This window comes from Salmo salar, chromosome 01 (assembly GCF_965601325.2).
Source record: "Salmo salar chromosome 01, fSalSal1, whole genome shotgun sequence".
Classification (NCBI taxonomy): domain Eukaryota; kingdom Metazoa; phylum Chordata; class Actinopteri; order Salmoniformes; family Salmonidae; genus Salmo; species Salmo salar.
In genome coordinates, this window is record NC_138291.1 from 149,285,830 (window position 1) to 149,530,000 (window position 244,171).

The 244,171-nt window shown below is 43.1% G+C and overlaps 5 protein-coding genes across 12 annotated transcripts in view; 2 read left to right on the top strand and 3 right to left on the bottom strand.

The window, feature by feature from the left end:
* Positions 1-13,352: 13,352 nt before the first annotated feature.
* On the top strand, positions 13,353-25,845 carry LOC106565542 (glutamine synthetase). Of its 3 annotated transcripts, XM_014132804.3 has the most exons (8): positions 13,593-13,790; positions 14,703-14,909; positions 18,723-18,906; positions 23,818-23,979; positions 24,153-24,299; positions 24,493-24,620; positions 24,730-24,929; positions 25,033-25,845. In XM_014132804.3, the coding sequence occupies exons 3-8, from the start codon at positions 18,738-18,740 to the stop codon at positions 25,349-25,351; spliced, it is 1,125 nt and encodes a 374-aa protein (XP_013988279.1). In that variant the 5' UTR covers positions 13,593-13,790; positions 14,703-14,909; positions 18,723-18,737; the 3' UTR covers positions 25,352-25,845. The 3 variants fall into 3 exon arrangements, with proteins under 3 accessions (XP_013988270.1, XP_013988279.1, XP_082811463.1); XM_014132795.3 differs by lacking the exon at positions 14,703-14,909 and having other exon boundaries at positions 13,353-13,790; XM_082955337.1 differs by lacking the exons at positions 13,593-13,790; positions 14,703-14,909; positions 18,723-18,906 and adding an exon at positions 21,382-21,504.
* An 8,587-nt stretch (positions 25,846-34,432) lies between these two features.
* LOC106565553 (arrestin domain-containing protein 1) lies at positions 34,433-73,919 on the top strand. The gene is made up of 8 exons (XM_014132815.3): positions 34,433-34,641; positions 61,657-61,767; positions 63,698-63,748; positions 67,094-67,248; positions 67,625-67,807; positions 68,010-68,186; positions 71,326-71,791; positions 71,897-73,919. The coding sequence occupies exons 1-8, from the start codon at positions 34,524-34,526 to the stop codon at positions 71,968-71,970; spliced, it is 1,335 nt and encodes a 444-aa protein (XP_013988290.1). The 5' UTR covers positions 34,433-34,523; the 3' UTR covers positions 71,971-73,919.
* Positions 73,920-82,227: 8,308 nt separating this feature from the next.
* Positions 82,228-136,989, bottom strand: LOC106565566 (myosin-IIIb). Its single transcript, XM_014132834.3, has 30 exons — positions 136,647-136,989; positions 135,578-135,643; positions 135,184-135,314; positions 118,685-118,787; positions 113,734-113,836; positions 113,372-113,528; positions 112,206-112,308; positions 111,838-111,963; positions 106,969-107,077; positions 106,290-106,406; positions 106,057-106,157; positions 102,033-102,119; positions 101,195-101,260; positions 100,973-101,086; positions 100,434-100,545; positions 97,986-98,029; positions 97,719-97,784; positions 97,420-97,539; positions 91,994-92,079; positions 91,815-91,862; positions 91,636-91,683; positions 89,729-89,820; positions 89,087-89,260; positions 86,639-86,760; positions 86,140-86,333; positions 85,953-86,042; positions 85,629-85,794; positions 85,009-85,380; positions 82,872-82,944; positions 82,228-82,597 (listed from the first exon to the last, which is right to left on the bottom strand). Exons 1-30 carry the CDS (start codon positions 136,746-136,748, stop codon positions 82,590-82,592), a joined length of 3,300 nt encoding a protein of 1,099 aa, XP_013988309.2. The 5' UTR covers positions 136,749-136,989; the 3' UTR covers positions 82,228-82,589.
* A 3,735-nt stretch (positions 136,990-140,724) lies between these two features.
* Positions 140,725-143,809, bottom strand: LOC106565876 (boophilin-H2). The gene is made up of 6 exons (XM_014133514.2): positions 143,540-143,809; positions 142,255-142,464; positions 141,727-141,891; positions 141,283-141,351; positions 141,034-141,112; positions 140,725-140,897 (listed from the first exon to the last, which is right to left on the bottom strand). The coding sequence occupies exons 1-6, from the start codon at positions 143,601-143,603 to the stop codon at positions 140,840-140,842; spliced, it is 645 nt and encodes a 214-aa protein (XP_013988989.1). The 5' UTR covers positions 143,604-143,809; the 3' UTR covers positions 140,725-140,839.
* A 24,971-nt stretch (positions 143,810-168,780) lies between these two features.
* The window catches only part of LOC106565572 (colorectal mutant cancer protein), a 140,205-nt gene continuing 64,814 nt past the window's right edge, over positions 168,781-244,171 (bottom strand). For all 6 annotated transcript variants that reach the window (XM_014132856.3, XM_014132848.3, XM_082955340.1 and 3 more), the window contains 16 exons: positions 233,451-233,564; positions 223,323-223,465; positions 220,533-220,675; positions 216,767-216,930; positions 212,932-213,138; positions 199,536-199,682; positions 198,933-199,022; positions 197,647-197,795; positions 191,593-191,733; positions 188,157-188,257; positions 185,571-185,754; positions 180,575-180,809; positions 179,686-179,898; positions 177,165-177,256; positions 171,681-171,803; positions 168,781-171,197 (listed from right to left, as the gene is read on the bottom strand). In XM_014132856.3, the coding sequence (XP_013988331.1) occupies positions 171,017-171,197; positions 171,681-171,803; positions 177,165-177,256; positions 179,686-179,898; positions 180,575-180,809; positions 185,571-185,754; positions 188,157-188,257; positions 191,593-191,733; positions 197,647-197,795; positions 198,933-199,022; positions 199,536-199,682; positions 212,932-213,138; positions 216,767-216,930; positions 220,533-220,675; positions 223,323-223,465; positions 233,451-233,564 (2,427 nt within the window). In that variant the 3' untranslated portion in view covers positions 168,781-171,016. The remainder of the gene's footprint in view (positions 171,198-171,680; positions 171,804-177,164; positions 177,257-179,685; positions 179,899-180,574; positions 180,810-185,570; positions 185,755-188,156; positions 188,258-191,592; positions 191,734-197,646; positions 197,796-198,932; positions 199,023-199,535; positions 199,683-212,931; positions 213,139-216,766; positions 216,931-220,532; positions 220,676-223,322; positions 223,466-233,450; positions 233,565-244,171) is intronic.

Below are 244,171 nucleotides of genomic sequence, written 5' to 3' on the forward strand. Positions count from 1 at the left end.
TATATATATATATATATATATACACTGCTCAAAAAAATAAAGGGAACACTTAAACAACACAATGTAACTCCAAGTCAATCACACTTCTGTGAAATCAAACTGTCCACTTAGGAAGCAACACTGATTGATAATACATTTCACATGCTGTTGTGCAAATGGAATAGACAACCGGTGGAAATTATAGGCAATTAGCAAGACACCCCCAATAAAGAAGTGGTTCAGCAGGTGGTGACCAGAGACCACTTCTCAGTTCTTATGCTTCCTGGCTGATGTTTTTGTCACTTTTGAATGCTGGCGGTGCTTTCACTCTAGTGGTAGCATGAGACGGAGTCTACAACCCACACAGTGGCTCAGGTAGTGCAGCTCATCCAGGATGGCACATCAATGCGTGCTGTGGCAAGAAGGTTTGCTGTGTCTGTCAGCGTAGTGTCCAGAGCATGGAGGCGCTACTAGCAGACAGGCCAGTACATCAGGAGACGTGGAGGAGGCCGTAGGAGGGCAACAACCCAGCAGCAGGACCGCTACCTCTGCCTTTGTGCAAGGAGGAGCAGGAGGAGCACTGCCAGAGCCCTGCAAAATGACGTCCAGCAGGCCACAAATGTGCATGTGTCTGCTCAAACGGTCAGAAACAGACTCCATGAGGGTGGTATGAGGGCCCGACGTCCACAGGTGGGGGTTGTGCTTACAGCCCAACACCGTGCAGGACGTTTGGCATTTGCCAGAGAACACCAAGATTGGCAAATTCGCCACTGGCACCCTGTGCTCTTCACAGATGAAGCAGGTTCACACTGAGCACGTGACAGACGTGACAGAGTCTGGAGACGCCGTGGAGAACGTTCTGCTGCCTGCAACATCCTCCAGCATGACCGGTTTGGCGGTGGGTCAGTCATGGTGTGGGGTGGCATTTCTTTGGGGGGCCGCACAGCCCTCCATGTGCTCGCCAGAGGTAGCCTGACTGCCATTAGGTACCGAGATGAGATCCTCAGACCCCTTGTGAGACCATATGCTGGTGCGGTTGGCCCTGGGTTCCTCCTAATGCAAGACAATGCTAGACCTCATGTGGCTGGAGTGTGTCAACAGTTCCTGCAAGAGGAAGGCATTGATGCTATGGACTGGCCCGCCCGTTCCCCAGACCTGAATCCAATTGAGCACATCTGGGACATCATGTCTCGCTCCATCCACCAACGCCACGTTGCACCACAGACTGTCCAGGAGTTGGCAGATGCTTTAGTCCAGGTCTGGGAGGAGATCCCTCAGGAGACCATCCGCCACCTCATCAGGAGCATGCCCAGGCGTTGTAGGGAGGTCATACAGGCACGTGGAGGCCACACACACTACTGAGCCTCATTTTGACTTGTTTTAAGGACATTACATCAAAGTTGGATCAGCCTGTAGTGTGGTTTTCCACTTTAATTTTGAGTGTGACTCCAAATCCAGACCTTCATGGGTTGATAAATTGAATTTCCATTGATTATTTTTGCGTGATTTTGTTGTCAGCACATTCAACTATGTAAAGAAAAAATTATTTAATAAGATTATTTCATCAATTCAGATCTAGGATGTGTTATTTTAGTGTTCCCTTTATTTTTTTGAGCAGTATATATATATTTGTAATAATACTGAATGAACAATGAACACTTATTTTAACTTAATATAATACATTAAATCCATTTAGTCTAAAAATAAATAATGAAACATGTTCAATTTGGTTTAAATAATGCAAAAACAGTGTTGGAGAAGAAAGTAAAAGTGCAATATGTGCCATGTAAAAAAGCTAAGTTTAAGTTCCTTGCTCAGAACATATGAAAGCTGGTGGTTCCTTTTAACATGAGTCTTCAATATTCCTAGTTAAGAAGTTTTAGGTTGTAGTTATTATAGGAATTATAGGACTATTTCTCTCTATACCATTTGTATTTCATATACCTTTGACTATTGGATGTTCTTATAGGCACTTTAGTATTGCCAGCCTAATCTCAGGAGTTGATAGGCTTGAAGTCATAAACAGCGCTGTGCATCCCAGCATTGCGAAGAGCTGCTGTTTGACTGAATGCTTACGAGCCTGCTGCTGCCTACCACAGATCAAATCATATACTTAATTATAATATAATAAACACACAGAAATATGCGCCTTTGGTCATTAATATGGTCAAATCCGGAAACTCTCATTTCGAAAACAAAATGTTTATTCTTTCAGTGAAATACAGAGCCGTTCCGTATTTTATCAAACGGGTGGCAACCCTGTCTAAATATTATGTTTACATTGCACAACCTTCAATGTTATATCATCATTTTGTAAAATTCTGGTAAATTAATTACGGTCTTTGTTAGGAATAAATGGCCTTTCAACAGTTGGCAACGAGCCAGGCGGCCCTAACTGCTGCATATACCCTGACTCTGCTTGCACTGAACGCAAGAGAAGTGACACAATTTCCCTAGTTAATATTGCCTGCTAACATGAATTTATTTTAACTACATATGCAGGTTTAAATACATATACTTGTGTATTGATTTTAAGAAAGGCATTGATGTTTATGGTTAGGTACATTATTGCAACGATTGTGCTTTTTTCGCGAATGCGCTTTTGTTAAATCATCAAGTTGAAGTAGGCTGTGATTCAATGATAAATTAAAAGGCACCGCATTGATTATATGCAACGCAGAACAAGCTAGTTAACCTAGTAATATCATCAACCATGTGTAGTTAACTAGTGATTTTGTGAAATTTGATAGTTTTTTTATAAGATAAGTTTAATGCTAGCTAGCATCTTACCTTGGCTCCTTGCAGCCACAGGGTCCTTTTGATGCTGCACTCCCGTAACAGGTGGTCAGCCTGCCACGCAGTCTCCTCGTCGATTGCAATGTAATCGGTCATAATCGGCGTCCAAAAACCTGATTACCGATTGTTATGAAAACTTGAAATCGGCCCTAAAATCGGTCCCTGTGATGTTCTTCCACCATCCACACACTCAGTTTGTGTGTTTGACATTTCTATTATGTCACTATAGAACATCATTGTCCTGTGTATATAAAAAATATACAGAATACTGCAAGTCTACACTCAAATCAAGGACCTAAAATATACACCCTTGATAAAGATGAGCAAAAATGACAGTATAAAATAAATAATTAAAATACTGAGGTATATTGTATGATAAAAAAAAGTTATTAAATTTTATACTAATACAATTGCTCAGAGAAATAAATGTTTAATAAATCCTATATTTATTTCTCAAAAAGGTAGGCATCAAAAGGATTGACACTAGAAGTCTTCTCGGATCCACCTGTACCCAAACATCCGAGACCTGATCCGGGACCCGAGTGGGTCCGGATCCAAAATTCTAAGGGCGCTTTCACATATCCCCTTGTGATCTGGATCCTGGAGCATTTGGTACCCTGATCCGCACTATAAAGCATGTGAGAAATGCAAATTGACCCTGGCTGAAACGAATCCTGGACCTGCGAGAGTGGGTAATGGGTCCAAGACCAGAGTACCAGGTATTGTGACACGGCAGCCCATGTCACGTAGAACTTTTTTGCCCGTTGTAAACAAGCTAGCTCGCTAACGTCATGTAGAATGTGCGTCTTGCTAATCACACACTGAAAATGTTATTTTCAGATCTTGTGAAAGAAAAACGTATTCTGTAGAATTCTCACAAACGCTACAGGAAACTTAACCAGGGTCCTGAATTTCATATGTGAAAACATCCTAAATAATGTCATGGGTAGGATCTGATATGATTGTCACGGGTCTCGGGTATGTGTAATTTTAACTGACTTGTCCAGAAGGACCCGTACAGATACAAACAACTGCCACAGTAGAGCGAGAGAGAGGCATTTTTATAATTTACGCTGGTGCTCTTGCTTTTCATGAGAGTGGCGCAATTAGCTTGTTGTTGGCCAATCATAAGTCATCAAAGCAGCAATCAGAACTCCATGTTCATGTCATCTGACCAAAGCACCGGTTCCAATCCAAGTGCCAATGCTGTTTAGCAAACTCCAGGCGTTTACATTTACGATGTTGACTAGCTAAGCTCATGCGTAGGAACACGTCAGGTTAGTTCATGGTAGTGACTAAAGTGAAGGCAGACTCTCCCAGCAATGCTGTAATGGTGTCTCCCATGATGAAACAGTCCTCTCCATCCTGCCGAATGCATCTCAAATACTTCCTCTGGGACCCAGGTATCAAATCATACAGTACATTGAATCAATAAAAAATGCTTGGTTCTCTGCTCTTACTGCCCTTGTCCGACTACCTTATACAGACAGCAGTTTTACTGTCAAGGGTTAGCAAGTGTGCCACACTGCCCCTCCCCCAGTAAAATATAACGTTTTAGATAACCAAATAACAAAGGTTAGATTTATCATTAGGCTTCACAGGGCTGCGGCCTGCCCCACTGTAGGCCTCTGTGTATAGGGAGGGCACCCATCAGGCGGTGGTGTTGGCATCCTGAGAGCATCAGCGTGCGTGGCTGGAGGCCACCTCTTCCTAGGTCGCATCCCCACCTCCTTCCAGATCCACCTCCACTCCCAACGCGCTGAGGGTTGCCGTGGAGACGTGGCTATAGACTAGCTGCAGTTCCTGGACTGTGACCTGCCTTGTGAGTCTCTCTTTTTCAGTATTTTGATTCCTCTGTTTCTCTTTTATTATTCTCTTAGATTTATTCATCTGTGTCAGTGTTTTAACATCACTTTGAGATTGAAGAGGTGACTCGTTTAACTCTTTCTCTCTCTCCCTCTATCTCTCTTTCAATCTCTACCTCTGCCTGCCTCTACATCCCTCTGTTTTCAGTGCCAGTGCCAGGGGTTACTGGAGTGTAACAGGGAACGCTGTGTGACTATGGTGATCGAACTAATGAGAAGAATTCTGGTGAGATACACCTTATTCCAACCCTATTCCACTATTTTCATGAACAATTAAATAATGTATTAATGTTATGTATTAGAAGTAGATTAAGAACGTAGAGTGCAACAAATGACCAGCGAGGATGTGCAGGATTGCACTGGATTTGTTACCAAGTGTTGCCCACTTGTATGTGTCTGTGTTTTTAGAAGGCTACTGGGGCTGTGACTTTGAGAACAGAGTGTGTGTGACTGGGACCTGAGGACTATCTCCACTGGTCTGAAGTGGACATGGAGCAGTTAGGCCAACATCTCCATGACACACCCTCTCAAAGAACCCAGGAGAGACCACTCCACCAACACTGCATAAGGTATAAGCTCAATGTCACTATAGAACATCATTGTCCTGTGCTGATTTCATATCTCAATGAGATGTCTTCAATTTGTGTTGTTGTCCTGAATGTCACTTTCTGTATGTCACTGTACCTGAAGGGGGTTGAAATCTGATTGGACATCCTTTCAAAGCCCTCTTCTATAACCCACCAATAGCACACATCCGTGCAAGATATTCACTAAGGCAAAGGCGCCACTTTGGTTTTAGAAGTGGGGGGGGGGGGGACATAACCTGGTGAGGGGTGTGGGGGACCTCCCCCAGAATTTTTTGGTCCATTCTGTATACTTCTGGCCCTTCTTTGGACACTGTGTTAGCAACCCTCCAGACGAGCTTCAATGCCATACAACTCTCCTTCCGTGGCCTCCAACTGCTCTTAAATACAAGTAAAACTAAATGCATGCTCTTCAACCGATCGCTGCCTGCACCTGCCCGCCCGTCCAGCATCACTACTCTGGACGGTTCTGACTTAGAAAATGTAGACAACTACAAATACTTAGGTGTCTGGTTAGACTGTAAACTCTCCTTCCAGACTCACATCAAAAAACTCCAATCCAAAGTTAAATCTAGAATTGGCTTCCTATTTCGCAACAAAGCATCCTTCACTCATGCTGCCAAACATACCCTTGTAAAACTGACCATCCTACCGATTCTCGACTTCGGCGATGTCATTTACAAAGTAGCCTCCAATACCCTACTCAATAAATTGCATGCAGTCTATCACAGTGCCATCTGTTTTGTCACCAAAGCCCCATATACTACCCACCACTGCGACCTGTACGCTCTCATTGGCTGGCCCTCGCTTCATACCTGTCGCCAAACCCACTGGCTCCAGGTCATCTACAAGACCCTGCTAGGTAAAGTCCCCCCTTATCTCAGCTCGCTGGTCACCATAGCAGCACCCACCTGTAGCACGCGCTCCAGCAGGTATATCTCTCTGGTCACCCCCAAAGCCAATTCCTCCCTTGGCCGCTTCTCCTTCCAGTACTCTACCGCCAATGACTGGAACTGTCACGTCCTGACCAGTAATAGGGGTTATTTGTTATTATAGTTTGGTCAGGACGTGGCAGGGGGTATTTGTTTTATGTGGTTCGGGGGTTGTGTGTATGTAGAGGGGTGTTGTATTTATGTGTTCCGGGATTTTTGGTGTATGTTCTTGTTTTGGTATTCTAGGTTTTCTATGTTGTGCATTTCTTTGTTGGCCGGGTGTGGCTCTCAATCAGGAACAGCTGTACATCGTTGTTTCTGATTGAGAGTCATACTTAGGGAGCTTGTTTTCACCTGTCTGTTTGTGGGTAGTTGTTTTTGCATTGCTTTCGTGTATAGCCTGCGAAACTGTTGGACTGTCGTTTCTTTGTTTATTGTTTTTTTCGTGTTCACTTTAATAAATAAATATGATGAGCACGCAACCCGCAGCGCCTTGGTCTAATTCCTACGACAGCCGTGACAGAACTACCCACCAAACTCGGACCAAGCAGCGGAGGAACGAGGAAGAAGGATGGACATGGGCGGAGATGAGGATGAGCATTTCCAGGGCTATGGAGGAGTTAAGTAAGCCTGAGAGGCAGCCCCAGAATTTTTTTGTGGGGGGCACACGGCAGTATTGGCTAGGTCAGGTGACAGACCGGAGCCAAATCCCCGTGCTTTTGTCAAACAACCATTGACTGGACAGGTCCCGGGCTTCGGGGTAATGCGTACTGTGGCGAGGCCAAGTATTTTCAGGCCGGTGTGCGCAGTGCCAGCGCCCCGCATTTGCCAGGGGGAAGGGAGCACTCAGCCAGTACGTGCGGTGCCAGTCCTGCGCTCGAGACCGCCAGTGCGTCTCTACGGTCTTTCTCACATTGAGGGAGAGGTTGTTTTCCTGGCACCACACTGCCAGGTCTCTGACCTCCTCCCTATAGGCTGTCTCATCGTTGTCGGTGATGTGTGTTGTCAGCAAACCTAATGATGGATTTATGCTTGGCCATGCAGTCGTGGGTGAACAGGGAGTACAGGAGGGGACTAAGCACACACCCCTGAGGATCAGCGTAGCAGATGTGTTGTTGCCTACCCTTACCCCCTGGGGGATGGCCGTCAGGAAGTCCAGGATCCAGTTGCAGGGAGGTGTTTAGTCCCAGGATTTTCAACTTAGTGATGAGCGTTTTGCGTTATGTGAATTGGAGTGGGTCTAGGGTTTCCGGAATGATGGTGTTAAATTGAGCCATGACCAGCCTTTCAAAGCACTTCATGGCTACCAATGTGAGTGCTACGGGTTGGTAGTCATTTAGGCAGGTTACCTTTGCTTTCTTGGGCACATGGACTATGGTGGTTGGCTTGAAACATGTAGGTATTACAGACTCGGTCAGGGAGAGGTTGAAAATGTCAGTGAAGACACTTGTCAGTTGGTCGGCGCATGCTCACAGTAAACGTCCTGGTAATCCTTCTGGCCTTGTGAATGTTGACCTGTTTTTGCTCACATCGGTTACGGAGAGCGTGATCACACAGTCATCCGGAACAGCTGGACCTCTCATGCATGCTTCAGTGTTGCATGCCTCAAAGCGAGCATAAAAGGAATTTCGCTTGTCTGGTAGGCTCATGTCACTGGGAAGCTCGTGGCTGGGTTTCCCTTTGTAGTCAGTAATAGTTTTCAAGCCCTGCCACATCTGACGAGCATCAGAGCCAGTGTAGTAGGATTCAATCTTAGTCCTGTATTGATGCTTTGCCTGTTTGATGGTTCGTCTGAGGGCATACCGGGATTTCTTATAAGCTCCTTGAAAGCGGCAGCTCTAGCCTTTAGCTCGTTGCGGATGTTGCCTGTAATCCATGGCTTCTGGTTGGGATATGTACAAACAGACACTGAGGACGACGTCCTCGGTGCACTTATTTATGAAGCCATTGACTGAGGTGGTATACTCCTCAATGCCATTGGATGAATCGGAAAACCCGGCCAGCTCTATATTATCCGTGTCGTCGTTCAGCCATGACTCTGTGAAACATAAGATATTACAGTTTTTAATGTCCCTTTGGTAGGATAGTGTCGATCGTAGATCATCCATTTTATTTTCCAGTGATCCCACATTGGCCAATAGAGGGGAATGGAGAGGCAGTTTTCCCACTCGCCGATGAATTCTCACAAGGCACCCCGACCTCCGCCCCCTGTATTTCTGTCTTTTCTTCACGCGAATAATGGGGATTTGGGCCTGGTCTCGGGGAAGCAGTATATCCTTTCCGTCGGACTCATTGAATTTTTTTATTTTTATTTAAAGACCACAAATATGGTAAAATCATGATTTTTAAGTGTTTGGTGCCTGCGTTTTTACATATTACCTGCAAAAGTTCTGTGCCCCCACCCCCAACTCTGCAGTTATAATACAAGTCTACTGCTAATGTGAGTTTACACAATTCCAACATAATCCAAAGGATGGCAGCCTAAAATTCCAATTCTGCTATATTGCATGTAACTAGAACATTAATTTGTGGTTTAGGCTGCCACCGTTTAGATTGTTTTGGAACTGCACAGTGCGCGCAGCATGACTAGTTCAAATTTATTTTGCAGTAATGTGACCAACATCAACATGAGGCTTTTTTTTTATTGTCAATCAAATATTGGACATGGTTTATGAAATCATTGTAACATAATGATACAAATACTTTTTCCACTTTTTTTCCTTTATGGAGAATTACCATATAGTTATGCACTTGTAATTTGTACTTGCTAATTGAATTGTATAAATATTAACACCATATTCCATGAGTTTACTGACCAGAATCCATTGAATTAATATTGAGAAGTGTTAATTATTTGGCGTCAGGAGAGCACAGCACATGGAAAAAAGCAGTGAGATATGCAACATAGAGTTATGTTTCTGCAAAATGTTCACTGCTAGCGTGCGAGAGTCTTTGTCACGGCCAAACAGTTCTATTTGTGTTTCATCAGACCAGAAGACATTTCTCCAAAAAGTACGATCTTTGTCCCCATGTGTAGTTGCAAACCGTAGTCTGGCTTTTTATTTGCGGTTTTGGAACAGTGGCTTCTTCCTTGCTGAGCGGCCTTTCAGGTTATGTCAATATAGGACTCGTTTTACTGTGGATATAGATATCTTTGTACCTGTTTCCTCCAGCATCTTCACAAGGTCCTTTGCTGTTGTTCTGGGATTGATTTTCACTTTTCGCACCAAAGTACATTCATCTCTAGGAGACAGAATGCATCTCCTTCCTGAGCGGTATGATGGCTGTGTGGTCCCATGATGTTTATACATGCGTACTATTGTTTGTACAGATGAACGTGGTACCTTCAGGCGTTTGGAAATTGCTCCCAAGGATGAACCAGAATTGTGGAGGTCTTGGCTGATTTATTTAGATTTTCCCATGATGTCAAGCAAAGAGGAACAGAGTTTGAAGGTAGGCCTTGAAATACATCCACAGGTACACCTCCAATTGACTCAAATGATGTCAATTAGCCTATCAGAAGCTTCTAAGCCATGATATATTTTTTAGAATTTTCCAAGCTGTTTAAAGGCACAGTCAACTTAGTGTATGTAAACTTCTGACCCACTGGAATTGTGATACAGTGAATTCTAAGTTAAATAATCTGTCTGTAAACAATTGTTGGAAAAATAACTTGTGTCATGCACAAAGTAGATGTCCTAACCGATTTGCCAAAACGATAACTTGTTAACAAGAAATGTGTAGTTGTTGAAAAACAAGTTTTAATGACTCCAACCTAAGTGTATGTAAACTTCCGACTTCAACTGTATTCCAGGTGAAGCTGGTTGAGAGAAAAGCATTCCAGGTGAAGCTGATTGAGAGAATGCCAAGAGTGTGCAAAGCTGTCATCAAGGCAAAGGGTGGCTACTTTGAAGATTCTAAAATCTATTTTGATTTGTTTAACATTTTTGGTTACTACATGATTATTGTGTTACGTGTTGTTTCATAGTTTTGATGTCTTCACTATTATTCTATAATGTAGAAAATACTTAACATAAAGAAAAACCCTTGAATGAGTTGGTGTGTCCAAACTTTTGCCTGGTACTGTACCTTTCTGGATTTTTTAAGGTACTGTTTCTCTTTATTCAACCCGTCCGCCACCCACCTGCCCTTCATCCACACAATATTTAATGACCCTAAACCTATCCACCCAGTGGATATAACCACGGGGACTGCGGGTTATTAGTCAACCTGGGCATCACCACTGCACAGCAGCCCATTACCCTTTGTTCTGATGGATCCCAATGTACTAATCTTCCTGCTGTATAACGATAGCTCATAAACTGTTAGGTTGGATGCAGTACCCGAGGCAAGCCAGCAAGCCCCGCAAATGAGCCATGCCAATGTGGAGTAAAAGGTAAGGGATTTGTGTCACGTATTATGGGATGAGTAACAAAAGTGTGGGTGTTTTTATCCTAGGCCAAATTAATCAATGGTTGGCTAAGGCTATTATAATTAACCTATTTAGTTTTTGAAAAACTACTATTTAACATTACAGGCTATTATGCAGTTATTAAATTACAGCATGACAAATATTATATTATTCATTCAGATGTTAATACCTCCTCTCTACCTTTCAGATACCGAGTTTGCCCTAGCAGCTGGCAGGTCAGCAGCCAGCCTTGCAGAACAGAGAGGATGAGACTGGAGGAGGGCTGCTGGGAAGAGTGGACGGATTGACAGAAAGGCCTGAGCTGGAGACTGCATCTGTTGAGCAGAACTTCAGACACTTCTCCAACCCCTAAGTGAATTGTTAGACTAAAAGACCTCTTCTTGAACTTGGAACTTTGACATGTTTGAAGAGCTTGATCTGCTGAAGAATCTCTTTGCTCTGATTGAATAGCACATTGCCCATAGGGATTTGATCTATCAATACAGCAGTGGAGTCTAAACTCTGGAGAACTTCGCTGGGCTGGCTGACTGGCTGCAACCTGGTCTTAGAGCATTTCATATTATTCTGTATTTAAATCCGAGACACACCATATAACATATGTTATGTTTCTGTCACGGTTGTCGTAAGGAGAAGCGGACCAAAGTGCAGCGTGTGTGTCGTTCCACATTTTATTTACACTGTGAAACTATGCAATACATAAACTAAAGAACAAAACAACAAACCGTGACACTGAGGTGAAACATACACTACTCAAAAATAATCTCCCACAAACCCAGGTGGAAGAAACCCCTACTTAAGTATGATCTCCAATTAGAGACAACGAGGACCAGCTGCCTCTAATTGGAGATCATCCCAAACAAAACCCCAACATAGAAATACAAAACTAGAACCTGACAACATAGAAATAGAAAACATAGGAAAAGAAACTGTCACGCCCTGACCATACAAAGATGTTATTTTCTATAATAGAGTAGGTCAGGGCGTGACAGTTTCATATGATATGTGATGCATTACAATTCATATTATATGCTACAAATTTGCAAAATGTACAATATGTTATGAATTTGCAAAAACGTATGATATGTTATGAATTCTAGCTAGATGGCTAACGTTAGCAAGGCTAAAGTTTGGGGGTTAGCGTTAAGTTTAGGAGTTAGGTTAAATGGTTATGGTTAGGGGAATGGTTAGCTAACATGCAAAGTAGTTGCAAGGTTGATGATTGAGTTGGAGGTGTGCATGGCCACGCAGTCATGGGTGGGGGCGGCATGTCAGGAAGTCCAGGACCCAATTGCACAGGGTGGGGTTGAGACCCATGGCCTCTAGCTTAATGATGAGCTACAGGGTACAATGGTGTTGAATGCTGAGCTATAGTCAATGAACAGCATTCTTACATAGGTATTCCTCTTGTCAAGATGGGATAGGGCAGTGTGCAGTGTTATGGCGATGGCATCGTCTGTGGACCTATTGAGGTGGCCTTCTTGGGTACAGGAACAATGGTGACCATCTTGAAGTATGTGGGGATTGCAGACTGGGATAGGGAGAGATTGAATATGTCCGTAAACAAACCAGCCAGCTGGTCTGCGCATGGTCTGAGAACGTGGCTAGGGATGCCGTCTGGTCCGGCAGCCTTGCGAGGGTTAACACGTTTAAATGTCATACTCATGTCGGCCACGGAGAAAGAGAACCCACAGTCCTTGGTAGAGGTGGCACTGTATTATCCTCAAAGCGGGCTAAGAAGATGTTTAGTTTGTCTGGAAGCAAGACGTCGGTGTCTGTGACATGGCTGGTTTTCTTTTTGTAGTCCATGATTGTCTGTAGACCCGGCCCCATACGTCTTGTGCCTGAGCCATTGAATTGCGACTCCACTTTGTCTCTATACTGACATTTCGCTTGTATGGGATTGTATGTTACAATCCTTGATGTCTCTCTGGAAAGCAACCCTTGCCCTAATTTCGTCTACCTTGTTATCTAGAGACTGGACACTAGCCATTAATATACTCGGAAGCGGTGGGTGGTGTGTGCGCCTCTGAAGTCTGACCTGAAGACCGCTCCGTCTACCTCTTCTCTGGCGGCGTTGTTTTGGCTCAGCCTCTGGAATCAGCTCAAATGCCCTGGGTACAGTCGTTCGGACAAAGGATCCGCTTCGGGAAAGTCGTATTCCTGGTCGTAGTGCTAGAAAAAAATAAAATACTACAACGTTTCCTAAGGACTAGAAGCGAGGCAACCCTCTCTGTCGGTGCCATTTTATCACATATACTATGTTACGTCTAGTCAATGAGACCAGGCTGGGACAACAGTACAACATGAGGAAATGTCTGTGGAAGTGTGGAAAGGCTGAATATTACTTTATTTTCCACTGTTTGTGTATTTACGTATCTGTTCATCTAGATTTTGTTAGTCATATTTGATCATGTTATTTGTTGTTGTTTGTATTCCAAATCAGATGTTTTTCCCCTTTAGTACCTGTTTTTCACACCACACCTCCAAAATAATGCTATAGAGTCCTTCAGATGCATTCAGGAATTCTAAGTGTCCTTTTTGTTTATACACTTCATTATTTTGCTTTGAGCACAGGTGGCAGCTGAGGGGAAAACGGCTCATAATAATGGCCACAATGAACCACAGCAGGTTTGTGGGCTCATGGTAATGACTGGGGCGGAATCAGTGGAATGGCTTGCAAAACAGCATTCCTTTGTGTGAAACCCATTGCATTTTTTCGGCATGTTTTTCTTATAAAATAAGATGTTTGAATTCAGTGGCTTCATACTTACCTTTCAAAAGATGATTCCTGCAGTTTAGGCTTACATAGTGTCTCTCCCAATCTCATTATGTGTGGAATATTATCTGATTATACACAAGAGACACCTGATATCTCCCTTCAGTAGTTGTTGACTCTGTCAGCATACATGTGCGTTGGGCATTGTGCCTCATCAGCATGGAAACAGACTCCGAAATACCCACCCCTTCTGTCCTTTGGCCAGCCCCCAATGTCAGAACAGTAGTCAGTGTCATTAGAAAACTGCGTCCGTATTAGAAAAGCCAGCCTAGTGGAAAGTAGGTGCGTTTAATAAGGAGCCATCCTCCTCCCTACTGGCCCGTGTTGTGTAATTGTGTGCTCCTGTGCACTGAGCTGCATACAAGGCCTGGATCAACAAACAGCCGTAGTCCTCTCTCAGCAGATGGCCTGCCTATGATGGCACAGGTGGGTGCTCATGTTTATTTCTCGTGGGAGGGAAGATTTTGGCTGCCTCAGTCGTACTGGTCCAATGTCAATGTTTGTCTAAATCTGGTTGTATGTTTATAAGGGGTTTTCATGTTCATTTAGTGATTAACAATGTATCATCTCAAGAATTGAAACAGAATTTAAGAAATGTATGGTGGTGTTCAAATATAGGATCACATTGTGGAATTTGAGTGGGTCAGTGCTTATGCATGTTTTAAGCCCTTTTTTGCACAGATCATGACACTGAACAGTATATTTACATCACAAGCAGTGATGGCAACTTTTACTTCACTACATTCCTAAAGAAAATAATGTACTTTTTACTCCATACATTTTCCCTGACACCCAAAAGTACTCGTTACATTTTGACAGGAAAATTGTCCAATTCACACACTTATCAAGATAACATCCCTGCTCATCCCTACTGCCTCTGATCTGGCGGACTCACTCAACACAAATGCTTTGTTTGTAAATGATGTCTGAGTGTGGGAGTGTGTCCCTGGCTATCCGTCATTAAAAAAAACAAGAAAATTGTGCTATCTGTTTTGCTTAATGTAAGACATTTGAAATGATTTATACTTTCAATACTTAAGTACATTTTAGCAATTCCATTTACTTTTGATACTTACGTATATTTAAAACCAAATACTTTTACTCAAGTGTTATTTTACTGGGTGACTTTCAATTTTATTTGAGTCATTTTCTATTAAGGTATCTTTACTTTTACTCAAGTATGACAATTTAGTACTTTTTCCACCCCTGATCACAAGACACTATATTTACATGACAAGGCTTACAAAATTGAATCATGGTAAATAAACTAGTCAAAGCCTGATGTAGATTAAAGAAACGTTTTTAGAGACAAGTTTAACAACGTGTCATTATTTCCAGGAAAGACACGGAGCTTCAAAGAAGGTAAACTGGTTGATTAATAGGTCAGATGTCAGTGATGAGACTACATCACAACAAGCTCATTTACATAACCGGTGAAAAACCCTAAACCGGTTTAACTGTCTCAGTCGACTTGGATGATCTGAGGAAGAGAGACCAGAGCACTGCTTCAGTATAATCAACTCTCCTTACTTCACCCATAAAACAGTAAGTAAAGATGTTTCTCTATAATAACTTTGGAAGTACAGATGATGTCATAGAAAGTGAAACTCCTACGACATACTGCAGTTAGTTTCACAATGGGTGGCAAGGAATATATTTGTCCTAAATATTTCAAAAACTAAAAGCATTGTATTTGGGACAAATCATTCACTAAACCCTAATCAACAACTAAATCTTGTAATAAATAATGTGGAAATTGAGCAAGTTGAGGTGACTTAACTGCTTGTGAGTAACCCTGGATTGTAAACTGTCATGGTCAAAACATGTTGATACAACAGTAGCTAAAATGGGGAGAAGGCCGTCCATAATAAAGCACTGTTCTGCTTTTTAACAACACTATCAACAAGGCAGGTCCTACAGGCTCTAGTTTTGTCGCACCTGGACTACTGTTGAGTCGTGTGGTCAGGTGCCACAAAGAGGGACCTCGGAAAATTACAATTGGCTAACAATAATATGCATATAAATCGCTCATGGCTCAAAGTGCAGGAGAGATTGACTTCATCATTACTTGTTTTTGTAAGACATGCTTAATGCACCGAGGTGTCTGCATAAACTACTAGCACACAGCTTGGACACCCATGCATTACCCCACAAAACATGCCAGCAAAGGTCTCTTCACAATCCCCAAGTTCTGGAGTTTTGTTTTTGCATCTTTTACTTTCGATTGTGTACAGCTTCAAACAGCTGAATGTACAATATTTTTGGTTGTGGAAAATATATTTCACAGCGGTTTAGATGGTACAATGATTCGCTACACTATACTTGCTTGTTTTGTCACATAAACTGAAATTAGGCAAACTATTAGAATTTTAGCAACCAGGCAGAGCGATTTCTGCATAGTGCATGTTTAAGTCTAAATCATTTCAAATTCCTTATAATAAGCAAACCAGACAGCACCATTTGCTTGTTTTTCAAATTTACGGATAGCCAGGGGAACACGCCAACACTGAGACATAATTTACAAATGAAGCATTTGTGTTTAGTGAGACCGCCAGATCAGAGGCAGTAGGGATGACCAGGGATGTACTCTTGATAAGTGTGTCAATTGGACCATTTCCTGTCCTACTAAGCCTTCAAAATGTAACAAGTACTTTTAGGTGTCAGAGAAAATGTATTGAGTGAAGTGTACATTATTTTCTTTAGGAATGTAGTGAAGTAAAAGTAAACAAACATTGCAAACAGCAAGATGGATGCTTATAAAAAACTTTGTCCATCTGTTTCAAACACGATACCATCTTTAACGGGATAGTTTACTCAGAATACAAACATGATTTTCCACCTACCTTGGCTATACTTGAAGGCAGTTTTGGGATATTTAATTTCCTTTCAACACTTAATAGACATATTTTGTTACTGTTAGCATTCTCAGTAACACTTAACATGAAACTGTTCTTGTGCCTGTGTAATAAAACTGTAACTACTTTTGGAGCAACATTGTAGTAGCATGTTATATAATACTTTGGTAATTGTATTCTAAATACATAGGAATGAGCTGAGAGTTTGTAACTACTGTACACATGAGGAATAGTGACTGTTCCTTATTCCACTTGTGTAATAACTCCATAAGAACTTGATGTTCAAGAAACAGAAACAATGACGCCTGGGGAAGGAACCAAAGGGAGTGAAACATATAGGGCAGGTAATCAAGGAGGGGATGGAGTCCAGGTGAGTGTCATAATGCGCTGATGCGCGTAACGATGGTGACAGGTGTGTGCCATAACAAGCAGCCTGGCGACCTAGAGGCCGGAGACGGAGCACACGTGACAGTACCCCCTCCCCGACGCGCGGCACCTACTGCAGGACGCCAACCACAGGTAGCATGAGACGGAGTCTACAACCCACACAAGTGGCTTAGGTAGTGCAGCTCATCCAGGATGGCACATCAATGCGAGCTGTGGCAAGAAGGTTTGCTGTGTCTGTCAGTGTAGTGTCCAGAGCATGGAGGCGCTACCAGGAGACAGGCCAGTACATCAGGAGACGTGGAGGAGGGCAACAACCCAGCAGCAGGACCGCTACCTCCGCCTTTGTGCAAGGAGGAGCAGGAGAAGCACTGCCGGAGCCCTGCAAAATGACCTCCAGCAGGCCACAAATGTGCATGTGTCTGCTCAAACGGTCAGAAACAGACTCCATGAGGGTGGATGAGGGCCCGACGTCCACAGGTGGGGGTTGTGCTTACAGCCCAACACCGTGCAGGACGTTTGGCATTTGCCATAGAACACCAAGATTGGCAAACTCGCCACTGGCACCCTGTGCTCTTCACAGATGAAAGCAGGTTCACACTGAGCATGTGACAGACGTGACAGAGTCTGGAGACGCCGTGGAGAAGGTTCTGCTGCCTGCAACATCCTCCAGCATGACCGGTTTGGCGGTGGGTCAGTCATGGTGTGGAGTGGCATTTCTTTGGGGGGCCGCACAGCCCTCCATGTGCTCGCCAGAGGTAGCCTGACTGCCATTAGGTACCGAGATGAGATCCTCAGACCCCTTGTGAGACCATATGCTGGTGCGGTTGGCCCTGGGTTTCTCCTATTGCAAGACAATGCTAGACCTCATGTGGCTGGAGTGTGTCAGCAGTTCCTGCAAGAGGAAGGCATTGATGCTATGGACTGGCCCGCCCGTTCCCCAGACCTGAATCCAATTGAGCACATCTGGGACATCATGTCTCGCTCCATCCACCAACGCCACGTTGCACCACAGACTGTCCAGGAGTTGGCGGATGCTTTAGTCCAGGTCTGGGAGGAGATCCCTCAGGAGACCATCCGCCACCTCATCAGGAGCATGCCCAAGCGTTGTTGGGAGGTCATACAGGCACGTGGAGGCCACACACACTACTGAGCCTCATTTTGACTTGTTTTAAGGACATTACATCAAAGTTGGATCAGCCTGTAGTGTGGTTTTCCACTTTAATTTTGAGTGTGACTCCAAATCCAGACCTCCATGGGTTGATAAATTCGATTTCCATTGATTATTTTTGTGTGATTTTGTTGTCAGCACATTCAACTATGTAAAGAAAAAAGTATTTAATAAGATTATTTCTTTCATTCAGATCTAGGATGTGTTGTTTAAGTGTTCCCTTTATTTTTTGGATCATATATTTAGACTAATTCAACTAACTGTTGTAGTTTTTGGTTCTTCATCAAATAGTTGGCAGCCATCAAATAAATATTTGTTTATTTTCAAATAACTTGCATATATTAACATACCTTCAAATATTATTTCGTTTTCTGAGAGGCATTCAAAATACTTAAAAATATTATTTGTTTTTCTGAGACCTGTATTTTAATATCAAATAAAATAGTTGCCTTTTAGTTTAAATTCTTTATAAACTATATTCGACTACCTCTAGCATTTAAAAAGTTGGTATTTTCAAATAAACAAAATACAACTATCTTCTGGCCAGATCTAAATGTGTGCACATCCAGTGAAACTTACCAGGTGTCAGGTAGAGCAAATAGTTCAATGTAAGAAAAATAAAACCCACAAATACGGTTGTGTGCTCCCAAATGATTTGATAAAGTGACTTTTGATGAAGACCCATTGACAAAACATTATTGTCCTAATAAAACATTTTCATTTATTATGCCTTTACCTTTTGTACTGTACTGGTATGTCTATCCATCATGGCATTCAGATTACTTCAGATTGCATTTAGGCTTTTCCTTGTTTGATTTTGCTACTGATTATCACTTCCTGATGACACCAGCTGATGAAACAACCATGAGGATTTACCTGTTGAACTATGTGTCACTATACAGCATGTGTTCTTGAGTGTCTGTTTCTCTGTTTTTTTGACCCCCTCAGACTCTACACTTAGCCATGGCATCTGTGTCAGTCAGCTCTCGTCTAAACAAGGCCATCCATGAGCACTACATGTCCCTTCCTCAGGGGGACCTGTGTCAGGTCACCTACATCTGGATCGATGGTTCCGGGGAGGGGCTGAGGAACAAGACTCGCACCCTGGACAGAGAGCCCCAGGGAATAGAAGGTAACACATTAAATCAAATGTATTTGTCAAAATAATAACAATAGGAATAAATACACAATGAGTATAGATAACTTGGCTATATAAACAGGGTAATTACCAAGTCGATGTGCAGGGGTACAAGGTAATTGAGTTAGATATTTTTATTCATTTATCCCTTATTTTACCAGGTAAGTTGACTGAGAAGACATTCTCATTTACAGCTTGTCGAACATCTCATTCCAAAATCGTTGGCATTAATATGGAGTTGGTTCCCCTTTTACTGCTATAACAGCCTCCACTCTTCTGGGAAGGTTTTCCACTAGATCACCATGCTCAATAGGAGTCTGAAGCAGTGGAAACCCATTCTCTGGAGTGATGAATCACGCTTCACCATCTGGCAGTCCAACGGACAAATCTGGGTTTGGCGGCTGCAGGAGAACGCTACCTGCCCGAATGCATACTGCCAACTGTAAAGTTTGGTGGAGGAGGAATAATGGTCTGGAGCTGTTTTTTGACAAACTGACTTGTTGGAAAGGTGGCATCCTATAACGGCGCACCATTGAAAGTCAATGAGCTCTTCAGTAAGGCCATTCTACTGCCAATGTTTGTCTTTGTAGATTGCATGGTTGTGTGCTCAATTGTATACACCTGTCAGCAAAAGGTGTGGCTGAAATAGCCGAATCCACTCATTTGAAGGCGTGTCCACATACTTTTGTATATATAGTATAGGTCCTGGATGGCAGGGAGCTCGCCTGCTGTGATTTATTGGGCCTTACACACTACCCTCTGTAGCACCTTGAGGTCGGATGCCAAGCAATTTCTATACCAAGCGGTGATGCAGCCATTCAAGATGCACTCAATGATGCAGCTGTATAACCTTTTGAGGATCCGAGGGCCCATGCCAAATCTTTTCAGCCTCTTGAGGGGGAAGTGGCTTTGTTGTGCGTTATTCACAACTGTTTTAGTGTGTGTGGACAATCATAATTCCTTAGTGATGTGGACACCGAGGAACTTGAAGCTCACGACCCCCTCCACTACAGCCCTGTTGATGTGGATGGGGGCATACTCCGCCCTTCGTTGCTTGTAGTCCACGATCAGTTCCTTTGTCTTCATCACATTGAAGGAGAGGTTGTTGTCCTGGCACCAATGCCGGCACTAAGAGTGCACTCAACAAGCTGTATAGGGCCATAAGAAAACTAGAAATGCACATCCAGAGGCAGCACTGCCAGTGATTTTAATGCAGAGAAACAGACAACAAAGAACCATTACTCATTTTAAGCCCAAACGTAAATGATGTCCTATGGTTAACAACTCCTTGATTAATACCTATTGTAGGTTAGTCGAACAAGAAGCCATATCCGTATATACGAGAAAAACAAACCATATTCAGAACCTCACTAGGACAGAAGAACAGGCACTCAATGAACTAATGAAAGACTCATCGTTGCTGCTGCTACTCTCTGTTTATCATATATGCATAGTCACTTTAACTATACATTCATGTACATACTACCTCAATTGGCCCGACCAACCAGTGTCCCCGCACATTGGCTAACCGGGCTATCTGCATTGTGTCCCGCCACCCACCACCTGCCAACCCCTCTTTTACGCTACTGCTATGCTCTGTTCATCATATATGCATAATCACTTTAACCATATCTACATACTACCTCAATCAGCCTGACTAACCGGTGTAAGGTCACTGTAAGGTCTACACCTGCTGTAATTTCACTGTAAGGTCTACACCTGTTGTATTCGGCGCACGTGACAAATAAACTTTGATTTGATCTTTGGTTATCAAACCTGAGGACAAGGGGGGGGTGCTGTGGTCGTTTTAGACTATGAAAAATACAAAGAAGAGATTCAGAGATTCAATTCAGTAATTAACGTTTCTATAGAAAACTGATCCCACACTGGTGTTCCAAAGGGATATTAACTCAAATCTGGGGCATGCCACATTAAACAACCTTATCTCAAAACCTGAATATGATTACCTTTGCTGCAAATGTGCCATACATGCCTGTACATTTTGCATGAATTACATAAAACACAACAAGGCAATTATCCAAGCAGCCCAGTGGTCGCAGGAATAGTGCAATCATTGCCATCATATGTGAATTACGCTATAGACTTTACAAACAAGATCTCACCAATAACGGGATTAACAGAAGAATGTATTTAGCTCACATTAGATGTCGAGTCTGTACATCAGCATTCCCCACACGAGGGGGATGGCGGCCCTAGCTCACTAATAGTCGATAGCCAAACATTTCTGTAAAAAACCCAACGATAAAGCCTTGTGTTCCTATTTTTGTATTAGTCTCGGGCTGTTGGTGGTAGGTGCAATCAATTCAGCTGCCCTGCGCGCCGGGTAGGCAAACTGTTGTCATTTCATGTGTCTGAAGATACAAACTCTTGCTTCCCGGTGGACCTGGAGAGGAAATCAAGTGCACGACACCACCGCTGGCCAATCAGATTGCTCAGATGACCGAGTCTGCAGTAACGTAGCAGGCATGAAAGAAAGCTACGGCAAAATTGATACTGTGAGATTTCAAAACGTTTAAAACAATGACTAGAGAGACTGTCAACGAATACAGCAAAGAGCTGCTGTTTTTATGAGTGAGTTAATGTTTAAGTTCTTACTCAGCACTGTCAACACTTTGTATTCAACAGTTTTATTATCCATAAAATGCGCGTTCTTTCCATTTCCACTCAGCGCTACAACAAGCAGTGCAGCAGTAATGAATGAGTAGGAAAGTGTATATATAGGCTTGCGTTGTTGTTATTATTACCGGCTTGGGTATTTTTTAATATCGAGGAATATTTCACTTTCTCTGTTCATATGAGTAACAACATGAATTTGTGCACGAGGCAGAAATAATGCGGTGCGACTATTTGGTGTCAGTTGAGGAAAGGGAGAGCGGAGGGATGTTGAGAGACGGACCCCTCAGTCTGCTGCTCTCTCCCTTCGCCCTTGGTAAATAGTATGGTCTGCAGTTTATCATGAGGTATTCTAACTCAGGCGAGCAGAATCTCAATTCATCCTTAACATTAGAGATTGCGTATTAGCTGTTGTTAACAAAGAGACACACAACCCCCTTTAACCTTACCAGCAGCTGCCTTTCGGTCTTGACAATGCATAGAAAAACCAGCTAGTTGTATATTATCCATTTTCTTGTCAGCCACGACTTCGGGAAACATATGATATTACAGTTCTTCCGGTCCCATTGATAGAATAGACCAAACCACAGTGAAGCCCAAAACACTTGGCCCATCTCACAGAACTTTACATAGTGGCTTGCGAAAGTATACACCCACCCTTGGCATTTTTCCTATTTTGTTGCCTTACAACCTGGAATTAAAATGGATGTTTGGGGGGGGGTGAATAATTTGATTTACACAACATGCCTACCACTTTGAAAATGCAAAATATGTTTTATTGTGAAACAAGCAAGAGATAACACAAAAAAAAAAACTTGAGCATGCATATCTATTCACCCCCCAAGTCAATACTTTGTAGAGCCATTTTGCAACAATTACAGTTGCACGTCTCTGAGGGTAGTCTCTATAAGCTTGGCACATCTAGTCACTGGGACTTTTGCCCATTCTTCAAGGCAAAACTGCTCCAGGTCCTTCAAGTTGGATGGGTTCCACTGGTCGTTAAGTCATACCACAGATTCTCAATTGGATTGAGTTCTGGGCTTTGACTAGGCCATTCCAAGACATTTAAATGTTTCCCCTTAAACCACTCAAGTGTTGCTTTAGCAGAATGCTTAGGGTCATTGTCCTACTGGAAGGTGAACCTCCATCCCAGTCTCAAATCTCTGTAAGACTGAAACAGGTTTCCCTCAAGAATATCCCTGTATTTAGCCCCATCCATCATTCCTTCAATTCTGACCAGTTTCCCAGTCCCTGCCGATGAAAACCATCCCCACAGCATGATGCTGCCACCACCATGCTTCACTGTGAGGAGGGTGTTCTCGGGGTGATGAGAGGTGTTGGGTTTGCACCAGACATAGCATTATCCTTGATGCCAAAAAAGCTCAATTTTAGTCTCATCTGACCAGAGTACCTTCTTCCACATGTTTGGGGAGTCTCCCACATGCCTTTTGGTGAACACCAAACGTGTTTCCTTATTTATTTATTTTAGCAATGGCATTTTTCTGGACATTCTTCCATAAAGCCCAGCTCTGTGGAGTGTACAGCTTAAAGTGGTCCTATGGACAGATACTCCAATCTCCACTGTGGAGATTTGCAGCTCCTTCGGGGTTATCTTTGGTCTCTTTGTTGCTTCTCTGATTAATGCCCTCCTTGCCTGGTCTGTGAGTTTTGGTGGGCGGCCCTCTTTTGGCAGGTTTGTTGTGGTGCCATGTTCTTTCCATTTTTTAATAATAGTGTTGCTCCGTGGGATGTTCAAAGTTTCGGATATTTTTTTATAACCCTACCCTGATCTGTACTTCTCCACAACGTTGTCCCTGACCTGTTTGGAGAGCTCCTTGGTCTTCATGATGCCGTTTGCTTGGTGGTGCCTCTTGCTTAGTGGTGCCTCTTGCTTAGTGGTGTTGCAGATTCTGGGGCCTTTCAGAACAGGTGTATATATACTGAGATCATGTGACAGATCATGCGACACTTAGGTTGCACACAGGTGGACTTTATTTAACTAATTATGTGACTTCTGAAGGTAATAGGTTGCACCAGATCTTATTTAAGGGCTTCATAGCAAAGTTATTTTTTTCATTTCACTTCACCAAATTGTGCCAATTCTCTGTATGTCCATTAAATGAAATCCAAATAAAAATCTATTTAAATTACAGGTTGTAATGCAACAAAATAGGAAAAACACCAAGGGGGATGAATACTTTTGCAAGGCACTGTATCTCTAGGACAGTGCATTATATTCCATGATGTTAATGTTGGTATTGCTATTGACAGATATTCCAGAGTGGAACTTTGATGGCTCCAGCACCGACCAGGCCGAGGGATCCAACAGTGACATGTACCTGATCCCAGTGGCAATGTTTAGGGACCCTTTCACACTGGAATCCAACAAACTGGTTTTGTGTGAGGTCCTCAAGTACAACCGCTTGCCTGCAGGTAATTGTAAACATAGCAAGAGATACCTTTCTTACTTCAGTTGACAGACACAGAGACCAACTGGTTTTGGTCTATGATCGAAGCTGCTGTCTATCTAATTGACTGCTTTGACTGTCACATATTCCCATCAGTCAAACTAACCTTGCAATATACACCTTTCCCCTCCTGTACAGAGAGTAACCTGAGGTCAGGTTGTAAGAAAGTGATGGAGGAAGTGAAGCTATATATTCCCTGCTTTGGAATGGAGCAGGAGTATACTCTCCTGGGGATGGATGGTCGCCCCTATGGCTGGCCCCAAAATGGATTCCCAGGACCCCAAGGTGACTGACCCTACTATATTTTACCATGTGTCCTTTCGTAATGTAAATGGTCTTAAGCACTTGGAAAAGCACTACATATATGAAATATATCTCTATATTTATAAAAGTCATACTATATAAGCCCTAATGTTATCAAATAGGCCTTTGATTTTGATCTCATCTAACTCTCTCTTTCTATTTCTCTCTCTCTCAGGTCCATACTACTGTGGGGTTGGTGCAGACCACGCCTTTGGAAGGGACATTATGGAGTGTCACTACAAGGCATGTCTCTATTCTGGGGTCAAAATCTGTGGCACCAATGCTGAGGTCATGCCATCTCAGGTAAACATTTACCTTTTGCTACAATGCTGTATGACATGTCTTTCAGGAAGGTTCTACAGATTGCTATATAATATTTCCTAACTCTCCTTCTTTTATCTCCCTCTCTCAGTTTGAGTTCCAGGTGGGTCTGTGTGAGGGGATAGAGATGGGAGACCACCTGTGGATGGCACGTTTCCTGCTGCACCGTGTGTGTGAGGACTTTGGAGTTGTAGCCACTCTGGACCCCAAACCAATGAAGGGGAACTGGAACGGGGCGGGCTGCCATACCAACGTTAGCACCAAGGAGATGAGGGAAGAAGGGGGGCTGCAGTGAGTATGACTGTAAAAACATTATTGCACTGTAAGTAAGGTTCTGTAAGGCTGTGTAACTACGAAATTTAGTCCAACACCACACTCTCCCCTCTTCTAACAGATATATTGAGCAGGCCATTGAGAGGCTGAGCAAGCGACATGCCCACCACATATCTGTGTACGACCCTCACGGAGGCCAGGACAACATCAGACGCCTCACAGGCAGACATGAAACCTCCAGCATCCATGACTTCTGTTTTGGTGTGGCCAACCGCGGGGCCAGCATCCGGATCCCACGCCAGGTGGCCCAGGAGGGGAAGGGATACTTTGAAGACCGCCGGCCCTCCGCCAACTGTGACCCTTATGCCGTGACGGGCGCCATCGCAAGAACCTGCCTGCTCGAGATGGAGGAGGAGGAGGAGGAGGAGGAGAGTACATGAGAGAGTGACCAGACTCATAGACACATATAATCCTGTAGCTGGTGGTTGGGGAAACCGTCCCTTATAGTTTCCATGATTGTGCGATAGAACTATATTGTAACCAAATAAATCTATACTTAAGACTACTGGTTGGGGGCCTCCCGAGTGGCGCAGCGGACTAAGGCTCTGCATCACAGTGCTAGAGGCATCACTACAGATCCGGGTTTGATCCCAGGCTGTATCACAACCGGCCATGATCAGGAGTCCCACAGGGCGGCGCACAATTGCCCCAGCGTCGTTAGGCTGGGGGGCTTTACTTGGCACATTGCTTTATAATGAATACTACTCGTTGGATGCTTTAAAGATTCATTACTTGAATGTAGGTTGAATGTTTCTGAAGGTTAATTATATTTTTCAGTCTTTGGTAATTGCAGCGGGTCCAATTGGCTTATTATTCAGTTTGTTTAATATTTATTGTTTGAAGTTGAGATTTAATAAAATGATGCTGAATTGAATACGAGCCGCTTGTTCTTTAAAATCACTACTAGGTGGAATCATGATGCAAGTTTTAATTGTCACCCCTCATATTGGACATGAATGAGTATTTCCAATGAGCTAACCTTTGACTGTAAATTATTTGAATATATTGACAACACATGACAACCAGTCAAATAAGACTGTAAATGGATTGAATTAAGTTAGGTAATTCATCACCAACAATTCAGCAAGAGGAGCCCTGCTCACTGTCATCTGCCATGTATCTCCACACTTTCCTTTTGTCCTATGTTGACACCCTGGCTCAACCTTAGCCCTACCCCTAACCTTAACCATAGTTTCATGTTCACTCCATTGCTCAGCCTTAAACCTAACCCTAGCTTCATGTCCACACACCCTGTTTCAACCCTTACCATAGACATAACTCTAACCCTGCTGTTTATATATTAGTGTAAACACTATGTCCGTGCTGAATAACATAGCTGAATCTGGGACCAATTTAACAACCGTCATCATGCATACATCATGCAGAACATGATGTAAAAAGAAAAACTGTGTTATTATAAAACCAGGATGTATAAAGAAAAACTGCCTTATGAGACGATGATGTAAAAACAAAAACTGCGTTATGAGACCATGATGTAAAAACGAAAACTGAACCTACTTCCATAAAACTGATATTTTATGGAAAACACTTTTACTGCAGTTTTGTTACTGCAGTAAAAAGTGCAGTTATTATATTGTTGTAGTATTGCAGCAGTCAAACTGCAATAAACAGTTATGTCACACCCTGATCTGTTTCACCTGTCCTTGTGCTTGTCTCCACCCCCCTCCAGGTGTCGCCCATCTTCCCCATTATCCCCTGTGTATTTATACCTGTGTTTTCTGTCTGTTGTCAGTTCGACTTGTTTGTTCACGCTTACCAGCGGTTGTTCCTGTCTTTTCCCAGCCTCTCTTTTTCTCGTCCTCCTGGTTTTTTTTTGCCTTGCCTTGCCCCTGTACCCGCCTGTCTCTGACCCTGAGCCTGCCTGCCGTCCTGTACCGTGGCCTCTGCTCTGGATTATTGACCCCTGCCTGCCTTGACCTGTCGTTTGCCTGCCCCTGTGGTTACAATAAACATTGTTACTTCACACAGTCTGCACTTGGGTCTTATCTTGATTCCTGATAAGTTATGTTACTGCAAAACTACTACTGTACTGCAGTACAACTGCACATTAAGTGCATATAAAATGTCAATACTAATAATAATGCTCAGAATCAAAACATGTGTAGTTTATTTTGTTAAATGCAATACACAAAATAAAAATTATCAGAAATGTGAAATGAAATAATGACTTTATTCAAAAAATCCCAAGGACAATTGTAATGACATAAATAAATGAATAAAGCAAACACTTTGCATTACCTTAAATAACTAATTAAGACTAAGCCAAGAGAAAAGCAGTGGGTGCGCGTGCATACATGAGAGAATTACGTCCTCTACTTCAAATCCTTGATTTCCTTAACGATAGGACACAGCAGGTCAAGGTGGTACAGTGGATTTCAGACAAGTGCACCACTAGCGTGGGATCTCCTCAAGGCTGTGCACTTTCTCCACTGTTGTACATATTATACACTAATGACTTTAAAACCCTACCCTGGTAGACACCTGATAAAGTTTGCAGACGACGCAGCACTGATCAGTCTATTCCAGGGTAACGAGGAGGAGCACGTGCCAGTCTTGGAGGACTTTTTCATGTGGTGTGACGACTCTCACTTAGTGCTCAATACAACAAAGACCAAAAAGATGCACATCGATTATAGGAAAAATGTAACACCTTCCCCACCGACCGATAAGGGACAAGACAAATGTAGTAGAGCAGTATAAATACCTATGTGTTGTACTTGACCGCAAGCTACAATGGGAAAAGTGTACTAAGCAGATTTGTACTTAAGGAAACTAAGCTATTTTAATGTTGATCGTGTTCTATTGTCAGTGTTTCACAAGCCATTTATTGAAAGTATCTTAACATATTAACATCATTTGCTGGTACGGAAATACTAGTGTCTCTCAGAGAAATATGTTAGCTCTGCTAGTAAGGTGCTAGGGGTCAAGCAGACAGGTCTGGATGTAATTTATGATATAAGAGCCTTCAGAAAAGTCCTCTGATGGACCCCAGAAATCTCTTTACCATGAGTTTGAGCTATTCCCCACTGGGCGACGTTACAGGGTACCAGGGCACAAAAGAAATAGGGCCAAACGATCCTTTGTTCCAGCAGCAGTAAGGCTCCTGAACATTGTGGTTGATAGAGGCCTACAGCTAACATTGTGGTTGATAGAGGACTACAGCTAACATTGTGGTTGATAGAGGCCTACAGCTAACATTGTGGTTGATAGAGGACTACAGCTAACATTGTGGTTGATAGAGGCCTACAGCTAACATTGTGGTTGATTGAGGCCTACAGCTAACATTATGGTTGATTGAGGCCTACAGCTAACATTATGGTTGATAGAGGCCTACAGCTAACATTGTGGTTGATAGAGGCCTACAGCTAACATTGTGGTTGATTGAGGCCTACAGCTAACATTATGGTTGATAGAGGCCTACAGCTAACATTGTGGTTGATAGAGGCCTACAGCTAACATTATGGTTGATAGAGGCCTACAGCTAACATTGTGGTTGATTGAGGCCTACAGCTAACATTGTGGTTGATTGAGGCCTACAGCTAACATTGTGGTTGATTGAGGCCTACAGCTAACATTATGGTTGATAGAGGCCTACAGCTAACATTGTGGTTGATAGAGGCCTACAGCTAACATTGTGGTTGATTGAGGCCTACAGCTAACATTGTGGTTGATTGAGGCCTACAGCTAACATTATGGTTGATAGAGGCCTACAGCTAACATTGTGGTTGATAGAGGCCTACAGCTAACATTATGGTTGATAGAGGCCTACAGCTAACATTGTGGTTGATTGAGGCCTACAGCTAACATTGTGGTTGATTGAGGCCTACAGCTAACATTATGGTTGATAGAGGCCTACAGCTAACATTGTGGTTGATAGAGGCCTACAGCTAACATTGTGGTTGATTGAGGCCTACAGCTAACATTATGGTTGATAGAGGCCTACAGCTAACATTGTGGTTGATAGAGGCCTACAGCTAAGATTGTGGTTGATTGAGGCCTACAGCTAACATTGTGGTTGATTGAGGCCTACAGCTAACATTATGGTTGATAGAGGCCTACAGCTAACATTGTGGTTGATAGAGGCCTACAGCTAACATTGTGGTTGATTGAGGCCTACAGCTAACATTATGGTTGATAGAGGCCTACAGCTAACATTGTGGTTGATTGAGGCCTACAGCTAACATTGTGGTTGATAGAGGCCTACAGCTAACATTATGGTTGATTGAGGCCTACAGCTAACATTGTGGTTGATAGAGGCCTACAGCTAACATTGTGGTTGATAGAGGCCTACAGCTAACATTATGGTTGATTGAGGCCTACAGCTAACATTGTGGTTGATTGAGGCCTACAGCTAACATTATGGTTGATAGAGGTCTACAGCTAACATTATGGTTGATAGAGTGTTCTGTTGTGTATAGTGTACAGTTGAACCATTGATCGCTCATGAATTACACTTTTCTACCTGTATTTATTGTCTGTATATGTCCTTTGTCTACGGTATCTCCGATTATGTGTTATGTATGCACAGAGCCGCGACCAAAATTACCCCATGGGGATAATAAAGTAATTATCTTATCTGAACACCCTGCCCTCATTATTCAGCTTCGTCCGGATCACTGTCTTCACTTGTCCGTGGTCCACTCAACATTTCTGATTGACCTGATCTGTAGTGAAACATAATATACACGAAGAACCATATTAGTAAGCAATTAAAACACTTCTGCTTGATTTTTCTGGTCCAAACTATATAGCACAATTAAGGCCAGCATCAAGCCAAATGCGATTAATTCATCTTGTGTGAGCTACTGCTATACTTCTAAACAGGTGTCAATAATCAGATCTCAGAAATCAAACAGGTCATCAGATAGGTTGAGATAGCTGATATGCTATAGATGCTGGAATTAGGTTTAGGTATAGAGCTGAGGTTGGGTTTAAGGTTAGGGTTCTGGATAGTAGGTAAGCAATTTGTTGATAGTTAGTTGAACATTTAGGCACAATCCAAATACTGTAAAGAACCTTTTTCAGTGTTTAAGTCTTAATACGTCTACATGTAGCTAAGCTTTTGTCTGTGTACATACCGATTAATTGCTGCACTTCTCTTTTGGGTCTCCCTGACAACGTCCTGGTCGCGTTGGATGCCCTCCTCCCATTCAGCAAATGTGTTACCAACATTTGGACCAGTGGTTACATTATAAATGGGTTTACCTGATTTGGGCCTAGTAGGTGTCTGGATGAGGACGTTCAGTGTAATGTGATGTGGGCTACTGATTTCAAGTCCTGATAGCTGAATGCCTCTATATGCTGGTGTTACAAGTACATCCATCTACAGTACACCTTCAGTTGTCGTATCATGTGACTATGGACTGCTGCTGGCATCACGTTTACATGGATTGATTTATCCTATGTAGTTGAAAATGGCACACATTTTGTAAATTACTCATAAATTGAGTAATAGATGGGGATTGACTGTCAAATAAGAGGATTATTTCAGTTACTTCTACAGGCGTCTGAATCAGCAACCTGGAGGATAAACAGTATACAGTCCAACACACTGCTTCAAAACACTTATTCAGACAAGATCAGAGCCATTTCCATGGATACCGGTAGTAACTTGGCAACGACCGTGTCTGTCTGTTGTCATGGAAGCATATGTCTCATTACATGTGATGTACTCTGCTTTTTCTGCAAGTAATGACTGGGATACAGCTCAGTCATCGTCTCTCTCTATCGCCTCTCTCTCTTTTACACATACGCATGCACGCACAAGCAAGCTTGTGTGGGTGTGTGTGCATGAACGTGTGCATGCATGTGTGTGTGTGTGAATGCAATAAATGTATGTTTCACCAACTTGCACTTTAATATATCACCTACTACAGTACATGCACTATTAAAGCAGTAAAGGGTAGATGACGTACCTTAGATTAATATGGCACAACCAGCTCTTCATTTGGGAACAAAGTACCCATCCCATTTCAGCTTGGGAGCTCAATCTCTCCAGGACACTTTTATTATTTTCTCTAAGAGCTGAGAGCTATAAACATCACATTCCTCTGCTGTCACGTTCGTCGTAGGAAGGAGACCAAAGCGCAGCGTGGGTATCGTTCTACATCTTTTATTTTAATGTGAAACTATGCAAAACAAACAATAAACTACAAACAAAACCATGACGAAAGAGGTGCAACATGCACTAACTAAAAATAATCTCCCACAAACACAGGTGGGAAAAACAACTACTTAAATATGATCCCCAATTAGAGACAACGATGACCAGCTGCCTCTAATTGGGATCATACAAAAAACCCAACATAGAAAAAATAAACTACAACCAAACAACATAGAACTAAATAAACTAGATAAACCCCCCCAGAAACTCTACCATAGAAAATAAGAGCTCTCTACGGTCAGGACGTGACAGTACCCCCCGCAAAGGTGCGGACTCCGGCCGCAAAACCTGAAACCAAAAGGGAGGGTTAGGGGGAGTGTCTAGTGTTGGTGGCGGCTCTGGTGCAGGACGAAGAACCTTCTCATCCCACGGATCCTTCCGCATCGTAGGCGGTTCTGGTGCGGGACGAAGAACCCTCTCATCCTGCGAACCCGCCAGCATCGCTGGAGGCTCCAGACTGCCGACCGTCGCTGGAGGCTCCGGACTGGGGACCGTCGCTGGAGGCTCCAGGCTGTGGGCCGTCTCAGGAGGCTCCCGGGCTGTGGGCCGTCTCAGGAGGCTCCGGGCTGTGGGCCGTCTCAGGAGGCTCCGGGCTGTGGGCCGTCTCAGGAGGCTCCGGACTGTGGGACACCTCAGGAGGTTCCGGACTGTGGACTGTCGTCGGAGGTTCCGGACTGTGGACCGTCATCGGAGATTCCGGACTGTGGACGTCGTCGGAGGTTCCGGACTGGGGACAGTCTCAGGAGGCTCCGGACTGGGGACCGTCTCAAGAGGCTCCGGACTGGGGACCGTCTCAGGAGCCTCCGGACTGGGGACCGTCGCTGGAGGCTCCGGACTGTGGACCTTCTCAGGAGGTTCTGGACTGTGGACCTTCTCAGGAGGTTCCGGACTGTGGGCCGTCTCAGGAGGCTCCGGGCTGTGGGCCGTCTCAGGAGGCTCCCGGGCATGTGGGCCATCTCAGGAGGCTCCCGGGCATGTGGGCCGTCTCAGGAGGCTCCGGACTGTGGGCCGTCTCAGGAGGCTCCGGACTGTGGGCCGTCTCAGGAGGCTCCGGACTGTGGGCCGTCTCAGGAGGCTCCGGACTGTGGGCCGTCTCAGGAGGCTCCGGACTGTGGACCGTCATCGGAGGTTCCGGACTGTGGATCGTCGTCGGAGGTTCCGGACTGGGGACCGTCGCCGGAAGCTCCGGACTGGGAACCGTCGCCAGAAGCTCTGGACTGGGAACTGTCGCCGGAAGCTCTGGACTGGGAACTGTCACCGGAAACTCTGGAACGGGAAGGCGCACTGGATGCCTGATGCGTGGGGCTGGCACAGGTGGCGTCAGACTGGTAACACGCACCTCAGGACGAGTGCGGAGAGCAGGCACAGGACACACTGGACTGAGCAGGCGCACTGGAGGCCTAGTGCGTGGAGCCGGGACAGGTGGCACCAGACTGGTGACACGCACTTTAGGGCGAGTGCTAGGAGCAGGCACAGGACGTACTGGACTGAGGACACGCACTTCAGGGAGAGTGCGAGGAGGAGGCACAGGATGTACCTGACTGAGGACATGCACTCCAGGGAGAGTGCGAGGAGGAGGCACAGGACGTACTGGGCTGTGGAGGTGCACTGGAGACCTGGTGCGTAGAACCGGTGCAGGATATACTGGACCATGGAGGCGCACTGGAGGTCTGGAGCGTAGAGCTGGCACAACCTGTCCTGCCTGAACGCTCACTTTAGCCCAGCAAGTGTGGGGCGCTGGCACAGGACGAACAGGGCTGTGAATGCGCACTGGCGACACAGTGCGTAGAGCTGGCGCAGGATATCCTGGACCGAGGAGGCGTACTGGAGACCCGGAGCGCTGAGCTGGCACAACCCGTCCTGGCTGAATGCTCACTTTAGCCTGGCAAATGCGGGGCGCAGCCACAGTGCGCACCGGGCTATGAATGCGCACTGGAGATACAGTGCGCATCATCACATAACACGGTGCCTGACTGGTCACTCGCTCCCCACGGAAAGCACGCCCGCTCTGCAGCGCTCTCAACACCAACACCTCTCTCCGGAATCTTTCATCGAGTTCCCCACTCGACTCCCTGACTGGCTCTGGTTCACCCCTCGGCTCCGCCGACCACTCCGTGTGCCCCCCCAAAATAATTTTTGGGAGCTGCCTCTTGGGCTTCCATTGTTGCCGTGCTAATTCCTCGTAGCGTCGCCGTTCCTCTTTTGCTGCCTCTATCTCCTCCCTTGGACGGCGATATTCCCCAATCTGCATCCAGGGCCCCTTGCCATCCAGGATCTCCTCCCATGTCCACTCCTGGCCACGCTGCTTGGTCCTCTGGTGGTGGGAGATTCTGTCACGTTCGTCGTAGGAAGGAGACCAAAGCGCAGCGTGGGTATCGTTCCACATCTTTTATTTTAATGTGAAACTATGCAAAACAAACAATAAACTACAAACAAAGCACAAACCGTGACGAAAGAGGTGCAACATGCACTAACTCAAAATAATCTCCCACAAACACAGGTGGGAAAAACAACTACTTAAATATGATCCCCAATTAGAGACAACGATGACCAGCTGCCTCTAATTGGGGATCATACAAAAACCCCAACATAGAAAAAAGAAACTAGAACCAAACAACATAGAACTAAATAAACTAGATAAACCCCCCCAGTCACACCCTGACCTACTCTACCATAGAAAATAAGAGCTCTCTATGGTCAGGACGTGACATCTGCTCAGAAGCATAATTGAATCTGGGCTGAGTAGGACAAATTGATGATGTCAGCAGCATGTAGCTACACTCTGGAGATGGGGATTTCCCTGCTGTGTCTCGTTTCTAGTGAAGTGGGGGTGGGGATGGATGGATGAATGGATGGAGAGAGGGGTATCCCACCATCCAGTTTTTGATGTATCCTTAGGACTTAGGCTGCTATCGAGTGGATGTGGTCTGGGAGCTCAACTCAATCAATGACTGGATGTCTGAGAAAGAGTTGTAGCAATATAGAATAATGCAAAGAAGGCCAATGTTTGGTAGCTAAAACTGGCTACTACTGTAGATACAGTGTTACTATAATATCTACACTGGGATGTGTACTGTGAACACGTCAAGATGGCCTAAACACAAAGACCTAAATAATCAAATATTTACATTAAGTGGTCAGTTATGGAAGAGTACCAATCTCGAATAGATTCAATGTATCCGCATATAATTTTTAAATAATGGATCAAATATTGTCGTAATGACGTCACTGCTATTGGAAACTGGGTGTAGTGCGTGCTGCAGCTGGGACTGGAGAGCTCTGTCTGCTCAGCTTCCATTCGGCAGTAGACGGTTACCTCGCGCACCACTAAGCGCTTTTTGTTGTGAGACGCAGAGGGTTGCGGAGTCATGGGTAAGCTTAAGGAATTCGATATTACTTTCACCAACAACAAAGTGGTCTACAGCCCTGGCGAATCCATAAGTGGATCTGTGAAAATTACAACTGGTACCTCACTGCAATATAAGGGTAAGATTACATCTTTTTTTGTATGTATCACTGGCTCAATGAAGCGCATCAGGGTTCGATTTCGGTGGACGAACTGACCGGGAGGAGAGGAACTTTTCCTCTCTTTACATGGCCTAAACAGAAGATAACGTCCTTAAAGTGTTCTATTGTTCGTTCTATTTGTATTTTGTCATGCAAAATAGTATTGAAGTAGCCTATATTTATGTTTGATACATATTGCGCACTGGTGCTGGGTTAAGTGGACATGCCTGTTCTTGACTGAGACAGCTGCTGATTTCAGATGTTTACGGCAGTTTTGGTAAGAGATCAAATCAGACAGTAGGCTACATACTGTAACGTTACCGCATCCTGTTTAGTTGTAGTTTAGTATGACCTGGAGCTTAGTGTTCACAGTTACATATCTGTTGCTAGTTATAACGGTATGTCGTGAAGCAAAACCACGATCATAGAAAGTCAACAGGTGTGGTTGTGTAGTGATTTTCTCATTTTAATCTGGTCAATTGTTACTAAAAAATACCGAATATTTTAGGACTTGCATAGATATGCTGTTTTTGATATGGTAGATTTGGACCAACACTGGATGAACAGTTCTAGAGAAGGTAGGTTAGGCAAGGTGGAGGGCAGCTTGTAAGGTTTCCATGGCGTTACACAAAGAATCTATTGTTTATATTGTGTGTGTAGAAGTGATCTTAGACTGGATTTATGTCAGATAATAGGGGAATGCAATCAGTCTATAGCCAGAGATAACTTTCACATATGGTCTATGTACAGTTGAAGTCGGAAGTTTACATACACTTAGGTTGGAGTCATTAAAACTCGTTTTTCAGCCACTCCACACATTTCTTGTTAACAAACTATAGTTTTGGCAAGTCGGTTAGGACATCTACTTTGCGCCTGACACAAGTAATTTTTTCAACAATTGTTTACAGACAGATTATTTCACTTATAATTCACTGTATCACAATTCCAGTGGGTCAGAAGTTTACAAACACTAAGTTGACTGTGCCTTTAAACAGCTTGGAAAATTCCAGAAAATGATGTCATGGCTTTAGAAGCTTCTGATAGGCTAATTGACATCATTTGAGTCAATTGGAGGTGTACCTGTGCATGTATTTCAAGGCATACCTTCAAACAGCACAGGAAAAAAAAAAAAAAAAAAAATGTATGAAATTGTATGAAATGTATGCATTCACTACTGTAAGTCGCTCTGGATAAGAGCGTCTGCTAAAATGACAAAAAAAATAAAAAAAAATAAAAAAAATCAGTGCCTCTGCTTGACATCATGGGAAAATCAAAATAAATCAGCCAAGACCTCAGAAAAAATATTGTAGACCTCCACAGGTCTGGTTCAATCTTGGGAGCAATTTCCAAACGCCTGAAGGTATCACGTTCAACTGTACAAAGAATAGTACGCAAGTATAAACACCATGGGACCACGCAGCCGTCATACCGCTCAGGAAGGAGACGCGTTCTGTCTCCTAGAGATGAACGTACTTTGGTGCAAAAAGTGCAAATCAATCCCAGAACAACAGCAAAGGACCTTGTGAAGATGCTGGAGGAAACGGGTACAAAAGTATCTATATCTACAGTAAAACGAGTCCTATATCGACATAACCTGAAAGGCCGCTCAGCAAGGAAGAAGTCACTGCTCCAAAACCACCATAAAAAAGCCGGACTACGGTTTGCATCTGCACATGGGGACAAAGATCGTACTTTTTGGAGAAGTGTCCTGTGTTCTGATAAAACAAAAATAGAACTGTTTGGCCATTGTTATGTTTGGGGGAAAAATGGGGAGGCTTGCAAGCCAAGGAACACCATCCCAACAGTGAAGCACGGGGGTGGCAGCATCATGTTCTGGGGGTGCTTTGCTGCAGGACGGACTGATGCACTTCACAAAATAGATGGCATCACGAGAAATGAAAATTCTGTGGAAGTAACATCTCAAGACATCAGTCAGGAAGTTAAAGCTTGGTCGCAAATGGGTCTTCCAAATGGACAATGACCCCAAGCATACTTCCAAAGTTGTGGCAAAATGGCTTAAGGACAACAAAGTCAAGGTATTGGAGTGGCCATCACAAAGCACTGACCTCAATCCCATAGAAAATTCGTGGGCAGAACTGAAAAGCGTGTGCGAGCAAGGAGGCCTACATACCTGACTCAGTTACACCAGCTCTGTCAGGAGGAATGCCTAAAATTCACCCAACGTTTTGTGGGAAGCTTGTGGAAGGCTACCCGAAACATTTTACCCAAGTTACACAATTTAAAGGCAATGCTACCAAATACTAATTGAGTGTATGTAAACTTCTGACCCACTGGGAATGTGATGAAAGAAATAAAAGCTGAAATAAATAATTCGCTCTACTATTATTCTGACATTTCACATTCTTAAAATAAAGTGGTGATCCTAACTGACCTAAGACAGGGAATTCTTACTAGGATTAAATGTCAGGAATTGTGAAAAACTGAGTTCAAATGTATTTGGCTAAGGTGTATGTAAACTTCTGACTTCAACTGTAAATGGAGAACCTGACGAATTACCCTTATTCACAAAGTTAATGCACCTTTCCCTCTTCCACATGATATATGACCATTACACAACATTATTAAACACTTCCTTGCTTGCAACCAAATTCCGTATACAGTACAGAGTTTTCAGATTTGTGAGATGGAAGTCTCATCTCACTGGCAGACGAGGCTAGTGAGATATAAAGCATATATTAGGCATTGAGACTTTGGCCCTCCACGTTGGCAGGTATGGTTACTTGAAATGCAAACCCTTCCCAGAATCCCCATTAATGTAGTCTGACTAATGGAAAGTATTCTGCAAGCATCCATCATATGACTTCCCAAGTTCCGCTTCAATCTATGTTTGCTTTCTTGGTGAGCACTTGCACATGGATCTGATCCAAATATGAAATCACATTATTCTACATGTGTTATTCAGGTAACTTGTTAGTAACTTTGAATACGAATGTTTTCCTGTCTGAATCATGTTGTGTGACATGGTGAATTCAATCCAACATTTCTTAGTGTCCTTGACTGTTTGAGTCTGACACACCTAGACATGTCTATGTATGTATTACTGAGAGTTGTACAATATTTACTGTGATTTGTTATGTGAGGTCATATTAGACCTGACTGTGCACTTGACACCAGAGAGGCACTCACCACGCTCCGGCCCAGCAAGCACACATCCCTATGATGACTGATGGGACTAATAAGGGCGAACTCTGAGGACACAGACACTTGGGGGGTAGTGTTAGTAGGGAGGTGTTGTCATCAGCCTAGCACCCTAACACCCTAATGTCACCCAGCAGTTGTTGGCCTAATGACCTACATACCAACAAGGTGAAGATTTTTATTTATTTATTTTATTTCACTTTTATTTAACCAGGTAGGCAAGTGGAGGACAAGTTGTCATTTACAACTGCAACCTGACCAAGATAAAGCAAAGCAGTTCGACAAAAACTACAACATAGAGTTACACATAAACAAACATACAGTCAATAACACTATACAAAAATCTATGTACAGTGTGTGCAAACGTAGACGAGTTGGGAGGTAAGGCAATAAATAGGCCATAGAGGCAAAATAATTACAATTTAGCATTAACACTAGAGTGATAGCTGTGCAGATGATGATGTGCAAGTAGAGATACTGGGGTGCAAAAGAGCAAGAAGATAAATAGCAATAAGGGGATGAGGTAGTTGGGTGTGCTATTTACAGATGGGCTGTGTACAGGTACAGTGATCGGTAAGCTGCTCTGACAGCTGGTGCTTAAAGTTAGAGAGGGAGATATAAGACTGGATCCAGCTTCAGTGATTTTTGCAATTCATTCCAAGATACCTCATTGCTTCGGCAGTTTTAAGTAGATAGTCTATGAATACACACAAAGCACTCACATTAGACTTCTACTGTGAAACACGTGACCAGACCATGGTATCGCCTCAGTGTGATATATGGTACTTCCTTGCTGAATGAAGACTCTTTAGGTTAAGATATTCTGGCCCCATTTCAGGCTTTTTCTCAGCCAAGACATCATACATGTGATCAATGAAATCATCCTTTTAAATGCAATGGCTGCCCTATTTGATTTATGGCGTCATCATCCGTTAAATGCCTTGGCTCTAAATTGGATCAATGACAGACTGTTTTAAATGCCCTGTCTGTGACCTGAGAAATTGTCTTGATTTGCTTCCAGTAGTAATGCCAGTCATGTTTTTCTAAACAGTGATTGGTGAAACATTACGACCTGATGAATTAGGGTCCAGGAATATTCTGTGTTCCTATCAGAGGCTGTACATTCAGAGGAGTTCTATTCCAATCCCCTCCCTATCCATCTCATAACACCAGACAGATAAACCTTTTTTTTAATCCAACCAAAATCCATTTAGATTAGTGAGAGAAATACAGGATGTGTTTCTGTGTCCTATTCTTAACATTGACATTCACATTAGGAATTCCAGTGTTAAAATGTATGACACATGTATCCCATCTTCTCATGATGTGGTTGCTGCTGCCCCACTCTAAAGCAATGATAATAACCCTACTGTCCATTGTGACAAATGTCAGCACTCAGTCTTATCTCTCCCTCTGAGTTTCTTTCCACCATGGATGTTGCCTATAGAAGCTCCACTCCTCAGAGCGAGAGGAGGGAAAATTGGGTGAAATTATTCTCTTTCTTCTTGCCGCACCATTGTCTGTGAGCTGCCTAGTTTCTACACAATCAGCCTGGTCTCCTCTCATTTAGGAGACAGTCCTCAAGAGCTTTTTGAAATTATTCTGCTGATGTGTAGCCAAGTCTATTTCGCTAGCCAGCCCTAGCAAGCCCTGAATCGTGTTGAGGAACATCAGACACTGGTTCTTGTATTTCATTATGCCATCGTCACTATAGGCAACAGGACTGCTGTGAGGATATTTTAGTAAAGGAGATCGATCTGATTGAAGTCACATTGAAGTCTTTTCTGTGGGTAAATATGTGTATCTGTGTGTATCAGGCACTACAGTGTATGCTATATGTGTACCATTATTACATGCATTACTTCATCATATGAGCAATATGGATTAGCTCCATAGCCGCCATGTATTTACATTGTGATCTGAGTGAGGTGTATACAGTTACTCAGTATTGTACTGCAATAAATAGAATAGTAAGTACGGTGATGTCTGCAGCGCCTGGTGTGTCTGCTGTGGTTAGTATGTAGAGCTGGACAATGGATGATGAGGGAGATTAAGTGGCCAACTGTATTATTGATGAAGAGTAGACCGTTAGTCTATATTTCCATTGATTAGCTGGCAGAGGAAGACAAACACAAATAAACACACACAAATAATGCACCTGTTATTACAATTTGTTATTATTTAGTTGTGCATTTCTAGCCATATCCAAAAAAACGTTAGGTCTGATTCTTTGCAATTAATTCAGCAGAAGTACACATACAGGCTAGCACGGGCCACCAAGGCTTTACATTTTTTGGTGTATTAAACTTAGCATTCATTCAGTGGCAGGGAAACCCGCGGAGTCAATAATACGAGTGTGACCTTCCCTTTATAGATCTGACGTGGTGGCTGTGAGAGTCAGGGTGTCTATTCTATTCATTGTGCTGTTCTGTGTTGACTGGAGCTTCCCCTAGGTGAGCAGCATAGTGGGCCCCAGTCTGAATATAGACATCTGATACAGTAAGGTAACACCACTGTATTGATACTGCTACTTTCAACAGAAAACAGGTTGTTAGAATATATCATTGGCTCTTGCAGCTGATCCATCTGACAAGGCCTGATTTCTGCACTTTCGATGTGATGTTAGTAGTAGGGCTCTAGCGAGAGTAATTCTTAAAACACAGATACATAGTAAGGAAAAGAAAGTGTCCAAAGGTGAGGCTTGAAGGAAATGAAACCTAACATTTCAGGTAAAAACTGCTCTATCAGTCTATCTGATAACCTCTTGGAACTAGGCCTACACAGATAAACCAGAAACAAAACAGTGCATGCCTATAGTAATTACTAGCATCTGGAATGTTATTCTCCTGGAGTGAATAATAATGCCTGTTTGGGTTAACTGTACAAGCCTAAGCATACTGCAAACAGCAAGGTGGGGAAATCAGGCTTGGACCTATTCAGCCTGTTTGTTTGTAGCTGGCTGATAATGGATCTCGGTTGAGCTTGTGCAAACAGAAACAGACAAACATTTACAGTAACCCAACACTCACTGTACCAGAAACCACTGCCCTCACTAAAAACTGGAAGAGAGTGTCTGCTAAGTGATTAAAATGTAATGAATGACTTTTTCAGTTTGCCCTGTAAGACCCACAAAACACAAGGCTTTCAAACACATGTTGTTGGGATGGTGAGGTCATGTAATCAGTTTTAACTTTTATGGTTCATTCACCTGGTGAGGAGAAGTTGGCTGGGTAACCACTAACCAGCATTAACCTTGATGACTCCCGTCTCACACCCACTTCAGCAAACACTCCCTGCCCCTGCATTCCTGGCTGTAAATTGTTGTGAGTCACAAAGAAAGACTTCCCCACAGGGCCAGGGTCTCAGTTTGTCCCTGGTCTGTCTAGACTGAGGAGTTGAACTAAATCATGATATAATCATAGCTAGGTCTGGCACAATTACTGTATAATCATGTAACCAAAGATTATGGATGAAGACCATCATGAAAATACAATAACCTCCGATAACTGTAAAAATTTAAAAAAATTAATAAACAGCCGGGCATTCGTGCGGTTGAGTCTTTACAACGTGATGAAACTTTGTTACGGCCGGCTGAAACAATCAAGGTGTTGTAGCAATGCCCCCTCCCTGCAGCAGCAGCACATTCAGGGCCTATTCCTCTGCCCAGGCGTTGCTGACGCCTTCCAAATCTTACAACACCTGGATAGGTATTTTACCTATAAGCTACCGCATCCTATGTTATAGCAATCTGGTGTCCAACGGCACAGTCGACGATGTGGCACGTAACCATTGGTTGATGCATGCAACGTCTTTGCAGGGGAGCGCAACCTATGTCAGGAGCGGAGGCGGTAAGAACATGTACGTATTTAAAAAACAAAATGCTATTCAAACTATTTTAACGGTGACCACGGTCATTTGTCTAACCATGGTCATTTGTCTACGATCATTCTATGACGGTCATTTGTCTAACCACGGTCATTTGTCTATGATCATTCTATGATCGTCACAGCCCTGAAGGAGTGTGGAGGGAAGGTTGTTGATGATTAGTTAGATGTGGCAGACTTATGAGGCAAAAGGCCCAAGCATTGCTTTGCCTCAGACATTGATGGGATTACTTACAATGGTTAAAAAAGCATCATACAATATTGTTTAATTGCTCAGTCCTGGCAGCATTAACAGCCACCACCCACTACCTCCCCCTTTTGCTTAGACATATGATTGGACCTTTTCTGACCTGCGTACCCCAACTCCCTCATAAACCTCTACTCTATCAGAAACCCTCGGTGGAAGCCCACCCCTTCCTCACCTCCCACGCTCCTTTCTTTTCTCCTCTTCCCTTAATCTCTTCCTCTAACAGACAGCCAACAGGACTTAGTTCCCTAAAGTTATATTTGCCTGGCTAGTCTACTTGGCTGCACTGGAGATGTGTTTGTAGTTGATTTCCTTTCTTGACAAGTGTAAGCAATACGCTGATGCCCATCATTTGACTGGCTTTAACTTGTTCAATTGTTACAGATCAGTGCAGACAGGTAGCTAGTCTAAAGATCAGACTCTTCCTGGGTGGGGATGGATGAGCCACCTACCACTGATGCATTGTGTAAGAGGCAGGAACATTGGTATCCTGCTTTAAGATACAGATGACATTTTTATTGTCATTATCTACCCACCAGCTAGAGTTTCCATTTAGGGTGTGCTGTTATCTGTTGTGACACAATGTCACAGGTGATTGGCTGTTTTATTGTTTACTAGTACTGTATAAGCTCACAAAACTAACTGATTTCCTCTGACTGGTTTCCTTTAACCCTCATGATGACAAGGATGCAAACATTGATTAAGCATTGGAATGATTATCTTGAAAGGCCAGGGTTCAAGTGAACCCAGCCTGGAGACAGAAGTGATGGGCTGGAGACTAGAGAGGTTTTGTTGTGGGTGGTGTGGGGCTGGAAGCTCCTCTGGAATGTCACACATTCTACAGTACCACTCTCTACTGCTGGACACCGAATGGAAGGTTTGATGGGTCTGAGCTGACTACCCAACACACAAGTCCACTGAGTGTACAACTTCTATTACCTGAGACAGGTCAGTAAGCCTGTGTGTGTGTGTGTGTGTGTGTGTGTGTGTGTGTGTGTGTGTGTGTGTGTGTGTGTGTGTGTGTGTGTGTGTGTGTGTGTGTGTGTGTGTGTGTGTGTGTGTGTGTGTGTGTGTGTGTGTGTGTGTGTGTGTGTGAATGGAATGTGTTGGTTACCATGCCAGCAACTCTTAAGATCAGTGGCCACTGGAGAGAGGGGGTTTCTACCCTCCCTCCTTGCCCCTCCACCTGTAATAGTCTAGGTTAGATTCCAGGTGCCCTTTCTCACTCTGCCCCTCCCCTCTCCTCTCAAAACAAAAGGCTCCTCTGGCCTCAGGAGTTTCTCCATCTCCCTCTAGTTTACGTCATCTCACACAACAGTTTATGCTACTCGTATTCAGTTGTTTGGTAATGGAATCATGTTGGAAATCCGTTTATCAGGGCACAGATTTCTCTATTTGACCTAGTTTGCTGTGTCAGATCAAGTGGAAAAAGTATTTAAGGATTTATCACAAAATGACCCAAACTGATTATGGTTATTTCCTATTTGGCACATGGGTAAGCAAGAGTAACAACATTCATTTCACCGGTGTTTGAACTGCTCAGGATTCTAAGAAATGCTCTGAAGTAGTTAAACAAATTACTTTAATGAGTCTTTGAAAACAGGCCTTAATATAGAAACACATTGATGTGCATAGATTTCACAGATTTCCACAAATTACAATCTAATCCTTCCACACTAATTCAGCAGATCCTCCAGCTCAATAATGTGTACTGTAAGTAATTTCCATGTAAAAGGACCTATGGTCATAGGAGCATGTACAATTCGGTGTCCAATTAAAGCTGAGTTAATATTTTTGAGAAATTAAGAGAAATTGTCCAACCATTACATCCTAAGAATCCCAAACATTTGGAATAAGCAAAGGCTCCGATTTCTGGTCAAACAGATGGAAAAGGGACCTTAGAAAACATCTACCAGAAAAAGTCTTAAAAGGTATTAGAAATACATCAAAACACAATGCTGAAGTAAAGACCCCGGCCAACTAATATCAACACTTATATTTCGTTTTGGAGACATTTGTCTGCCTTCTGTAAGTTTAAGAAACATTGCCTTGTGCCTTCAAATTCAGTTACCAAAAACCCACATATCTTTAAGATATTTTCACATTTCTCTCCCTCTTGAGAAGGGAGGATAATGAATGTTCACAGAAGTAACAAGTAAAGGTAGACCTATCAATTAGTTATAGTGTTTTTACTGGTATAAATTTTGTTAATTAATTATTATGTGATTAAAACTCGAAAACGGAACTTCTGCAATTGAATTGGCTACAATGGGAAATCATAGTAGTCACAAACCACAGTTGGGTTCACAAGTTTGGACCCCGCAGTACAGCACAGTAGAGTGCAGTAAAGAAAGGTAGAGTACACAGTAGTTCAATAGAGTAGAGTTCAGTACAGTACACAGTAGAGCACACTAGAGTTGAGTACACTATAATGTACTGTACTGGACTCTACTGTACTCTATTGTGCTCTGCTGTACTGTACTATACTGAACTCTACTGTACTGTACTAAACTCGACTGTACTGTACTGAACTCTACTCTACTGTTCTGTGCTGTACTTTGATGTCTATGATTGGTTCAGATTTGGCCCGGTCTTGTTTGGGGGCAGAGCTCATTAAAATAATAGCCAGTGTGTAGAATAATACCCGAATATGCAAAGGAGACTATTACATACCTTTGTGTACCTATACAACATCATGAAGAGAATGACATTCATATCCATAATTATACATTTCTGTGTAGTACAGATCAGGGACCCGTGATGAAATTCCATTATGTCACGCCCTGGCAATAGAGAGGTTTTTATTCTCTATTTTGGTTAGGCCAGGGTGTGACTAGGGTGAGCATTCTATGTTCCTTTTTCTATGTTTTGGTATTTCTTTGTTTTGGCCGGGTATGGTTCTCAATCAGGGACAGCTGTCTATCGTTGTCTCTGATTGGGAACCATACTTAGGTAGCCTTTTCCCACAGGGTTGGTGTGGGTAGTTGTTTTCTGTTTGGTGTGTTCACCTGACAGAGCTGTTGCGTTTTGTTCCACTTTGTTTTTTGTTTCAGTGTTCAGTTATAATAAACATCATGAACACATACCACGCTGCACCTTGGTCCTCTACTTTCAACCGGCGTTACAGAACTACCCACCACCAATGGACCAAGCAGCGTGGTAAAAGGGAGTCATGGACCTGGGAGGAGATCCTGGATGGGGCAGGACCGTGGACAAGGCCGGGAGAGTACCGCTGCTCGCCGGAGGAGATAGAGGCAGCGAAGGCACACGGGGAGATTGGCGGAGTCAGGCGATAGTTCTGAGCCAACTTCCCATGCTTACCGGAAGCAGCGTGGTACTGGTCAGGCACCGTGTTATGCGGTGAAGCGCACGGTGTCTCCAGTACGCGCTCATAGCCCGGTGCGCCATAGGCCAGCCCCCCGCAAGTGCCATGCGAGAGTGGGTATCCAGCCAGGGCGGATTGTGCCAGCTCAGCGCGTCTGGTCTCCAGTGCGCCGTTTCGGCCCAGGGTATCCTGCGCCGGCTCTGCGTACTGTGTCTCCGGGGCGCTGGGAGGGCTCAGTTCGTCCTGTGCCTGCGCTTCGCCCATGCCGGGCGAAAGTGGGCATTCAGCCTGGAAGAGTGGTGTCAAGCTTAAAAGGAAGAAGTTTTGAACCACAAAGACTCCACCAAGACTCTTCCTAAAGCTGGCCGCCCGGCCAAATTGAGCAATCGGGGGAGAAGGGCCTTGGTCAGGGAGGTGAACAAGAACCTGATGGTCACTCTAACAGAGCTCCAGAGTTCCTCTGTGGAGATGGGAGAACCTTCCAGAAGAACAGCCATCTCTGCAGCAATCCACCAATCAGGCCTTTATGGCGTTCACACCTCTTCTGAGCGTCGTAACCACTTGTCCACTGCAGGGCCCCGTCTGGCTTGGGAGTCCATGGAGCCAGGGCTGGCTGATATCCCAGGAAGCCCTGGAAGGAAGTCAGCCCGGTGGAGGAGTGACGAAGTGAGTTCTGGGCGTATTCGGCCCAGGGAAGGAACCGGGCCCACTCCCCCTGCCGGTCCTGGCAGTGACTCCTTAGGAACCTCCCCAGCTCCTGGTTGGTCCTCTCCACCTGTCCGTTGGAGAGGGATTGGATGGTGCGGGTGATACCCGGGTGTCCAGCGGTGAGGGATGTGTGTGCCCAGGTCAACAGCCAATCTCTCAACCCCGTGGGGACGTAGATGCGTAGCAGGAGCGGGTTCCCTCTCCAGAGCCTGGCGGATATCCACATCTATGTCCCAACACACAGGGCCAACAATTCGGGAGGACAGATTGATAGACTGGAGGGGACTCACAGGAGTGCAGAGCGCCGGCACATTCCATCCGCTGCCACAGTCTGAAAGGTGAGGGTGTACTCCGTAGCGGTCTGGGCACCCTGCTGGTCGCTCACCTCCCTCTCTGCCCTCTGGAGGATGGTTGAAGGCCGCCCTGAACAGAGCCATGAACCTCTCATAGGAACCCAGCTCCTCCTCTCCTCTGTCCCAAATGACCGTAGCCCATTCCAACGCCCGTCCGGTCAGCAAGGAAATGACCGTGGCAACCTTGGACATCTCAGTGGTGGAGGCTCCTGTCTGATAGGCAAAATAGAGGGAGCACTGGAGTAGGAAGCTACGGCATTTCGATGGACTACCGTCATACTTCTCCAGAAGGGACAGTCGGGCATGGTTGACCTGGGCAGACGGCTGGGTAGGCTGGGGGACTGGCTCACTGTGACGACGCGTGGTAGGATGCCCTCCATCATAGGTATGGAGAACCACGCTGGTGGTCTGGAGGCGGTGGAGAACATGGAGGAATTATTTCATGGTCGTACCCAGTAGAGCCAGCTGGTCATGGTGTTGGTGTAGATGACAGGCAGTATTCTCTATCGTATACGCAGGGAGTCAGGAAGCAGATGCAGAAGGTGAGTTTAATAATAAGAAGCATGAAGATAAACAAAACAGGAGTAGCATACAGAAGTAAACAAAACCAATACTGCCTGAAGACTGAGCCTACTGAGGGCTAAATAAAGGGGAAGTAATCAAGGTAATGATTAAGTCCAGGTGTGCATAACGATGGGGAGCAGATGTGCGTAATGTGGGTTGCCAGGTCCGGTGGTTAGTAGACCGGCGACGTCGAGCGCCAGAGAAAGGGAACAGGAGTAGGCGGGACATCTTCACTCTTTACATTAACAATATTGGTTCATCTGTAAAAAAGAAATACCTGTATGCAGATGACACTGTGGTGTATTCTATTGCCCCCACAGATGAACAGGCTCTGTCAGAGCTTCAATCTTCCTTTATTGCCCTGCAGAAAACCTTTGTTTAATTGAAATTGGTACTTAATGCAGTTAAAACCAAGGATATGTTATTTTCCAAATCACGTAAAAATGTATCTGATGATTTATGCATACGTACTTTGGATGGTGCCCTCATTGATCATGTCCCATAAATATTTGGGCATCTGGATTGACGAAACACTATCTTTCAAAAAGCATGTTGATGAGTTGGTTAAGAAATGAAGAATTAAAATAGGCTTCTTCTATAGGAACAGGTCCTGTCTTTAGTTAAATAGCAGAAAACAAATAATTCAGTCAGCATTCATTATAGTTATTGACTATGGCGATATTGTCTATATGAATGCAGCTGCCACAGTATTGAAGCCTTTGAACGGAGTTTATCATAGCGAATTTCGGTAATTACAGGTTCAGTACACATCATTGCATTTTGTATCAGAAAGTAGGCCAGCCCTCCTTAAAATCTTGTAGATCGATGCATTGCGCTCTTTTTGTCTATAAAGCCCTCTTGCATAAACTTCCGCCATACCTTACCTCTTTGTTAACCTTCAGACGTATAAGTTACCAGACCCGGACTCATGGGTGGCTAACCCTGGAGATCCCTTCAATCGCCACCGAGTCAGGTAAATCTGCTTTTTGTTTCTTTGCGCATTTCATCTGGAATGATCTCCAAAAGTCCTTAAAGTTGGTGGAGTTGGTGCTTCTAGGGACATTTAGGCAGATGTTAGAGGGCCTTTTACTGAAGAATGTGTTTGTTTCATGTGATTGTGTTTTGCTTTTTGTGTTTTATGTTTGCTTTTCATGTATTTTATAATAGATATGTATAGTGTAATAGTTTGTTTATTGATGTGTATGTAGGGCTCATCTGCAAAAGAGAACGTGGTCTCAGCATGACTCCCTGCTTAAATAAAGGTTAAATAAAATAAAATACAAATTATTTGAACTCTGCAGGATGGTTGGAGGAAATGTACAAGACCTCTACATGGTTTAAAAGGAGGCCAAGAGTTTATGGTACATGGTGTTGTGCTGGCAGTAGTGGTGACTCGGTGAGATGAGCTATGGGCTAGACTGTGGTTCAGACAGAGGATGTATGTTAGGGAAATGTGTTGAGGGGAACTTCAGGCCAAACTCCTACGGTAATGTACTGTATCTGTCTGTCCTGCACTGGTGGATGTGAGACTGACTGACAAAGGAGAAGACAGACAAAGCAGCTTTTCATAATGACTAAGCATAAACAACCCTCTGTTGAGATTATAGTGGTCAGTAAGTGCTCTCTCTCTCGCTTCACTCCTCACTCTGACTCCTGGTCTAGGTCTGGGTCTAGGTCTGGGTCTGGGTCTAGGTCTGGGTCTAGGTCTGGTTCTGGGTCTAGGTCTGGATCTAGGTCTAGGTCTGGGTCTAGGTCTGGATCTAGGTCTGGGTCTAGGTCTGGGTCTAGGTCTGGGTCTGGATCTAGGTCTGGATCTGGGTCTAGGTCTAGGTCTGGGTCTAGGTATGGTGCTACAGCGGGAGCACACAGAGTGAAAACGATAAACCTGTAGCATTATATAACCTCCCCCAGGCTAAGCCTCTTATGCACACTAAACATGCACGCACACACGCATAAAGATGCTCTTGGTTACTCTAACCAAAGGCTTATCCAGGAGGAATTGAACTTTAAATGCAAATCCTAATGATTGGACTTGTCTTTTGAGAGAAACTACCCCAAGTCTTTTGGGACCTTAGCTGAACCAACAGCTTCTGCAGTCCTGTCGGTGCAGGACTCGCTTACAGGCATTTTAACTTCTAGAAAATTAGATAAACTGTCTGTGTGCTCTTTGAGTGTTACTGAGAGACAGTGATAGGGAGTAGGAGGGAGAGCACTAAGTGGAAAGCGAGATTCTCTCTACTTGTTTGCAGCGCTTTAAGATTTAATGGGGATAGTGAGTGTGGCATTGTATTACTGGAGTGTCTGGATGAGATGTGTTGAGAATGCCTACAGTAAGTCGTGTCTGGATAAGATGTGTTGAGAATGCCTACAGTAAGTCGTGTCTGGATGAGATCTGTTGAGAATGCTTACAGTAAGTAGTGTCTGGATGAGATGTGTTGAGAATGCTTACAGTAAGTAGTGTCTGGATGAGATGTGTTGAGAATGCCTACAGTAAGTAGTGTCTGGATGAGATGTGTTGAGAATGCCTACAGTAAGTATGGGTGATCTCTGCACTGCTAATAGGCCTAATTTAAAACTGGAGGCTACCAAGGTTTTCGTTGGTGTACCTTTAAATGTGACATATGCTGTGCATACAAACATTAAAGTCATCTCACCAGGGCTTCAGAAGCTATGAGCACAGCAAACACCCCTATGAGTGTGGTAAACACCACTGTAGCTAGGGGGAGATAGTATGGATTTGGCTCTGTGAAAGGTTCCAGCCTTTTTTATCTAAGGGTGCTTTATCTTAGAGGAATTTATGTGCATGTGTCTATTCACTTGTGTGCTGGTGTGTAATGCTACTGTTGACATCAGGTTCCTCTGAGACCATCCATGGAATGTTCTTCCTGGTTTCCAAACAGATTCAGCAGACCTTCTTAATCTGCTCATTAATACTCCTGACCCAGTTGTGATGAAACCCCAGCCTCTGGACAGGCACAATCTTCCCCTTGTCTGAGCAACTGTGTCCGGCTGTCTGCCTGCTCCTTGTTTTGGCTGGGGGGTAAAGAGCTACCTCTATCTGTATTGTTCTCTTAAAAACTGTTATGGACAGGAGTTCCGCTAACAGCAAAAATCGCATAATTCAGTTTTCTCAAACATACAACTATTATACACCATTTTAAAGATAAGAGTCTCCTTAATCCAACCACAGTGTCCGATTTCAAAAAGGCTTTACGGCGAAAGCAAAACATTAGATTATGTTAGGACATCAACTTTGCAAGAAAAACCACACAGCCATTTTCCAAGCAAGGAGAGGCATCACAAAAAACAGAAATACAGCTAAAATGAATCACTAACCTTTGACGATCTTCATCAGATGACACTCCCAGGACTCCATGTTAGACAATACATGTATGTTTTGTTAGATAAAGTTCATATTTATATCCAAAAACCCCATTTTACATTGGCGCGTGATGTTCAGAAAATGTATTGCCACCCAAAACCTCCGGTGAATGACCACATCAATTTACAAAAATACTCATCATAAACGTTGATAAACTTTAAAACAGTTATTGAAAGAATTATAGATACACTTCTTGTTAATGCAACCGCTGTGTCAGATTTTAAAATAGCTTTACGGCGAAAGCACATTTTTCAATATTCTGAGTACAGAGCTCAGCCATCAAAGCAAGCTATACAGTTACCCGCCAAGTTCTGGAGTCAACTAAAATCAGAATTAGTATTATAAATCTTCCCTTACCTTTGCTGATCTTCGTCAGAATGTACTCCCAGGACTCCCACTTCCACAAGAAATGTTCTTTTTGTTCGAAATACTCCATATTTATGTCTAAATACCTCCTTTTGTTCGCGCGTTCAGATCACTATCCAAAGGCATAATGCGTGAGCGTAAAACAAGAGACAAAAAGTCAAATAGTTCCATTACCGTTCTTAGAAACATGTCAAACGATGTTAACAATCAATCATTAAGGTCTTTTTAACATAAAACGTCGATAATATTCCAACTGGACAATAGCGTATTCATTACAGAAGAAAAAGAAGGAGCGGCACGCCAAACATGCCTGCGCAGTAAACAACTCACTGGTCCCACTGATAGACTGAGCTCCTATTCTCTGCCCAGTAACAGTAGACGAATGAAACAAGTTTCTAAAGGCTGTTGACAGCCAATGGAAGCCTTAGGAAGTGCAATGTGACCCCACAGACCCTGTAGTTTTGATAGGGATTAGAAAGAAAAACTACAATCGTCAGATTTTCCACTTCCTGGTTGGATTTTTCTCAGGTTTCTGCCTGCCATATGAGTTCTGTTATACTCACAGACATCATTCAAACAGTTTTAGAAACTTCAGAGTGTTTCTATCCAAATCTAATAAAATGCAAATATTTGACTCTGGGCCCGAGTAGCAGGCAGTTTACTCTGGGCACGCTTTTCATCCGAACGTGAAAATACTGCCCCCTATCCCTAACAGGTTTTAAAGGCCGGACATTAAACAAACTCGCTGTAGCTCCTCTTTTTTCAGCCCCACCAGTTGGAACCCTACTCAGGGTGCACGTAAACAAGGAAATATCGTTATCAGGGTTAGTCTGTCTATCTGCCTCCCTGCCAGTTCCTCCTTCCTGGCTGACATGCTGACTCATTGTTGCCATGCAGTGATGTCATTAGGAGTCATGTTCTGTAAATGCATTTCTTTATATCATGGTCCTGATTGGTTGCACAGTAAAGGCTAGGACAACCCTCTATCTGTTACCAAGGAGTTATTTTCCCCATTAAAGATGTTTGGATTGCCCTCCTAGGCATGTAACAAAAGATGAACTAGGCCTATAACATGAAGCAAATGTTTAAACAGACGTGTCCATTCTCAGGGGCTATAGTATCTTAAGTTAGAAAGAACACAGACACATTATAAACAGTAATGCAAAATTGCATAACAGTTTCTGTGAAAGTGTCTGCTAAAGATAGACATTCCTGTGGGAAGAGAAGAAAGGTTGGAATGTCAGGTATAAATAGGCCCTTCATACATAGACAGACAAAAAAGGTATTTCAAACCTACAGGAAGAAGTGTGAGAAAAAGAAAGAGTGAAAATTCGAACTATTTGAAGCTCTTGACTGAGAGTGGGTATAGTAAAACTGTTTGTCAAAGGTCCTGATCATATTAATAGTCCCGGTATTAGAGAGATGGAGTAGCCTATGCTGTCTGATCCTTCTGGGATCAGCTATAATAAAAGAAGCTGGTGTTCTCCACGCCTACAGCCATGTTTCTCTGACACACTTATTGAACCGTGGAAGGCTGAAGAGGCCTTGGAAAGACTCCAGTGTATTGGAGTGAACACAGACACTCAACAAAGACGCAATTTTTCTAATCTCGTCACTCCCACACAACAATGCATTCAATTATCATTCTTCGTGGTTGTTTGACATGCAGAGGTTGTAATACTTCATGGGTAGTCTGGTGAGTGATTTCAAGCCGCTAAACTCCTGTTCACATTACTATGTGTGAGTGATCCCTGTGGGCACTGCTTGTAGGTGTGTGAAGGAATATAGTTCTGTGGACAATAGACATGCTGTCACTCACTGTAATTTGATGACAGGAAGTCATATGATGCCTAGTATGCCACGTAGCTAGCTGCCTTATCTGAGTTACTGTGGCCTGTTCATTAGACACGTATAACTTCCTGGCATTGCAAACCTTTGAGGGCAAAGGCTTGACTTGCTCTAATGCTTGAAATGCTTCTGTAAATTCCCCCAAAACTTTGGTTTAACAGCACTTTACTGTAACAGTAATGTAATGTTAAACCAAAGTTTCTCAGGAATTTACAGTAACATATCATACCTTTTTACAGTAACTTACAGGTAACTAACTGGCTTCCAGTAAGTTACCGTAAAAACAACAGGATGTTTTTACAGTGTAGGTTAGTGATGGGAAAACATTTTATACAGTTACATATCGTGATATTATTTTTGACAATATATCATATCATTTTGACAATATCGCAATATTATTTTTGCGCTTGTTGGCTGTACCCGCACTAAGTATTTTTCCTTCGTAGCTTGTTCTCTATTTTCTTTTTAAATAGGGAGCAAATTTCTTTTCTGTACTTTTATTTCCATGACTGATCAAAACGTGTTTTCTCGTGCCTCTCTCTTGTCCCTCTGCAGCAGACATGTGGTGAGCAATATGTTTGTAACATGGAATCGCAATAAAATTACAGTATTGAATCGCAATACATATAGAATCGTGATAATATCGTATTGTGAGGTCCCTGGCAATTCCCAGCCCTAGTGTAGGTGCGAATACAGTATCTGGCTTTTGTAGTTTGTATTGAAGATGAAGATGAACAAAGAGGGGGGAGTTGGAAGCTTTGTTAATCTTGAATGATCCAGAAGGAAATCAAACCCTGTTTTTTAAGAGCTTGGGCCTGTCTTAGGTCCCCTTGACTTGGTGTTGGAATAGTGCTTCAAGTCTTAGGAAGGCTTCAACACTGCCTGATGTGAATTTAGGCATTTTACTTTTTTTTTTTTACATTTTTAGTCATTTAGCAGACACTCTTATCCAGAGTGACTTACAGTAGTGAATGCATACATTTTTTCCGCACTGGTCCCCCGTGGGAATCGAACCCACAACCCTGGCGTTGCAAACACCATGCTCTACCAACTGAGCCACACGGGACTGCTACCAGCCGGCATCTGCTACATATTAACACATATTGTGGTCTCTGCCTTAATGCCTTGTTCTCCTGTGTCATGATGCCACCAGACAGACTCACACAACAGCTCCATCTGTTTCAGAGTGGCACTGGAGATACCGATCCATTATCCAGCTGCAGCCATCCAGCTTCTCTGCCAATCTGCCCCTTCTCTTACCACAGGGTTATTCACCATTCAACCCAACTGCTGCCTGCCAGTCTTTCTGCTGTGGTGATGGGGATAGCAGATTAGAGAAAGCTAGCTAGCTAACTCTACTATCAAGAGTGATTACCCAACCTTTTACTGCCATTTACTATATTTGTCTCTACAAGGGTTTGTAAATACTGGCCAGCTGCTGCTGCTAGTTATGTTTGTGTACAGTGTACACATATTTAATGCCCCTCCCCTTCACAAATGTGACCGACCGGCTCAATTCGGTCCTATGTAGCAACATTCTAAATTGTATTTTTTACATAGGATAAAAGTAGAGACTCAGAGCTAGAAAACTGTATATCATACACTTCAGTTGAGGAACAATGGAAAAGTAATTCTGCTTTGAAAGTTTATAAACTTGTAACCCCACTTTTGAGAAAATGGTCCTCAAATGTTTTGGTAAACCTACTGGAGAGCTCTTCTTTGTCTACACCAATTCAGCATTATTCACACCCTCTTAAGCCTTAGCCACGCCCATCTCTTTAAGGATTCACATGTGAGGCCATGTGCAAAACAGAATAAGGTAGTGTAGTAAACAACCTAAGATTTAAAGACTAAAAGTGGTGAAAGTAGTAGCAAAAATACACTTTATCTAGTCCTTGGCCTATATCCTAATCTGACTTTGGTGCAGGACATGTTGTTCTTCACATTACCGGTAAACACACACTATATCAAATAAAATCTAAGTTTATTTGTCACATGCACAGGATTTTATATTTAACCAGGCAAGTCAGTTAAGAACAAATTCTTATTTACAATGACAGCCTACCGGGGAACAGTGGGTTTTCTGCCTTGTTCAGGGGCAGAACAACAGTTTTTTACCTTTTCAGCTCGGGGATTCAATCCAGCAACCTTTCAGTTACTAGCCCAGCACTCTAACCACTAGGCTACCTGCTGGCCCAGAAGGTGTAAACAGTACAGTGAAATGGTTATTTGCATATTTGCATAGTAGCAATATCAAAAATAGACAGTGTCCAGATAAATATTGTATAAATATTTTATAATTATTAGATGATTCTTACCCAGACACACTTGTCAAAATTGATGGGTCATGTGAAGGAAATGCTATAACAACCCCCCAGCCACATCTAGCTAAGTAGAGGGGTCAGTATTGTCTAGACATGTACACATGTTCATGAAATACAATAGATTACCGTAATCACCCACAGACACACATGGCTAACTTGATGGGTCATGTAATCATCTGGCGAAGCAGAGTCTTTTGTTTAGACATGTAGCTTGCTAGCTAGCTAGCTAAACAATGAACCTAATGGTGCTTTCAAGACAACTGGGGAAATACGAGGTCAAATCATGACATCAGTGATTTTCAGGTCGGAAAGTTGGGGCTCTAGAAGTTAGATGACTATTCAAAATGATTTTTCCCAGTAGGAGCTCAGTTTTTTCCAAGTTCCCAGTTGTCTTGAATGCACTGAAGTCGGAAGTCAGAGATCTCCAAGTTCCAGAGTTCCCAGTTGTTTTGAATGCGCCAATAATCCCAACCCATACTACTAGCAATACAAACTGATTGTCATAGCTAGCCACAATGCATGAATCTGCAGGTAGCTAAAGCTAACCAACTTGGTTCAATGTTAGCTAGCTAGCTAACATTAGGCTATAATTAGCAATGCAAATAGATTTCATCCATCTCCTTAGCCATCATACTCCTTAGCCATCAGTCAAGTTATTCCGTGACAACCACACTGTTGATCGCCGTTTCAGAAGACTCTACGATGTACAATGACAATTTCTGGTTCAATGAAAATGTTTTGACCTAAATCAGGGATATCTTCATCGCCTGATTCATTTTCAGTCAGAGAGAGTCAGCATGGCAGGATCGTCCTCCAGACGCTAGAGAGCTGTAGCAACACTTTTGCAGTTCTTCATGATATCTTTCAAAATAGGCGAGGTAGAAACGATTACCTACACATACTGAGAAGCTCATGCTATAGACAGAAGCATGCTACATGGCAGACTAATCGGAACTCATCATGTCCAGCCCATCCATTATCTCAGCCAATCATGGCTAGCGAGAAGGTTCCTGTCTTTTCCGTGGCTAAACCAACTAAATCAAATCAAATCAAATTTATTTATATAGCCCTTCTTACATCAGTTGATATCTCAAAGTGCTGTACAGAAACCCAGCCTAAAACCCCAAACAGCAAGCAATGCAGGTGTAGAAGCACGGTGGCTAGAAAAAACTCCCTAGAAAGGCCAAAACCTAGGAAGAAACCTAGAGAGGAACCAGGCTATGAGGGGTGGCCAGTCCTCTTCTGGCTGTGCCGGGTGGAGATTATAACAGCACATGGCCTAGATGTTCAAATGTTCATAAATGACCAGCATTGTCAAATAATAATAATCATAGTAGTTGTCGAGGGTGCAACAAGTCAGTAACACAAGAGTAAGTGTCAGTTTGCTTTTTCATAGCCGATCTTTGAGAGTATCTCTACCGCTCCTGCTGTCTCTAGAGAGTTGAAAACAGCAGGTCTGGGACAGGTAGCACGTCCGGTGAACAGGTCAGGGTTCCATAGCTGCAGGCAGAACAGTTGGAACTGGAGCAGCAGCACGGCCAGGTGAACTGGGGACAGCAAGGAGTCATCAAGCCAGGTAGTCCTGAGGCATGGTCCTAGGGCTCAGGTCCCCTGAGAGAGAGAAAGAAAGAAAGAGAAAGAGAGAATTAGAGAGAGCATATTTAAATTCACACAGGACACCGGAAAAGACAAGAGAAATACTCCAGATGTGACAGACTGACCCTAGCCCCCCGACACATAAACTACTGCAGCATAAATACTGGAGGCTGAGACAGGAGGGGTCAGGAGACACTGTGGCCCCATCCGATGAAACCCCCGGACAGGGCCAAACAGGTAGGATATAACCCCACCCACTTTGCCAAAGCACAGCCTCCACACCACTGGAGGGATATCTCCAACCACCAACATACCATCCCGGGACAAGGCCGAGTATAGCCCACAAAGATCTCCGCCGCGGCACAGCCCAAGGGGGGAGCACCAACCCAGACAGGAAGACCACGTCAGTGACTCAACCCACTCAAGTGACGCACCCCTCCCAAGGACGGCATGGAAGAACACCAGTAAGCCAGTGACTCAGCCCCCGTAATAGGGGTAGAGGCAGAGAATCCCAGTGGAAAGAGGGGAAACCGGCCAGGCAGAGACAGCAAGGGCGGTTCGTTGCTCCAGCCTTCCCGTTCACCTTCACACCCCTGGGCCAGACTACACTTAATCATAGGACCTACTGAAGAGATGTGTCTTCAGTAAAGACTTAAAGGTTGAGACTGAGTCTGCGTCTCTCACCTGGGTAGGCAGACTATTCCATAAAAATGGAGCTCTATAGGAGAAGCCCTGCCTCCAGCTGTTTGCTTAGAAATTCTAGGAACAATTAGGAGGCCCGCGTCTTGTGACCGTAGCGTACGTGTAGGTATGTACGGCAGGACCAAATCGGAAAGATAGGTAGGAGCAAGCCCATGTAATGCTTTGTAGGTTAGCAGTAAAACCTTGAAATCAGCCCTTGCCTTAACAGGAAGCCAGTGTAGGGAGGCTAGCACTGGAGTAATATGATCATATTTTTTGGTTCTAGCCAGGATTCTAGCAGCCGTATTTAGCACTAACTGAAGTTTATTTAGTGCTTTATCCAGGTAGCCGGAAAGTAGAGCATTGCAGTAGTCCAACCTAGAACTAGGCTCTTAATTTTATATGTATTTACAAGTTTGTTATTAAGGCACATGAAAGTTCACATGTTCTAGAAAGCTTTTCTGCCCAAAAATGCATTTTGATTAAAAAATATATGTTTTGTTCAAATGCCTTTCCTGTGAAGTTATTTTTAAAAAAAAATTTAATTTCACCTTTTATTTAACCAGGTAGGCTAGTTGAGAACAAGTTCTCGTTTGCAACTGCGACCTGGCCAAGATAAAGCATAGCAATTCGACACATACAACAACACAGAGTTACACAGGGAATAAACAAAACATACAGTCAATAATACAGTAGAACAAAAGAAAACAAAAAGTCTATATACAGTGAGTGCAAATGAGGTAAGTTAAGGCAATAAATAGGCCATGGTGGCAAAGTAATTACAATATAGCAATTAAACACTGGAATGGTAGATGTGCAGAAGATGAATGTGCAAGTAGAGATACCGGGGTGCAAAGGAGCAAGATAAATAAATAAATAAATACAGTATGGGGATGAGGTAGGTAGATAGATGGGCTGTTTACAGAAGGGCTATGTACAGGTGCAGTGATCTGTGAGCTGCTCTGACAGCTGGTGCTTAAAGCTAGTGAGGGAGATATGAGTCTCCAGCTTCAGACATTTTTGCAGTTCGTTCCAGTCATTGGCAGCAGAGAACTGGAAGGAAAGACGACCAAAAGAGGAATTGGCTTTGGGGGTGACCAGTGAGATATACCTGCTGGAGCACGTGCTACGAGTGGGTGCTGCTATGGTGACCAGTGAGCTGAGATAAGGCGGGGCTTTACCTAGCAGAGACTTGTAGATAACCTGTAGCCAGTGGGTTTGGCGACGAGTATGAAGCGAGGGCCAACCAACGAGAGCGTACAGGTCGCAATGATGGGTAGTGTATGGGGCTTTGGTGACAAAACGGATGGCACTGTGATAGACTGCATCCAGTTTGTTAAGTAGAGTGTTGGGGGCTATTTTATAGATGACATCACCGAAGTCGAGGATCGGTAGGATGGTCAGTTTTACGAGGGTATGTTTGGCAGCATGAGTGAAGGATGCTTTGTTGCGATATAGGAAGCCGATTCTAGATTTAATTTTGGATTGGAGATGTTTAATGTGAGTCTGGAAGGAGAGTTTACAGTCTAACCAGACACCTAGGTATTTGTAGTTGTCCACGTATTCTAAGTCAGAGCTGTCCAGAGTAGTGATGCTGGACGGGCGAGCAGGTGCAGGCAGTGATCGATTGAATAGCATGTATTTAGTTTTACTTGTGTTTAAGAGCAGTTGGAGGCCACGGAAGGAGAGTTGTATGGCATTGAAGCTCGTCTGGAGGTTAGTTAACACAGTGTCCAAAGAAGGGCCAGAAGTATACAGAATGGTGTCGTCTGCGTAGAGGTGGATCAGAGAATCACCAGCAGCAAGAGCAACATCATTGATGTATACAGAGAAGAGAGTCGGCCTGAGAATTGAACCCTGTAGCACACCCATAGATACTGCCAGAGGTCCGGACAGCAGGCCCTCCGATTTGACACACTGAACTCTATCAAAGAAGTAGTTGGTAAACCAGGCAGGCAATCATTTGAGAAACCAAGGCTGTCGAGTCGGCCAATAAGAATGTGGTGATTGACAGAGTCGAAAGCCTTGGCCAGGTCGATGAATACAGCTGCACAGTAATGTCTCTTATCGATGGCGGTTATGATATCGTTTAGGACATTGAGCGTAGCTGAGGTGCACCCATGACCAGCTCTGAAACCAGATTGCATAGCGGAGAAGGTACGGTGGGATTCGAAATGGTCGGTAATCTGTTTGTTAACTTGGCTTTCGAAGACCTTAGAAAGACAGGGTAGGATAGATATAGGTCTGTAGCAGTTTGGGTCTAGAGTTTCACTCCCTTTGAAGAGGGGGATGACCGCTGTAGCTTTCCAATCTTTGGGAATCTCAGACGATACAAAAGAGAGGTTGAACAGGCTAGTAATAGGGGTTGCAACAATTTCAGCAGATAATTTTAGAAAGAGTAGTGACAGGCTCCCGATTGGCACAGTGGTCTAGGGCACTGCATTTCAATGCTAGAGGCATCACTACAGACCATGGTTCAATTCCAGGCTGTATCACAACCAGCTGTTATTGGGAGTCCCATAGGGTGGTGCACAATATTGGCCCAGTGTTGTCTGGGTTTGGCTGGGGTAGGCCATCATTGTAAATAAGAATTTGTTCTTAACTGACTTGCCTAGTTAAATAAAATAAATAGAAATGACTAGTTTCCTTAAACAGGTCTCAAATGGGGTGAGGGAGAAGTGTGTAAATGCATTATGCTAAATGGGGCAGATAGCTTGAGAAACAGATTGCATGGTTTATTTAATGCCCACATGATGGGCCGTTAGTTTGAAGGGCGCTGGTCTTTTCTGTGCACTGTGAATGTTGCTGTTCTCCCAGAGCAGAACAGAAAAGCTCTGCCAGTGGAGGGGAGCCATCTGCTACTTGTGTGTTTCTCTGGTGCCAACACGGGCTTCTGCATGGGTGTGAGCCTGTGGTCGCGTGGTCACACAGTCCATAACTGCACAGTGTCATATGCCACCACTTCCGTCCCCTGCACAGATCTCTTTTCTCTAAATCTGACCTCTCTCTCCCTCCCTCAATTTCTGACAATGTGAGGCCATGAGGGAACAAGATGCTATAGGAATGCAGGTCTGGGACAGACAGACAGACAGACAGACAGACAGACAGACAGACAGACAGACAGACAGACAGACAGACAGACAGACAGACAGACAGACAGACAGACAGACAGACAGACAGACAGACAGACAGACAGACAGACAGACAGACAGACAGACAGACAGACAGACAGACAGATAGATAGATAGATAGATAGATCTAGCATTGGGCTTCAGAAAATCTCCCAGGCTTACCCAACTTGTTACATAATCGTCTCAACACTCAAACATGGCTGAACACAGCAGGCTGATGATGGGTTTAACAGTAGTTAAACAATACATTTGGTTTTCCAGGATGTTTTCTTTCTAACCATCATTGAACACAAAATGACACCGGTTTCACATGAATATTGGCAGCACTGATACTGTTTCTCCTATTTCCTCCACCCTCTCCATCTGTTGATAACTACACAACACAATCAAGTGTCTGTTTTGTAAGATTATTTATGACCAAGAGAGAATGGAGCCCCTTTGCCCAACCGCAGTAGCCACCACTAATGACCAAAGTAAGGCATCATGCTTTGTGAGGGTCTGTGGTGTGCCTCTGGTAAGATCATTATGATGCTAATAAGTCTGCGGCATTCGCTGTTTTTCTCTCCAACGGTATGCAACTCAACACAAAGGCCTTTAAACCACACAGACCCTCTCCATACATCACCCCACTGGGCACAGACATCAATTCGACATCTATTCCACATTGGTTCTATGTCATTTCAATGAAATTACATGGAAACAACGTTGATTTAACCACTGTGTGCCCAGTGGGACGTCATATGTGTTGTGACCGCTGTGTGCAGTCTGATCAAACTAACCCTCTGGTTCATTCTCAATGAAGGAGATAGGAGCTTATCACAGGACATCAGATTAGTAGTGGCTGCATGTATGCTGCATCATGAAACAGGATCTAATCCCCTGGTACATATCTAGGTTAACCTTTACTTACATAATGATAATATTACCCAGAAAACATCTGGTTCATCTGAAATTTGATGGGGCAAGGCTGGCTGGCTCGCCCCATAAAGGCTAGCTATTGGATTTGACTTGCATTAGCATCTCAGTAACATAATCGATAGCCCCATCGAACAGGTAAGCGGTGAGGCTAATACAGTCTGTGATTCAAATAACTCTACAAGCCCATCACTATTGAATGTTGAGTGCTGCTGTTTTTATACAACACTGTGAACACACCAGGACTAAGGGTATTCTGTCTAAAGGGAATACTCTCTGAACATTGGGCTTCTAGTCAACAGAAAAACAGATTTATAGACACCCTTCATTGAAAACTCTGGTATTCAGTGTTTGTAGCATCCATACCATCTATGGGCTCTGTTTTTTATACCAGCTCATTACTTAGATAAAAAACCACAGTGAAAACTACCATTTTAGAGAACTATGGATTATAGACTAAGTTAGTAAACTGTATACGGTTGATTGACTCTTTTCTTTCTTTCCAATCCAGCCATTAAGGTGAACTGCCTGGGATCATGTGGGGTCTCCAACAAAATGAACGACATGTCATGGACACTGGAAGAGCAATACTTCAGCAGCACACTGTCTGTAGCTGACAAAGGTGAGGACTATGGAAGCCATTTTGGGGCTACTGATTCAACATGTATAGAGTATAAGGTATAGAATGAGAATCTAAATAGAGGCTCTTCAGTGGCCGTGTTGCAGCCCTCTTCATCTCTGTTGATTATAAAAATGTATAATGTAGCTTTCTGCCTCTCAATTCGGTTTTTGTCCTCAAGAGCGGTTTTGCATTTATATTGGTGATCACTCTAAGGGATAATTAACATTTTCCAAAGCTCTTGTGACAAAACTAGTGAAACTGCCATCAGCTAAAGTAGTAGTTCCCTGCATATGGGTGTTCCTGCACTAAATGTTCTGTCTGCCCTCTCAGATGAGAAACATGGCTGTGCCTAACAATTACTGATCAAGAGAAGAGATGTGCTGTGCTCCACAGATCCCATCTGTTTAACTCTGGTGGTGCTCTGTCCTAGTACTGGTCAGGGAGTTCAGTATGTGATCTGTGGAGAACGTAATTTATGCTGGTTAGATTAACGTACCACCAATATGTTGCTTAATATTTAACTCCACAACCTCTCTCACCTATAGGCCCAGTGTTTTTACCAGAGAGCAGTCTGTTCAACTCTGTTTTCTTTCTTCCTGTCTACATATATAGTATAATCCATAGTCTTTCCTTGTTATTTTTATATATTCTATATCCATACTGATTCATTAACCCATAACTTTGGTGTTGAAAGCGCTTAGCTCCAACAACCCACTAAGCCGTCTGAACCGCACAATTACAGTCAAGAGAGCTGATTTAATCTTGTTGGTGTAATTTAATAATAAAATCAGGGAGGTAGAACTTCTAGGCAGAGTTCCTCTGTTCAGTGTCTGTGTTCTTTTGCTCATATGAATCTTTAATTTTTTTGGGCCAGTCTGAGATATGACTTTTTCTTTGCAACTCTGCCTAGAAGGCCAACAACCTGGAGTCGCCTCTTCACTGTTGACGTTGAGACTGGTGTTTTGCGGGTTACTTAGGTTTTGTGGATTACTTAGGTAACTTAGGTTTTGCTCGGTCTTCCTTCTCTTTCTTAACTGGTGTCCGTCTCTCTCTCTTCTCTCCCACGGTGTGCCATCGTGCTCCTTTTATTTAGCCTCCACGGCTGGTTGGCACTTTCCTCTAATTACCTCCACTTAGAGCTGTCCCTGTCGGGGTGCCCATCCTCCCGTTTTCCCAGCAGAGAGAGCCAACGTCGACTCACATACCTCCCCTCTATTACCACCCTGGTATCCCAGGGTAGAACTCCTGGGATACCACAATATATATATACAGTACCAGTCAAAAGTTTAGACACACCTACTCATTCAAGGGTTTTTCTTTATTTTTATTATTTTCTACATTGTAAGACATCAAAACTTTGAAATAACACATATGGAATCATGTAGTAAGCAAAAAAAGTGTATATATAAAAATATAAATATATTTTACATTCTTCAAAGTAGCCACCCTTTGCCTTGATGACAGCTTTGCACACTCTTGGCATTCTCTCAACCAGCTTCACCTGGAATGCTTTTCCAACAGTTTTGAAGGAGTTCCCACATGTGCTGAGCACTTGTTGGCTGCTTTTGCTTCACTCTGCAGTCCAACTCATCCCAAACCATCTCAATTGGGTTGAGGTCGGGTGATTGTGGAGGCCAGGTCATCTGATGCAGCACTCTATCACTCTCCTTCTTGGTCAAATAGCCCTTACACAGCCTGGAGGTGTGTTTGGTGATTGTCCTGTTGAAAACAAATGATAGTCCCACTAAGCGCAAGCCAGATGGGATGGAATATCGCTGTAGTGGTAGCCATGCTGGTTGTGTGCCTTGAAAACTTACACTGGCCACCAGTCAATCTGTCTTGCTCTCTTTGTCTGTGTGTGTCTGTGTATGTCTGTCTGTTTAAATGTGATTTTGCTTGTCTATCTGACCAAGTGATCTCTCTCTTACAGGTACCCTGGCAGCTGGCGAGCACAGCTTCCCTTTTCAATTTCTCATTCCAGGTATGTTTGGAATTAGTCTGGAAAATCTGTTGAACTGCGTTCCACCATGTCAACCATACTGAGGTCAATAAAAAAAAAAACATCTTTACAGTATACCAGAACTGTTGTTAGTGACGTTGAAGGAAACTGGTAAAACAGCTGATAACCACTGATAACGTGAAGTTTATGAACAGGCACAGTGTTTGTTGCCTTTGTAGTATTGCCTAATGCCCTTGGCTCTTTGTCTAACAATGAAACAATTGGACTGGACATGATATATTATTGTGATTAGAGAAAGAACATTCAGTACAGTTTGTTCAGGTAAATAAAGAGATGCCTTTTCATATCACAGGTAGGGCACACTATTGACTCTAATGTCTCTGCCCTTGTGCTTTATGCACTTCACCTTAAAGTGGGGCTGAACTTCCTGATTTAGCCTCGGTTTTAATTCCCCTCATTAGGAAATGTGACTGAGAATGAGATTTGGGTTTTGGAGGTGTGCTTTGATGTGGGTGTCTTGTATGTTCGGTCAAACGTGGGAAGTGTTTGTACTGTCACTGACAAAACAGTACACAGTTACAGTCACTCACCCTTCTCAATAACTTGAAACAGTTTAACCAGGTCTTGTGTCTGGAAGTAGCCTAGGCAAGCTAGCCAACTTCTTTCCCCAATTAGCTTCAGCCAGCCGGTGTGCGACTGTGGCAAAGTTGGTTTGACTTTGGATAGCCTAACTCTGGGGATAGCTAGAGACCATCAATAAATTACACAATGTAAATGAGGCAATATTTTCATGTTGCCCAGTTTTTAGTTGTCTCATTAAATGCTTTAAATATTTGTATATGAATTTCTACAATTTATAGGTGGTTTGAGGTTTTTGAAAGTCATTGAAATTTGGAGCTATTGATTTTTTAAAATATTGTCCCATGTACATTGTGTAATTTACTGGTGGTCCCTAACTAGCCTCCATAGGGATCTCGAATGTCAAACCAAGTTGACCATGGGTATTATGATCGGTGCGCTCCGAATTGATGATTACTTGGGTGCTGCCAGCTGTAAGCATGTGGGCAGGATTGAAATCAACCCAACTCAAGAAAGACTTTTACGGTACCCTTCATTCCATGACATACATTTTTTTCCTAATTATCTCACAAATTGCCATTTTTGACGAGACTGACTTTATAACCAAAGTTATCCTATATACACTTTGTCGTCAATTTTGACTCTAGAATGTTTTTGACTCATATTGACGCCACGTAGGCCATTTTCAAAAGGAGAAGTTGCTTATTACATTAATTTATCACTATCACTCCAGTGTTTAATTGCTATATCATAATTACCTCGCCACTATGGCCTATTTATTGCCTTACCTCCCTTATCTTACCTCATTTGCACACACTGTATATAGACTTTTTTCTACCTTATTATTGACTGTATGTTTGTTTATTCCATGTGTAACTGTGTTGTTGTATGTGTCGAACTGCTTTGCTTTATCTTGACCAGGTCGCAGTTGTAAATGAAAACTTGTTCTCAACTAGCCTACCTGGTTAAATAAAGGTGAAATAAAATAAATAAATAAATAAAAAATAATAAAAAATGTGCTCTTTAATCCTAAATGCTTCAGTCAGCCAATATCTCCTGTCTAAGTGGGTGATATATGTCAAAGTCGGCCATGTAAGTCATCCCCGGCCAAGGACTAACACAAAGGCAGAGTTAACAAGTGCCAGCAGCCTAGAGAACCATATTGTGTCCCCACAGACACACCCCTGTGTAATAACACATGACATTTAGAATGCTTCTTTTGACTGGACTGTGAACTCGAGTACATGCAGGTGTGAGGTCACAGACAGTTCAGTGTCTGTCCATTAGGCTCCACTCTGTCTGGGCTCGGTGGGGTGAGGAGGGATGTCTATATATAGTATTTTAGTCCTGTCAGTGTTTAATTGCGCCTTGTGGGCCCCCTGCCATCCCCCCGCTGTTCCTCCCACCCTCGTCTACAGAACTGGCAGAAGACGTGATAATTCCAGAGCTGATGACGGGATCATCCAGGCAGACTCACTGAGCCCCGTGACCCAGTGACAGTGCCCCCTGCTGGTTGTCAGGTCAGGGGCTGACAGGGGAGGCTTTAACATCTAGGCTCTAGAGCTCCTCCAAATAGGATGCTACATTAAAACTGCTGTTCGTGCTGTGAGGATTGGTGGATGTACTTAAACACTGACAAGTAAAGACTTAAAAACAGGAGCCCTTGGTCCTGTGGAGGAGGCTGGAGAAGAGGTAGTGGAAGAGCTTTTTGTCAGGCCCATAGTCTCAGTCAGACACGTTCCCCTGGTGCTAGGTTCCCTCTGGCCAGGAGCCTGTCTGTGTCTGTTCTGCCAAGCCTTTTACACCCAGCCTGCTGCTCCTCACTAATCCTTATTGACAGCAGGAAATTCCCCTGTGCAGCACCCACTACTGACATTATCATTTAAATGAGTAGGAGTGCAGAATTAGAATGGATAATACTGAGAAGTCCAGAGACTTGTTTGTTCTGTGTACACCTTGAAAACTGTACCATATTGAATCAATCTGTTTATTCCAATGATTTATAGGAATGTACAATAATGTTTTTTGTTAAAGGCCAAATGGTAAATCATAGCATTACATTGGACACAATGCATTCTAATTTGAATGAATCAGCACCTGTCATGCTTTAAGGCATGAGCTGAACACAATAGATGGACATTTCTATTATACAGTATGACCTTTGTAAATGTATTCGGATTGAGGATGTACTGTAGACGAACCTCTGTTTGTCCTGAACTTCATCCTGTAATTCTCCATTCCTTCTCTCCATCCAACCTCTCAGAATTGTTATTTTTGTTTTTCCCTTCTTCAGTTTCCTTTCCTCATTCCCTTCCCCTCCTCCTTTATCATCTGTCCTTTCTGGACTGTGTAATTAAACAGTGTCCTCCTCCTGTCCTCCTAGGAGGGGATTTGTACAGCTCAGACAGATGAGCACAGACACTTTGTGACAGCGCTGCTAGGAGCACTGAGTATCTGTCCCCCTGATCTGATCTATCTGCCTCCCACTGCTCAGACCGAGCACTGACTGGCATTTCTCTGATAAAGCACACACAGTGACCAGACATCATTTTAGACTGCCAGTCTGTTTTAGTCAGAATCTCATATCCTTGTTTATAGGATTCATCTGCAGACAGCACAGGCTTTAGGAAAGAAATGAAACAGCTTTGGTTAATGTCGATGCAGTAGCTGTAGCACTTGATATCGTGAATTATTTATCTCCATGAGTATGTTTTTGTATATAACCTTAAACTTTCTGTGGTCAATCTTGCACTGTCTAATAGCTGTATTTCTCTCTGCCCAACCAAGTGGCTGCCCCGACCTCCTTTGAAGGGCCCTTTGGGAAGATTGTTTACCGTGTGAGAGCCGTCATAGACACACCTCGCTTCTCCAAGGACTACAAGGCCCAGAGGCCCTTCTACCTACTAAACCTGCTCAACCTCAACCAAGTGCCCAACATTGAGGTAAAGAGCAGTCAACACTGTCTCAACAATATAATTCAATTGTGTTGTAATGCAGTCATTTCAATGGAATTACCTCAAAAAATAACTAGATATAGTACTTGGCTAGAGACTGTCTACTGGAACAGTAGATAATGTCTGAAGAGGACAGTGGACTACCCGTAGAGTGCCGACTTATTTGATCATGCCTTATTTAGTTTGATAGTTATGGGATTTGATTTCAGCACAATGAGCGCAGCACAACCACTATCTTGTCTTTTATTAAAGATTACAGGAGGACTCCTCCTTACCCCCAGCTCTAATTTCTCTGTTTCTATGCTCTGTTCACCTGTCCATTGGAACGGCTTGTTTTATCCTTCCTATGACTGTTTCTCCCCAGCAACCCAGTTATGCTGTGACCACTAAGAGGTTCAGCTACCTCCTGGTGAAGACGGGCACCCTCATGATGAAGGCTTCCAGTGACCAGAGGGGATACACACCAGGCCAGATCATCAGACTAGCCACTGAGATCCACAACAAGTCAGGCAAGGACACGGGCTGTGTGCTGGCCAGCCTCATACAGGTACCCAAGACCTCTTTAATGTCTCATGTGCTCTTGTTCCTTTACCTATTTTGTCCTACAAAACAGGTAGTCTGACTGGTTTATGGGCAAATGCTGATATACTGTATATTGTCTCTAAGAAGTGATGTGATGCTTTGCTCTGTATTGTCTGGTCTGTATGTTGGTCTGATGGGCTTCACTCTGATGACTCTCTCCTGATCAGAAAGTGACTTATAAGACCAAACGGGCTGTGTTCGACCTGCGGACCATAGCAGAGGTAGAGGGGGCGGGAGTGAAGGCGGGGAAACACGCTGAGTGGCGGGAGCAAATCATCGTACCGCCCCTCCCACAGTCTGCCCTGGCCGGCTGCAGCCTTATAGAGATCGATTACTTCATCCAGGTTAGTAACACCCTCAATGAAGTGCACTTGTTGGGATCCCCTCAATGAATAGCGTGTTGTTCACAAGTGGTACTTCAGACTTGTAGCAATTGTACAGTGTTCTTTGTAATATAAACCAGACACTGTTCCTCATACAGTATCATAGTGCTGTAATCCTCTCATTAACCCAATGCACCTGTGATGTAGTATGCTGTAAGTCATTCATGCTCAGTCTGAGATGTCTCTTTAGTGAGTTCAGGGATTATAACTATGGTAATCTCTTGTTCCTAATACAGTATGGCAAAGCTATTTTTGTCAGTACAGTCCTTAAAGGCCCAGTGCAGTCAAAAATGTGATTTTTCTGTGTTTTATATCTATTTCCACACTATGGGGTTGGAAAAGTACTGTGAAATTGGGAAAATTATGTAGGGCTGACCCCATTTAGTCGACTGTTCGATTGTTTAGTCAATAGGCTGTTGGTCGACTGAGATTTCTTTAGTCGAGCAGTAGCAAAAAACCAAAAAACATGGTGTACAAGACACCTGTCTGAGTGGACTGATCCATTCTGGAGGCCGTGGGGATGGCCCAGTCCATCAGTCTTAAGACATGTGCTACTGAAATTGTATATGGTTATAATATGTAAGAACAATGGTGCAACAGAAATAAAGATTTTATTATTTTATAACACATGCGCTTTCTCTCGCGTTGAAAAGAGGTCGCTGTCCGCGGTTCTGAAACACATCAATATTGGTGTTGAAAACAATGAGGCGGAGGCAACAGCAGAGTTAGGAGATGAGAAAACAGCCCTTGTCTTAATTGTCTAAGAAAAGTGAGGAGAGAGGAAACGCCAAATTAATTAGGTCTATAATCAATCGCCTTAACTGTTAAATGTGCCTGGATTTATAAATCATCCATATATATCTACAGAAATAAGACAGATCCTGCCTCTGTTGCCTGTTTAAGTGTTTGGTTGATAGCCTACCGATTCCGTGAGCACCAAGCCTCACGCAACAATTTAACAAATTGTGTTGTTTTTAATCTTTGCTATGCTCTAATAAATTTCATTAGACCAGCCTCTCTGGTGTTATTTGTAATTTATTTAGTGTTGTTTACACTGTTCCAAATTGTCAGAAATTATTATTTATAATAATAATAACCCTCCTTTTCCCTTGAGCTCCTTCTGTCACGTCCTGACCCTTGTAAGATGTCATTTTCTATAGTAGAGTAGGTCAGGGCGTGACAGGGGGTGTTTTTGGGTGGTTTTCTGTTTCTATGTGGGTTTCTAGGTTTCTATTTCTATGTTGGGGTTGTTGGGATGATCTCCAATTAGAGGCAGCCGGTTCTCGTTGTCTCTAATTGGAGATCATATTTATGTAGGGGGGTTTTCCACTTGTGTTTGTGGGTTGTTCATTTTTGAGTAGTGTTATTTTCTCTGCGTCACGGTTTGTTGTTACAAGTATTTTGGTGTGTTGCAAACGTTTTCACGGAATAAATAAATATGTGGAACTACAACCATGCTGCGCGTTGGTCCGGTCCTTTGAACAGCCGTGACACCTTCTTATTGTTATTATTATCATTATTATTATTATAATAAGTCATGTCATTATCATTAGTAGGCTTAGTATAGTATCCTTGTATAACCACCATCGAGCTGTAGGCCTAAGAGCGCATCCTGTTTAGTCTTAATATCGTAACTTACTTAGGCCTATATTTCAATAGTTATATAGGCTACCGTATCAATTAATCATTCATTCGTTCATGTCATCACACAGCATACGAGTCATTCATGATGTGAAATGGAATCAAGCATTTTAGTTTTAAAATAAAATAAAGTGTTAATTCGAATAATTAGCGTAAACAATAAATTGGCCTAAACCGTTCCAATACAGAAATTGCATTCACGAATGAATGCGACTGCTTTTAGTCTTTGCTGTAATAAAGGCTTTACAAAAAATAATAAAGAATTACAACAGACTCTCTGGTACGCTAATCATTTATTTAGTGTTGTTTACATTGTTACAAAGGGTCAGAAAAATTATATTGTAAACTAACAGCGCCTTTTTGGCACACATAGGCCTAATATGCTCGCTGTGCTTGCTCCTTATCTTATTTTTCTTGATATCCAGTATTTTCCACAACTAGTCAAATTCATTCCACACATCTTCCCCTTTACCTCCTGCGCAACCAGTAATTTGCTTCGAGTTTATTTGTCACGTCCTCTGCATCCATTTTGCTGTCACGTGTTACAGTTTTCAGAGTTTGTTATAACCAATTTATTGATGTGATTATGATATGCTATAGGTCAGGCCCTATTGGTCACGTGCATTCGAAGCATACATGTGTCACGTAAAGAGAGCAATTGAGGGATTTCGGTAACATAACTTTTCTGTCAGAAATGGGTGTAATTATGTTGCAGCTTCAGCAACATGGACAGCGCGATACACACTGATGTTCTGTGGTGGTCGCTGCAGCAGGGAGGAGAGAGAGACAATGGATGCTAGTCACACAGTCACTGCTGTCTTTTTTTTACACAGCGCAGCAAGTCTGAGCCAGATGGCACAATCAAATGAATTGCCGTCGGATTCCCTCTAGTCATTTGTGTCTCTTAATTATTTCATCAAACAGTTCGCTTAAAGCATTAGACAAACTCAGTGTATATAGTTGATTTGATTAAAACACAGGATGTGTCTATATATGGAAAAATGCATGTTTAGAAATGTTGTCCAATCGATTGGTCGAAAGAACAGACAACTCTTGGTCGACCAAGATTTTGTTGTTGTTGGGAACAGCCCAAAAATTATGACAATGCCCTTTTACTGTAAGAGCTGTTTGAAAAGACCAGCTGAAATTTACCAGGCGGTAAATAGTAGACCAATAAGAAAGAGCGTTCCAAACCTCTCTGCCAATAACAGCTGGTGTTCCCCTCCCCACTCAGACCACTCCCAGACAGTCCTAGCCAAATTCTTGCTTGAGAAATTACTCTTTACTAAAAAGCTATTTTTGTTTATTTTTTACAATTTTAATTGAAAACAATCACAGTAAGGTACTTAATTGTTACCCATAAATGGTTTGATATTGAGATGAGAATAGCTGCATTGGAGTGTTAAAGGAGCATCTTGGAATGATTTACATTGTATCTTGTATCTTGTGACCGCTGCAGGTATCACTAAAGTCCCCCGAGACAGTTGTCACTTTACCCATCTACATCGGGAACATCGCTGTCAACTTGATCCCGTCACGACCTATGCCCTCAACTCCAGCCCCAACAACCATCAGCCCCAACCCCAACCCAGAAGGTGTTACCCCGAGCGCGCCCCCGGCTGAGGAGGACTTGGAGGAGGTGTTGGGTGCAGGGGGTTCAGTCAGCGAGGAGATCCCCACAAAGAGTCACTCCCAGCAGGACCAATCCGGCCAGCCCCCCACCATGTCCCCCAGTGCATTCAGCTATGCTCCCGGTGTAGATTTACCCCCCAGCCAGCGACGTGCCGATGACACCTCGGCGCCTCTGTTCTGTGTGTCTACTGGGGCCACCATCCCCTTCTTCACAGAAGGAAACGCCACCCCAGTACCCACGTCCTGTCCTCTCATACTCCCCCCTGAGTACAGCACCTGGGACTTCACACATGGTGAGTCACTCCCCCAAACTGTTTCAGTATGATGATCAATGATTAGTGAACAATGGCCTACTATATAGTCTGACTGTTTCTCTGGTTTGTCTGTGTATCTTACAGAACCCCCTCCCACATATGAGGAGAGCTGCAGCAGTAACAACTCCAGCTTCAACAACAGCAGACCGCAGGAGTGAGGACTGAGCATAATGCAGCTCACAACCACAATTACACTCCCTAAAGGACCAATAGGATACTGCAACCCTTTCTCCAAGTGGACAGAACATGCTCTCCTCCTAAATATTACTTTCAAATATATTTTTTAAAGGGATCATATCAGATTTTGTATTATAGTTTATACCCCCTTCTCCCTGGCTTAAAAGACCTGCTGTTATATAGATGGAATGAGAGCGCAAATTCCCTGTGCATAACAGGAGGACTTCAGAGACAACTTATAGAAGGTAGGATATTCCATAATTGGAGTCTATTGGAGACTAAACGTAGTGGGTAATACAAATTGTGAATATTCTTGCATTGTTGACTTGAAATTGTTGTAGGCCTGCTACTATATCTCCTTTTTCATCCTTCAAACACAACCAAAATCTGGCCTTTATTGTAGTTTCCTTCCAAATGTGCACACTACTGTAATTCCGATCCACTTCCACCGCAGTGGCTCCCTCTTTTGATGAGTGGAGTAGGGGTGGCCTAGCTGGACATGAGGTCCTTAGCATGTCTACCCCCTGGTGGCCATCAACGGAAGAGAATGGAGCCTATTGGAAAAGCTTCAGACCTTCACTAAAGTATTGGAGTTCAATGATGCCTGCTGACGAAGAACATACTCCATCAACCTGTGATCTACTGGCAAGGGGCTTCTGGAATGTGCATGTTATCTTGTCACACCTCATCATCCTGAAACAGACAAGCGGGACATTGTACTCTTGGGTATGCAGGGGAACTGACGTAGCAAGGGTTGATATGCATTTATGACATCTGATGCAAACAACAACTTTTCTTTCACCTTCTTTACCCTGAATAGATGGAGATGATCTGTTGATTTTCCCCATGTGGCCTTAACTCATTCTGTTCTACCTACATTACTATGTGCTGATGAAGACAGTTGTCTTCAGGGTTGCTGTTGCTGTTGAAATGGCAGTCAATGCTGATCAAATGTGTTGGTGTGACAACCAACAGTGTTAAATGTTCAAGCACAAGACAGCACTTTTTGACAGTTTGAAAACTGTGCATGTATATGTTTTTGTGTGTGAATGAGTATATAGTGTACCAGTTAGTGTGTGAATGAGTATATAGTGTACCAGTTTGTGTGTGAATGAGTATATAGTGTACCAGTTAGTGTGTGGCTGATCGCCCCTCCTGTCTTTGATAGTTGATAGCGCTGGACATCTCAATTTGAAAGCCAAACATCAGGCAACATCATCCAATCTGTTTGTATGAGTGTTTGTTTTGTGTCTGTCTTGTTTCTGTTTCAATTGCAGCATCCTTTTTTATTTATAAGCCAACCTCATTGTGGCTTTATGTATTCACAGAGTTGTATGAAACAACCTTTAGCACCTGCTGTGGGAATACATGTACCGCCATCCCTCCTCAAATGGTAGCCTATATAGTACAGTCACAGCCTTTACTACCAGAAAATAGATTGCAGATGATATTGGGAATTGATCTATACAAATGTTTGATTTGTATTTGACCTTTATTTAACTAGGCAAGTCAGTTAAGAACAAATTCTTATTTTTAATAAGGTATCAGCTCTGAAAGAACCATCGAAATTACACCTCTACTGTATTTGCCATGTGCTATTCCGTTATCTCCAAGATTGCTACGGCAGCTTGGTTCTCGAGTCATTTCAGGCTGCCTTTATCAATCCTACCCCATTGTTTGTATTTCTCTTCACGAAAGTACTATAGCTTTATAAATTCCGACATGTTTTTCATTGTACATTCTTTTCCCCTCACAAATGAGTGTGTGGTTTTGTATTTTTCTATTTGTAAACAGTTTTCTGGTGCATATGGTAGCCATTTGAGAGAGAAACAATATTCTGAAAAATAGTAGCATCCTGGTTAATCAATGTAATATTTCAACTTGTTGTAAATCCAAATTGTACAGTGTACCAATAAAATGATCTGCCATATCATTTGTACTGGTTTTGTAAAGGAAAGTGGTTTGTTGGGCCCTATATTTAAGAAACCTGTCCCGAAATACATAGATAGTTAGGTTATGAAGCTATAAAAGTGGTTGGCTAAGGAGAATAAAAAGGTGACCTCAGGTGCCGTCAAAATAAATGGGTTTATCAACCGTGCCCTCTGCCCGGGATTTTTTTCCATCCTATATGCCTCATGCTACAGAAACAGGAGACAGGCTCTTGCTCCTATGAGCCATTCCGGCTTATGCAAGGCTACTTACTCACATGTCTTGGTGTGACTATTATACACTATACTTTAGCTGCCTTCCTTATAATGCTTTGACAATGGAATGATAGCCAAGATAATGTCCAATAGCCAAGATAACGGGTGCAACAGGGGAGAGCGTGAGAGGAGCAAGGAGGAACCAGCCTGATCGTCTCAGGGCTCACCACTTCACTGTTTACTGCAGCACCGCTCTTCCTCTGTTGCCATAGAAACTGCTCATCCTCCCTGTGTTACACAAGGACATGGACCACAGAGCTTATGTCTGTTTGCATACATGCCTTCGGATGGAGGGACTATAATCTGCAAGGGCAACATAATATCATATCATTTCCCATAATCTGTGCTCTATCACTACATAATATTCTATGCTGGAATGAGTATCCCATGCTGATTTTGTTCAGGTGTCATGATACAAAAGCTACACTGTTGGATCTTTTCTAAGGGAGGAAAATATTAGGGCCAACTTCTATACTCTGTATTGCTTTGTCCTGAGTGCCACCATCTGCTGTGATGATGACACCGAGGTGGTGTGTGGACTATAGGCCTTTATCATTATCAGGGGATAGCCAGCATGAGGGTTTGCACTCAGGCTAGAATGGAAGGCTGCCGGTGCATAGGAGAAAAAATATCTGTAGTTCAAAAGGTACTCGTAGTCAAAACCATGAAAAATAAACCAGGGAGGCCGAAATGCAAAAAAACTATTCATTTAATCCAGTCGGGAAAGAAATTGAAAGTGCAAGTGGCTATAAATAAATAAAACATTTCTGCATAGGTTTTGGCCTTTTGCCTTCATCAGTGCTGTACAAACAAATTAAGGAGACAACCTGCTGCGTAATAGATGCAACAAGGGCAAACAATTTATTAGATACTGTTGAATATATATATCATTAACCACAGGAGGGAGATAGAGAGCCAATAGTGGAGCATTAAATCATTTCTCTTGTTTACTGCTAAACTGTTCACCACTTTAATTCACAACATACTCATTTAATTGTATTTAAAAATAAATGTACATCAGTTTGTTAAACAATCAGAAATTACTGTAACAGTCTTTAAAAAATATGTTTACTTGGTTTTTGACATTGTGCAATCACTATAATGTTTAGGCCTAAAACAAATAGTTGTAGATGTGTTTAAAATATTTTTGCATTAATGTAGTTTATTAAATCAAATTATTGTGCAACAGGCTTTAAAAATATATATTATTTAGTGTCAAGTCCTCCCTCAAATCAGCAAACCTGAAAAGATGAGAGTTGGAGCCAACATCTCTGTCAATAAGGCCCAAATGATACCAGTCCTCCTCAGGCAGGCTGTGAAAGAAGGCAAGGGGAGGTTCAAATTCCTCCCTAGAAAGTTAAGGATTAACCTCAAGGTACACCATCAATGTTTCTATTTTCAAGCTAGAATCCTTAGTTGTTACATCACTTTTTTTTTTTTTTACTTATGAATGAATGATATATGTTTATAAATTCCTCATGAGCTGTCTTACCCCATCAGAACCCAAAATATAAGCTTGTTTTAATCCAATGTTGGTAAACCATGCAGATCAGCTTGTCTAGTTGTCCGGTCCTCTGAGGCAGATCAACTTGTCTAGTTGTCTGGTCCTCTGAGACAGATCAGCTTGTCTAGTTGTCTGGTCCTCTGAGATAGATCAACTTGTCTAGTTGTCTGGTCCTCTGAGACAGATCAGCTTGTCTAGTTGTCTGGTCCTCTGAGACAGATCAGCTTGTCTAGTTGTCTGGTCCTCTGAGACAGATCAGCTTGTCTAGTTGTCTGGTCCTCTGAGACAGATCAGCTTGTCTAGTTGTCTGGTCCTCTGAGACAGATCAACTTGTCTAGTTGTCCGGTCTTCTGAGGCAGATCAGGACCAGGGTCCCCATGGGGATGAATATGTGCAAAATACAGATAAGCGTTGATGTTTCATCTGTTAGGTTCTTATTTTTCAGAGTAAATAACTCACGGACACTAGAGAAGCTTTAACCAAGTTTAATTCTGCCCAAAGGTTCTGTACAGCTGTAATTCAGAAAGCAAAACATTTCTCACCATCACAGTTATATACATCCCACTTAAGACACTCCTCCTTCTCTCCAATCCTTACATTTTATGGTTCAACAGGAAAAGGGTAACAGGATACCAAACCCTTATTACTCCCTTAAAGGGATCTGACCTCACCTCCTGACCTTACCTAATCCACAGATGTTCATCCGTCTTTCCTGTATCAACACGGTGCTCTCCTCCCATCCCCCAACACATTCCAAAGCCACTCTGTTTTTCTACAGATCTCACTGCTTAATATAATATGCGTCTGATCGATCATGTCTTTAATATCTCAATGTTCAAAATGTCGAATCCAACAGTCCCTTCTCTTGAACAATAGCATCCTAATGTTCAATTTATATAAACTTGGAAATTACTAATAAATGGCTAAACAATGATGATAAAACATGAATAAAAAAACGAACTAATGATTATAAAACATGAATTAAAACAAACTAACAAATGTAACAAACAATGAACAAACATTCACCGCGAGGTTTAGAAGTTCAGAGACGTATGGCCTCTTATTTCCTCCCTTTTTTAATTCCATCTATCATCACATAACAAAATGCCATTCCAGCTGAATCTGCGATCTTGTTATATGCCAGATGAAGCAGCTTTCAGTTTCTCCACTTCCCCCTTCTGGTTCCTAAGAGAGTAATAGCACAAGACTTGGAAGCAACAAAAAGACACACAAAACATAACAGTATTAACAATGTGATAAGCTATGCATAATTATATATGCATGAAAACCAAAGTCTGAGACCCTGACAATTCCCACTCTCTCTTCACCTGACTCTATGCCTCCCGGATACTTTCCTGCGGAGTTTCACAAAAATGAAAGCTCTAACAAGCTTCCTCATGCTTACTCCCAGTCTTCCCCTTTAGGCCCCAGGTTCCGAGAGGTGTTCCCAGGTCATGTCATTTTCACTTTGTTCCCCATCTTCTCCATTACACCGACAGGCACGTCACCCGATATGCAAGTGCGTATCCCTAATCCACGTTACATCCTCTTGTGGTAACTCAGCACTGTATATGCATTCACATCAATGCCTTCAACATTTTGTTCAGAGTACAATTACCCCTCTATCATATGATGCATTAACCAATAAAACATCTAACCCAACCCAACTATGATGTGTAGAGTAGCTTCCAGACCCAACCCATCTGTATGTCTTACAGTGGAATCTAGTCTCTCTTGCTCTGCTTCCTCTGTCATGGTGTTTTCACTCACCCATTATGCAGCTAGACCTCACTTCACGTGAGAACAACCCCCCCAGGGAGAGACATTATGATCTTTACCGCTGCAGGTACTGTACGGAGTAGTGTGTGTCCAAAACCAACGCTGTCCCAACACCCCCGCCTGGTGTCTCTTGATGTACACTCAATCTCCAGTATTCAGCCCGTGCCCTTGGTTATCTCTGTTTTCACCTGAGGATATACACACTGCAACACATGGGTCATTTCCTGACAACATCATTTGTGAAATTTGAATAACTACATCCCCTGTCCTCCCATCGGTCCCCCAGTTACCAATCCATGTGACACGAGTCGTCATAAACTGATATCCCAACAATGCTACTAAAGTAACCATTGCTGCTTAGTAACCATTGCTGCTTCCAACATGGCCCATGACTACAGTCTCACAATACCCCTCATTTGCACAGTAGCCCAATTCCATGCTATCAATATAGCATCCTTCGCTACTAATACTGCTCCTTCAGTTACTGTCCCTACAGCGCCTGCCGTGAGAATACCTCCTGCATGTAATCTGTCAAATGTTCGCCGGCTGTTAGAAATTGGAGAAAAATCTATGAGTTGGGAATAATATCCAACCTAACAAAATCCAGAGGCACAGGTGTCCTGAAAGTTTACCATAGTGTCTGAAATGCCATCACTATCTCTTCTACTCTTACCATGATCTAGGTATGTGTAATGTTCAACTAAATCCCCATATTGTGTACAGTTAGCTGCTATCTCTCTTCTATGAGCTATCTCCTGTAACAATATAGTCTGGGAATGATACTCCTCTATCATTACATCTAACCCATAACACACTATACTCCTAATGCATTTTCTACAGTTATAAACATACTAACACATTCTCAAATCAGTTAGTCAATATACATCATTCCCTCCTCTGGAACAATGAATACTCATGTTCCACAAAACCTAAAAACATATTGCACAATGGGCCTATAGAATTAAATTTAGGCTCTCCAGGTCTGTATCCCATAATTAGTTCACCCAAAGATTCTCATCTCCTCAAGATGTCAAAATGAGTGGAAACAGATATAGGAACTAGCCTACCTTGTTTGTTGCCAGATCTGCTCCACTGATCTGGACTCTTTGGTTTGACTACAAATCGTGGTGAATCCTGCTCGCAGCGCCATCTGTTAGGTTCTTATTTTTCAGAGTAAATAACTCACGGACAACTAGAGAAGCTTTTTAGCCAAGTTTAATTCTGCCTAAAGGTTCTGTATAGCTGTAATTCAGACAGCAAAACATTTCTCAACATCAGTTATATACATCCCACTTAAGACACTCCTTCTCTCCAATCCTTACATTTTATGGTTCAACAGGAAAAGGGTAACAGGATACCAAACCCTTATTACTCCCTTAAAGGGATCTGACCTCACCTCCTGACCTTACCTAATCCACAGATGTTCATCTGTCTTTCCTGTATCAACACGGTGCTCTCCTCCCATCCCCCAACACATTCCAAAGCCACTCTGTCTTTCTACAGATCTCACTCCTTAATATAATATGCATCTGATCGATCATGTCTTTAATATCTCAATGTTCAAAATGTCGAATCCAACACGTTTGATGAACACAATCTATGTAGGTCTGCTGATATTCACGTCACCTTTCTCTCCCGTCTCAACCACCCTGCGCAGTGCCAAAAGCTGTCACGTTTACACTTGAGGGTCTTCGTTCTAAACCCGAGGAGAAGAAGCACAAACACTATATTTTTCAGGATGTTGTCTGCTATCAGCAAAGGCTTGCGGAATCCCTTCAAAACGTTCCATCAACAAGAACGTGTAACATTTATTAATTAAAAAATGTATGCATTCAAATCCTTTCCATTGTTTTAATCCTTTATTTCACTGAGGTGTAACCCATATGGTTAAAAGAAATTAATTGTACTTTTAATTTTTTTTAAAAAAATTTATATGTCACATATACTCTATATATGCTTCCAATAATTTCATGGGTAAACCTAATAATCAATGTTTCGGGGAATGCAGTGCCTTCTAGAGACTAATTAATTAACACAAATTATGCTGCTTGAGTGGAAACCCTGGATCAGATCACCAACCACTGACTCATTTAATCACTTAGCGGACTGTATGTTGAAGAGGAAGTCATTCACTGATCGGAGATTCAACAAGCTGTTTAATCTATCCATGTGCATTTTGTTCAGCCTCACCAATTTTGAGTTGTCATTGCTGGTCATTCACCACATTTGAGTTGGCTAATAAAGCAAAAGATAATTAGGGTTAATTGAAAATCACAATTAATTTATGATTAAATCAGTCATACTTCTGTGAAATATGAAAATGATAAAAAGGCGACTTAAACAGATGTTTTTTTATTTGTAAACAGAACAAAAAGATTTGAATTTAAAACACATTAATCAAAGTTGTCATGGTGACTCCACTGTAGGGAGCTGGCAGAATCTATATCCTCATCTTCTCATGATTGAGTTAAGTTTTTTCCGCATCAGTTGAGTTTGCCTAATCTGCATGGCAACTCCCAGGACCTTCTTCACTCTTGGGTCTGCACAGTACTTCCTCCCATTGGCATGTAATCTACAGTACAAGAAGAGAGTGAGACGTCGAGGGTGCATTCCAGATATAGGTACGTCTCTGATCTTTACAATGCCTGGAGAAGTATTTTGCATCTAATCAACCACATTAATGACAATGGAACTATAATCTGTATAGAAAATGTGTATCTGGAATACACTCGCGCCAGTCTTATGGTTATTGGCATGTGTAACAGAAGAAGTGAATAGGGAATCTTGAAAGATAAGACCAGAGGTGTCATACCCATAGATCTGTTCAGATTTGTCCATATGTTTTTCTCCAGATGTTAAATGATTTACTAAACTTCATTTTAAACCCACATTTTATAATTGTTTATATAAAAGATCTGTCAGCCGTATTTTGCGGAGGGAGCACAATGACTGGACCAGGCAAAGAGTACACCCCCACCCATTCTCCCCAGTAAGTGGTTCCTTCCTAGGTGCACCACGGAGCAAAGATATGGTAGACAGGACACTAGACACTATAGTGTGTGCAGACCACAGGCGGCCGGTAGCACCTTAATTGGGGAGGACGGGCTCATAGTAATGGCTGGAAGGAATATGTGGAATGGTATCAAAGACATCAAAAACATGGTTTCCATTTGTTTAATACCATTCCATTTACTCCATTCCAGTTATTATTATTATTATGAGATGTCCTCCCTTCAGCAGCCTCCTGTGGTGCAGACAGTATCAGTGGAGGAGGAGAAAGAGTTTGATATGATTTTAGCTGCAAGTGATGGGCAGGACTCGCAGGAGGTATGTTTGTAAATTAATTAGAACAAGCCATGTACCTATTTATTCCTTCATGATAAATACATTTTTTTTAAATTAAAAAATGTTTCTGTATAATACAAGCCACCTAGCAATTTTATGAAGTTGGCTTTAGCTAGTCAGCTAGATAGGTTCTCAATCCCCGAACCTCATAACTAGCTACCAAGCCATTTCAGGATAATCAAGTTAGACAAGCTACTCTATCTTTTCTGGCATGCCTATGGGGGTTGTTGTGTTAGCGAAGACAGTAGCCTGCCCTACATGCAGTGGTGTAAAGTACTTAATTAAAAATACTTTATAGTACTACTTAAGTAGTTTTTTAAATATTTTTGCCAACTTTTACTTCACTACATTCCTAAAGAAAAATAATGTACTTTCCACTCCATATATTTTCGATCAATAAAAAAAAAATAGCGATCAAATATCGATCAATAAAAAAATATATATAACAAAAATTGTGCTGTCTGGTTTGCTTAGTATAAGGAATTTGAAAGTATTTATGCTTTTGATACTTAAGTACATTTTAGCAATTCCATTTACTTGTGATACTTAAGTATATTTAAAACCAAATACTTTGACTTTTACTCAAGTAGTATTTTACTGGGTGACTGAGTCATATTCTATTAAAAAGGTATCTTTACTTTTATTCAAGTATGACAATTGAGTACTTTTTCCACCACTGCCTACATGCAATCTATATGCACTATTTTCTTTAGAGAAATTGTGACATTACAGGACAAGTGGTGAGGACTCACACAAGAGCGTCGATCTCACATGCACCATGGCTGTGTTGGACATCATATCGCTCCACTCGCATTAGTACGCTCAAAGGAATGTTCCTGGATGTCCCAACACAACATTTTGGAATGGCTCCTGAAAGAGGCAGTTATATAATTACAGTAACCATGTCAGAACTACACAAAGATCCAGAATTCACATGATATTCCTGAGTAACAGATGAATAACCAATCCCCAAAAATGCCTAATGAAAATCCATCAATACTGAATCAATTAAATTCCAGAGCAATTAAAAACCAGCAAGATCACACCCCTCAAGGACTGGAGTTGTGCACACAGTATATTAATACAATTTTCACTGGTGCATCACATTACCTTGGATGGAGTAGATGGTGAGACACAGCACAAAAGCCAGAACCCTGAGATCCATCAAGGAGATTTGGAGTCCTACAGTATCTGGTTGATTTAGATCTATGCCACTGTCTAATTTGGTTGCTTTAGATCTATGTCCCAGTGTCAGACACCTGTTTGCCTGTTCTGATCTGTATACAACTCTGAATGTGGTCACTGGCTGGTAATATATAAGTTAAAAAACAAAACCACTCCTCTACAGGTCTGCGTGCCTATTGGCTGATTCTTTAACGGTAAAAAAAACTCACTGATGACTGAAGTGAAAGAGAGCCATGATGTGTTAACACATGCAGATTTTATTATGAGGGAAGAAAAAAAAAAAAATTGACAACCAGATATCTAAAATGTAAACAAATAAAAATATTCAGTAAATCACAGAATTCCCACAGCATAATTTACATTTAAATAAACATATAAAACAACAATACAATCAGAAACATAAAACTCATTAACACATGTAAATTAAAATCGTTACAAAATAAAACATCAATAAAATACTAGTAAACAAGGAAGTATCTCCTTACAATTTGTTCATGGATAAAGCTTAGACAGAATATGGTCCAGTTAACTCATTCAGTTGGGGAAAAACAACAAATAGCATTAACTCCCTCCATCCCATGGGTTATGAATCTGTAACAGACAAAAAAAGGCTTAAGTCAGTGTAAACCACTACTTGATTCTGCTTGAAAAAGGTGTTGGTTATTTATATGTATATAAAATACATGCAGGAAGAAAGGCGTGCACACTCAGACAAGCACAACATTATGGTGTGTTATGTTTTGGGAGGCAGCGTGGGAATGTAATGAAATGTGAATGAATAGAGCTGACATCATTCCCTATTCTATATGATTGAGACATGTCTAAAAACAATATATTGCACAATGTTATGCCATGCAAGACCTACCGGTCTTCCTCCAGGAGGGGTTGGTGGTACTGTGAGAGATAGAGGGGCTCTGATCCTGGCCATCTGGAAAATGCTGCAGAAACGTTTGACCCACGTTAAACAATTTAAAGGCAATGCTACCAAATACTAATTGAGTGCATGTAAACTTCTGACCCACTGGGAATGTGATGAAAATAAAAGCTGAAATAAATCATTTTCTACTATTATTCTGACATTTCACATTCTTAAAATAAAGTGGTGATCCTAACTGACCTAAGACAGGGCATTTTTATTAGGATTAAATGTCAGGAATCGTGAAAAAGTTTAAATGTATTTGGCTAAGGTGTATGTAAACTTCCGACTTCAACTGTATATATATCACGGTCGCAAGGCATATGAACTAACAGGTTATAGAGCAAACAACGCAATTATCACAACACATAGGTTGTAATATCTTATTTAATCCCCCCCCCAGTGATTTTACCCACACCGCTATTGTTCATAAAGTCAGTGTCGTCCAAAACAGAGTTTGGTAAGTGACTGCGTCGCTTTGCAAGGCCCGGTACCCTGGGCAGGCAGAGACATCCCCTAAGGAGGAGCAATAGAATGGTCAAAAATCTGTAAACCCCAACCACACGGGGCACCGGGGTCACTCAAAGAAAACTTGCCGACTGGAACCTCTTCCCCAGACAAGACGTGTGGTTAGTACTTGCCCTTTCTTGGGAAATAGCTACTCTAGTGAAAATGGAATTCCATAAAGTTATTCAACAAACTTGGACAGATTGCCAGGATATGGATTACATCTGACTAGTTTCTACTTGGGCTGTCAAACAATCAAACCTGAGACTGGTGTGTTGTTGGTAAGTAGCAGTGGTGTAGTGGCGCCTGGAGAAGTGGGTATACTCTAACTTTGACATATTTTCCCCAAACGGCCCGCCCAGCGAAGGAAAGGCGCCCTCTTATTAATTAAATGAGAAACCTGGATGTTTTACTTCATATTACGAGGCATGTTGCTTGCTTCAAAGTAGCCTATAGCCAAAATGCACCATAGAAATGTGGAGACAATTATTTTATAGACTTCCTCATATGCGTTCTCCTGTTCTATTGGTTTTCTTTCAACTTTCTTTCATTGTCTATCAGTCAAAGGCATTATCCTAGTTATATTAGCAACCCATGATGGTTGTTGCATCTTTAGATCTCCCCTCTTTCTACCTTTCCATCTCTGTCCATGAAACCGCTCGCATGAGTGGTGTGCATTTTAGAACGGTATTTATCCGTAAATTGAATTTTGGAACATTTGCGCGCAGATCTACCGCCGTGTGCACATTGCTGCACCTAAAATGTGAACGATGGAGCATTCTGAACTGCTCCATCAGCCTTACTATGGCTCCCGAGTGGTGCAGCGGTCTAAGGCACTGCATCTCAGTGCAAGAGGCGTCACTGCAGACACCCTGGTTCAAATCCAGGCTTTATCACATCCGGACTTGATTGGGAGTCCCATAGGGTGGCGCACAATTGTTCTTAACTGACTTGCCTAGTTAAATAAAGATTAAATAAAACAAATCCAAATTTGAGAGGAAGATATGCATTGCTAACATTGTACCTAACATGTTTGCTCCCTGTTAGCTAGCTAGCTCATAATCACGCAAACCTGATGACATGTTTGATGCATGTTGCCAGGTTGCTTTCAATAATGTTTCAACTCAAACTGGTTAGCTACTGTCCTTCTGTTGTGATTGAATGGCAAAAACACCCAAGAAACACCCACATCAAACCACACCCCCCCAAGACAATTAGTTTGCCTTCAGTCATGGCCGCTGGCATTTCTTAAATGAGCATTGATGAAAAACGAGGTCAAATCAGGAAGTGCAGATGCCCTTTAAATGGTTCAACAACACCATATAATGACTGCTATCTATACGCAGATGTACCTACACCAGTTCTAGCAATAGACCAAAATGTACCCAATCAGTTCTATAGACTGACATTTCAAGGTGTGTAATTTCATTGATAAACAATGATAACCTGGATCCAGCATTAATACATAGGCCATTCAACTCTACACCATGTGTTCAATCACACATTAAAGTCTGCCTCTACATCTCTCTTTCCCTCCATTTATCCATCCTTTCTCCCTCTTCTCATCATTGCCTCTCACCTGTTGGATCTGCTGGATCTCCCTCATAGCCAATCGGATGGAAGGATACAACCGGGGGAATGACCTGCTCTTGTGGTCAGTCTCATCCTCCTCTTCTTCCCCCTCTCCTCTCTCCCCTCTCCTCCCTCCGCGGGCCTCCCCTCCTCCAGCCTCGGCCCGGTGTCTTCGGTCAGATATCCGCCTGAGGACAGGGGGTCTCTGGGACTCCAGGCTGGGGCTCTGCCCCGGGGGCAGGAAGAGCCGCTGGAGCTCCAGGTGGACGGGGTCGGGGGTTGACTCGCCCTCCTCCCCAGACTTGGGGCTCCCGTGGTTGGCTGTAGCCAGGAGGTCCAGGCCCTTCAAGTCCTCGTAGTCTGTGTTCTGGTCACATGTCTGAAACAGCAGATTCAAATTTGCTTACATTAAATCTGAAACAGTCCATGCATGTAGATTGTAAAATACTTGCTATAAGCTTTCTGAAAAGCTTATGGCTCTTCCCAGACTACATAAATGTTTGATGACCCATTGTTACTGTTCAGTATTGCACACAGGTCCTGGCAGACCCTGTTCCAACTGTGGATATATTCAAGACAGTATTTGACAGGAGGCAGACCCTAAATGGGGTTTGACCCGATGCTGACCTGTCCACAGGGCGTGCTGAGCAGCTCGTTGAAGGGCTTGATGCCCACCTGGCTGTGGTGCTGCACCAGATCAGGCAGGGAGGGATGAGCCTTATCCTCCCCCAGGATCACATACTTCCCATTGGACTGCATCTCAATCATAAAGTGCCTGCAGCGGTTCGCCCCCCTGACAGCGGATAGACGGAGAGGCCAAGGTCAGAGGGTAAAGGGTACACATAGGTCACAAAGGATGAGGTCCAAACGGGAGGTTAGGGGTTTAATGTCTCCTGTGTCATTTGGTGGATGAATCTGTGTTTAAATCCAGTTTGTCATCCTCAGTCTTACTTATATGTTAGTGTGTAGCCCTCCCGGCTCTGTCCCACACGAATCAGAAAACAGCCCACAGGCTTGTCCGTCATCAGATCCTCTGCTTGTCTGTAAAGGAGACATACACAGTGAGACTTGTTAAAACCACAATGAAATCGGAATGAGAATTTGCGTACATGTGCATTTGACATCCTCTCTTACTGACCTGCGTGTAATCATGCCATGGAACCAGCAGGGGAAGGCTCCATTGTGGACCACCTTACGGGCCTGCGTCTCCTTGAACCAGCGGATGGTGTTCTTCCTCTTCTTGCTCCTCTCCCTGGCTCGCTCCTCTCCCCCTACCTGGCCCACCAGCTCAGCCAGTCCAATATGCACCTCCAGGTTATCAAAGGGAGTGGCCTTGGAGAGACAGAGGGAACCGTAAATCGTAGGGTCGTTTAAGGCTCAGTTTAGGGTCAAATTTAGTCATCAAAGACTGGTAATGGATGTCAGGGTATAGAGTGGGAGATCGATTGCCGAAGGGTACAAGATCAGTCAATAGCATGGTTCCCACCAACATGCTGTCTGTGGGCTAGCCAGTGCTTGCTAGCACCAGAGATATTTAAAACATTGAGGATCAACATGAGATTATTTCCTGCAAATTACTTCTTACAGTTCTCAATTAAAATCAAGGTTACCAGTGTAGACTCTTGAGTATGGCTCACCTCAAACTGTTTGCTGCGGGGCCGTGGGACAGGAGCCAGGTGGGTAGCAGTGGGCAGGATAGAGCGAGGCTGGGGCTGTGGCTTCTTTCTCCTGGGTAGGGGCACAGGTGGAGAGAATGGCCCTGAGACACACACCCACCCACCCCAGTTAACACAGCACTCAAAGCTACACTGGCAGTACTAAACATTAAGAACAACTGCTCTTTCAATCCCATCGACTGACCAGGTGACTCTAGGTGAAAGCTATGATTCCTTATTGATGTCACTTTTTAAATCCACTTCAATCAGTGTAGATGAAGGTGAGGAGACGGCTTAAAAATCCTTCTTTAACCTTTGAGACAATTGAGACATGGATTGTGTACGTGTGCCATTCAGAGGGTGAATGGGCAAGACAAAAGATTTAAGTGCCTTTGAACGGGGTATGATAGTAGGTGCCAGGCAGACTGGTTTGTGTCAAGAACTGCAACGTTGCGGTCTGTGTTTTCACACAACAGTTTCCCATGTGTATCAAGAATGGTCGACCACCCACAGGACTTGACATAACCATGGGAAGCATTGGAGTCAACATGGGCCAGCATCCCTGTGGAACGCTTTTGACACCCCTGGTGAATTGAGGCTGTTCTGAGGGCAAAAGGGGGTGGTGTAACTTAATATTAGGACAATGTTCTTAATGTTGTGTACACTCCGTGTATTCATACAGTGAGTGACAAGGATCATTACACATTCTTGAATGCTGAATTATTGATTTAAGTCATACTGAAATGTGTTTGTCAATGTGCACAGAGGGTTAGAGAGAGAGTTCGAAGAAGGGTGGAGGTAAAGAACAAAAATAGAACAGCGTTAGGGAGAAACAGAACAAGTAGGTGAATGTCAGTAAGGGAGATACAGTGCATTCGGAAAGTATTCAGACCCCTTGACTTTTTCCATGTTTCAGCCTTATTCTAAAATGGATTAAATAGTTATTTTTTTCTCTTCATCAGTCTATACACAATACCCCACAATGACAAAGCAAAACCAGGTTGTTAGATATTTATTTTCAAATTTATCAAAAAACTACTGAAACATCACATTTACGTATTCAGACAGCTTAATCAGTACTTTGTTGAAGCACCTTTGGCAGCGATTACAGCCTCGAGTCTTCTTGGGTATGATGCTACAAGCTTGGCACACCTGTATTTGGGGAGTTTCGCCCATTCTTCTCTGCAGAACCTCTGTTAGGTTGGATGGAGAGCGTTGCTGCACAGCTATTTTCAGGTTTCTCCAGAGACCGGGTTCAAGTCCAGGCTCTGGCTGGGCCACTCAAGGACATTGAGACTTGTCCCGAAGCCACTCCTGCGTTGTCTTGGCTGTGTGCTTAGGGTCGCTGTCCTGTTGGAAGGTGAACCTTCGCCCCAGTCTGAGGTCCGGAGTGCTCTGGAGCAGGTTTTCATCAAGGATCTCTGTACTTTGCTCCGTTCATCTTTTCCTCGGTCCTGACTAGTCTCCCAGTCACTGCTGCTGAAAAACATCCCCACAGCATAATGCTGCCACCACCATGCTCATAGGGATGGTGCCAGCTTTCCTCCAGACATGACACTTGGCATTCAGGCCAAAGAGTTCAATCTTGGTTTCATCAGACCAAAGAATCTTGTTTCTCATGGTCTGAGAGTCCTTTAGGTGCCTTTTGGCAAACGCCAAGCAGGCTATCATGTGCCTTTTACTGGGGAGTGGCTTCCGTCTGGCCACTCTACAGTAAAGGCCTGATTGGTGGAGAGCTGCAGAGATGGTTGTCCTTCTCGAAGGTTCACCCATCTCCACAGAGGAACTCTGGAGCTCTGTCAGAGTGACCATCGAGTTCTTGGTCACTTCCCTGACCAAGGCCCTTTTCAACCGATTGCTCAGTTTGGCTGGGCGGACAGTTCTAGAAAGAGTCTTGGTGGTTCCAAATTTCTTTTTAAGAATGACGGAGGCCATGGTGTTCTTGGAGACCTTCAATGCTGCAGACATTTTTTGGTACCCTTCCCCAGATCTGTGCCTTGACACAATCCTGTCTCGGAGGATTTTGCGTCGACCTCATGGCTTGGTTTTTGCTCTGACATGCACTGTCAACTGTGGGACCTTATATAGACAGGTGTGTGCCTTTCCAAATCATGTCCAATCAATTTAAATTTACCACAGATGGACTCCAATCAAGTTGTAAAAACATCAAGGAGGATCAATGGAAACAGGATGCACCTGGAGCTCAATTTCGAGGCTCATAGCAAAGGGTCTGAATACTTATGTAAATAAGGTATTTGTTTTCAATTTTTTTATAAATTTGCTAATTTTTCTAAAAACCTTTTTTTAAATACATTTTAGAATAAGGCGTAACAAAAAGTAACAAAAAGTGGAAAAAGGGAAGGTCTGAATACTTTCCTAATGAACTGTAGGTGAGTAAGAGAGGGAGAGAGAGATATTCTGCTTCCTTACTCTTGTTCTCCTGCTCCATGTCCAGTCGCCTCCTCATCTCCTCCTCCAGCTCCTGCCTCTTCTCCTCCTCCTCCCTGGCTTCTCTCTCCGCCCTCTCTCTCTGGGCCTGCCTCTGTCTGTGCACCTCCACCAGCAGGGACAAGTACTTCCTCCTGCAGCGCAGTGAACGGTAGTCTGCAACAGTGAGAATGTGAAGAGAGAGAGAGATGCAGTGATGAGACATAGAAAGGAGAGACGTAGGGAGGAGAGAAACATTACTAATGAATGGTATTTGTTATAAAGGACCACATTACGATGCAAAATGATGCTACAGTAAGCACAGGCCATGAAATCAAGATACCAGACAGTATGCCAGAGAAATTATCATCTATCTTGCAGTGGGGTGAGGGGTCGCAACGCAAAGACTGAAGGTCGCCCTTAAAACTGCATGCATCTTGCTGATGGTAATGTTTGTTTAATCATGTCCCATCATGATTTATTTCAATGTTTACTTCAATGATAATAACCTAGTCTAGCGACCTGAAAGGGTTTTTACCCTCAGGCCTGAGTTCCAAAGCAGCAACATCTCACAGATACCAATTCAATTACTTTGACAGACATTTGAGAGATTATGTTCCAGAGACTACAGTTTGTGGCCCTTACCTTTCTGGATGACAAGCGCTGCCTTGCCAAGTCTCTCTAACAGCCTGGCCAACTCCTCCTGGTGCCAATACTTAAAGAACACACGAGACGAGCTGCCACAAAAAGAGAGAGACAGTTTAAACAATGTTTATAGATATTGAGCGCTATTTGCACGGGGAATTGTTGCATAAAGCGCTGTTAAATCAGAGAGAAAATTAGAGAGAAAGATTTCCAATCAACTTCAGTACTGTCATTAAGCCATATTCATACACTATATATACAAAAGTATGTGGACACCCCTTAAAATTAGTGGATTCTGATATTTCTGCCACAACTGATGCTGACAGGTGTATAAAATCAAGCACACAGCCATGCAATCTCCATAGACAAAACAAACATTGGCTGTAGAATGGCCTTACTGAAGAGCTCAGTGAATTTTAACGTGGCACTGTCACAGGATTGTCAGTTTGTCAAATTTTTGCCCTGCTAGAGCTGCCCCGTTCAACTGTAAGTGCTGTTATTGTGAAGTGGAAAGGTCTAGGAGCAACAGCAGCTCATCTGTCATCTGTCCTCGGTTGCAACACTCGCTACCGAGTTCCAAACTGCCGCTGGAAGCAACATCAGCACAATAACTGTTTGTACGGAGCTTCATGAAATGTGTTTCCATGGTCGAGCAACCGATACATGCCTAACCACCATGCACAATGCCAAACGTTGGCTGGAGTGGTGTAAAGCTTACTGCCAATGGACTCTGGACCAGTGGAAACGAGTTCTCTGTAGTGATGAATCACACTTCACCATCTGGCAGTCCAACAGACAAATCAGTTTGGCGGATGCCAGGAGAACGGTACCTGCACAAATGCATAGTACCAACTGTAAAGTTTGGTGGAGGAGGAATAATGTTCTGGGGTTGTTTTCATGGTTTGGGCTAGACCCCTTAGTTCCAGTGAAGGGAAATCTTAACGCTACAGCATACACATTGTAGACGATTCTGTGCTTCCAACTTTGAGGGAACAGTTTGGGGAAGGCCCTTTCCTGTTACAGCATGACAATGCTACTGTGCACAAAGCGAAGTCCATACAGAAAAGGTTTGTTGAGATCAGTGCGGAAGAACTTGACTGGCCTGCACACAGCCCTGACCTCAACCCCATCGAACACCTTTGGGATGAATTGGAACACCAACTGCGAGCCAGGCCTATTCGCCCAAAATCACTGCCTGACCTCACTAATGCTCTTGTGGCTGAATGGAAGCAAGTCCCCGCAGCAATGTTCCAACATCTAGTGGAAAGCCTTCCCAGAACAGTGGAGGTTGTTATAGCAGTAAAGGGGAGACCAACTCCATATTAATGTCAATGATTTTGGAATTAGATGTTCAACGAGCAGGTGTCCACATACCTTTCGTCATGTAGTGTAATTTGTGGACATTTCTAAAGAGCCACACAGCAGGAGAAAGCAAGAGCAGGGACCGAGAGGGTGAAAGAGTACAATTGAGATAAAGATCTTTAGTCAATATAAACCCTGCGCTGTCCTCACAAGCCAAAGACAACACAGCTGTGAACTGAAGAATGAGCTGTTTTTGACAGACTGATTTTCAGTTGACAGTTTTATAAGACTGAATTTTAGACTAGGCGAGTTGGAACCTGGGAGAATTATTAGTAATGAGTGTTCCCACGTCTCAATGTAGGCAGCGATCCAAATATATTGAAACTGAAATCTAAATCAACTATTCACTGACTTGTTCCTTCCAGCATAAAAACATGAATCATCTGATTGGAATACAGCCTGAATGACATGCTTGGATGAAGTTATGAAAGCTTTGTTACAGGAAGATTCAGCAGTAAGTAAGTTAGTCTTCTCAGACGGATCGTGGCAAATCATTTTCTAGACCAATTCATTGAACACAACAAGGGCAACTAATGAAGCCTTACCCACACTTCCAGCCATGTATCTCAGTAGTGTTGAGGATGGACAGGCAGCTGAAAAAGACACCAACCACACAAGTTACATTTAATAAGATGGACAAATGTCTACGAAATCCCCTAACATGATGTTGGTGTGTGTCATCTTTTTTAATTGCAGGAATGAGTGCAAGTGTCTTTATACATACCTTTCCTTGGTTAGTGGTAAATCTGGCTTCATCAGCAGAATGTTGTACCTGAAGAGGGGAGACAGAAGATTTTAGCATGGTGTGCTGAAAATAAAACTGCAGTGCACAGCAATATCATACATCCAATTTTTTTGTTGGCCAAGATTGCAGTAGCCATGCTACAATTAATGCACACACACCTCTGAGCAAATTCTTTGAACGATGGTCGCCAGGAGAAGCCATCTCTTCGTATCCTGATGGTTTCTAGCAGGCCGTTGTATCTTAGCTGGAAACATTTCAATTATCCTTTGTTATCATATAATATATGTTCCACATACCCCAAGCAGAATCAGGTGTAATTGATGCCCATATCAGAGACCTACTGTACTTACTTTAACAACTAAATGCAATGTCAAAGCTGAACAGCAGGTGGCGATGTAACATAAAGCACAGTTATGATGGTGATAAGGGGGAGGGATTGTTTAAAAGAAAACGATTTAACCTAGTCTTGCTTATAGAGGGCAACAGAGCTACAGCAGAGAGCTCAATGATGAACAGTGTAAACATCTTATGCCATTATAACCACATACATATGTAATGAATAAGAAGTTAAATCAGCTTCAACACAGACTACCCACCACAATCTCAGTTATTTCAGTTATTAACCATTGTTTCCAAATCTACTTCCTATTAACACGCCACCCGTCAGTCAGTCAGACACTGACACACTAACCTAGTGCCTAGATGCTGCTGCTTAGCTAACCACTGATAACCATACCTGGGGACTGGGTCTTGTTCATTAGGGCACACTGAAGCAAAACGCTTTGCAAAGTGTTTCTTATTGGTCAAGTTCAGATAGTTCCAGTCCGTTTTCTTCCATTTCATGCCTACTGAACACAACCCTCTCTGAAGTTGGCCCAAACCACAATATAGATCAATACTGTGTTTATAAAACTTTTAGCATTGAAAACTGTGCACTGTTCACATACACTACGCAGAGCAGTAGCAGAACAACTTCCGGTGCCGACAAAGATGGCCGCCTCGCTTCGCGTTCCTAGGAAACTATGCAGTATTTTGCTTTTTTATGTGTTACTTCTTACATTGTTACCCCAGGTAATCTTAGGTTTTATTACATACAGTCGGAAGGAACTATTGGATATAAGAGCAACGTCAACTCACCAACATTACAACCAGAAATACGACTTTCCCGAAGCGGATCCTCTGTTTGGTCCACCACTCAGGACAATGGATCGGATCCCAGCCGGCGAGCCAAAACAACAGAGCCGCAGAAGAAGGGGCAGACGGAGCGGACTTCTGGTCAGGCTCCGTAGACGGGCACATCGCGCACCGCTCCCGAGCATACTACTCGCCAATGTCCAGTCTCTTGACAACAAGGTAGACGAAATCCAAGCAAAGGTAGCATTCCAGAGAGACATCCGAGACTGTAACGTTCTTTGTTTCACGGAAACATGGCTCACTCGAGACACGCTATCTGAGTCAGTACAGCCACCTGGTTTCTTCACGAATCGCGCCGACAGAAACAAGCATCTCTCTGGTAAGAAGAAGGGTGGGGGTGTATGCCTTATCATTAACGAGATGTGGTGTGATCATAACAACATACAGGAACTCAAGTCATTTTGTTCACCTGACTTAGAATTCCTCACTATCAAATGCCGACCGCATTATCTACCAAGATAATTATCTTCGATTATAATCACAGCCGTGTATACCCCCCCCCCCCCCAAGCAGACACATCGACGGCCCTGAAAGAACTTCACTGGACTCTATGTAAACTGGAAACCACATATCCTGAGGCTGCATTTATTGTAGCCGGGGATTTTAACAAGGCTAATCTGAAAACAAGGCTCCCCAAATTCTATCAGCATATCGGTTGTGCTACCAGGGCGGGCAAAACCCTAGACCACTGTTATTCTAACTTCCGCGACGCATATAAGGTCCTCCCCCGCCCTTCCTTTGGAAAAGCTGACCACGACTCCATTTTGTTGCTCCCAGCCGATAGACAGAAGCTAAAACCGGAAGCTCCCACCCTCCGGTCTGTTCAACGCTGGTCCAACCAATCGGATTCCACGCTTCAAGATTGCTTTGATCACGTGGACTGGGATATGTTCCGCATTGCTGCGAACAACAACATTGACGAATACGCTGACTAGGTGTGCGAGTTAATTTACAAGTGCATCGGTGATGTCGTACCAACAGCGTCTATTAACACATTCCCCAACCAGAAACCGTGGATTGATGGCAGCATTCACACAAAACTGAATGCGCGAACCATTGCTTTTAATCAGGGCAAAGTGACCGGAAACATGACCGAATATAAACAGTGTAGCTATTCCCTCCGCAAGGCAATCAAACAAGCTAAGCATCAGTACAGAGACAAAGTGGAGTCGCAGTTCAACGGCTCAGACACTAGAGGTATGTGGCAGGGTCTACAGTCAATCACGGAGTACAAAAGAAAAACCAGCCCCGTCGCAGATCACGATGCCTTGCTCCCAGACAGACTAAACAACTTTTTTGCTCGCTTTGAGGACAATACAGTGCCAGTAACACGGCCCGCTACCAAAACCTGCGGGCTCTCATTCACTGCAGCCAACGTGAGTAAAACATTTAAACGTGTTAACCCTCGCAAGGCTGCAGGCCCAGACTGCATCCCCAGAGCATGTGCAGACCAGCTGGCTGGTGTGTTTACAGACATATTCAATCAAACCTTATCCCAGTCTGCTGTCCCCACATGCTTCAAGAGGGCCACCATTGTTTCTGTTCCCAAGAAAGCTAAGGTAACTGAGCTAAATGACTATCGCCCTGTAGCACTCACTTCCGTCATCATGAAGTGCTTTGAGAGACTAGTCAAGGACCATATCACCTCCACCCTACCTGACAACCTAGACCCACTCCAATTTGCTTACTGACCCAATAGGTCCACAGACTACGCAATCGCCATCACACTGCACACTGCCCTAACCCATCTGGACAAGAGGAATACCTATGTAAGAATGCTGTTCATCGATTACAGCTCAACATTTAACACCATAGTACCCTCCAAACTCGTCATTAAGCTTGAGACCCTGGGTCTCGACCCCGCCCTGTGCAACTGGGTCCTGGACTTCCTGACGGGCTGACCCCAGGTGGTGAGTGTAGGTAACAACATCTCCACCCCGCTGATCCTCAACACTGGGTCCCCACAAGGGTGCGTTCTCAGGGTCCCCACAAGGGTGCGCCCTCTTCTGTACTCCCTGTTCACCCACGACTGCGTGGCCATGCACGTATCCAACTCAATCATCAAGTTTGCAGACGACACTACAGTGGTAGGCTTGATTACCAACAACGACGAGACAGCCTACAGGGAGGAGGTGCGGGCCCTCGGAGTGTGGTGTCAGGAAAATAACCTCGCACTCAATGTCAACAAAGGAGATGATCGTGGACTTCGGGAAACAGCAGAGGGAGCAGCCCCCTATCCACATTGACGGGACAGTAGTGGAGAGGGTGGAGAGTTTTAAGTTCTTCGGCGTACACATCACGAACAAAATGAAATGGTCCACCCACACAGACAGCGTGGTGAAGAAGGCGCAGCAGCGCCTCTTCAACCTTAGGAGGCTGAAGAAATGTGGCTTGTCACCAAAAACACTCAAACTTTTACAGATGCACAATCGAGTGCATCCTGTCGGGCTGTATCACTGCCTGGTACGGCAGCTGCTCCGCCCATAACCTGAAGGCTCTCCAGAGGGTAGTGAGGTCTGCAAAATGCATCACCGGGTGCAAACTACCTGCCCTCCAGGACACCTACACCACCCGATGTCACAGGAAGGCCAAAAAGATCATCAAGGACAGCAACCACCCGAGCCACTGCCTGTTCACCCCGCTAACATCCAGAAGGCGAGGTCAGTACAGGTGCATCAAAGCTGGAACCGAGAGACTGAAAAACTGCTTTTATCTCAAGGCCAGACGACTGTTATACAGCAATCACTAACATTGAGTGGCTGCTGCCAACATACTGACTCAACTCAAGCCACTTTAATAATGGGAAAATTGATGTAATCAATTTATCACTTGCCACTTTATATTAGATAATGTTTACATAACCTACATTATTCATCTCATATGTATATACTGTACGCCATACCATCTACTGCATCTTGCCATCTTGATGTAATTAGATGTATCACTAGCCACTTTATGTTTTCATAACCTACATTACTCATCTCATATGTATATACTGTACTCTATACCATCTACTGCATCTTGCCATCCTGATGTAATGTATCACTAGCCACCTTAAACAATGCTGCTTTATATGTTTTCATACCCATCTCATATGTATATACTGTACTCTATACCATCTATTACATCTTGCCTATGCCGTTCGGCCATCACTCATTTATATATTTTTATGTACATATTCGTATTCATTCCTTTACACTTGTGTGTACAAGGTAGTTGTTGTGGAATTGTTAGATTACTTGTTAGATATTACTGCATGGTCGGAACTAGAAGCACAAGCATTTCGCTACACTTGCATTAACACCTGCTAACCATGTGTATGTGACCAATACATTTGATTTGATTCCGTTCAAAAGTTTGGAGTCACTTAGAAAGGTCCTTGTTTTTGAAAGAAAAGCACATTTTTTTGTCCATTCAAATATCATCAAATTGATCAGAAATACAGTGTAGACATTGTTAATGTTGTAAATGACAATAGTAGCTGGAAACGGCAGATTTTTTATGGAATATCTACATAGGCGTACAGAGGCCCATTATCAGCAACCATCACTCCTGTGTTCCAATGGCACGTTGTGTTAGCTAATCCAAGTTCATCATTTTAGAAGGCTAATTGATCATTAGAAAACCCTTTTGCAATTATGTTAGCACAGCTGAAAACTGTTATCCTGATTAAAGAAGCAATAAAATTGGCCTTTAGACTAGTTGAGTATCTGGAGCATCAACATTTGTAGGCTCGATTACAGGCTCAAAATGGCCAGAAACAAATAACTTCCTTCTGAAACTCGCCAGTCTGTTCTTGTCTGAGAAATTAAGGCTATTCCATGCGAGAAATTGCCAAGAAACTGAAGATCTCAACGTCAACAGTGAAGAGGCGACTCCGGGATGCTGGCCTTCTAGGCAGAGTTCCTCTGTCCAGTGTCTGTGTTCTTTTGCACATCTTAATATTTTATTGGCCAGTCTGAGATATGGCTTTTTCTTTGCAACTCTACAATGTAGATATTCCACAAACAATCTGCCGTTTCCAGCTACAATAGTCATTTACAACCTTAACAATGTCTACACTGTATGCCTGATCAATTTTATTTTCATGGACAGAAAATGTGCTTTTCTTTCAAAACAAGGACATTTCTAAGTGAACCCAAACTTTTTAACGGTAGTGTAGCTTTTGTAATGAACCATTTCCTTAGCTTTTGAAAGCATTGATTATTCTTAAAAAGGGATCAAACCGTAAATGCACAAAACGACTTGTGTTATTTCAGGCCTATGCATCCAGCATAGGAAATAATCTAGCTAAAGGAAATACTGAAGCTTTGGCTGCTACCTTCATCGCCAATGTAAGATAGACATGCCTACAGTACATTAAAATAATATATTAAATATTGGTTCTCACCTGGTCCATGACTATTTTGTTGTCCACCTGATCAGGAAGCTTGCTGCCGTTAGGTTTGATGCAGCGGACAAAGTGAGGACTGGCAACAAACATCTTCTCCATCAGCACAGCCAGAGAGTGCTGAAGGTATGACACACTAACCATTATCTGTGCATATTTATTTTACAGCAGTTCAGTCTATAGGTAGGCATAGTTACAGGGGTTTTCAGTATTGTTCATACATAATTTTTCAATCTAACGCTCAGAAATAAGAAATGTATAAATCCAGATGTGTAACATAAAGTCAACGTCCGCCTTACCTTAAACTGGGCCCCCACCGACTGTTTCCTAGTTGAGTTAAAGTTGTCATCTGCCTGTTGCATGAGCTGAAAGAAAAATTACTAAACATCTTCTAAACCCACATTCTGGCTCTGACTTGCACTGTAAGAAAGGTCCAAATATGACCCTGGCTGTTTGGAACCTAAAGTAATTCATTCTACAGAATCTACTGTATATCATATTCTGTTACGTTTGGTGAATTTTTTTCAAACTGGACTTCTGAATATTTTATGATCTACAGTGCCTACCTTGGCTTTGCGTGGCATCAAGGTGCCCGTCCTGGAAATTGTGGCTGAAAAGACATCAAATATGAATCATAAGTGAATAATATATGCCAGATGCCAGACAGACAGTGATCAATGTTTTAAACTAGAACAATTCTCAAACTGAGTCTGTGAATGGTATGTTGCTGGTTTCAGATAAGAGTACCCATTTATTATTTTTAATAGATACAGTTTAACATTCACGGTGTACACAGACGTACAGTACCAGTCAAAAGACACCTACTCATTCAAGGGTTTTTCTTTATTTTGACTATTTTCTACATAGTAGAATAATAGTGAAGACATTAAAACTATGAAAAAACATATAGAATAATGTCGTAATAAAAAAAAAGGGTTAAATCAAAATATATTTTATATTTGAGATTCTTCAAAGTAACCACTCTTTGCCTTTATGACAGCTTTGCACACGCTTGGCATTCTCTCAACCAGCTTTATGAGGAATGCATTTCCAGAGTCTTGAAGGAGTTCCCACATATGCTGAGTACTTGTTGGCTGATTTTCCTTTACTCTGCGGTCCAACTCATCCCAAACCATCTCAAATTGAGTTGACAACGGGTGAGTGTGGAGGTCAGGTCATCTGATGCAGCACTCCATCACACTCCTTGTTGGTCAAAAAGCCCTTACACAGCCTGGACGTGTGTTTTGGGTCATTGTCCTGTTGAAAAACAAAATGATAGTCCCACTAAGCGCAAACCAGATGGGATGGCATATCGCTGCAGAATGCTGGGGTAGCCATGCTGGTTAAGTGTGCCTTGAATTCTAAATAAAACACAGTGTCACGAGCAAAGCATCCCCACACCATCACACTTCCTAATCCATGCTTCACAGTGGGAACCACACATTTAGAGATCATCCATTCACCTACTCTGCATCTCACAAAGACCCAGCGTTTGGAACCAAAAATCTCAAATTTGGACTCATCAGACCAAAGGACAGATTTCCACTGGTCTAATGTCCATTGCTCATGTTTCGTGGCCCAAGCAAGTCTCTTCCTCTTACTGGTGTCCTTTAGTAATGGTTTCTTTGCAGCAATATGACCATGAAGGCCTGATTCACGCAGTCCCCTCTGAACAGTTGATGTTGAGATGTGTCTGTTACTTGAACTCTGAAGCATTCATTTGGGATGCAATTTCTGAGGCTGGTAACTCTAATGAACTTATCCTCAGCAGCAGAGGTAACGCTGGGTCTTCCTTTCCTGTGGCAGTCCTCAGAGACAGTTTCATCAGGATTGTTTTACGGTGGAGATATGGTTTTTCTGTTGCAGTCATACGCAATGTTCTTGGTTGGTCATCAATCGACAAGATAATTGAAAAAAACATGCTTATTTTATTTCATAATATACATCATTTAAAACGGCCAAGTACAATTCACAACGGTAATCAGTTGGTAAGAGACAGACATTCCGTAAATACTAGGAATAGATTGTCCACCATCTATGCGTTATCCAGACAGAAAAGAGAAATAGGCAAAAGAACATTTCGATTTAGAGCAATAAAGAAATGGAATAAATTAACTGAGCAAACCAGAAACCTTTCAATATATAAATTTAAACATTATTTTAAAACAATTTAAATATAATACACAGAAATGTTGTGGGATTACAGTAGATGAAGAATTCATATTTTTTAGATTGATTATTTATTGGTTTATTACGTTAGTATATTATGTATGTTTGTAATAGTGTGTTATATGTGAAATTGTGTTCGTATATAAATTGTATTTTAATATTTAAGGACTCTTGGAAGATTAGTCCAAATGGGGACTAAAAGAGATCCAAATAAAATAAAATAAAATCAGTGCTTGATGGTTTTTGCAACTGCACTTGAAAAAACTTTCAAAGTTCTTAAACTTTTCTGGACTGACTGACCTTCATGTCTTAAAGTAATGATGGACTCATTTCTCTTTGCTTATTTGAGCTGTTCTTGACATAATATGGACTTGTTCTTTTACCAAATAGGGTTATCTTCTTATACCACTCCTACTTTGTCACAACACAACTGATTGGCTCAAACGCATTAAGGAAAGAAATTCTACAAATTAACTTTTAACAATGCACACCTGTTTGTTGAAATGCATTCCAGGTGACTACCTCATGAAGCTGGTTGAGAGAATGCCAAGAGTGTGCAAAGCTGTCATCAAGGCAAAGGGTGGCTACTTTGAAGAATCTCAAATATATTTTGATTTGTTTAACACTTTTCCATATGTGTTATTTCATAGTTTTGATATCTTCACTATTATTCTACAATGTAGAAAATAGAAAAAATAAATAAAAACCCTTGAATGAGTAGGTGTGTCCAAACCTTTGACTGGTACTGTACATAAATCAGCGATTGTGCAGTAATAAAAGTATGGGTCATTTCTGGCAAAGTGCAGAGCTGTTGAATACAGAAACATTCAGATTCCCTCATGTACCTGCGAAGAGGAGACTGAGTAGGGGCGTGACACTGTTAATGAAGAGGCTTCTGATGCTGGCTGGGATGGTGTCTCTGTTCTTCTCTAGGAAGCCTAGTCCATTATACTGGACCTGGACACAGAAAGGAGAGAATTAACTATGCTTCATAACCACACTCATAATGAGTTATAATACAGTTATGATGTAGTATAGATGCAGTCATAAACACACAACTCCTAATGCATTATACAAGTAACTGTCCAGTGAAAATCTCCCTTTTAAGAGTTAATATTAACTCAAACCCAAATAATGTTGTTGACTCATCCTATACTCGTATTTGTGCCCAGAGCTCAAATCCTGAGAAGGATGAGCTGGCCAATCAGCGGTCTACTTGAATATTTGTATGAATATTTTTAAAGACCGGTGTGCGCCCACATTACATTTGCAGAAAAGCTGCTTTTTAACATAATTAATTATAGATCAAATTTAATAGAAAACTGGAAATACTGGACAGTTCGATGAACTATTATTATAAAGTAAAGTATGAATGTAACCTCACCTTCCCAGCATAGTGAACCACAGTGAAGAGTGGGCTATGACTACGGACCACCTCATAGTGGGGGCTGCTTTTAAATTTACTGTTCAACTTGTCCACAAAGTCTCTGTCTGACGCCTGAGGGCACAAATAGTGAAAAGAAATTAGAATGAATACATATACATTAAGACAAAGATGTAGGGGAGGGTAATTTCCCAAAAAACTGTATGGAGACCACTTAGGTACCTGGGGAAAGGCACTCTGCTCATCCAGGAGAGAAAGGATTCCAATGGGTTTAGTGAGGAACAGGTCCTGCGGGAGAGAAGCACATCAAATTAATTAGTTGTATATGAGACAAGGAAAAACACCTAAACAAATACATTCCTTTACTGTGAAAATGCATATTTGAGTTAATCTTGCCAACTGTTAACTGGGTGAAACATGGTACACAACTACATGACTTTAAAACATGCCTTCTCACAGTACATGGATAATATATTTTAGTCCTATCCTGAAAACCTTGTTCCCCGATCTTCATTGACTATGGCCCCTGCACTGTAAAATGCTCTACAAGTTGTATAGTGCTCTGTAGGCATTAGGACTGAGAGTGGGTTCACAGAACAGGACATGTGGATCCAGGTTGTGCATTACTCGCCCTAGGCCCAATCCTAACTCGAGTTAGAATCCTTCCCACAACAACTAATGTGTCCATCTTATCCCATAGCTTACAGACTGGCTGTACTCATACCTTCAGCATTGGACAGGGACACTATTCTCAGCCAAATTAAACCAGTGGCTTCCATATAGACAGATGATGCCACAGGCTAAAAGCAGAAGTGCCCATTAAGCTCCTGGTATGTGACTGAACACTGCCCCGTCAGCATTACCCCTTCCTGGGGTCTCGGTCACTTTGTTCTGTTCTGTCTGGCAGACTCACACTGTGTTTAAACAACCAGTCTGTGTTATTACTGAGAGAGGTGGGAGGGAAAGGGAGAGAGGGAGGGTGTAAAAAGGGGGACAGAAAAAAGGTTGAGAGAGAAAAAGAGTACTAAGTGATGAGAAACGAGAGGAAATGTATTTTTACCAGGATAGGCTTGTTGTCTTTGAAGGAAATGGATTCCCACTCGATGCCCTCCTCCTTGTATTCATTCTGCTCCATCAGAAAGATGTGCTGCAGGACAACAAATACATACGACGACGTATGAACAGAAAACAAAATTACAACAGGTATTCACACTTTCAGAAGTGCTTTGGTCACAGGAGAACATCTTTCATAGGATCAAATTGGCTTTGCCTAATCATTTCATTAGAAGATGGCACATTCAATTGTGTGTGGCTTTCAGTCACAAAATTGCCATAAGAAGCCTTATGCATTTAATTACACTGAACCAAAATATAAATGCAACATGTAAAGTGTTGGTCCCTTGTTTCATGAGCTGAAATAAAAACACCCAGAAATGTTCCGTACGCAAAAAAAGCTATTGCTCTGTTTATATCCCTGTTAGTGAGCATTTCTCACCTGACATGTGTGGCATATCAAGACGCTGATTAAACAGCATGGTCATTAAACAGGTGCATCTTATGCTCTCGACAATAAAAGGCCACTCTAAAATGTGCAGTTTTGTCATACAACACAATGCCACAGATTTGTCAAGTTTTGAGGGACCGTGCAATTGGCAAGCTGACTGCAGGAATGTCCACCAGAGCTGTTGCCAAATAATTTGATGTTAATTTCTCTACCATAAGCCACCTCAAATGTTGTTTTAGATAATTTGGCAGTACGTCCAACCAGTCTCACAACCACAGACCACATGTAACCACGCTAGTCCAGGACCTCCACATCCGGTTTCTTCACCGGCGGGATCGTCTGAGACCAGCCACCCAGACAGCTGATTAAACAGAGTTTGCACAACCAAAGAATTTCTGCACAAACTGTCAGAAACCATCTCAGTGAAGCTCATCTGCGTGCTCGTTGATCTCACCAGGGTCTTGACCTGACTCCAACTTCAGAGAGCAAATGCTTACCTTCGATGGCCACTGGCACACTGGAGAAGTGTGCTCTTCATGGATGAATCCCGGTTGCAACTGTACCGGGCAGATGGCAGATGTGGGCGTCATGTGGGCCAGCAGTTTGCTGATGTCAACATTGTGAACAGAGAGCCCCATGGTGGTGGTGGGGTTATGGTATGGGCAGGCATAAGCTACGGACAATGAACACAATTGCATTTTATAGATGGCAATTTGAATGCACAGAGATACTGTTACGAGAACCTGAGGCCCATTGTGGTGCCATTCTTCCTCCCAATGTCCACATCGCAAGGATCTGTTCACAATTTCTGGAAGCTGAAAATGTCCCAGGTCTTCCATGGCCCGCATACTCACCAGACATGTCACCAATTGAGCATGTTTGGGATGCTCTGGATCGACACGTACGACAGCGTGTTCCAGTTCCAACAATATCCAGCAACTTCACAAAGCCATTGAAGAGTAGTGAGTCAATATTCCACAGCACACAATCAACAGCCTGATCAACTCTATGTAAAGGAGATGTGTCGCGCTGCATGAGGCAAATGGTGGTCACACCAGATACTGACTCTTTTTCTGATTCATTTTAAGGTATCCGTGACCAACAGATGCATATCTCTATTCCCAGTCATGTGAAATCCATAGATTAGGGCGTAATGAATTTCTTTCATTTGACTGATTTCCTTATATGAACTCTAACTCAGTAAAAAAATTGAAATTGATGCATGTGCAGTTTATATTTTTTGTTCAGTGTAAATAATGTAGTCCACTCCAATAGAATGACAGCACAAACATTAAGAACACCTGCTCTTTCAATGACATAGATGAATCCAGTTGAAAGCTATGATCCCTTGTTGATGTAACCTTTTAAATCCACTTCATATCAGTGTAGATGAAGGGGAGGAGACAGGTTAAAGAAGCATTTTTAAGCCTTGAGACATGGATTGTGGATGTGTGCCATTCAGAGGGTGAATGGGCAAGACAAAAGATTTAAGTGCCTTTGAACAGGGTACGCTGCTGGGTTTCTCACGCACAACAGTTTCCTGTGTCTATCAAGAATGGTCCACCACCCAAAGGACATCCAGCCAACTTGACACAACTGTGGGAAGCATTGGAGTCAACATGGGCCAGCATTCCTGTAGATCGCTTGATACCTTGTAGAGTCCATGCCCCGACGAATTGAGGCTGTTCTGAGGGCAAAGGGGGGGGTGCAACTCAATATTAGGAAATTGTTCTTAATGTTTTGTACACTCAGCGTAAATAATGCAGTGTAGTGATCCGACAGGGATAAATAATCAGAAGCAGATTTCTACCCCCCCCAGCGAAGCACTCAAAAGCTGCAAATGACAGAGTGGAAAATGTGCTGCCATTTGAGAAAGCGGAATAAGAGATTAAACACAGATCCCCTATCATATAAACATTTTGTACGCCAAAAAGAACCGGGATTAAGGGAGATTTCATGTCTGGTGGTGATGAGGCCTCACGTTTCAGGCCTAAGGGAGAAAGTAAAGCCTGCGCTTCCTGATCTGGTGTTATGTTTATCAATGTGTAAGTCAAGTGTATCAGGAAATCTACTCAAAAAAGGTTTGTGGGTATTTGTTGAATTGTTTTCTTCCTATGGCATTTGTATCAAATACTGTTTGTGAGACTTGTGGACAATACTTTTGAACCAATATACTCAGTGCTCACATGGCTCTGAAAAAAGGCCCAACAGGTAAATTGTGTAATATTAACTAGTAAAGCGTGGTGCTCTAAACTACAGCAGCATGACTAGTAAAAATAAGCTGTCTTTAACTCCAGAATCACATGGATATGTACAGTGTCTTCAGAAAGTGTGCATACCCCTCGACTTATTCCAGAGTTTGTTGCGTTACAGCCTGAACTGAAAATTGATAAAATATGTTTTTTTCTCACCCATCTACACACAACACTCAATGTTTGCAAATGTATTGAAAAATAAATACAGAAATAGGACATTTACATAAGTATTCACACCCCTGAGTCAATACTTTGTAGAAGCAGCTTTGGCAGCAATTACAGCTGTGAGTCTTTCTGGGGAAGTCTCTAAGAGCTTTCCACACCTGAATTGTGCAACACTTGCCCATTATTATTTCCAAAATTCATCAAGCTCTGTCAAATTGGTTGTTGATCATTGCTAGACAACCATTTTCAGGTCTTGCCATAGATGTTTAAGTGGTCACTCAGGAACATTCACTGTCTTTTTGGTAAGCAGACCTAGTGTAGATTTGGCCTTAGGTTATTGTCCTGCTGAAAGGTGAATTCCTCTCCCAGTGTCTGGTGGAAAGCAGACAACCAGCTTTTCCTCTAGGATTTTGCTAGCTTCATTCCGTTTCTTTTTTATCCTGAAAAACTTTCCAGTCCTTAACGATTGCAAGCATACCCTTAACATGATGCAGCCACCACTATGCTTGAAAATATGGAGACTGGTACTCAGTAATGTGTTGTGTTGGATTTGCCCCAAACATAAGGCTTTGTATGCAGGACATAAAGTACATTTCATGGCCACTTTTTTTGTAGTTTTACTTTAGTGCCTTATTGCAAACAGGATGCATGTTTTGGAATATTTTTATTCTTTACAGGCTCACTTCTTTTAGGTTAGTATTGTGGAGTAAACACAATGTTTTTGATCCATCCTCAGTTGTCTCCCATCACAGCCATTAAATCACAAATATAATTCCACTGACATTATGGGGTATTGTGTGTAGATCAGTGACACAAAATCTAAATGTAATACATTTTAAATTCAGGCTACAACATAACAAAAATGTGGAAAAAGTCAAGGGGTTTGAATACTTTTGGACCTAATTCATTATTTTTCTGAAGCCTTTCACTGAATATGAATTTATAGCCATTTCAAAAAGCAGAACCTATTGTAGACTATGTTCACAATTTTCCTGTTCCTCTACTAATACTAAATAAAGAGACAAGCTGGCCACATGTTTATGTTAAATGTTTGGGTCTCAAGTTAACAAACCCTACAGGCTGTCATTTTATGGAACTTAAATAGAGAAACACCCTAGATTACAGGGCTACTTCCTTGTGGCAATGATATTTACACTTACATGGTTAAAGAAGTACTGCAGCTGTTCATTGGCCAGGTTGATGCAGAGCTGCTCAAAACGGTTAACAGCAAAATTCTCAAACCCGAAGATGTCGAGGATACCTGTATTATAGAACAAGAAAATAGAACAGTCAATTTAACATTGACCATCTCCGCTTGCGATGAAGAAAACATATGAAGAATTTAGGAATTTTATTACATTTGAAGCCTTAAAAAGTTTCCCTTGAAACTCACCTATTTCACTGAGCTCAACGTCAAAGTCAACGTTGGGAGCCAGCAGTTCGTTAACTTTACTGACGATCCAGCCGAATACTCTCCCATAAGCCACTTTGGCGATGGAGTCCCTGGCATCTGCAGAGAAATACACAACATATTAATGGAGTCAAGCGCTCTTGAAAACATTAATAGCATTTCCATATTGAGCTTCTGCTCCTTTTTTCCCCCACTCCCATTGATGCTAAAAGCAGTCTCTATTTGCACTAGTTGGTCAGCCAAACATGGGCCTTATTTAAACACTCTAGGAGGAAGTTGTGGTCAGCTCACCCTCCCTAAATCCCAGCCCTAACCATTAGGGTGAAAACTCAAAGCTGTCCAAGTACCTCAAGGACATGCCTGGTTGGCACTAGTAATAAGCGCTAAAGACACGCCACATTTATTGTACAAAACCGTATCCTGTTATGTTCATAAATACTTGTGTTCTAGCATTGTCAGGTATGTAGCTACACAAACATTGTGCTCTCCAGTTTCATGGAAAGACCCAGAGATATAGGAAACCGGACCCAGTATTAACCACCATGGAACAGTTAGTATCCATGGTGGTTAATACTAACCCAGGCCCTCCTTCATAATTGCTAAGGTGATGGTGGTAGGGAAAGTTGATCCCGGACCAGTGCTTGAGTGTTTTTCTCCTTACCCTCAGCCTGCTGCTGGTTGTGCAGCCTGCGGATGGCCTCTCCTCTCGTCACAGACAGAGTACAGGTCAGACTCCTCAGCAACTCCTCCTCCTGCACCCCAAACTGACCCTGAGAAGGCAAACACACACAAATATTAAACACACAAAAACATAGGCCTAAACAGAAAGTGCACAAAGCAGACAAGTTCAATTTTACACAAAAAATATACAAACAAAATAAATAAATCACTGCTAGGTTCATAAATTAACGCTTAAACGTTAAGACCACTGATCTAAAGTGATTCACTCACTATAGCACTGTCTCACATTTCAACCAAAAGCAACCTCCATGCTAGCCCCAAGGCCCCTTTAACACAGATGTGGCCCTACTGAACATGCAAAGCTAAGGTCATGGCAATGCTAGGCATGCAAAATTCCTCAGACGGCGATACTTTCAATTAATCAATGTCAAAAAAGGGAAACAGACCTAGTGCTGTAGATTTCACAATGTAGTACTACTTTATTACTAATTAGCCCTCAAAATGTATAGTCCAATCAAAATATACATTTGGCTCATATCTGTATACCCAGTAGTAGTCAGTGGACCAGAGTAAGCAACCCAACATTTTGGGTTTGTCTATATTAGCAACAGTTTAGCATTAGCATCACGAAAGGAGAAACAATTACAGTGATCGGACCCCTGCTGCAAGCATGCTCTAATCACACCTGCTGCTAGCATGCTCTAATCACCCCGGCTGCTAGCATGCTCTAATCACCCCGGCTGCTAGCATGCTCTAATCACCCCGGCTGCTAGCATGCTCTAATCACCCCGGCTGCTAGCATGCTCTAATCACCCCGGCTGCTAGCATGCTCTAATCACCCCGGCTGCTAGCATGCTCTAATCACCCCGGCTGCTAGCATGCTCTAATCACCCTTACTGCTAGCATGCTCTAATCACCCTTACTGCTAGCATGCTCTAATCACCCTTACTGCTAGCTGCAAAATCTGCATCCCTACAAATCAGCCGAGCTAGAAAATCTGGACCCTCTCTAAAATTATCAGCCGCAATTGTTGCAACCCCTATTACTAGGCTATTCAACCTCTCTTTCGTATCGTCTGAGATCCCCAAAGATTGGAAAGCTGCCGCGGTCATCCCCCTCTTCAAAAGGGGGAGACACTCTAGACCCAAACTGTTATAGACCTATATCCATCCTGTCCTGCCTTTATAAAACCCTTCGAATGCCATGTTAACAAACAGATCACCGACCATTTCGAATCCCACCGTATCTTCTCCACTATGCAATCTGGTTTCCAAGCTGGTCATGGGTGCACCTCAGCCACACTCAAGGTCCTAAACGATATCATAACCGCCATCGATAAAAGACATTACTGTGCAGCCGTATTCATCGACCTGGCCAAGGCTTTCGACTCTGTCAATCACCGCATTCTTATCGGCAGACTCAATAGCCTTGGCTTCTCAAATGACTGCCTTGCCTTGTTCACCAACTACTTCTCAGATAGAGTTCAGTGTGTCAAATCGGATGGCCTGTTGTCCGGACCTCTGGCAGTCTCTGGGGGTGCCACAGGGTTCAATTCTCGGGCCGACTCTTTTCTCTGTATATATCAATGATGTCGCTCTTGCTGCTGGTGATTCTCTGATCCACCTCTACGCAGACGACACCATTCTGTATACTTCTGGCCCTTCTTTGGACACTGTTAACAAACCTAACAAGCTTGAATGCCATACAACACTCCTTCCGCAGCCTCCAACTGCTCTTAAATGCTAGTAAAACTTAATGCATGCTCTTCAACCGATTGCTGCCCGCACCCTCACGCCCGACTAACGCCACTACTCTGGACGGTTCTGACCTAGAATATGCGGACAACTACAAATACCTAGGTGTCTGGTTAGACTGTCAACTCTCCTTCCAAACTTACATTAAGCATCTCCAATCCAAAATTAAATCTAGAATCGGCTTCCTATTTCGCAACAAAGCCCCCTTCGCTCATGCTGCCAAACATACCCTATTAAAACTGACTATCCTACCGATCCTTGACTTCGGCGATGTCATTTACAAAATAGCCCCCAGCACTCTACTCAGCAAACTGGATGTAGTCTATCACAGTGCCATCCGTTTTATCACCAAAGCCCCATAATACTACCCACCACTGCAACCTGTATGCTCTCGTCCAGGTCACCTATAAGTCTTTGCTAGGTTAAGCCTAGCACGCGCTCCAGCAGGTATATTGCACTGGTCATCCCCAAAGCCAACACTTTAAAAAAAAAAACTTTATTTAACTAGGCAAGTCATTAAAGAACAAATTCTTATTTTCAATGACGGCCTAGGAACAGTGGATTAACTGCCTTGTTCAGGGACAGAACGACAGATTATTATTATTTAATTTTTTTACCTTGTCAGCTCAGGGATTCGATCTTGCAACCTTTTGGTTACTAGTCCAAAGCTTTAACCACTAGGCTACCTGCCACCCCAATTCTCTGCTGCCATTGACTGGAACGAATTGCAAAAAAACAAATTAAAATAAAATTAAAAATATATATTTTTTTTAAATCACTGAAGCTGGAGTCTTATATCTCCCTCTCTAACTTTAAGCATCAGCTGTCAGAGCAGCTTACCGATCACTGTACCTTTACACAGCCAATCCGTAAATAGCACACCCAACTACCTCATCCCCATAATATTAATACCCTCTTGCTCTTTGCACCCCAGTATCTCTACTTGCACATCATCATCTGCACATCTATCATTCCAGTATTAATGCTAAATTGTAATTATTTCGCCTCTATGGCCCATTTATTGCCTACCTCCCTACATTTGCACACACTGCACATAGATTTTTTCTATTTTTCTTTTCTATTGTGTTATTGACTGAACGTTTGTTTACGTGACACTCTGTGGTGTTGTTTTTGTTGCACTGCTTTGCTTCATCTTGGCCAGGTCGCAGTTGTAAATGAGAACTTGTTCTCAACTGGCTTACCTGGTTAAATAAATAAAAAATAAATCTCCCCTGCTGTTAGAGCTAGATTCACCTCAATAACCAGGATCTGTGAAGTTGTTTTCCTCATATTGAAACTGGGCAAAGGGCAGCTGATCCTACGTCAGTTGGAAGTACACCTAGCATTGTGAGCAATACTTCTCCATTCAACTCCAAATATAGCCCCTCGTGACCTTTTACAAGCACTGTGTCTTATCTGAGCTGGCCAGATGTCGGCTCAGCCCACCACCGCCAGCCTGCCTGCCTGGGAGGCCTGCTTATGGGGGAGTTACTGTGGAGGAGGGGGCAATCATTCACCTGTTTAAATAGAAGGCACACGTATGTATGCACACACGTCACTATCACCTGTGGATCTGTGCATCTATGCAACGTGCATCTATGCAACGTTTAAATATCATGCACATACACACGCAAACTAGTTGAACAGCACACCAAGACACACACACACAAACAAAAAAAGGTCTACACTGTCTCCAGGAGCAAGCAGCTGCCCATGTTAGAACGCTCCAACCTTTCATCTGAAGTTGTGGAAGACCATCGTCCAATAACTACCAGAACGCTATATTTGTTTATTTTGTAAGCGACTTTGAGATGCTCATTGTAATGAAAGGCACTATATAAAATATAGAAAAAAATATATAAACACAACATGTAAAGTGTTGGTCCCATGTTTCATGAGCTGAAATAAAAGATCCCAGAAATGTTCCATATGCACAAAAATATTATTTTTCTCAAATTGACCACAAATTTGTTTACATCCACTAGTGAGCATTTCTCCTTTGCCAAGATAATTCATCCACCTGACAGGTGTGTCATATCAATAAGTTTAAATAGCATGATCACAGATGCACCTTGTGCTTTGGACAATAAAAGGCCACTCTAAAATGTGCAGTTTTATCACACAACACAGATGCCTCAAGTTGAGGGAGCATGCAATTGGCATGCTGACTGCAGGAATGTCCACCAGAGCTGTTGCCAGAGAATTTAATGTTAATTTCTCTACCATAAGCTGCCTCCGTCGTTTTTGAGATTTTGGCAGTACGTCCAAACGGCCTCACAACCGCAGACCACGTGTAACCACACCAACCCAGGACCTCCACATACGGCTTCGTCTGAGGGGGTGCTTCGAAGTATTTCTGTCTGTAATAAAGTCCTTTAGTGGGGAAAAACTCATTCTGATTGGCTGGGCCTGGCTCCCAAGTGGCCCATCCATGGCTGCAACCTTGTCCAGTCATGTGAAATCCATAGATTAGGGTGTAATTTATTTATTTCAATTAACTGGATTTCCTTATATGAATTGTAACTTATTAAAATCTATTATTAGTCCAACAGATGGACTCTTACTGTTGGAACTGTTTTGTTATGTCAATGTCAGGCATGAAACAATTATGGAGGAAAACAAGCAAAATGTTAATTGCCTATTTGGAAAACACCCACAGGTCAATAAGGAAGTTGTAAATGTTAAGACGTTGCTTCTGTAATTACTGTACTTCAGATAACGGGAACCGTTAACAAACAAGGACAAAGGTGAATGAATTTATAAAAAGGACAAAGGTGATTTTTCATTGATTATTCATCAATCCATAAACATAAAAAAAAGAGATCATTCTCAAGTTGGTAATAATTGAGACAGTATCTAAACCATGGCTCTCCAACCCTGTTCGTGGAGAGCTACCGTCCTGTAGGTTATCAAGCTCACCTGATTCTAATAATTAGCTGGTTGGTAAGCTGAATCAGGTTATAGTAACTGGAGTGAAAACCTACAGGAGGGTAGCTCTCCAGGAAAGTTGGAAAGCCCTGATCTAAACCATTTTCTTGTTAAGTAAAATAAGACGGGATGAAAGAAAAGGAGAGGAGGCTGTAGAGTAGACTCACGGCTGTGGCTTTGAGCCAGCCCATGGACTTGTCGGTGACCCTGACAGCGTCGGTCTCTGTGGGCTCAAACATGATGTTTCCCAGAGAAAGGATCCCTGCTAGAATAGTCATCATGTCTACCTTCTCCTGATGACACAACATATACAGTATATATGTCAGTCCATATGTCAGTCAATCAATCGGTCAATTATCTTTTGGTTAATCAGCTTATTCATCAACCCATTTGTGTATCAGTCAATCAACCAATTAGTCAAACATTAAAGTACATTCAGATGTTCTACTCATGGAGAAAATGTGAAATCCCAGCCCATAGCAATACGGACAATATGAGTTTGCTTTTAATACTATAAGAGGATGAGAAGTCTTACCTGTTCCTCAAATCCCACCATGTCCATGGCGTTACACACCTCACTGTACTTCTCCCCCCATTTCCTTACTATGTCCTCCGAGCCGTACCGCCCATTCAGATACCTGACAGACACATAGCCACAGGAACACATTTATACAGATCTGATGGGTGAGCACATAACTACCTTCAGATACCTGACAGACACAGCCACAGGAACACATTTATACAGATCTGATGGGTGAGCACATAACTACACACACATAGGCTTCATATGAAGGAATGAGGGCAAATACATTATGCATATCTGATAGACAAACACTGAGGCTTCTACATTGGTGCACTGTATTGTAAAGGCTGTACAACATAGTAGGGCACCCACTATCGTAGGGCACAACAACTGCATTGTATGGTAGGCCTCTACAAACACCACATTGTTTGAATACCTAGCATTTCACTCCAGGCCTGTTCAACTGTGAAGAAGAAGAAGAAGTTAAATACAAGTAGCATATACATCCTGTACAACACTGAGAACTATGTGGTCGCTACTTGGATAAGCCATGAGAACCAAAAAAGACAGGAATATTAGACCTAGATAGCAGAGTTTCAAAAGTAACACCTTGGTTTATGCCAGGAAAAATAATGAATTACTTAGACACACCTAGGTACAGCTGGAAACTGTGATAAGAAAGTGACAAGAAGAAAATACGGCATATTGTATCATATTATATGGGTTATTACAGGAAGATAGTCAGCTTAATCAGCTTGGGCTCCCGAGTGGCGCAGCGGTCTAAGGCACTGCATCTCAGTGCTAGAGGCGTCACTACAGACCCTGGTTCAATTCCAGGCTGTATCACAACCGGCCGCGATTAGGAGTCCCATGGGGCGGCACACAATTGGCCCAGCCTTGCCTGGGTTAGTGTTTGGCCGGGCTAGGCCGTCATTGTAAATAAGAATTTGTTCTTAACTGACTTGTCTAGCTAAATAAAGCTTGAATAAAAAAAAAATTGGTCAGTATCTCACCCTGCTGAGAACATTACAGTAAGATGACATCACGGCTATTAGTCGTTATAGAGTGTGTGAACTATGACACCTTGATGACAGTGTGGTATTTTTGAACTGATTCCCAGACCACATGCTACCTGTTGAGGAAACGTTGCAGAGTGATGACATCACAGTGGGACCCACCTGTACTGCGTGGGGTCCAGGAGTCCATACATGTCTTTGTCGTCCGGGGAGATGCCCGCCAGCATGCAGTAGAAGATATGGAAGTTCCTCTCGCCCTCATCCTGGTGGACCACACGAGACTTCTCCAGGAGGTACTCGTTGATCTTAGCTCCTTTGACTGTTAGATCACAGCACCATAACAGTGTTACAACATATTATACGCTAAAATAAGTCATGTTGCATCTAAATGTCTTTGTCGTATCAATGTAATCATCACGTAATTCACAGGAAATACTTTCTCTCGCAAATGTATAAATAAACTAATTTTAACATAAGCACACACCAATAGATGATTAAAAAACATCATACACATACACACACACCTGAGGAGTTGTGGAAGCGCAGCTGAATATACTTCCCGAAGCGACTGCTGTTGTCATTCATAACAGTCTGGGCATTGCCAAAGGCCTCCAGCAGAGGATTCACCTAGAAATACCATACAGTACAAGATTAGTACAGCTCCAGAACTTACATGATAGTGATCCTAAATGGGGCCAGGAGTTTGCCGTGACCAAGCCCTAATCATAAAGACAGATTCTTGACATCCATTTGTAACCTTCCATGAGCCATCGACAGCACTAGAGTAATTCACTAGCCGTGTGTCTGACGACATTACATCAGAGGAGAACAGCTGTCACATGAGGCTAGGCATCAAAACACACTGAGGGTTTATTATCTGATACACAGGGGAGAATTAAAACATTGTGGTCTGGACGCAATACAATATGAAATTCATGACCAGTGTCTTTTGTTTCTTTACTAGAAACAACCTTTAAGGTAAAGGCTGTGTTAATATGAAACCACAATACCAGAGCAGCAACATCAAGAGTTCACCACTCTGCATGGAGGACATGAATACCCAAGACAAAGGTCATTGGAAAATTCATTATATCTGACACCTCAGGAGAATAGAGGAAGTGGAAGTTGAAAGTAGAAGACAATACATGCTCTTATTCAGGGACAAACAGCAGGCTCATTGTAGCTGTCTCCTTTTACTCGATATTACAAGTCATGTCAGTGTGTTGAAATCTAACAGGCCATTGGAATTGATGTGGTGGTGAGGACTTAGCCTGTGTGCAAACGTTAACAGTAAACATTTGCAAACATACCGAAGAATGCAGTAAGACCACTAGACTTGTTTTTTTCGACAATATTGTAAAACAAATTGTAATGCAACCAATGTCCTAGCTAAGGATCGCATGCTGAGATGTGAGTTGTTTTTTCAAACCAGTGGCAAATCAATGACACAGGACATCCTCTCAACATACAGTATGTCACCCTTATAACTTCACTTCTAAATGCTCACTTCCTCCATTCCTTCAATTACACGGCCAACTGTTGAGAAAAGTCAGAGGGTAGAAACTCTACCATATTTGGATCAGTCAAGTGAGATTGTAAATACCATTTACTTGTCCCAGGGAGCACCTTTATAAAACATACTTGTATGGTGTGAACAGTGAGTTCTGAAAAATAGTTTGTATAATTTGCATTATCCATGTTTATTTGGACTCGGTGAACCTAAGTTAGTCTCAAACTCATCAGAAGAACGCAAGAGAACAGCAGGAGGAAATGGAAGATGTAAAAGTCTGGAAAATATGTTGTTTTGACTGCTGGAAGTCTCTGTGCTCCCTCTATGGCGCTTCCAATTCTCCCTGCTCTGCTCAGCAGACACACACAATTGTGTGGCATAGAGAAAGTAGTGACTTTGAATATGTGGCCATGTCTGGCAAAGCATATTTCCATTCTTACTGTATGTTGTCTAGTATTGGTCAGTTAAACTACATTTTCCACTCTTCCAAAAAGGTATAGAATACTAGAGAGAACATGCATCTGCAAGACTTTTGTGTAAGAGAATAAGTAGTGAATGTACATGGACCTAGTACTACAGAATACTGACTTAAGAAATACTGTACAAGATAATCAACTCCATATCTACTCTAATCACATCCATACTGTATGTACCCTTGAATAACATTAGTGTAATATAAAGTTTTGTCAAACACAGGCTTTCTCTGAACCCTAGCTCATAGCCAAGGAGCCAGCCAATCACTCCCACCAAGTCCCAGTGATACAATTCCCTAGAAAGGCTGGCAGAATTTCCCACACTTCCAAGAATTTTCCTCAAGAACATCGGTCTCATCCCATCTCCTCTCCTCTCCTCTCCCACAGAGAGCTTCTCGAGCCAAGAGAGAGGAGAGACCAAAGAAAGACATCGGTCACGTCTGTTTGTTTACCATTATACTCATCACAGTCCGGACGCCAAGAGGATGTAACACAAAGGGGAGAAAAGTAATATTTCATTTGTGTTTCCAAAATGGTGGGAAGGAAGTTTCTCTTGGGTTGTGGCAGAAAACCAGAAACATGGTTTCATCACCAGAAACATGACCAATTAGTGAAAGAAATATCAGAATTGGGCAGCCTGTGTGAACGTAGCCTTAGGGCCAACTGAACTTGCCGAGTCTTGCCTGCGGCAAACAATAGGCAACCGGAGACTAGTGACTACGAGAGGTGTGCAATGAACTGAGGTCTATGCTAATTGGCTCATTTCCCAAGTGTGGGTCTCTGCATAGTGCGCTCTGTTTGTTGGAACAGAAGGGTGAACACTGGGACTCAGATAATCTAACCTGTTCAAGATTATTATACCCTCTAGAACACACACACACGTTTTTATCACTGCTACAGCCTCTGACTAAACAGTGGGCTGGCCTATGATTTAAAAAAAAAAGGGTTTTATGTATTATGCAAACATTACATGTCATTGTTTCTCTCCCATAAAAGCCACATTAACCTGAAGGTGGGACCGTAAAAGAACAAAGTAGGACGATAAATGGCCCGTGTTCCACTGAATGACTCACAAAAACGGCTGACTCACAGACGTTGGAATGAGCAGGTCACGAGTCCCCGGCCAACCCTATATTTAACTGCACACAGAGATGAGCACCAAGGTGGTGATGTCATCAAGGTGTGATCACACATCCTTCATGTGCCAGTGCTACGGTTGCTGCATACAAGTTGACAAACTGGATCAGTGTTTGGGGCAACCTCAACCAACGCCCATTCAGCTATGCATGAGGCAATAAGAAGAATGTTCCATTCCATGTTCATTTAAATTGAGGTATGAAAGCAAGCCTGAGGTGTGGTAGAAGGGTTGTGTCGAAATCAGTCTACTCTGTTAGCTGCAGTATCGGTCTCCCATATCTGCAGCACCCAACCCAATTGTTATTACTGTTGTTATTTGTCTGATATACACTGAGCATACAAAACATTAACAACTCAAATCGTATTAGTCACATGCGCCGAATACAACAGGTGTAGACCTTACAGTGAAATGCTTACTTATGAGCCCCTAACCAACAATGCAGTTTAAAAAAAATATGCATAATTAATAAAAGTAACAAGTAATTAAAGAGCAGCAGTAAAATAACAATAGTGAGACTATATACAGGGGGGTACCGGTAGAGTCAATGTGCGGGGGCACCGGTTAGTTGAGGTAATATGAACATGTGGGTAGAGTTATTAAAGTAACCACGCATAGATGATAACAGAGCGTAGCAGCGGCGTAAAGGGGGGTGGGTCTGGGTAGCCATTTGATTAGGTGTCAAGGAGTCTTATGGCTTGGGGCAGAAGCTGTTTAGAAGCCTCTTGGACCTACACTTAGCGCACCGGTACCGCTTGCCGTGTGGTAGCAGAGAGAACAATCTATCAACTAGGGTGGCTGGAGTCTGACAATTTTAGGGCCTTTCTCTGACACCACCTGGTATAGAGGTCCTGGATGGTTGGGAGCTTGTCCCCAGTGACGTACTGGGCCCTTCGCACTATCCTCTGTAGTGCCTTGCGGTCAGAGGCCGAGCACTTGCCATACCAGGCAGTGATGCAACCAGTCAGGATGCTCTCGATGGTGCAGCTGTAGAACCTTTTGAGGATCTGAGGACCCGAGGACCCATGCCAAATCTTTTCAGTCTCCTGAGGGGGAATAGGTTTTGTCGTGCCCTCTTCACGACTGACTTGTTAGTTTGTTGGTGATGTGGACACCAAGGAACTTGAAGCTCTCAACCTGCTCCACTGCAGCCCCGTCGATGAGATTGGGGCGTGCTCAGTCCTCTTTTTCCTGTAGTCCACAATCATCTCCTTTGTCTTGATCACGTTGAGGGAGAGGTTGTTGTCCTGACATCACACGGCCAGGTCTCAGACTTCCTCCCTAAAGACTGTCTCATCGTTGTCAGTGATCAGGCATAACACTGTTGTGTCATCGGCAAACTTAACGATGGTGTTGGAGTCGTGCAGTCATGAGTAAACAGGGAGTACAGGAGGGAGCTGAGCACGCACCCCTGAGGTGCCCCTGTGTTGAGGATCAGCATGGCGGATGTGTTGCTACCTACCCTTACTACCTGGGGGTAGCCTGTCAGGAAGTCCAGGATCCAGTTGCAGAGGGAGGTGTTTAGTCACAGGATCCTTAGCTTATTGATGAGCTTTGAGGGCACTATGGTGTTGAACACTGAGCTGTAGTCAATGAATAGCATTCTCACATAGGTGTTCCTTTTGTCCAGGTGGGAAAGGGCAGTGTGGAGTGCAATAGAGATTGCATCATCTGTGCATCGGTATGCAAATTGGAGTGGGTCTTGGGTTTCTGGGATAATGGTGTTGATGTGAGCCATGACCAGCCTTTCAAAGCACTTCATGGCTACAGACATGAGTGCTACGGGTCGGTAGTCATTTAATCTTAGTGTTCTTGGGCACAGGCATAGACTGATCAGGTGAATCCAGGTAAAAGCTATGATCCCTTATTGAAGTCGCTTGCTAAATCCACTTTAAATCAGTGTAGATGAAGGGGAGGAGACAGGTTAAAAAGCCTTGAGACATGGATTGTGTAAGTGTGCCATTCAGAGTGAATGGGTGAGACAAAATATTTAAGTGCCATTGAACAGGGTATGATAGTAGGTGCCAGGTGCAACGGTTTGTGTCAAGAACTGCAACGCTGCTGGGTTTTTCACGCTAAATAGTTTCCCATGTGTATCAAGAAGGGTCCACCATCCAAAGGACATCCAGCCAACTTGACAACTGTGGGAAGCATTGAAGACAACATGGGCCAGCATCCCTGTGGGCAACTCAATATTAGGAAGTTGTTCCTAATGTTTGCTATACTCAGTGTAAGTGAGCATTATTATAGATATAATAGAGCTCTAGCTTACTGGCAATATGTGTTGCTCCCTGTTAACATTAGATAATAACAAAATGTCTTTCTTGACATATATTGGGGTAGGTATGAGGTCTTACCTGTAATATCTGTTGCTCCAGCTGAGAGTTGGCTCTGCACAGCTCCATGATCTGTCTGAGCAGCAGCTTGGTGCTCTCCGTCTTTCCTGCTCCACTCTCCCCACTACGGTCACAGTAAGAGAGTCCATTATAAATAACTCAAATGATACACTGCCAGTTATGTAGTACGGCTGTAGTATGACATTGAATATAGACATGATCAATTTCTCAAATGTAAAGAGAAAAAAAAAAAGCTATGTATTGCCATCATACACAGACTACCAAGATACAGTGCGCTCCAATAATATTGGCATACTTGGTAAATATGAGCAAAACGGGCTGTGATTTTTTTATTATTATTGTTTATCCTCTTGGTCTTTCATTCAAAATATTCACAAAACTCAAACCTTTATTTAAAGTAAAATGTAAAAAATGTTATAAAACGAATATTTTTCTCAAACATGTGTGCTACAACTATTGCCACCCCTTCATTCAATACTGTGTGCAAACTCCCTTTGCCAAGATAACATCTCTGAGTCTTCTCCGATAATGAGTAACGAGGTTGGAGAACATATGGCGAGGAATCTGAGACCATTCCTCCATACAGAATCTCTCCAGATCCTTCAAATTCTGAGATTTCCCGCTCATCCCACAGGTTTTCTATGGGGTTTAGGACAGGGGACTGGGATGGCCATGGCAAAACCTTGATTCTGTGGTCAGTGAACCATTTGTGTGTTGATTTGAGGTGTACTTTGGATCATTGTCCTGCTGGAAGATCCAACCACGGCCCAGTTCAAGCTTCCTAGCAGAGGCAGTCAGGTTTTGATTTAATATCTGCTGGTACTTGAGAGAGTCCATGATACCATGTATCCTAACAAGTTGTCCAGGGCCTTGGAAGAAACAGGCCCACAACAACAAAGACCCACCACCATACTTCAGTGAGGATGTGGTCATTTTCTGCATGGATATGTTTCAGTCCATACCAGACCCACCTCTGTTTGTTTCCAAAAAGCTCTATTTTGGCTTCATCTGACCATAGAACTCGGTCCCATTGAAAGTGTCAGTAACGTTTGGCAAACTGTAAGCACTTGAGTTTGTTGTTTGATGACAGCAAAGGCTTTTTTATGGCAACCCTCCCAAACAACTTGTGGTTATGTAGGCGTCGTCTAATCGTAGTTTTGGAGACTTTCTGACACCAAGACCCAACTAACGTCTGCAATTCTCCAGCTGTGATCCTTGGATATTTTTTGGCCACTCTAACCATCCTCTTCACTGTGCGTGGGGACAATATAGACATACGTCCTCTTCCTGGCCGATTGTTAACATCTCCAGTTGCTTTAAACTTCTTAATTATTGCCCCGATACTGGAAATGGGCATATTCAACCGTTGAGTCATTTTCTTATAGCCATTTCCTGATTTGTGCAGCTCAACAACCTTTTGTCGCACATCATTACTGTATTCTCGGGTCTTTCCCATAGTGATGAATGACTATGGGAACTTGGCCTGTCTCACCTCATATTTATACCCCAGTGAAACAGGAAGTCATGGCTTACCACTTAAGTGTTCCTAATCACTCAGGTGAACATAAAATATGAATGGGAATATACTTCAGTTAGATTTTACTCATAAGAATTTGTTCCAATAATTGTGGCACACAAAACCTTTTCACATTTATTTTAATCATTACACTTCAATTAAAGGTTAGATTTTTGTGAATATTTTGAATGAAAGACCAAGAGGATAAACAGCAAAGACATTGTTTTCACAGCGCGTTTTGCTCATATTTACAGTGTGCCAATATTATTGGAGGGCACTGTATACCATTTGAACACTGACTGTAAGATTAATTTGGCACAGATAACACAATATCAGCTCAGAACGTCATCCTACCTTTTCGGGTTTCTAGTGACCAAGAATTAGAAAGACATTTGGCAGCCAAATTGCAGGAGCTTGATATGTCTCTACCAAATTGATAAGCTGTACACATGAGTCAGTACTTGAAAACCAGTGCAGGGTTTTGCATGAGCAATAGGACTTGCAAATGTGCATGTGCTGCTGATAGTGCCTTCACTGTATGTAGTCTACACTCTGTTGATGCCACCATGCTGCTTCCTGCCAAGGGGAGAAAGCCAAGCATGGCCTAGGGCTTTTGTGATAAGCTCTGATTGCAAATGGCATTTTACTAATAGATGTTTTTAAGCCTTTTTTCATTTAAATGCTGGGCATGTTTCCACGACATCGTCGCTGGCTGTTTATCCAGTATACACTCAGTCTTGACTTTCTGCCTGATGTTTGCTTCAGAACTCTACATTCCCCAACTGCAAGCCCAAGAACTGCATTCATAGTTCAAAATCCTGGGAGAACTGATAATGCCTGGCTGTTGAATTAATTTCTTCCTTATCCCCATTTACAGAGTCTAGACTCCATTGCAACTCTTTAGCATGTTTATTGGCCTCCAATGAAGCAAGATAAACACCCATGTCATAAAATAGATATGACCTATGAGACGTACATTCCCTTTGTCTGACCCTTTCTCATTGTTAAAAATAGAGATGTTATTTATTTACATGCTAATGTGTGGGTATACCTATGCATTTAGGTGGGTGTTCTATCCCTATCATTGTATAAGTCATGGTACAGTAAGTTGTCAATCACATTCTTTCCTTGTTACCGCAAGCAACTATTGGCCTTATTCAGCCCCTCCCACCCTGACCGGCTCATTCATCAGTGACAGCGCTGTAACACGGGATGACTGGCCCCATTCAACCACTGCGGAGGCTGCTGGTAGGCATGTGCTTGAAAAAACAAACGGCCAAATACTATACAACCAACAACCGCATGGATCAGGAAAAGTACACAAGTCCTTCCAATCTTGCATTCATGTATTTATATAAGCACCCCTCTTTCCAGATGGATCCACAAGCTTCCATGGATGTGAAACAGAGCAACATCTCACTTTTATTGTAGGTTCTATATGGTTTCAACAAAAGCTTATCCATCAACCTGTCACGCTCAACAGTTTCCTGTGTGTATCAAGAATGGTCCACCACCCAACGGACATCCTGCCAACTTGACACAACTGTGGGAAGCATTGGCGTCAACATGGGCCAGCCTCCTTGTGAAACGCTTGACACCTTGCAGAGTCCTTGCCCCGACAAATTGCGGCTGTACTGACAGCAAAAGAGGGTGCAAGAAAGGTGTTCCTAATGATATGTACACTCAGTGTACATCCTGTAGATGTCTGCAATACTAGTTATGCAATTTCAAGCACATTTTATCTTAGAGAAAAGGGAAAAAACGTGGCTATTGACAAACGTTAAAGATGAAATATTAACATGAAGGTTGCATATGTTTCACTTTCATGGAAATGACTAAGTGTTTGTAATTACAGTATTAAAATCCCTACACCTACATTTAAAAAACAGGGAGACGCTGTAGCCTGCAGCAGTGGAGAGCAAACATCCAAAGTACAGTACAAAATATCCCCCACTAGAATGATTGACAGGACTACATTACAGTTAAACTCCTAAACTTCTGCTAAACACATTGAGGAGAACCTCCCTCATGATAAACAAGTTTACTGTAGGTTTATGCCGGGGCAGACCCAGTGTAAATGCATTCCTTAGGGAGCAATCCATATTACTGTAGTGGAAACCTCTGTAGCTTGATACCGAAGGCTGCAGTGATCTGACCATGCTCCATTGCTATAGTGGTATTGTAATTATGGATCCCAAATCTGCTCAAAAATCTTTTTCCCTAGATTGTTTTGTGATAACTAGAGAAATCTAGGATACCACATAGGACTCCTGAGGAGAGGGGGTTATAAGAAAAACTCAGAGGGGATTTGCAGGGAGAGAGAGAGAAAAAAAAGAAAAAGGAGAGTGATGTGAAAGATGACTCCAGAAAGGATGGCTGCCGTTTGATTGGCTCTTAGCCAACCGTGCTATTTTTCTTTGCATTGTTTGTAAGTTATTTTGTACATAATGTTGCTGCTACTGTCTCTTATGACCGAAAAGAGCTTCTGGACATCAGAACAGCAATTAATCACCTCGAATTGGACGAAGAATTTTTCTTTAATGAGTCGGACAGGAAGGATATACTCCAAAAACACTCGAACAGGCCCTCATCCCCGTCATTCGCTGGAGAAAGAAACTGAGATTTCACAGAAGGAGATCGGGGTGAGGATCAGGCGACGAGTGGCTAATCTGCCTTTGCCATTCATACTATTAGCTAACTAATACTATTAGCTAATAAATGGGACGAACTGAAAGCACGTATATCCTACCAACAAGATATTACAGTTTGTAATGTCCCATGTTTCACCGAGTCGTGGCTGAACGACGACTATTAATATCATACAGCTGGCAGGTTATACACTCTACTGGCAGTATAGAACTGCAGCCTCTGGTAAGTCCCAGGGCGGTGAACTATGTATATTTGTAAACAACGGCTGGTGCACGATACAAGGAAGTCTCGAGGTTTTGCTCGCCTGAGGTAGAGCATATCATGATAAGCTATAGACCACACCATTTACCTAGAGAGTTTCATCTGTATTTTTGGTAGCTGTCTACATACCACCACAGACCGATGCTGGCACTAAAACCGCACTCAATGAGCTGTATACCGCCATAAGCAAAAAGGAAAATGATCATCCAGAGGCGGCACTCCTAGAGGCCAGAGACTTTAATGTAGGGAAACATAAATCAGTTTTACCTCATTTCTATCAGCATGTTAAATGTGCAACCAGAGGGAATTTTTTTTAAATAAAAAAATTCATAAAAAAGGAACAAAAAAAATACTCTTTAAAGCAGGAAGCACCAGTGACTCGGTCAGATGAAGCAGATGCTAAATTACAGGACTGTTTTGCTAGCACAGACTGAAATATGTTCCGGGATTCTTCCGATGGCATTGAAGACCACATCACATCAGTCACTGGCTTCATCAATAAGTGCATCGATGACGTCGTCCCCAAAGTGACTGTACATACATACCCCAACCAGAAGCCATGGATTACAGGCAACATTCGCACTGATCTAAAAGGGCAGAGCTTCCGCTTTCAAGGAGCGGGACTCTAACCCGAAAGCTTATAAGAAATCCCACTATGCCCTCCGATGAACCATCAAACAGGCAAAGTGTCAACACAGGGCTAAGATCAAATCGTACTACACAGGCTCCGACGCTCGTCAGATGTGGGCTATTACAGACAACAAAGGGAAGCACAGCCTGGAGCTGCCCAGTGATACGAGCCTTCCAGATGAGCTAAATAACTTCTATGCTTGCTTCGAGGTAAGTAACACGAAAACATGCATGAGAATATCAGCTGTTCCGGACGACTGTGTGTTCACACTATCCGCAGCCGATGTGAGTAAGACCTTCAAACAGGTCAACATTCACAAGGCTGCAGGGCCAGACGGATTACCAGGACGTGTACTCCGAGCATGCACTGACCAACTGGTAAGTGTCTTCACTGACATTGTCAACCTCTCCCTGTCGGAGTCTGTAATACCAACGTTTCAAGCAGACCACCATAGTCCCTGTGCCCAAGAACACTAACGTAAGATACCTAAATGACTACCAACCTGTAGCACTCACGTCTGTAGCCATGAAATGCTTTGAAAGGCTGGTCATGGCTCACAACAGCATTATCCCAGAAACCCTAAACCCACTCCAATTTGCATACTGACCAAACAAATCCACAAATGTCGCAATCTCTATTGCACACCACACTTTCACACCTGGACAAAAGGAACACCTATGTAAGAATGCTATTCATTGACTACAGCTCAGCGTTCAACACCATAGTGCCCTCAAAGCTCATCAATAAGCTAAGGATCCTGTGACTAAACACATCACTCTGCAACTGGATCCTGGACTTCCTGACGGGCCGCCCCCAGGTAGTAAGGGTAGGTAGCCACACGTCCGCCACGCTGATCTTCAACACGGTTGCCCCTCAGGGGTGCGTGCTCAGTCCCCTCCTGTGCTCCCTGTTCACTCATGACTGCACGACTCCAACACCATCATTAAGTTTGCTGATGACAACAGTGGTAGGCCTGATCATCAACAACTATGAGACAGCCTAACTTTTCCCTCAACGTGATCAAGACAAAAGGACATGATTGTGAAAAGGAGGACCGAGCAAGCCCCCATTCTCATCAACGGGGCTGTAGTGGAGCAGGTTGAGAACTTCAAGTTCATTGGCATCCACATCACCAACAAACTAACATGGTCCAAGCACACCAAGACAGTAGTGAAGCGGGCATGACAAAACCTATTCCCCCTCAGGAGACTGAAAAGATTTGGCATGGGTCCTCAGATCCTCAAAAGGTTTTACAGCTGCACCATCGAGAGCATCCTGACTGGTTGCATCACTGCCTGGCATGGCAACTTCTCGGCCTCCAAACGCAAGACACTACAGAGGTTAATGCCTACGGCCCAATACATCACCGGGGCCAAGCTTCCTGCCATCCAGGACCTCTATCCAGGCGGTGTCAGAAGATGGCCCTAAAATTGTCCAAGACTCCAGCCACCCGAGTCATAGACTATTCTCTCAGCTACCACATGGCAAGCGGTACCGGAGCACCAAGTCTAGGTCCAAGAGCCTTCTAAACAGCTTCTACCCCCAAGCCATAATACTCCTGAACAGCTAATCAAATGGCTAAACAGACCCCCTCCCTCTTTTACACCGCTGCTAATCTCTGTTATCATCTATGCATAGTCACTTTAATAACTCTATCTACATTTGAAGTCAGAAGTTTACATTCACTTAGGTTGGAGTCATTAAAACTCGTTTTTCAACCACTCCACAAATTTCTTGTTCACAAGCTATAGTTTTGGAAAGTCGGTTAGGACATCTACTTTGTGCATGACAAGTCATTTTTCAACAATTGTTTACAGACATATTATTTCACTGTATCACAATTCCAGTGGGTCAGAAGTTTACATACACTAAGTTGACTGTGCCTTTAAACAGCTTGGAAAATTCCAGAAAATGATGTCATGGCTTTAGAAGGTTTTAATAGGCTAATTGACATTATTTGAGTCAATTGGAGATGTACCTGTGGATGTATTTCAAGGCCTACCTTCAAACTCAGTGCCTCTTTGCTTGACATCATGGGAAAATCAAAAGAAATCAGCCAAGACCTCAGGAAAAAAAATGGTATACCTCCACAAGTCTGGTTCATCCTTGGGAGCAATTTCCAAACACCTGAAGGTACCACGTTCATATGTACAAACAATAGTACGCAAGTATAAACACAATGGGACCACCCAGCCGTCATACCGCTCAGGAAGGAGACGCGTTCTGTCTCCTAGAGATGAACGTACTTTGCTGCGAAAAATGCTAATCAATCCCAGAGCAGCAGCAAAGGACCTTGAAAAGAGGCTGGAGGAAACAGGTACAAAAGTATCTATATCCACAGTAAAACGAGTCCTATAAAAACAACATAACCTGGCCGCTCAGCAAGGAAGAAGCCACTGCTCCAAAACCGCCATAAAAAAAAAGCCAGACTACGGTTAGCAACTGCACATGGGGAACAAGGTCATACTTTTTGGAGAAATGTCGTCTGGTCTGATGAAACAAAAATAGAACCATTTGGCCATAATGTTTGGAGGACAAAGGGGGAAGTTTGCAAGCCGAAGAACACCATCCCAACTGTGAAGCACGGGGTGGCAGCATCATGTTGTGTGGGTGCCTTGCTGCAGGAGGGACTGGTGCACTTCACAAAATAGATGGCATCATGAGGAAAAATTATGTGGATATATTGAAGTAACTTCCTGACTGATGGCTAGATGTTGAAAGCTTGGTCGCAAATGGGTCTTCCAAATGGACAATGACCCCAAGCATACTTCCAAAGTTGTGGCAAAACAGCTTAAGGACAACAAAGTCAAGGTATTTGGAGTGGTCATCACAAAGCCCTGACATTAATCCTATAGAAAATGTGTGGGCAGAACTGAAAAAGCATCTGCGAGCAAGGAGGCCTACAAACTTGACTCAGTTACACCAGCTCTGTCAGGAGGAAATGTGCCAAAGTTCACCCAACTTATTGTGGGAAGCTTGTGGAAGGGTACCCGAAGCGTTTGACCCAAGTTTAAATTTTTTAAGGCAATGCTACCAAATTGAGTGTATGTAAACTTCTGACCCACTGGGAATGTGATGAAAGAAATAAAAGCTGAAATAAATAATTCTCTCCTATTATTCTGACATTTCACATTCTTAAAATAAAGTGATGATCCTAACTGACCTAAGACAGGGAATTTGTACTAGGATTAAATGTCAGGAATTGTGAACAACTGAGTTTAAATGTATTTGGCCAAGGTGTAAGTAAACTTCCGACTTCAACTGTACACATTACCTCAATTACCTCGACACCGGTGCCCCCGCACATTGACTCTGTATATAGCCCCGCTATTGTTTTTTACTGCTGCGCTTTAATGATTTGTTATTCTCATCTCTTACTTTTTTGGGGGCATTTTCTTAAAACTGCATTGTTGGTTAAGGGCGTGTAAGTAAGTATTTCACGGACTACACCTGTTGTATTCGGCGCATATGCCAAATAACATTTTATTTTAATAACAGAAATACAATATATATACAGTGAGGGAAAAAAAAGTATTTGATCCCCTGCTGATTTTGTACATTTTCCCACTGACAAAGAAATGATCAGTCTATAATTTTAATGGTAGGTTTATTTGAACAGTGAGAAACAGAACAACAAAAAAATCCCGAAAAAACGCATTTTAACTGAGCCACACGGGTCCCGTGTGGCTCAGTTGGTAGAGCATGGTGTTTGCAACGCCAGGGTTGTTGGTTCGATTCCCACGGGGGACCAGTACGGGGGGAAAAATGAAATGTGTGCATTCACTACTGTAAGTCGCTCTGGATAAGAGCGTCTGCTAAATGACTAAAATGTAATGAGGGAAATAAGTATTTGACCCCCTCTCAATCAGAATGATTTCTGGCTCCCAGGTGTCTTTTATACAGGTAATGAGCTGAGATTAGGAGCACACTCTTAAAGGGAGTGCTCCTAATCTCAGCTTGTTACCTGTATAAAAAAAGACCTGTCCACAGAAGCAATCAATCAGATTCCAAACTCTCCACCATGGCCAAGACCAAAGAGCTCTCCAAGGATGTCAGGGACAAGATTGTAGACCTACACAAGGCTGGAATGGGCTACAAGACCATCGCCAAGCAGCTTGGTGAGAAGGTGACAACAGTTGGTGCGATTATTCGCAAATGGAAGAAACACAAAAGAACTGTCAATCTCCCTCAGCCTGGGGCTCCATGCAAGATCTCACCTCGTGGAGTTGCAATGATCATGAGAATGGTGAGGAATCAGCCCAGAACTACACGGGAGGATCTTGTCAATGATCTCAAGGTAGCTGGGACCATAGTCACCAAGAAAACAATTGGTAACACACTACGCCGTGAAGGACTGAAATCCTGCAGCGCCCGCAAGGTCCCACTGCTCAAGAAAGCACATATACATGCCCGTCTGAAGTTTGCCAATGAACATCTGAATGATTCAGAGGACAACTGGGTGAAAGTGTTGTGGTCAGATGAGACCAAAATGGAGCTCTTTGGCATCAACTCAACGTGTTTGGAGGAGGATGAATGCTGCCTATGACCCCAAGAACACCATCCCCACCGTCAAACATGGAGGTAGAAACATTATGCTTTGGGGGTGTTTTTCTCCTAAGGGGACAGGACAATTTCACCGCATCAAAGGGACGATGGACATGGCCATATACCATCAAATCTTGGGTGAGAACCTCCTTCCCTCAGCCAGGGCATTGAAAATGGGTCGTGGATGGGTATTCCAGCATGACAATGACCCAAAACACACGGCCAAGGCAACAAAGGAGTGGCTCAAGAAGAAGTACATTAAGGTCCTGGAGTAGCCTAGCCAGTCTCCAGACCTTAACCCCATAGAAAATTTGTGGAGTGAGCTGAAGGTTTGAGTTGCCAAATGTCAGCCTCGAAACCTTAATGACTTGGAGAAAATCTGCAAAAGGAGTGGGACAAAATCCTTCCTGAGATGTGTACAAACCTGGTGGCCAACTACAAGAAACATATGACCTCTGATTGCCAACAAGGGTTTTGCAACCAAGTACTAAGTCATGTTTTGCAGAGGGGTCAAATACTTATTTCCCTCATTAAAATGCAAATCAATTTATAACATTTTTGACATGCGTTTTTCTGGATTTTTTGTTTGTTATTCTGTATCTCACTGTTCAAATAAGTCTATAATTTTAATGGTAGGTTTATCATTTCTTTGTCAGTGGGCAAACATACAAAATCAGCAGGGGATCAAATACTTTTTTCCCCTCACTGTCTATACAAGTGTGTGGACACCCATTCAAATTTGTGGATTCGGCTATTTCAGCCACACCTGTTGCAGATTGGTGTATAAAAATCGAGCACACAGCCATGCAATCTACACGGAGAAACATTGGCAGTAGATTGTAAAAATATTCAACCCTAGTAAGGCCAAATGTTCGTTCCATCCAAAGAATAAATACATTTTCTCCCGGGTAACCCTGTATTTCCTGCCAAAACCGGAAGTTTCATTCAAAAGCATTATAAACCATATAAGTAGGGATTTGATTAGAGCTTTGATCGAAAATTCAAGCCCGATACCACATGAGCCATATATTAAATATGTTATGACCCCTACATTAAAAAGACATTTAATGAGCCCAAGAAAGGCCAAATGATTGTGCCTTTATCCAATACGATATAGGCTACTGCACACTACAGAAAAACATTAAAGCCCATAGATGTAGCTAGCTACAGTATATGCTCTCTTGGGTAAATAAATGAAATAAATGTGAATTACGCACATCGTTCAAACCATGATAAAGCAGAAGAGAACATGCGATTCTGGTGCAGCACATGCGGCCTACAAAGTTACAAGTATTGGCTAGCGATTTTGAAAATATAATAGGCTGAAGCATATATATATATATATATATATACACACATATACATATACATATATATACATATATATATATATATATATATATACACACACACACACATATACATATATATATATATATATATATATATATACACACACACACCTTTCATAATATTTCCCCTAATGTTATTAGCCTACCTCTTCCTCTCCATTGTTGCTTCATTCCTTCCTCGCTTTCAACAGTTAAATGAAATAAGTTCTGTTGTCCTTATCTTTACCATTAGATGCAGAAGATTGACTTCTCTTCACGAAGATTGAATGGTTATGGGTTTGAATAAATAACTGCTATAGCCTAGTCATTGCGCATTCACTCTTTCATACTACCTGTGCGTTCTATTTGCTGCTGTATTTAACATTTAGCAAACAAGAGCTTGCGTCCCTCTTGGAATAGTCTATTGGTATAAGAAATGACAAAACAAACATTATGTCCAGCAAGCTATTCTAGTCTAGCTTTTCCTGCATGGGACTCCAAGAGCTAAGGATCATTTAAGGAGAGAGGCCAGCGGAGCACATGTGCATGTGTAATGCGCAAAAGACAGAGGCTAAAATTAGAAGCAGTGGGAGTATTCATAGACAAAGATTTGCAGCCCTACTCAGTGGTTACTGACTCGGGATTTCGTCAACTGATGAAAAAAATGTAACTGCGTTACAATGTCCCTCCCACACACACATTTCAGCAGCGAAGTAATTCCCAAACTTTATGAAACATCACAGAGAGACATTGAAAAGAAAAGAAATTGACACAGACACCCTATCTTGAACTCTCCACTGATAGTTGGACCTCCAGAGCAACCTCACTGAAGGTTCACTATGTACTGGATCGGGAGATGAATAGCTACTTGTTGCAAACTCCTCCCCTGTATGAGAGTCATTCAAGTGCACACATAGCTCTAGAATTAATGAATGATGTGACTGAGTGGAAGCTAGAGAAACCAAATATCACATTCCCAGCAACTACAATAATGCACAAAACACTGAATGCCATACATGAAGCTGATGGGTTTGGGCCCCACATTGGATGTTTTGCACACATCCTGAACCTCGCAGCCAAGAGAGCAGTCTCTCTCAAGGCAGTGTCCCACCTCCTGGGGAAGGTCAGAAAAGTGGTGACTTTTTTTCCCACAAAAGCACCACCGCTCACCAAGTTGACAGTCAACCAAGAGACATTAGATATACCAAATCACAAATTAATCCATGATATGGCAACCCGTTGGAATACCACACGACATACTGGAAGTTATGTGGAACAGCAACCGGCCATCTACTCTGCTGTATTGGACAAGGCTGTGAAGAAGTCGGTCCAAGATATAGCCATGCTGACTGACAGTGAACTGAAGCTGGCAGAAGAACTCATTCAGGAACTCAACCCCCTGCAAAAAATGACAACTCATGAGCAGCGTAACAAGTCCCACCTCAATGATTCTCCCTCTAAAGACAATGATTCTCAAATCCATGGCACCAGGTCCTGAGGACAGTGCAACCATCAGGGAGGCCAAGGCAGCAATCTCTCAGGACTTGGAGAGAAGATACACAGACCCGGAACTTCTAGACTACGTTCACAGAGCTACAGCCCTTGATCCAAGGTTTAAATCCCTGTCAGCCTGCTGTGAGAGTCTACAGTCGTGGCCAAAAGTTTTGAGAATGACACAAATATTACTTTTCAAAGTCTGCTACCTCAGTTTGTATGATGGCAATTTGCATATACTCAGGAATGTTATAAAGAGTGATCAGATGTATTGCAATTAATGCAAAGTCCCTCTTTGCCATGCAAATGAACTGAATCCCCCCCAAAAAAACATTCCACTGCATTTCAGCCCTGCCATAAAAGGACCAGCTGACATCATGTCAGTGATTCCCTCGTTAACACAGGTGTGAGTGTTGACAAGGACAAGGCTGGAGATCACTCTGTCATGCTGATTGAGTTCAAATAAGACTGGAAGCGTCAAAAGGAGGGTGGTGCTTGGAATCATCGTTCTTCCTCTGTCAACCATGGTTACATGCAAGGAAACACGTGCCGTCATCATTGCTTTGCACAAAAAGGGCTTCACAGGCAAGGATATTGTTCCCAGTAAGATTGTACCCAAATTAACCATTTATCGGATCATCAAGAACTTCAAGGAGAGCGGTTCAATTGTTGTGAAGAAGGCTTCAGGGCACCCAAGAAAGTCCAGCAAGCGCCAGGACCGTCTCCTAAAGTTGATTCAGCTGCGGGAATCGGGGCACCACCAGTACAGAGCTTGTTCAGGAATGGCAGCAGGCAGGTGTGAGTGCATCTGCACGCAGAGTGAGGCGAAGACTTTTGGAGGATGGCCTGGTGTGAAGAAGGGCAGCAAAGCAGCCACTTCTCTCCAGGAAAAACATCAGGGACAGACTGATGTTCTGCAAAAGGTACAGGGATTGGACTGCTGAGGACTGGGGTAAAGTCATTTTCTCCAGAAAATGCCTAAGAACACAGCCATGAATAAAGAATGGTACCAACACATCCTCCGAGAGCAACTTCTCCCAATCATCCAGGAACAATTTGGTGACGAACAATGCCTTTTCCAGCATGATGGAGCACCTTGCCATAAGGCAAAAGTGATAACTAAGTGGCTCGGGGAACAAAACATCGATATTTTGGGTCCATGGCCAGGAAACTCCCCTGACCTTAATCCCATTGAGAACTGGTGGTCAATCCTCAAGAGGCGGGTGAACAAACAAAAACCCACAAATTCTGACAAACTCCAAGCATTGATTATGCAAGAATGGGCTACCATCAGTCAGAATGTGGCCCAGAAGTTAATTGACAGCATGCCAGGGCAGATTGCAGAGGTCTTGAAAAAGAAGGGTCAACTCTGCAAATATTGACTCTTTGCATCAACTTCATGTAATTGTCAATAAAAGCCTTTGACACGTATGAAATGCTTGTAATTATACTTCAGTATTCCAGAGTAACATCTGACAAAAATATCTAAAGACACTGAAGCAGCAAACTTTGTGAAAATTAATATTTGTTTCATTCTCAAAACTTTTGGCCACGACTGTACAAGGATCTCGTCAAAGAAACTGTGGAGCATGAACATCAGGTATTTGATCTATTTTTTTAAATTATTTTTTATGAAATTGTTTATCGTTTTGTTATCATGTGCGTTAAAATGTGATGAGATGTTTTTTTGATGAGATGTGTGTCACTAACACTTAATACGTTCGCCATTTTTCTTGCAGTTTCAAGCAGTGCTAGGAGGGCCATCCACAAAGGAAGAAAATCCATCCTCATTATCCCCTCCTCAAAAGAAGACCGCCATGTCGGAGTTATTTGTACAGCTTTTCAAAGCAGAGAAGCAGACCAAGCCCTTTTCCAAAATTATTGAGGAGGTGGTCACCTCATATAAGGCAGCAGATTTCCTTCATGTGGATACTGATCCTTGTGTGTGGTGGAAAACAAACCAGTCAAAGATCCCCCATGTTGCAAAACTTGCCTCAGTGTTCCGGGAACCTCTGTTGCAGGGGACATTGTCAGGGCAAGTCGTTCTCATCTTGCTTCAGAGAATGTTGACATGCTCATCTTTTTACAGAAGAACCTCAACATAAAAGGAATAGATACCTCATATAGGGTACCAACTTGATGTTGCACTTTGTTATTTTTACATTTAATATTGCCTATACAAATATGTACCCTGTTTATTTAAAATAGAAAAGGCAAAGCACCTACAGGTCGTCAAAGCTAAGAAGCACTTTTAATTTGAATGTTTTTCTCCCCTTGATTTCATACAGTAGAGACAGAAACCAGGCCTAGTGCTGCCATTTTTCAGAATGGAAAGTTTTATTTGTCTTTTGGCAAAATAAAGAGTTTATTGTTTAAAGGGTAATGTTTTTATTTTTTTCTTAAATATAAAGATACCGAAACCGTACCGTTACCGTGCCCCACAAACCCTGATACATACCGAATCGTGGGCCCACTGTACCGTTGCATCCCTATTGTGATGTGGTAGGCCACACAAGCTCATAGAACGGGATTGCCGAGTGCTGAAGTGTACAGCTCGTAAAAATCTTCTGTCCTCATTTGCAACACTCACTACAGAGTTCCAAAATGCCTCTGGAAGCAACGTCAGCACAAGAACTGTTTGTCGGGATCTTCATGAAATGGGTTTCCATGTCCGAGCAGCCGCACAAAAGCCTAAGATCACCATGCGGCAGCTGGAGTGGTGTACAGCTCGCCACCATTGGACTCTGGAGCAGTGGAAAGCCATTCTCTGGAGGGATGAATCACGCTTCACCATCTGGTAGTCCGACAGACAAATCTGGGTTTGGCGGATGCCAGGAGAACGATACCTGCCCGAATGCATAGTGCCAACTGGAAAGTTTGGTGGAGGAGGAATAATGGCCTGGGGCTGTTTTTCATGGTATGGTCTAGGCCCCTTAGTTCCAGTGAAGGGAAATATTAACGCTACAGCATACAATAATGTAAAAATCTGTCGTTCTGCCCCTGAACAAAGCAGTTAGCCCACTGTTCCTCAGGCGCCGCTGATGTGTATGTCGATTAAGGCAGCCCCCCGCACCTCTCTGATTCAGAGGTTGGGTTAAATGCGGAAGACATTTCAGTTTAATGCATTCAGTTTTACAACTGACTAGGTATCCCCCTTTCCCTTACAATGACATTCTAGATGATTCTGTGCTTCAACTTTGTGGCAACAGTTTGGGGAAGGCCCTTTCCTGCTTCAGCATGATAATTGCCCCAATACAGAAATGGTTTGTCGAGATGGTGTGGAAGAACTTGACCATAACCCCATCGAACACCTTAGGGATGAATTGGAACGCCGACTACGAGCCAGGCCTAATCACCCAACATCACTGACCGACCTCACTAATGCTCTTTGGCTGAATGGAAGCAAGTCCCCGCAGCAATGTTCCAATATCTAGTGGAAAACCTTCCCAGAAGAGTGGAGGTTGTTATAGCAGCAAAAGGGGGGATCAAGTCCATATTAATGCCCATGATTTTGGAATGAGATCTTTGATGCACAAGTGTCAACATACACTACATGGCCAGAAGTATGTTTTTCTTCCCTCTGCAATAAAAGGGTTCCATAATTCACGCTAGATGAAGGTCACCAGAGGCAGACAAGGAAATCTGTGTTCTCACAAGGAGGCTACACAAGACCTATTTACTGCTACAGTGTAGAGCAGCAGGGTCATGCTAACATGACGCAAGCCTGGGCCTGCTGGTCTGCAGGCACAACAAACACAGGCTAACACGGGTAAGCAGCTGCTGTACTGGGACTGGCATGTCAATGTGAGAGAAAAAATAACCGCTGACCTGAGCAAAGCAGACATACCTGACACCGGTGTCTGTTGCTGTTTGTTAGGGTGGTGTTCAGGAAACCTTATACCTTTTAGACACAATCGTGCCAAACCAAACTAAACTGTGCTGGCATGGATATTTTTGGTTCACATTATCCTTTATAAAATGTTTCCAGCAACTATTATAGTAGATGTGTGACAGGCTGGTGCAGGACAGCTTGGCTCAGTAAAGTACTACCGTAAACTGTTAATGGACCCACCTGATCACAATGCATTGGTTTCGGGGTCCTGTGGCCAACCGTCCCAGCATGGACTGGTAGGCCCTGTCTGCCACAGCAAATATGTGAGGAGGTAGCTTGGTCTTCTCATGGTACTTATATCTCTCTGATACCTGAACAGATACACAAGGAGGAACATCTCTAAAGCCACTGTCTACAAACAGTTTAGTCGATTTTTCTAAAGATTACTGGTCAGTTATGTTGGTTAAATCAATAAGGCAAGCTTAAGTGCAAAGGCCTTTGAAAAGCCTTGGTGGAGCTTGGTGGAACTTCTATGTTTTCCAGGTCATAGTGAGTCATTAGACAGCTAGGGCAGCTTTTAGGACAAAGTCTGCCAGCACAGCTGAATGCTTATTTGTCTTGTAGGAGTACTTACCTCTTTCTCATAGAGAGGAAGGTATTTAAACGGATTTATGGCCACCAAGATGTCCCCAATGTAGGTCTGGTAGAGATAGGCAGGGGAAGAACGAGAGCGGGAAAGAGTTTACCATCAATGACAAGGTTAAACTGGTTTTCAAGTGTTTTCCTTTCAAACTGAAGTCAACTCATGTTGTTAGCCTCCACTGTTAACGAAACCTCCCTTAAACATTAGCAGAGTAAACCTGTTTTCCTTACTTGAAAATGGAAACATCTTAAAAGAAATCAGGCCATTTATCTCTTATTCTAATCATTTATATCCTAATCTATTTTATGTTTCACAGAGTCGTGGCTGACGACATTAAGAACATATAGCTGGTGGGTCATTAATGTGTACTGTACTGTACATTCAAAGACAAGCACCATTCGTGTCACTGCACAAAGGTCTTTGTTCTGTCAGCCAACAATGACATGAATTAAAATGGCATGTTGATATATGACTGCATCAGTGGAGGCTGCTGAGGGGAGAACGGCTCATAATAATGGCTGGAACGGTGTGTTTGATACCATTCCATCTACTCCATTCCCGGCCATTATTATGAGACAGCCTCCCCTCAGCAGTCTCCACTAGACAGCATATTTGTGTTATTCATCGATCCCAACCCGTCAACATTGTTGAGTTTACTGCCGTGTCAAGTAATAAAATAAATTGAAAAAGATTTAGATAATCTATCTGTTCTGTCAGTATGTTGAGGGTTGGGGTATTTGATTGTTTGGGATTTGTTGCAGATTAAAATCCATCAAATTACAGGGATTTTTACAAAGTGCAGAGTCCTGTGTACACATGGGTGACGTGGTAGAACATGGGGGGGGTTGCAGGCTGACAGAATCGTGTCCAGGGATTGTACTGTAGTGTCAAAGTGATATAACCTGAAGCACAGCAATGGTCTGATCACAATAACAAAACTGTATCAGTGTTAACATTTAATCATTGGTCAGATACAATTTGTTCCCCCATTACGAGGATATTTTGTATATTTTTCACAGCAGTCACATGCACATAAATCTGACCTTTTAACGTTACTTACATAGATGCGATCTTGTCTGAACCGTTGACTCAGGGATTCCAACAAACTTTGTTCATCCAAATCTGACAAAGCTGCCAAATCCTCGTGGAGGAGCACCTCCATTTCTTTCAAAATCGTATTTATTCAATAAAACGTGGGTGCAATATTATATGTACTGGACAATACTGAAGCTTGATAAAAACCAATTGACTTCCTTGTTTTTCTGGCGTTTAAATCCAACCTATACTAAAAACGACAAGGTTATGACGTAAAAAATAAATAAATAAATGTAAACACTGTGACAGCAGAGCACACAGTGTATGTCAGCTGAGTTTACTCTATTCCCAGGAGAGTACTGCATTTAAAAGGCTTGCAAAGCAAGGGTTCTCTCTCCCCTCCCCTTTCTTAGAGAGAGAGACATTAACTCTTGCCTCTCCACACCCATGCTCGGCATGCGTCAGTTATCAGAATTAAAAGTGACTTCTTTCTTTTTTCGAGATTAGAGATTTACTCAAATGCAGTCATGTAGTTTATATGCGATACCATACTGCATGGCAGTAGAGATAACATGTTAGAATATCTGGATATCTTTCCAGATTAAATGCTTATAGATGATAATCATGTATGACCAAAGCTGCTTACACCATTATATAACATTATATAAAATCTCTATTCTCTCATATGACTAAAATGTATGTCACCTCCATTTTGTAAATACTAATTACCTTCCTGTGCACGTTACTGAGGGCAAAGCAGTGAAATTATCGACTGAGGCAGAATAAACCATGTGCAGTTGAAGTCGGATGTTTACATGCACCTTAGCCAAATACATTTAAACTCAGTTTTTCACAATTCCTGACATTTAATCCTAGTAAAAATTCCCTGTTTTAGGTCAGTTAGGATCACCACTTTTTTTTAAGAATGAGAAATGTCAGAATAATAGGAGTGAGAACGATGTATTTCAGCTTTTATTTCTTTCATCACATTCCCAGTGGGTCAGAAGTTTACATAAACTCAATTAGTGTTTGGTAGCATTGCCTTTAAATTGTTAAACTTGGGTCAAACATTTCGGGTACCCTTCCACAAGCTTCCCACAATAAATTGGGTGAATTTTGTCCCATTCCTCCTGACAGAGCTGTTGTAACAGAGTCAGGTTTGTAGGCCTCCTTGCTCACACACACTTTTTCAGGTCTGCCCACAAATGTTCTATAGGATTAAGGTCAGGGCTTTGTGATGGCCACTCCAATACCTTAACTTTGTTGTCCTTAAGCCGTTTTGCCACAACTTTGGAAGTATGCTTGGGGTCATTGTCCATTTGGAAGTGACATTTGTGACCAAGCTTTAACTTCCTGACTGATGTCTTGAGATGTTGCTTCAATATATCCACATAATTTTCCTTCCTGATGATGCCATCTATTTTGTGAAGTGCACCAGTCCCTCCTGCAGCAAAGCACCCCCACAACATGATGCTGCCACCCCGTGCTTCACGGTTGGGGTGGTGTTCTTCGGCTTGCAAGCCTCCGCCTTTTTCCTCCTAACATAACGATAGTCATTATAGCCAAACAGTTCTATTTTTGTTTCATCAGACCAGAGGACATTTCTCCAAAAAGTATGATCTTTGTCCCCATGTGCAGTTGCAAACTGTAGTCTGGCTTTTTTATGGCGGTTTTGGAGCAGTGGCTTCTTCCTTGCTGAGCAGCCTTTCAGGTTATGTCGATATAGGACTTGTTTTACTGTGGATATAGATACTTTTGTACCCGTTTCCTCCAGCATCTTCATAAGGTCCTTTGCGGTTGTTCTGTGGTTGATTTGCATTTTTCGCAGCAAAGTACGTTCATCTCTAGGAGACAGAACGTGTCTCCTTCCTGAGCGGAATGACGGCTGGGTGTTCCCATGGTGTTTATACTTGCGTACTATTGTTTGTACAGATGAACGTGGTACCTCCAGGTGTTTGGAAATTGCTCCCAAGGATGAACCAGACTTGTGGAGGTCCACACTTTTTTTCTGAGGTCTTGGCTGATTTCTTTTGATTTTCCCATGATGTCTTAACTGTATTGTTGGTTGAGGGCTTGTAAGTAAGCATTTCACTGTTAACCCCACCGGCTTTATTTGATGCATGTGACAAATACAATTTGATTTGATGTGATTTTAATTTACCATGGCTTTTAACCCCCTTCCACTTCAGATATACACAAAAGCTGATATAAAAAACCAGGCATGGTAATTTAGTGGGATTTTGGTCTATCTATTTGGTAAAAGACCAAGTTCATATTATGGCAAGAATAGCTCAAATAAGCAAAGAGAAATGACCGTCCATCATTACTTTAAACATGAAGGTCAGTCAATCCGGAACATTTCAAGAACTTTTAAGGTTTCTTCAATTATTTGTTATTTTTTTATTTTCTTCTTTTTTTACTTCAGTTTATTTTAGTAAATACTTTCTGAACACTTATTTTTCTTAAAACTACATTGTTGGTTGAGGGCTTGTAAGTAAGCGTTTCACTGTAAGGTCTACACCTGCTGTATTTGACGCATGTGACAAATACAATTTGAATTGATTTGAGGTGGCTTTTAATTTACCATAGTTTTTAACCACCTTCCGCATTAGATATACACAAAAGCTGATATAAAAAAACAGGCATGGTAAATTAGTGGGATTTTGGTCTGTGTATGAAAGGGTTATCAGTGTTTTTTTTATTTAACCTTTATTTAACTAGGCAAGTCAGTTAAGACCAAATAAGCAAAGTGAAACGACAGTCCATCATTACTTTAAGACATGAAGGTCAGTCAATCCGGAACATTTCAAGAACTTTGAAGGTTTCTTCAAGTGCAGTCGCAAAAACCATCAAGGAAGACCCAGAGCTACCTTTGCTGCAGAGTATAAGTTAATTAGAGTTAAAAGCCTCAGAAATTGCAGCACAAATAAATGCTTCAGAGAGTTCAAGTAACAGACATCTCAACATCAACTGTTCAGTGGAGACTACGTGAATCAGGCCTTCATGGTCAAATTGCTGCAAAGAAACCACTACTAAAGGACACCAATAAGAAGAAGAGACTTGCTTGGGCCAAGAAACATGAGCAATGGACATTAGACCAGTGGAAATCTGTCCTTTGGTCTGCTGAGTCCAAATTTTAGATTTTTGGTTCCAACCGCCATGTCTTTGTGAGACGCAGAGTAGGTGAACGGATGATCTCTGCACGTGTGGTTCCCACCGTGAAGCATGGAGGAGGAGGTGTGATGGTGTGGGGGTGCTTGGCTGGTGACACTGTCAGTGATTTAGTTAGAATTCAGGGCACACTTAACCAGCATGGATACCACAGCATTCTGCAGCGATATGCCATCCCATCTAGTTTGCTCTTACTGGGACTGTCATTTGTTTTTCAACAGGACAATAACCCAACACACCTCCAGGCTGTGTAAGGGCTATTTGACCAAGAAGGAGAGTGGTTGGAGTGCTGCATCAGATGACCTGGCCTCCACAATCACCCAACCTCAAACCAATTGAGATGGTTTGGGATGAGTTGGACCACAGAGCGAAGAAAAAGCAGCCAACAAGTGCTCAACATATGTGGGAACTCCTTCCAGACTGTTGGAAAAGCATTCCAGGTGAAGCAAAGCTGTCATCAAGGCAAAGGGTGGCTACTTTGTAGAATCTCAAATGTAAAATATAATTTGATTTGTTTAACACTTTTTTGGTTACTACATGAATCCATATGTTATTTCATAGTTTTGATGTCTTCACTATTCTGCAATGTAGAAAATAGTGAAAATAAAGAAAAACCCTTGAATGAGTAGGTGTTCTGAAACCTTTGACCGATGGTATATACATATACAGTATATAAGTCTGAGACCAGTTTGAGAGTTGATCAACGCTTTTGATCAGATCAGAGTTGAACAGATCAGTCCTGTTACAACATTCAACCTGCAGTTTTGTATTATTTACAGGTTGGTTAATGCTCATTCCCTACTGTACTAACTATGTCAACAGCAAGGGGGATAATGTCTAGCCATTGTTTAACATTTATCCAATGTCAAAAACATTCCACAGTAAAAAAAAATATATATATATATATATATATAGAGAGATAAAGCATGGCATACATTTTCCTTTTTTATTCAACCTAAATAGAGTACAAAATGTATTTCCTAACAAATGTAAATTAAATCCAAAACAAAAAAGGAATTTGAAAATTGTGTCGAGGGTAATACATCTCTAGGACATCTCAATAGGTAGTTCCTGCTCTCTCCCATCTTTGCTTGATTTCCCTTTCCTGTGAATTTTAAAAAGAATGTTAAAAAATGTCAGAATGTAACACACTTATTGATATTACCATGACATTTAAATATTGTTCTCATCCCTTTCCTTAAAAAAGGTTACTGTATTGACTTTGTAAGAGTACCCACTACCTTTGGACAACAAAGAGAACAATAGCAGAGATCACTGCCACGGTGAACACAATTCCTCCTAAAATACCCACGATCAGTCCTGAGACAAGGGCAAACACAACAGACAGTTAAAATGAACTCTTTCATAATGAAAATATAGGTGCATTACCAAGATAATCATCAAGATACTACCTAATTTGTTAGGTTCAACATGATCTCAAACTCTAGATAATCAACTCTACAAAAACGGCACAAAAGGTATCGATGTACCTGCATTAGTGGAACTCTCATCCGGGTTAGCTCCTGTCTCTACAGCAGCACCAAGCCTGCCTCCTTTGGCTGCAGAAGAAGAACATCTCACATGAACAGGACGAACAAGCATCAGTAATATACTGTAGTTGTAATGAAGTGAAGGAGGAAGGACCTCTAGTGGACTAAAGAAAAACTGTCAAGACAGCTGAAGTCAGCTGAGTGCCTGTTGTGCAGTGTAAGGAGGAATTGCACCTCAATGTCTAAAACGCCCTTCAGTGTCTACAGACTATTTTCATACACATTTCATACAGAAACATGCATTTACACATGACAGTAGAGAGAAAGAGAAATATGTAGGTTCTTTATATTGAAAATGAGGTGTTATTATCATACTATCATTACCTCAGACGTAGAGGGAGAGATAAGAAATAGTGGTATCACAAAAATAGATAGTGAACTGACCCATGCATGTCTGTTGACAGTGCTCTCTGGTCTCGAAACGGTTGCCATTGCCTTGACAGCCCCCGTAGTGGAAGATACGGCAGGTTCCCTCTTTTGCGTTGTAGTAGTACATCAACAACATGGCAAAGCAACTGCCATGGTCCAATCGAAGGTCACACACTGCACCTGAGAGAGCGGAGAGAAAATATGAGGGATAATTATGGGTTTGATGAACTTCAATGAATAGCTCAACAATTCTTCCTTAAATGGATGGATCATTTTGAGAGAGTAGTGTAGCATAATAATCTGATTATAGAATTCCTGTGTATGCTATGTCTATTTGCTTATTATATGGTTTGGACAATATCTTGTCCATTATGAGTTCATCAATCACTAACCATTATTATAAAATCCAATACACCAATGCAACACCGTACAGTTTGTATCTGTCATATAGACTTCCTGTTTGTTAGTCCTCTTTGAATCTACACCTAACAAAATGGCCGCCATACAGCAGCCGCTCTCTCCCCACTCTCTGTAGCAGCCTACCTGCAGCTGGGTAGAGCTCGTCAAACTTGGCAGAGCAGGCCTCCATGCACTCCCTGTCTGTGTTGAAGCGGTTCCCATTCCCTTCCAGTCCTTTGTAGAAGAAAGGAAAGCAGATGTCTGCCCCCTCATCGTAGTAATACTGCAGTGTAGTGTCGTCTTCCTTTCCCTCCACTGGCTTTCCCTCGTCCATCTTCCTACTGCAAAACGGTTCTGAGAGAAGAAGATCAGCGTTGGGGAGTAGTGAACTACATTTAGTTCAACTAGTAATTTAATTACATTTTGCAGTAGCTTGGTGGTAGTTTAACTAAATTCAAGTTGCCATTTTCAGTAGTTAATTACTTTTTTTTGCAATGTAGTGGTGTAGCGAATTTCTGGAACTACACAACTTGTTTAGCAAAAATAAAATATGGGTGAAGTATGCCATGCCTAATTCTCACTGTAATCCCTTTTTGTGTGCCTAATTCTCACTTTTTGTTTTTAATAGGCTAAATTACACATTCTGTTAACATCTGACTTCAGAGTGATCGGTTCTTGCAATTTGTAGTCTATGACATTTCAGATTTAGATATACTTTTTCACAAAGTGGTTTGGATGTAGAACTACTTTTTCTAAGTCACTTTAGTTAAATAAGCTATGTTTTTCTTAATGGTAGCTTTAGTATAGCTTGAAGTAATTGATAACATTATAAACTATATTTTCAGAATAAATTCCCCAACACTGAAGAAGTAACTGACTAGTGACAGCCCATGTTCTCTTGACAGTTTTGACTGAGTTCTTTAACAGTAAAAACACTGTGTGGATTTATGATTTGCAAGTGCATTCTCAATCTAGTTTGAACCATCTCTGTTGTGTGATTTCTTCTTTATTTCCGACACACACCTATGCTTGAAAGGTTAATGGTTTTAATTCCTAGCATCTTAGCATAATCTTCACACTCAATGTTCCCCTCAAAGAATGACAATATGCATCTCAATAATATTGAGAAAGGACCCCATTCACATTGTAAACTCAGCTTTACATGTAAGATGGGATGGGATACTTGATCTCATCAGTCACTCATTTCCGAGAAGAAAAAAAAAGACATTATTTCCACTACTAGATTTAGTAACCGTGTTGGCCTTACTTGATTTTGTTTTGATATAACTGGCATAAAGGAATTATGATAAAGTAGGAGTGCAGGTACTTCTTACAATAGCACACATGCTGTAGTTAAAGCAAGGTGATAAAGCAAAGAAGGGTTCATTGAGAGAATGCAGAAATGTAAAGAAACATAGAATATACTCACCAATGGACAAAGCTGTAGGAAGCATAACTCCTAGTAAAAAAACATTCAACAGTGGATTTGTCATAATTTTGTCGTAGATTCCCCCCAACAGAAAGATGTTTATTTCTTTTCAAATCCTGTTCTATAAGCTTGTCCACAGGTATGTAACATTATTTGTACCCCTTATCAATCCTTAGGTTTTTATGACCTAGGAGTGTCTTTCTCTCTCATTCGGTCACAAACCCCATGGTTTCAGTCATAAAATAGGTAAATGACTGGCAGTATCTTGCCAAACTTTTTCAGTGTTCATGTTTTTATTGTAGTTGAGTAATCAAGCATTTCACACACGTAAATGAATAAATAATGCAAACATATCCCAACTACAAGACCTTATGGTAACCTTTCTTTTATCTTCAAAGAAACGTTTGTTACATTGAGCGGAGCTACCCAGAGCTGAGCTACTGCACCTTGGGTCAAAGAGGAGTAGAAGAAGGATAAAAGTATAAAAGTACTAATCCTAACCCTAGAATGGAATACATTTTACTTACATCAGTAACCCTAGCCATAACCCTAAACCTAGCTTCATGTCCACATCGTGGTGCAACCCTAAACCTCAGCCACAACCCTAACCCTAGCCTAAACCAGGGCCGGCCCTAGCCTTTTGAGGGCCCTAGTTGAGATTTGGCAAAACATTTTAGTGGCCCACCTCTTGATGGCAAAAATAAATAAAAAAATAATAATTTCCTGTAATTCTACACATTTTGCCATGGGGCGGAGAGAACATTTCTACATTTTTGTTCTAATTTCATGACGTTTTGCCATGCAGTTTTACAGATTATTTCTTGAAATTCGACACATTTTGACATAAGATGGAGAGACATTTTTGCAGTTTTAAAGCTAATTTCCTAAAATTCTACACATTTTGTCATGACCTATGCCATGTTAATATGATATCTGAGTGACTAACAAAATCAATGGGGGCCCCTTCGAGGTCAGGGCCCGGGCAGTAATTTGACCATGATTTCTATAAGTTTAGATAGCTGGGTAGACCACTTTACCAATCTAAAAACATAACAAGAGGAAAACTACTAATATACAACCAAATTTTGAAATAGGACCTTGGGCATTCTATTCTAACACTCAACAGTAAGTTGAGATCCTGACTGAGTTCTTACATTATTATTTATTTTTGGTGGTTGGGGCCCCCTGGCGGCCGGGGGCCCTAGGCGACCGTCTATGTCGCTTATGTCCAGGACAGCCCCTGGCCTCAACCATAACCCTAACCCTACCTTCATGTCCAAATCCTGATTCAACCCTAACCCTCAACCACAACCCTAAACTTAGCTTCATATCCACATCCCGGTACAAACCTTATTCTAGCCTCATCCACAACCCTAACCCTAATATTGGCATAACCCTAGCCTTTTGTTCAACCTTGGATCAACCTTTACCTTAACTCCCCTAAATCAGGCTCCTCCAAATTCTCAATTTAACCCATGGTCCTGACTCATTGGATAAGAATACCTTATGCTATTACATAAGAATGGATTTGAAGTAGATTTATTTATAGCCACGGCCAAATTAATATTATTAATCATACATTTGGGATGTGGCACCAACTCAACAAAAACCCATCTGTGAGTAAACAATATACTTTTCTATTTTTCATTCTCTCGATACAAAAACATAATATATGACATAATATCTGACATATCTACTTCGTATTTCATAGGGTCTTCCAAAATGTATTTCCTCCTATGTTACATCAGCATCATATGAACAACCAAGTCTGATATGCAGAAGCAAAGAGGAAATTGCACAGACACACCAATCAGAAAGCTAAACCTTGTTTCCTCCATCCAAATGGTTTATTGGGCCTATAAATAGGCTATTATGTTTACTTATTGTATAATTTTAGGAAGTGCAAAAGATTGCTGAACAATCCTATACTTAGTCTCAATAGTCTAAAGGAGATTCCTCTGTTTGTCTGCTTCCCCTCATCTGCACTGATATGAAAGATCCTGAAAGGTAATAAATGTCACATTTCTGAAATCCCCCATACTGCTATCTCTAACCCTTTGTTTTCAGATTACTGCAGATGAAGCACAGAACACTAGGAAAGGAAGCCACTAGACTATTGTGATTAAGCCTCCATGCAGGTAGTCAAGGCTGAGTTCAAATACATGTGTTTTTTAGTTGTTTTTTTCGGGGTGTATTTGAGTATTTGAGTTTCAAATAACACAGCCCAAAACAAGGACTTTTATTTAAGTAAAAGGTTATTTGTAAAAAAACAAATAGTCTTCTAAATTGTAATTGAAAGTATTTTCAAATACCTATTTCAAATAATATTTTCAAAAACCTAGGTTAAATGTATGGGAGTGTATTTGAGTTAGTGCATTTGAGTATTTTCAAATACTTTTCAGGTGTATTTCCACATACATTCCAATATCCAACTACTTGTTTTTTTCAAATAAAGGTTATCTGAATACGTACTTCAGAATGTTTGTGAAAGTAATTGAAATATTTAAAATTTTATTTTAACCCAGGTTTGCAGGTAGTAAGCCTTAAGCCTATTGGACTAAATTATTTTGGATGAAGTCCACTAGGAGTAATCAAGTATTGAGTTTTGAGTCTCACTCTCACCTATAAAACATGACAGGTATCAGTTTACAGTCAGGGCAGGTAATATAACATGCCTGAGAGCTACATCAGAGAGGCTGGCCTAGTTATTATGACAGAGTCAACAGAGCCGTTTCGATGACCAGCAATGAGAATGACGGTACTGGGATATTACATGTATTTAATTTCCTCTTAAACATACTGTATGTATTCAATATTGTATGGTAAATTGGAATGGACATTAAGTATACAATACAAGTGTGTCTTTTAGAAAAAAAAACATAGTTACACCCTGATCTGTTTCACCTGTCTTTGCTTGTCTCCACCCCCCTCCAGGTGTCACCCATATTCCCATTATCCCCTGTGTATTTATACCTGTGTTCTCTGTTTGAGAACACAGGTCCAAATCTCTCCGGGTGCTTACCGACTCTCGGGACGACGAGAGCTTAATGGACACTACCCTGGTGTCGGCGCTGGGCATCTCCACACAACCCCTCTCCATTCCCATGGACGCCAGACCATTGGACGGATGCTTTATTGGCAGAGTCACCCACACTACATTTCCCATTAACGTGAGAGTGTCGGGCAATCACAGTGGGAGTATGCAGTTCCTGCCCATTGAATCCCCTCATGCACCCATGATTTTGGGGGTCTCCTGGCTCCAGAGGCACAATCCTCTGATCGACTGAGCTACTGGTTCTATCCTGGGTTGGAGCCCGTTTTGCCATGCGCATTGCCTGAAGTCAGCACTGCCTGCCCCGGGACGTCTTCCTGTGGGCTTGGGAGAAGCCCCAAACCTCTCTGCCGTTCCCACGGAATACCAGGACCTCCGGGAGGTATTCAGCAATGCCCGTGCCACCTTGCTTCCTCCGCATTGGTGCTATGACTGCGCCATCGACCTTCTCCCGGGCACTACACCTCCTCGGGGACGACCTTATTCCCTGTCGGATCTGGAGACCAAAGCGAAGCGTATATTGAGGACTCTCTCACTGCTGGGTTTATACATCCCTCTTCCTCCCCCGCCGGCGCAGGGTTCTTCTTTGTGGAAAAGAAGGACAACACCCTGCATCCGTGTATCGACTACCGGGGTCTCAATTTCATTACGGTTAAAAACCACTAATCTCCTCAGCTTTCGAGCCTCTCCAGGGGGCAACCATCTTTTCCAAGTTGGACCTTCGGAATGCCTACCATTTGGTTCGGATACAGGAAGGGGTAGAGTGGAAAACTGCTTTTAACACGGCTAGTGGGCACTACGAGTAACTGGTGATGCCGTTCGGACTGACCAATGATGCCGCAGTGTTCCAGGCCCTGGTCAATGATGTGCTCTGGGACATGTTGAACCGATTTCTGTTTGTCTACCTCGACGACATCCTCATCTATTCCCGGTCAGCTCAAGAGCACATCCTCCATGTCCGACAGATCCTCCAGCGTCTCCTGGAGAACCAGCTGTTTGTGAAGGCGGAGAAGTGTCAGTTCCATTGCACCACCATCTCCTTCCTAGGACACGTCATCGCCGCAGGGAGTGTGCAAATGGACCCTGACAAGGTGAGAGCGGTGGTGGATTGGCCTCAACCCACATCCAGAGTGCAGCTGCAGCATTTCCTGGGGTTTGCCAATTTCTACCGTCGTTTCATCCGGGGTTACAGCATCCATGCTTCTCTGCACACACCTCTCCCAAGGTGACGTTCATATGGTCTCCAGCAGCGGACAGGGCGTTCTCTGACCCCAAGCAGTGATTCACTACAGCCCCTATCTTAATCCATCCAAAACGGTCGATGCCTCGGACGTCGGAGTGGGGGCTGTCCTGTCCCAACGCTCTGCCCAGGACCAGAGGCTGCATCCATGCGCCTTCCTTTCCCATTGCCTTAACCCTGCAGAGAGGAACTACGACGTGAGAAATCGAGAATTACTCGCTGTCAAGATGGCGTAGGAGGAGTGGAGGCAATGGTTAGAAGGGGTAGAAAATCTATTTTTGGTGTGGACGGACCATAAGAACCTGGAATATCTCCGCACCGCCAATCGCCTCAACTTCAGGCAGGCGAGTAGAGGTGGCCAGTCCTCTTCTGACTGTGCTGGGTGGAGATTATAACAGAATATGGTCAAGATGTTCAAACGTTCATAGATGACCAGCAGGGTCAGATAATAATAATCACAGTGGTTGTAGAGGGTGCAATAGGACAGCACCTCAGGAGTAAATATAAGTTGGCTTTTCATAGCCGATCATTCAGAGTTAGAGACAGCAGGTGCGGTAGAGAGAGTCCAAAACAGCAGGTCCGGGACAAGCTAGCACGTCCAGTGAACAGGTCAGGGTTCCATAGCCGCAGGCAGAACAGTTGAAACTGGAGAAGCAGCATGACCAGATGGACTGGGGACAGCAAGGAGTCATCAGGCCAGGTGGTCCCGAGGCATGGTCCTAGGGCTCAGGTCCCCTGAGAGGAAAGAGAGAGAGAAAGAGAAAGAGAGAAAAGGGGAGAGAGAGAATTAGAGGGAGCATACTTAAATTCACACAGGACACCAGATAAGACAGGAGAAATACTCCAGATATAACAGACTAACTCTAGCCACCAGACACACAAACTATTGCAGCATAAATACTGGAGGCTGAGACAGGAGTGGTCGGGAGACACTGTGGCCCTGTCCGACAATACCACCGGACAGGGCCAAACAGGCAGGATATAACCCCACCCACTTTGCCAAAGCACAGCCCCCACACCACTAGAGGGATATCTTCAAACACCAATCTACTACCCTGAGACAAGACCGAGTATAGCCCACGAAGATCTCCCCCACGGCATGAACCCGAGGGGGGCGCCAACCCGGACAGGAAGATCATGTCAGTGACTCAACCCACTCAAGTGACATACCCCTCCTAGGGACGGCAAGGAAGAGCACTAGTAAGCCAGTTACTCAGCCCCCGTAATAGGGGTACAGGCAGAGAATCCCAGTGGAAAGAGGGGAACCGGCCAGGCAGACAGCAAGGGCGGTTCGTCTCTCCAGTGCCTTTCTGTTCACCTTCTCACCCTTGGGCCAAACTACACTCAATCATAGGACCTACTGAACTACTTATCGGCCATTTCCCCATCTCCAAGATCCTTAGCCCCTCTGCTGTTCGTCTTCTGTTGCCCCGTACCCTCCGTATACATCCCATTTTTCATGTGTCCAGAATTAAACCTACGTCTCACAGCCCTCTGTCTCTTGTTTTTATACCTGTGTTCTCCGTTGCCAGTTCGTCTTGTCAAGTCTACCAGTGTGTTTTTCCATGCTCCTGTTTTCCAGTCCCTGTTTTCTAGTCCTCCCGGTTCCGTCCTTTTCTGCCTGCCCTGACCCTGAGCCCGCCTGCCATACCATTCTGCCTGCCCTGACCTCGAGCCTGTCTGCCGTCCTGTTCCCATCTGACTCTGAATTGGTTTACGAACTTCTGCCTGTCCTCGACCTGCCTCTTGCCTGCCCCTTGTCTATTATTAAATATCAGAGACTCTAACCGTCTGCCTCCTGTGTCTATATTTGGGTCTCATCCTGTGTCGTGATACTATGGAGGAGCAATGGGTACATTTTGAAGATGCACATGGTCATCCCCAGAATCTTTGTACGTGTCTATTTTAAAAGGATAAAGCTAAGGACATTAACAACTTCATAGTTGAGAACACTATAACAATATGGAAGAAAATTTTATGTATTCTACAAGAACCAATATCACTCCCTAAAAACAACTTTATGGAACAATCCTTGAATAGCTTTTCAGAATTCACCAATAAATTGGTCCAGATGGAAAACTAAAGGCATAGAAACTGTAAATGACTTGGTAACAGTAAATACATTTATTTCCATGACCAGATTAAAAAGTAATTTTGGACTGACCAAAAGTTACATGTCACAAAATCTTTATTTGACATCTTTTAGACATCAGAGCAACCTTGAGGGAACCTTATTTGAGTCAGAAATGGATGTTCATATAATAGGTAAGATATACAAAACCTTGCAGAGAGCCTATCCAACAGACAATCTCTTAGAAAAAAATATAAACTATTGGTACTTAAAAATAACTGCTATTGGTACAAGATGGAGGGAAAGTTGGAACATAACTAACAAAATTCAAGTTAATGAAAATTGATGCTTAATCCAGTATAAACTAAAGTATAGAATTTATTATACAAGAGACAAAATTCTGAAAATTAACAATGGGTCAACTAATAATAACTCAATAATCCATGCTTTCTGGGAATACTATAAAGTCCGGAAGTTATGGGTGGAGCTAGAAAGTTGGCTGTCAGAAGAATTACAATGTAAACATACTTTTAATCTGTCTGTTTTAATGATTTATTATTTAAATATTGAAATAGCATGGGCGACCGAGAAAAACGAATTGGCACAATTTAAGGCCAACTGGCAAACAATAATGGAGGCACTAGGGATGGAGGTGTGAGTATGCGGGTCTGGGCAGATGTAGTCATTGATGTAGTCATTGTTTGTGTGTGTCTGTAAGTTGTTGTTCGTTTGTATCTGGCTTGTGTAATTTTTTGTAAATAAATAACAAAATGAATAATAAGCAGTAATGTGGATGTCATTAGTTTAAAGTTGATTCGAGTCAAGATAATTCAAAGATAATGACCCCCCCCCTGAATGATGATGATTAAACAGCCTTTCTTGTGCTGTCTGACAAGGCATAGGTGTCCTTCAGTCCTTCTGCCTGTTAAAACAGCATTTCTCAGGGTGGGGACCTCTGCAAAAGGCATGTATGCGTCTCCTGTTGAAATCAAGCAGAGGGAAATGTCAGTTTGTTGCTTTAAACATTTTGACTGAAAAAAAAAGACAACTTGGAAGATCACCAATATCTAATTCTATAGGACCAAGAGGAATCAGTTGCAACCCACCAGTGGGCCACAACCATTAGAATTCCTGCAGGGGAGAGTGAGGTAAGTTGAGCCAATGTCAAGTTGAGCAAATGTAAGTTTTTTTCTTCCCTAGCGTAATGCAAGGCATAATCGCTAGGATACGAGGTAACAACAGGGGTTGGCCTATGTTAAAATATTACTAAAAGACAAAAAAAGCTATTGTGATTGTGTTGAATTGTGTTTGGGAAATAAAACCTTTAAAAAAGGTAGTGGTAATATTTAATTCAGTACAGACATATGTAGGTGGCTTAACTTACCCTGTCCCATGGCTCAACTTAGAGTAAAGAGACCCTCTTTTTTTTGGACAAGCTATGTTTTCAAAACTGTTTACATGAATTTTGATTATTTCCAGGGATAGACAACATCCTGAAATATACACTATACATACAATTAGTGGATTCGGCTATTTCAGCCACACCCGTTGCTGAAAAGTGTATAAAAATCGAGCACACAGCCATGCAATCTCCATAGAAAAAAATTGGCTGTAGAATGGCCTTACTGAAGACCTCAGTGACTTTAAACGTGGCACCGTCATAGGATGCCACCTTTCCAACAAGTCAGTTCATCAAATTTCTGCCCTGCCAGAGCTGCCCCGGTCTGTGAGTGCTGTTATTGTGAAGTGTAAATGTCTAGGTGCAACAATGGCTCAGCCGCGAAGTGGTAGACCACACAAGCTCACAGAACGGGACTGCCGAGTGCTGAAGCGTGTAGCGCGCAAAGATTGTCTGTCTTCGGTTGCAAAACTCCCTACGGAGTTCCAAACTGCCTCTGGAAGCAACGTTAACTGTTTGTTGGGAGCTTCATGAAATGGGTTTCCTTGGTCGAGCAGCCGTACACAAGCCTAAGATCACCATGTGCAATGCCAGGCGTCGGCTGGTGTGGTGTAAAGCTCGCTGCCATTGAACTCTGGAGCAGTGGAAATGCGTTCTCTGGAGTGATGAATCACTCTTCATCATCTGGCAGTCCGACGGACCAATCAGGGTTTGGCGGATGCCAGGAGAACGCTACCTACCCGAATGCATAGTGCCAACTGTAAAGTTTGGTGGTGGAGCTGTTTATTTTTATGGTTCAGGCTACAGCATACAATGACATTCTAGACGATTCTGTGCTTCCAACTTTGTGGCAACAAGTTGGGGAAGGCCCTTTCCTGTTTCAGCATGACAATGCCCCCTGTGCACAAAGCGAGGTCCATACAGAAATGGTTTGTCGAGATCGGTGTGGAAGAACTTGACTGGCCTGCACAGAGCCCTGACCTTAACCCCATCGAACTCTTTGTTAGAAAGAATAATATATTTCCCTTGACGGAGGGATGCTGAATGTAATAAATGGCTCCACTTACCCCACTCTCCCCTACAGATATTCCTATTCAAGCAACGTTTTGTCGTGGCTGGGTGGACCATTTGTTATAATATTCCAGGACTTCTCCTAGCTCACCGTATGGCAGGCCCTGCTTTCTCCTGGACTGCTCAGTGTCGAAGAACGTCTCATGCTTCTCCCAGTGTTTGTCACATGAAGCACACAGGAAACTGGACTGGAAGATAACACAGCAACATCCTGGGGGCCATAAGACACCATTGCACACTGGAGTAAACATGGCGCCGGAGAAGAAGGCAGACTTTTTACATGCCCCCAGCCGATTGTGTTTTTTTGTTTGTTTATTTGCGTTGTTTGCAACTTATTTTTTTACTTATTTTGTACATAATGTTGCTGCTACCGTCTCTTATGACCGAAAATAACTTCTGGACATCAGGACTGCAATTACTCACCATGGACTAACAGAATCCATTTTTTCATTTCACGACTCTGACGAGCCCGACACGAAGGATATACTGCTTCCTTGGGAATAGGCCCCGATCCCCGTGATCTGCGTGAAGAGGAGACGGAGAAAGAGGGGCCAAAGGGCGGGCTGCCATCTGAAAATTCATAGGCGATCGAATTAACCCCCACTTCCCTCCATTCTACTAGCAAACGTGCAATCTTTCGAGAATAAAATCTACGAGTTACGCGGAAGATTAAACTACCAACGGGACATTAAAAACTATAACATCAAGTGCTTCACGGAGTCGTGGCTGAACGACGACAATATCAACATACAGCTGGCTGGTTATACGATGTACCGGCAGGATAGAACAGCTGGGGTCTGTAAAACAAAGGGCGGCAGACTATGTATTTTCGAAAACAACAGCTGGTGCACGATATCAAAGGAAGTCTCAAGCTATTGCTCGCCTGAGGTAGAGTTTCTCATGATAAGCTGTAGACCACACTACCTACCGAGAGAGTTTTCATCTGTATTCTTTGCAGCTGTTTACCTACCACCACAGTCAGAGGCTGGCACTAAGACAGCTATGAATGAGCTGTATTCCACCATAAGCAAACAAGAAAATGCTCCCCCAGAGGCGGCGCTCCTAGTGGCCGGGGACTTTAATGCAGGGAAACTGTAGCTCAGTTGGTAGAGCATGGTGTTTGCAACACCAGGGTTGTGGGTTCGATTCCCACACGGGGAGGCAGTTTTTTAATGATATGTATGAAATTGTATGAAATGTATGCATTCACTACTGTAAGTCGCGCTGGATAAGAGCGTCTGCTAAATGACTAAAATGTAAATGTAAAATGAAACTTAAATCCATTTTGTCAAATTTCTATCAGCATGTTAAATGTGCAACCAGAGGAAAAAGAACTCTGGACCACCTTTACTCCACACACAGAGACGCAAACAAAGCTTTACCTCGCCTTCCATTTGGCAAATCTGACCATAATTCTATCCTCCTGATTCCTGCTTACAAGCAAAAATTAAAGCAGGAAGCACCAGTGACTAGATCAATAAAAAAGTGGTCAGATGAAGCAGATGCTAAGCTACAGGACTGTTTTGCTAGCACAGACTGGAATATGTTCAGAGATTCCTCCGATGGCATTACATCAGTCATTGGCTTCATCAATAAGTGCATCGATGACGTCGTCCCCACAGTGACCGTATGTACATACCCCAACCAGAAGCCATGGATTACAGGCAGCATCCAGACTGAGCTAAAGGCTAGAGCTGCCGCTTTCAAGGAGCGGGACTCTAACCCGGAAGCTTATAAGAAATCCCGCTATGCCCTCTGATGAACCATCAAACAGGCAAAGCTTCAATATAGGACTAAGATCAAATTGTACTACACCGGCTCTGATGCTCGTGGGATGTGGCAGGGCTTGCAAACTATTACAGACTATAAAGGGAAGCACAGCCGAGAGCTGCCCAGTGACACGAGCCTACCAGATGAGCTAAACTACTTCTATGCTTGCTTCGAGGCAAATAACACTGAAACATTTTTACATTTACATTTAAGTCATTTAGCAGACGCTCTTATCCAGAGCATGAGAGCACCAGCTGTTCCCGGAAGACTGTGTGATCATGCTCTCCACACTCCACGCGCCAAACAGGTCAACATTCACAAGGCTGCAGAGCCAGACGGATTACCAGGACGTGTACTGCGAGCATGCGCTGACCAACTGGCAAATGTCTTCTCTGACATTTTCAACATCTCTACCAGTCTGTAAAACCAACATGTTTCAAGCAGACCACCATAGTGCCTGTGCCCAAGAACCCAAAGGTAACCTGCCTAAATGACTATCAACCCGTAGCACTCACATCTGTAGCCATGAAGTGCTTTGAAAGGCCGGTCATGGCTCACATCAACACCATCATCCCAGAAACGCTAGACCCACCCATTTGCATACCGCCCCAACAGATCCACAGATGATGCAATCTCTATTGCACGCCACACTGCCCTTTCCCACCTGGACAAAAGGAACACCTACAGTTGAAGTTGGAAGTTTACATACACCTTAGCCAAATACAATTGAACACAGTTTTTCACAATTCCTGACATTTAGTCCCAGTAAAGATTCCCTGTCTTACGGGAGTTAGGATCACCACTTTATTTTAAGAATGTGAAATGTCAGAATAATAGTAGAGAGAATGATTTATTTCAGCTTTAATTTCTTTCATCACATTCCCAGTGGGTCAGAAGTTTACATACACTCAATTAGTATTTGGTAACATTGCCTTTAAATTGTTTAACTTGGGTCAAACGTTTCGGGTAGCCTTCCGCAAGCTTTCCATAATAAGTTGGGTGAATTTTGGCCCATTACTCCTGACAGAGCTGGTGTAATTGAGTCAGGTTTGAAGGCCTCCTTGCTCGCACACGCTTTTTCAGTTCTGCCCACAAGTTTTCTATAGGATTGAGGTCAGGGCTTTGTGATGGCCACTCCAATACCTTGACTTTGTTGTCCTTAAGCCATTTTGCCACAACTTTGGAAGTATGCTTGGGGTCATTGTCCATTTGGAAGACCCATTTGCGACCAAGCTTTAACTTCCTGACTGATGTCTTGAGATGTTGCTTCAATGTATCCACATAATTTCCCTTCCTGATGATGCCATCTACTTTGTGAAGTGCACCAGTCCCTCCTGCAGCAAAGCACCCCCACAACATGATGCTGCCACCCCCATGCTTCATGGTTGGGATGGTGTTCTTCAGCTTGCAAGCATCCCCCATTTTCCTCCAAACATAATGATGGTCATTATGGCCAAACAGTTCTATTTTTGTTTCATCAGACCAGAGGACATTTCTCCAAAAAGTATGATCTTTGTCCCCATGTGCAGTTGCAAACCGTAGTTTGGCTTTTTTATGGCGGTTTTGGAGCAGTGGCTTCTGCCTTGCTGAGCGGCCTTTCAGGGTATGTCGATACAGGACTCATTTTACTGTGAATATAGATACTTTTGTCCCTGTTTCATCCAGCATCTTCACAAGATCCTTTGCTGTTGTTCTGGGATTGATTTGCACTTTTCGCACCAAAGTACGTTCATCTCTAGGAGACAGAACGTGTCTCCTTCCTGAGCTGTATAATGGCTGTGTAGTCCCATGGTGTTTATACTTTCATACTATTGTTTGTAAAGATGGACGTGGTACCTTCAGGTGTTTGGAAATTGCTCCCAAGGATGAACCAGACTTGTGGAGATCTCCAATTTTTTTTCTGAGGTCTTGGCTGATTTCTTATGAATTTCCCATGATGTCAAGCAAAGAGGCACCGAGTTTGAAGGTAGGCCTTGAAATACATCCACAGGTACACCTCCAATTTACTCAAGTAATGTAAATTAGCCTATCAGAAGCTTCTAAAGCCATGACATCATTTTCTGGAATCGTCCAAGCTGTTTAAAGGCACAGTCAACTTAGTGTATGTAAACTTCTGACCCACTGGAATTGTGATACAGTGAATTATAAGTGAAATAATCTGTCTGTAAACAATTGTTGGAAAAATTACTTGTGTCATGCACAAAGTAGATGTCCTAACCGACCTACCAAAACTATAGTTTGTTAACAAGAAATTTGTGGAGTGGTTGAAAAACAAGTTTTAATGACTCCAACCTAAGTGTATGTAATCTTCCGACTTTAACTGTATGTGAGAATGCTATTCATTGACTACAGCTCAGCGTTCAACACCATAGTGCCCTCAAAGCTCATCAATAAGCTAAGGACCCTGGGACTAAACACCTCCCTCTGCAACTGGATCCTGGACTTCCTGACGGGCTGGTAATGGTGGTAATGGTAGGTAGCAACATATCCGCCACGCTGATCCTCAACACAGGGGCCCTTCAGGGGTGCGTGCTCAGTCCCCTCCTGTACTCCCTGTTCACTCATGACTGCACGGCCAGGCACGACTCCAACACCATCATTACATTTGCTGATGACACAACATTGGTAGGCCTGATCACCGACAACGATGAGACAGCCTATAGGGAGGAGGTCAGAGACCTGGCCGTGTGGTGCCAGGACAACAACCTCTCCCTCAACGTGATCAAGACTAAGGAGATGATTGTGGACTACAGGAAAAAGAGGACCGAGCACGCCCCCATTCTCATCGACGGGGCTGCAGTGGAGCAGGTTGAGAGCTTCAAGTTCCTTGGTGTCCACATCGCCAACAAACTAACATTGTCCAAGCACACCAAGTCAGTCGTGATGAGGGCACGACAAAACCTATTCCTCCTCAGGAGACTGAAAAGATTTGGCATGGGTCCTCAGATCCTCAAAATGTTCTACAGCTGCACCATCGAGAGCATCCTGACTGGTTGCATCACTGCCTTGGTATGGCAACTGCTCGGCCTCTGACCGCAAGGCACTACCGAGGATAGTGCCTATGGCCCAGTACATCACTGGGGCCAAGCTCCCTGCCATCCAGGACCTCTATACCAAGTAGTGTCAGAGGAAGGCCCTAAAAATTGTCAAAGACTCCAACCACCCTAGTCATAGACTCTTCTCTCTGCTACCGCACAGCAAGCAGTACCGGAGCCCCAAGTCTAGGTCCAAGAGGCTTCTAAACAGCTGCTACCCCCAAGCCATAAGACTCCTGAACATCTAGTCAGATGGCTACCCAGACTATTTGCATTGTCCCCCCCCCCACCCCCTCTTTACACCACTCCTACTCTCTGTTGTCATCTACGCATAGTCACTTTAATAACTCTACCTACATGTACATGCTACCTCAACTAATAGGTGCCCCCGCACATTGACTCTGTATCGGTTGCCCCCTGTATATAGTCTCGCTATTGTTAATTTACTGCTGCTCTTTAATTACTTGTTACTTTTATCTCTTATTCTTAACCATATTTTTTTTAAACTGTATTGTTGGTTAGGGGCTCGCAAATAAGCATTTCACTGTTGTATTCGGCGATGTGACTAATAAAATGTGATTTGATTTATCCCGTGTGAGGGTGCCATGAAACAAAGTAAAACCCTATCAAACTATACTACTGGGTGCTGGCCCACCATTTGGGAAATGTATGAACACATACAGTCCTGTCATTTATGTTTGCAATTATTACATCATTGAGCGGCTGACATGTCCATTTATTGTTCACTACCGTACCTCCCACCCTGCAGGAGTGTCCTGCCCTGGGAGAGTGTTGCTGGTGGGGGTGTTTGCAGCGACAGAGGGCCCTCCAGACCTGGGAGTCAAACCCAGGTCTCCCTCTAACCCATGGCTCCCCCACCTCTTCAGGACGGGACGGCATGAAGGCAAAGGCCCCGCAGCTACAGGACGTGACCAAGCAGGGCACACGCACACTGGAGCCTGACGCACACACACAGACACACCATAATGTAATCACAAACTAGTTTAAGTACACTCGTGTAAACCAGGCACATACACACACCATACAATTTTTTTAAATACATTTTTAGACAGATGGTCTGTACCTGTGTATTTCCGATGCTCATACAGGTGATGTCCACAGAAGCACATGGAGGAGTCACCCACTCTAAAACAATCCCAGGTCAAGTCTGGACATCTCCAGCCCAAATCTCTTAAATAATTATGAATAGATCCACCATTGAGCACAAAAACAACACTTGTTACAGAATATTTTACATAGATGTTATTTCTATCAGACAAACCATCATGAAAAGATCAGAATTGTTCGACCTGTGTAAACGCAGCCTTATATACTTAAGCAGACCTTCTTTTACTCAAATTATAAGATTTGTATGTTTTATTGTTGCTTGGAGCAAGTTACACACCACATACACACCTGAATACAACACCACCACAGAGCAGAGACATCACACATATTGTAGGAGTCTTTCTGTTAGTTGTAAATAGGGAATGTGAGCAGAGGATGGTGGTACCTGTCTGTATAGCTTTCAGTGCTGCCTCTTTCTCAGGGCCAATGAGGTCCTTGACCTTTTGTCCAGGCCGCTGTGTGTGACTGTGTATCCACTTGGGAACTGCCACTGTTCCATTGGTATCTGTAGATACTGAGGTACAGTCGGACAGGGAGTAAAGGTAAACAAGGCAAAGACACCACAAGAAAGTTTGGTTGTATCAAGTTTCTCTCTGTGTGCATCAGTGTGTGTGTGTCCCAGCTAGCACATTTGGTTCCTTGGAAGTTGTGGGAATGTATGTTTTTGGTTTCCCATTGGTTCTGGGAACGAAGCCATACGTTTCCTGACCGGTAAAATTGAAAGCTTTTTAAACATTCTGAGAACGGAAGTGAAAATGTTGCCTTTCTTGGAACCTTAATTTTTAGGTTGCAGGGAGGTTCTTAGAATGTTTTACTATGGTTCCCTGAAACTTTTCCTGGGAGGCTTTATTAACGTTCTGAGAACGGAAATTATAGGTTATTTTAAGGTAATGTCACAATAAGACTTTTAATAACACTGGGTTTACTGTTTTGAACTCCAAGCACAGATAGGACACAATACATTTAATTTGCTTAGGCATTAATCATGCAAACATATTTATTTTATTTTGTGGCATGGCATCAGAGAGATTCGAACCTATGATCTTCTGTTCTCTATCCATGGATTTAGAACCAAAATGGCGTTAGCGTGACATGTTTTTTAAGTCATACAAAGCTGTTCATTTTAGTCTATTCCAACAGACCCCATTTCAAAGGAAACAAGCCCTCATTAAGATCAGGTGTGGCCAACACACCTGAACACACTTAACAAGATAGAGAATAGAGCGTTTTGTTGATGCTGAGAACGGAATGTATATGTTTTTAAATAACATTCTTAGAACGTTCTCTGAACGTTACTAAAGTATTCTTGTGGTTTTTACGGCAAGGTTTTGTAACGTTTTCTGAACAATGAGAACATGACTTTATATAGAACCATGAGGAAACGTTACGCTGACTACTAAAATTCCCACAGAATAACATTGTGCTGAGAATAAATGTGCTGAGAAAGCCAAGCAACTATCCTGCGCCGTACCCAGAAAATTGTGAGAAGGTTGTATGCAAAATAAAAATATGACTACCACACTTTTACCAAGCTCTAAGAAACATATGGTTCTGAGAACATGATGTTCTAGATGGGGTGTGTATGTATGCATGTGTGCTGCCTACCTGCAGGGCTGAGGTGGACTGGCCTTGCCACTACACTGTGACGGAGATTCTCCTTCCTCTTCCCTGAGCTGGTCACCAGAGCTCTGTTCTGCAAACCTTGGTCCTCAGAAGCCATTCATAAGCACTAACACACCGACTAATTGTGACAAACAAGAGGTAATACAACACACACAACAGGTAGCCAATATTGACACAAACAGGGAATCTAACAAACATAGGCCCACTCACAAGAGCTGACAGACATGAACAGTGAATCAAACATTTACAATCTCCTTCAGACAATTATTTTGTTTAACTGTCTATTCTCACTTACCTTTCATAGGTGCAGTAGACAGTAGACTTTAGTTATGTTACCTAAGTTGTTGATGACGTTACTATGGAGACAGATACTCAAGACTTGCAAGTAGCAGTGTAGCACTACAAACTAGATGGTCATTTCCCATTATATTTACATTTACATTTAAGTCATTTAGCAGACGCTCTTATCCAGAGCGACTTACAAATTGGTGCATTCACCTTATGATATCCAGTGGAACAACCACTTTACAATAGTGCATCTAAATCTTTTAAGGGGGGGGGGGGGTTAGAAGGATTACTTTATCCTATCCTAGGTATTCCTTAAAGAGGTGGGGTTTCAGGTGTCTCCGGAAGGTGGTGATTGACTCCGCTGTCCTGGCGTCGTGAGGGAGCTTGTTCCACCATTGGGGTGCCAGAGCAGCGAACAGTTTTGACTGGGCTGAGCGGGAACTGTGCTTCCTCAGAGGTAGGGGGGCCAGCAGGCCAAAGGTGGATGAACGCAGTGCCCTTGTTTGGGTGTAGGGCCTGATCAGAGCCTGAAGGTATGGAGGTGCCGTTCCCTTCACAGCTCCGTAGGCAATCACCATGGTCTTGTAGCGGATGCGAGCTTCAACTGGAAGCCAGTGGAGAGAGCGGAGGAGCGGGGTGACGTGAGAGAACTTGGGAAGGTTGAACACCAGACGGGCTGCGGCGTTCTGGATGAGTTGTAGGGGTTTAATGGCACAGGCAGGGAGCCCAGCCAACAGCGAGTTGCAGTAATCCAGACGGGAGATGACAAGTGCCTGGATTAGGACCTGCGCCGCTTCCTGTGTGAGGCAGGGTCGTACTCTGCGAATGTTGTAGAGCATGAACCTACAGGATCAGGTCACCGCCTTAAATGTTAGTGGAGAACGACAGGGTGTTGTCCAGGATCACGCCAAGGTTCTTAGCACTCTGGGAGGAGGACACAAGGGAGTTGTCAACCGTGATGGCGAGATCATGGAACGGGCAGTCCTTCCCCGGGAGGAAGAACAGCTCCGTCTTGCCGAGGTTCAGCTTGAGCTGGTGATCCGTCATCCACACTGATATGTCTGACAGACATGCAGAGATGCGATTCGCCGCCTGGTTATCAGAAGAGGGAAAGGAGAAGATTAATTGTGTGTCGTCTGCATAGCAATGATAGGAGAGACCATGTGAGGATATGACAGAGCCAAGTGACTTGGTGTATAGCGAGAATAGGAGAGGGCCTAGAACAGAGCCCTGGGGGACACCAGTGGTGAGAGCGCATGGTGCGGAGACAGATTCTCGCTACGCCACCTGGTAGGAGCGACCTGTCAGGTAGGACGCAATCCAAGCGTGGGCCGCGCCGGAGATGCCCAACTCGGAGAGGGTGGAGAGGAGGATCTGATGGTTCACAGTATCAAAGGCAGCAGATAGGTCTAGAAGGATGAGAGCAGAGGAGAGAGAGTTAGCTTTAGCAGTGCGGAGAGCCTCCGTGACACAGAGAAGAGCAGTCTCAGTTGAATGCCCAGTCTTGAAACCTGACTGATTAGGATCAAGAAGGTCATTCTGAGAGAGATAGCAGGAGAGCTGGCCAAGGACGGCACGTTCAAGAGTTTTGGAGAGAAAAGAAAGAAGGGATACTGGTCTGTAGTTGTTGACATCGGAGGGATCGAGTGTAGGTTTTTTCAGAAGGGGTGCAACTCTCGCTCTCTTGAAGACGGAAGGGACGTAGCCAGCGGTCAAGGATGAGTTGATGAGCGAGGTGAGGAAGGGGAGAAGGTCTCCGGAAATGGTCTGGAGAAGAGAGGAGGGGATAGGGTCAAGTGGGCAGGTTGTTGGGCGGCCGGCCGTCACAAGACGCGAGATTTCATCTGGAGAGAGAGGGGAGAAAGAGGTCAAAGCACAGGGTAGGGCAGTGTGAGCAGGACCAGCGGTGTCGTTTGACTTAGCAAACGAGGATCGGATATCGTCAACCTTCTTTTCAAAAGTCATCCGCAGAGAGGGAGGGGGGGGGGGAGGGGGAGGAGGATTCAGGAGGGAGGAGAAGGTAGCAAAGAGCTTCCTAGGGTTAGAGGCAGATGCTTGGAATTTAGAGTGGTAGAAAGTGGCTTTAGCAGCAGAGACAGAAGAGGAGAATGTAGAGAGGAGTGAGTGAAAGGATGCCAGGTCCGCAGGGAGGCGAGTTTTCCTCCATTTCCGCTCGGCTGCCCGGAGCCCTGTTCTGTGAGCTCGTAGTGAGTCGTCGAGCCACGGAGCAGGAGGGGAGGACCGAGCCGGCCTGGAGGATAGGGGACAGAGAAAATCAAAGGATGCAGAAAGGGAGGAGAGGAGGGTTGAGGAGGCAGAATCAGGAGATAGGTTGGAGAAGGTTTGAGCAGAGGGAAGAGATGATAGGATGGAAGAGGAGAGAGTAGCGGGAGAGAGAGAGCGAAGGTTGGGACGGCGCAATACCATCCGAGTAGGGGCAGAGTGAGAAGTGTTGGATGAGAGCAAGAGGGAAAAGGATACAAGGTAGTGGTCGGAGATTTGGAGAGGAGTTGCAATGAGATTAGTGGAAGAACAGCATCTAGTAAAGATGAGGTCAAGCGTATTGCCTGCCTTGTGAGTAGGGGGGGAAGGTGAGAGGGTGAGGTCAAAAGAGGAGAGGAGTGGAAAGAAGGAGGCAGAGAGGAATGAGTCAAAGGTAGACGTGGGGAGGTTAAAGTCACCCAGAACTGTGAGAGGTGAGCCATCCTCAGGAAAGGAACTTATCAAGGCGTCAAGCTCATTGATGAACTCTCCAAGGGAACCTGGAGGGCGATAAATGATAAGGATGTTAAGCTTGAAAGGGCTGGTAACTGTGACAGCATGGAATTCAAATGAGGAGATAGACAGATGGGTCAGGGGAGAAAGAGAGAATGTCCACTTGGGAGAGATGAGGATTCCAGTGCCACCACCCCGCTGGCTCGATGCTCTAGGGGTATGCGAGAACACGTGGGCAGACGAAGAGAGAGCAGTAGGACTAGCAGTGTTATCTGTGGTAATCCATGTTTCCGTCAGCGCCAGGAAGTCTAGGGACTGGAGGGTAGCATAGGCTGAGATGAACTCAGCCTTGTTGGCTGCAGACCGGCAGTTCCAGAGGCTGCCGGAGACCTGGAACTCCACGTGGGTCGTGCGCGCTGGGACCACCAGGTTAGAGTGGCAGCGGCCACGCGGTGTGAAGCGTTTGTATGGCCTGTGCAGAGAGGAGAGAACAGGGATAGACAGAGACATAGTTGACAAGCTACAGAAGTGTTGTTTCTTGTATTATTGTCTCTTGTGTCTTTAGAGAACTGTTTCACTTTGATATCCTTTTTCTTCTGTCCTGATTTTCTCTTTCTTTTCTTCTGTTAACTAGATATTCTTTGTTGTTCTTCGTTAGCTAGCTAGCTTCTTCCAAAAGAGTCCCTAGCAACTGCTTAGCAACTGGTAAACAATTCAGCTAGCTAAGATAACTACAAATTTATGAAGAATAGTTATTTTTCAAAAGCCTATCTTCTTTGTTTGTTGCTTGTTTTTTCTCCTATTCAGTTTTGCAGTTTTCTTTTGCTTTTTTCCGATGTACTTCACGCTAAAAACCATGTAAATTTTATTATTTAATTTAATTAATTTTATTATTTAATTTAATTTTTTTAATTTCCCATGAAGAAACATTTTGTGACTTGCTTCAGCTCTTTAAAAGTATTTTTGTGGTAGTTGAAGAAGTTTAAAACTTTTTTCTTAAGTGAAGCAGTGGAATAAAATCAAAGTGAAATATATTAAAATATCTGGTCTGATTACTTTAATAGAATACTATATCAACCTTATGAATTTTGAATGTGGGCCTGTCATGCCAAATAATGTCTCCCGGCCAAATAGTGTCCCCCTCTACCTCTCCTTTGAGAGTAATTCTGAGGTAATAATTTATGTGGTGAAATAGATCTACAACTGCCCGCATCCTCCTACGAGGTAAAATAGAGCCAAGCAACCAGCATAGCAACAGACGCTTTGGTTCATTATGTAATCCGGTCAGAATGTTGAAAGTTTTAGCAACAGTCCTAGCAACAGAAGCTAGAACTCATCGAATCCTATTGTGACGTAGAAGGACACACTATTTGTGGGAACGGACACTATTTGGCATTACATTACATTACATTTACATTACATTTTAGTCATTTAGCAGACGCTCTTATCCAGAGCGACTTATAGTAGTGAATGCATAGATTTCTTTTACAATTTTTTTTTTTTCCATACTGGTCCCCCGTGGGAATCGAACCCACAACCCTGGCATTGAAAACACCATGCTCTAGCAACTGAGCCACACGGGACCATTAAAGGCCCCCTTACGAAAACAAATTGCAGTCAGAGTGCAGTATAACTGCAGTTCCGGAACTCCAATTTGAGCAGCAGCAGCTGAAAAATGAGCTCCTACAAATATTGAAATTTACATGGTTTTTAGAGTGAAGTACATCGGAAAAAAGCAAAAGAAAACTGCAAGACTGAATAGGAGAAAAAACAAGCAACAAACAAAGAAGATAGGCTTTTGAAAAATAACTATTTTTCATAAAATTGTAGTTATCTTAGCTAGCTGAATTGTTTACCAGTTGCTAAGCAGTTGCTAGGGACTCTTTTGGAAGAAGCTAGCTAGCTAACGAAGAACAACAAAGAATATCTAGTTAACAGAAGAAAAGAAAGAGAAAATCAGGACAGAAGAAAAAGGATATCAAAGTGAAACAGTTCTCTAAAGACACAGGAGACAATAATACAAGAAACAACACTTCTGTAGCTTGTCAACTATGTCTCTGTCTATCCCTGTTCTCTCCTTTCTGCACAGGCCATACAAACGCTTCACACCGCGTGGCCGCTGCCACTCCAACCTGGTGGTCCCAGCGCGCACGACCCACGTGGAGTTCCAGGTCTCCGGCAGCCTCTGGAACTGCCGGTCTGCAGCCAACAAGGCTGAGTTCATCTCAGCCTATGCTACCCTCCAGTCCCTAGACTTCCTGGCGCTGACGGAAACATGGATTACCACAGATAACACTGCTAGTCCTACTGCTCTCTCTTCGTCTGCCCACGTGTTCTCGCATACCCCTAGAGCATCGAGCCAGCGGGGTGGTGGCACTGGAATCCTCATCTCTCCCAAGTGGACATTCTCTCTTTCTCCCTTGACCCATCTGTCTATCTCCTCATTTGAATTCCATGCTGTCACAGTTACCAGCCCTTTCAAGCTTAACATCCTTATCATTTATCGCCCTCCAGGTTCCCTTGGAGAGTTCATCAATGAGCTTGACGCCTTGATAAGTTCCTTTCCTGAGGATGGCTCACCTCTCACAGTTCTGGGTGACTTTAACCTCCCCACGTCTACCTTTGACTCATTCCTCTCTGCCTCCTTCTTTCCACTCCTCTCCTCTTTTGACCTCACCCTCTCACCTTCCCCCCCTACTCACAAGGCAGGCAATACGCTTGACCTCATCTTTACTAGATGCTGTTCTTCCACTAATCTCATTGCAACTCCCCTCCAAATCTCCGACCACTACCTTGTATCCTTTTCCCTCTTGCTCTCATCCAACACTTCTCACTCTGCCCCTACTCGGATGGTATTGCGCCTTCCCAACCTTCGCTCTCTCCCGCTACTCTCTCCTCTTCCATCCTATCATCTCTTCCCTCTGCTCAAACCTTCTCCAACCTATCTCCTGATTCTGCCTCCTCAACCCTCCTCTCCTCCCTTTCTGCATCCTTTGATTTTCTCTGTCCCCTATCCTCCAGGCCGGCTCGGTCCTCCCCTCCTGCTCCGTGGCTCGACGACTCACTACGAGCTCACAGAACAGGGCTCCGGGCAGCCGAGCGGAAATGGAGGAAAACTCGCCTCCCTGCGGACCTGGCATCCTTTCACTCACTCCTCTCTACATTCTCCTCTTCTGTCTCTGCTGCTAAAGCCACTTTCTACCACTCTAAATTCCAAGCATCTGCCTCTAACCCTAGGAAGCTCTTTGCTACCTTCTCCTCCCTCCTGAATCCTCCTCCCCCCCCCCCCCCCTCCTCCCTCTCTGCGGATGACTTCGTCAACCATTTTGAAAAGAAGGTTGACGATATCCGATCCTCGTTTGCTAAGTCAAACGACACCGCTGGTCCTGCTCACACTGCCCTACCCTGTGCTTTGACCTCTTTCTCCCCTCTCTCTCCAGATGAAATCTCGCGTCTTGTGACGGCCGGCCGCCCAACAACCTGCCCACTTGACCCTATCCCCTCCTCTCTTCTCCAGACCATTTCCGGAGACCTTCTCCCCTTCCTCACCTCGCTCATCAACTCATCCTTGACCGCTGGCTACGTCCCTTCCGTCTTCAAGAGAGCGAGAGTTGCACCCCTTCTGAAAAAACCTACACTCGATCCCTCCGATGTCAACAACTACAGACCAGTATCCCTTCTTTCTTTTCTCTCCAAAACTCTTGAACGTGCCGTCCTTGGCCAGCTCTCCTGCTATCTCTCTCAGAATGACCTTCTTGATCCTAATCAGTCAGGTTTCAAGACTGGGCATTCAACTGAGACTGCTCTTCTCTGTGTCACGGAGGCTCTCCGCACTGCTAAAGCTAACTCTCTCTCCTCTGCTCTCATCCTTCTAGACCCATCTGCTGCCTTTGATACTGTGAACCATCAGATCCTCCTCTCCACCCTCTCCGAGTTGGGCATCTCCGGCGCGGCCCACGCTTGGATTGCGTCCTACCTGACAGGTCGCTCCTACCAGGTGGCGTGGCGAGAATCTGTCTCCGCACCATGCGCTCTCACCACTGGTGTCCCCCAGGGCTCTGTTCTAGGCCCTCTCCTATTCTCGCTATACACCAAGTCACTTGGCTCTGTCATATCCTCACATGGTCTCTCCTATCATTGCTATGCAGACGACACACAATTAATCTTCTCCTTTCCCCCTTCTGATAACCAGGCGGCGAATCGCATCTCTGCATGTCTGTCAGACATATCAGTGTGGATGACGGATCACCAGCTCAAGCTGAACCTCGGCAAGATGGAGCTGCTCTTCCTCCCGGGGAAGGACTGCCCGTTCCATGATCTCGCCATCACGGTTGACAACTCCCTTGTGTCCTCCTCCCAGAGTGCTAAGAGCCTTGGCGTGACCCTGGACAACACCCTGTCGTTCTCCACCAACATCAAGGCGGTGACCCGATCCGTAGGTTCATGCTCTACAACATTCGCAGAGTACGACCCTGCCTCACACAGGAAGCGGCGCAGGTCCTAATCCAGGCACTTGTCATCTCCCGTCTGGATTACTGCAACTCGCTGTTGGCTGGGCTCCCTGCCTGTGCCATTAAACCCCTACAACTCATCCAGAACTCCGCAGCCCGTCTGATGTTCAACCTTCCCAAGTTCTCTCACGTCACCCCGCTCCTCCGCTCTCTCCACTGGCTTCCAGTTGAAGCTCGCATCCGCTACAAGACCATGGTGATTGCCTACGGAGCTGTGAAGGGAACGGCACCTCCATACCTTCAGGCTCTGATCAGGCCCTACACCCAAACAAGGGCACTGCGTTCATCCACCACTGGCCTGCTGGCCCCCCTACCTCTGAGGAAGCACAGTTCCCGCTCAGCCCAGTCAAAACTGTTCGCTGCTCTGGCACCCCAATGGTGGAACAAGCTCCCTCACGACGCCAGGACAGCGGAGTCAATCACCACCTTCCGGAGACACCTGAAACCCCACCTCTTTAAGGAATACCTAGGATAGGATAAAGTAATCCTTCTAACCCCCCCCCCCTTTAAAATATTTAGATGCACTATTGTAAAGTGGTTGTTCCACTGGATATCATAAGGTGAATGCACCATTTTGTAAGTCGCTCTGGATAAGAGCGTCTGCTAAATGACTTAAATGTAAATGTAAATGTAACTGCAGTACACTGCAGTATAAATGCAGTTCGAGTGCAGTATAACTGCAGTATGGTGCAAACACTGCATCCAAAATAAGCTATTTTTACTGGTCATTTTGCAGTGTAACTGCAGTTAGAGTGCAGTATAAATAACTGTGCTCCCCATTTTTCAAAGTTCCAGTTATATTCAACAGCGGGAAGTTAGCTTAATGAAACTAGTTGATGTGGTTCTAAAACAGCTTTACCTCTTGATTGGTAGAAGATAATTCGGTTCTGATTTCAATAGCAGAGAAGTAGACAAAGATTTTATACGTTTTTGCCTAAGTTGTTGGGAAAGTAGTCATAATAGCTGATTTGTGTCAAAAGTTACATTGTTTACTGTGAATAGAATGTTGGAAGTCTGGGAGTTTGTAACAATGGGACCTTGGATGGAGGACAAAAAGATGGACAAAAAGCTTAATAGTTAAAAAAGTATAAAAGATATCAAAATGTTCCTGACCGGTCTACACGTTTTTACGTTTAAATGGCATTTCTAGCTTAAACGGTGTAAGAGAAGTAGCGTTCCAAAGAATAATTGTGAGAAATAAGTTGTACATTACTAAAAATAGAGTAGTCTCGTAATACAGACAGACATGTTTTTTTAAAAATTTTACTTTAAACCTGGTCTTCTGAATGTACCAATGCTGGTTTGTATGACAAGAAAAACAGAAGCACTCAATTGGCATTTCACTTTAAAATTGGTTTATTACTTTATAATATAAACAAATACTATCTGTATTAAAACCAACAAAACAATGATAGCCAAGATTTGATTACAAAACATATCTGTGCAAATAAGGTCATTAGTTTGCCAACCCTCCTTTCTTACCCCCCCCCCCCCCCCTTTGCTACCCCTCATCTCATTCACAGAACAGAAGATGAAACCACCCACTCAACTGGAGTATTCCCCAGATTCACCTGAGTGTGGTCTGGTCGAGATGCACAACAGAAACAGAATACAGGTATTTGCGTGATAATATTATAATCAGTTTATTAAGAGGAAATGACATCACTACTACACTAGTCTACACGCCAGTGCTTGCTTTCATATGCTGTGGGTCTTACCAAATAGCAGGACTGGGGTCAATACATTGAAACTCAGGGAATGAAAAGGACATTTGGTTATTGAATCAAAGCAAAAATATTGTCAAATACAATTCCCATAAATAAATTAGATGGAATTCATATGCAATTGACCCCCTCACCCCTGCCTAATTAAAATGTCTGTATACCAGGCTATTGAGGGTTATCTAGAAACATGGGTGTCATCTGGGTGCCAGTCTGTCCCTGCTTAAGTATACTTATAGTAGCTAGATACAGTAGTACGTATGTTGAACGATACAGCAGTCAGGTAGAGTGAGAGAACGCAGCATCTCAGATTGCTATAGAATAGTATGTGGTTCCCTCGTCCAGAGAAAGTGGAGCAGCCATTGGTTAACAGGTCTTGCAGGTTTAAGTCTTGCAGAAAAACAAAGAGTCCTCAACAAGGCAATGTGGTGATATTATCCAGAGGGAAGTGAAAAGTGCTGCGGCTGGAGAGGATGTTTGTGTGTGTACAACAACTCTGTGTGTATGAAGGGGATGACAAGGCATAATCTTGTATCTCTGTCTCAAACATTCTCACACACACATAAAACCCGATTGTTATCTCCCCTCCATGCACACACACACCTACTAGAGTATTTTGCGATTGATTCACTGTTGTACAGTTCAAGGCCCGTGCTGAAACACTGCCATTCATATTGGAAGGACATTTTGCACACTGTGAGGTATTGACTTAGGGCCCTATCCCAATCTGGGAAGCAGGCTTGCCAGTTACGTCAAAGACAACATTTCTACCTGTGTGACAATTCAAATGACAGTGCAAGAAGAATTATGTTTTTGACATATTCAGACGTCAAACCCAGTGAAAGGTTTGAGTGAATAGAGCCCTTGTGTTCAGTGAGTCTTCACTATGGCAGAGTGTACATTGTAGACTGAAAACTGTGAAGTTGTTAAGTAGAGCTGAGAGAATGGAATTCCTTAAAAAGGGAATCGCTCAAAATAGTGCCAACTGGCAACAAAAAGGAATAACTTTAAATGACAACATCGATCTAAAATATTTCCAAAATAATTTGCGGTCAAACCTTGAGATAACAAAAAGGCTACTAAAGACTACCATAAACATATGAAATAAAGTGGGAGACATAATAGCGAATAATTTGCCAGTAAGGATAGTAGTGCTTTCAAAAAAAGTACATTATTATACAGCTGGCCAATGAGCTTGCAGCTATCACTGCAGTGTCCTCCCACACGTATATGTGCCCAATAGGACTGCAGGGTATCTCTGGGTTGGTAGGAAAGGGTTACATTCTCAACACACATCAGTCTTTCCTCTCCCTCGTCACCTCCTCTAACCGTTGCTCATAATAATGCTCACACAGAGGTCCTGTTGGTGTGGAGCTTTGAGTTCTCCTAGTGAGTTCTCGTGAGATCTCATAGTGACGCCTCGTTAGTATGTGGCTGTAAGATCTCATGGTGATGTCTCTCATTGCCATGTATTCTTGTGAGTTCTCATAGTGACGTCTGGTGAGTTCTCATAGTGACGTCTGGTGAGTTCTCATAGTGACGTCTGGTGAGTTCTCATAGAGACGTCTGGTGAGTTCTCATAGAGACGTCTGGTGAGTTCTCATAGAGACGTCTGGTGAGTTCTCATAGAGACGTCTGGTGAGTTCTCATAGAGACGTCTGGTGAGTTCTCATAGAGACGTCTGGTGAGTTCTCATAGAGACGTCTGGTGAGTTCTCATAGAGACGTCTGGTGAGTTCTCATAGAGACGTCTGGTGAGTTCTCATAGAGACGTCTGGTGAGTTCTCATAGAGACGTCTGGTGAGTTCTCATAGGGACGACTCATCAGTTCTCATAGGGACGTCTCATCAGTTCTCATAGGGACGTCTCATTGGTGTGTGGCCGTGAGTTCTCCTCCTCCAGCAGGGCGATGCGTTGTTTGAGCATGCGGACGTGGGTCTCGTGGCGCTCCACCATGGCCATCATCTGAGCCTCCAGCTTTTTCAGCTTGCCCTGGTGCTTCTTCTTGGCCTTCTCGTATGCTGCCACCAGGTTACTAGAGAGTTAGAGAGAAAGAGAGAGAGAGAGAGAGAGAGAGTCAAATGGCTAGACAGGACAATGCAGACAGACAGATGGATGGATCGGCTTCAGTTGGTTCTGATTTTGGTGAGTTCAGTCACAGAGACAGAGGTGCTGAGGGGTTGCAGTGAAAGTGAAATAGTGAGATGTAGTAATTAACTTGAATGTGTTTAGGAGGAAAATTGTGTTTATGCAATCCATAAAGAATAGTGCTGTTCTATATCAATTCACCCCCTTTTCCCACTAGATGGCAACGCTGTATTACAAAACAATTACAGTAAAAAAAAGAATCCAAATAGCTGAACTGTATTCATTTTCCCAAGACCTTTTCATTCTTTATCTATTGGTAGTCATAAACAAGCCCCACAACACGCACAGAATTAAGTCTGAATACCAATAAACATTTCCACTTTTAGTCACTAAACATATTTCCTCCCCTCCTTTGTGTTGTCATGGTTACCTGTTGGCCCGTTTGAGGTCGTTGACGAACTCGGCACTCTGCTGGTGGCGGACCTCGCTGCTCTTGGTTAGTCTCTCCAGCGCTGTCACCAGCTCCTGGACACGCCCCTTCAGCCTCTTCTCTCTGAGACACACACACACGGGATTCAGGAAGTCAGGAAGACACACACACCAGACCTAAGCAGAAAATAGTTGTATTTTTGTAATTTACTTGAAAATAGCAACTTTTCAAATACTCAAGGTAGTCGAATATACAGCAGTTTATGTAGGGTTTCAACTAAAAGGCAACTATTTTCTTTGATATTCAAATACAGGTCTCAGAAAAACAAATCATATTTGGAATTATTTTCAACACCTGTCAGAAAACAGGTTTGTAAATATATGCAAGTTATTTGAAAAGAAACAAATATTTATTTGTTGGCTGCCAAATATTTGATGAAGAACCAAAAACTACAACAGTTAGTTGAATTTGTCTAAATATATGATCAAAAGCACATGGTTTGGAGGGCTCTTAGACGTTCATCTTTATATAACCTATAATTAAATACATGAGGGACATGGAATCACCTCATCATTCGAGTAGACCACTTTTGCAGCTTCAAAATGACTAACAAATATATTTTCATAATAATACAGTAACACTTGACATCCAGTTCCTATACTGGTGTAGTAACTGTATTATTACAATAGTGATTATTACAATAGCAACATTGTTGTCACATATGACTTTGGAAATTGCTTTATAATTGTATAATACTGGAGTTTTTACATGAGTGGAATAAGGAAGTCACTATTCCTCCTGTGTATAGTAGTTACAAAAACTTGCAGCTTGTTGCTATGCAATTAAAATGCAATTACCAAGGTATAATGCAACAACATGCAAATAAAATGTTGTTCCTAATGTAATTACCGTTTTATTACACAGGCACAAGAACAGTTTCATGTTAAGTGTTACTGAGAATGCTAAGAGTAACAAAATATGGCTATTAAGTGTCTAAAGGAAACTAAATATCCCCAAACTGCCTTCTTGAATCAACTATAGCCAAGGTAGGTGGAAAATCATGCTAGCTTATATTCTGAGTAAGCTATCCCACTGTTCCTAGGCCGTCATTGTAAATAAGAATTTGTTCTTAACTGACTTGCCTAGTTAAATAAAGGTTAAATAAAAAATAATGATAATAATTTAAAAAAAGAAAAATGGTATAGTGTGTGTTTGAAACAAGAACACTTACCCTCAGATGGACAAAGAGGTTGGAATTTGTTTTTGCTCAATGTTCAACTTGCTGTTTGCAATGTTTGCAAATGTATTTGAATTACTCAGTATTTTCAGGTATCATATAATGTATTACAGCATTCTACCTTTTCAGTGGCATGTTGAAAGAGTCATACAGTAGTTGAGCAATACAAATACTTATCTGTACAAAATATCATTGCTTTGACTTGATTATGTACACCTGGGGCAATGGACATTCAGGAGAATGGACAGTTACTAAATCTTCAGATAGAAATGTATTGTGTACCGTAATTTCCGGACTATTGAGCGCACCTGAATATAAGCCACACCCACTGAATTTAATTTTTGTATTTATTTTGAACATAAATAAGCCGCACATGTCTATAAGCCGCAGGTGCCTACCGGTACATTGAAACAAATGAACTTTACACAGGCTTTAACGAAACACGGCTTGTAACAAAAAATTAGCAGTAAGCTTTAGTTGTCTTTTTGCACTCAATTCCTCACGCTGCTGTTTCCAACGTCTTATCATCGACTCATTAAGACCAAGCTCCCATGCAGCAGCTCTATTTCCTTTTCCAACAGCCAGATCAATCGCCTTCAACTTGAAAGCTGCATCATATGCATTTCTCCGTGTCTTTGCCATGATGAGGGTGACAAAATGACTATCGTAATCAGAATGATGGGAAGTTTGAGAGCGCTCGATTTAATCTAAACATTAAACAAAAAAGTTGTTTGACCTTAACCCGTTCGGCAATTTCATTGGTCTAATGAAAGCTTCATGCCGCCAAAAAACTGAGGACGTCACAGAATGTGTTTTTTTGGAGAAAAAAAAATTCGAAAGCCGGAAAAAATCCATATATTATATTATTGTTTAAGCTGCGAGGTTCAAAGCATGGGAAAAAAGTTGCGGCTTATAGTCCGGAAATTACGGTAGATCAAATATGACTGTCAGATAGATTGGAATAGTATGCGATTATGTGTGCTCTATTCATTCTATTTCCATATTCAACATGCAGTTCCAGATACAGCCCTGCCATTAGTTGAAGGCAGCCAATTCAATAATTTCAGAAAAGTCGTCACTTCCTTTAAAGCTGCAATATGTAACTTTTTGGTTAACCCGACCAAATGCACATAAAAATGTGTTATAGATATGTCACTCATTGAAAGCAAGTATAAGAAGAGGTAGATCTGTTCTATGTGCGCTATTTCTATGCTTCCTGCTCTTACTTTCGGATTTAAAACTGCAGAAAATACTATAGTTTTGGTTTTGGAAAATATATTTCACAGCGGTTTAGATGGTACAATGATTCTCTAAACTATACTTACTTGTTTTGTCAAAAACTGAACTTAGGCAAACTATTAGTTTTAGCAACCAGGAAATGGCAGAGCGATCTGTATTCATTTTTGAAGTATTTGCTTTCTCAGATCTGTATTCATTTTTGAAGTATTTGCTTTCTCAGATCTGTATTCATTTTTGAAGTATTTGCTTTCTCAGATCTGTATTCATTTTTGAAGTATTTGCTTTCTCAGATCTGTATTCAGATAGTTGTAGTCACCTCCAAAGTAACTATTTGTTCCCCTGAAAACAAACATCTTTACACAAAGCATAGCTAGAATTATAGTTATCCCAGGTCTGACACACACACACACACACACGTTTGTTTTACTATCCTTGTGGGGACCAAATAATTGATTCCAATTCCAAATCCTATTTTCCCTAACCCTTAACCTAACCCTACTGTAACCCTAACCCTGAACCTAACCCTACTGTAACCCTAACCCTACTGTAACCCTAACCCTACTGTAACCCTAACCCTTAACCTAACCCTACTGTAACCCTAACCCTGAACCTAACCCTACTGTAACCCTAACCCTGAACCTAACCCTACTGTAACCCTAACCCTTAACCTAACCCTACTGTAACCCTAACCCTGAACCTAACCCTACTGTAACCCTAACCCTGAACCTAACCCTACTGTAACCCTAACCCTTAACCTAACCCTACTGTAACCCTAACCCTACTGTAACCCTAACCCTTAACCTAACCCTACTGTAACCTTAACCCTACTGTAACCCTAAACCTACTGTAACCCAAACCCTGAACCTAACCCTACTGTAACCCTAACCCTAACCCTTAACCTAACCCTACTGTAACCCTAACCCTACTGTAACCCTAACCCTACTGTAACCCTAACCCTACTGTAACCCTAACCCTTAACCTAACCCTACTGTAACCCTAAACCTGAACCTAACCCTACTGTAACCCTAACCCTGAACCTAACCCTACTGTAACCCTAACCCTTAACCTAACCCTACTGTAACCCTAACCCTACTGTAACCCTAACCCTTAACCTAACCCTACTGTAACCCTAACCCTACTGTAACCCTAACCCTTAACCTAACCCTACTGTAACCCTAACCCTACTGTAACCCTAACCCTGAACCTAACCCTACTGTAACCCTAACCCTTAACCTAACCCTACTGTAACCCTAACCCTTAACCTAACCCTACTGTAACCCTAACCCTACTGTAACCCTAACCCTACTGTAACCCTAACCCTTAACCTAACCCTACTGTAACCCTAACCCTACTGTAACCCTAACCCTACTGTAACCCTAACCCTACTGTAACCCTAACCCTTAACCTAACCCTACTGTAACCCTAACCCTTAACCTAACCCTACTGTAACCCTAACCCTACTGTAACCCTAACCCTTAACCTAACCCTACAGTAACCCTAACCCTACTGTAACCCTAACCCTACTGTAACCCTAACCCTTAACCTAACCCTACTGTAACCCTAACCCTGAACCTAACCCTACTGTAACCCTAACCCTTAACCTAACCCTACTGTAACCCTAACCCTTAACCTAACCCTACAGTAACCCTAACCCTACTGTAACCCTAACCCTACTGTAACCCTAACCCTTAACCTAACCCTACTGTAACCCTAACCCTTAACCTAACCCTACTGTAACCCTAACCCTTAACCTAACCCTACTGTAACCCTAACCTAACCCTACTGTAACCCTAACCCTACTGTAACCCTAACCCTACTGTAACCCTAACCCTACTGTAACCCTAACCCTTAACCTAACCCTACTGTAACCCTAACCCTTAACCTAACCCTACTGTAACCCTAACCCTACTGTAACCCTAACCCTACTGTAACCCTAACCCTGAACCTAACCATACTGTAACCCTAACCCTTAACCTAACCCTACTGTAACCCTAACCCTACTGTAACCCTAACCCTTAACCTAACCCTACTGTAACCCTAACCTAACCCTACTGTAACCCTAACCCTACTGTAACCCTAACCCTACTGTAACCCTAACCCTTAACCTAACCCTACTGTAACCCTAACCCTTAACCTAACCCTACTGTAACCCTAACCCTACTGTAACCCTAACCCTACTGTAACCCTAACCCTACTGTAACCCTAACCCTTAACCTAACCCTACTGTAACCCTAACCCTTAACCTAACCCTACTGTAACCCTAACCCTACTGTAACCCTAACCCTTAACCTAACCCTACTGTAACCCTAACCCTTAACCTAACCCTACTGTAACCCTAACCCTTAACCTAACCCTACTGTAACCCTAACCCTACTGTAACCCTAACCCTACTGTAACCCTAACCCTTAACCTAACCCTACTGTAACCCTAACCCTTAACCTAACCCTACTGTAACCCTAACCCTGAACCTAACCCTACTGTAACCCTAACCCTACTGTAACCCTAACCCTACTGTAAACCCTAACCCTTAACCTAACCCTACTGTAACCCTAACCCTACTGTAACCCTAACCCTACTGTAACCCTAACCCTGAACCTAACCCTACTGTAACCCTAACCCTTAACCTAACCCTACTGTAACCCTAACCCTACTGTAACCCTAACCCTACTGTAACCCTAACCCTACTGTAACCCTAACCCTTAACCTAACCCTACTGTAACCCTAACCCTACTGTAACCCTAACCCTACTGTAACCCTAACCCTGAACCTAACCCTACTGTAACCCTAACCCTACTGTAACCCTAACCCTACTGTAACCCTAACCCTACTGTAACCCTAACCCTGAACCTAACCCCTAAAATAGCCTTTTTCCTTGTGGGGACCGGAGAAATGTCCCCGAATCTTCCTTGTTTTACTATTCTTATGAGGACTTCTGGTCCCCACAAGGATAGTAAAAACAAAAACCACACACACACACACACACACACGCAGTGTGTTGGGTTTCTTACCGTCTCAGTGCGTTGGTGAGCTCTGCTGCCAGGTCGCTGTCATTAAGTGTCCTCAGATCTGACAAGCTGATGGCTGGAGAGTCTCCACAATCCTGGAACATAACACTTCCATGAGGGGGAGCTGGTCTACAACCACACAGTGCTACTAATGACCATTCTCATACAAGGCCTGGTGACGTGATGGGCTGAGATGATTAGGCTGCCTACAGATACAAGACTTACAGTGATCAAGTTAACATTGGCCTCAATCACTCTAATGCAATACCATAACACACAACAGAACAAGTAAAAGAGCTCAAGACACCATTACATAATCAGTCATATAACTAAATCGCATTAATAAACCAAGCCCATGTCACCAATCCCAAAACACGGATTACTCCGCAGGACATTCCCTCTCAGACCTGCCAGAGAAGGATGAGTTGCCTCTAAAGACAGTGATCTAAGGTCAGCTCTGCATGTCTCAACATACTGGTTGACGTTACGATTTGGAGAGGGTAATCTGATCCTAGATCTGTGGTTAGGTGCAACGTTTACCTCAAGCTGTTACATGCACACCCGGTTCATGAGGTGGCAGCACTACCACTTCAACCCATTATCCCGGTGTATTTGCCCTACACCTGGACTACAGAACAATACAGCCTGATTCACAACGGACAAGCATGTCAGAGCATTCATTTAGCATGCTACATGACTTATCGAGTTACAGGTATGCTGTCATACTTTCAGGGCCTGCTATGCTGCTAGCCTGATTTTATTACAGGGCTGTTGATAGATATTGGAACATGGCTTCCATTAAAGGTAGTGGAGAAATGGATATGGGAAGAGACCAGGGAGGAGGGGAAGATACTGGGGGATGCTGGTTAGTGTTTTGTTGGTGTGTGTGTGTTGGGTAATAGCCTTTGTGCTGTGTGAACTATGCTTGATTGGGCTTGCAGTGTTTGTGTGTGCATGATGAATGGCTCTGACAGAGTGGAATGATGGTGTGTGTGTGTGTGCGCGTGTGAGTGCATGTATACTCTCCCACAGCAGGAGGTGTGTGTGCCTATTAGTCTTCCCAGTGTGCGAGATCCAATCAAGCAGGCCATTTCTAGACCCCAACAATGAGAACTGGTCTGTAGATATAAAAGGACAGAGAAGGGTGAAAGGCAATAATAGCCGCTGCTCTGGCTTTCACTCTGAAAAGCACCTTCATTTACAGATGGTCCTGTGATTGGCATCTTCAATGTCGGTTGCTCCTAGCAACCGAGGATTAAGCTTTATTGAACCAAAGGAGCTACGGTGATAGCAGGGCGTGGGTGTATATGTTATGTGTGTGTGAATACAGAGAGGTGAAGTGCATGTGTTCACGTATGGAAGGACACCGTTATCGTATCCAGTGGATTATAAGGTTAATGTAGTGCCACCAGCATTGGAAGCTCAAGGCTGTGATCAGAGAAAAGCACACCTGTGTTCTCCCTTTCTTAATCCTGGCAACACACAGACAGCTGATCCCTATCTATCTGGATTAAAGAAATGGGTAGAGAAGACCAGGGCAGGGATGGTGTGAGGGGCTTAGCACTCTGATATGGAATTGACCTCCCAGACCTTTTGGAGTTCAGGTAAAAGTCTGATAGTTGAGACTCTGTAAGTCCTCCTTTGTCTACTTTCTCACCCACTCCTCCCATTTTCTTATCCTCCTTTTGTCAGCTCCTGTTACGCAGTACAGTAGAACTCAGTCTTTATCTTAGTTTGCCTTCCTTCCTTCGCTTCTCTCTCCTCTCCCCCTTCTACTTTTCCTCCCTCTCAATAGGCCTTTCTTAAACTCTCCCTTTCTCCTCTCTCCCTCTGCAGGTCTTTTCTTTTTATTTCTGTCACTCTGTGTAGACAGTAGGACTCTCACAGGCACACAGTGTCCCCGTCTCTAGGGCCCCAGCTCAGAGTGAATGACGGACAGCTCCCCGGAAGAAAACCCCAACAGAATAAGAAAGAATCCAATTATTTTAGGAGTAGAGTAGAGACCGCTTTCTCACAGAGGAGATTCTCACTAACGGGGGTACTAGTGCGCCAACCGTTCTGAGTGACAGCCCCTCACAGCTTCAGGACTGTTGTCTATGGGGGCTCAAGCACCAGTCATCCCAGGAGCCAAATACATACAGACTGAGAAAGTGTGTGTGTGTGTGTGTGTGTGTGAGTGAGTGAGAGTGAGACAGAGAGACTACTGCGCAGAGAGCCTCTTCAATATTTCATGTGACTGACTGGGTCAGAGTGAGTGCTGCCGTGTACAGGAAAGACACTGTCTATAAGGTCGGTCAACAAATCTCAATCTCAATCCAAGCCTAAACCCTGCTCTGTGGCTCTGTGGTAGACCTGTTCGGGGCTGGGGTTTTCGATGAGGTGGACGAGGTCTACTTCGAGGTCGAGAATTGAGTGAGTAAATGTGGGCGCACCCTCACCCTGGCACTTGTCCCTGTTAGCGCTGGGGGGGTTGTTTGAGGTGAATTCTTGTGTGTGTGTGTATGAGTGTGTGTTGTCCCTTCACCTTGGCGGCTTGGCTCTTGTCTTTACTACCACTCCCAGTGGAGCCGAGGGATCTCCTGCGTTGCTCCTGCTGCTCCTCCACCTCGGCCTTGAGGTGCTCGATGTGCACCAGGTAGGCCTGCTCCTGGGCCTCCCGCGTGCTCAGCCGCAGCTCCACCGCCTTCTTCTCCTTCTCCAGCAGGTAGAGCTGGGCCTTCAGCTCCGCCATCTCCTCCTGGGGGGGAGGAGGGAGAGAAAGAAAGGCTTAACACACACAAGGAAAGAAAGGCTTAAACAAGTTAATATACACAAGCCACAAATTATTCTGATCAAGTGATGTTAACCACATGGAAGGAAGGAAAGGGGAAAGAGAGGGAGAAAGGGAGGGAGGAAAGAAGTATATAAAGGATGGAAGGAAGGAAGAAAAGAAGGGAGGGATTAACTACAGTCATGGTTAAGTGAAGAGAGTTCATGGTGCACAGTACAGCCAATAACAGAATGAAGGCCATGGAATTATCAATGTCACCACAACACTAAATAATGTGCAAGTCAATGTCAAACAGGGACAGTTCTGATGCAAGTCATCTTGTTTAGAGAACGTTCAGCCATCCATGGTGAGGTGAGAGTGTTTCAATCTTTAGTATTTCAGAGGGGAAGTGTAATTCTATTCATGCCCTCTTATGTGGAGCCATCACCACAAGATCCTATCAACCAGACGGATCGCCAAGGTCAGAGGAGTACATAAGGACTAGGTTTTCAATTCATTAAAAGAGCAGGACTGTGGGGACAAAGTGTCAGATTCTAACTAACTCCCTAAACTGAAGCGTACGTTTTGTGTGTTTATTCATACAAGCCTGCGTATATGCTCCCTCCCTCCTCTCTCCCTCTCCCTCCCTCTCTCCCTCCCTCACCTTCATGGCCATGAGCTCCTGCATCAGCACAGCGTTCTCCAGGTCCAGCCTGTGTGTGTCTCCCCGGGGCTTGATCTCCAAGCTTAGGGGGTCGACGTGAACGCTCTCCAGCTCCAGCATGGTCAGTTTGACCGCCGCACGGTCATTCTTCAGCTGCTGCACGTAGTCCTTCAGCCGCTGCTCGTCCTCCCTGGAGAAGTCAGTGTCGCATGAGCTGGCCGTGGAACTGGTGGTGCTACGCGCACACACACACACACACACACACACACACACACACACACACACACACACACACACACACACACACACACACACACACACACACACACACACACACACACACACACACACACACACACACACACACACACACACACACACACACACACACACACACACACAGGTAGAGATGAGAGATAGTATCATAAAATGATGCACTGTTGGATGATAGCTGTAGCATCTAGAAACTAGCCTTCATTTCCCCCTGAACAGTTAAGATCAGGATTAGAGAGGCTAAACTGTTCCTAGGTCTGTGCCTTATGGGCGGATTCTAGCCAAAGCAAGTCTGACACATGGAGAAATTAAGTCACCAAACACTGTGTAGAAATCCAGCTAAAGACTGATACCAAACTATAGTAACCTGGTTAGACACATGATTGCATAACAACTCTTTATAGTTGTCAATCAGCCTCAAATCTGTTAACCAAGAAAGACGTCTACGCAGATACAGTGCATTTGGAAAGTATTCAGACCCCTTGACTTTTTCCACATTTTGTTACGTTACAGCCTTATTCTAAAATTGATTAAATCGCTTTTTCCCCTCATCAATCTACACCCATAATGACAAAGCAAAAATAGGTTTTTAGACATTTTTGAAAATGTATGAAATATCACATTAACATAAGTATTCAGACCCTTTACTCAGTACTTTGTTGAAGCACCTTTGGCAGCGATTACAGCCTCGAGTCTTCTTGGGTATGACGCTACAAGCTTGGCACACCTGTATTTGGACAGTTTCTCCCACTCTTCTCTGCAGATCCTCTCAGGCTCTGTCAGGTTGGATGGGGAGTGTTGCTACACAGCTATTTTCAGGTCTCTCCAGGGATGTTCGAGCGGGTTCAAGTCCGGGCTATGGCTGGGCCACTCAAGGACATTCAGAGACTTGTCCCGAAGCCACTCTTGCATTGTCTTGGCTGTGTGCTTAGGGTCATTCTCCTGTTGGAAGGTGAACCTTCGCCCCCAGTCTGAGGTCCTGAGCGCTCGTGAGCAGGTTTTCATCAATGATCTCTCTGTACTTTGCTCTGTTCATCTTTCCCTCGATCCTGACTAGTCTCCCAGTCCCTGCCGCTGATTGTTCCATCATTGTAATTCAGGCCAAAGAGTCTTGTTTCTCATGGTCTGAGTCCTTTAGGTGCCTTTTGGTAAACTCTAAGTGGGCTGTCATGTGCCTTTTACTGAGGAGTGGCTTCCGCCTGGCCACTCTACCACCTGATTGGTGGACTGCTGCAGAGATGGTTGTCCTTCTGGAAGGTTCTCCCATCTCCACAGAGGAACTCTGAAGTTTTGTCAGAGTGACCATTGGGTTCTTGGTTACCTCCCTGACCAAGGCCCTTTTCCCCTGATTGCTCAGTCTATGTAGAATCTTGGTGGTTCCAAACTTCTTCCATTTAAGAATGATGGAGGCCACTGAATTCTTAGGGACCCTCAATGCTGCAGACATTTTTTGGTACCCTTCCCCAGATCTGTGCCTCGACACAATCCTGTCTCGGAGCTCTACGGACAATTCCTTTGATCTCATGGCTTTGTTTTTGCTCTGACATGCACTGCCAACTGTCGGACCGTATATAGACAGGTGTGTGCCATTCCAAATCATGTCCAATCAATTGAATTTACCACAGGTGGACTCCAATCAAGTTGTAGAAACATCTCAAGGATTATCAATGGAGTCTCATAGCAAAGGGGCTGAATACTTATGTACAGTTGAAGTCGGAAGTTTACATACACCTTAGCCAAAAGTTTTTAAACTCAGTTTTTCACAATTCCTGACATTTAATCCTAGTAAAAAATCCCTGTCTTAGGTCAGTTAGGATCACCACTTTATTTTAAGAATGTGAAATGTCAGAATTATAGTAAAGAGAATTATTTATTTCAGCTTTTATTTCTTTCATCACATTCCCAGTGGGTTAGAAGATTACATACACTCAATTACACGGAACCCAAACCGTCTGCGCACATGTGCCATCGTGCATACATTTATTTTGTCCCCCTACACCAAATGCGATCACAACACGCAGGTTAAAATATCAAAACAAACTCTGAACCAATGACATTAATTTGGGGACAGGTCGAAAAGCATTAAACATGTATGGCAATTTAGATAGTTAGCTTGCACTTGCTAGCTAATTTGTCCTGGGATATAAACATTGAGTTGTTATTTTACCTGAAAAGCACAAGGTCTTCTACTCCGAGAATTAATCCACACATAAAACGGCCAACCGAATCGTTTCTAGTCATCTCCCCTCCTTCCAGGCCTTTTCATCTTTGAACTTATATGGTGATTGGCATCTACACTTTTACCACAACAACCGGGAAAACATTTCGTCTTTCAATCACCCACGTGGGTATAACCAATGAGGAGATGGCACATGGGTACCTGCTTCTATAAACCAACGAGGAAATGCAGGACTTTCAGCGCGATCTGTGTCAGAAATAGAAAAGAAAGTGTTGGCACGCGCGAGCAGTGTGGGTGCAATAATTGAATAACATGGATTTCTAAATTTATTTTGCGACGCTCGCGCACACGACGTGTCCAGTCTGGTCAGCCTGTTAGTATTTGGTAGCATTGCCTTCAAATTGTTTAACTTGGGTCAAACGTTTCGGGTACCCTTCCACAAGCTTCCTACAATACGTTGGGTGAATTTTGGCCCATTCCTCCTGACAGAGCTGGTGTAACTGAGTCAGGTTGCAGGCCTCCTTGCTCACACAAGCTTTTTCAGCTCTGCCCACAAATTTTCTATAGGATGGGGTCAGGGCTTTGTGATGGCCAGTCCAATACCTTGACTTTGTTGTCCTTAAGCCACTTTGCCACAACTTTGGAAGTATGCTTGGGGTCATTGTTAATTTGGAAGACCCATTTGCGACCAAGCTTTAACTTGATGACTGATGTCTTGAGATGTTGCTTCAATATATCCACATCATTTTTCATCCTCATGATGCCATCTACTTTGTGAAGTGCACCAGTCCCTCCTGCAGCAAAGCACCCCCACAACATGATGCTGCCACCCCCGTGCTTCACGGTTGGGATGGTGTTCTTTGGCTTGCAAGCCTCCCCCTTTTTCCTCCAAACATAAAACAATGGTCATTATGGCCAAACAGTTCTATTTTTGTTTCATCAGACCAGAGGACATTTCTCCAAAAAGTACGATCTTTGTCCACATGTGCAGTTGCAAACCGTAGTCTGGCTTTTTATGGCGGTTTTGGAACAGTGGCTTCTTCCTTGCTGAGCGGCCTTTGAGGTTATGTCGATAAAGGACTCATTTTACTGTGGATATAGATACTTTTGTACCTGTTTCCTCCAGCATCTTCACAAGGTCCTTTGCTGTTGTTCTGGGATTGATCTGCACTTTTCGAACTAAAGTACGTTCATCTCTAGGAGACAGAACGCGTCTCCTTCCTGAGCGGTATGACGGCTGCGTGGTCCCATGGTGTTTATACTTGTGTAGTATTGTTTGTACAGATGAACGTGGTACCTTCAGGTGTTTGGAAATTGCTCCCAAGGATGAACCAGACTTGTGGAGATCTACAATTCTTTTTCTTGAGGTCTTGTCTGATTTCTTTTGATTTTCCATGATGTCAAGCGAAGAGCCACTGAGTTTGAAGGTAGGCCTTGAAATACATTCACAGGTACACCTCCAATTGACTCAAATGATGTCTATTAGCCTATCAGAAGCTTCTAAAGCCATGACATTTTCTGGAATTGTCCAAGCTGTTTAAAGGCACAGTCAACTTAGTGTATGTAAACTTCTGACCCACTGGAATTGTGATACAGTGAATTCTAAGTTAAATAACATGTCTGTAAACAATTGTTGGAAAAATTACTTGTGTCATGCACAAAGTAGATGTCCTAACCGACTTGCCAAAACTATAGTTTGTTAACAAGAAATTTGTGGAGTGGTTGAAAAACGAGTTTTAATGACCCCAGTCTAAGTGTATGTAAACTTCCGACTTCAACTGTAAATAAGGAATGTTTTTTATTTTGAATACATTTGCATTTTTTCTTTGTCTTTATGGGGTATTGTGTGTAGATTGACGAGCACATGTTTTTATTTCATCAATTTTAGAATAAGGCTGTAATGTAACAAAATGTGGAAAAAGTTGCAGGGTCTGAAAACTTGCCGAATGAACTGTATGTCTGTGTGTGCGTACATGTGAGAGGGACGGAGGGAGAGAAAGATTTCATTATGAATTTGTGTCTATGATTAAAAAGCCAGCGTGTGATTCCCTGCTGTGTGCGTGTGTGCGTTCGTGTGATCAGTGATGTGGATCCAGCATAGGGATTGTCCGTTAGTGTACTGGTCTGACAGCACAGCACTGTGGACTCTCATCTCCTACATTAATTGTCAATTGCCTGCTGTGCTCCTGACTAACATTTGAGCCACATATGAATGTCATGTCTTCTCTCTCCTGGAGCAGTGGCTGTAGATTAATGCTTTGTTTAGGGAGCAGCTTCCTTGCCTGAACTGTCATGGGCACGTGAGCAGAGGGTTGGCCTCAATTATGTTTCAATATAGAATATTTAGGGGATGGATTTCCATATAAGTAATGAACTAGAAAGATTCTCATAGAAAATAAACAGGAATGCATTGGTGAGTTAAACACATGTTACACATGGGATAATTACCAATGTGCAGACATTCTCAAACAAGTACACACACCACACACACACGGCTGATAGAAGACACTCTACAAACACACACATGCACACTCGCACACAAACCTAGTGTGACTATTGGAGGACAGGCTCTCCCATGGTTGAACGCTGCAGCCAGTCACAGCGAATGCGGCTCCACAGCTACCGTCCAGCCTGCCCAGCAGATCCTTGGCTGCGTTCTCTGCTGTCTTCCTGCAGTCGTGGGCTCTCTTCAGGATCTGAGTGATGCTCTCCTCTCCCGACTGCTCACCTACACGCACACAGACACAGTAAGGAGAGAACCGTCAAATAACTTGCATTTGCTGCAGTCATTTTAGGGCTCTCACAAGGCCAATGAGATATGCCATATGAACAGAATGATCGAATAGAGCATTCAAACTGACAATGTAAATATGGCTACAAAAGGCTATAAATACTGCATGTAAAGTTGGTCAGCATTAGATGAATACGTTTATTTAAATTTTATTTAACTAGACAAGTCAGTTAAGAACAAATTCTTATTTACAATGATGGCCTACCCTGGCCAAACCCTCCCCTAATGACCCTGGGCCAATTGTGCGCCGCTCTATGGGACTCCCGATCACGGCCGGTTGTGATACAGCCCGGGATCGAACCAGGGTCTGTAATGACACCTCTAGCACTGAGATGCAGTGCCTTATACCCCTGCGCCACATCCATTTGAATTCATAATTTTTTTTACAGCATCCCTTTTGATTTAAACACTTTCCATACACTTCTGCCTATCTTAGAAGTGGACAGAAAGTACATTTTTGGACCCGAATACCAAAAAATTCAGGAGATAAAGGTGTTCAAAGTTGACCCATTTTGCATACCCCATACCATGAAACATCCATTGTGAAGCATGGAGGAGGTGGTGTGATCGTGTAGGGGTGCTTTGCTGGTGACACTGTCAGTGATTTATTTAGAATTCAAGGCACACTTAACCAGCATGGCTACCACAGCATTCTGCAGGGATACGCCATCCCATCTGGTTTGCGCTTAGTGGGACTGTCATTTGTTTTTCAACAGGACAATAACCCAACACACCTCCAGGCTGTGTAAGGGCTATTTGACCAAGAAGGAGAGTGATGGAGTGCTGCATCAGATGACCTGGCCCCCACAATCACCCGACCTCAACCCAATTGAGATGGTTCGGGATGAGTCGGACCGCAGAGCGAAGGAAAAGCAGCCAACAAGTGCTCAGCATATGTGGGAACTCCTTCAAGACTGTTGGAAAAGCATTCCAGGTGAAGCTTTTTGAGAGAATGCCAAGAGTGTGCAAAGCTGTCATCAAGACAAAGGGTGGCTACTTTGAAGAATCTCAAATATAAAATATTTTTGGGTTACTACATGATTCCATATGTGTTAAACCCTGGAATGAGTAGGTGTGTCCAAACTTTTGACTGATACTGTATGTAAATATGAAAATCAACAGTTTAATAATTGGCATTAAAGGTTAATTAACCACTTACACTAGTGGAAATTGGCCTCTATGGATAGGGCCAAATTGAAATGTTTTTAACAGAAGAACTATAAAAGCATATGAGTGGGTGTGTGGTTTGGGTGTGTGGTTTGCTTGTATGACATCAAAGCGGTATTTAATATAATCCTTAATAATCCTATAGTCTCATCTTTCAGAACACATCGACTCCTCTCAATTTACAGTATTTTCCTAACTCAGACAACAAAAATGGTGCAAAAGTAGCCTAATTAGCAGGAGGGATGGGGGCTTCTTGTCGTGCACAGTGCTCAAGTTTTTAACAGATGTCAGTCAAAACCGATCCTGCGCTGTGAAGAGGAGAACCTGAGCACTGTGTTCCAATTTAGGAGAGGCGCCTATCAATGACAAAATCTGACATTTGCAACCCGCATACGGGATGAAAGGGCTGTGAGTGGAAAGAGCTAAAAAAGGAAACATTTTATTTTTTCTCCCGATTTTTTGGTTTTGTTTGACAGCCCTGTTTGTAAGCTTTTAAATGATATAAAACTCAACCGTTTATCTTTTCCAGTGCTGAAGACATGGATGTCTCATGTTGTTGTTGGGTATGCAAAATGGGTCCACTTTGAGCCCCTTAATCTCTTGAATAGTTTGGCATTCAGTTCCAAAAAGTAACTTACTGAGCACTTCTACAATGGGAAAAATATGTATGGAAGGTTTCATTCAAATAAAAAGGGGTGCTGTCAAAAAGTGATTGAATTCAAATGGATTTACCCTAAGGGGATGTTCTTCTGAGAGAGTATTTTTGTGTTGAAGGGGAAAAGGTTAGGTTGGGAGTGGGGGAAGTGTGTGAGACAAGGGAGTCATGATGCATGACATGCCTCACTGAAGACATGACACCTGTCAACAGCCGAAGGAGAGAGGGAGGAGAGCTGGGGAAGGAGGGAAACAAATGAGTAGGAGATAGACGTTTATGATGGGAGGATGAGAGAAGTGAAGAGGAGTGATGGAGGAGAGGTTTGTGAAGGAATGACATAGGTGAGTGGAGCAGTTTGTGAAAGAGTAATAGATTAGAAGTGTAATGTTTCTGGGAGGTGGCCTCTTTGCTTTGATTGGTTGGAGGAGTTCAACTGTGGGTCTCTTAATGCAGGGAGGAACAAACCAGCACTGATCAAAGAACAAACAAGCCTGTGTGGGCATGAAGTGTGACTCACCTACAGTCCCCACTCCGGCAGCTCTGAACTGGCCAAATACCAGACTCTGTTCACTCTCCGCCAGGGCTAACAGCAGCTCATAGGCCTCTATACACTGTTCACTGAGGAAAGAACACAGGTATATCAGTTAAAACACACACACACACACACACACACACACACACACACACACACACACACACACACACACACACACACACACACACACACACACAAAGTAGCTCATAGGCCTCTATACACTGACTGACAGAGAACACAACCTATTTGCACTACTAAATGAGAACGCACATAAGCTCTCTCTCCCTCTTTCTCGCACTCTCTCACGCACACGAGGAATGTGGAGGCCTCTCGCATCCAATTATCCTTCCTCTGTGTTGCACTTTCATCGTGTTCAAAAGGAACGCGGCCGAGAGGTGCTGATGTCTATTTAACTACAGTCATCATAGCGCGTGCGTGTTTGCCTGGGGCCCGGGGATGGAAGAAAAACAGCCAGGCACTATCGTTTAATCAGGTCATGATTACACATCAGGAAAAAAGCCACCTTTTCTCCAAACAAATACAGAGAGAGCTAGGGTAATTAAGTATTAAGCCTAAAAACTCGTCATTCATCCACAGAGGAAGTCTGAAGCCTGCATTCAATTTAAACATTTAACATCTCTAAGTTATTTTCTCCTCATAGCTAGTCTCTATTTGTTGTGTGTGTGTGTGTGTGTGTGCACACGTATGTTTTGATGGATGATGCTAGAGGGGCAGACCTGATTTAAAAACACATGTTTCTCATTTACACACACAAACACACTTCCACACACACACAACCTCGACTCCAGTCCCCTGCTAATTCAGCTGTACCAAAACAAATCCTGTGGATACTTTTACACACTTTAATAGCTCAACGCCAACACTACGAGTTAGTCACTCTCTCAAGAACGCAAATACACACACAGCAAGTTTCTGCCTGCAAAAACACCATAAAGTAGCCAGCATTATCAACATACATCACAGTGTTCCTCTTTTTGATGTTTCAATCTTATGATTATAGTTTTAGTCACACGCACACACACAGCCAAACACACACTCACTTGCTGTGCTCCAAGCCCCCTCTTGATTCTTTATAACATTACACTGCTTTCCAGAATGCTGATTAATAGCACCGTTTACTAGCTTGGCGCCACACTGCTTTTTAAATACATAGTGTCCAACTCAGACACAGAGAGAGAGAGAGAGAGACAGAGAGAGCGAGAGAGAGAGACAGAAAGAGAGAGAGAGAGACAGAAACAGAGAGACAGAGAGAGCGAGAGCTCCTTCTTCCACCAAATATTAAATGCACACATACACACACCCCTAGGGAAAAGTTCACCAGTAAACTACCAGAATTGCAGTATCTTTCAAGGATTTTATGTAATTTATCACAAGACATCTAGTGGCCCTTTTGGGTACTTCAGATTATCACAATGGATGTGATAATCTCTGGCTCTCTGTGTGGTCTTATCACATGTTAAATATACCGAACAAAAATATAAAAGCAACATGCAACAATTTAAAAGATTTTACTGAGTTACAGTTCACATAAGGAAATCAGTCAATTGAAATACATCAATTAGGCCCTAATCTATGGATTTCACATGACCGGGAATACAATGCAATTGTATTCATTGTCCGTAACTTATGCCTGCCCAAACCATAACCCCACGCCACCACGGGGCACTCTGTTCACAACGTTGTCAGCAAACCGCTCGCCCACACGACACCATACACGTGGTCTGCGGTTGTGAGGCCGGTTGGAAGTAATGCCAAATTCTCTAAAATGACATTGAAGGCGGTTTATGATAGAGAAATTAACATTCAATTCTCTGGTAACAACTTTGGTGGACATTCCTGCTGTGTGCATGCCAATTGCACGCTCCCTCAAAACTTGAAACATTCGTGGCATTGTGCTGTGTGACAAAACTGCACATTTTAGAGTGGCCTTTTATTGCCCCCAGCACAAGGTGCACCTGTGTAATGATCATACTGTTTAATCAGCTTCTTGATATGCCACACCTGTCAGGCGGATGGATTACCTTGGCAAATGTGGGCACAACATTTTGGAACATTTCTGGGATTTTTTATTTCAGCTCATGAAACATGGGACCAACACTTTACATGTTGCGTTTATATTTTTGTTCAGTATATATGAATACATTTTTGAATACAAAATTCAAGTATAAATTACCTAAATTCCGATAGATTGCCATAGATTTTCTGTTAATTACCAAAATTACTGAAGATTCCGGTAGCTTTACAATCCTACACACCACACTCCCCCATCCAATGAAAGACTATCTCTCCCCAAATGGCCCAATGGGGTGGCCTCGCTGACATCCCACTTGGCGGGGCTGAAATTCAATCAAAGCACTGACATCTGGGCTTCTATTGAACAACAAACCAGACACAGATGGTCAAACCCTCTCTCCCTCCAGGTACAAACACACTACAGTCCCCCACATCACATAAAATCAATGGCTTTATGAATAAATCATACAGGGAAAAACACACAGTATGAATCTTAGTGTGTGTTTGTGTTTTTAATGGAACTGGTGTTATATTAATAATGCATTTGAGGGCTATTCAAGTGTTGTGTACTCTGGTGTAATGGGCAAGACTAATAATTCTTTTTTATGGCTATAACGTTTCTATTTATGTATTGGTCATCTATCTTTGTATCTGTTTATTAATCTGCTCATAGCTTTGCTTTGAGGTAATCCGTCTCCCTGAGACATGCTATGCAGAATGCTATGAGAAACACACGTAACGTTACCATGCACCACAATATTACATTCAGCCAAAATCAACAGCTGAAAATACAACTTATTTCCATTTCAGTTTGCTTAACTTTTGCCATACAAGAAAAGGATTAACAGCCTTTCTGCAACTCATAACATCACCACAGGATTATCATGGTTGGATGATTAGCATGATGCTAATTAGAAATACCACTTAGATTAGATCTGTTTTTCCATTTCGTATCTCGTTAGCGTTAGCTTTGCTGACTGGGCACCTTCAGGGCACCTTATCAGAGAGGGGCCAAGGCCCGTACACAAACACACTTGATTGGCCAAGGGGATGCGAATGCTAATAAGATGCAAATGGCCGCTACCGTATGGAACCTACAAAAAAGGTCCTGACCTCGAAGAGTACAGCTTAATTATAATTACTGGAGGAGGCTTCTAACGAGGAACATTAGTGTGGTTCTGATGTTTACAGCTTGATAAGGTGTCTGTCAGCTATGCAAGGCTCAGAGTAGGCTTGGTCTTAAGAGTGGAGCAGGGAATTTGCATTCAGGCTTTTACCCTGTTGGCATGTTTCTTTCTGGCTGATGCGTGAATCCAACCAGGACTGCGCAAATGTGTTATGCATGTTGCATGCTCCATTAGGTTAGGCAGTGCTGAGTGTGTACCTGTACTGCAGCGCCAGTCGCAGGGCGGTGGCATTAGATTCGTATTTGCCCACCAGCATGCTCATCCTCTCTGCGTTGCCCTTACACTCCTCCAACGTGATGGTCAACAGGTCATTTTGAGACTTCAGATGCTCGATGCGGCTGGAACACACACACACACACACACACACACACACACACACACACACACCACACACACACACACACACAATCATCATTGGGGTACATTTATAGTATAAAGTGCCCGTCATATCTCAAAGCACCTCACATTGCGACTCACCCATCCACCAGCGATATAAAGCACCCACCTGGGTGAGTCACGGCATCCATTTTGTGCCAGGTCGCTCATCACACATCATCTATTGCAGTTTAAGTGAGTGTTAAGGGAAAAAGGGACAGGGAAACTATAGCCACCCCCCTCTACAGAACTCAAATGGCCTTGGTTTTATGGGTAGATTATGTGAGAGTAGCTAATGACGCGTAACTATCCATCTAATCAAGGACGTCGATAAAGCACTCTGGGCTTAATTAAGAGAAAATAGTGTGTCAGCAGCCTGGTCGTTAGTGGTAAACGTATGGGATATCCCATAAAACACATGTGCCAAATAACAACCTTAAAGGGATAGTACACACCAAAATGTAAAGTTTCAAAGTTTTGTCACAGGTTATCAGGTGCTGATCTTTCCTATTCATTTTAGATTGACTCATTACACCAATTCTGGTTGGATTTTAAGGTGAACTATCCCTTTAACCTGTGGCGACCCGTCATTTTTGTTTGTTTGTTGTTGTTGCCTGTTTAGCATGTTATTTGGGCATTAATTCGTGTCACATATCAGTTTGCAAACAATGTAAAAACACATTTATTGAGTGAATAAAGCCACATGCTAGCAAGCTAGAAAAGCAGTCACCATCATGAATCACATTGACAATCTACTGGCAAATTATTTTTATATGAAGAGAGATTATAGATAAAACGTATCAGTGCTCAATGGCCATTGGACATAAACATTACACAACAAGTCGGAAATAGCAAATTCAACAATGAGTAGTTTTGGAAGGAATCAGTGGCTAACTATTTTGCTTCCCCTGCCTGCTATTCAGTGGAGAGAGTGTGTGGTCCAAGTCTGGGTTTAAAACATCTGTCTGAAAGGGTCTCTTTTCCAATCTTAAAATGATAAACATTCACACCACCATGTGACAGAAAAGGTTGAATACATTGACCATGCTGTCAATCCAGCATGACTTCAGCCGCGTTCTAAAGAACTGGAAACTCGGAACTGGGAAATCTCAGACTTCAGTGAGTTCAAGACAACTCGGAAAAAAACGAGCTCAACTGGGAATTCCAAGTCGAGAACTCGGGCCTCATTCTAGAGCTCCGACCTGACGTCACGATTCACTGGCGTCATGATTCAACCTTGTTTTTTTCCCGAGCTCCCAGTTGTCTTGAAAGCATGATAAATCCAGAGAATGCCAGACTTCGATGACAATATTTTCCCACAAGAAGGCCCGCCGCACCACCTTCCTGTTCAAGTGAGCACAGCACAACAATGTGAGTCCAAAGATTTCTTAAAAGCTGCTGCATAAAAGATGTAATATGCCAGGGAGTTATGTATACTGTAACTAAGAAAGTAATAATAAGTGTAAGTTGTGTAGTAAGCTGTTAGTAGCCCATGAGCCTCACCCTAATAATGTGATCACTTACCCCCTCATAACTTAGCCTACTGTTATGACTTGGTGGTGCACATATAGCCTATAGGCTGTTTAAGAGAAATGTCATAATTGAATATTGTAAGAGATTTATTTGTCTGCTTATATGCCCCCTTTATTTATCCTACAGTTCTGACTTGATGTACAGGGAGAATACTGTAAAAACGGCCCCATGTTCTGAATTCTGTTGCTGTGTATTTCAAAAGTGCCGAACAAATATTTATATTGACTATGTCCATTTTAGCTTGTTCATTAATGTCTTCATTGAAATTACGGATTGCCTCTTATCTGCTCATCGTTCCCTTATGACATAGTTTGTACATCTCAATTTTTATAGGCCCATTGTTATAGGTATCTTATTCATCATTTAAGGCAATTTTGGAATGATTTCATTGTTTTGCTTACTTTGTGTATTATAATTAGCTCATGTGCATTTCTTGATGAGGAGGAGCTACTATATAATGTTGTTGGGTCTGTAACCATGTTTGCCATTGACAGTCTCTTCCCATTCAAATATTTGTTTACAACAAAAAGTTCAGTAATAGACCCATGTAATTCCAGTTGATATTGCAAAGTTTGTTTTGTCTGTGGGTCAGTATATTGTATATAAAAGTGGATCCTCATGATTTGTATTTTCCTTCCCTTTTAGACCACATAGGCCTAATAAAATACTTAAAATGGTAGGCCAACCGAGTCCCCCCCTCTCTCTCATTTACATTTATGTCATTTAGCAGACGCTCTTATCCAGAGCGACTTAAAGAAGAGTAAAGTAAAGGCCTCAACATCTTGCTGAATTTATCTGAACTAACATCTATCTGAATTTCTGTAGGTGTCCATTTTGAAGGTGCTGAACCAACAGGGCTACTTCAAGACTGTTGGAAAAGCATTCCAGGTGAAGCTGGTTGAGAGAATGCCAAGAATGTGCAAAGCTGTCATCAAGGCAAAGGGTGGCTACTTTGAAGAATCTCAAATATAAAATATATTTTGATTTGTTTAACGCTTTTTTGGTTACTACATAATTCCATATGTGTTATTTCATAGTTTTGATGTCTTCACTATTATTCTACAATGTAGAATTTTTTTTAAATAAAAGAAAAACCCTTGAATGAGTAGGTGTGTCCAAACTGGTACTGTAAATGTAATAATGTTTGTGCATAGTTCAATCGTCAAAATTCATTTTGGCATTCGTTATTATTGAAGAAGAATGCGGTTCTTATCAACTTACACAAATCCACAAGGAGTCAGTAGTAACCACATTTGTTTAAGCAAGTCAACCATATCAGCTATGGTTATTAAAAAGGCAGTAAATGAGGTTGAATGAACTGTGTCTCTACACCACAGCGCAACACCATGGAGGATGTCAATACTACAGTTGACATTATAAACATGTCCCTTTATTTTAATCCTAAACCAATCCAAAGCAAATGTGTGTATTTTATTTTATTATTCTTTCCATCTGTCCAAATGTTTTCTATACAAAATAACTCTAATCTAATGCTTGCGTTATACTGAAGTATGGCTACTGTCATGGCATTTTTGCATCAATGATGTGATAAAGTATTACTTAAAAGTGGAACTGACAGCGTTTTAACTACTTTGCAGATATGAAACAGACAATCATAATATCAGTCAAAAATATGAAATTCCCAGTTCATGCTACAAAACCAACTTTATAAGAGGTTTTAAAAATAGGTTCAATTTGACCAAACATTCCATGATGTAGAGTAAGGCATTGTTGGCAGAATAGATAGTTCAATGCATGATTAATATAATTCACCAATAAATGTCTTGGTAGTCCAATAAATATTGCTATCAAGTTGTAAATCTTAGCTTTGTTTGTTTAATTCCTCCAGCTATTTGGGAAGCACTGTTTCAGTTTCAATGACTCAATATTTTGGACAAAAACGGACAAATGTAACCAGGGCTGGGAATGTCAATACAATCAAAGCATGGGTGATGATCACATTGATGACCCCCCCCCCATATCATTTTTTTTTTCTGTGGCTACAGCTAGAGATGCAGGTGTCATTTGGTTAGCTAGCAAGTAAAAAAACGCTAAACAAATTGCTGTGAATTCGAAAGAAGAGGCCTCCGAACAATGTAGCTATTCATTAACATGCAAAAGTAGGCTTTGGAGTTGTAAGACTGTTCCCCTTAACCCTCTGAGCAGAGGAGAGCAATGTTTTAGCTACATTTCGCCTCCAAAAAGAAAAAGCCACCGAATTGCAAAAACAAGGGGTGCAACTTTTTTGCTATTGTCAGCTGATTCTGAATATGTAATTTATATCATTCTTGCACGTTCCGTTGACGAGATATTAAAACTTCTTATGGATCAAATCCCGTTAACGGGATCGATTTGACAACATCCGGTGAAACTGCAGAGTGCGAAATTCAAAATAAATGATTACATTTTTTTTTACTTTCATACATTTGCAAGTGCAATACACCAAATTAAAGCCTGACTTCTTGTTAATCTAGCCACCATGTCAGATTTCAAAAAGGCTTTACGGCGAAAGCAAACCATGCTATTATCTGAGGGCAGCACCCCATCAAACAAACACATGACAATCATAATTCAACCCGCCAGGCGCGACACAAAACTCAGAAATAACTATATAATTCATGCCTTACCTTTGAAGATCTTCTTCTGTTGGCACTCCAATATGTCCCATAAACATCATAAATGGTCCTTTTGTTAGATAAATTCTGTCGTTATATCTCCAAAATGTCCATTTATTTGGCGCGTTTTATTCAGAAAAACACCGGTTCCAACTCGCGCATCATGACTACAAAATATCTAATAAGTTACCTGTAATCTTGATCCAAACAACTTTCCTAATACAACTTTATGTATTTTTTTACGTAAATAATCAATAAAATTTAAGACGGAATAAACTGTGTTCAATACAGGACGAAAACAAAGTGGAGTGAGCTTTCATGTCTTGCGCCCCAACCACAACAGTACACTAGACTCGACCCTCGTTCTGAACAGCAATACTTCTTCATTACTCAAAAGAAAAACATCAACCAATTTCTAAAGACTGTTGACATCCAGTGGAAACGATAGGAACAGCAAGCAAGTGCCTTAGAAATCTAGATCCACATAGAAATCCCATTGAAAACACTGTCACCTCAACAACAACAACAAAAATTCCTGGATGGTTTGTCCTCGGGTTTTTCGCCTGCCAAATAAGCTCTGTTATACTCACAGACATAATTTTAACAGTTTTAGAAACTTTAGAGTGTTTTCTATCCAAATCTACCAATTATATGCATATCCTAGCTTCTGGGCCTGAGTAGCAGGCAGTTTACTTTGGGCACACTTTTCATCCGGACGTGAAAATACCGCCCCCTAGCCCGAAGAGGTTTTAATGAGCATAGTCTGAATCTTTAATATACAGCTAACTACACCGCACTTTGGCAGGCAAGCTGCAGAAGGGCGAGCAGGCTACTATTCCCCATCGTTTAGCAGTGCAATTTTGACAGCCAACTACAAGCTAAAAAAGTTTGAGAGGGTTCACCTACTGTTCCCTCGGTAGATTTTAGCTCATCTCACTCTGGCTAACATTAGTTATTGATCTTGTTATTGTTGATGTGCATAGGCAACTGAAGGAAACAGCCTACCTTTTCATGGCTGTTTGATCAATAAGACTGTTGTTCCCAAATGTAAGATGACTCCCGCGGTATTTATATATTTGCAGAAATATGTGGCTTTTGGCAAATGCTTTCTAATGATCTAAAATCATGTTGTTGCTACTGCCTGTAAACACACAGTCCAGTTCAAAGTGAATGATGGCAAGCCCGTGTAAGTAGCTGAAATCGACGCTAGAATCTTTTACCAATAAAAGTAGCTGGAGGAGTCTGAAAACTTGCTAAATATTGTAGGCAACACTGCCCATGTGTCAAATGGCTTATTAGCATATAGACCTACTGTAGCTCGAATTGGCTATGGCGCACCGGTCTGTGTAGACTCCGGTCCTGGACAAGACAAATGTTTTTATTAGGTTTTATTTCCTGCAGTGTCTTAATTGTCCAAACGCATGGCCGCTTTCCCACTCTATATTGTTATATACATTTCTCAAATGCCTTTCTATTCGTCATTACCAAACATTCTATGAATTTATGAAACCGTGAAAATGACCATATCTAAGTGCTCGCTTGTCAGAAAATGAAAAAAAAAAAAAAAGTCCCGGGGGTGTATATGAACAGATTTGAATACGATTTCAGTTTGTTAAAATGCTGTCAGTTCCACTTTAACAGTATTAATTAGGCATGGATGGACCGACGAGTGGATAAAAAAATGATAAGGACATAATAAGGACAATGACAGCATGGTTTGACTATCACCTGTTGAGTCTCTCTGTCTCCACTTCAAACTCCCTGATCTTGTTCTCAGAGATGGCTGATCCGTGGGAGTAGAGGGTCTGGAAGATCTCCTGGATGTTGGAGCAGTCCTGAAGGGAGTGGGCCAGGTGTTCCGCCACGTTACTGGACACCTGGCAGTAGGAGGAACAGGGTTATATGGTATTTTATCAGGATCCCCATTACCTGTTACAAAAGCAGCAGCTCCTCTTCCTGGGATCCACACAAAACAAGAAACATGACATAATACAGAACATTAATAGACAAGAACAGCTCAAGGACAGACAGGGGGTAAGACAGACATTTACATAGATCTAAGGTCGCCTCCCAGTCTCAAATGGTAACTTATACCATATGAAGTGCACTACTTTTGTGTAAAGAGTAAATGGGGGGTACAAACAAGGCGAGAAGGGGAGTAGACAGCGCTTCAACCAATGTGAGTGAAGGAGCAGCCAAAAATCACAATGTAAAAACGACACCATAGGAATTCAGTGGGTCAGACTGAGGGCATTTCTTTGTGATCCTCTACTCTCTTAATCCACAGTGTATACAGATAGTGTTTATACTCTTTACTTATACAGGTTAGTCTCCTTGAGATCAAATCTCTTTTTCACGAGACTGTATACAGAGAGAGACAGGTTTTCTATTGAACTTTACATAATCCGTCGCAGCCTAGTCCCAGAGGAATGCTAACAGTCTGCCTCTTTCTCTTTCTTCCCTCTTCCTCTCTTTTTAGTCTATTTTGGAGCAGATGGGTTCCGGCTAAAGATTGAGAGGAGAATTTTAGTGGCCGGAGCTTTCAGGGAAAAGACAAGCCCTGGAATCATTAGGATTGATTTCCCATCACTCACACACGAACACGAGCGAGGGAGAAAGAAAAGGAGAGAGAGGGAGGCGCAAGAGAAAAAAAGGGCACCAGAAGAGGAAAGTGATAACTGTTAGAGGGGACGTTGGCAGGTCACCTTTAGTGTCAACAAGGCTGTGTGGGTGCCAGGGGAAGGGAACAGTGGGGAATGAGTGACACCAGGTCTGTCACACTCCACTGGAGATACCCATCTCTGACACATCTGCTGATGCTGCTGTTACCATCGGCCAGCTGCTACAGGGAAATGTGCCCCTACCTAATGTCGCTCTCTCATACTCTTCCTGTCCACCCCTACCTCTCTTGCGCTCTCTCTTTCTTACTTCCCTCTCTTCCTTTCTTTAAAGCCGTTTGCATCTTCCCCCTCTCAAAGCCTTCAGTATTGAATAGCCGTCCAGTATCTCCTTACCCCGATGCTGCTGATCTCTGATCCCAGAACAGGCCTCTCGGTAGAGGAAGACTCTGACCTGGTTTTAGACAGCTTCACCCGCTCTGCCACCTAGCAACAAGACAACACACTTAATATATTACTAGGAATTACTGATAAAAAGTGCTTGGCCCCTAAAATAAATAAATGTAGGGGTTGTACTGGATCTGTATGGAATCAAACTCTAATGTATTGAATTCCTTCTGAGGGTCAATGTCAAGGACACACACACAGGAAAGTGGAAGAGCAAAATGGTTGATCAGACTGACTCTTTGATAACGATTGTCCCTCTCTGGCTGGACTAGCTCAAGGCTAGTACACAGATTAGTGTGTGTGTGTGCATGTGTGTGTTTGTGTCATTCAAGAAATAGTACACAGTACAATAAGAGAGAAAAGAGAGATGGAGAACATTCCAGAGGAGAGTTCAGAATATCCCCACAGAGTGTGTGTGTCCCTCATACGAATGTACATCATCCCATTGTTCCAATTTCATTACTCCATCATTCCAGTACTTTGGCAAGCATAATATACGTGTTTTGTACCTTACTATGCATGACATAGCGTGTGTGTGTGTGGGCATTCTACCTTGGCCACAGGTATATCGTTACTGCTGCTGCTGGTGCTGAGTTCCCCAGTGCTGGGGTTGATGGGGCGGGAGGCGGGGGTGAGACGCCCAGGGCTGGACGGGCCTGCAGGCTGGGAGCTCTGGAGACGTGTCTGCAGCTCTCGCACCTGGGGAAAAGACACCATAGAGAAACCGTATATCACTATTTTATTGTGAATGTGTTCTATTTAATTCTATGGGACACACAGACACACAGGCTGAGGTCCATGGGCGCAGACCTGCTGAGAACACACACACACACCTGCTTATAAACTCATCATACAGACGACTTACAAAAGGACTCAGTTTGTTGCTACTTAACCCACTTCTTGCTCCAGTTTGAGACAATGTGAGGATCCATCTGATCTCTTCAGTGCAGTGGGCAAAGGCAGGAATTCTGGGACAGTGATGATGCAGAGGAAACAGGGTACTTGAGTCGCTCCACTGCTGACAGGCTTCTTCTCTCGCTCTATATTAAGCATCAGAGAACTCATGGAAAGACTTGCCAGGTCTTGCAATGAATTTGTATGCCAGCTTGGATTTGTCAGCATTATGCTTGCAGCTAGTGTACAAAATACATATGCTGTTTAATTGTTGTTATCTCTTCACAACACTACAGCCGTTTAGGCCCTAGGTGTGTGTGCGTGCCTACGTACACGCTTGTATGTTGGGTGTGTGTATGTGTGTGTGTTGGAGGGAGAGAGCTTCCTCTGCCAGAAAAAGTGTGGAAAGGAACATTAGTTTGAACGCTGGCCCACGAAAATATAAACAATGAAGATACAACGGCCCTTTGTGCTTTACACAGCACCCATTGTACAGACAGAGAGGAAATATATGGAAGTATAAATCATTGATGTCACAAACATACCACACAGAGTCAGCTACTGGCATGTGCTGTTAGCAGAACTGGATATAGCTGCATACACAGACATGTCAAGATGCCTAAATCATGTTAGCTACCTGCATGTTTTCAATAATATGGCCAATCCTTTACATTGTATACATACATGTGGCAAAATAGAAAAAGGTACAGTATATCTACATCATTGTAACTATCTGTACAAACATCAGTACATGTATATAAAAAAAATATATAACATCAGTACATGTATATAAAATATATATATAACATCAGTACATATTAAGTATTCAGACCCCTCGACTTTTTCCACATTTTGTAGCGTTACAGCTTTATTCTAACATTGATTAAATCATTTTTTCCCGTCTACACACAATACCCCATAATGACAAAGCAAAAACAAGTTATTATAGATTTTTCCAAAATGTATTAAAAATACAAAACTGAAATATCAAGTATTCAGACCCTTTCAGTACTTTGTTGAAGCACCTTTGGCAGCGATTACAGCCTTGAGGCTTCTTGGGTATGACGCTACAAGCTTGGTACACCTGTATTTGGAGAGTTTTCTGCAGATCCTCTCAGGCTCTGTCAGGTTCGATGGGGAGCGTCGCTGCACAGCTATTTTCAGTTCTCTCCAGAGATGTTCGAGCAGGTTCAAGTCCAGGCTCTGGCTGGGCCACTCGAGGACATTCAGAGACTTGTCCCGAAGCCACTCCTGCATTGTCTTGGCTGTGTGCTTAGGGTCGTTGTTCTGTTGGAAGGTGAACCTTCGACCCAGTCTGAGGTCCTGAGCTCTCTGGAGCAGTTTTTCATCAAGGTTCTCTCTGTACTTTGCTTCGTCCATCTTTCCCTCGATCCTGATAAGTCTCCCAGTCCCGGCCGCTGAAAAACATCCACACAGCATGATGCTGCCACCACCTTGCTTTACCATAGGTATGGTGCCAGGTTTCCACCAGACGTGACGCTTGGCATTCAGGCCAAAGAGTCTTGTTTCTCATGGTCTGAGAGTCCTTTAGGTGCCTTTTGGCAAACTCCATTTGGGCTGTCATGTGCCTTTTTTTGAGGAGTGGCTTCCATCTGGCCATTTTAACAACGGCCTGATTGGTGGAGTGCTGCAGAGATGGTTGTCCTTCTCGAAGGTTCTCCCATCGCCACAGAGTAACTCTGGAGCTCTGTCAGAGTGACCATTGGGTTCTTGGTCACCTCCCTTCTCCCCCGATTGCTCAGTTTGGCTGGGCGGCCAGCTCTAGGAAGAGTCTTGGTGGTTCCAAACTTGTTCCATTTAAGAATGAGATAGAGGCCACTGTATTCTTGGGGACCTTCAATGCTTCGACACAATCCTGTCTTGGAGCTCTACGGACAATTCCTTCGATCTCATGGCTTGGTTTTTGCTCTGACATGCACTGCCAACTGTGGGACCTAATATAGACAGGTGTGTGCCTTTCCAAATCATGTCCAATCAATTGAATTACCACAAATGGACTTCAATCAAGTTGTAGAAACATCAAGGATGATCAATGGAAACAGGATGCACCTGAGCTCAATTTCAAGTGTCATAGCAAAGGGTCTGAATACGTATGTAAATAAAGTATGTATTTTTTTAAACCTTAAATTTAACTAGGCAAGTCAGTTAAGAACAAATTCTTATTTACAATGACCGACGACGCTGGGCCAATTGTGCGCCGCCCTATGGTACTCCAAATCACAGCCTGATGTGATACAGCCTGTTTAGTATTTTTTATACATTTGTAAACATGTCTAAAACCTGTTTTTGCTTTGTCATTATGGGGTATTGTGTGGCGATTGGAAAATGATTGATTTACATAATTTTAGCTTAAGGCTGTAACGTAACAAAATGTGGGAAAAGTCAAGGGGTCTGAATACTTTCTGAATGCACTGTATGCTACCCGGCCATACGCAGGTGTGGTTTGGTGTGTAAATCAGGCTTCCTCTAGAGCCAGACATAATGGTCTGGAAAACAGATGAGGCGATAAGCCTGCCTCTGACTCCGTCAGTGATTTTCCCCACCTCTATTTCACAGGGACGTCAGGAAAGAGGAGACAGGATGAATTTCAGAGAGAGAAGACAGAAAGGGAGGGACAGGCAGAGACAGAATAGAAGAGAGAGTGACCGAAGAAGACTGATAGTGTAGCAGAGAGATACTGGGAGAGAAGGTGGGGTGGGTAGATGGGGAGGGAGAGAGTGACAGAGAGAGAGGGAGTGAAGGAACATAGGGTGGGAGAGAGAGAGCGTGCAGAAGAGAGAGCGAGAGCGTACTTGGCCATGACTTTGAACACTGCGGTTTTTCCTGCTCTCCTCTCCTGCCAAACTCCCTTGGAGCCGTGGGTCTAAAAAAGCCAACATGGCTGCCATGTGCTGCCAAAGGACACAAAGAGGACTGTGACTGTACCATCATGAACCAGTCCCCTGGCCAGCTGCCTCCCTCATGATCCCCAAGAAAAGAAATGGCAAAGAAAATGATAGGTTCTGTTCAGTTCTGGCCAGTAATTATGTAATCGAGGACTTCCGTGTAATTTCCTGGTTTCAAAAGGAACTACGACTGTGACACTCTGCCTGAGGGAGTGAACAGGTTTGACTCACATGCACATCTGTCCAGGACAGGTCTTGAATTCAACAGATCTTTAAAAAGACTTATGTTCCACTGTATTTTACCACCGGCAGTGGTTGATTCCTACATATCTGTGAGTCGTATTATGAGTGGAAAGAATTGTAAAAGCTTAGAATGCTTACAATGACCTGACAATATAGAGGTCTGTATCTGACCTCAAAAATCAAGCTATTAATAACATAAGAATAGTTTATTTTGTATCGTAAACAAACTGCTGACGCAGAGGAATTATGTGGACGAGACACATACAGTACCGTTACTAGAAAAGTAAAATATGCTTACTACCAAAGTAAATACCTCTCCTTCAATGGAGGGTAAAACCCTAAGGAAGGGAAGTTAAGATAGTCTCCGGACCTTGACACTCAAATTAGGTTGAATCCATCTTTTAAACGCTGAGCCGGAGGACACGGGCCCCCAAGGATGCGCCGATGTGTGCGTAGGAAATCCTTTCAAGGAGCCTTGCATAGAAACAGCAATGCAATGCATTTGTCCAATTAGTCGGCAAAATGGACAGATTTCATTAGAGGAAAGAGGAGGAGAGAGAGGAACGAGCGCGCTGAGCTGGAGTGATTCTTCTGCTGCGTCTGAGTCTCCTTTCTCAAGGCAAACAGAATCCGTGAGGTTGGTTAGCAGGACTGGTCCGACTGACTGTTTTCGCTTGATGCATCTCACGGTCTAATTGGGTCTTTCTATAAATAAATGGGGCCATTGGGAGAAAATGATTTGAAACAAAAATAAGGATTTTCATGCAGTTCCATATGTGTACTTAAAAGAAACTGAGCCATAACTTCACCTATACAACATCATAGGCCTAGGATTACACATCATTTAAGCAGGGTTCATACAGACATTGGCAAATCAAATTCAAGGACTTTCAGGGACCTTTTCCAAGCACTTAATTATAATTTTCAAAGACCTCAATGTCATACAATTGTATAATTTATATAATTGTACATATAGGGCCTAATATAGAACCCCCCCATCACCCTAAAAGCATGCAACAATTGTCAAAAAAAGTAGCCCATTACCACTAAGAATAGTGCATTTTTTAGGCCTTACCAATGCCTTGATATTGAAATTATTATTGCAGTCTAAAATATGTGAAATAATGTGGACATTGCCTGACTAAATAGATTGGATGCATGGAGATTTTTCTGTAGCCTATGTGGCAATCGCAGGCGCACGTAATAAAGCCATGACTCTAGCATTAATCTCACCATTTGAATCTCACCATTGCTGTTTTTTTAATGAGGAAGTGACCAAAAACCAGGTTCCTTTTTTAATGGAAGGATTTGTATGGAAAGCCAAGTTGAAGCCAACATTAGATGTTGTCGTCCTCATAATAACCTCACCTGGTTTTACTGCAACAGAGTAGCGCAACACCCTTCATATGAAGTAGCAGTAAACAAACAAAAGCGGCCACATCAAAACTGAAAACAACCGATACATTTAAGGGTGTAGGAGAATTTATAAAATTGGCTACAATAATTACAATAACTTTTTAAGCACCAAAATTGAGGAAATGTCAGATTTTCAAGCAAGCCTATTCCAGTACTTGAATTTCTGAGCTCTAAATTCAAGTAGGCTACTTCAAGCCCCTTGTATTGTTTAAAATTGCAGGTCTAACATGGAAAACTAAAAGTATTTGTTGTTATATTTCATTACCAGATCATATTGTGAATAAGCTAGTGATGGGCATTCCGGCTCAGCTCACCAAAAAGAGACGGCTCTTTTGGCTCCCAAACGGCTCTTTAAAAAAAATATGTTTTGTATATTTTCAAGTCAAACAGTTTGCGATAGTTTGACTACGATTGGTGTTAAAACAATTCTAATTAAATTATTAAATGAAATCATACTCATACTCTCTTTAAAAATGCATTGGTTTGCTATGAAAAAGAATGCTATTAAACATTTGCATTTAAAGTATAACTTTTTGATGTATATAAACAAAGTGCATATAAATCTAACAATTCAAAACTAATACAATCTGAACAGCATAATAGAATATTGCACCATATCAAAGAAAAATAAATAAATGTGCAAAACTGCAGCATCCCACTTAAAACATTAAACTGGTCCCTCTTTTCTCTCTCTTCTTCATTGCCATGTTATAACTAGCAGCACATAGCAATGCTGACCATATTTTGCTTTTATGAGAGATTAGCATTCAGAAATGCAAGCTGCCTCACTTGAGGCGCTGATGCGGTTTCTTCACTCAGTAATTGTTTGTCCCGTTTTTGAGAAGACCCTCTCAGAGGGAACGGATGTGGCCACTATGCAGTCTCCTGGTCATGACTTTAGTAAGCCGTGGGTAGACGGAGGCCTTGTTCTTCCACCAGCTCAGAGGATCTGCTCCTCCAAATAGGATCAGACCTCCATTACGGCATCTGCTGAGGGATTCTTTCGTGCTGCATCCCCAGTTGCTCTCTCATCAGACATTTGTGGCACTACTGCTGGTGTTTCTGCTCCATCTGATCCCTCTTCTTCCTATTGCCCTGGTGCCTGAGCCAGCTGACTGCTGGGGCTGTCCCTCCCTGCTGCTGAGGTTATTCTTTGAAGAGCCTCATCAATCGCTCTGGCATCACTGAAGGCTAACTAAAACCTGGGGTCAAGTGCAGCGGTTTCTGATACCACGTGATTATATTCCATTCTGTGGAACTTTCTGTCCATTGATGAACATAGGGTGTCCATCAACTCGGTCACGTCCTGTGGTTACATTTGCTTCTCTCTGGCGGCTGGCTGTGATTCGCTGCAGACCCTTACACAGGAGTATCATTTTTGAGGCTGTCGCATAGCTGAAAAGAGAGAACAGTAACTTATTAGTTCAGGTTCATGTTTTGTCTACTGATTCTCATCTACTGCTCATACTTATATATAATACTGGATTACGTAATGATGTAGTAATAACTGCTTACTGTACCTCTTCACTGATCTCCACAGTGACCTGCTCAAAGGGTTCCAGGACTCTGCAGACCTCCTCCACCACCTCCCATTCCTCTTGGGTCAGAGCATCAACAGGTGCATTGACAATGGCCAGGGTAGAGATGATGGCATCCTTTGACTCAAGAAACCGCTTCAACATATAAAATGTTGAATTCCACCTTGTAGTGCAGTCTTGTTTAGGCCTCAGCTCAGGCATCCCCATCTGGCGTTGTGTAGACTTTCGTTTTTCAGCACCTACTGTGCTCCTGTGGAAGTATTCCACAGCTGCTTTCGCTTTGTCACAGTGGGCTTCATCACCTTCAGAGCATCTCTTACAACCAAGTTGATTGTGTGGGCAAGACATGGATGATGGGTCCATTTGAACATTTTCATGGCTTTGGTTATGTTAGCTGCATTGTCGCTAACACAACAGACCACTTTTCCAGCTACTTGCCATTCTCTGGCCACTCAACAGTTCCTCTGCCAAGTTCTCTGAGGTGTGTCTGTCGCTGAACTCAAAGCAGTCCAGAAGACAGCTAGACATCGTAAAATCTTCAATGAAGTGACATGTAACTGACATGTAAGAAGTGGTTACCCTTGATGTCCAGCAGTCAGTGGTAAGGCAAACTGCAGTGCTTTTTGGACTTTTTCCTGCACTGAAGCCTGTGTTCTCTCGTACAGTTGTGGAATAAGTGATTTTGAAAGGGTTTTCCTGCTTGGAATTGTGTACATTGGATTTAGACTATTGCTATAATTTCTCAAATTTGGCCTTGTTTTGCTACAGACATAGACTTTGGCATAAACTGGTCCATAGAAGACTGCGTTGCTGTGGGTTGAGGAGTAGGCCTACTTGACTGAGTGGATACATCTCCACGTGTGGAGGTGCTGGCTCCACCACTATCACTAGCAGGCCCGCTAGTTTCTCCAAGCTCCGCTACAGCTAGCTTCACAGTTGGGTGCACAGTTTGCATATGCCGGTGTAGGTTGTGCGTAGAACCGGCATTATATGAGATTTTGTTTTGGCAAATTCTACACTGTTCTCTAACATTGTGTACATTATTAAAATGCATCCAAATGTTACTGTGCTTCCGACTCATTTTCCAGCTTTTGTTTTCACAGCGGTCCTTCCTCTCTCTCCTCGGCTGCTAAGTGTGTGACTGTGAGTGAGTTGGCTCGGCCCTCCCTCACGCACCTTTGGTTCATTGGTTGACACTGCGTGTCTGATTGACAGGAACAACAGGTGAGGCTGTTAGTCTGAGCAGACAGTCAGAATGAATGTGTGTGTGCTTGAGCATTTAGGCCTATATTATTTTATTTATTTTTTCGTCATTTGAATTAGTTAATTCTATTCATTTAAATCTTTTGATTATTCATATCTTAATTTTTTATAAATATATTTGGCTCTTCTGATAAGCACGACCCATCACTAGAATAAACCCACTAGGCTATGTCATTTGTTGTCATTATATTCAGAATAATTAATAGGAATAGGGTGTTGCGCGATAGTCTATCCTACACAAAACCATCTGAAGACATGAACTCATTACCTTGAAGCGTTCTCTGTTAAATCTAACGAGCCTGCTGTAAATCAAGCAGACAACAGATGTTCAACATCAATTCGCTAGGGATATTATATTGAACAAAAATATGAACACAACATGCAACAATTTCAAAGATTTTACTGAATTACAGTTTATATAAGGAAATCAGTCAATTTAAATGAATTAATTAGGTCCTAATCTATGGATTTCACATGACTGGGCAGGGGTGGGCCTGGTAAGGCATAAGCCCACCCACTTGTCAGCCAGGCCAACCCACTAGGGAGCCAGGCCCAGCCGATCAGAATGAGTTTTTCTTCACAAAAGGGCTTTATTAAAAGGCAGAAATACTCCTCAACACAGCATTGTGTTGTGTGACAAAACTGCACATTTTAAAGTGGCCTTTTATTGTCCCCAGCATAAGGTACACCTGTGTAATGATAATGCTGTTTAATCAGCTTCTTGATATGCCACACCTGTCAGGTGGATGGATTATCTTAGCAAAGGAGAAATCCTCACTAACAGGGATAAACAAATTTGTGCACAACAAATACGCTTTGTGCGTATGGAAAACTGGGATTTTTTATTTCAGCTCATGAAACATGGGACTAACACTTTACATGTTGCATTTATATTTTTCTTCAGTGTAGATCCAGGCACAACTGTATTCACCGGTGTGAGACACCAAAAAATTCTGGACATTCCTCGCAATCAACTTTTTTCCAGCACTTGGGCTGTTGTTGCATCGCATGCGTTATCACAACAGCTGTTCATCACTTGACTGTCATTGGGAAAATTCCTTCCTGGATCAGAAGATGTGTGAAAATATCACGGCGTAACCAATCAGCTGGACACCAAATGCACATCCAACAAGTATTATGTATAATTATATAAAGAACCACATTAATGACCGTATCGATTTAGGTTAAGTATGTGAATCTTTCGGTTAGAAGCATTCAATTTTGCAATGCATACATTATTTTGTATTTGTGTGCCCATGAAAACATGTTAAAACATGCTAAGGAGACACGAAATGTTATGTAGTTACACTACATTTCTGAACCTCTATACAAAAACACTGTCTGACAGCTAGATATGGGATTCTTACAGGGTTCAAGCGATCTGAACCTCTATACAAAAACACTGTCTGACAGCTAGATATGGGATTCTTACAAATGACAATTTACACTGCCATACATTTTACATTTTAGTCATTTAGCAGACGCTATTATCCAGAGCGACTTACAGTTGGTGCATTAATTTTAAGATAGCTAGGTGGGACAACCACATATCACAGGAATAGAAAGAAATCTCAATAACGTAGCTATCAGTAGAGTTAGAGCTAGAAAGAGGGGTTGGGGGAAGAGGATTATTTAAGATACTGTTTGAAGAGGTAGTGTTTCAGATGCTTTCGGAAGACAGGCAGGGACTCTGCTGTCCTTCAGAGGGAAGCTGGTTCCACCATTGGGGTGCCAGGACAGAGAAGAGCTTGGACTGGGCTAGGCGGGAGCTGCCCACCCGTAGGGGTGGAAGGGACGAGAGACTTGAAATGGCAGAACGGAGTGCTTGGGTTGGGGTGTAGGGATTGAAAATAGGCTGAAGGTAGGGAGGGGCAGTTCCTCTAGCTGTTCCGTAAGCACCATGGTCTTGTAGCGGATGCAAGCTTCGACTGGAAGCCAGTGGAGTGTGTGGAGGAGCGGGGTGACATGAGAGAACTTGCAGGGGTTTGATGGCACAAGCAGGGAGCCCAGACAAAAGCAAGTTGCAGTAGTCCAGATGGGAGAGGACAAGTGCCTGGATTAGGACCTGTGCTGCTTCCTGTGTGGGATAGGGTCGTACTCTACGGATGTTGTAGCGCACGAACCTGCAGGAGCGGGTCACTGCTTTGATGTTTGCAGAGAACGACAGGGTCACACCAAGGTTCTTTGCACTCTGGGAGGGTGACAATGCGGAGTTGTCAACCGTAATGGAGAGGTCTTTGAGTGGGCAGGCCTTCCCCGGGACGAAGAGCAGCTCCGTCCTGTCGAGGTTGAGCTTGAGTTGGTCGGCCAACATTTAAGTTGAAATATCTGCCAGGCACGCAGAGCGACGTGTCGCCACCTGGGTGTCAGCAGGGGGGGAGGAGAAAAGTAGTTGAGTGTCATCCGCATAGCAATGATAGGAGAGATCATGTGAGGATATGACAGAGCTGAGTGACTTGGTGCATAGAGAGAAGAGGGACTAGAACCTAGCCCTGGGGGACACCAGTAGTGTGAGCATGTCGTGCAGACACAGATCCTCTCCACGTCACCTGGTAGGAGCGGCCTGCCAGCTAGGATGCAATCCAAGAATGTGCAGAGCCTGAGACGCCCAGCTCTGAGAAGGTGGAGAGGAGGATCTGATGGTTCAGTGTCGAAGGCAGTGGATAGATCTAAGAGGATGAGAACTGAAGAGAGAGTCAGCTTTGGCAGTGCGGAGAGCCTCTGACACAGAGAAGAGAACTCTCGGTTGTGTGACCCGTCTTGAAGTCTGACTGGTTAGGGCCAAGAAGATCGTTCTGAGAGAGATAATGAGACATTTTATCAGAGACAGCACTCTCAAGTGTTTGGTAAAGAAAAGAAAGGATGGATGGATACAGGTCTATAGTTTTTGAAATCAGATGAGTTGAGTGTCGGGAGAAACTCGGGCCATTTTGAAGTCAGAGGAGATGCAGCCAGTGGTCAGGGAAGAGTTGATGAGGGAAGTGAGGAATTGGAGAAGGTCTCCAGAGATGGTCTGGAGAAGGGGATGGGGTCAAGCTGCTAGGTTGTCGGGCGGCCAGACCTCAATAGTTGCCGGATGGTATCTGGAGAGAGAGGGGAGAAAGAGGTCAAAGCGTAGGGTAGTTCTGTGTGAATGAGACCAGTGGACTCAATAGGCTGAGTGAATGAGTAGCTGATGTCGTCAACCTTTTCTTTAAAGTGTTTGACAAAGTCATCTGCAGAGAGGGAGGAGGGAGGGGTGGAAAATAGTTTCCTACAGTTAAAGGCAGAAGCTTGACATTTAGAGTGATAGAAAGTGGCTTTAGTAGCAGATATAGAGGAAGAGATGGTAAAGCGGAGGGAGTGAAAGGATGATAGGTCCTCCGGAAGTTAAGTTTTCCTAAATTTTCGCTCAGCTGCCCACAGCCGTGCTCTGTAAGCTCGCAATGAGTCACTCAGCCACGGAGAAGGAGGGGAGGGCTGAGACGGCCGGGAGGAAAGTGCGAGTCATAGGATGTGGAAAGGGAGGAGTAGGGTGGACAAGGCAGAATCAGGAGACAGGATGGAGAAGGATTGGGAGAGAGAGAGCGAAGATTGCGATGGCGCATGACCATCAGGGTAGGGGCTGAGTGGCTAGGGTAGGAGGAAAGGGAGACAGAAAAGGAAACAAAGTAGTGATCAGAGACCTGGAGTAGGGTTGCAGTGAGATTAGTAGGATAACATTCTCTAGTAAAGATGATGTCAAGCATATTGCCTACCTTGTGAGTTGTTGGGGATTGGGTAAGGGTGAAGTCAAAAGAGACAAGGAGGGGAAAGAGAGAGTTGGAAAGAAACGAGTTGAAGGCAGACGTTGGGAGGTTGAAGTTGCCAAGTACGAAGAGCGGTGAGCCATCATCAGGAAATTAGCTTATCAAGGTGTCAAGCACACTGAGGAACTCTCCAAGGGCACCTGGTGGGCAATACATGACAATAATGTTAAGCTTGAGTGGACAAGTGACAGCATGAAATTCAAATGAGGAGATGGGGTGATCCATATCTCCGTCAGGGCCAAAAAGGCAAGGGACTGAAGGGCAGCATAGGCTGAGATGAACTCGGCGTTCTTGACCCAAGATCGGCAGTTCCAAACGCTGCCAGAGATCAGAAATTCCACGAGTTGTACGCGCAGGGTACACTAAACTAGAAGGGTTGCAGCCAAGGGGTGGGGGAGAGTCTGTGAAGCCTACAGGGAGAGGTGCAAACAGGTATAGAAAACACACACACAGTTGATAAAGCTACAAAAGAGCAAAATGAGACCATCTATAAATAACTAGGTAAGATACTCAAGTGAGAGAGTGGTGTGGAGCCTTCCTCTCTTTCCTTCCTCGAACAACTCGGTAGAACAGTCTTTGTTTCGGCAACGGTCTTAGTTTTGCGACAAAACCGCCACTTACAGCCGCAGCTGAGAAACCAGGGGAGACTGAAGAACTAACACTAATTGCTTAGCAGAGATGGAAAGCACACCTTCCTGTACTAATTGCTGATTGCCTAGGAGAGGTGAAACCACTCCCCCTCCAATAGAGCCACTGATGACCAAAACAAGTCACAAATTGCCCTGCATCTTGACAGTACTAGAACACAAGAGATAAAGACAAAATAATTATACTTATCACTCCATCAAGACACCAACCATGATAAAGATTTTAAATCAACTCGTGAATTGTACTGAATATAGCTATGATCCCCCTTATATCTTAAAGTAATGACATGAAAAACTAGTGCTGATTATTTTCAATGACTTATCAACAGCTGTAACAAGTTGTCCAGTGTAGGAAATCCTTACTGGTACCCTAGTTCATAAAAAGACTCAATTGCATTACAGCACTAACCAGCTTCAGCAAGCTTTAGGAGGACGCCAGATTTGATTATGTGTCTAAAAGTGCTCTACGTATTCATTTGGAGGCCGGTCCTAACCGGGGAACCATTGTTTGGTTCAGACAGCAGATCTCAGTTTGCAGCTGGAGAATTCAAAGGGTTCATTCTTGTAGAAGTGTGGATAAATACATGTGTCTGACCACTCCTGCCCAGTAATGTCTTCTTCTCCCTCAGACGTCCCTGAATAAACATGTTGTAATTAGAAATGGTATGCGCGCGTGTCTGTCAGTGCAGTGGCCTAGTGACAAGGCATCAGAGATCATGTCTATATTTCAATCCCCGGCCGCTCATCACTCAATCAAACAATGGAAATGGTGGACCATAATTACATTTTAGAGCCTCTTTGCAGAGATTTCTTTGATTCAGGTCTTGGTTCTCTGCCTAGAACAGGTTCACACTAGGACACGTTTACTGGAGACTTGGCAACAGGCTTAAGTTCACACCACTATTTTGAGAGCCAATAAAAACATGAAACATAGAAAGAAAACTGAGAAACATGCATTGCTAAGTTGATCCCCTTCTTTTTTCCTTCCACCTCACTAGATACTAGGTACTATGTATCACTATGTATTTTCTGCTATGGGCTAGAGGTAATCAAAATGTTATTACACCTGCCTTAGTAATAAGCAACATTTACATCCCAGTTTATCAGCCACCAACACGGTCACATAGAAAGGATGTTAGGTACACAACTCTATTGTGAGTCGCTCCAGACAAAATGACCAAATGAAAATAAAATAAAAAAATATATAAAAATAAAAGAATAATACATATATAAACGGGACCCAGCTGACTGACCCGTCGTCTCAGGCGGTCTCGTTCCTCCCGGATGGCGTTCATGGTGGCCTTGGTGCGGTTCAGGTCCTCCTCCTTGGAGCACAGCATGGCTGTCAAGCTCTCGTTCTCTTCCCTCAGGCCTGCCAGCTCCTTCTCCCAGCGCACCCGCTCCTCCGACAGGCTGGGGTAGAAGTCCCGGCCCAGGGCCCCTTCGATCTCCTCCACCGTCTGGGGAAAAGAGGAAAGGACAGAGGGGGGGGATGTTGTTTCATGGCACGCCTTTTTACAGTGCAGCATGTATAGTGTTGAGATTGTGATTACATGGTCACAATTCTAGTAACTTAATGTGAATGACTCTGGTTTCTCTGGGAGTCAATGAAAATGGCATCAAAAAGAAGAACCTTTTGGTATCTTGAAGTAGCCCCAAGAAAGAGAAGAAAATTCTATGAGAAAAATGAATGAGAAAAATGTAAACAAAGAACAGAGACAAAACAAAAGAGAGACAGACAAAACAAAAGTGAGACAGACAAAACAAAAGTGAGACAGACAAAACAAAAGTATCAAACACGTCAGGCACATACATTTTCACACAGGATATTCCCTGACAGTTCACCAATTTCATGTTCATCATTTGTGGGTAGTGTAGCCCTACACCATGTGTCTCAATTTACACGAGTAGAACAAGCATCCTAGACTATGATGTATGTACATGTGTCTTTTTTCTATTTTTATCTAGTGGAACAAACCCCTGATCTCCCAAAGTGCCCATATTTCAGAGTGTATAACTGTATGTGTGTGCGCATGTGTGTGCGTGAGAGATATGGCAGAGGGATGGAGTCTATGGCCATGTCTGCCTCTACAGATCCTCATCTCTGGTGAGTGATTCATAGGTGTGTAGTGGGCTTAGAGACAGGCCTGAGTCCTGCCTTCATCTGTCCTCCACCATGGAGCGTCAATCTCTCTTATCCCTCCATCCAGCTAGCCCTCTCATCCCTCCATCTCGCTCTCAGCTGACACACACACAGACAGACACACAGCCAGAGAGACAGAGACAGAGACACACAGCCAGAGAGACAGAGACACAGCCAGAGAGACAGAGACACAGACACAGAGACAGAGACAGACACAGACACAGAGACAGACAGCCAGCCAGAGACAGACAGAGAGACACAGACACAGAGACACAGAGACAGACACAGACACAGAGACACAGAGACAGACACAGAGACAGAGACACAGACACAGACACAGACAGAGACACAGAGACACAGAGACACAGAGACACAGAGACACAGACAGACAGACAGACAGACAGACAGACAGACAGACAGACAGACAGACAGACAGACAGACAGACAGACAGACAGACAGACAGACAGACAGACAGACAGACAGACAGACAGACAGAGGGAATATGAGGATGAGGAAGGGAATGAGAATGAAATCCCAAGTCTCATTGACTGTTGTAGATCCCAGACCAGCCCAGCACTCAATCTCCCAAGTCTACCCCAGCATGGTTAAGATAAGCCACAGTGATGGTACTGTATAGAATAGTCTCTATTTCTGTGGCCTAGTATTGGCTTGAACTAATACATTGTTTACAGCAGTACACATTTTCGAGGTTGATATATTTCTAACGAAGAACATCTGAAATCTTTAACATATTCGAAAATGCACTGAAATACCCCCAATTAGCAGAGTCTGGTCCAATATGTCCTGAATTCACTCTGATAAATCATTTTAAACACTCAAACACTTTACATATGTATTTCACACTCTCTTGTTAAACTTCAGACTTCATGGTAGCGGATTCTGGTGGGTTTAAGAAGGCATGGTGTCTATGTGCTTTATATCATATAAAGTACATCGTCTGGATCGGCTTTATCAACCGCATCAAAACTCTTTTAGAAGCCCAACTACCACTATGGAACATGGAGTAACTTAACCTTGTCTGTGCCAAATGAACACCCAATATCTATTAATAGGCTTAGTACATGGTAATGTATTGGGCCCACATTCACAACGGGATACCATGGCCCAATCCAAAACCCATCCCTAGACCCTTGGCTGACACTCCTCGCAAATCTGAAAGGACTGGATAGGTCGGTGTAGGACAAATGGTATCCGATCCACCTCTCATACTCATTGGATAATAATTGTTTCTATCAAATTACATACATTCCGTTATTTTAGATATGTTTTTGTGAGGGAGACACCATTAGGACAACTCAGTCTAGAGACGACTCCAGGGATCGGTTTGGGATTAAGCCTCAACTGGAAATGCGAAGGCGTCCATTTTTCTTCCCACAAAATGTAATTGGATTAGGATTAAGTGAGGTCAGATTCATAATGGAAAAAGCCAGCTCGATATCCTCTCTTTCAAGCCCAAGGAGAAAGCTCTTGTCCTCATCCTAATCGATTAGCACTGGTTGTGTCCACTGTGACCAGCCAACAAAAGGGAGAGAAATTAAATACAAGAACAGTGTTCAATGACTTCTTTCACATCACGTTTTAGGATTTAGGATTCAGTTTTGGAATCACGAACTGAATTTGATAGCCAAGTTCAATTTGTTTGTTAGAAAATGTAGATACACTACATGGCCAAATGTATGTGGACACCTGCTCATGGAACATCTCATTCCAAAATCATGGGCATTAATATGGAGTTGGTCTCCCCTTTACTGCTATAACACTCATCTGGGAAGGCTTTCCACTAGATGTTGGAACATTGCTGCAGGGACTTGCTTCCATTCAGCCACAAGAGCATTAGTGAGGTCGGGCACGGATGTTGCGCAATTAGGCCTGGCTCACAGTCGACGTTCCAATTCATCCCAAAGGTGTTCCACGGGGTTGAGGTCAGGGCTCTGTGCAGGCCAGTCAAGTTCTTCCACACCGGTCTCAAAAAAACATTTCTGTATGGACTTCGCTTTGTGCACGGGGGCATTGTCATGCTGAAACAGGAAAAAGACCTGTTTGTGATGGAGGTCGATTCAGGTTGATAAAAATAAAGCCAAGTAAATCCATTCTCCCACATTACAGTGGGCTGTGACTGTCATTAAAGGAACTCCAGTGATGGTGATTGTCTGTTAAGCCTTTAGTAGTCTTAACGCCAAGGACATATTTCCATCGAGCCGTCAGCTCATATTCAGTGAAATCACTAGGTGGATGAGGGAAGGAGCTCCCTTCAGTCTATCGCTTGCTCTCTCTACATCCTTCACTCTGCCTCTCTCACCCCCCATCTCTCCCTCATCTTTCAATGTGTGTGTGTGTGTTGTATAATCATTTTGCGAGGAAACCGATAGCTAGCAGACTGAATTCCTCTCAGGACTGCTGGCACTCACATCGCTGCGAAGACGACAACTAGGCAGACAGGGTTCCATTACCAGAGCTGAGGCATCACCGTGGGGACCACCATCATGCCCCCATCAGTCAGACATTAGGCTGACATCAGTCTGACTCACACAGGCCCCGGGCCCCCAGGCTGAGACAGGCGGTTGGTTACTGCTGGGTCCAACCCAGGGTCACCCCAGGACCCCTACTGACTGATTACTGGAAGTGGCTCAGGTTTTCCAGCAGGACAGTTCAACATCATATGACAGTGTGTGTTATTATAACTCATCTCACTCTCTTTTACTTACAGTGTCTGTGAATGCATTTGATAGGAGAGGTTTGCACACCAGTATTGGGTTCACCTGTATTCATCTATCCTGCATGTTGTTTTTTTCTCACTCTGTCCACTCTTTATCATCCTTTACTGGTAATTAACTCCCAATTAATTGTGTTTATAATGAGGAAGGAAATTGATTTTCTAGAACGGGTCTCAGTCTTCGCCGCAAGTCATTTCCTGGTGTCTCACCTTGATGGCGAGGTCACAGTGTTCGCTGGCGGTGGTCAGCTGCTCTATCTGGCGGTCCACCTCAGCCACAGACAGGCTGCATGTGCTCTTCTTTCTCCCACACAGAACGCTCTCCAGCCCCGTCAGAACCCGCTGCAGCTCCGAGTTCAGGTCACTGCAGTTGTCTACATGGAGAAAACACAGGGCCGGGGTCAGATTTAACTGGTCTAGGAACAGATCAATGTTTAAAAGCCTAATGTAATGTCAGGAAAACAGAGTTGAGGTCACTGCAGTAGTCTACAGCGAGGAAGCCCAGGGCCGGGGTCAAATAAACTGATCTGGTATCAGATGAATGAATGCCAGGGTGCCTGATACAGGGAGAAATAATAGGGCTAGAGCCAGATACACAGACCTAGGAGAAAATAGTTCAAATCTCAATGTGCAAAGAACAACACAACTACTGTAGTCTGCATGAGCAAGTTGACCTTGTTAGCATAGCAGCAGAGTGATTATGTATTGTGTACTATTCGGCAGGTAGCCTAGTGGTTAGAGCATTGGACTACTAACCGAAAGGTTGCAAGATCGAATCCCCGAGCTGACAAGGTAAAAATCTGTTGTTCTGCCCCTAAACAAGGCAGTTAACCCAGTGTTCCTAGGACGTCATTGAAAATAAGAATTTGTCCTTAACTGACTTGCCTAGTTAAATAAAGGTAAAATAAAATAAATAAATAAAACTAGTGACATGTGCTAAATGCTAATGGTTTAACTGAATGCCTGAGGCTGACTGGAGGAATGCTGCAGGCTAGTAACACACTGATTAAACCACAAAACACACACCTTCTGTTCAGAGACAATAACACACATCTTCTGTTCAGAGCACAATAACACACATCTTCTGTTCAGAGACAATAACACACATCTTCTGTTCAGAGACAATAACACACATCTTCTGTTCAGAGCACAATAACACACATCTGCTGTTCAGAGACAATAACACACATCTTCTGTTCAGAGCACAATAACACACATCTTCTGTTCAGAGACAATAACACACATCTTCTGTTCAGAGACAATAACACACATCTTCTGTTCAGAGCACAATAACACACATCTTCTGTTCAGAGACAATAACACACCACATAACTATCTGAGAGAAAGACAGTGATGAAGATACAAGCAGGACCATTCTTTTTTATGATATATTATGACAATATTGTCATTCCGTACATTTACCCACAGCGACCTACAGTTAACACCTGCGGGAATGAAACCCACAACCCTGGGGTTGCAAGACAAGCAACTAGCTCCAACCAAAGCTTCATCATCACTTTCAGAGCTTCCGTTCCCTATTCACTATTCACTCTGTCAACTTCTTATCTCCAGAGGTAATCAAATGAGCTCATCGGAAACTCATTTCAATTAGCATATTAATACAATCCCTGCAAAGCAGCAACGACATGCATGTCGATGGTTAGCATCTGCTTCCATATTGCATCCAAAATAATAATGAAGATGATGATTATTATTGTCCAGGACCAAACAGAGCCTGGGTACATTGTGTGGGAAATTAAAATGTGGAGAGTGGCAGATGTATTTCCCCAAGTGCCCCCCTTAAGTGCAGATTCTGCCAACAATGCAAATGCAATTAGCACAGTGCGAAGGAACGTGAAGATGAACAAAACTTGAATTTGTTTCCTTAACAATTTCCTGACTGGTGAAATCCTGTTCGTGTGGGGATAAGATTGCCCCGGCTACAGCCAGGGACAAAGGACTGCGAAGATTGAAAAATGGTTTTCTTCTAGCACTCTGCTAAACGTTGAGGATGATGAATACGAGAAACCGATTAAGCTCTTTACCATTGACAAGTGATTGCTGGGTGCTCTCAGCACCACTGATAGAGCGGAGTATTAATAGCTTCTTGAAGGAACTGCCGTGCAGTGCAGTGTTGTTTGGGCAAAATGGTTCTGTTACAGACCCAACAGTGTGTTTGTGCACTCCCCCACAATGGAAAATTGATTTAGCAGAGTGCTGAATCAATTTTCCATTGTGGGAGAGTGCACAAACACACACTCACTCTGTCAGAGACACACACGTACACACACACACGTACACACACACACATAACTGCTCCTGTAGAAGCCTATAAATGTGTATTGTGTGCCATCAACCCTATAGCCACTGGTTTGTAACAGGCCATCCATCAACAGAGGACATACACAGATAGGGAACAGTCTCTCTATGGGAGAGATGATTCAAATGAGCCACCAATCAAAGCAGTTATTAGTGATAAAGAGTAGAGTGACAGTAGATACACTACATGACCAAGAGTATGTGGACACATGCTCGTCGAACATCTCATTCCAAAATCATGGGCATTAATATGGAGTTGGTCTCCCCTTTGCTGCTATAACAGCCTCCACTCTTCTGGGAAGGCTTTCCACTAGATGTTGGAACATTGCTGCGGGGACTTGCTTCCATTCAGCCACAAGAGCATTAGTGAGGTCGGGCACTGATGTTTGGCGATTAGCCCTGGCTCGCAGTCGGCGGTCCAACTCATCCCTAAGGTGTTCGATGGGGTTGAGGTCAGGGCTCTGTGCAGGCCAGTCAAGTTCTTCCACACCGATTTCTGTATGGACCTCTCTTTGTGAATGGGGGCATTGTCATGCTGAAACAGGAAAGGGCCTTCCCCAAACTGTTGCACAAAGTTGGAAGCACAGAATCATCTAGAATGTCATTGTATGCTGTAGCGTTAAGATTTCCCTTCCCTGGAACTAAGGGGCCTAGACCGTACCATGAAAAACAGCCCCAGACCATTATTCCTCCTCCAACAAACCTTACAGTTGGCACTATGCATTGGGGCAGGTAGCGTTCTCCTGGCATCCACCAAACCCTGAATCGTCCGTCGGACTGCCAGATGGTGAAGGGTGATTCATCACTCCAGAGAACTTGTTTCCATTGCTCCAGCGTCCAATGGCGGCGAGCTTTACACCACTCCAGCCGACGCTTGGCATTGCGCATGGTGATTTTAGGCTTGTGTGCGGCTGCTCGGCCATGGAAACCCATTTCATGAAGCTCCTGACGAACAGTTCTTGTGCTGACGTTGCTTCCAGAGACAGTTTGGAACTTGGTAGTGAGTGTTGCAACCGAGGACAGATGATTTTTAGCATTTGGCGGCGTCAGCACTTGGCTGTCCCGTTCTGTGAGTTTGTGTGGCCTACCACTTCGCGGCTGAGCCGTTGTTGCTCCTAGTTGTTTCCACTTCACTATAACAGCACTTACAGGTCACCGGGGCAGCTGTAGCAGGGGAGAAATTTGATGAACTAACTTGTTGGAAAGGTGGCATCCTATGACGGTGCCACATGGAAAGACACTGAGCTCTTCAGTAAGGCCATTCTACTGCTAATGTTTGTCTACGGTGATTGCACGGCTGTGTGCTCAATTTTATATACCTGTCAGCAATGGGTGTGGCTGAAATAGCCGAATCCACTAATTTGAAGGGGTGTCCACATACTTTTGTATATATAGTGTGCATTCATTCTACTGGTAGTGTAGAACCAACTCCTGATCAATGCAATTGCTTGGGACTGTTGTGAATGTCTCCACTAAAACGGAGTATGAAGATATTTGGAGCAAGTCAAAAGAATGCAATCGGGTCTGGGTGAACTTCACTGCTCTTAAACAGAGTTTGCAGTTAAGTAACGTGCCGTTATCAGGAGTGGATTGTACATGGGTTTAGCTTAACGTGATATACAGTCAAGCAGGACAGGCACATTGGGTTCTTCCTTACCCATGTCGGCGGTCACCAGGGTGGAGTGGTTTTCAGGCAGTGAGACGGACGCCCCGTCCTGGTCCAGGCTGTGTCCGTCCTCGTTGACCTCCTGCTGGCTGTGGCTGAGCTCCGAACGCAGCTCCGAAAACTCATCCTCCTCCCTGGGGGACAGAGGGTCACAAAGTTATGTCTGAGTTAGGTCCAACAGATATGACAGTAGCCTTGTTGCCAGATATGTTTGTGCTTGAATAACGCTGTCATGGCAAATGACATCGGCTAAAGCATAAACAGATCTGGCAACAAGATGGGTAGGACATTCTGTATTTCACTTTCAATAAATTAAAAACATGCTTTCACTTTGTCATTATGGGGTATTGTGTGTAGATGGGTTTAAAAAATATATATATATCCATTTTTAATTCAGGCTGAAACACAACAAAATGTGGAATAAGTCAGGGGTGTGAATACTGTGTGTGTGTGTGTGTGTGTGTGTGTGTGTGTGTGTGTGTGTGTGTGTGTGTGTGTGTGTGTGTGTGTGTGTGTGTGTGTGCATATGTACAGTACGTGCTTCAGATGAGAACCTGTCTGAACTTCTCGGCATTAGTATTTAAATATATGCACAAGCATATAGGACTATGTGAATATTCCGTATGTATGTGATATTGAAATAATAAACTCTATTGGTGAAAGTAGTACTGCACAGACAACCTCACTGCTGCTACCACCAAACATTGATACGTCAAGTCCTGGCAGTAGATCTGAATTATATGGTCGTTTGAATGCATTTCATTGATTTGATACAATCTTTATTGTACGTCTGTGAAATAGATAGCCAGGCCGTAAATTCACATCGCAGAGTTCTCACAAGGTCGGCAAATAGAAAGTACTGACTCACAGACTTATGTGCTGGTCTGACAACATGTCGCAGGATACACTGAATTGGCATGGCACAGTTTATGCAAACACATACACACACAAATGACCAGAGCATGAAAGAAAACAGACTTTATAATGAACCTAATCAAAAACCAGTACACCATTTTGGAGATGGAGGAATTTTGGGGGGTTGCCATGCTTGAGTTGATTGTAATGAATTGTTTGATTAATGTTCCTGCTTAGCACTCAAAACCATGCCTGTTATGTCAGAGGGGTTTGTTCCGGTGCACATCGGTGTGCTGAGCACCTGTGGAGAGGGCTGGAGAGGGCACTTGAGCTGGGAAAAAAACCCATTTAGGAGGCCTCTGACGCAAATTCATTTCACTACAGTAAGTAAACAACGGAGGAAGAGAGTTATACAAAAGGGTACTAAAAAGGGATTCTAATCAAAGGGAGGCACAATTAGGGTACCTAAGGGAATTGAGGGTGGAGGTGGTGTGTGTGTGTGTTGCATTAGGGCTTGGTGATATATGAAATTAATTTGATTAATTTGAACGTATGTTTTTGCGCAATAGTCCAAATGCCTGTTATTTTGAGCGTTAATGTCCGCTTGTTCTCATGTTGTATTTTTGGTCTCGTCTCCGTCACTCCTCTGTGCTGTGTGCACCTTCCCATTTACACCAGTGATCCGTGTATAGTGACGAGATGCACGTCTCCTACCGGCAGGCAACAAGCTTAGGTCCAAAATAAACCCATTGGCCTTATTTTGGACAGATTTTAACCTCTCACTTCACCTCTTCCTCTATGGTTTACACACACACGCACACACAGCCCGTCCCCCCTCACATTAACAAAGTTGAGAGATCATATTTTCCTTTCTGCAGTTTCAACACGCTATTTGCGTTTGAGGTTTGGTCCACATGGACACCGAAACACATTGAGACATTATTTTACTGTAATAGAGAAGTTACCTTTTCTAACGATACCATTTTTATGTCTCAACTACTCATGTAGTTGCATGCATAGCAGACACTACTAAAACGAGAACATTGATTCTGGAAAATGAATGCTCAGTTTGTCGTGCGCTGCATTGGGGTACCACTAACAGCATTTTAGCTAAAGACTATTATACTAGCTATCTAGTCTGTGTTTTATAAATGTGCAATAAGCATAAAACACAATTATATAAGGAATTGGCAACTCGTTCTCATTCTGAGAAATAAGGTAGGCCACATGATTTCAACATCCAAACAAAGTGGACAGGCTAGCATGCTGTTCAAACAGTTGGAGATGGACAGAAGAGTGTGTTCATAACAATTCAACTGTTCTACCTTGTTAGCTAACATAGATCCAAGTTGGTTAAACTTGAAATATACAGATTAGCTGGCTACTCACTAGCACCTGGGCTTGATAGATTGTTGATGAGACCAGTTTTAATTTTCTATAGCCTAATGCCTGCTACAGGAAGTGAGTCATTACTTGTGAATGTGCATTATGCTTGGTTCTAGTTACATTTCTAACAAAATAGGGCATTTTCATAGACAGACGTGAAAGCCAGATCAGTGATTATTGCAACAACAAAAAAAACAGGTTAAACTATTCTGATAACATTGAATGATTAGTGGGTCTTATGGTTGTGGAAGGCTTATATTTAGCCTAGGTATAATTTCACAAGCCCTGAATTCATAAGATTATTGCTGACTCTTTGAAATGCAGTGTATTTGACCTTTAAATGTACAACGACGCGTATTTAGAGAAAACATATATATATTTTTTAATTGAGATATATATCGTGAACTGCCCGTAAGTCTGAAAAAAAATAGAGATATGATTTTTAGGCCATATCGCCCAACGCTAGTCTGCATACCTGCCAATGTGCGCATGTATGTGTGTGCTTGTGTGTGTGAGTGTGCATTTGTGTGTACCACCCACCTGATGGTGGAGCCCTGTAGCAGGTCTATCTTCTTGTTGAGCTCAGCGATGATGCTGTGCAGCTCTGTGATCCTCTCCTCGTATCGTAGGGTGGTCCGCTCCTGAACGTCCTCATGCTCCCGCATCAGATAGGACTGCTCACACTGACAAAACACACGCATACACATTAACCCAAGACCGTGTTATCCCACTGAGCTAATGCCTTGATATCTGAGAGGCAACCTATTCTGTTATTTGGGAATTTTGAAAGGAATGCAATCTGGAAACATCCAACATTTCTTAACTGACATCACAATTTAGAGATTGAATCATGTTATTGTAAAAAGCCACCATTCAAAACCCATAACAATGACGCCCATTCAATGCTGAAGTGTGGACAATGGCATTTAAACAAAAGGTATCTTTCTACACAGTCGCGTGTAATTTGGAATGGGAATAAATCCAGAGGAAATTCTCTGCTGGGTTGCCAGATTGTTGTCTCTGGCGTACAAATGCACACACACACTGCACCGTTGTGTACAAGGTCAAGCCTAAGGGCTTTTCTGGGGATTGTCCACATTGAGCTCAGAGGCTGGGAGAGAGGGAAAGGTATCCGCTTTCCACTCAGCTATATTACAAGTGAAGGGGGAGAAGAGGTGTGTGTGTGTGTGTGTGTGTGTGTGTGTGTGTGTGTGTGTGTGTGTGTGTGTGTGTGTGTGTGTGTGTGTGTGTGAGAGTGAGATCTGGCTTGAGTGTGTGTGTCATACTATGCTTCCAGGAATGACCTTAGAATGACCTTTCCTGGCCTGCGTAGGAGGTTGAACGTGAAAATGAAACAAAGACAGACAAAGAGGGGTCTGCCTAGTGCTTTATACAATTGGACATTAATCAAGCACTAAAACCACTACAAGACAAAGGAGACGATTGTGGACTACAGGGCTGCAGTGGAGCAGGTTGAGAGCGTCAAGTTCCTTGGTGTCCACATCACCAACAAACTAACATGGTCCAAGCACACCAAGACAGACGAGAAGAGGGCACGACAAAACCTATTCCCCCTCAGGAGACTGAAAAGAAAGGCCCTAAAAATTGTCCAAGACTCCAGCCACCCTAGTCATTAGACTGTTCTCCCTGCTACTGCAGGGAAGCGGTACCGGAGCACCAAGTCTAGGACCAAGAGGCTTCTAAGCAGCTTCTTCCCCCAAGCCATAAGACTCCTGGACATCTAATCAAATGGCTACCCAGACTTTTTGCATTGCCCCCCCCCTTCTACGCTGCTGCTACTCTCTGTTATTATCTATGCATAGTCACTTTAATAACTCTACCTACATGTATATATTACATCAACTATCCGGTGCCCCCGCACATTGACTCTGTACCGGTACCCCCTGTATATAGCCCCACTATTGTTATTTACTGCTGCTCTTTAATTATTTGTTACTTTTATTTGTTACATTTTTTTTGATAGGTACTTTCTTAAAACTGTATTGTTGGTTAAGGGCTTGTAAGTAAGAGTTTCACAGTAAGGTCTACACCTATTGTATTCGACGCATGTGACAAATACAATTTTACTTGATTTGAAGCGGTCCCATACAACTACTATGGACTTATTCACAAAGGTTTAACGTCATGAAAATAATTCCTATGTTTTTGCATACAGAAATTACACTGCCAAAAGAATGTAAAAAATGTCATAGAATTACATGATGAAAAGACATAAACCTCTGTCATGAGGAACATGAGGTCGTGTGGAATCGTTCCGCGACCTTCTAAACTAGAGCCCCATTGAATAAGTCTCAGCCCCAGGATTCTGAGAGTGGGAGTCATAGGTCAATAGATCAAAAGGTTGGGTAGTCAGTACTTCACCCTAAACAAAACCATCTGTGTATGAAAGGTCAGGGGTTCAGGTGACGAGATATGAGCCTCAGGCTGACACAGCCATCAGAGTCCCCACGCAGAGACAGAGCCCCAATGTGTGTGTGTGTGTGTGTGTGTGTGTGTGTGTGTGTGTGTGTGTGTGTGTGTGTGTGTGTGTGTGTGTGTGTGTGTGTGTGTGTGTGTGTGTGTGTGTGTGTGTGTGTTATCCTATGTGTTGAGTCAGGAGTCTACCAGTCAACTGGCCAGCGGTGACAATTAGAAGAGCTGAGTGGCTTTAGCTCCCCTGCCCCAGGGAGAGCTGCAGTGACAAAGAGCAGCTTCCAGTCAGCCATTGTCAGGTCACACAGTGTGTTTGTTTGTAAATAGCACAATGGGAGAAAAGCGGGAGCAGGTGATTCCAGCTGTCTATTGACAAGGGTCGCATAGTGCCAACAGTGTTTTTTGGTGCTTCAACAGAGTGATCTGGGACGTGCAACTATAGTTTTCCTTCACAGAAAACATTTGTGCAACACATTCGGCAGAAAATAGCTTCATTTTCAGCAGATGACAACAGAAGTGCAAAGCTATTTGTCTGGCAGCCCAAAAAAATAAATGAGCTCACAATGAAAAACAATACATGGCCATATTTCTAATGATTATCATCGAAAGACCGTAGCCAGCTACATTTCCTAATGTTTTGCTGGAAGTTAATCTTGAGACGGGGCATCATAGAGTTAGCTTTCTGCAGAGTTTGAGAAATCTGTACAGCTGCCACTGCTATCTTGATTTCCTTGCGTTTTTTCTCCTGTTCGTTCTCGGCCGGTCTGCTCCTCCCCCTTCCTCTCTGAGCAGGGCAAGCAGGCCCGTTGCCCCACCGACTCCAGACCGACATAACACGTACACATGCTGCTCCAGAGCCAGTACTGTTCTTGCTTCAGACAAGCATGCGTCAAAACTCTGTTCGTTTGCACAATGTCTCTCATTCACATTCGCTTGTAAATGTCCAAACTCACCAAAAATGACATTCGGTAGCTCCTACCTATATATGTATAACTTTATGAGCTGGACTGCCGGTCTTTGCAATTAGTTTATTTATGTTTGCGCTCATTAGTATATTTAGCTAGCAGCTTCCATGGAAATTCGCCATTACTTGTTCTAATTTTGTTAGCATTCTGGTAATAGGCACCCAGACCCTTTTTGGCGACCCCTTATGTACTAAACCGGGATGCGAGAAGGACAGTAATGACGATAAGAAAATGTTGATACCGCCAACCCTAATCACAATGGAATCTAACAACAACGGCAAGTATATTCCATGCCATTTCTTTATCTTAAAACGAATGGTCTATCCCTCTTCATCTAACTCCAGTGGAACTGATGGGAAACTAAAATAAAAAAACGAATGTTTCTAGCATTAATATTTGACACAAATAATAGTACCAGATATTGTTTACAGCCGCCGCCACTAGGTAAATACCCATAGCTGATTCAGCTGCCACCAGAGGTATTCCACAGCTCTTTGAACCAGCGTCTGTTTGAAGGTCCAGGGGGAGAGGGAGAGAGGGAGAGAGGGGCCAGGGCGTTTATAGAACAGGTACTCACACAATCTGTCTCTCTATTTCTCTCCCTCTATCACACTCGCTCCATTACACAAACGCATAAACACCCAATAATTCTCTCCATAAACAAGCATTCTCCCCCTTTCTCGTTCTCGCACACACCAAGCAAGCCCAAAACGCCATCCTCTGAGAGAGACCGTGCCAAACACTGGGACCGGGAAAACTACAAAGCAGATCGAAGCAGAGCAGTTGGCATGATTACTGACGTTCCTGGTTCCAGTGACATATGGGGTGTGTTGCTTCATGCCAAATTATCCCAAAATCTATTTCCTCTTCATTTAAAAAAGTAAAGCTTACAGTCTCTCAGCACTGTATGAGAGCAGGTATCCAGAGAGCCAGAGCTGGAATTAAATCCTCCTTCTCCTCTAATACACACCCAAGGTCACAGAGAATACCAGTCACTGGGACGATAACATTACACTGAAGACAATGCAATGTTATGGGAAGGTGATAACCGACAGCTGAAAAGAAAGCAGGTCATTTCGAGCATGCTAGAATGATAGTAACCACAAAAAAATGATCAGCCTTCTGCACCTCTTCTCTATGTACTCTGATTGGAGCATATGGACTGGGTGTTTTGGGGGAAGAGGAGGGGATTTCCAGACGCATGGTAATAGATGAGCCATTCAATTCAAATGCCTGTGTGCAATGTCAGCTATTCCAGGATATTCTTCAAAAAACTAAATAAATCTCACTCATGTGAAGCCAGTTCAATTCCATCACAGCTTTTAACTGTAGTTCTTTAATATCCATCATTGGGGGACCGAGTGGCGCAGCGGTCTAAGGCACTGCATCGCTAGAGGCGTCACGACAGACCCGGGTTTGATCCCAGGGAGTATCACAACCGGCCGTGATCGGGAGTCCCATTAGGTGGCGCACAATTGGCCCAGCGTCGTCCGAGTTAGGGGAGGGTTTGGCCGGGGTAGGCCTTCATTGTAAATAAGAATTTGTTCTTAACGGACTTGCCTAGTTAAATAAAGGTTAAACAAATAAAAAATGATTTAGCAGTTTAGGTTATTATGCAAAGATAACCCTACAAAAGAATGTTTCCATACCAGAGGTCTAATCCTCAGGTGCAGGAAAGAGGAACTATTTACAGTGGTTTTTATGGGTCATGAGAGATCCGCTGCAGCTGGCTTGTAGACAGAATTATTATTAAGATTTGTAATTTATAAATGGAGTGGTGCTGGTAACCACTGCATTACACCAATGTCCTGGCCATGGTACTTTGAATGGGTAGCTTAGCTAAGTGACTGTCCAATACAACGATGAACATGAGTCTATGTGAATATACATTCAGTGCCCAGTTTATTAGGTGCACCCATCTAGTACTGGGTCGGACCCTCCTTTGCCTCCAGAACAGCCTGAATTCTACGGGGAATGGAAACGTTGCTCAATTGGTATCAAGGGACCTAACGTGTGCCAGGAAAACATGTCCCACACCATTACACCACCCCACCAGCCTGTACTGTTGACACCAGGCAGGATGGGGCCATGGACTCATGCTGCTTACACCAAATCCTGACTCTACCATCAGCATGACGCAACAGGAACGGGGATTCGTCGGCAACTTGATCTTATAATTTCACGTAATTGGATGAACGTTGATTTTTGACCCATTAATTCCACATGGTTACAGGGTTAATTCCACATGGTTACAGGGTTAAAACAGAAACAACTCAAAAAGTTAGTTTAGGTATTAATTCTTAGTGGTTAAGGTTCGGGCTATGGTTTGGGCAAAGCATAAAATGAAATAAAATAAAATCTGTTGTTTCCATTTTGTATCTTCAAGTACTCTCCTTGCTTGATAGACAATTGTGAACTGGTCTAAGCGTTGAGAGTTCGAGCCCAGTGCTGTGCCATAATTGTTGTATATACATATACATAACTCTTCCGGTTTGGAGCGAGCAGTCGCACCACGCTTCGCTCCACAGGTAATATTACACTTCACTACATTACAACGGCTTGATTTGTTTGATCTGAGCAATTCTTCTTAGCTAGCTACATAGCCGTCTTTGTATCAAAGATAATTGTGTAGTTTAGAGTAACTGAGTAATTATCGAGGCTAGCTATCTTCGTCCTCCTAACGTAGTCAACACTGCTAGCTGCTAGCTAGCTAGTCATCACTGTTAGCTAGCCAACTTCTACCGACTAGCAGCACCGCAGAAACTATTACATTACAACGTAACGACTTGATTAGTGTGGTGTTAGTGCTAGTTAGCCTGCTACATAGTTGTCTTTGCTGTCTCTGTATCTAAGATAATTGTGTAGTTTGAGTTTGAGTATTATCGAGGTGAGCTAGCCAGCCGCGACGCGGCGCCAGACTTACTCAACACACCTAGTCATCATTAACCCACTGCCAGCTAGCCAACCGTTACCGACTAGCAGCGCTGTAGATACTAATACTTTACAACGGAACGATTTGACTAGTGCAGTGTTACCTAGCTAGCTACTTAGTTGTCTTTGTCATAGCTTGATAATTGTTAGCTAGCCAGCCATCGAGGTTAGCTAGCCAGCTATTTCCGTCCCCCGCGACGCCATTTTTCCTAACCCAGCCAACTATTACCGACGAGCAGCATTGTTGAAACTAAATACACTACAAGGAACGTCTTGATTAGTGTTATGTTAGCTAGCTAGCTACAAAGTTGCTTTGTATCATGACAAGGTGTAGTACTGAAACTACCGAGGTTACCTAGCCAGCTACACATTCAAAGTCAACAACGCAGCCACTGCTAGCTAGCCTACTCCACCAGCCAGCAGTACTGTATCATTTTAGTCAATAACATTTTTGCAACGTAAGCTTAACTTCCTGAACATTCGAGACGTGTAGTCCACTTGTCATTCCAATCTCATTTGCATTAGCGTAGCCTCTTCTGTAGCTTGTCTACTATGTGTCTGTCTATCCCTGTTCTCTCTCATCTGCACACGCCATACAAACGCTCCACACCACGTGGCCGCTGCCACTCTAACCTGGTGGTCCCAGCGCGCACGACCCACGTGGAGTTCCAGGTCTCCGGCAGCCTCTGGAACTGCCGGTCTGCGGCCAACAAGGCTGAGTTCATCTCAGCCTATGCTACCCTCCAGTCCCTAGACTTCCTGGCACTGACGGAAACATGGATTACCACAGATAACACTGCTACTCCTACTGCTCTCTCCTCGTCTGACTACGTGTTCTCGCATACCCCTAGAGCATCGAGCCAGCGGGGTGGTGGCACTGGAATCCTCATCTCTCCCAAGTGGACATTCTCTCTTTCTCCCCTGACCCATCTGTCTATCTCCTCATTTGAATTCCATGCTGTCACAGTTACCAGCCCTTTCAAGCTTAACATCCTTATCATTTATCGCCCTCCAGGTTCCCTTGGAGAGTTCATCAATGAGCTTGACGCCTTGATAAGTTCCTTTCCTGAGGATGGCTCACCTCTCACAGTTCTGGGTGACTTTAACCTCCCCACGTCTACCTTCGACTCATTCCTCTCTGCCTCCTTATTTCCACTCCTCTCCTCTTTCGACCTCACCCTCTCACCTTCCCCCCCTACTCACAAGGCAGGCAATACGCTTGACCTCATCTTTACTAGATGCTGTTCTTCCACTAATCTCATTGCAACTCCCCTCCAAGTCTCCGACCACTACCTTGTATCCTTTTCCCACTCGCTCTCATCCAACACTTCTCACTCTGCCCCTACTCGGATGGTATTGCGCCGTCCCAACCTTCGCTCTCTCTCTCCCGCTACTCTCTCCTCTTCCATCCTATCATCTCTTCCCTCTGCTCAAACCTTCTCCAACCTATCTCCTGATTCTGCCTCCTCAACCCTCCTCTCCTCCCTCTCTGCATCCTTTGATTTCCTCTGTCCCCTATCCTCCAGGCCGGCTCGGTCCTCCCCTCCTGCTCCGTGGCTCGACGACTCACCGCGAGCTCACAGAACAGGGCTCCGGGCAGCCGAGCGGAAATGGAGGAAAACTCGCCTCCCTGCGGACCTGGCATCCTTTCACTCCCTCCTCTCTACATTTTCCTCTTCTGTCTCTGCTGCTAAAGCCACTTTCTACCACTCTAAACTCCAAGCATCTGCCTCTAACCCTAGGAAGCTCTTTGCTACCTTCTCCTCCCTCCTGAATCCTCCTCCCCCCCCCCCCCCCTCCTCCCTCTCTGCGGATGACTTCGTCAACCATTTTGAAAAGAAGGTTGACGACATCCGATCCTCGTTTGCTAAGTCAAACGACACTGCTGGTCCTGCTCACACTGCCCTACCCTGTGCTTTGACCTCTTTCTCCCCTCTCTCTCCAGATGAAATCTCGCGTCTTGTGACGGCCGGCCGCCCAACAACCTGCCCACTTGACCCTATCCCCTCCTCTCTTCTCCAGACCATTTCCGGAGACCTTCTCCCCTACCTCACCTCGCTCATCAACTCATCCTTGACCGCTGGCTACGTCCCTTCCGTCTTCGAGAGCGAGAGTTGCACCCCTTCTGAAAAAACCTACACTCGATCCCTCCGATGTCAACAACTACAGACCAGTATCCCTTCTTTCCTTTCTCTCCAAAACTCTTGAACGCGCCGTCCTTGGCCAGCTCTCTTGCTATCTCTCTCAGAATGACCTTCTTGATCCTAATCAGTCAGGTTTCAAGACTGGGCATTCAACTGAGACTGCTCTTCTCTGTGTCACGGAGGCTCTCCGCACTGCTAAAGCTAACTCTCTCTCCTCTGCTCTCATCCTTCTAGACCTATCTGCTGCCTTTGATACCGTGAACCATCAGATCCTCCTCTCCACCCTCTCCGAGCTGGGCATCTCCGGCACCGCGCACGCTTGGATTGCGTCCTACCTGACAGGTCGCTCCTACCAGGTGGCGTGGCGAGAATCTGTCTCCGCACCACGTGCTCTCACCACTGGTGTCCCCTAGGGCTCTGTTCTTGGCCCACTCCTATTCTCGCTATACACCAAGTCACTTGGCTCTGTCATATCCTCACATGGTCTCTCATATCATTGCTATGCAGATGACACACAATTAATCTTCTCCTTTCCCCCTTCTGACAACCAGGTGGCGAATCGCATCTCTGCATGTCTGGCAGACATATCAGTGTGGATGACGGATCACCACCTCAAGCTGAACCTCGGCAAGACGGAGCTGCTCTTCCTCCCGGGGAAGGACTGCCCGTTCCATGATCTCGCCATCACGGTTGACAACTCCCTTGTGTCCTCCTCCCAGAGTGCTAAGAGCCTTGGCGTGACCCTGGACAACACCCTGTCGTTCTCCACCAACATCAAGGCGGTGACCCGATCCTGTAGGTTCATGCTCTACAACATTCGCAGAGTACGACCCTGCCTCACACAGGAAGCGGCGCAGGTCCTAATCCAGGCACTTGTCATCTCCCGTCTGGATTATTGCAACTCGCTGTTGGCTGGGCTCCCTGCCTGTGCCATTAAACCCCTACAACTCATCCAGAACGCCGCAGCCCGTCTGGTGTTCAACCTTCCCAAGTTCTCTCACGTCACCCCGCTCCTCCGCTCTCTCCACTGGCTTCCAGTCGAAGCTCGCATCCGCTACAAGACCATGGTGCTTGCCTACGGAGCTGTGAGGGGAACGGCACCTCCGTACCTTCAGGCTCTGATCAGGCCCTACACCCAAACAAGGGCACTCCGTTCATCCACCTCTGGCCTGCTCGCCTCCCTACCTCTGAGGAAGCACAGTTCCCGCTCAGCCCAGTCAAAACTGTTCGCTGCTCTGGCACCCCAATGGTGGAACAAGCTCCCTCACGACGCCAGGACAGCGGAGTCAATCACCACCTTCCGGAGACACCTGAAACCCCACCTCTTCAAGGAATACCTGGGATAGGATAAAGTAATCCCCTTAAAAGATTTAGATGCACTATTGTAAAGTGGTTGTTCCACTGGATATTATAAGGTGAATGCACCAATTTGTAAGTCGCTCTGGATAAGAGCGTCTGCTAAATGACTTAAATGTAAATGTAAATGTATTTTTGGGGTGAGCACCGAGGACAGCATATATCCACGTCCTCAGGACCTTGTCAAAATTCTGAAATCGACATGTGTTTTTTAGTGACCAGTCTGTGCGTCAGGACCAGTCAATGTTTTTCAACTCCTCAATTGTCTAGTGTTGGTGATCGCGTGCCCACTGGAGCCTCTTCTTCTTGTTTTTAGCTGATAGGAGTGGAACCCGATGTGGTCGTCTGCTGCGATAACCCGTCCGTGACAAGGACAGAGGAGTTGTGTGTTCCAAGATGCTGCTCTACACACCACTGTTGTACTGCGCCGTTATTTGCCTGTTTGTGTCCCGCCTGTCAGCTTGCCACGATTCTTGCCATTCACTTCGACCTCTCATCAACGAGCGTTTTTCACCCACAGGACTGCCGCAGACTGGATGTTTTTTGTATGTCGCACCATTCTTTGTGAAAAGCCCAAGAGGCCGACCCTTTCTGAGGTACTGGAACCGTCGTGCCTGGCACCGATGACCATACCACGCTCAGAGTCGCTTATGTCACCTGTTTTTCCCATTCTAACGTTCAATCGAACAGTAACCGAATGCCTTGATGACTGTCTACCTGCTTTATATAGCAAGCCAAGGTCACATGGCTCACTGTCTGTAGTAGCGATCCATTTTTGTGAACGAGGTGGTGCACCTAATAAACTGATAATATGTCTATTGCCCAGTAGAGTAGAGTACCTGTGCTTTGGCCAGTCTCTTCTCCAGCATCTCTCGCTCTCTCTCCGTCTGCACCAGCTGCTTGTTCAGCTCCACCACGTCCCCCTTCAATGAGGCCAGGGCTGCCAGGTGGAGCTAAAGAGAGAGGGGAGAGGAGAGACTGTTACAACCATAACACACACACACCAAGTTAAAACAGATTCAGTGAGTACAGAGCCCACGCACTTCTTTGTCCTCACACATAGACACTCTAGGGAAGGGTTTAAGCCCAAAGCAGAACAGAGAGAGTGCTAACACTAGCATGTGGATCACGCAGACTTTTCACTTGGGTGGGCCGAGGTGTCACACACACACACACACACACACACACACACACACACACACACACACACACACACACACACACACACCTGTTCAACTGTCTGAGGGATCACACATTTCATATACACACTCCTCTAGTCAGGTAACCTGCTCACAGTCATGCTTTAAGCCATATGCTTTCCTAATACCAAAGGCAACTTCCATTAAAAAAAATAAAAATATGACCACGTTTTTTTAAATGGTACAGGTTACGTTACGTAGAGGACAGGACTACCTTGGCTTAAACTTTATTTTTTTTATTTTTTTAAACAGCACAGTCATGCTTTCTCATATCAAGGGAAAAGTCTCTCAAACTAAATATAAGCCCAGGGGCATTCAAAAACTCTGCTCTTACCCCGTACCTCAGCATATAACAACAGAAGAACAGAAAACTCTAGGAACGAGGGATAAGAAAAAGCCTGCAACCTTCTCCGCGACAAGCTTTCTGTTTCACCATGCAGTGGGGAGGCTTAACTCTCAGAGGAACTAAAGCTGTCGTGACTAAGCAGAGACCAAGTCCAGACACATCACATGGGACTGCATGTCACTAAGCTGCAAGGAGAGTCCTTTTCAAACGAGACAGGGGAGCTGACTTAGTTTTCAAGGGAAGAAAGACCAACTTCCAAATATATCCAATCCTGGTCTGTGATTCTTAAATTAGCCTCTACTGCTAACCTAACTCAAACCAGCCCCTGAAGATTTATTTTCACTGCTTGAGTTTGCAGTATAGCCTAGTGGTTCCAAAACTTTTTGGAGACCAAACTAAAACAAATTCTCTTGTGGACCTCTAGACAAAGCAATGTTATAAGCCTAACCAGTGACCACAGCACAATCAGCACAAGCCAAAACTCAGTAAGAATTGTCCGCGACCCACCAAGTGTGTGTCTACCTACTATTTAGCAAACAGGCAACACAAAGAACATGCCGTCCATACAGGCTTACAATAATTAATGGTGAATATTTTGGACTCAGTACTTTTGACAATAACTCCGGAATAGTACATTCTTGGTGAAAAAAGTCAGTTGCACAGTACTCAAAAGGAAAGTGTTATTCATTTACACAACTTCAAGGTGAATCTTTTTCCCCACTTTACCTACATTTTCTCTATACAAAGAACTCCATACACACGGACTCTTTACACCATAACTATGGATAGAACATTGCTGCGTCGGCAGCAATTTTAATGAACTAACCAGCAATAGTGTGTTTCCTCTGCCATCTCTGCCCGGAGCGGAAGAAACGCTTTGAATGAATCCTCTCAGGAAGTGAAAAAAAACGGAAACATCACAGAGATGCACCGCAAGGTTCACCTGCTGTTCCAAATGGACCATTTAACACTCAAGCAGAGAGAGAGATGGAGGGAGCATTTCAAATAAGGGATGTTTATTAAAGGCCTTATTTCATAGATAGAGGGAAGATCCAGTGGGGAAGATCCAGTGGGGAAGATCCAGTGGGGAAGATCCAGTGGGGAAGATCCAGTGGGGAAGATCCAGGTGAAGTGGATAGTAAAACATCCTCTCCTGATACTGAACAGTGAGCCTCTTTGCACCTGCAAGCACATTGCTATGTGACTCTTCACAAAATGTATAATCTAAATCAATTCGGTATTAGATACACAACATTGGCCATTATATATATTTATATAAAACACGGTAGTTTGTATGAAAAGGCTTGCATGATAAGTAAATGAGTGAGACAATGACATAAATCAATTTATCGTTTGAACAGTCATCTTCATCATTCACTCAACTGGAGGGGCCAACCACCAGAACTAACCCTTGGTCCACATCCAATCAGAAGAGCATCCAAAACCACTGAACCCTGGGGAAAAAAATCTATAAGAGTCGGGAGAGATCAGCGGTGAAAAGAGGAAATGACACAGAAGACAGACAGAAAAGCAGGCAGGCAGGGGTATGAAGTAGAGGTAATTAGTGACCCCATACAGTACACAAGCACAAAGAGAGAAAAGGACGGGGTAGCCTCTTACTCTATTTCAGTGGTCATCAAATGGTTGAGGCATTCCTAGTCGATCGAAACATTGATATAAAAAACAACAACGATAAAGCCTTGCATTCCTTATTTCTTCTGTCTCGCGCTGTTGGCAATAGGTGCACTTATTTCAGCTGCCCTGTGCCCCGGGTAGGCGAAGTGTTCCCATTTTGAACCATTTCATGTGTCTCAAGGTAAAAACTACGCCTACTCTGCATGCCCGGAGAGCAAATCAAGTGCACCTATAGGCCACCGCGCCCGGGCTCAGATCACCATGTCTGTCTGCAGTTTGCTGGAGTGTGCAGAAAAGTTGATACTTTGATTTCAAAAAGTCTAAAACCATGACTAGAGAGAGAGACTTTCAACGAATACAGCCAAGAGGTTCTGTTATGACTGAGTTCATGTTTTTATTTAGCACTTTTTATTCAACACTTTTATAAAGCATGATATTCTCTCTTCCACTTGCGCTGCAACCAGCACTGCAGCGTCAATGAATGCGTAGCAAATTGTAGCGATAGGATTGTGTTGTTATTATTAGCGGATGTGTTTTTTAATATCGAGGAATATTTCACTTTCTCTGGTCATAGGACTAACAACATGAATGCATGAGGCAGAAATAATGTGGTGTTGCCATCAGCTCAAAGACAGTGTTCCCTTTTTGCTCAGTATCTGCAGGGGGTGAGAGCTGAGGGACGGTCTGACGGTGAGAGGCAGAACCTTTGACGCTCTCCTTCCGCAAAGAATGACCATCAGATGCAAGCAGAATCAGTCCAGTAAAATAAAGAAAGCACAATATTTCAATGTATGCTCTCGGCTCAGAGAAGTTTGGGGACCACTACTCTATTTCAATGATAGTTCTTCAATTGGAGTTATTGAATACAGTAGTTAGAGCTGAGGGATTAACCGAAAAGTCTGTAATTTTCCGTTTTGAAACAACTATTTGACCAACATCGGTTCAATTATTTAAATTCCATTTAGTTCAGTAATTTTTTTCTCTAGAGATAAATCAGAACAAGCACGAACTGTGTGATATAGTAGGGAGTTGTAGTTTCCAACAGGCCAATATTCTACATAGTTTAGGGCATCAATTATGGTAATTAACTACAATAACAATAATCCATTGCGCTCCTACTTGTCCAGGTTGTGTGAAACAGACAAGGAGACAGAGAGAAGAGAGTAGAACGGGTGATCTTTTCTTCACAAAGTATCTCTACCCCAAAAAATGCATTCAAGCAGTCATAAAAGTATGCCATTTACTTTGTTGTCAGACCGCATAGGCATCAGCAATAGAGAGATGAGATGACTTGGAATCAAATAATAATGTAATTAAATGAAACAAATGTAATATATACACAGCAACTGAAATATGTAATTAAAGTAATGTGAATAAATGATGATTAATAAGTGATAAGCAGTAATGGGCAGTCACTACCATCAAGGGAATTGTATTGTTTTATTCTGTTTTTCAAATCAAACTTTATTTGTCACTTCTGCCGAATACAACAAGTGTAGACCTTACCGTGAAATGCTTACTTACAAGCCCTTAACCAACAGGGCAGTTCAAGAAGAGTTGTTACAGTATTCAACCCACATAATGCATAGCGCATTTAGTGTCCTCCATTTTTTATCGAAACCGAAATCTGTGATGTTTTTAATAATCGAACTAACCTCAAAGCACTAATTGCTCAGCACTAACAGTAATTATTTGGTGCCAAAAGACAAGTCTTGTTGCCTACATAATTTGCCTGAGTAGTTATGATCAAAGCTGGTTCCGTGGCCACAAATCATGAGTAGTAGTAATCATACAGGCCAATGTTTTGCTCTCTCTGCACTATTAATTCTAAGAGGCCTGGAGTTAATTACATAATTCCTCCTAAATAAATGTTTTGAGTTTTCCTCTGACCTGTCCCATTTCCCTGGACCAGACAAGAGCCAATCGGCGCCAATAGCAATGATGGACTGAGGATATTTAGCTCTCAATGATTGGCTGACCTGGCCTTCAGTGTGTGTGTGTGTGTGTGTGTGTGTGTGTGTGTGTCATTTAATATAATTTTTCTGGCAGACAAGTGACCCTTGCAGTCTGAGGCGACAAGCTGGCACTGATGTGTTCACTGAGTTCTGCCTGGGAAGGTTCTTAGCCCTCTCTCCTATCTCTCCCTCCCCCCCCCCCCCACACACACACACACACACACACACACACACACACACACACACACACACACACACACACACACACACTCCCCCCCCCCCCCCCCCACACACACACACACAGCTAGGGCCCATTTCAGGCTCCGGGGGGAGTTAGGCCTATCTCATGGGTAAAATGATATTAATTAGAGCTCCATGATGCACTTCCATTATCTATTTGAGAGAGTAGGGGGCAGGAAGCGAGGGGTTGGGGAGGAGAGGGCCGTTCTACAGATTCCACTCCCGGGAATTCAGGGTTCTTCTTTTCCGGCGGAGGGCAATCCTCTAACACCTCCATCACTGCCATGTCAACCTTACATTTAACAGGTTTTAAGGATTGTGTGTAACTAAATGTAATCGAAAATGTAACCTACGTAATCCCCAAAAGTAATTATTTATCATGAGAGGGCCATAAACAACAACTAGAAAGGCTGCGTACTCCAAAAAAGGCTAAAATCTCACCTTTCTGGTAAAACATTGTTATAAATCACCTTTGAGGACAAATCATAAATATGATAAAAGTATGAAATATTTGATATGATGTATTTCCTATTCAACAGAACTGGATGAATAAGGCTTGAAATGACTTAAATGCTTTCTAAATATAGTATAATCAAATTATAAAACAACTAAATATAGGATTTTGCCTTCCTTATAATATTTTTGTATGTTTAGTGTTAGACAAAATGTACACGTCTAAACAAAAGAAGATTCCACTTCGGCCAGATGATTACATGACCCATCAAGTTAGCCAGGTGTGTCTGGGACTGATTACAATCATCTATTGTATTTTATGAACATGTGTACATGTCTAGACAATACTGACCCCTCTACTTAGTTAGATGTGGCTGGGGGGGGTGGGTGGGGGGGGGGTTATAGCATTTCTCTCACATGGCCCATACATTTTAACACGTGTGTCCGTTAAGCGTCATCTAATAATGCTAAAATATTTCTAAAATATTTGTATCATCTGGACAGAACCATGCAGGTCTCCAAAACAGCGGACTTTACGTCGAAAAGGTTTTAAATAAAGCATGAATCAAAGCCTTGCCCTTTCAGTTTAATATAACTTCCCAGCAAGATCGATGGTAGAATATTATTATTTATTTTTTTATGAGCATGGCCTTATTTCTATTACAGCATATTGGATGACTGTCAATCATATTCCATTCACCCCAACAACAAAAAAATCTCTCTCATGAGCCTCCTAGGTTTTGTATTTTGTATTGACGTCAATGTCAATGACTCCGTCTACACCATGGGGTTTTAATCAGTTATTTGGCCATGTGAATGTAGTTAGATTGATCCCCGTCCTCCTCTGAGGAGCCTTCACTGGTAGAGATACATTATCATTACAACAGACATAACTACGGTCAGATCTAGCCTAAACCAGCAAAAAATAAAATCATGTAGGACGATATGTTCCCCATATGGTGAAACGTTCACAAATACAAGAGTGCCACATACCAAAATGATATCTGGTCAGGTGTAATATATGTTAGGGCAATTGAATTGGTTATCTGAAGGCTACGATACTGAGTGACCTTATAAAGGTTGTCCCCAATCTGTGTCTGAGCTATTAACTCAAGGTAAAGGTCTTGTTGCCACTGTCCCCATTGTAAAAAAGTATAAGACCTACAGTACAGTGGGTTTTGTACTAGGGACTATGCTTGACTGAAACCTCTGTGTTTGTACTGTAGAAATGTGTCCTAATCCACCAAATGAAGAGGGCAACATTGTCATTAGCCATCACTAAGGCAGAATTAAGCCAGTGCAACTACAACCTTTACAAAGTACAGGAGAGGCAAACAATTCAACAGCAGTGCAGTAGCTATGCAGCCTATTTATCTCATACAGTGCCTTCAGAAAGTATTCACACCCATTGACTTTGACCACATTTTCTTGTTACAGCCTGAATTTAAAATGGATTCAATTGAGATTGTGTGTCACTGGCCTACACACAATAACCCATAATGTCAAAGCGGAATTATGTTTTTAGAATTATTTTCAAATTGATTAAAAATGAAAAGCTGAAATGTCTTGAGTCAATGAGTATTCAATCTCTTTGTTATGGCAAGCCTAAATAAGTTAAGGAGTAAAAATGTTCTTAACAAGTCACATAATAAGTTGCATGGACTCACTCTGTGTGCAATAAGGGGGGCAGTATTGAGTAGCTTGGATGAAAAACATGCCCAAAGTAAAATGCCTGCTACTCAGGCACAAAAGCTAGAATATGCATATAATTAGTAGATTTGGATAGAAAACACTCTGAAGTTTCTACAACTGTTTGAATGATGTCTGTGAGTATAACAGAACTCATATGGCAGGCAAAAACCTGAGGAAAAGTCCAACCAGGAAGTGGGAAATCTGAGGTTTGTAGTTTTTCAAGTGATTGCCTATCTAATACACAGTGTCTGTGGGGTCATTTTGCACTTCCTAAGGCTTCCACTAGATGTCAACAGTCTTTAGAACCTTGTTTCAGGCTTCTACTGTGAATGGGAAGAGAATAAGAGCTGATTCAGTCGTGTGTCTGGAAAATTGGCATGAGCTCAAACATGCGCGCGGCCGTGAGAACGAGCTGCCTTTCCTTTCAATTCTAAAGACAATGGAATTGTCCGGTTGGAATATTATTGCAGATTTATGATAAAAACATCCTAAAGATTGATTCTATACATCGTTTGACATGTTTCTACGAACTGTAATGGAACTATTTTGACTTTGTCTGGACTAAACTCACGCGCTTAGTGAATTTGGAGTGCTGGACTAAACCCACGAACAAAATGGAGGTATTTGGACATAAATATGAACTTTATCGAACAAAACGAACATTTATAGTGGAACTGGGATTCCTGGGAGTGCATTCTGATGAAGATCATCAAAGGTAAGTGAATATTTATAATGTTATTTGTGACTTCTGTTGACTCCAAAATGGCGGGTATCTGTATGGCTTGTTTTGATATCTGAGCGCTGTACTCAGATTATTGCAAAGTTTGCTTTCGCCGTAAAGCTTTTTTGAAATCTAACACAGCGTTTGCATTAAGGAGAAGTTTATCTATAATTCTGTGCATAACACTTGTATCTTTTATCAAAGTTTATGATGAGTATTTCTGTAAATTGATGTGCTCATTCACCGGGGGTTTTGGAGGCAAAACATTTCTGAACATTACACGCCAATGTAAAAATTGGGTTTTTGGATATAAATATGAACTTTATCGAGCAAAACATACATGTATTGTGTAACATGAAGTCCTATGAGTGCCATCTGATGAAGATCATCAAAGGTTAGTGATTCATTTTAGCTGTATTTCTGTTTTTTGTGACGCCTCTCCATGCTTGGAAAATGGCTATGTGGTTTTTCTTGTCTAGGTGCTGTCCTAACATAATCTAATGCTATGCTTTCACCGTAAAGCCTTTTTGAAATCGGACAATGTGGTTGGATTAACGAGAAGATTATTTTTAAAATGGTGTATAATACTTGTATGTGTGAGAAATTTGAATTATGAGATTTTTGTTGTTTTGAATTTGGCGCTCTGCTATTTCACTGGCTGTTGGCGAGGTGGGACACTACCGTCCCATATGTCCTAGAGAGGTTTTAACATGATTTTTTGATTGACTACCTCATCTCTGTAACCCACACATACAATTAAGGTCCTTCAGTTGAGTAGTGAATTTCAAACACAGATGCAACCACAAAGACCAGGGAGGCTAAGAAGGGCACCTATTGGTAGATGAAGTTATTAATTACACTTTGGATGGTGTATCAATGCACCCAGTCACTACAAAGATACTAACTCAGTTGCAGGAGAGGAAGGAAACCGCTCAGGGATTTCAACATGAGGCTAATGGTAATTTTAAAACTCTTACTGAGTTTAATGGCTGTGATAGGAGACAACTGAGGATGGATCAACAACATTGTATTTACTCCACAATACAGTACAGAATTAAAAATATTCAAAAACATGCATCCTGTTTGCAATAAGGAACTAACGTAAAACTGCAAAAAATTGTGTCAAAGTAATTAACTTCATGTCCTGAGTACCCACTGCTAGCTTTCTTCTGAAGCTAAGCAGGGTTGGTCCTTGTCAGTCCCTAGATGGGAGACCAGATGCTGCAGGTAGTGGTGTTGGAGGGCCAGTAGGAGGCACTCTTTCCTCTGGTCAAAAACAAAAACAAATATCCCAACACCCCAGGGCAGTGATTGGGGACATTGCCCTGTGTAGGGTGCTGTCTTTCGGGTGGGACGTTAAACAGGTGTCCTGACTCTCTGTGGTCACTAAAGATTCCATGGCACTTATCCTAATAAAAATAAAGAATAACCCTGGAATGAGTAGGTGTGTCCAAACTTTTGACTGGCACTGTACATTGACTCAGGGGGTTAAATATAAGTGTTTTATTTTTCATTAATATTTTACAAATGTTAGAATTTTACTTCCAATTTGACAGAGTATTTTGTGTAGATCGCCGACAATAAATTACAATTAAATCATTGTGTAACAACAAAATGTGGAAAGAGTCAAGGGGTGTGAATACTTTCTGAAGGCACTCACTGTATCTGCCCTACCTGAAGCCCGAAGAAAGAAAATTACTTAACCAACAGAACAATTAATTGCCCTCTCAGCGTCCGCAAACAGACGCTCCTAAAGAGGCTGTAAGCAATTTCACCTCGCCACCCGGCACCAAAAATAGTTTGGTGCTCCACATGCTGAGGGAAAATGTGATTCATATATCTAACTTGTGTTATTGCCAGAAGACAGAGACAAATGATCACATGGTAACTGTTCAATGTTGAAGCTAATTAAATACATTAAAGGAAACATAGTGTCACCTTGTGTTATAAATTATATTTCGCCAAATGCTGCAGCACTCCAAGTTATTTTCAGGGCAAGTGGAAAAACGTGGCCTTGCCGTCTGCTGGCTAAATGCTAACGCTGAAGCTTTTCTGTATTGAGATTAACTTCTCTTTTGATTGAATTTAGATAATATCTAGAGTCAGTTTTCCCCTTGACAATCATAGCTTTAACAGTTAGAACAGAGGTCTCAATTAAAGAGGCATTTGTGGCCCCCACTTGTGCTCCCAATTGAAATGGGATAGAACAATTCATGCAACAGTACCAAGTGCATTCTACACAATGAGGCAAGAAATTGTTTCATGTAGAATGATTTTGTAGCATATACCAATAAACATGCAGGTACACAAGTTTCAAGTTTTATTAGTCGAGTGCTATGTACGGGATACACATGGTATACACAAGTAATGGGATTTTTCTTTTTTTATACAGTTACATGTCGGGATATTTTTTACAATATATAGTATTGTTTTGACAATATCGCAATATTATTTTTGTGGTAGTTGGCAGTACCTGCACCAAAAATCCAGTATTTTTCCTTTATAGCTTGTTCTCCATATTTTTCTCTTTGAAATAGGGAGACAATTTGTTTTCAGTACTTTCTGTTCTAAAATGTTCTCTCTTGTCTCTCTGCAGCAGACATATGATGAGCAATATATTTGGAACATCAAATCACAATAAAATCACAGTACTGAATTGCAATACATATGAAATTGTGAGAATCACAATATATATCGTATTGGCACCTGAGTATAGTGATAATATCGCATCGTGAGGTCCCTGGAAATTCCCAGCCCTAGTATACACTGTCCAACAAAATGTTTACTTGCAGGTTTCTACTCAACAATGCAACAACAATATTAAATAATAAAAGATAAGAATATGAAGAAAATGGCTAAGTAGGATTTAATAAACATTTTAGCATGGGTATAAAACAGGAAGTCACAATTTATAGTCCAATATTTGTGTTGGGGAAGGGGGGATTGGGGGGAAAGTGTTTAAATTGTGCAGTAGTTAGCAATCATAATAAGAGTCTGGTAGCAGCAGTTGTGACGTGTGTAGCATGAATATATATATATATATATATATATATGAATATATATATATATATATGAATATATATATATATATATATATATATATATATATATATATATATATATATATATATATATATATATATATACACACACACACACACACACACACACAGTTGAAGTTGGAAGTTTAAATACACTTAGGTTGGAGCCATTTAAACTCGTTTTTCAACCACTCCACAAATTTCTTGTTAACAAACTATAGTTTTGGCAAGTCGGTTAGGACATCTACTTTGCACATGACACATCACTTTTCCAACAA

Excerpts from the sequence above, each read along its gene's own strand:
- LOC106565542 (XM_014132795.3), top strand. Across the intron at positions 23,980-24,152 it reads GTACAACCGCTTGCCTGCAG|AGAGTAACCTGAGGTCAGGT; the intron begins GTAATTGTAAAC and ends CCTCCTGTACAG. Across the intron at positions 24,930-25,032 it reads AGGGAAGAAGGGGGGCTGCA|ATATATTGAGCAGGCCATTG; the intron begins GTGAGTATGACT and ends CTCTTCTAACAG.
- LOC106565553 (XM_014132815.3), top strand. The coding sequence starts at position 34,524 with ATGGGTAAGCTTAAGGAATTCGATATTACTTTCACCAACAACAAAGTG. Across the intron at positions 34,642-61,656 it reads TACCTCACTGCAATATAAGG|CCATTAAGGTGAACTGCCTG; the intron begins GTAAGATTACAT and ends TTTCCAATCCAG. Across the intron at positions 71,792-71,896 it reads CACCTGGGACTTCACACATG|AACCCCCTCCCACATATGAG; the intron begins GTGAGTCACTCC and ends TGTATCTTACAG.
- LOC106565566 (XM_014132834.3), bottom strand. The coding sequence starts at position 136,748 with ATGGAGGTGCTCCTCCACGAGGATTTGGCAGCTTTGTCAGATTTGGAT. Across the intron at positions 106,407-106,968 it reads CAACCAGCAGCAGGCTGAGG|ATGCCAGGGACTCCATCGCC; the intron begins GTAAGGAGAAAA and ends ATTTCTCTGCAG. Across the intron at positions 101,261-102,032 it reads AAGACAACAAGCCTATCCTG|GACCTGTTCCTCACTAAACC; the intron begins GTAAAAATACAT and ends TCTCTCCCGCAG.
- LOC106565876 (XM_014133514.2), bottom strand. The coding sequence starts at position 143,603 with ATGACAAATCCACTGTTGAATGTTTTTTTACTAGGAGTTATGCTTCCT. Across the intron at positions 141,892-142,254 it reads CGAGCTCTACCCAGCTGCAG|GTGCAGTGTGTGACCTTCGA; the intron begins GTAGGCTGCTAC and ends CCGCTCTCTCAG. Across the intron at positions 141,113-141,282 it reads TGAGAGTTCCACTAATGCAG|GACTGATCGTGGGTATTTTA; the intron begins GTACATCGATAC and ends CCCTTGTCTCAG.